General features: G+C 43.6%; 1 protein-coding gene across 3 annotated transcripts; it reads left to right on the plus strand.

The window, feature by feature from the left end:
• The first annotated feature begins 20353 nt into the window (after positions 1-20353).
• Positions 20354-216070, plus strand: CACNB2 (calcium voltage-gated channel auxiliary subunit beta 2). 3 transcript variants are annotated; one of them, XM_069959030.1, is made up of 14 exons: positions 20354-20663; positions 40810-40902; positions 151844-151963; positions 185932-186054; positions 186893-187029; positions 187788-187864; positions 190423-190556; positions 193328-193408; positions 193981-194039; positions 196496-196605; positions 201890-202041; positions 202635-202730; positions 207880-208065; positions 211149-216070. In XM_069959030.1, exons 1-14 carry the CDS (start codon positions 20583-20585, stop codon positions 211632-211634), a joined length of 1935 nt encoding a protein of 644 aa, XP_069815131.1. In that variant the 5' UTR covers positions 20354-20582; the 3' UTR covers positions 211635-216070. The 3 variants fall into 3 exon arrangements, with proteins under 3 accessions (XP_069815131.1, XP_069815132.1, XP_069815133.1); XM_069959031.1 differs by lacking the exon at positions 190423-190556 and adding an exon at positions 190703-190722; XM_069959032.1 differs by lacking the exons at positions 20354-20663; positions 40810-40902 and adding an exon at positions 127546-127714.
• The last annotated feature ends 3668 nt before the right edge of the window (positions 216071-219738 follow it).

Raw genomic sequence — 219738 nt, forward strand, 5'->3', positions numbered from 1 at the left:
CCTTTGTTCCCTGCTATCTACTGCTGACTAATCTCCCTCCTCCCCCTCCCCTCTCCATAGAACAGACAGGGCCCAACTGTATTGAAATGAACTTTGAGAACATCTTTCCCTGCCCAAGGATGAGGCCCCGGGCTGGAGTAGTGGGCGCCGGCGCCGCCCTGTCAGCGCTGCTCCGGGTTGCAGCGCTGACAACACCCATGCAGGGAGGGGGGGGGGGGGTGAAGTGAGCATTTAGGGCCACAGCACAATCATGTACAATAAATGAGCCCTTAGTAGAGGAAGGAAGGTGCTCCCAGCTGATCACCTGTCTTCCATCTCATCAGTTGGCAGGGTTAGAAGCGCTAACCCAACCCATTGAAGAGAGGGGACACGTGATCCCCAACACGGAGGGTGGGGGGCCAGGAGGAGGGAGGGTATCAAAAAGGACTCCGTTTTGATGATTTTATGCGTCCAGAGGGGGTGAGTGCAGCCAGAAAGCAGCAAAACAGAGCAAAAGCCATAATAAATTGATTTTAGAAAGATGGAAATCTATGGTGGGTTATTTAACAATGCAAAAATGATTTTGTGGGGAATGAAGGGTTGAGTGTATAAAAAAGCCACATGTTGGGCCTTGTTCCTTTGTCACAATGGTGAAGACATAGGAGCTATCTGAGGACATCAGAACTGCTATTATTAACAAACACAAAACTTCCAAATTGTACAAGGCCATCTCCAAAGACCTTGGTTATCCCAGTTATCCCGGTTTCAACAGTGTGCAATGTTATTATTTCTATTGTATACAAACATTATGTAACCATCCATAGTGCAGGGAGAGAAGCTGATCCCCTTTATGAGCTAATCCTTCCACCACCTAGTCTAGTGAGTTATTGGGTTTATCCACAACCAGACCATATCTACTAGCAATCAGGTAATTCCAAAGAGTTCATACTAGATACTTCTAGCATTTGTAGAACGGTCTAGCATATAGAGTCAGTCTTCCCTACTGTAACTATTATGCTCTACGAGCCTTGTAAGTTACTACAATTGTAATTATTAGAGCACTTTAGTTCTTCTCTCTCGGTCTTGTAAGTGTATTATTAGGAAATGACCCCCCCCATTCTGTTAGCGTTATGACCTCGTCCTCATCACATAAATATTAATAGAAAAGAAGGAGAGGTTGTTGAAGGTAAAAGTACACGAAGCTACAAAGTAACAATTATAATGTAATACCATTGTTTCTTCTGGTGTCACGGCTGAATATCATAGCTCCAGTCCTCCAGTCCCAGAACTATTTGTACCTGACAAAGAACCTGATATATTTAGTGATGCAGATGTAGTTTATGTCATAATTCTCACTTCTCAGCAAAGTAAGAGATTCTCGAGAGATTTTATAATAGTGTTACAAGATTTATAATAACTTGTGATAAAGGCTTTTATAGCTTTTATATGAGCACAATAGTATAAAATGTTGGGGTCTCCAAGGAGACCAAGCTTTACCGGGTTTCCTATATGCTAAGGGTCCTATTACACCAAGCGAGTATCGGCCGTTCCTGACCGATTACCCACCAGAATGGCCAATAACCATTTGCTGTAATAGGTCATATTAAAACATGCACAATGTCGGCTAATCTCTGTCTTTCAACATTTAATAAAAAAAGGATAACGACGGTCTGCTGCTAGTTGCTCCAAACAGGCAGCAGACCGCCGCTGTCTTCAATGGGCCACCCAAATCTAAGGATCGTCTGCAATTCACCATGCGGCCCCCCCTGAAGCAAGTGCGGACCTGACAACTCAGCGCTCACTTTCTCCTCAATATCGGGCTGTGTATTACGGGGATAAGTCTAAGTACACACAGTACATAGTTCATCCAATGACCGGAGATATGTGTACAAAGCCCATTCAGGGGTGCCGAGACCTGCATAGACAGTTGAATATCTGGGTCCAATAGGGGCAATTTGTGAAGGCCCCAGATATTTTGTTCATTTTAGTCTTGCATCCTATTATGTACGTTGATGGATACCTAAGGAAATGGGTGTACTACATCTAAAAAAATGACCTGCAGAACTAGAATGAAGGGGAACAATACGATGTTTATGTAACCTATCAGGTCCTAACCATATATTAAAGTCTTCACCAGAGCCGTCGCAAGGTGGGTTGGATTTGCTGCAGCATGGGACCCCCAGGTTGCTACTTCAGGCTTGGCTTGCTAGTGGTGGTGGGCAAGGTGTAGCTGGAGACACATAGGCAGGTAGGCTGGCAGGACCACAGCAGGACTCAGGGCTGGAATCAGGGCAGGAGGGCTGGGACCGCAAACTAAGCATTAGCATGCAGAGGCTCCAACCCGGGGGTTCAGGACTGGGGCAGGAATTTATAGGGAAGTGCTTTGTGCAATTAAAATTAATTAAGGGTGTACTGCCCCTTAAAAACCATGAGAGCCAGTGCCTGTGCACATGTGTGCCCTGAGATGCATGGGCTGGCCCGAACGAGCAGGAGTGGCGAGAGAGTATGGGACACTGTCTCAGCCATAACAGACAATGGGAGGCTACAATTAGGGGGCATTCACACATTACATGAAACACAGAAGCTACGAATGGGTAAACTGTTTAACGTAATTAATCACTGCCTGGGATCACGTATCAATATGATGCCGGGAGCGGGGAAAGTGTTTGAATCTTTGCGGCACTGTTATCCCTACATATTACAGTACTATTGCTGTTATTCTGGCCTCTGCAAGTTCACTGTGCAAAGATCTTAATCAATGCGCAGTTTGGAAGGTGGTCAAGTCTGCGTGTCTGAACACTGACTACACAGCAGAGAGATATACGGCCTTCTGACACATTGGTTGTCTCTTCCAGTACATATCATATCAGTGGAGGCATCATGCTGTAAATTTACATCGTTCCCCATGCCCCACAATCTTGTCCTTTGCCTTATATGACTTCCTATGCAGTAGGTTTATTACACAGTCGTAAATGCATTTGCGGTATGTATTTATAATAAGGACATAAATTCTGCTTTATTTCTTTTTCGGACTTTATTTTAAAAGCTCGGGGTTTATTTTTAACACATAACAGAGAGGGATGGACAGATAAATATTTGCTGGAGAGGACTTCAGGCCAACAAGACGACCCAAGATCAAAGAAGAACCATGTGCCTTTGCCAAGAAGACTACGGAGTCCTAGATACTAGCCGAGATATTAGATCTGATCCTATATTACTGCTCTTTTTGATGTCTAGCTATGGGGCACTAACTCACTGAACATTATTTTCTTCTGTAAAAGTGTGACACACTACCTTGCCTATAAAGATTTTTGACAGTCATTACCCAGCAACCACCACTTGGTCTTATTTTCATTGCCAAAGGTAGTCATACACCTTTCGATAACTGTTAGCCAAATGTTCATGTTTCTTCTATGAGAAGCATACGTCGTAGAAAGACTTTTATGACAGTGGCTTATCCCTCTCAAAACAAAAAGGTCAGGCAGCAAAAATTCCACCAATGCCCAATCATTCTTTCCTCCGTCAATATCTGTCATTGGAAAGTCGGGAGGTGGCCTTCGGCTGTCGTCAAACAGTTATCTCTTCTGTCCTCTACCAGAAAACAAGAAAATTCAGCACGGCCATGGGGAAGGGAGAAGCAAGCTGAAACTCAAACAGTGGAGGTCTCATCATCCAGACCCCACCAATCACTATGACATGTCAGATGTTTGGCCAGGTGATAGGTATACTGTGAATATAATTTGTAAAAAAACTCGGACATAGTGCCGTGTCAAAAAGTCTGATAAGAAGAGGTCCGGGCACTGAGATCACTAATAGAATAATCTCTCCGTTAGGTGCCGTGCTCAGTTATTCCTACTTAGTTCTTCTCCGCTTTCCTCAGAGAGCCTAGCTGACTTCTCTTTCTGCTCTCTGTGCACAAGACTGAGATAGTGGCTTAGATTTACAGAGTTGGCCTCGATCATGTGGCACCAAGCTGGGAGAGTTTTGATAAGGCAACTTATGTAGATGTATAGATGTATAGTTTTCCACTGAGACACAGGTGCATAATGGTTATCTTTTCCAGAGCTAACCCAATAGACTGATGGTCCTGTGCACTTCATCTGCAACGCAACATGGGTAGCTTACAATATATAGCCGTAAGCCTGCTCACACTACAGCAATACCCTATCAGCGTCACACTTCTGATGATCATGGGGGAGGAACAGCCAATACTGCCCCCTACTTTTCAGCATATTCTCCCCCACTCAGTGGTGACCTTTTCCTCTATTCTGCACAGGCTATTCAGTCCCATCACATTAACCAATATCCAGTCCAACACCTTCTAGCCCATGTTGTTCTCTGCTTTTCAGCCAAAAGAATGAGCTTGCTTTTTCATTTTTAGTTATGCCGACCTACAGCAGTAGGGTCCATCACTTTAAATAGGTTCCAATCTTACCATCTCTACCCACATATGTCCCATCCCATACAATCTTCTGGGCATTGCCAGGCTTCCCTTGGGTCTAGTTTTATCTCCAAGCCTAGTTATTACCTTGAAGAGTCTTATTTATTCATTGGGCTAATGCAACGTACCTCTGGGGCCACCACAGGGCACCATGAGTCCCTCTAGCCAACCTGAAAGAGAGAACAACCAATACCAATAAACTTTATCATGTTTCAGTCCATATGTGTCAATTTAGAGAAACATGTAGAGCATTTGGTATACTTCTTACTTGGTGTGTATATACAGTGGTACCTCGGTTCTAGAACTTAATTGGTTCCGGAAGGCAGTTTGAGAACCGAGCAGTTTGAGAACCGAGCAGTGTCTTCCCATATGAAATAATGTAAATGTGTTTAATTGGTCCAGCACCCACCAATAATTAGCTACAGTACCCATATGTTACATTAACACAACCCACCCATGGTACAACCCACCATCCACGCTCGCAAAAACGTTCAGATACCGAGGACTTCAAGACTGGGGGCCCGAAAAGTGTTTGAGAACCAAGTCAAGAGTTTTAAAACCAAAGCAAACTTTCCTTAAAAATACAGTTTGAGTTCCAAGCAGTTTGAGAACCGAGGTACCACTGCACAATGGGGGAGATTTATCAAACATGGTGTAAAGTGAAACTGGCTCAGTTGCCCCTAGCAACCAATCAGATTCCACCTTTCATTCCTCACAGACTCTTTGGAAAATGAAAGGTGGAATCTGATTGGTTTCTAGGGGCAACTGAGCCAGTTTCACTTTACACCATGTTTGATAAATCTCCCCCAATATTTAGGGGCTATAGCAGGTGCAGAGGAAGAAATCCCACCAGGACATGGAGTCCCCTCCGATACATAAGAGACCAGTATTAACAGTACATGGTTAGTATGGGGCCTTATTGGGGCTCAGAAGCTTCACTTTATGCCTCTGTCGATACACATGTCTATAACAGCCAGAAGTCAATTTCCTATATTTCCAAGACTTTATCCAATCTACTCAGCGGCCCCCGTATGTTTTTCTCTATCAGTGTAAGAACAGAAGGTTAGCTGAAGGTCAGGAGCTGAGCGGTATGAGCCACTTCACTTTGTCAGGAGGTAAACAATGGCTTCTTGACTTAAAAGGTATGGTCACAGAGCTGGGCAACCGCGGTGATGACAGACATGGGTGTCTGCAGCAATCGGAAGTGAGGCCTATCTGTTATCACATACTGTAGTGCTACTGCTATCTGTCCTCTGCTTACTGGTACATAGCATTCTCACTGCATGTGCGTCCTTCAACAGAAGGAAGCCACCTAAGGATGACATTAAAATAGAGATTAAAGGGATAGACCAGGAAATAAAAATTGCTTTTTTTTTATGGGTCGGCACGTGACCCATGGCTCTATTCATTGCTATGGAGCAGCGGAAAGAGCCGAGTACATCAATCTTATGGTGTACTTAGCTCTTCCTGTCACATGCTGACCCAGGGCTCTATTCATAGCAGAGCCAGCAGGGTCTGATACAGAGATTGCCGGGGGTTCAGACCCCCCCGTGATCTTGTGTCTTGATGAAAAGTTAATTTTTCTGGAATACCACACATCAGCACTAGTGATATGTAACTGTACTGAAACCAGGGTTTGAGCAGCCCTGCAGTTCCCTACACAGCAATTGGTGGCAGCAGAAGTACCATGTCAGCCCTTACTGCTGCACCTCATTGTTTTTTTTTTTTATTGCCATTTTCTTGAATAAAGTTATATTACAAAGGTAAATACTGCTATTAAAGGGGCACTTCAGGCAGAAGGCTTAGTTTTAATATTTGCCCAGGGATATTGTGTTTTAAAGTAATAAAGTGCACTTACCTCCCTGGCTCCAATTGCGCCACTGGCATCTTACCGATCTGTTGCACTGTTTGGCCACTTCTGGGTTCTGTGGTCGTGACACTGCAGACCCACCCAGCCAATCAGTGACTGAGACGGGAAACCGCCTGCAACACTGCAACACAAGGTCCCGGAAGCAGCCGAACAGTGAGACAGATCTGTAACATACTGCCTGCACTGTGGGGGCCAGGGAGGTAAGTGCACTTTATTATTTTCAAATGATATATTTCTAGGCATATATTAAAAAGGCTCCCACCTGAAATTCCCCTTTTAGGTAAGGTAAAAAAAATTGGTGGAGTACACCTTTAAAAGCAAATATTCCATAGCATTCCAAAAACTTGCACTTGCACAGTGTATCTCTGTTATTCTTGCGTGATGCTGGCCTTGCCGGGCACAGTCCCAGGAAACAAGTGCTATAGAGAAGCTGGCACAAAGTCCCGATAACAGATTTGTCACGCTGAGTCTGCCCGATGCAGTGGGCAGGTCAGGCGATTTTTCTCCCCCTCCCGTGATACAGACCTAATACACATTGTTCCTTAAAGGAAAAATAAGATTTGTATTGTGCAACAATGTTGTTGCTCCAATGTTTACATATTACATTTTTGTACTTGACTGAAGAGCCTTCAGCCACCAATTTACATGGCCAGCTATAAGCACAACTTTTAAGAGGTATTCCAAATGCGCTCCCCTTAAATATAAAAAAATAATAATATTAATAATAGTGTCTGTATTTTCTAAAATTAAAAAGAAAGCATACTCACTGCCCCTAGTCCCTCACCGTTTTGCTAGCCCACTATGGCTTCCTATCATCCCTGCAAGAAATTACTTCTCAACCAGTGAATGGCTGTTTCCATTATGAGGAAGCATCAAAGGAACCATTAAGTCAATGGGAGCAGTAAGAATGATATCTGTAGTGGATGGGAGCAGGCAGCCAGGGGCGGTCTTGGCATTTCTGGGGCCCCAAGCGACGTTATGTCTGGGGCCCCCCTCGACACGCGTTCCAAAACAATAGACCGCTGTGTGTTGCCCCAGTAGTATATACCCCTTATGCGCTACCGCCAGTAATATATACTCCTTGTATGCTGCCCCCAATAGTATATACCCCTTGTTTGCTTCCCCCAGTAGTATATAGACCCCTGTGTGTTCCCCCAGTTATATATAGACCACCTGTGTGCCTCACAAGTAGTATATAGACCCCCTGTATGTTCCCCCAGTACTATATAGACCCCCTGTGTGCCCCACCAGTAGTATATAGACCCCTGTGTGCTCCCCCAGTAGTATATAGCCCCCTGTGTGCTCCCCCAGTAGGATATAGACCTCCTGTGTGCTCTCCAAGTTGTATATAGACCCCATTCTTCTGCCCCAAGTAGTATACAGACCCCCTGTGTGCTGCCCCCAGTAGTATATAGACCCCTCTGTGAAGCCCCAGTAGTCTATAGCCCCCCCTGTGTGCTCCCCCTATTTATATAGACCCCCGATGTGCGCTCCTCCAGTTAAACAGACCCCTGTGTGCTCCCCCTCCCATATAGTATATAACACAATAAAACAAACACTTATACTCACCTGGGTCCGGGCGTCTCTTCTTCTCTTCACTCTTGTGGCCGCAGGAAGGGTTTTCCCTGCGATCACAAGAGGCCGCACTCCCCTTGTCCTGGCGCCAATGCTCCAGTGATGTCACTGGCACCACAAGGACAGAGCGGCCACTTGTGACCGCAGGTAAAACACTTCCTGCGGCCACAAGAGTGACTGACAGGAGGGGAGCCAATGTCTCCCGCCCTGTCAGTGCTGCTGCATGTAACGAGTGCTCATAGTTACAGTTCAGATGGCAGCAGCGAGCGGGGCAGCGGCCCTGTCCAGCGGTCTTGAGCACAAGAGCGGGGCGTGGGGGCCCCCCTGGATGTTGGGGGCCCCAAGCGATCGCTTGGGGTGCTTGGTGCCAAAGACCGCCACTGCAGGCAGCCTTATTCACCTTGAATTTTTTTCTGAAGATGGACTATCTCTTTAATCGTTGTTAAAGGACAACTCTGTTTTTTTTTCCTCAGCAAGTAAAACACATTACAGAGTTATATAACTTTTTAATATGTTTTAATAAGCCTTCTGTCCCCCTTCCATATGGCAGCCAAGTATTAAGTGTCAATGGCATCTCACAGAGGGAGGCTGGCCTAACTAGTTAGGCCAACCCACCTCTGCTACCTTGTCAGATGACTCACAGCTTGCTCAGCTCTGATTGGCTGAAAAAGTTATCAGTCATTTGATGCTCACAGCCGAAGATGCAGAAGAAAAGGAGAACAGACTGACCGGAGCTCCAGGAACTAAAGAACAACGTGAAATTCGAATGGACCCAGGAGTGAGGGTGAGTATAGAAACAATGGGACAGATATATCAAACTGTTGTTAAAGTAGAATTGTATTAGTTGCCCCTAGCAACCAATCAGATTCCACCTTTTATTTTCAAAAGGACCTGTGATGGATGAAAGGTGGAATCTGATTGGTTGCTAGGGGCAACTAATACAATTCTATTTTAAACCAGTTTGATAAATCTCCCCCATTGTTTTTTTTAATGGTGCCGGAGTTGTCCTTTAACATCACCAGACTCCACAAAAATCCTCTATAAAAGTACTGTCCAGCTTAAGAAAAACATGGCTGCTTCAAAGAACAGCACCACACGCATGTCCACTTTTTATGATTAGTATTGCACCACAACCCTGTTCACTTTCGGCAGATAAACTAAACCATACACAACTGTAAATAAGAGTAATAGTGGTAGTCTAAATAGAGTATAAAAACTGTGGGGTAAGATATTTTACAGAACTGTCTCTGAGCCTTCTCCATAGAGAACCTTTGCTTGTAACTCATAAGATTGGTAAGGAATGAAGGAAGATGGTTGATAACAGGAGAAAAAAGCATTTTGTCTGGTAAGATATATTATGTCTCCTATATTCTTTTCGCCTTTTAATCTATGTTTTTTTTTAAACGACATTGCTTACTTAAGTTTACGACAGGATTATGAGCCCGTATTGTGTTGCATGTTGTTGCACCTTAAGCCACACCCCGTTTGTTGAAAATATACCCCTTTTGCCAGACCCAACTTAAAAGTTTTCAAAAAGCTTTTAACTATTTTTAACTAAATGTGGGACAGATAATGTAAGAAAGAAATTGCTCCAGAATTGTGATTTATATTTGTCAAAACTTATTATCTGAACTTTGGAAATCTTGACATAAAAAAAGTTTTTAAAGCATCTTTTTGATTTATACTCTCTTACTTTTTCTAAAAAAAAAAAAAAGAAAAAGAAAAAGAAACTACATGAAGATGAAAGCAAATCACAAAAAAATCATAACAGTAATAAAAAAAAAATCATAACAAAAAATGAAAATAGTAAAAGTCCAGTGTAATCTCAGAGGGCTAATAAAATATTAATAGTTCACATGGCAATAGTTCAATTGTACCCAAGGGAAACTCATGCTAGGAAATTCTCAGAAGATCCATGTAATGATCATGGACAATAGCCGAAGATCCTTCAGGGTGAAAGGATCGACAGGTCACCGTGTAGTCTCTGGTTCCAAGTCGAATAATAATAAACTATAAAGAAATATATAGATTCTGGAAGGATTTATCATTTCCACACTCCGGAGGAAAAAAAAAAATTATATCAACTGGTGTCATAAAGTTTTACAGTTTTACAGTTAAAGTTTTATAAATAACTTTTATTTAAAAAAAATTTAAGGTCGTCCAGTACTTATCAGCTGCTGTATGCCCTGCAGGAAGTGGAGTATTCTTTCCAGTCTGACACAGAGCTCTCTGCTGCCCCTCTGTCCGTGTCAGGAACTGTCCAGAGCAGCAGCAAATCCCCATAGAAAACCTAAGAGAGAGAGAGAGAATATGTGGTTTGTACGTCACCTATCGAGCGAACTGGAGTCACAATAAAATTTAGCAAATTTTTTAAAAGTTCCACATTTATAAATCTTGTGTCTCATCCCTGTATTGATCAATCTGTAGAAGAGAATATAACAAGTTGGAAAACTTTTTGCCCAATCCCTCTCTCGTTTACCCGTCACGGCTGAATTTACCTTATCTCATTTCCTGAGGCTTTCCTCATTTACATTACAATAATTTACAGGCATTTTCATGTAGGAGGGAAGGAAGAAAATTGCCGCTTTGTTGGAAAGAGCTCAGTTTTGACAAGTAAACAATTTTGATAATCCCTTAATTATAGTCGTACAGGGAGATAACATGAAAGACAGACGTGGTGTACGGAATCTGCATCACAATAGCACCTACAATACAGGGGCTAATCTCTGCACATCCCACTAACAGCAAACAGCTACTGTATATTGCTCTACACCGAGCAGACATAAGTGGCTTATGACCTGCATTCCCATATGTATTATTGTAGGGACACTTATAGTGATGGGGAGCCTGACCTCCATACCACGTATCGGCCAGCAGCTCCTTTGTTTTGAATACAGCCACGGGTACGGCTTGTGAACCGTAGCTCTATTCATTGTCTACGGAGCCCTCCCCCCAGGGGCTGGCTGGCAAATTTAAGCCTGGGGGGCAAGCACACAGCACTGGCCCATGAGTAGCCGGTTAGCGGCCCATCCTTCCAGGACAACTCTGGCCTTTACCTACTATTACCCTTCCCAAATCAGTGTGGGGAAATTAGATGCCACAGAATTATAGTATTGGGGCTACCAGATACCAGAATTTTGCACGATACCAGAATTTTGAGTTCGATACCAATACCAACTTTTTTATTTCGATACTCAATACCATTTCGATACTTGATTCAATATAATGCTGTTTTCTGATTTCCATAACTTTTAAAATCTTTCAGCCGGTAGGGCTGTCTGAGAGTCTTTTTTTAGTGCGCAGTGATTTGCAGCTTTGATTGGTACCGTGTTTGCATATATGACTTTTTTGGTGCAAACACTGTATAATGTGCGAGATTGGGAAGGTAGTATGGCTGACACACAGTATAGTATGTTGGGGGTAGTAGTTGTATGGCTGACACACAGTATAGTATGTTGGGGATAATAGTTGTATGGCTGACTCACAGTATAGTAGGTTGGGGGTAGTAGTAGTATGGCAGATGCGCAGTATAGTAGGTTGGGGGTAGTAGTAGTATGGCAGATGCACAGTATAGTAGGTTGGGGGTAGTAGTAGTATGGGAGATGCACAGTATAGTAGATTGGGGGTAGTAGTATGGCAGATGCACAGTATAGTATGTTGGGGGTAGTAGTAGTATGGAAGATGCACAGTATAGTAGGTTGGGGGTAGTAGTAGTATGGCAGATGCACAGTATAGTATGTTGGGGGTAGTAGTAGTATGGCAGTTGCACAGTATAGTAGGTTGGGGGTAGTAGTAGTATGGCAGATGCACAGTATAGTAGGTTGGGGGTAGTAGTATGGCAAATGCACAGTATAGTATGATGGGGGTAGTAGTAGTATGGCAGATGCACAGTATAGTAGGTTGGGGGTAGTAGTAGTAAGGCAGATGCACAGTATAGTAGGTTGGGGGTAGTAGTAGTATGGCAGATGCACAGTATAGTACGTTGGGGGTAGTAGTATGGCAAATGCACAGTATAGTATGATGGGGGTAGTAGTAGTATGGCAGATGCACAGTATAGTAGGTTGGGGTAGTAGTATGGCTGACACATAAAACAAGTAAAGTATATTGGGGGTAGTAGTAGTATGGCTGACACATAACATTAGTATAGTATATTGGGGATAGTAGTTGTATGGTTGACACATAGCTATACAACTACTATCCCCAACATACTATACTAGTGCTGACCCAGCACTAGTATAGTACATTGGGGATAGTAATAGTTGTAGTGGAGCAGAACCCTCACCTCCTGCTCCATGCTGCCCGGTCCCGGCGTCACTCCTCCCTCCCTCCTCGTTGTGACTCCCAGCCCCCGCACACAGGCCGCAGCCTCCTCACTACGGGACAATCTCCAAAGCCATCGGCTGCGGCGTACGGAGCGGCTCGGATGCTGCTGACACAGCGGCATCTACACAGTTAAATAGCCGGTGTAACTGTGTAGATGCCGCTGTGAAGTGTCAGCACTCAGCAGCATCCGAGCTGCTCCGTACGCCGCAGCCGATGGCTTTGGAGATTGTCCCGTAGTGAGGAGGCTGCGGCCTGTGTGTGGGGGCTGGGAGTCACAACGGAGCACAGCCCAGTATAAATACCGCTCCATTAGGGACAGCGGCATGCCGTACCCGGACGACCCGCGCAGGTTGCAGACCAGGGGTCAGCCAGTGGGAAGTGTGGGGTCAACCCCCGGCCGTGACACATGTGCTGTGGCACGCTGGCTCACTGACCTGCTTGACCGGGCAGCATGGAGATAGAGCAGAAGTTGGTGAGCCGCGTGGGGGAGAGAGATGACACCGGGACCGGGCAGCATGGAGAAGGAGTATGGGAGCCGCGCGGGGGGTGGGGAGCACACAAAAAACACGGCCGGCGCTCAGATAGCCGCCGGCCGTGTTCTCTGCACTATACTCTATGTTAAGCTGCGCTATTGCACATCTTAACATAAAGTATCGATACCAGGAAATCCTGGTACCGAACCGTTTTCTTGCCCCAAATATCGATATTAGTATCGATATTTCGGTGCATCGTGCATCAATAATTGGGGCCAGTGCTCCCAGCCATGAACAGCCATTGTGATTGGCTGTGAAGACCAGCCCCAATACTCCAATCAAGACTTGTGAGTTCCACCGGGCACCTTCAACCCTGCATCAGAGGTATTCTGGGTCATGGAATCACACCAAGACGGCCACGGCTCACCTCCGGACGAGATGTCTCAAGCCCCGAGTACTTCTTTAAACTTAGAGCCCACTCACATGCTTTGTAGTATGTAATGAGAGCTGTCCCAAGATATATATCTATTGGATTAAAGGGAACCCAGCTCCAGCCAATCCCCACTCCATAGTGCCCCATATAGCTGCTAATCCCCCCCTCTATAGTGCCCCATATAGTAGCCAATCCCCACTCCATAGTGCCCCATATAGCTGCCAATCCCCCCTCTACAGTGCCCCATATAGATGCCAATTCCCTCCTCTACAATGCCCCATATAGATGCCAATTCCCCCCTCTACAGTGCCCCATATAGCTGCCAATCCCCCCTCTACAGTGCCCCATGTAGTAGCCAATTCCCTCCTCTACAGTGCCCCATATAGATGCCAATTCCCCCCTCTACAGTGCCCCATATAGTAGCCAATTCCCTCCTCCATAGTGCCCCATATAGTGGCCAATTCCCTGCTCTACAGTGCCCCATATAGTAGCCAATTCCCTCCTCTACAGTGCCCCATATAGTAGCCAATTCCCTCCTCTACAGTGCCCCATATAGTAGCCAATTCCCTCCTCTACAGTGCCCCATATAGATGCCAATTCCCCCCTCTACAGTGCCCCATATAGTAGCCAATTCCCTCCTCTACAGTGCCCCATATAGTAGCCAATTCCCTCCTCTACAGTGCCCCATATAGATGCCAATTCCCTCCTCTACAGTGCCCCATATAGATGCCAATTCCCCCCTCTACAGTGCCCCATATAGTAGCCAATTCCCTCCTCCATAGTGCCCCATATAGTAGCCAATTCTCTGCTCTACAGTGCCCCATATAGCAGCCAATTCCCTCCTCCATAGTGCCCCATATAGTAGCCAATTCCCTCCTCCATAGTGCCCCATATAGCTGCCAATCACTTCTCTATAGTGCCCCATATAGCTGCCAATCCCCCCTCTATAGTGTCCCATATAGCTGCCAATCCCCCCTCTATAGTGTCCCATATAGTAGCCAATTCCCCCCCCAATATAGCAGCCAATTCCCCCCCCAATATAGCAGCCAATTCCCCCCCAATACAGCAGCCAATTTCCCCCCACCCCCATATAGCAGCCAATTTCCCCCCACCCCCATATAGCAGCCAATTTCCCCCCACCCCCATATAGCAGCCAATTTCCCCCCACCCCCATATAGCAGCCAATTTCCCCCCACCCCCATATAGCAGCCAATTTCCCCCCACCCCCATATAGCAGCCAATTTCCCCCCACCCCCATATAGCAGCCAATTTCCCCCCACCCCCATATAGCAGCCAATTTCCCCCCACCCCCATATAGCAGCCAATTTCCCCCCACCCCCATATAGCAGCCAATTTCCCCCCACCCCCATATAGCAGCCAATTTCCCCCCACCCCCATATAGCAGCCAATTTCCCCCCACCCCCATATAGCAGCCAATTTCCCCCCACCCCCATATAGCAGCCAATTTCCCCCCACCCCCATATAGCAGCCAATTTCCCCCCACCCCCATATAGCAGCCAATTTCCCCCCACCCCCATATAGCAGCCAATTTCCCCCCACCCCCATATAGCAGCCAATTTCCCCCCACCCCCATATAGCAGCCAATTTCCCCCCACCCCCATATAGCAGCCAATTTCCCCCCACCCCCACATAGCAGCCAATTTCCCCCCACCCCCACATAGCAGCCAATTCCCCCCCCCCCCACCCCCACATAGCAGCCAATTCCCCCCCCCCCCCACCCCCACATAGCAGCCAATTCCCCCCCCCCCACCCCCACATAGCAGCCAATTCCCCCCCCCCACCCCCACATAGCAGCCAATTCCCCCCCCCCCACCCCCACATAGCAGCCAATTCCCCCCCCCCCCCCCACATAGCAGCCAATTCCCCCCCCCCCACCCCCACATAGCAGCCAATTCCCCCCCCCACCCCCACATAGCAGCCAATTCCCCCCCCCACCCCCACATAGCAGCCAATTCCCCCCCCCCACCCCCACATAGCAGCCAATTCCCCCCCCCCACCCCCACATAGCAGCCAATTCCCCCCACCCCACCCCCACATAGCAGCCAATTCCCCCCCCCACCCCCACATAGCAGCCAATTCCCCCCCCCCCCCACCCCCACATAGCAGCCAATTCCCCCCCACCCCCATATAGCAGCCAATTCCCCCCCACCCCCATATAGCAGCCAATTCCCCCCACCCCCACATAGCAGCCAAGTCCCCCCACTTGGCTCACCTGTCTCTGGCTCCTCTCCAGCGCGCCTTCTCCTCTCTCATCTTCCGGCGCAGGCATCAGGGTGCAGAGACGCTGCCTGTGTTGAGTGTCCCTGCAGATAGAGGCTGCAGGTCACATCCGGCGCAGGCAGCGTCTCTGTACCCTGATGCCTGCGCCGGAAGATGAGAGAGGAGCTGCTGGGGAGCGGGACAGGTGAGTTGCGGTCCTTCCCCTCCTAAGGATTAGATGTCAGTGCGGCGGCTGCGCTGCTAACCGGAAGCTGAGGGCCGTCGCCGGACTGAGGGAGTGGCCAAACACTCGGTCCGGCAGTGTCCCTTAACTTCCGGTTAGCAGCGCAGCCGCGGCGCTGCTAGTTAATCTAAGGCCGGTCTTTCCCAAGTATATTATAGGGCTGGCCCAGCCCTATAACGTTCTTGGGAAAGACCGGCCTGGGGGGCAAATGCCTCCTTGCCCCCTGGCCCAGCCCGCCCCTGCCTCCCCCCCCCCAGAAGTATTAAAACACATACGTACCTAATCCCTGTCGACCGCAGTCAGCGCCATCTTGTGTCAATGACATCTTCACAGCTGGCTCAGCTCCAATTGGCTGAGCGAGCTATCAGTCATCTGACATCCGAAGAAGAAGGAAGTGCGAAGAGATGAAGATGCCGGTGAGTGCTCCAGGGACCTGCGATCGTCAGGAGTCTCCCCCTGCCGGGTCAGCTGGTGCGGTGGTGTGGTAGCTTTGAGGTAGAGCTTTGCAGTAGAGATAGTAGAGCAGAGGGGTTGCCTGAGGGGCCTTGTCCAATGGAACAGTAGAGGTGTGTAGAAGAGAAATAGAGAATGCTCTTACGCATGAACTCTAATCTCCTTCTGCCCACTAGTTGCGGGCTACCCGTCCTAGGTGGGTAATACGAGCCCCAGACCTTGTTAACCCTTTTCGATCGTCTGGCACTGCGCAGTGGAATATGTAGGATTTCCGTACCTTTGTTCCACTGGGGTCAGTTCCTATGACTGCTGAGGTTACTGCCCTGTAGTGGCGCACTGCAGTTTCAGAGCAGCCTGTCTCAGCTGAAAGGCCGCTTAGCCAATCACTGGCAGCGGTGGTCCCAACCAGTGATTGGCTGAGTGGCCTTTCAGCTCAGACAGGCTGCTGTGAAGCTGCAGCTGCAGCACCGGGAAGCAAGAAGAGGACAGGAGAAGACAGGGAGTGTGGGCAGGTAATGTAATAACAGTTTAGCGCAAGGGCTGCATGGACATCGGTATTGATGTAATAGGCTCATTAAACGAGTGCTGATCTAGCAAATCGCCGATCATTTACATAATTAATTGGGCCATCATCGGCCCATCTAATAGTACCCTTAGTAAGGTGGAAAGGATTTGTGCCTCCACACAGACCTGTCTCTGATCAGGGGACCCCAGCAGTCTTTTATTTTCTTCCCGCCTAATAGGTGGGGCATAGGTGTTCTTAGTCGGAGAGCCCCTTTAACCTGAACCCAATTCTCAGTGGCTTTGTCTTTCTTTGGAGACTATGGACACACTCTTGAGGCATTGTACTGTGCTGGTATAGACCATTCATGGTCTGCTGGCTGAGCGCTGGATGTGCTGTTCGTTTGCTCAGTAATCCTATAGGACTTTGTAATTCATCTCATTTTCAGTACACAAGAAATAAATCCTATTACTAAAATTTAATTTAGAATACTTTTAATAAGATTAAAGATAAATACCATTCCGTGTTGCATGAAATCCTATAGCGTTCATTATAAAGAGCGCAGAAGGAAGACGGGAGACATCTGGTACAATAGTAATAGTGGGGACTGGATAGAACAGTAAAACTGGATTCATGTGGATGTATACAGTAAGTGATTTACATAGGACTTGGAAATTTATTCTCACTGGTATAATATATTCTAACATACAGTACACAGAAACAACCCCCCCCCTCCCAATACAGAAAGACATTAACATGCTGACACCTAGCCTCCTAGCCCTAAGGGCCTATCGGTGTGGGCAGATACAGAGTGTATATGGAGTATATAATAGGCTCAGCACTTCCAAAGGAAAATTGTTATACCAAGACTTTTGTGTAGCTTTAAGACATTAAACGTCACAAAGGTTTTACCAGATTGTATTTGCCCCCTTTCCTTTTATGCATACCCCAGAAGACAGCATGGGATGTATTAGAAGGCCAGATATTAAGAGCAAGTGAACGCCGACCTGTCGGGTCAGCGCTAGAGATGAGCGAATCTTTTGGACTTTTGGTCCGAAAGCAGTTAGCTCTATCGGCATGCCTGTGATCCTGGTCGCATATTCGCAGGATCGCAACTATGCGGCCGGGATCACAGGCACGATAGTAGAGCGCAGATGCTCATCACTAGTCAGCGCTCGCTTGCTCCTCATTTCCCGCTCGCTGTCTGTGGTATTACAGGCGCAGACAGCGAGCAAGGAGGAGCAGGGGGCCTTGGGAGTGGTAGCCCACAAAAGATAGCAGTGGTCTGCTGCTAACGATCCTATTGCACGAAGCAACGGCCAGCAGACCGCCGCTATCGTTATCGGGAAAATGGTTCATGCAGAAAGGCAATGATTAGTCAACATTGTGCATGTCGGCTGATCGTTGCCATTCTGGTTTTGGCTTATCTGCTTGAGAACAAAAGGGTCAGGGAGTAAAATTCTATCACGCCACAACCCTTATCTCCAGCTACATCATCTGTTGGTAAAGAGTCAGGAGGCCCCCATACACTTTGTACTGACAGCCAATGGGGAACCACTGGGTTTGGGGAACTGTATCATAAAATGTATGATCTCCTTAAAGGAAAAGTCCAGTGAAAATTTTTATTAAAGTATTGTATTGTCCCCAAAAGTTATACAAATTACCAATATACACTTATTATGGGAAATACTTATAAAGTGCTTTTTTCCCTGCACTTGCATCAAGGCTTCACTTCCTGGATAACATGGGGATATCACTTCCTGGATAACATGGTGATGTCACTTCCTGGATAACATGGTGATGTCACTTCCTGGATAAAATAGTGATGTCACGACCCGACTCCCAGAGCTGTGCGGGCAGTGGCTGCTGGAGAGGATGATGGCAGGGGGATGCTCAGTGTCCCTCCAGTGCCCTGTGTCCCTCCGTCTCCCTGCCATCATCCTCTCCAGCAGCCACAGCCCGCACAGCTCTGGGAGTCGGGTCGTGACATCACTATTTTATCCAGGAAGTGACATCACCATGTGATCCAGAAAGAGACATCCCCATTTTATCCAGGAAGTGACATCACCATGTTATCCAGGAAGTGACATCACCATGTTATCCAGGAAGTGACATCACCATGTTATCCAGGAAGTGAAGCCTTGATGCAGTAGTAAGTGCAGGGAAAAAAGCACTTCATAAGCATTTCCCGTAATAAGTGTATATTGGTGATTTGTATAACTTTTGGGGGGGGCAAAATGACCTAGTGGACCGCACAAATTATTATTTTTGCGTTTTCCTTTTTTCCTCCTCCCCTTCTAAGCGTTTTCAATCCACCCCTGGTTTAGGTTGCAAACTACTGAGCAAAAATACTGTGAGGGAACATAGCCTGAGGGTACGTTACACATAGTACACACTCCGGCAGGGATCGCTAGCAGCCACACAAAGAACTGACTTGTCACACAATGGAGAGTGTGGCCGCATCTTAATTCAATAGAAATGAAGTTTACTGCAGTAGCGGCCGGAATAAACTTCACTGACATGAGCCATTCTGTGACACGGCTGGGTCATAGAACGGCCGGTGTCTAACGTAGTGTGAACCCGACCTTAAGGTAGAAGCCTGAAGGTGGTCGTAAACATGGGCAGTGTAAGTACAGATCTCAGAAATGTCTGCACATCAGAAATAGGTTAAATTGCATCAGTTATAGTCGGGGGGAAAATATAATGATGTATTTAATAACACACGTGCAGAACTGGTTCCTAAATTTTACATCTGCTGTATATGTAGTGAGCTAGTGGTCCCCAACCTGTGGCGGCAGCAACCCTACAACTCCCAGCATTCCCTGACAGCTGAAGGGGATGCTGGGAGTTGTAGTGTTGCTACCGCCACAGGTTGGAGATGATCTGATCACTGTAATAAGCCTTAGGCCATGTTCAAACTGCGTATGAGACCGGCCGTTTCATGACCAGGCCGGTCTCAGAAAAAATAATTTCAGGCGGCACTGCAGTACCGGCCGGATGATCTTTAGTGCCGCAGAGTTCTGATGCGCGCCCATCCGGATCCGCTCCATAGTGTGCACTGACATAGTGTACACCAAATAGCGGCTGTAGGAAACTGACATGTCAGTTTTCTACGGCGACGCTAGGGATCCCTTCAGCCTGCAGCACTACGTAAGTTCCGTAGAAACCACAGCCGTTGTTTCCACAGAACTTACATAGTGTGAACATAGCCTTACGGTGCAGCCTCTTGACACATCTGACATCTCCCCCCCCCCCCCCCCCATACATCACTTCTGCAGAACTCCAAACACAGTAGATTCACAATTCTCAGTTTATTTAAGCCGCAACCCAAAAGTTGCAACATCCCACAGCATTCCTCCTCTTCTCCGCATGATTTCATCTCTGACCCCCCAGCACTTTAAACCCATCAATCTATGACTTCTTGTGTCTAATGTGAAAACCTCCTGCGTGTAATGACACCCTGATGGGTTTTGGCCTCCTCTGTGATAGATGGCTCCATGCAGTCATGGTCATTCTCATGAATAATGCTCCTCTTCTCCCTGATGAAGAGCAGTGGGTGCTGAAATCTCCTTTTATTACATTGTATTCTGCTTTCTATCAGTGCACATGCGTCATGGATACAATGTTGGAGAGTGGTGTGTGTGTGGGGGGGGGGGGGGGGGGTGCATGCAGGGCTGTAGGGAGAGTTTGGATGAAGACATGGGGGTTCTGCTGACACCCCACCTTAGTGCATGTCTCAGCTCAGTGCTGTGTGTAATGCTCAGGCAGGGTAACCCCTCCTCCTCCTCCTCCTCTATGTCTTCAGCCTGCCTGGGAGGTGGCTCAGCTGTGAGCTCCTCTAGCTACATACAAGTCACAGAGAGTGAAGTGGATCTGGAGAGGAAAGCAAGCAGCAGCCATCCTGGGACTGATCCTGCCACTACCATGCTACCATATCAGGCAATATAACAAGACCAGGCTGCTTGGATGTAGAAGAAGCTTCTGCTTAGTGCAGAATCCAATCTCTTATTATTTGTATTTTTCCTCTTTTTTTTGCTCTTTACTTTTTTCTTTCATAATCTTTTTTCCAATGGTCCAAAACAACATGTCCAAGACCCCCTCAGCCTCACAGGAGATCCACATGGATGTACTGGAGAATCCTACTATACAGGTAGAGATCATCTTTGTATAGTCATATGTTTAGTATATATATAGGATGCTATGCAGCATCCATCCATGTTTGCATTGTTTTACTGTATTCTATCATTGAGCTTATGCAGAACTACAACTCCCAGATGGGTCATCTGGGGACTTGTAGTCTTTCTGGAGTTGTTGCAAAGTTGCCTAAGTTTCCAATGGCGCAGGATGATGAGGGTGTTAGAGGAAGTTGGGACTTGTAGTACCACAACCACCTGTTGCTTCAGCTCAGTGTATAGAGAAGCTGTCACTGATGGTGTCAGGTCACATCCATGATATAAGAAAATCACAGTGTCCTCAGTGAATACATAGTGGATACCAGTGATTGTTCTAGAGGCATTTGTCATATATGGAGCTTTGGAGGAGACTGAAAACTCCAGGACCAGGTTTGTCTAAATATAGTTTCAGTCATGCAGGGAATTCATCCATTCTAGGTGTGAGATGACATGTGCCCATATAGCAGGAGACAGTATGGAACTCTGAGTGACAGTTTAAATCCAAGAGGTTATTGTTTAAAAACAAATAGTTAAATTTTTATTGTTATTGATTCTTATCAATCTTCATCAGTCCTGGCTGATCAGTTTATTATTCCATCTGTCATTATCTGTTGTTATTATTATTATTATTATTATTATTATTATTTACATTATCTATATTATTATTATTATTTACTATATTATTAGTAGTATTATTATTATGAAATTTTATGTCAGTCGTTCTATTTTTCAATCTCTTTACATCAGTTTCAAGCCACCTAAGACTATCCAGTCAGATCCTTTAATGATATAAGGCAGGTGTAGCTAAAGCTTTGGCTGTCCAGGCATGATGGGAGTTGTAGTTTTGCAGCAGCTGGAGAGACAAGGTTCCCTACCCCGGATATAAGGAGAATATAGGGAATGCATCTGCCACCTGTATATGTCTGGGAACACTTTTCCATTCTGCACAGCTTGCAAAAGCATCCAGTACACAGGAGCCCTGTCTGTCTGCTTGTCTGAGAGCTCTAAGGATCCATCACTTCTCTACAGCGCAGGGATATATTTGACCCAAGTAACTTATAGTATCAATAGAATAAGTCATAAATATCTGATCAGTTGGGCTTTGATCACTGGTGTTGCTCCTTGGGTGTCCTATTGATTATTGAGCGGATGCTTAGGCCACCGTGGATCTCATCAGTCAGATATTTTAGTAGTTTCTTATTGATATCCTGCGCATAAAGTGATAAGACTCCTTAAGGGTGCGTTCACACCTACAGGATCTGCAGCTGATTTTCTGCAGCAGATTTCAGTTAAATAACTGAACACAGCATCAAATCTGATGCTGTGTTCAGTTATTTAACTGAAATCTGCTGCAGAAAATCAGCTGCAGATCCTGTAGGTGTGAACGCACCATAAAGGGGTAAATTGGGTAAGAGTTAGCCTTTAAAATGTGGTCCTTGATGGTTTATCTCAGGTGCTGTGAGATGGTATAGAATAGATGATGTATGAAATACAGTCGTGCGCAGATCTTTTATTCATTTTTATTGTTTTTAGAATTTGTATTATTGTATTATTTATAATTGTATTATTATTATTATTATTATTATTATTATTAATTTTTATTTTATTTATCTTTTACTGTATTGGTGATATTGCTAATTTATAAATGTAAAAAAAAAGTACAGTCATGTGATGTATACAAAAATAAAACATGCTTCCATAAATTCAACCCATCTGAAGTGGAAGTGTTGGAACAGTATTAAAAAATAATCATTAAAATAAAAAAACAAGCATATAAAAATGTGAATAAAATCAATTAAAACCATTTTTTTCCGTGAAAAGTGTCTATTACCCCTTTTAAAGGGATTTTTTTCTGAAGCTGAGTTGCAGTAACACAATGCAAACCACTAGATAGTAAACAGAGCCTAGGATAGGCCTGAGTCATATTAGACCCAAAAAGAACATATGATCTGATTTGTGTTAGCTTTTTTGGTATTAGGCTAGGTCTACATGGCAAATCTCAATCACAAGACCAGGAGCCAACGCGCCAGTCACAGTCAATGACACTTCTGAAAATTGGCAAGTTATGAACTTGGCTATACTCAGAAGTCACATAGACAGTGACTGGAACAGTGCCGAAATGTGTGCTTAAAGGGGTATTCCAAGAAAATATCACTTGTCCCCTAGGAGCTAAGTAAGGGTCCATTTACACAGAAAGATTGTCTGACAGATTATCTTCCAAAGATTTGAAGCCAAAGCCAGAAACAGACTATAAACCGAGATCAGGTCATGAAGGAAAGCCTGAGATTTTTCCTCTTTTCAAACCCATTCCTGGCTTTGGCTTTAAATCTTTGGTAGATAATCTGTCAGATAATCTTTCTGTGTAAATGGACCCTAAGAGACTGCGGGGGGCATGACCTCCATACCCCCTGGCATTCTCCGTATCGGCCCACATCTCCTTTGTTTCGAATAGAGCCACGGGTAGGACATGTGACCCGCTCCATTCATTTTTGATGGAGTCGCTTGAGAGAGAGACGTCTTTCTGATGGCTCCATATGCATGAATAAAGCTATCTGTATTAAAAACAAAGGATATGGAGATGGCTGGGGGTATGGAGGTCCGACCCCCTGCAACCTCTTGCTTATCCCCTATCCTGTGGATAGGGAACAAGTTATTTTTTCTTGGAGTACTTCTTTAAGTATAGGGATCCCAAGCCTCCTGTTGGAATGGAGTGGTGGTCTTGCAGGCACATTTCCATTTCATTCATTGTATATGGGGCTGCTGGATACAGCTGAGCACTGTACTCAGGTATATAGACCCATGGACACTGGATAGTCTGACCAATGGGAGACCTAGTAAACAGGATTATACAGGGATAGTTATAGATGGCGGGACAATTCCTTTGTTTGTAAAATCCTTATTCTCTTACATTGTACAGTACGTGGATGCAGATTTTGCTGTATGAATCCAGTATTAGAGCTGTTACATTACATGACCCAGTTTGCACAGGACCACTGAGACTGAGACTCTCTAAGCGTACTGTACTATCATCACTATGTCTTAAGATCTTCTACTGTCCTTTCAGTTGAGTCTCCATCCCTGACAGGCAACTTCCTGCTATTAACCTGAAACTATTATACTGCCATTTTTGGGCTATGTTTACACTACGTAAAAGTACGGCCGTTGTTGCCATCGGCAACAACGGCCGTACTTTATGCAGTGTGGAACATTGCCTCTTGTTCTATGGGATCCCGGCCGGAGCGTACACACATCGTATACCCTCCGGACGGGATCCCGTGCAGCGCCACAAATAACTGAAATTTCAGTTGTCCGTTCACTTGCTTCATAGTGTGCAGGGGGAAGCTCTGATGCGGGCGTGCGCTGATGCGCCTGCATCAGAGCTCTGCGGCTGGAAAGATCACCGTCTGGGATAATCCGGGCAGAGACCGGCCGTTCCGTGACCCGGCCGGGTGACGGAACAGCCGGTCTAATACGTTGTGTGAACATGGCCTTAACCTGTAAAATACAGTGACCATTGGGAACTCACACAGAAAGGCAAATTTAAAATTATATATTCCCATACTAAAGCCCCTATTCCATGGCCTGACTTTGCGAAGCAAACGAGCGCTATCAGTGCTCATTTGCTCCTCATTCCCCGCTCACTGCCACCACTATTCCACGCAGCAGCAACGAGCTGGTGAGTCCGGGAAGGGGGCAAGGGGAGCTGCTTGGGTGATTGCTAGATCGTCCGGGCAGCCCATAGAGGATAGTGGGGGTCTGCTGCCCCTGCTCCTATTCCACGGAGCGACGGCAGCAGATCGCTGTTGTATGAGTCCTTTGTCTTTCAACATGTTTGAAAGACAAACGACGAAATGATCAGCCGACATGAACGATGTTGGCTGATCGTTGCCTTCTATTCCACGGGACAATTATCGTCCGTAACGGCCGATAATCGTTCCATGGAATAGGGCCTTAAGTTACACCTGGGAGTCGACGTATACCCACTAGTCAGGGATTAGATACCATCCCATTGTAATTCTCTGGAAAGTTATGGCAGTGCTCACTCCAACAGAGAAGTATTATAGGTCAAGTGACTGGCAGCAAATAGAAACAACTGCTGATAATATACCGCCATCCTGGTGACATTTCTGTGTATAGAGCGAGAACAATTAGAGAAAGAGAGAGAAAAGAGAGAGAGGGGGGAGAGAGAGAGAGAGAGAGAGAGGAGAGAGAGAGAAAGAGAGAGGGGAGAGAGAGAGAGAGAGAGAGGAGAGAGAGAGAGAGAGAGAGAGAGAGAAAGAGAGAGGGGGGAGAGAGAGAGAGAAAGAGAGAGAGGAGAGAGAGAGAGAGAGAGAGAGAGAGAAAGAGAGAGGGGGGAGAGAGAGAGAGGAGAGAGAGAAGAGAGAGAGAGAATACCTATACATAGGGAGAGCTGTGAATTGCTGCATTGTTGGGCCTCTCTATTGATGCGTGCACAGAACTTACACTATGTACTATGAGATTTCTTTTAAATTATTTGTCTTCACTGCCAGAACAAATTGAATTGTCGGCATGGCAACTATCACATGAGACGTTATCTGTAGGCTGCAGAACGGTTTAACTAAACATCATGTATGCTATAATGTACGGAGCGCAACCATATCCCAGGGTGAACCTGCCTGTGGGCTATCACATATATCTCTTATCTATCTATCTATCTATCTATCTATCTATCTATCTATCTATCTATCTATCTATCTATCTATCTATCTACCTATCTATCTATCTATCTACCTCCTATCTATCTCCTATCTATCTATCTCCTATCTATCTATCTCCTATCTCTCTATCTCCTATCTATCTATCTATCTATCTATCTATCTATCTATCTATCTACCTCCTATCTATCTCCTATCTATCTACCTCCTATCTATCTCCTATCTATCTATCTCCTATCTATCTATCTCCTATCTCTCTATCTCCTATCTATCTATCTATCTATCTATCTATCTATCTATCTATCTATCATCTATCTATCTATCTATCTATCTATCTATCTATCTATCTATCTATCTATCTTTCATGTATTTATATATCTATCTATCTTCCTGTCCTTTGCATTGATCTGTTGTGTCCATCTAATACACTTGTTGAGAAAAAAAGAAACATAAAGACGTTGTTGCTTGTATCAAATAAAACTATGTGTGTGATGTAATGATCTATGTGTGATGTAAGGATTATCCATGTGTGATGTAATGATCTATGTGTGATGTAAGGATTATCCATGTGTGATGTAATGATCTATGTGTGATGTAAGCATTATCCATGTGTGATGTAATGATCTATGTGTGATGTAAGGATTATCCATGTGTGATGTAATGATCTATGTGTGATGTAAGGATTATCCATGTGTGATGTAATGATCTATGTGTGATGTAAGCATTATCCATGTGTGATGTAATGATCTATGTGTGATGTAAGGATTATCCATGTGTGATTTAATGATCTATGTGTGATGTAAGGATTATCCATGTGTGATGTAATGATCTATGTGTGATGTAAGGATTATCCATGTGTGATGTAATGATCTATGTGTGATGTAAGGATTATCCATGTGTGATGTAATGATCTATGTGTGATGTAAGGATTATCCATCTGTGATGTAATGATCTATGTGTGATGTAAGGATTATCCATGTGTGATGTAATGATCTATGTGTGATGTAAGGATTATCCATGTGTGATGTAATGATCTATGTGTGATGTAAGGATGATCTATGTAAGTGATTAGAGCAATTTTAGAGCAACAGGAGAATTTTATTGGGGAAATTGTACAATGGAAAGGAAACCTCTAGCCCACATACAAGATAAGATACAGCTGGACATAAAGGATACAGGTTACATACGGCGTCTGCACCACATTTATCCACAGATGTTGCAGCTGATGCACATTTGTAGGTTACCATTAGAGATGAGCGAACTGGGTTCGGGTTCGAGTCGATCCGAACCCGAACTTTCGGCATTTGATTAGCGGTGGCTGCTGAACTTGGATAAAGCTCTAAGGTTGTCTGGAAAACATGGATACAGCCAATGACTATATCCATGATTTCCACATAGCCTTAGGGCTTTATCCAAGTTCAGCAGCCACCGCTAATCAAATGCCGAAAGTTCGGGTTCGGATCGACTCAAGCATGCTCCAGGTTCGCTCATCTCTAGTTTCCATGGTTGGTTGCAGGGAGTGCAGAGATAGATCTCTCTCATGGGGTCTTGTAGGTACCTGATGTCACAGCACAGAACAACAGTGATATAGTATACAGTATGATGCCATAGCACAGAATAGCAGTGATATACTATACACTATGATGCCACAGCACAGAACAGCAGTGATATACTATACAGTATGATGCCATAGCACAGAACAGCAGTGATACACTATACAGGATGATGCCATAGCACAGAACAGCAGTGATACACTATACAGTATGATGCCATAGCACAGAACAGCAGTGATATACTATACAGTATGATGCCATAGCACAGAAAAGCAGTGATATACTATACACTATGATGCCATAGCACAGAACAGCAGTAATATACTATACAGGATGATGCCGTAGCACAGAACAGCAGTGATATACTAGACAGGATGATGCCATAGCACAGAACAGCAGTGATATACTATACAGTATGTGACCATTGTGCTCAATTATATACTATATTCATGTTATTCTCAATATCGCACTTAAAAAAATAACTTTTACATTCTATATTGACTACATACAGTTCTAGCCAAAATGTCCAATAAGAGGACATAATCTAGGAAACAGATAGTCAAGTCTCTTTACAGGTTGTAGATTATAAGTGAACCCCCATCACTTATAATTCTCAGCATAGCAGCCACCATTGTTGCCTCTGTGCCCAAACCAATAAACCTAAACTATAACCATAGCTCACACCGCCGACGCACCTCACTGCGCAATGGGACACACAATGTCAGGTCGCTGACATTCAGGCACTCACTTTTGGACCTTTCTTATAGAAACCTATTAAATGGATGTCAAGTGTTTAGCAACAGGTTGTGAGCTACAAGTGTTAAGAGTCTGTGCAGTAACATTCTGTATTCTACATTCTGTATCCGCATCGTAGTCCAGTGTGTGGGCTTCCAGAGCGGTGTTAATGCTTTTCAAGGGGCCCAAAAATACATGACTGAACATGTTCCTGCTAATATTCATGAGATACATGTTCATCATTTTTTCATCTCCTGTAACGGCCACTGGAATTGTATGGCCTATGCCGTTCTATAGCGTATATACTTATTGTTTTAGGTAACTTGAGAGGAGATGCTGTTCTATGGGGAAGATTTATCAAACATGGTGAACAGTGAAACTGGCTCAGTTGCCCCTAGCAACCAATCAGATTCCACCTTTCATTTTCTAAAGAGTCTGTGAGGAATGAAAGGTGGAATCTGATTGGTTACTAGGGGCAACTGAGCCAGTTTCACTTTGCACCATGTTTGATAAATCTCCCCCTATATGTGTACATAAGAAGTGGCACATTATATAAACTTGGTGGAGCATAGTCTTTATGATGTCTCCTGTACACTACACACACAGAGAAGGGCATCACTCTCCCCTATATATCTAAGCAGCAGCAGCATGAAGGACATTGTAGAGCAGTGGGATGAGATCTAATCCTTACAATAAGCTATTGAGTAGTTTCTTTGCAGACTCTCTACATCTCTCTGTCTGACTCTGATTTCACCTTCACCCCTCCCTTCTCCATAGACTTGTATGGGTATTATGCAGAAAAAGATAGAGGAGTGCATAAAATAGTTAAAAATTCTCCAGAAACTTAAGGCCGTGTTGCATGGCACAATATTGTGGGGAAGAGAGCGTGACTTGTCAGGTTATCGCTCGCTTCCCCCTCGTTCCCCGCTCGCTGCCTGTGCTATAACACAAAGAGACAGAGAGCAGGGAGCAGTGGGAGGGGCACAGGGAGTAGTGGGAGGGGCACAGGGAGTAGTGGGAGGGGCGGCCCGGACAATGCTTAGATACATAGTTGCCATATGCCAATGAGAAGTAATACACCCTATAGCTATGTTCACACTACGTAAAACAACGGCCGTAGTCCTCGCCGCAAAACTACGGCCGTTGTTTTGAGGTTTATAAACTTGGCTGCAATATATACGAACTACGGTTGTACAATGCACACTACGTATCAGACAACGGACGTTGTTTAAACGCCCCATGAAAAATGAACATGTCAATTATTTCCGGCCGGTAATGCTCCAACAACGGCCGTGGATTTCAATGCGGTGGCGAATGTAAAACTTATATCTGCCAAATTAAACTTGATTTTAATGTAAAAAAATGTTCTGAGTGGTTTCTCTGGCTGGGCGCAGTATTTCAAGTAAATGACCTATGTCACCCCGCTTAGAAAGATGCTAGGAAGCTAATTTAAACAACAGCCGTAGTTTCACGACTAGCCCATATGCGCGTATTTCTCGTTTCAGGCGTACATGCGCAGTCGGGTAAAAACAACAGCCGTTAATTTACGCTGCGTGAACATAGCCTTTGGCACGAAGTATACAGCAGCATAAACACTCGCGGCTACCTACATATACTGGTATCTTTCCCCACATGGAAATATCATAATTATTGTATATTGGTGGTGGACATTCTACTTTGGGAGTGGATCTGTAAGAATGTAAGTGAGTGGCCAGATGTGCATTGGCGGATTATACTGCTGTGGTTTCTGTGATGCAAGTTCATATCTGCAAAAATAACTTTTGTGACTTTTTGACGTCTACGCTGGGAGGCAGATAGAGTGAGGAATGGGGGGGCATGGCCTCAGTGAGTGATGTGTTTATCACAATTTATACTTGCATGCAGGCATACATTGTTGATGACTTCTATGCCAGTTAAGAGCCGGCATAGATTTTACTGACGACACGTGACAGGATACCCCAGAAACGATGTGAGTCTACATCAATCCAGAAATCCCGTGCCCTAGTGGGGGATTCTTGAAGACCAATCTTGATAAATCTTCCTCTTACTCCACTGACAAATCAATACATTTTTACGCCTAAGTATTTTTCATCAAAGTCATGGGCAGTATGTAACTTGATCCCTCAGTAAGCTGAAATAGAAGAAAATTCAGCAAGGGGCAGGAGGGAAAGAGAAACAAGATTTAAAACAAAAAACATGATATTGTACAAAGTTTCTTTTATTGATGTGTGCTACTGATTTATGCCTGGCTTGTTGACCATTTAAAGGGGTTATCCAGTGTTTGAAAAACATGGCCACTTTCTTCCAGAGACAGCACAGCTCTTCCAGTTCAGGTGTGGTTTGCAGTTAACCTCTAATTATGTCAATGACACCCTGAAGTGCCCGGCTAGCGCACGCATCCCGGCCTCCTAGGGCACATGCGCTGGCTTTTACAGATTTAAATGAGAGGTCCAGCTAAAATTTTTATTAAGGTATTGTATTGCCCCCCAAAAGTTATACACATCACCAAATACACTTATTACAGGAAATGCTTATAAAGTGCTTTTTTTCCCTGCACTTACTACTGCATCAAGACTTCACTTCCTGGATAAAGTGGTGATGTCACTTCCTGGATAAAATGGTGATGTCACTTCCTGGATAACATGGTGATGTCACTTTCTGGATAACATGGTGATGTCACTTTCAGGATAACATAGTGATGTCGCTTCCTGGATAACATGGTGATGTCGCTTCCTGGATAACATGGTGATGTCGCTTCCTGGATAACATGGTGATGTCACTTCCTGGATAACATGGTGATGTCACTTCCTGGATAACATGGTGATGTCACTTCCTGGATAAAATGGTGATGTCACGACCCGACTCCCAGAGCTGTGCGGGCTGTGGCTGCTGGAGAGGATGATGGGAAGGGGGACACTGAGGGACACAGGGCACTGGAGGGACACTGAACATCCCTCTGCCATCATCCTCTCCAGCAGCCACAGCCCGCACAGCTCTGGGAGTCGGGTCGTGACATCACCATTTTATCCAGGAAGTGACATCACCATGTTATCCAGGAAGTGACATCACCATGTTATCCAGGAAGTGACATCACCATTTTATCCAGGAAGTAAAACCTTGATGCAGTAGTAAGTGCAGGGGAAAAAAAATTTATAAGCATTTCCCGTAATAAGTGTAATATTGGTAATATGTATAACTTTTGGGGGCCAAAACAATACTTTAATAAAAATTTTTGCTGGACTTCTCCTTTAATGGGGCAGATTTTAAAGAGGATGTACCATCCCCTCCCCTCTATGACACGGCTCCTTTAGAATCAATGGAGTCGCGTCATAAAGGGGAGGGAATTCCCTCCCACTGGGGGCGGGCCGGCCCCATGATCCATGGATAGAACGGCGCCATACACGGGAACCGGGCCGCGGGCGCCATTCGATCCATGGGTCAGAAGGGGCCCTTAATTGTTAAATTAGCACAATGCACTGCCCTATAATGTCCTGCCCTGACTTTCCCCGTTGGAGCCTCTACAAGCTACCATAGTGTGTGGTCCAAGCTGCCTGTGATTCCTACCTGTGGTTCCTTCCCATGATTCCTGCACATGGTTCCTTTCCGTTGTTCCTGCTACCTGTGGTTCCAGCCAGTGATTGCTGCCCTTGTTCAAGCCCTGATTCCTTCTGCCTTCCTGCCTACAAGCACCTCGCCTTCTGCTAGCAAGCCAAGCCAGGGGTAGCAAATCCAACCCACCTTGCAGCTGGCTCTGGTGATGACCCACGGCCCCTTAGACTCCCCTTCCTGGTACGGTTTACGCCATCCACTACTCTTGCCGTTACAGGCCATGTTTTTTTTTTTTTTAACGCTGGATAACCCCATTGATTTATAAAGGGGCATCTTAATGAGAATCCTCCTTTACCTATATGTTTGTTATCTACAGACACTTGTGTTTTCGGTATTTGATGACTCTTGTATGGCTTTCTTTACCCCATGGATGAGCAGATACTTTGGGCAATGTATCTAGAGGCTCCTTGGCATCAGATAATCCAGTATCCTGGCAGTGACTAGGTGCGTTCTGCCCTCAGCACTGGAGGGATCTGCAACGTCTATGGAGCTCCCTGCATAACAAGTGCACCAGTTGCCAAAGCAAACAAAGAATTTTTGAAGACAGAACTATTTCATGTTGTCTACATTTTCTACGATCCAGTAGCTGAAGCAGACCAAACTAGTTCACTGCAGCGTTTTTACAAATGGAGATTAATGGTGTGATAGAGAACATAAATATAAGTGAATGTATATGATGTGTCAGAGGCCGGGAGGATACCGCCATGTTTAATGCTGCACAGTGTGGTGTTATGTGTTATCTCCATAGCAACCTGCAAATCATATATGCCAGTTATCTAGCATACTTTAAAAGGGTTTTTCACATTTAAAGGGATTTTGTGGGTTTTAAGAACTTGCCCCGATGTTCAATAAAATAACAAAACCAATTGATATTGAACTGTACGATCCTGCAATGATCCCCTGTACAATTTCATTGACAAGCAGGCAAGTCATTGTAATCATTGACAAGCGGACAAGCAAGAACCCCAGCGGGTTTTACCCCATAGCTTTCTCAGAGGGCTTTCTATATAACTGGCTGGCACAAGATATTTACAGCCATTGAATAGCCTCAGTGGTCACCTGCTGTACTCCTGGCATCATGGCTTCCATCCATGAGTGGTGATGCCAGGAATACGTCACATGACCACTGAGAAAATAGGCTGCAAACCTTATGTGTCAAACACATGTTAAAGGGGTACTCCAGATAATAATAATAATAATAATAATAATAATAATAATAATAAATTATTATTATTATTATTATTATTTTAAAACCAGCTGGCATTAGATAGATATACAGATATACAGATCCTGCAGGAAGTGGTGATTCTTTCCAGTCTGACACAGTGCTCTCTGCTGCCACTGCTGTTCATGTCAGGAAGTGTCCAGAGCTGGAGAGGTTTCACATGGGGATTTGCTACTGCTCTGGACAGTTCCTGACATGGACAGAGGTGGCAGCAGAGAGCACTGTGTCAGACTGGAAAGAAAACACCACCACCTGTAGCACATACAGCAGCTGATAAGTACTTGAAAGCTTGAGATTGGTGTCAAGTAAGTTTTTATTTCTTCACCAACTTTAGACTGGGTTCACACAGCGTAAGACACCAGTCGTTCTTTGACCTGGCTGTGTCACAGAACGGGCAGTGTCAGTGAAGATTATCCCGGATGGTACTGATAAACTTCTTTTTTATTGAATTGGGATGCAGGTCCATCCGTGTACACCCGCATCCCAATTTACTATTGCATCACCATCATTCAATGAATAGCGGCCGCACAAAACTGACATGTCGGTTCTTACTGCGGCCACTAGGGATCCCGGCCGGAGCGTATACTATGGGGGAGATTTATCAAACATGGTGTAAAGTGAAACTGGCTGAGTTGCCCCTAGCAACCAATCAGATTCCACCTTTCATTCCTCACAGACTCTTTGGAAAATGAAAGGTGGAATCTGATTGGTTTCTAGGGGCAACTGAGCCAGTCTCACTTTACACCATGATTGATAAATCTTCCTGATAGTTTTTTCCTCAAGCCTGTAAAGGTGAGCTCTGCTCTTTAATGTTTCTTAAAGGGGTTATGAGGATTAGAAAACTGTAGCTGCTTTCCTCCAAGAACTGCACCACCCCTCAAACAGTACATTACTCCCTCTGTAGGAGTTGAACCCAAGCAATTAGCTGTCATCCATGGGGAACGTGGCGAAAATCTTTTTCTTTCAAATCAACTGGTGTCAGAAAGTTAAATAGATTTGTAAATTTCTTCTATTTAAAAATCTCAAGTATTTCCATACTTATCAGCTGCTGTATGTCCTGCAGGAAGTGGTGTTTTCTTTACCAGTCTGACACAGCGCTCTCTACTGCCACCTTTGTCCATGTCAGGAACCGTCCAGAACAGTAGGAAATCCCCATAGAAAACCTGTAACACTGGACAGTTCCTGTCTCAGACAGGGGTGGCAGCAGAGAGCACAGTATCAGACTGAAAAGTAATCAACACTTTCTACAGGGCATACAGCAGCTGATAAGTACTGTAAGACTTGATATTTTTAAATAGAAATAAATTACAAATCTATATAACTTTCTGAAACCCGTTGATTTGAAATAAAAAGATTTTCGCTGAACTTCCTCTTTAAGTGTTAAATATTCCTGCAGTGCCACCACGGATCAAAGTAGGTATAACACAGTCTCAGTTTACATAAATAGGTGGTCTTGTCCCTAATGAAGGACAAGACAGATCCCCCAGAGTGAGAGACACCCTTTACAACTTCTGAAGTGGGGATCCTTTCATATTAACCCAGAATGGGGTGTTTGATAATAGGTTTTCGAAAACAAAGAAACCCTTTGACTATTTTAGTGAGGCTTATACACACAGCATAGAAGGTAGCTGTAGATATATATATATATATATATATATATATATGTACACACCGCAGATCATAGATTATCCTTCACTATAGCAGCAATGCTATGGCATTTTTTAGAATATAGGTAATACCGCCATACTGTTCCCATCTGCACCAGGCCTCAGTTCTCAGCTTCCTGTTCCAGTACAATAGCATAAGTAATAATCTTTTTCCCCGTCTTATAATTTAACCTTTCATCGGCTTCATTAATCTGTTGGCCCATCTGTGAACTCTTTCATCCTGTTCCTTGGCACACATGGCATTGCCCACAAGGTCTCTGCACGCTCAAGGACGGTTACATTGTAGAAGGGGAGATGGGTATAAGTTCAGGGCTTGTATATTCTCTTCCTGCACATAGATGTACCCACTCTCCTTCCCCTTATATCAGTATCTCTGCACAATGTTTTATAGCTGTATATTATATGACATCCAGCTGGTGTCTGGATACAATGCAGATAGCGCTGCAGAACCTGCTACTATTCCTGTAAATAGTGGTGTCTGAATATAGAAACACCTGGCAGAAAATGAGCAGAATAAAGCAACTTTTTAAATATTTTTGCTAGCATACAGTACAGAAAAGTTCTGTTCCTTTAAAAAAACTTTTGACATATCTTAGAGCGCACAGAAAGTGGGGAGAGAAGTGCTTAGCCCTGCGCTTCTCTCCCTTCTCATTCTAGCAATCTGTTGGGACCTGAACTCAGACCTTGATCAAAACCTTTTTTTTTTTATAGGACATGTTTTCAAGTTTTTTCAGCTAGACTTTCAACTCTTTCAGTAGTAGAGGTAGCAGCAGGGAGGGAAGCAGGTTGCAGACCAGCTCAGATAGTAGATAGGGGGAGAGGAACTTAGAGAACAGCGGCTGGAGAGAGAGAGAGGGGAGCAGATACAAGTCAGTCTTCTGGGGAAAAGTAGAAGTAAGCAACTTTTTAAATGAAGTTATGAAAAATTTTTGTATTTTATTTTAATCATGCTATCTGACCTATAGAGAATGTAGAGAAGGTATCCACAGGACACATACATACCCAGGATACATACATACATGGGTCATGTGGATAGGAGACAAGTATGTTTTTATTGGAAAACCTCTTTAAGTCATTCTCAACAAATCAATGTGTTCACACAGTGGGTAACACCACAACATTTAGTTTGGATATATAATTTGTAATATATCTTATGAGAGAAAAATTCTCTTTTCATCACTGTTTGGTCCCTCCAACTTCAAAACTCATATACTCGTCTCACTAAAATGTTAGGTTTTATGCTGACCACAGATGTCTATGGAAAGGTGAAGAAAAGTGAGGAGATCTGCAGAGAGAGAGAGACACACACAGAGACTAGTAAATGAAATATCTCACCCAGTTGTGGTTCCTCAGCATACACTGCTCAGTGCTGCTCTATAGTGTCCTCCATGCTGCTGCTCCTTAGGTTGTACTGTAGAAACGTAAAGCTGCAGTATCTCCTCTTCTGGTGGAAACTTCCATATACAAGCTATATGTTGGCTAGAAATAGTGCTATTAGACTAGAACCTGTCTCCAGAATTTTTATATGACGCTGAATGCACCATCAGGTAAGTCTTTAAAATTGATTTTCTGGGCATGACTGGGCTGTGTATGTGAGAATAGCATTTGACCTGAAAATGTAGATTTATTTACTTTTTTGTTGGTTGTTGAATAAAAAAAAAATTATTTCACACATTTGGGGCTCTGTATCACTGAGAAATTGATCTGCATAAAAGAGCTTGAAACGTAGCCCGGTATAACCCCTTGTGTGGGCAGCAGCGGTAGCCATATTGGTTGTCATAGACACGATATCTCAATTGTCTGAATCTAATTTTAACTGAACAGAATAGAACACAGCTCAGTGATTTGCTGAGTATTGATTGTTTTAGGGGGAAATGCTTGTCGCTCTTCTGCCGCTTCTTAGGATGCTGTATTCTGTTTATATACAAGTTTCAGCCAATGGCATCGTTTCTGATAGATCAACGACAGACTAGATCAAACTTACCAAAATTTAATTTGGATTCGATTTATGAGAATGGCTGTCTGATTCAGACCACCCTAATAGGCTGATAGTAGTAGTATAGTATGGAGTATGCCCAGTAGCGGATTATAATAGGTGCCGTTTCGGGCGGTAGTCCGGGGCCCAGAGCTGTTGGGGGGCCCATGGCCACCCAAAAACATTTTTACTTTCAGTAGTGTATGGTCTCCTGGCTATAGTTCTGCCATGATTTACAAAAAAAATTGCTGCTTTTTACAGCAATTTTGCTAAAATCTGGAAACCATGACATTATTTATCCTGTACTATGCACACCACGCTAGTGTTGCCATAGTTACAGTGGGATGGGGGGGCCCAGACTTACTGAACAGCCCCGGGCCTATGGTAACGTTAATCTGCCCCTGAGTATGCATGTCTAGGGTAGTAGTAGTATTAGGGCCCTATTCCACCGGACGATTATCGTTCGCATAATCGTTAACGATTAACGATCTCAAACGACCGCTATTGCGAAAGACCTGAAAACGTTGACTCATTTCCATGGAACGATAATCGTTACTTATGATCATATTTGCAATCTTTTTTTCTTCGCTATTTCTTCGCTATTGCGTTCGTATCTACTGCAAACGACCGAACGACGTCTTATGCTACATTTACACGGAACGATAATTCGCCCGATCGTACGAATAACTATGTTGAAGTAACAATGTGTTTTTCATAACGATCAGCGTTTAGACGGTACGATATATTGTACACATAGGGTAAATCGGTGAACGACTGTTTACACGAAATGATCTGCGAATTTTTTGCTTACGATCAACAACGATTTGGGAACTTGTTGAATGATCAAAATGAACGATTTATCGCTAGTCGCTTGATCGTGTGCAGCAATTACACGTACGATTAGCGTTCAAACTCGATCGTTATCGTGCGAATTCGCACGATAATCTTCCGTGTAAATGCAGCATTATTCAATGCAAACAAAACGCGAACGTTTTGCGAACGAGCAACGATAAAAATAGGTTCAGGTCTTATAAAGCGATCAACGATTTCTCGTTCGGTCGTTAATCCTTAACTGCATTTCAACCGAACGATTATCGTTTAGATTCGAACGATTTAACGATAATCTGACCGATAATCGTCCGGTGGAATAGGGCCCTTAGTAGTAATAGTCGTAGTAGGATACACCATTATGGACAGGGCAGGAGATTTGCAGGCGTATAGGGGTAGTAGAAGCAGTAGTGGAAGTGGTAGTAGTAGAAGTAGAATATGATATGTGTAGAGAGGTAGTAGTAGAGGTGGTGGTGGTGGTGGTGGTGGTAGTAGTAGTAGTAGTAATAGTACAGTATGGGAACATGATGGACAAGGCAGGAGATGAACAGCTGTGTAGGGTAGTAGTAGTAGAGTTGTTGTTGGTGGTGGTGGTAGTAGTGGTAGTAGTAGTAGTAGTAGTAGTAGTAGTACACTATGGAATATGATGGAAAAGGCAAGAGATGTGCGGCTGGGTAGGGTAGTGGTAGTAGTAGTACAGTATGGAACATGATGGACAAGGGAGGAGATGTACAGCTGTGTGAGGTGGTAGTAGTAGTGGTAGTAGTAGTAGTAGAGGTGGTGGTGGTAGTAGTAATAGTAGTAGTAGTAGTAGTAATAGTAGTAGCAGTGGTAGTAGTAGTAGAAGAGGTGGTGCTGGTGGTGGTAGTATAACAGTATGGAATATGATAGACAAGACAGGAGATGTACAGCTGTGTGGGGTAGTAGAGTAGTAGTAGTAGTAGTAATAGTAGTAGTAGTATTAGTAGTAAGTAGTAGTAGTAGTAGTGGTGGTAGCAGTAGTATTATAGTATGGAACATGATGGATAAGGAAGGAGATGTGTGGCTGTATAGGGTTGTTGTAGTAGTAGTAGTAGTAGTAGTATTAGTGGTGTTAGTAGTAGTTGTAGCTGTAGTAGTATAGTATGGGACCTGATGGATAAGGCAGGAGATGTGCGACTGTGTAGGGGTACTAGTAGTAGTAGAGGTAGTGGTAGTAGAGTAGTAGTAGTAGTAGTAGTGGTGTTAGTAGTAGTTGTAGCAGTAGTAGTATAGTATGGGACATGATGGATAAGGCAGGAGATGTGCTGCTGTGTAGGGTACTAGTAGTAGTAGTAGTAGTAGTAGTAGTAGTAGTAGAGGTAGTAGTAGTAGTAGCAGTAGTAGTAGTAATAGTAGTAGTAGTAGTAGTAGTAGTAGCAGCAGTAGAGGTAGTGGTAGTAGAAGTAGTAGTAGAGTAGTAGTAGTAGTAGTTGCAGAAGTAGTATAGTATGGGACATGATAGATAAGGCAGGAGATGTGTGGCTGTGTAGGGTAGTAGTAATAGTAGTAGTAGTAGTAGTAGTAGTAGTTGCAGAAGTAGTATAGTATGGGACATGATGGATAAGGCAGGAGACGTGTGGCTGTGTAGGGCTAGTAGTAGTGATAACTATTTTGAGTCATCCAAGATTTTTCTAAAAATTTTTGGATTTGCCAAATTGCATGTTTTTTTTATTTGGAGCACGTTTAATTAGAGCCAGATCGTGTCATTTATATGAATTTTGCTCCTTTACGTGTTCATTAGAATTGCTACATTATACAGTATATAAACTTTAGAGTGTTCAAAGGATAAATTGTAATGTGCCATTAATATTCAGGAACTAGAAGACTGTATGTAAGATGTTGGTCCTACTACTACTACTAATAATAATAAGAAAAGGAAGATTCTGGTAAAATGTTTTAGAAAACAGAATAAGTGTTGCAGAAATAAATAATATAAAATTATGATAGTAAAAAAGACCAAGAATATGGACCAGAAAAACATCGGCCAATAACATATGGGTAGTGAACCTGTCCCCTTAGGACCCTCCGGCGAATTCCTCATGTCTGTATCATATATAATTACAGATGTTTTGCAATTATTTTAGTAATTGTCCAAAGTGATCAGTAATTATTAGAATCCTCTATGGAATGTTCATGAATAGGAAAATGATTGTAGCTGAAAGTTACAGTACAGACTGATCAGCCGCAGGGAGAGGATTGCCCATGTTTATTGTAGGTCACTCAAGTTCTTGTCACATCCCACCCTGGAATTGTGAGCGCTCGCTTATAATTACTGCAATCTCTTTACACACCTACCATGGTGTTTCCTCATGTAGCAGAGGGGCCTTTAGACCCCTAAGGCACTGGTGCCCAGTTTTGACTGCTGCTACTTTCCTCTATAGCTATGATGAAACATACATAATATAAGGTCCAACCTATGGGACTCCGCAAATTATGGTGGCTTTTTTCCCCCAGTTAACTGTGGTAACCAATCCTAAATGTGTGCGGTGACTGTGGGGCCAGTGGACAGCTGGAGGTTGTAGTGCTGGTGGTAACCAATTGCAGTGTCACAGTAGCGTAAGCAGTTATCTCTGTCCCTAGATTTAAAGGAGAAGTCCAGTAAAAAACTATTAAAGTATTGTATTGCCGCCCAAAAGTTATACAACTCACCAATATACACTTATTACGGGAAGTGCTTATAAAGTGCTTTTTTTTGCCTGCACTTATTACTGCATCAAGGCTTTACTTCCTGGATAACACGGTGATGTCACTTACTGGATCACATGGTAATGTCACTTCCTGGATAACATGGTGATGTCACTTCCTGGATAACATGGTGATGTCACTTCCTGGATAACATGGTGATGTCACGCCCCGACTCCCAGAGCATACCCCTGCAATCATCCCCTCCAGCAGCCATAGTCTGCACAGCTCTGGGAGTTGGGTCGTGTCATCACCATTTTTATCCAGGAAGTGACATCACCATGTTATCCAGGAAGTGACATCACCATGTTATCCAGGAAGTGACATCACCATGTTATCCAGGAAGTGACATCACCATGTTATCCAGGAAGTGAAGCCTTGATGCAGTAGTAAGTTCAGGGTAAAAAGCACTTCATAAGCATTTCCCGTGGATATTGGTGATTTGTATAACTTTTGGGGGGCAATACAAAACTTTAATAAAAAATTTCACCTGATTTCTCCTTTAACACACCCATAAGGGGTGGTACAGATGGTGGTAATAGTCTCTGTTCCCAGGACCACACCCTATGCTAACGAAACTTGAGCTGCAGTGTCTGCTATAGGATGCTACATGAAATAAAAGCTGCAATTCTCTAGACCTGGCCTGAGGCCCATGCAGGTCCCAGGACTGCAAAGAGGTACTTGTACACTTTCCCCCTCTATGCCTTAAAGGGTTGTCCAGGACTCTTCAGTAAACTTCTTTGGGTGTTGTATATACACTTTCATTATATATTTCTAGCGCCTGTGATTTCTTTACTTCCTGTGATGTCACGTTCAATATCTGTTTCCTGTTCCTTCCTCTGAATATGATGATAGGTGGAGTCATCAGGTGGGTGGGGTAGGTGTCCCTCTTATGGAAATTCCACATTGATTTTAACCCTGCCCCTGTAGGCGGAGCTAATATGGGAGCTCAGTAGCAAAAAGATCAGCATGACATGGAGCAGAGCAGGACTGATAGCTCCCTTGAGGGTGACACTTGTATTATCCAACGAGGTGGTTATCGGCCCCTGCTCTCCTTCACAGTGGAAAAATATGAAGTGGAAATTGTATGAAAAAGTATGTAAATGACTATATATATATTCCATAGAATTAACAACCTTTTGTGTTTTTGCAGAACTATGGAAAGGGGGCGAGGCGGAAAAATCGATTCAAAGGATCGGATGGGAGCACGTCTTCTGATACTACCTCAAACAGCTTTGTGCGGCAGGTACTAGGAGGGCTGATGCTTGGGGACGCTCTATGATTTCTTGTAGTTTGTGTGGGGAAAACAGCAACATATATGTTAAATTTCCTTGCAGCGCCACCATAGGAGAAATGAAGCATTACATAATCAGTGGGTTGTATTTGTAAGGGTTCTTTTACCCATACAGATAAATCGCTTTTTCTTTTACGCCATAAACGTTTACATGAGAAGATAAATCGCCACAAAAAGTGTATAACTGTAAATATGATGGTAATTGTGTTTGTATCTATATACTATGAACATGGCTGTTTACACTGAAAGACTTGAGAACGATTAACAGTGATTTTAAGGTCATCTCAGAAGATGCGATTGACAACATATGAACAAATGTTAGTTCGTTGTTTGATCGTTGCCGCGTTTACCCCCGAAGATTATTGCTTAAATTTAAAAGATTTAATGTTGTTGTTTTTTTTCACGAAAATCAGTCTATGTAAAAGACCCTTAATGCATAGGTTTGCTATGTCCTCTATCTATCTCCTATCTATCTATCTATCTATCTATCTATCTATCTATCTATCTACTGTATCTATCTCTTTTTCTTTCTATTTATCTATCTATCTTCTATCCATCTATCTTTCTATCTATCTATATATATTATATATGTATCTCCTATCTATCTTTATATATATATATATATATATACAGTATATATATATATATATATATATATTATCTATCATCTATCTATCTATCTATCTATCTATCTATCTATTATCTATCTCTATCTATCTATCTATCTATCTATCTATCTATCTATCTATATCTATATATTATATGTATATTATATGTATCTCCTATCTATCTTTATATATATATATATATATATATATTATCTATCATCTATCTATCTATCTATCTCCTATCTATCTATCTATCTATCTATCTATCTGTCTGTCTGTCTGTCTGTCTGTCTATCTTCTATCTATCTATCTATCTATCTATCTATCTATCTATCTATCCATCCATCTCCTATCTATCTATCTATCTATCTATCTATCTATCTATCTATCCATCTCCTATCTATCTATTAATCTATCTATCTATCTCTTATCTATCATCTATCTATCTATCTATCTATCTATCTATCTATCTATCTACCTACCCACCTACCTCTTTCTCTTTCTTTAGTTTCTAGTCTTTAGGATGTGTGGCCTGTCTATTACTATGATAGTACATGGAGAACGGATTCTGTGTTTCCCTTGCAGTCTGTCATAATGATACTAAATAGAGAACCGGGGAAACATCAGGCAGGAATTCTATTTTGGGACAATGTTATTTAATTCTTTTTTTCTCAATTAAAAATCCCTCTATTTCCCATGTACCCTGTGGTTATTGTGGGCCTGTAAAATAGCTCCAGGCAAGATTACAGCTGACGTAGATTGATAATCAGAGCGCTTCTTTTAGCTTTAAAAACAGCAAAAAATACTGGGATGTTATTAAATGTTCGTCTTCGGTCTGCAGTCTGTTAACTGGGGGAGATATAGTTTTGCATTAATAAAGCTTAATACAGCCTATTAAAGGGGTGTCCGATCATGTCATTTATTATATAGCCACTTGATATGTTGTAAATGACCTATAGATGCAGATCCACTACTGGGAGAGCTAAACTTCTCCTCTAACTTTTTATCCCATAATTTCGGCCATACCAGTCCAGACACCTGGCACCCCACCAATCATGAGCTATGCCATCAGTATATTTTGCCCAGAAAACTCCTTTAAATATCTTAAGTCTTTCAGTAGTTATCAGCTGCAGTATGCCCTGCAGGAAGTGGTGTATTCTTTCTAATCTGACACAGTGCTCTCTGCTGCCACCTCTGTCCATGTTAGGAACTTTCCAGAGCAGGAAAGGTTTGCTGTAGGGACACCAGGGTCGCCCTGCAGCCCTGACCTAAATGGGCAATCAGGAACAGAGGACAGACGGTCTCCTGTGCAGGACGCTAACAGACACTGCAATAACCGCCACGAGGAGAGAAAATCTAATGTCTTCAATTTCCTGAATTTTACTCCAAACAGGGAAGAGTCATGTTCAGTGCTGGCCGCATAACATCCCAGAGGTGGAACTTTACTGGCAATTACATCCCATTAACAATCCTGGATTCCATCTAATGGGCATCTGGCTGTGATGATAATAATTGCTTTGAGATTACAATGTGCCTAGGGAATCTCAAGTCTTCATTTTGCACTTTAAGTAGAGTAGTCAGTCTTTAAAAACATTAAAGAGTCTTGCAACTCAGAAGTGTCATAGTATGTAGTAACTGATAGACTTCTGATGATTGACTGTTTGGCAGTGGTAAATGGCTCCCACCACCTGGTACCAATTGTACACACTCCTGTTGTACAGTAATTGAAAAGGGGCATTGTCTTGTCCTGTCATAGGTCACACTACCGAGACGGGTCAGGTGTTGGCCAAGTGTATGGGTGTGGTTTCCCACCATGGGTGTTTCGTGTCTCTCCTTGGCACCTCTCAAAAGAGGCATGTATGTTTTTATGTACTGCACAACTGAAGTTAGGAATGGGTTACTGTTTTGTGTGTACCATGTGCTCTTGCTAACCTATGGGAGATGCTCTCTACTTCTGGCCTATCTCTTTCTTTCTTTCTTATGCACACACTCCTTTCCACCACTCACAGGGTAGGTTACTTAGCCCCTGTAGGAAGTGGGAGGAGGTGTAGTGTCAGTTCTTACCCAGATTCACGTGGGAGAAGGACATGCAGAGCAACCATCCCTGCTGTAGCCAAGCCAGGGCCTGGCTATACACTAGAGGCGGGTCCAGCACCCCCAGTGCACCTACATCCCTTTCCCTTGCTGACTTGCCTTCTTCAGAGGTCTAGTCATGTCATCGAAGGGAGGGAATATTGGTGTACTGTGGGCGTTGGGCCCGTCTGCAGTGCACTGAGCAGTACTATTTGTATATCGAGAAACCAGCACAGATGCAAAAAACAGGAGGCGGGTCTATGTCCAGATCATATAATTTTTGTTATGTGGCAATTCAGTTTGTCACTAATAATAATGAAAATTGACAAATATTGGGTCTGTATATACATGAAGCCTCAGTAATGTTAAAAGTGACGCAGTAGTAGTGATTACACAATGTTATTATGATACATCGGTGAGTAATGTTCTATTTACCGGAACATGAGGTTCTTGTTATTTGGGAAAACGTCTGATCCTCAGACCCCCCCTGTAGTCCTGATATGTTGTGGTTCAGGGGCTGCTCTGGTTCTTTTCCTCCTGTGTAAGGATAAAGACCATTCAAATTTTTAGCTAATAAGGATTTACCTGCCTAGCAACCACAGTTTTTACAGTGAAGTCATCCATAGCACACAGAGGTTCTTAGAATACCTCTAACATGAGGACAGAAAAGGAGTGAGGAGATTTGATAAACAAAGATCTTTTTAAAGAATCTTTAAAGATATATATATATATATATATATATATATATATATATATATATATATTTTATTATTATTATTATTATTATTATTATTATTATTTTTTTATTATTATTTTCTAATAACTGATTTGTTATGATGTAAGTTTTTGGACCATGGAAGCTAAAGTTGGACACCAGTGTTTAGATTGTTTCACTACTGGGGCACTAGATGTTAGCAAGACTAAGAGGCCATTCACACTACATACTGTCACATAATACCCTATGTGTCCTGTCAAATAGGTATGTTGACATATACCAAGGGTCCTTTTTAGACATGAGTGAGTACTAAAATGCTCGGGTGCTCGATACTCGAGACAAATATTTCCCAATGCTCGGGTGCTCGTTTCAAATACTGAACCCCATTGAAATTAATGGGAAACTCGAACATTTTTTCAGGGGACCAAAGCTCTGCACAGGGAAGGTTGCCTGAAAACCTGGAAACCCTTAGAAAATGATGGAAACAACATGGAAATAGACAGGAAACAGCAGGGGCAGCATGCATGGATGCCTCTGGGGGTGCACAGGACACAGCACAGTGAAGATAGGTATAGCTGAACTACAGATCCCAGCCAGCCAAGAAAATGTCCCACCACGGGTGTTGCTATTACACCTTTCGCAAAAGTCTGTACTCATATGTGTAAGTGGTAATGTAGCAGTACCAAAATGTTACCACTAGATGTCGTTATTGCAAGTATGTATGTCTAGATATTGCATGGCTGTAGAAGCTAAAGGGTTATTGTTTTTCTCATGTATCACATGGATCTGTACACCAATGAGAGTTCTTTCTTCTTTTCTCCTACCACCTTTCTCTTTACACCTTTCACACTCACTCCTTGCCCACTCACAGGACAGTTTACACATGCTGTAGGAAGGAAGTCACATGGGTAGAGGAAGTGTGGGGTCTTTCTACTGAGGATTCTGTAGAGGAAGGATGCAAGCTAGGACGCTCCCTACAGCAGTCAAGTTGGACCCTGGCTCCTGCCAGGTCCCCTAGTCAAGGGAGTTGTGGTCCAGACATTGAGCAGAGCACATGCACCTGCTAGACCTAGACACAGTTTTCCTCAAGCAACACTACTAAACACTATGCAGTGTTAAGTCGCGACTAGAGAGGACAAGTCAGGGATCATCTCAACCCATACCGAGAACCAGAAGGAACACAGTGCAGGACAGTATCCATAAAAATTGAAGGAACTGATCCGGATAGAGCACAGTTGCTAGAAGCCTAGGCACTCTATCTCGCAGCACGGGTAAATTAGGCGGAATTCCACAGCAGAACTTTCGGAGCGGAGAGTGGCAGCAGCGAAGGAGCGTGCACTCTCCCATAGACGGGCAATGACACACTGAGACAGTCGGGATTCCGCCTAATTTACTCAGTGTGAACATACCCATACAATGAATCGCACAGGCGTGATGCATGAACCATCGCTGTAATATTGGTGCAACCCATTACATTCATTGCTATCGGCCAAAGAGATGTGCAGCCGATAACAATAGGTTTTACCGCTGGACAAAAGATTAAATCAGCTGGCAAGCGGGCGTTTTCGGACTACTTTTATATGGGCCAGTTATTGGGCAAATGAGCATTTCTAGGAACTCTCTTTGCCTATAATATTAGGCCCATGTAAAAGGGCTTTAAGACCTGTTCCCTTTGGGTCCACTTTATAGGGATATTCAAATTTAAATTAACTTATCTTCAATCCACAGTGGTTGAACACTCCCCAAGCAATTTTCAGATGGCATCCCTCCTCACTTCCTCTCCATTGGGTCGTACACTGTACTCAGCTCTCTTCAGCAGCTGCATAGACAGTAAATGGAGCGGCGGTGCACATGCCAATCCCTCAACTCCTGTTATTGTTTGGCAAACCTGAAACTTGTGGCATTATGTGTCTGCAAATTTTTTTGACAGATTGGCAAATGGCCCGCAATATTAAGAATGATAGAGGTGATTTACCTTGCAGATAATCATATTGATCATTCCACATATATCATTCAGTAAACATTGGTTAACATATATTTTTCTTAGAACAATTCAAGACCAGACACACCCCAGTTAGCGCCCTATTACCCAGAATAAAATCTGCCAAATTGGGCCGATTCAGCAGATCAGTGTCGGACTGGCTCCCCAGAGGACCCCCCAGGGCCCCTAGCTTTAGAACCGGTACTAACACTGTCTGACATGTCGCTTCTCACAGGTTCTTTATTAGTGGGCCCCCAAGATGATTTCCTCTTGTGGGCCCAAGTAAGGCTGGGTTCACCCTGCGTTTTTGCAATCCGTTTTTTTTTAATCCGTTTTATGCATTTGTGTGCATCCATTTTGATCCATTTTTCCATTGACTTTCATTGTAAAAAAAATGGATCAAAACGGATCCGTTTTTTTTTTAAAGACACAAAAACGTAGCTGGCACCACTTTTGTGTTAAAAAAACTCGGATCCGTTTTGATCCAATTTTTTTTTACAATGGAAGTCAATGGAAAAACGGATCAAAATGGATGGACACAAATGCATCCTTTTTTTCATCCGTTTTTCATCCATTTTTTGCAAAAAACTGATTGCAAAAACGCAGTGTGAACCTAGCCTAACCCCAGTCCGATACTGCAGCAGATCATGGCTCAGTGTAATAAAGATATCATAAGTCGCTGACTGCGAATTGCTACGTGTAATAGTGATGTGTGGCCAACGGATGATGAATGTGTAAAGAAAATAATAACGTTCTTACATTACCTCTCCACACTTCTCAGTGTTCTCTTCGCTTCTCCATGCTCCCCGGAGCCGCCGGTGCAACTTCAGAGCCAGTCTCTGAAGTGATAGGCTGCTCAGACAATCACTGGCTGGGACGGGATCAGTGATTGGTTGATCAGCCTGTCACTCCAAAGACCAATGAAGAAGCTTAAGGTGCAGCTGCGGGGTGCATGGAGAAGCGAAGAGAACACCGGGGAGCATGGAGAGGTAATGTAGGAATTTTAATTTTACACTTGTAAAGCAAGGGCTGCATGGACATACAGTAGCCCTTACTGCACGATAATCGAGCAGTGTAATAGGCTCAGTAAACAAGTCCTATACGGCGCTCATTTACTATAAAGATCAGGCCGTCTAATACATCCCTTAGCCATTGCTACCGAAACATTCATCATTGCCAACTTATGTCTTTCACATGTGGCTCCATAAAATATTACGTGTATTGTAGACATTAGTCTTGTGGCTCCATGAAGCATATCCTGTATTTTTTATTTTGACTTTTTACATGTGGGTCTATGGCTCTTTGCCGGTATTAGGGTCCTATTACACTGAACGATAATCGGCCGAATCAGCCCTATCCGGCCGATTATTGCTCCGTGTTATAAACACAACAATCAGCCGATGATCATTGATATAGGTTTGGACCTATAATTGTCGGGCGTCGACCACGCATCGTAATAGCAATGCACGGCCGATACATTACCTATTCATGCTGCAGGGCTCCTCCTGCAGTCCGCTTCTTACCGGGTCCTGCGCACTGCAGCTTCAGAGTGGCCTGTCTGAGCTGACAGGCCGCTCAGCTAATCACTGGCCTGGACTGCCGCGGCCAGTAATTGGCTGAGCGGCCTGTCAGCTCAGACAGGCCACTCTGGAGCTGCAGCACGGGACCCGGTGAGAAGTGGACTGCAGAAGGAGCCCTGCAACATGGATAGGTAATGTATAGAGTTTAAGCAAGTGCTGCAAGGACATTGGTAAAGATGTCCATGCAGCCCTTGTTAAACGATTATCGGGCCGTGTAATAGACCCAGTAAAAGAACACCGATCTAGCAGATTGGCGCTCGTTTACAGTTATTATCAGGCCCCCATTGGCCCGTGTAATAAATAGGACCCTTATGCTAGGATCATAAAGACAGATTCTGTTCAGTATTGACCGATCCACGACACAATGGACACCAGTTGAGCATGACAGATCAAGCTGACTTTAATGGGGTCTATTAGGACTCCGGCTGGTGTCTGGATGTTAATTGGACATAAATTGTAATTCTCTGATGCAGATGTCAACTCAACCTTATGGAGCCATTGATATTGTAATAAAGATTTCTGTGAGAATCTGAGGAGCAGCTCAGAGTTACAAGGAGTTCCTCCATGGTGTACTCATGTTTTATAAATCACTGTCCACTACACGGCGAGTCTGAAGGTCTTCCTCTTCTGAGTCATCCTGTTCTTATCTGTTTCATGAAAGTATAGACTACAATAACAAACCATTAAAATGATAACTATCTTTATGGAGCGGTTCAGATATGTTCTACCTTGACAAGTTAAATGGACGTTCAATTATAGCAAAATCAAAGTGCGTAATATGTTCTAAGCAAAATGTTTCTGCCTTTTTAGGAGGACTGGAAAGCTCTTCCAGGTTATTGCGAAACTAGTTACAGACAGTGAGCAATGGTGGATGACTCGCCTGATAGTGTGATGTGACCTGTTTACATTGCGGAGTGTATTTCATCAGTGAAAAAAATATCATTATAAATATTGTGAAGTGCGTCCTTCTTAGCTGCTATTGTCTTATACTGATGCAATGCATCTACTGGTGTCAGCTGTCGCTGTAATGCTGTACAGATTGCTTTACAGCAGACTCCTCCTTATCATCAACAATGGTTTTCAATGGCTGTTATTTGATACTCAAAATAACAGTTGTTACTTTGACGTCCGTCATTGCATTAACGGCCATTGGTACATTATTTAAGATTAGGTTAAGCTTAGATAGGTCATCCAACTTCTCCTGGCAGCGGGAGTCAAAAGCCAAGTGTTTAGGTGGCAAGGAGGAAGGTATGTCTCCAACCTTCCTCCTCAGCTCCCTTCCTGCGTAGTTAGTAGTTGAATCCATGTGCCGAAGCACCGTTAGGAGCACTGCCCCGCCTCCATTACGGCGATAGGGGCGGGGCAGTGCCCCTAAAACTGCTCCAGGCTGTGAATTCAACTACTAACTGTACAGGAATGGCGCAGAGGAGGAAGGTTGGAGACATACCTCCTTTCTCGGCGCCCTGGGCGCATTAGGTGGCCATCACCAGGTTAGATTCCTCTAACCCGCTGATAGTTCCCCTTTAGGCCCTGCTTACTTCAATGTGCTGGCATAGAAAAGCAATAATGCTCAGTGGCGGCATCTTGTGGCCAAAAATAAATACAGCAGATCTGAAAAGAGTACGTGAAAAATACAGATGTAAAAGTGTCAGAGAGTACAGGAAACCTTTTAGACAATACCTTCCATGCCGACTGAAAGAAAATAAGATACGGTAGTGGCACATTGGTTCCGGGTCACTACACAGACATTCATGTTTCCTCTGGCAGTTACTTATCTTTCCTAGAACAATAGGGTTAAGTGATATAAATCCAACACCCCTGACTATTCTCAGGTGGGGAGATTTGGACAACTTTAAAGAGAATGTACCACCAGTTGCATTGCTTTGTGTTTTTTTTTACATTAGCAGACTGGCCTCGGTGCCGGACTAAACCCCTTCCCCCATTAATGTGGCTCCATTACAATCAATGAAGCCGCGTTACAGAGGGAAGGGGAGATTGTCACACTGGGACCAGTGCTTGGGAATAGACCGGCTCTATTAGCAAAATTGGCAATTATTTACAGAGCTTCATGATAGCTATATGGGAAGATGTCCAGGTGACTACCAATAATTTTAATGCCTGCACAAGAGTCATTCAGCAGACCATCAAGCAATTACTTGTCTCTTAGCTGATCACCAACCCTTTCCCATGAGAAGACATGTAGACCTTGGTTATCTATAATTTACCCCATAAGAAGGACCTTCGTAGCAAACAATCTCCAAACAACCTGATTGTCTTCCGACAGTTCTTTGGGGTCCATTATTATGTAAGTGCCAGGTGCTCACAAGGTCATTCTCTGGCACACTTGTCAGCAAAAAAACATCTAATAAAATAAGTTTATACTTATCTCTATAAAGAAAAGATAAAAATGTAAGTAAGGTGTCAAACATTTTTTTACATATCTAATGAAATGAGATTCTAGATAGAAAGATATAATTAGAGCTTCTGCACTTTTGAATATTAGTGATTCATTGAAGTCGTCAGGAATGTGCAGAACATAGGACATCATGTTCGCTGGCTGCTGTGTTACTATATAAATCCCACGCATCTATTATATCAAGACGATGTTTGGTTGACATTGACAGAGCCTAGAAGAAAGTAGGAGAGGGGCATTACAGGGTTCCCTTAATCTTTTTTTCGTAGAGTATCTCCAGACAAAACTTGGTGACACCTGAACTTCTTCAATGGTGAACATGACATTAGAGGTGCATGTAGGGTGCTGGATACTCTCAAGGGCATAATGGTTGTGGAGGCAGTGCATGTGATTGAGACAGGGCCGAGGGGGGGTGCATGGCCAAATAGCCAGAAGCAGAAACCCCCTTCGCAAATCATATTGGTACATCGCAGCATTGGTGACCAGTGCAACTCCATGCAAACAAGAACCTTGACTGTTCAGATGGGCTGTGACTATGTTTCCTTGCCACAAACATTTCCACAGAGGCGGGGCATTACACTGGTTTATTCATTCTTAAATACAATCATTTTTATTATATTTATGCAGTCTCTGAAGCCTGTGTATTGTCTTTTATGGAACACTATCCAGAGCATTTGCTTTTTGGGCACCATAATGGGAACCAAGTTTGCACACCACATCTCCCATGCAGTGAATGGTCAGCAGAGGGTTGGTGACAAATGAATCTGAGCATTTTATACGCCTTGGCTTTTGACAGTAGTGGCGCTTGCACTACTTTGATGGTGTAATACATGTAAGCTCTGTCTTGATGACAATGTTGATAGTTCTTACGCCAAATTCTCCTTCTTCTATGTGATCTAAATCAATCTGAGCATTTTATACACCTTGGCTTGTGACAGTAGTACCGCCTGTACTACTGTCATGGTGGTTGGTAAGGCTTCTATAACTTTTAATGCATGTAGGCCCTGCTTGTTCGAAGTCTCGATGGCAATGTTGATAGTTCTTGTTCCAAATTCTCTTTCGTCTATGTGATCTAAATCAATCTGAGCATTTTATACACCTTGGCTTGTGACAATAGTACCGCCTGTACTACTCTGATGGTGGTTGGTAAGGCTCCTATAACTTTTAATGCATGCAAGCCCTGCTTGTTCTAAGTCTCGATGGCAATGTTGATAGTTCTTGCGCCAAATTCTCTTTTGTCTATGTGATCTAAATCAATCTGAGCATTTTATATGCCTCGGCTTGTGATAGCAGTACCGCCTGTACTACCCTGATGATGCTTGGTAAGACTCCTTTAACTTGTAACACATGCAAGCCCTGTTCACTTTAAGTCTGCCTCAATGACAGTGTTGATAGTTCTCGCGCCAAATTCTCTTACGTCTCTATGTCCTTTTTGTTATGCTATTGAAGATAAATTTACCTCATTATGATCAGTCATCTGAATAGGAAAAAGCACTGTGCCACCTTGTTCACGAAGAGGTACCCATATGGCACAGTGGGCGTTTAAGTTCATCTCATATATATAGTAATAGCACTATGAGACTAGGCTGCACCCTACTCTTATTATTTATATGCATCCACATACCCAAATGCTTTCAGGCGATACAAAGAGGTAAGTGGGTCATGTGCCAGTGTAAATAACAAGAGACAGCTCACACTTAGCACAGAAGCCCAGCACTCTGGACAGAATTCCAGTGCCGGGAATACATGTTAATGTAAACACGTTAAAGCTTCATGCTGGAGCGGATGTGCTAACTGCTTGGAGACAGGTCAAGGCTCTAAGCAATTGTTTCTTTTCAGCTACAAAGTAAATGACATTGTATGAGACACCAATAAATGTTGGATGCTCAAAGCCGCGGCTCGGAGACCCACAAGTTTATTTAGAATCTAAATTGTTTACTTTGCGGTTGAATAGAATTCGAAAAAGCTGCAACCGCTAAATAAGAGATGCAAGCGGAAAGTTATTGTTACCCGTTTCGATCCAGACTCGATGGCTTCTTCGTACTTCCATTGAGAGAAGTGCAGAGTAATTGGGGGATCATTGAGTCTCGCGGAGAAAAAAAGCTGTCCTTGTATAAATATTATGCTGGTGGCTAAGCACAATTCAAATAAACCTTAAAATAACATATTGGAGCGCTGGCATAACAGAGGTTTGTTATAGAAACACTGAGATAGCGCTCAAGCAACCTCCTTCTGTCCATCTGTAGAAGTTTGGAGGGTATGCAAGGTTGTATACATTGTGGGGACTTAACCCCTTGGTTGTTTGGATATCACAGAATTGTCCAATATTATAGAAGAAAAAAAAAAAAAAAAAAAATATATATATATATATATATATTCTGCCCCATAACTAATGTACATTAGATATATAGTAGCGCCTTTAAAGGAGCACTCCAACTATTTATTTTTTTATTCATTATGCAGCTAGTTACTCAGTATATGTAATTCAGTGTTCCCTAATGAATTCCTGGAATTCTGTAATTTGGATCATGTGATCACATGGTGACCCTCTTGAAAATACATGTGTTTCTGTGCTCTCAATGGGGGTCACTATCTAAGCCAGCAAAACTCTGTATGATGATGATGCTGGATGGACTGTACCATACAATCTCTCCACAGGGGAGATAGAAAGTGACATCACAGTTACAGTTAGGGCCAGTTCACACTGAGCAAAATTGGCGGAATTCCATGGCGGAGCTCTCCGCCGAGGAATCCCTCCTGCCTCGGTTTCAAACAGTGTCTCTTTTGCTTCTGCCGTTCTTCACTAAAATAATTGACAGAGTGGAAGCGTGCAAGCCGATTTTGCTCAGTGTGAACTGGCCCCTACTCAGTTGTAATGGATTTATGACAGTTGAATCTTCTTAACAGTATACTTTTAGTTTCCTTGCTAATTTAGAGATGGAGATGAGGATTATTACACCGTCCTCTCAGCAGGCAGAGATGGTACTGGCTTTAGTTGCCCGTATGATGCTGTGATAATTCATCGTGTAATTTAAAGCAGCTTTAATGGCGAGAGGATGTACTTTCAATCTGAAAGTCAGAACGTGGCTTATCAGAGGTCACATGACCCAGATAGAGTTATGTATGGATGCAGCAGAGCTGGGAAGAAACAGATGACACAGCAGGAATAGTGTTGGTGAAAAAAAAAAACTGTGGCGCTGTTTTTTTTAAAATCTTGGATACCCCTTTGGAAGTGAGGGGGCATCACTGGTAGCAGTAGTTAATAATAAAGCTAATCTTGTAGTAGGATCATTTTACATGGAAGGGAAAGTGACTAGCTCTTCTTAGCTCTTCCAGAGTCAGCTCCAAGTTTTTGTGAGCCCTTGAGTGACAGAGTCTCAGCGGGCCCCTTTGTGGAGCAAATCATGTGGCGACAGTAAAACAGCAGGGCCATTTATAGATGGCCCCCTTTGTGTAGCCCCTTTATAGATAGTCCCCTTCTCTGTAGTCCCCCTTATAGATGGCCCCCTGTGTAGTCCCCCTTATGGATGGCCCCCTGTGTAGTCCCCCTTATAGATGGCACCCCTCTGTGTGGTGCCCCTTATAGATGGCACCCCTCTGTGTGGTGCCCCTTATAGATGGCACCCCTTTGTATTGTCCCCCTTATAGAAAGTCCCCTCTGTGTATTCCCCCTTATAGATGGCCTCTTCCTCTGTGTGGCGCTCCTTGTAGATGGCCTCCCTCTGTGTGGTGCTCCTTGTAGATGGCCTCTTCCTCTGTGTGGTGCTCCTTGTAGATGGCCTCCCTCTGTGTGGCGCTCCTTATAGCTGGCCCCCCTCTGTGTGGTGCTCCTTATAGATGGCCCCCCTTTGTGTGGTGCTCCTTATAGATGGCCCCCCTTTGTGTGGCGCTCTTTATAGCTGGCCCCCCTTTGTGTGGAGCTCCTTATAGATGGCCCCCCTCTGTGTGGTGCTCCTTATAGATGCCCCCCCCCTTTTTGTATTCCCCATTATAGATGGCCCCTTCCTCTGTGTGGTGCTCCTTGTAGATGGCCTCCCTCTGAGTGGTGCTCCTAATAGATGCCCCCCCCTCTGTGTGGCGCTCCTTATAGATGGCCCCCTTTTGTGTGGTGCTCCTTATAGATGGCCCCCTCTGTGTTGTTCCCCTTACAGCTGGCCCTCCTCTGTTTTGTCCCCTTTATGGATGGCCCCCATCTGTGTTGCCCCCTAACAGCTGGCCCTTCTCTGTTTTGTCCCCTTTATGGATGGCCCTTATGTGCAAACGATATTAAAAAAATAAACTAACCTTACAACTCTCTCCCCTGTTGCTCTTCTATTGAATGGTCTCCTCTCTTCCAACACAGGTGGCAAGTTTTAAGAGAGCTTGCCAGTCCTGGAAGTTCCAGACAGCTGTGCTCTACGTATGAGCTTACGGCCGGATTGTATACGGCGCCGTGTAAAATGAACAAGACCATTGTTTGAGGACGGAAATGTTGAAACTCACGGCCGTGGATTTCCATGCGGTCCCGTACGAAGTACTTATTTCAGCCAAATTGAACTTGATTTTTCGATCCAAAAGGTTCTGTGTGGTTTACGGGGCTGGGCGAAGATTTCCAAGTAAATGACCTGCCTCAGATCACTTCGAAACAAGCTAGGGAAGCATAACTCTACTACAGGCGTATGTTCGCGGTTCGTATGCATCCAGTCGCATGTCTACTTTTCCCACGCCCGTAGTTTCAGCCGCACATGTACGGCGGCGTATGAAATGCAGCCGGACTCATACGCAATGTGAACATAGCCTTAAGGTGTACCCACAACTGACTGGGAGAAATGTGTTCCGAATTCCCGGATGGCCCTGGATGGTGCCACATCCAGTCTGACAGATGATGAGTAAGCAGTGAAAATGGCCCTTGTGAGACAGTCTGCATATCTGACTCAGCATCGGTATATATGTATGTAACGTCCAATTCTTATTACATTGCTGAGCAAGTGGAACAATACATCGCTCTGCTCCAGCATTCCTTTCCTCTACAAAGTCATTGTTCGTTCTGAGACCTGCAAACAGATTGTTCAGGCGAAGTTTGCTCAGCTGCGATAAGCCGGACCCAGCGTGAATAAAAGGCTGTTAATCAGAATAAAAGCAATTATTTCCCGTTCATCGTGGAATGACTTCGTTCCTTCCTGTGATTTTCTCATTATTACCAGCCTGCCTTCATTAGGACACAGATTATAGAAAACCGCCGGGGAGATTTTGTTTTTCTCGTCTTCGTTCTTATGCCATTTAAGTACATGATGTAGCGAGCCCATCGCTCTTCCCAGAAGTTTGTCCTTATCTTATGGTGAAATGTTTCTTTTTTTATGTGACCCAGTGAAGTATGAATCGTGAAATATGGACGGGACCGCTTCAGAGTTTAAAGAGTACCTGTCACCAAAAAAAAAAAAAAAAAAAAAAACTGTGTCTATGAGACTGTCACGGCCGCGGCGGCTTCCCGCGTTCCGGGTTGCCGCCGCGACCGCCTCCTGTCCCGTGCAGCCGCCGGGGTCCTTGTGTAGGGACCCGGCGCTGCTGCTGCTTCGGCCCCTGGGGCGCCTCACCTCTCCTCCGTGCGGTCTGTGCCGGCCGGCGCGCGCGTCCCCGCCTCCTAGGGCGCGCGCGCGCCGGCTGTCTCAGATTTAAAGGGGCAGTGCGCTCCTAATTGGTTAGTGTCACCAATCACTCCCCTATAAATCCCAGCATGCCCTGTCCTTAGTGTTGGAGCCTCTACATGCTTCCCATAGCGTTTGGCCCAGCTCCCTGTTGTTCCTGTGTCCTGTCCGTTACCTGGTCCCAAGTCCCTGTTCCTGAGTCCTGTCCGTTACCCGGTCCCTAGTCCCTGTTCCTGGTTCCTGTTTCCCTGTCACTCCATCTGTTCCTGCGTTCAGCCTGTCACGTGCGCTCTCACCTGCAGACCATTGCCAGTGCCATCTCCTGCCTACTGCTCCTGCCACGCCTCGCCTGCCGACACCAGCAACCAAGCCAGGGGTAGCGACCTGGGGGTCGCCTGCCGCAGCAAGTCCATCCCGCCTTGCGGCGGGCTCTGGTGAAAACCAGCGGCCCCTTAGACTCCGCTCCCTGGTGAGGTTTGTGCCATCGCTGGTGCCGGTCCAGTGGATCCACTACTCCGGGCGTTACAGTAGGCTCCAACCATGGATCCCGGCGAGGTGCCAGATCTCCGTGACGTCGCCAGAGTGGTCGCGCAACAGGCTCAACAAATCCAGAAACAGTCACAGCAGATCCAGCAACTCACTGCCGCCTTACAGCAGCAGACTACTGCCCAGCGCACACCATCTCCTGACGCTGCTTCTTCACTCCGACTGGCCCTCCCAAGCAAGTACTCTGGGGACTCTAAGTTGTGCAGAGGATTCCTGACTCAGTGCACCATGCACATTGAACTTTTGAGTAGTCAGTTTTCCACCGAGCGCTCTAAAGTGGCTTTCATCATCAGCCTATTAGAAGGTAGAGCCCTGGCCTGGGCCACGCCACTGTGGGACCGTGATGATCCTGTTGCTGCCAATCTCCGGGCCTTCCTATTCGAGTTTCGCTCCGTCTTTGAGGAACCTGCCCGTGCTTCTTCAGCCGAGACTGCTCTCCTCAACCTCTCTCAAGGCAGCTCCTCTGTTGGTGACTACGCCATCCAGTTCCGCACCCTGGCAGCTGAATTGGACTGGAACGAGGCCGCCCTATTGGCCACCTTCAAGAAGGGCCTGTCTAGTCGAGTGAGAGACGTGCTCGCTGCCCGAGACCTGCCTACCTCCCTGAACGAACTCATTCTACTGGCCACCCGAGTTGATACTCGTTTTTCGGAGAGGGAGGAGGAGGTTCGGCATGAACATTTACTAACCCATTCCCGTCGCCATCCCCAGCTGGCGCCGGTTTTCCAGAATCCTGACCTTTCGATGTCCCAACCCTCTCCTGAGATTCCTATGCAGGTGGAACGGGCTCACCTGACGCCTGATGAAAGAATCCGGCGCCTGGAGCAGAATCTCTGTCTCTATTGCGGTGGTTCCGATCACTTCCGGCTGGGATGTCCCCTACGTCCCCAAACATCCGGAGGATGCTCGCACCTAGGTCCGGTGGGACAGGTGTCCCTAGGTGCGAATGCCACCATTCCAAGTCTGTCTATGCCAGTTTCCATCCGGACTCCCTCAGGACAAAATCATCAGACTACTGCCTTCCTCGATTCTGGCTCAGCAGGCAGTTTTATTGCGGCAACATTGGTCCAAAGATGGCGGCTACCAGTGACCCGACTAGCCAGGCCCCTGACTATCTCCTCGGTCACGGGCGAAATTCTTACCGACCGTGTGTACTACCAGACCGCATCTTTAGTCCTCCAGGTGGGTCCTTTACATCAAGAAGAGATATCCTTCTACGTCCTGCCCCATTCTTCCCCCGCGGTCCTCCTGGGACTCCCGTGGCTACAAGAACATGCCCCTCAGCTGGACTGGAGAACCGGGGAGATTCTCAGTTGGGGTCAGGACTGTTCCCACCAGTGTCTCAAGTCACCTCAGACCAAGTGTATTATGTCATTTCCTGTCCCGGCCAAGCCTCTATCCGGCCTACCGGCAGAAGACCAAGACTCGGCGGATGCCTTCTCTGACGAGGTGTACCCTCTCCCCGTACCCAAGACTAAGGTCGTGTCCTCTCACCACCGGAAGAACTTACAGAAGGTCCTCGTCCACAGACCCACAGTCCCTTGCCACGTTATACCGCCTGATCGCCTAGTACCAGTCGTCACCTCCACTCTTCAGAGAGTACCCCCCGGAAAGACTCATGTTCACCCTGCGCTTCGAAGAGGTATTTTGAAGTGGGGACATTCCTCGTTGGAGGCCGGGCACCCTGGAGTCCGTAAGACCGGCCAACGGATCTCTCGCCACTACTGGTGGTCCAGCCTATCCCAAGATGTCAAAGACTTTGTGGCTTCCTGTGCCATTTGCAGGCAAGAAAGAGGGGGAGGCCAAAGGGGGGGGGTACTGTCACGGCCGCGGCGGCTTCCCGCGTTCCGGGTTGCCGCCGCGACCGCCTCCTGTCCCGTGCAGCCGCCGGGGTCCTTGTGTAGGGACCCGGCGCTGCTGCTGCTTCGGCCCCTGGGGCGCCTCACCTCTCCTCCGTGCGGTCTGTGCCGGCCGGCGCGCGCGTCCCCGCCTCCTAGGGCGCGCGCGCGCCGGCTGTCTCAGATTTAAAGGGGCAGTGCGCTCCTAATTGGTTAGTGTCACCAATCACTCCCCTATAAATCCCAGCATGCCCTGTCCTTAGTGTTGGAGCCTCTACATGCTTCCCATAGCGTTTGGCCCAGCTCCCTGTTGTTCCTGTGTCCTGTCCGTTACCTGGTCCCAAGTCCCTGTTCCTGAGTCCTGTCCGTTACCCGGTCCCTAGTCCCTGTTCCTGGTTCCTGTTTCCCTGTCACTCCATCTGTTCCTGCGTTCAGCCTGTCACGTGCGCTCTCACCTGCAGACCATTGCCAGTGCCATCTCCTGCCTACTGCTCCTGCCACGCCTCGCCTGCCGACACCAGCAACCAAGCCAGGGGTAGCGACCTGGGGGTCGCCTGCCGCAGCAAGTCCATCCCGCCTTGCGGCGGGCTCTGGTGAAAACCAGCGGCCCCTTAGACTCCGCTCCCTGGTGAGGTTTGTGCCATCGCTGGTGCCGGTCCAGTGGATCCACTACTCCGGGCGTTACAGAGACCCATACACTTATATTATGAATCCGTACAGGTCACATGACACAGAGCCGGGAGAGAACACGCTAAGCATATGTATAAGCGGCAACTAAGTTAAGAGAGTCTCCTTCTCGCACAGATTCAGGACATTACACTTGTGTCCATTTTTTTTTAAGGCGAATCGGTAGCCATCCCCGACACCCCCCCCCCAAAAAAAAAAAAAAAAAAAAAAACCACCTGTACCAATGCATTGCTGTGGTGTTCATTCCATCTACAGTCCCATGGTCCAAATAGCTTTTGGTGCTGTCATTTTCAAAAAAACAATCTTTTAATCTGGAGGAATGGTGTCAATAAGGTGGTGCCTGGATCATCCATGCCCTAGGCCTGCGATGCCTCTTCTTGCTGCTCTAGGCCACAAAAAAACTAAAAGCAGATGTGCCTCCATACCTGTGTGCTGAGTTAGCACTGGCGTCACAACAACATACCACCTGATTGTGTCTCGTATGTCTATGACATATCAAAAAAATTTTGGATTCGTCTTATTTCAAGTATATGGTTGTTGAGAATTAGACAAACATGGCTGATTTCTTCCACAAACAGTGCCATACCCATCCATGGGTTGTGTTGGGTATTACAACTCAGCTGTATTGAAATGTATGAGTCAGAGGTGTAATACCAAACAGACACATGATTCTAATGACCAATTATTAGCACCTCTACAATTTCATAAAAAGTGCAGGTGACGTAGGAGATAGAGCAGTGGTGGTGGTGTGTGCGTTTGGGGGAGGGGGGGGGGGGGAACTGACCCGACCTACCTGGCTTCTATGAGGTACTACAGTGAGCCCAGGCTAGGATACAGTTACTCTTAGGCTATGTTCACACTACTTAAGTCTCCGGACGTAGCGCGTTCCATGAATAAGCGCCCGGAGATTTACGTAGTTTGCGTACAATAGAAAGTATACGATGTACGGCTGCACAGTTCACACTACGTACGAACTTACGCCCGGATCGTACGTGGCGCCGTAAAAAATTAACCAGACCATTGTTTGAGGACGAAAATGCCATCACTTACGCCCGTAGCGTAATATGCGGTCCCGTATGTAGTGGCGATTTCTTCATTTTTTCACTTTTCTTTGCCGATCCAAAAGGTTCTGTGTGGTGTCCGGGGCTAGGCGAAGATTTCCAAGTAAAAGACCGCTGTCAGATCGCTACGTAGGGCGCTCGGGAAGCGTAAGTAGACTACGGGCGTAAGTTTGCGGTCCGTAAGTAGCCGGCCGCAACTTGCGTAAATTCCCGGCCGGAGTTTAACACGTATATGTCCGGCCGTGAAAATATGCGGCCGGACATATACGTAGTGTGAACATAGCCTTTAAGTGGTTTGGCCCTTAAAGTGGTATGTCTACTTATGAAAAATGGCAATAGTTTTCCGAGATGGTTGAGAGCTTAAAAGTCGCCCATATTATATAATTTGTATACCTCCCATCCACATTAATACAAGTTGCACAAAAGCCGTAGTCCTGAATGCTACGATTTTTATCTAACTCAGAGTTATGTGATCAGCATATCTCCTGGTGTCACGCCATTTCTGCATCTCCCATTACTGTCAAGCAGGTTTACTCAAATTGGGTAGGACAGCTGTTTATGCCTCCAGATCATTACACCTAAACTCATCCAAAACTGCTGATTTCAACAATTGTCCAATTATCTAAAGGGTATCCTGACCTTTAGGGCCCTTTTACATGGAAAGATTATCTGACAGATTATCTGCCAAAGATTTGAAGCCAAAGCCAGGAGTGGACTATAAACAGAGATCAGGTAAAAAAGGAAAGCCTGAGATTTCTCCTCTTCAAATCCATTCCTGGTTTTGGCTTCAAATCTTTGGCAGATAATCTGTAAGATAATCTTTCCGTGTAAAAGGGCCCTTAGACAGATGGTGTTGGTGAAGAGAAGGTTCAGGCGTCTTGGATTTTCACTGCCCTATCCTTATTGTCCTTAGGGCCACAAGCCGGAACTGGAGCTGTCTGGCTGCAGCTTACACCTCACCCCCAAAGAGGACACATGAACATTGGGCCATGGCTACCATTTGGTCCAGCAGTAGACAATCCCATTGGGAGTTAAACTTTGGAGCCACTCACTTTGGTCTATTTTTTTAAAGTGTGGGTCTTGTAATGGATTCACAAATATTATTTGATAGTGTCCGTGTGCATTAGATATAAGTCTGCAAAACTAGACTCTACCCTTATAGCAGACATCAGTACAAAGAAAGATTGGGTATTGTTGGGTTTCCACCTGTTCCATTGTTTGCTTCCCATGATTCTGGTGTGTATTGCTCATACAGAACACAATTGGTGATAAGTGAAACTTCTCTGTAATAATGTGGTTAATGATATAAGTTATACCACCCGATCAGTGCTGACAGCTCCAAATAATCTAGGGACACGATCCATTGAATGGTGAGACCCAATGCCCAATTTATTCCTATATTTCCAGAATAAATCCAAGAGGAACATCACAACGTAAAGTTCTAAGAAAACTCGCTTCAGAATTGTTATTTCGTGGGAAAGTATTTTCTATAGAGAGGCATGTCAGGAGAGCTGACAGGTCCACTTTAAGAAGTCCCTAATGAATAGTAATAGAGAAATCTCTGTGGTGTGTTTGTAACTATTGTACATATTGCTCAGTATTCTAACTCTCCACAATCTATTTACAATGACTCTACTCTATATTCTTGATCATTAAATCTTGATCGTTATGTTCTTTTCCAGACAGGACAGCTAAACCAGCTCTATAATGCGGAGGCTTCAACAAGCAGCTTTCCATATCTCAGCTTCCTGGACACCAGTAAGGGATCTTTTACACGGGACGAGAAGTGTTGCTAGAAAAGCTCCTTCGACCCATGTAAAAGTATCAAGAATCAGCGGTGGAGCGGGAAAAGTGGAATTGCTATAAACCTAAAGGGGAGATTTATGAAACTGGTGTAAAGTAGAATTGTCTCAGTTGCCCCTAGCAACCAACCAGATTCCACCTTTCATTTTTCAAATAATGTGTGAGGAATGAAAGGTGGAATCTGATTGGTTGCTAGGGGCAACTGAGCCAGTTTCACTTTACACCATGTTTGACAAATCTCCCCCTAAGTGATTTAGTTGTAATTAGAACCTGAAGTGTAGCATGGGGGTCAGAGGTCTACATTCAATTCGACTAACACAATGCCTAGAGGATAGTCAGGGGTACCTAAACCCTACTGCTCCTTCCATTGTCTGCCAGGCTCGGCACACTGTCTTCGGGACTTTACCTGTAGGTCCTATTAGGACAGTTTTGGAGACAGTGGGCCGAGCCTGGCAGACAATGGAATAGCCAAAGTACACAATCTAGATTATACTAGGAGGCCTAATTTCCCAAGATATTTCACAGGCTTGTTGGGCATCCATTTCCACTTTATTTTTCTACTGACTTACCAAGACTAAGGGCCCTATTACACGAGACGATTATCATACGAAAAATCGTTAAATCGTTTGGATTTAAACGATAATCGTACCGTGTAATTGCAGGCAACGATCGAAAAATTGTTAGTCTGTCGTTGATCGTTGATTTAGATCTGAACCTAAAATTATCGTTAATCCTTTGCTGTAATTCCACATTCGTTCGCTTAAGTTCCGCATTTTTTCACTAATCGCTCAGTGTAATAGCACATTCTGCATGGTTTTGCTGGGATCAGAAGGAATAAACGATCATAGTATCGATCGTAATAAAGATCGTAGCAACGATCGTAACTAATGATTATCGTTCCGTGTAATATGGTGAACGATTTCAGGTAAACAATAAACAATCTCGTTTACGATCGTTTATCGCTAGTCGTTAATTGTTAAAAATTGCTCTGTGTAATAGTACCCTAAGGATTCCCTTTTCAGCTATCAAAAACTACAGCTATCATCAAGTGTGAGCACTTCACCTCTCGTCCCAACAGTTAACCCATATGGGGCTGACTTTATCCATTAGCCTCATCCGATTCCCATAGGTATCTGCTTACAGACTGATGATACACTCAGCCTACACTGCTCAGCGGCTGCTCATACATCACACTATATACAGTACGTCGCCCACTTCCTTAGCCAATTCTTTCCTAGATTGAAGATAGTAGAGGCAGATTTTCGTCATGAAATAGAGGGCCAGCTATTGTAAGGATCACTATAGACCCTCCTGTCTGCTCCACATGGGTCACCACCACCTCCAATTCGACCCCTTTACACACAGACCATCATTACTTCTAACATGTTTAGGCATTGCTAGGCGTCTTATCCCTCAGAAAGATGGCATGGTGCACCAACATCACCACACAACTCCCTCTGCCAGTTCTTATCCCCTTCAGGTCCTATGACATTACCTATCCCTATCTTTCCTGGTGGTCGGCAGAACCAGAGGCCATCATTCCTGTTTCCAACCTACATATACATGAAGGATTGAAGGAAAAGCACATAACAATATTGCCCAAAAAGTCTCATGTGCAAAAAGGCCATTTAAAGTGACAGACAACGACTTATAAAAAGGTCTTCAAGCAAGAATTGCCCATTCACCTTCCTTAGAAGAAGAGAACGACCCTCATTCCCCTTTCTTCTTCTTAGATCTTACATTTTATTATGATTATTTACTTACAATAGTTCAGCTCCTTTCCCATTTTTCCCACCCTCACATTTCCATTTAACCTTTGTAGACTTTGTCGTATGATTTTGTTTAACTGTATTTTTCCCGAGATCATAATTATTACCATTATTTTATTCTCCATTTCCGTGCGCTAGTCACTTGTTACCTTTCAGCTAGCATAGCATCATAACTGTGCCTGACAATACACTGCACTTTTTTTTCTTAGCTTTTATTGCTTAAAAGCACTTTTCTATAGATATGAAATTGGAGTTTTTGACAAGACGCCTCCACTAGACTAAATTATCAAGGCAAAGAAGTAATTCTAACGTGACTCGAGGGCTCATATAGCTGACAAGAGAATCGTACGCTGCATTTACACGAAGCGATAATTCACCCAATCGATCGTTTAACGATTTTGAAGCAACGATTTGGTTTTTATCACGATCAGCGTTTAGGAATATTCGTAAGAAATATCGATATTGCGATAGTTTTTAAGATTGCTTAAGCCCATCTTTTACATAGGGTGAATCTTTGAAAGACTGTTTACACGAAGCGATCTGCGAATTTTTAGCGAACGACGAATGACAGTTTGAGAACATGTTGAAAGATCAAAAAGAACGATTTTTTGCTCGTCGCTTGATCGTTTGCTGTGTTTACACGGAACGATTATCGCTCAAATGCGATCTTTATTGCGAAAATTTGAACGATAATCGTTCCGTGTAAACACAGCATAAGGATAGTCCATTACTAAGGTGGTGCAGCTGCTCATTCCTGATTTAGCCAGTCACATGACTAATGGGCACAACCGACCTTGTGATTGGCTTAAACTCAACTTGTTACTGTATTTAAAAAGTACCAGAGCCTTGCATGTTCTAACATGTTATAGTCAAAGTTTTTATTGTTTGGGGACAGGGTTGGTGTTGAACAGATCTGTCAAACTGGCTGTATCCATGTTTTGTAGGACACCTGAGGGTGGCCAGGGCGAGCGTCAGTACCAGGCTTACCTGGGCAAGTGCCGGGGCCCAGAGAGGGGCCCAGTGTTATAATGTTCAGCCCGCTCACTTAAGTGCAGGATGAGCAGGCCGAACATCAGAAGACACAGGAGACGGAGCAGGACCTGCACAGAGAGAGAAAAGGGTGAAGGACCTGATCACATGACCCGAAGGTCCCCAACTTTACAGTATGGATGTCAGTAACTCACCTGCCATGGTTCCAGCGGTGTCCTCCTCAGCTTCTGCTCGGGCGGACGGCGCTGGGACGCCGCGGCTCTGTGTCACTCCTTGCAGCCGCCCAGCCTGCAGCTGAATGGCATCTCACTCAGGCTGGGGGCAGATCGTTCTCTGCCACTCAGTCTGCAGTGTATCAGCCGAGTTGTATCTGGATTCAGGAGGCCGGACCAATAGTAGCTGGTCCGGGCTCCTGATCCAGTATAAAGTCTAGTTAGTTGCCAGCCCTCATTTCTGGCTATTAGTTCACACTAATCCCAGCTCTCCTTTTCCTTTTTCAGAGTTCCCTGTCTTAACCCTTCCTTTTGTTCTGCCCGTGTTCTGACCTCTTGCTTGACCTCTGACTATCCGCTCTCTTTCTGATTTTGTACCACGTTGTCCGTTTGGTTTTGACTTGGCTAGCTGACTATCCTCCATTGTGTTTTGTGAGTTCACTTACTCAGCGTAGGGACCGACGCAGGGACATTGGTTGGGGCAAGTTTCAGGGTTCACTGTCTTGTCCTTGTCTCCCTAGCCTGACAATGGAGAGCAGCCTGACAGAGAGGAAGAGGGAGAAGACTAAAGGCCCTATTCCACCAACAGATCTGACGACAGATTATCTGCCAAAGATTTGAAGCCAAACCCAGGAGTGGATTTAAAAAGAGGAGAAATCCAGTGTTTCCTTTATGACTTGTTATCTAATTATAGTCTGTTCCTGGGTTTGGCTTCAAATCTTTGGCAGATAATCTGTCGTCAGATCTGTTGGTGGAATAGGGCCTTAAGCTATAAATGCTGTGTGTCAGTGTCTGAGTGTGTCAGTCAGTCAGTGTCTGTGTCATTCATGTGTTTCTGTATGTTAATGGTGTCTCAAGTGATTGTGCATAGTGGATGGATGAGGGGCCCACTGAGGCTCCGAGGGCTTGCAGAAACTTGCCGCCGGCATCGACCTGGCGCAGCCGCAGAGAATCAAAGCCAAACATTTGGGTTTGGAGAACGTTGCCGAACCCAAACAGTTTGACAGATCTGTTCAATACTAGTTGGGGTCTTTAGACCCCAGATCGTTAGAACTAGCGGGGAGAAGCTAGAGTCACATTTTGATACCATCTCGATCACGTGGCACAGAATTGGGAGAGAACATACACACGTTTTTCTCTTGACTCGTTCTAGATATTAGTCGATCACTGAACTGATAACTACTGCCACATATTGCCGGGATGTACAGCTCCCAGAATGACGCCTCCTTCTGACATCACTTCCTGGTCTGCAGTTATTGGCTGACGTTGCGTTCCTCGACTTCCTACTGTGCTCGCCAATAATATTGAGAGCGCCACTGCTACCCTATAACAGAGCCAATCCCATTGTCCCCACTAGTGGACAACTTTGACCCCATAACAGTCACAGCCTACCACAGTCCACCCTCTTATATTAACTGCAAAAGGGGTCTTCCTATTTATGTTTGGAGAAGGCCCAGCCACTTGGGGACCCACCTATTATGAGAATGAAGAGGCCACAGCACTGATGCCCTAATAGGCAACAAGAGTGGACAACTCCTTTAAACTCTAGTTACTTGTCCTGTAACTTTTACCACCCAATCACAAATTTCCTTTCAGTTTGCCTATGAAATGAAAGTCATCATCTGACTGGGTAGTCCCAGGGTCCGGGTTGCACTCACGTCATTTATTGTACTTTTGGAGATCACTACATTGTGTATTTTTCCCTGTAACGGGATGTATTTAACTTGTAGGGAGAAATGTCATGGGTCAAGCAAGGTTTAACAGTGCGTTCTGGATTCCAGCTTTACACAGCCAAGTTCTCATGGGTATTATGTCAGCTGCTGAAATAACATTTCCGAGGTTTTTTACTGTTCTTTCTAAGGAGATTTACAGCAATGGTCTCAGAAACAGACACCTTATTGTCACATCTGCAGATTGTGTGTACTACGCGTATTATAGATTTATACAGTTTAGGTAAAGGGACCTTTATCATCTTCTTCACTGACGTTTTATGCACATTGTGGTTTTCAAGGATAAAGGTTTTATTTTCCTTCTTATAACCAACATATGTCGCAATACTATCAATAGATTTTACTAGCTCTGTTGGCTGGTGGAGTATAGACCGTTAAGGCCCTATTACACAAAGCAATTATCGGCTGTATTTGGCAGATTATCGGCCATTATCGGCCATGAGGACTTCATGTCAGCAGGCAGATAGAAAATAGGTTTGGGGAGGTGGATACAGATTTGCTTTAAAGGGATATTTCACTCAAACATAACTTTTGATATGTTTCTGCCCATGGTGAGACTAACAATACCAAAAATCTGTGTGTGAGCTGTTCTCTCTGTCTCTCCCTCCTCCTCCCTCCCTGATTGGCTTTATCTGCAACATTGTATCTTCTTTGTAGTTGCCAGGTGGCATAATCACAGGGAGTTCATTAGCAACCTGACCTCAGATTAACCCTCCCAACATTACAAATAAGCTACAATGTTGCAGATAAAGCCAGTCAGGGAACTGCTGACATCAGCCATCTCAGAAGAGAGGGGAGAGGAGGGGGGGACAGAGAGAAAGGCTCACACACAGATTTTTGTGTCTTCAGCAGATAGCAGCAGCTCAGAACTGGGGGAAGGAAACTGAATAGATAATAACAAGTATGGAATGAATTGTTAGTCTCACCATGGGCAGCAACATATGAAAAGTTATGTTTGAGTGGAATATCCCTTCAACTATGGACTCAGCAGGACTGCTAATTCAAATGGGAGGGGCTTTTCCAGATCGGACAAACTGAGCTCTGCTACATCTCTATGTAACTTTCCAGATTTTGTTTTTTTAACTTCAAGCCATTTGACCCACTTAGTTTCATGACTACTAAATAAACAATGAGATTCTTTGTGCTAATGCAGCGGGATATCACCGAATATAAAATGACGGAGTTGTAAATTAATCAAGCCAAATTTGCAATCTACCCCATTTAATATATATGCCATCTGCCTGCCGGTAAATTATTAATGTCGCTCTCTTAGAGAGTGTGATACCATTATCTGTGTGGACACAGACAGTGAGAACAAGATAAGAGAACTTGTCAAGTTCAGTGGAGATAAAAAACTTATTGTTGAATTATAGCTTAGTGCAAAAAGACAATGGGAAAGACAATGCCCTAAGGGATTCTACATGGGCGGACCCCATGCCTGCTACAGGCAACAATCTAGCTGAGTCTTTTACATGGCTCAGTGATTGTGTGACTAGGGCTGGGATTGTGCAGCCCTTAAAGGGGTTATCCAGCGCTACAAAAACATGGCCACTTTTCCCCCTCTCGTCTCCAGATTGGGTGGGGTTTGGAACTCAGTTCCATTGAAGCAAATAATTGCAAACCACACCTGAACTGAGACAAGAGAGGGGGAAAAGTGGTCATGTTTTTGTAGCACTGGATAACCCCTTTAACTATAGTGTCGCAACCTGGGGATGCTAGGTGTTGTTATGTAAGTTGAGTGTGGGCCCTATTCCACATGACAATTATCATTCGAAAAATCGTTAGATCATTCATAATTGAACGATAATCTTTTCGTGTAATAGCAGACAACGATTAAATGACCAACAAGAAATCGTTGGTCGCTGGATAGAGTTTGGACTTTATTACTTTACGGTAGTAGTAAACTGTTCTCCACCATAATAATTTTGCCTTCTGTTATGAATTGCATACAAAGTGAATGAATAGGACGGGCCATTTGTCTGAACATATTGCTCTCTACCGGGAAAGCAGCCACTGCCGGCTCAGGGAGAGGAAATATCTGCCTGGAATTGAACAGAATTGGAATAAGCTCTTGATTTTCAAGACCGACCAGATTGTCTTGTAGTTATTTGGGTATTCCAGAGAAATATTGTAATGCTTAAAACATAGGATGAGGGGATAAAAAACTGATTGGTGGGGGCAACACTGATTCCGAGAATGGGGACACCCCCAGCTCTACATTCATTTTCTATGAGGTCACCATACATTCTCGGAATAGTTATGTCCCCATTCTCAGCATCTGTGGGGGTCCCAGCAGTCAGGACCCCACTGATGAACTTGTTATCCCCCATCTTATAGATAGATGAACCAGAAAGCCCAGAAAAACACCTGTGTGACCTCACCCTTATGACGATCATCAACTCCAAGAGCTTCGAGCAAGTCGAGAAAATTAGGTTGGTGATTATCAGGAGGGTATCCTGCGCGAGGTCACACAGGTGTCTTTCTGCTCTTTCTGAGGAGCTGACAGTCATATTAAAGGGTTTATCCAGCGCTACAAAAACATGGCCACTTTATTCCAGAGACAACACCACTCTTCTCTCCAGTATGGGTGCAGGTTTTGCTGCTTTGTTCCATTGAAATGAATGGAACTTAATTGCAAACCACACCTGAACTGGAGACAAGAGCGGTGCTGTATCTGGAAGAAAGTGGCCATGTTTTTGTAGCGTTGGATAAATCCTTTAAGACATTGGTGAGTCCTCCTGACTAGGACCTGTTACCGGTCACATGCATATCACTTCAAGCCATCTGTAGCGTTGTGCCTGCATGGAAGCGCAACTCGACCAGTTTAGTGCATATTCAGATCTTGTCCATGTCCATTGGAGCCGTGTCAGAGAGGGGAGGGCAGAACGTCACACTGTGGGCTGACCCGCCTCCAGTGCTTCTGGCTGGACTGGGCTGCGGTTCAAAAAAAGGACCACGGCATCGGCATCCAAACACGCCGGCTCGGTCTATTGATGTTAAAATCTTAATCTGCCGGTACATTCACTTCAATGACATCGGAAAACCCCTTTAAAACAAACTTTTGACAGGTCATAGTTTGGATTAACAGAGGGGAGGGGTTTTGTCACCCTGGTCCAGTGCTTCAGGCCAGGCCGGTGACTAGGAATAGACCAGCGCCGTGTACAGGAATCGGGCTGCAGTTCAAAAAAAGGACCACGGTATCGGTATCCACACGTGTCGGCGCCGGTCTAATGATGTTAAAATCTTAAAAGGATGTACCTGATGATACATTCACTTCAATGACATCGGGAAACCCCTTTAAAACAAACTTTTGACAGGTCATAGTTTAGATTAATGGGGTCTGAGTGCTGAGACCCTCCACTAGTTAGTAAAACAAAGGGGCAGCAGCATAAGGCTTACCATTGTGCTCCTTTGTCTCTCAGAAAGCCGGGCATACTGACTAAGTGAAAGTTTAGAAGTTTAGGTAAACTTTAAAGGGCCACAATGTTCTCATAGATCCCTATAAAATAACCCTTTTCAGTGACCTGGTTATGGAGGGACTGTGGGTAAATGACTATGCTCAGTCCCATTGTGGTTGTATTACTGTTACATGTGGCAGGGGGTGAAGCTGACACTGTGCATAGCAATGAGGGTTTCACCTTATCACTCTGGGGTAGATCACTTACATTAGAATTCTATTCCACTACAAGGTGTTTATATAACCGCTCTCCACCGGGATAGACCGCACTACGTGTTACAGCCGGGGAGCTCAGGAATAGGACCATGACGCAGAAAGCAAAGGTAATTTTGTATATTCTATGTAATTATTAGAATATTTTGATATATGTTGTATTGTTATTGCCATAATAGTATATAAAGAAGCCAGGACCTTCTAGCCTGTGACCTTCCACACAAGCTCAGTGACTGTAATATTTTTTATTTTAGATAAAGGACATCTTTAAAGATTGAACGGGTATATTTAAGGAGATTTTCCCATCCAGATCCCTTTCAATATTTCATATACTGTGAGGAGAACACTCACGTAATATAGCACGTTAATAGAGCATTGACCTCACTTGACCCCTGAAGATGTCGCATTTTTCTAGGTGAAACATGTTAGAGGGGGAAATTTTAAAATACCATAGTGTTCAGTGTAGTTGTGGTTTTAACCCATTGGTGAATAGGAGGAAGGAATAATCAGCTATTAAAGGGGTACTCCATCGATTTTATTTTATTTTTTTCAAATTAACTGGTGTCAAATAGTCGTATAGATTTGAAATTTACTTCAATTTAAAAATCTCCAGTCATCAGACAGCACTGTGTCAGACTGGAGAGAATACACCCATTCCTGCATGACATACAGCAGCTCATAATTGCTGGAAGACTTGAGATTTTTAAATAGAAGTAAATTACAAATCTGTATACCTTTCTGGCACCAGTTGATTTGCAATATATATATATTTTGATGGAGTGCCCCTTTAATTGTACATGCTCCATTCACTTGGGTCATTTTTATGCCTCTCATTGATTTACATCAGTGTTTACACTTTTTTTAATTTTTTTTTTTTACACTGATTTAAAAATTCACATCATGAATAGTCAGGTCAACTAGTGATGTAGCAGGGAAAGCATCAAATTCGTGTAAATTTACGACACAATACAAAGCTTCAGGAAGATAACTTCCAGGAAGGGGTTAAACAAGCCTCTTGCCGCTGCTAGTAAAAATAGTTTATTATGATAATAAAGTTTTATCTCTGGGAGGAGAGGGCAGGGCCGTCTCTTCCTGTGATTCCTGCCGGCCGCTCTCCTCCTCCTTGGTGCTCTTAGTTTGGGTCTATACCCCCCCCCCCTGCCAGCCAAAGTCTGTGCTGGTTCGGAGCCAAACCAAATTAAATCCACAATTTTCAGTCTGTACCGTTAATCAATTTAAACAAATGCCATCCGGGAATTCCTCTTTTTTTTTTTTTCTTCGGACCACAGCGTTTCAGTGAGAAAATATCTTTTTTGGCAGAAACCCGCAGGGTCCCAATGAAGAAGAAGCCGTCATTAATTCTGCGTACTATAAGATATCTGTCATTGGGGAGTTTGGGGCCGATAGGTTGTGTCTGTTCGCTGCCTAGAGGAAGTGCAGGGTGATGTGTCCTTATGCCGACGATTTTATTGCATCCCCCGCTGCTTTATGATCCTGTTGTTGTGACATTTTGTATAATAAATATTATCTGTACCGTTTTGGTGTGAAAAGGGTTAAAGAGCTCACCCATAGGCTACCTAGTTAGCAAATATAAAATCTAGCACGTGTCATACACAGAGATGACTGCAGCTTGTAGTGAGTGTTATATTTCTCCCTTTGGACAGCTTACAGTGCTCAGTACTGCTCTTTAATGTCTTCCTTGCTGCTGCTTCTGAATGTAATATACAACACAGTGAATGTCGCCACTGTTTCTCCTTTCCTTTTTTCAGAGAGGGAAACAAAGATGGCTGCAGCTTGTAGTGAGTGTTATATCTCTCTTTTTGCTGGAGAGCTTACACTGCTCAGTACTGCTCTTTAACATCTTCCTTGCTGCTGCTGCTTCTCAGTGTAATATACATAATATGTAATGTCGCCGCTCTTTTTCCTTTCCTTGTTTCAGAGAGAGAAACAGAGATGGTCGCAGCTTGTAGTGAGTGTTATATCATTCTCTCCCTTCGCTGGACACACAGTTTACACTGCTCAGAACTGCTCTATAATGTCTTCCTTGCTGCTGCTTCTAGTTTGGTTTAGAGATATAAGAAAGCACTGTATGTGTATGGAATCTTAGAAGTTAACCTCCACCCACTAGCTTGGGGACGAATGAAGATTAGCGATGGAGCCAGCAGTATAGAAAAATGATCAGAGATAGAGCTACTCCCCACCTATACCCATTTGTGAGTGTATACTATTTTATAATTTTTTTTATTTTTTTTGCATGACCCAAAGGCACAGCTGTTCACAAAAAAACTGTATATGTCAAACTGCATTGAACACATTGAGATGAATGAACCCAGCAGTAGTAGAAGTCAGCATCCCATTCTCTTGCAAATGCATTGTGTTAAGTGTGAACACACCCATATCCTAGAACATTACCTGAAATCACAGGTACGCTTTAATTTAGTGATTAGGAAAAAAACGAACACTAAAATAAGTTTTGGTGCAGTGATGCCTATAGTGTGACTGTCATTTCAGGTGAATTTTTTTTTAATCCTGTCCACTTCACTTCTACTGCAAATGCTGTCAATGTTCTGAAATATCTACAGTAAATATGATACAGGTGTCCCTACCATAAGGGTGAGCCTTTACTTTAAGTATTCAGGATATATTAATTGATGCTGCCATCTAGTGGCACCATTATATATTACACAGATAGAAAAAAAATAATGTAGAAAGGTTTGTACAAATGAAAGTGGTACCTCGGTTTTCTCACGCTTCCAAGTTCAAACTATTCAGTATTTGGATGAAAATTTACATACGTTTGGAACTGCAGGTGCTGGTGTCTCAAGCTAGTAATGAGCAAAGTCGAATGAACGTTGCTGAAATAATCGTTCGTCAAGTTTGCTCATCCATAGTTTCAACCTATGCGGTTGAAACGTTTCGCATTTTCAGGTGCCGATTGTCTGCCCCTTCTTTCAATCTGGTGTCCTGACTCCTCCTGTCCCCCTCTAGTGTCTCCCCAACTGAAGTGTCATTTGGCTGGGTGTGGATTGTGGGTGAGTTTAGCACTGGTTAGGCCTAGTAACCAGGGGCGGATTAACTTTACCATAGGCCCGGGCTTTTGACCAAGCTTGGGCCTCCCACCTCACAGTAACTATGGCAGCACAAGATTTAGTCTTTTTCCTCCATAGTGCAGACTGTACAGGACCTGTGGTGACATCATATGTTAAGGTCCTTCAGTATGTTCTCTAACATTACTGAATTGTCTCCTGGCTGCAGTTTTGGCTTGATTATGCAAAATTGCTGTAAAAAAGCAGCGATTGTTTGCAAATCATGGCAGAAGTGTAGCCAGGAGACAATACACCACTGAAAGTAGAAGTCTGTTTGGGTGGCAATGGGCCCCCCAGGAGCTCAGGGCCCCGGACTACTGCCCAAAACGGACCTATTGTAATCCGCTACTGCTAATATCATATACTACAGAACAGTACTGTATAAGATTGCAGTCAGTGCACCATCTTTTACTGTGCAGTATTGTATTACAGTGATAATGCTGGGCACTCTGGGCAAAATGTATTTTTTAATACACAGAACCAGGCAGCAGGGAGACTGCTGCTGTACCGTGGTCCCTGCTGTCTCCACAGTCATTGACTACAGCAGGAGAGAGAGCAAGGAGGGCGGCTGGCGGGATGGACAGGTGCGGGGGGGCTAGTGGAGGACGGACGGCCAGAAGATGGACAAATGCGGGGGGGCTAGGGGAGGGCGGCCGCCGGGTTGGACAGGTGTGCGGGGTCCTTGGAGGGCTAGGGGAGCCGGTGCGGGATTGATGGGTGTTGGCGAGCCTCTTCCTGCCACCCGGTGAGTGCACAAGCTGCTATGGATAACTGCAACCCGTGCCGAAATTACAATGTAATTTCTCCATATACTGCGCCCCCTGCGGGACGCTTCATAGGAATTACACCCAGCCCTGCTCTGATTCCTGACGTCATGTTCTTTTTAAGAGAAATTGAAGTCTGCCAGATCTACCAAATTGAGGAAAATAGCAGTATATGTGCATTTCCCATAATAAGTGTATATTAGGAATTTGTCTAACTTTCCTTATGTAATAACATATTAAAAAATACTTTTGGCTGAACTTCTCCTTTAACTGTGGCCTAAGGAGGGGGAAATGGTGTGGGATATTGGGGAGTGAGGGGTGGAGTGGAATTGGAAGGTATGGAGCAGGTATTGGTTGGGGGCATGGTTGGGCACAGGGTGGAGTAGTAAAGGAGTTTGGCCTGGTATGGGGGCATGAGTATAAAGTGTAGTGTATTGGGGGTGTATTTCTGGTGATCAAGTGGGGAAATGACAACCCGCACCCAACTGCCCTGGTTGTCAGTTTTTGGGCCATTGTGAGATAGATAGTGCTATGGTTTTAGAGGGATCATGTGGATTTGATCTGGCTCTACGTACGATAAATATTGTTGCAGCAGCTGGTGGGGCATGGGGGTCCTTGGTAGAGGAAGTGGTAAAGGGAAAGAACCAATGGTAGGTTCTGGACTCCCGAGGTAATGCAGTCATTGGGTTGGCGGTCACAAAGGTATTCCTGTTTGGTTAGTGGAATATAACCCCATGGGGGTGGGGGTGGGGGTGGGTCGATTGAATAGTTGGGACAGAGGTGTTCATTAAGTTGCCTCTGATCCTGTGTGAACCGGATGGAGGTTAAACCTATGCCTATATGGTTATTAGTGAGTTACCATGTTATTTTTGGGGCTTCGAGGACCACCTCCGCAGGATGTTATTTATACAATTTACATCCACATGGTGTGTTGTCAATAATTGAAGGGTGAATATACTATACTATGTCCTATAAAGGCAATAATGGGGTACAGACTTCACATTGGCCTTTAGATGGTCGCACAACAAGAATACGTTTGCTCATTTATACGTTTGCTTTGTAGCCTGGTGTGAAGGTGGATTTGATCAGAAGTGGCTTCTTGTTATCACTGGCGACACATAATGTAGAAGCTGCCAGACTTCAAGAACAATGGGGAGATAAAGTGGCCATAGAGATAATGTAGTTATGTGTAAGAGCCGTATAACACGGCCCAATGTGTAATGTAACTGAGCCCAGATCTGCTAGATCAGCACTCTTTTACTTAGCCTATTACACGGCTAGATTATTGTGGAGCAAGGGCGGCGTCAGCATAGGGCCTACCGAGGCAAGTGCAGGGGCCCTAGCGCCTCCCAGCCTGCTTACTATAGTGCAGAGTGAGGGGCTGAATATTATAAGACAGAGAAACAGCAGGACCTGCCAGTATCCTGCAGAGAGAAAGGGATGAAGGACCTGATCACATTACCGGCAGGTCCTCAATACTACAGTGTGGAGATCAGCCTGGCAGAGAGGGAGAGGGAGAAGACAGAGCTGTAAGCGCTGTGTGTGTGTGTGTGTAATATGTGTGTGTGTGTGTGTGTGTGTGTGTGTGTGTGTGTGTGTAATATGTGTGTGTGTGTGTGTGTGTGTGTGTAATATATGTGTGTGTATGTGTCATTTAGTAATTTGTGTGTGTGTCAGTCATTAATGTGTGTGTCAGTCAGTTATGTATGTGTGTGTGTGTGTGTGTGTCAGTCAGTAACATGTGTATGTGTGTGTCAGTCAGGAATGTGTGTGTATCTGTGTGTTTGTGTATATTAGTGGTGTCTCAAGCACTTTTTCTCCTACAGACCACTAGAGCCCTCATTTTTTGCAACACCAAATGTATTTTGCAATAACAGAATTTTTTGCACAAAATATGCTGCAAAACATTAAAAAAAATTATTTGTGTGGTAAAATTGATTTAAAAATTGCCTTTTTTCATGTTATCTAGGTTTCTCAAGTCAGTACGATTACATAAATATGCAACTTATATAAGTTTTATTTTATTTGACGGCTTTTAAAAAATTAAAACCTTTTTAAAAAAAAAAAAATGTTCTTAAAATTGCTCTATGACCTTATAGCGGTTTTATCCTTTGGTCTATGGGGCTGTATGAGGTGTCATTTTTTGCGCCATGATCTGTACTTTCCATTGGTACCTTGGTTGTGTATATGTGACTTTTTGATCTTTTTTTATTACAATTTTTCTGGATTTGACGTGGCCAAAAATCAGCAATTTTGCTCTTTGGCATTTTTTTTTTTGCACTTATGCCATTTACTCTGCGAGATCAGGAATATAATAAGGAATTTAATAGTTCAGACCATTATGCACTCGGCGATACCAAATATGTTTATTTATTTTTATTTATAAAATGGGAAGAGGAGGGTTAATTAAACTTTTATTAGGGGAGGGGATTTTTTATTAATGAATTTTTTTTTTGTTACACTGTAACTAGAAGTCCCCCTGGGAAACATCTATTATAACTGCATTGATCTATCATTGAGATCTATGCAGTATTTATGTATACCCCCTGGGCCTGGGGTTGTTCATCAAAAAAAGATAATTCATTCATTTCAACTGGTGCCAGAAAGTGCCAGAGATTTGCTATTTACTTCTATTAAAAAAAAAAAAAAAAGTATGATCTTCCCTGACACCGGCCACACGGAGTCTCAGTTTCACGGCCTTAAAGGGGTTGTTCAATTAAAAAAAAAAAAAAAAATCAACTGGTGCCAGAAAGTGCCAGAGATTTGTAATTTACTGCTATTAAAAAATCCCAAGTCTTCCAGTATTTATCAGCTGCTGTATGTCCTGCAGGAAGTGGTGGAAACCTCTCCTGCTCATCAGACTGGAAAGAATACCACTTCCTGTAGGACATACAACAGCTGATAAATACTGGAAGACTTGGGATTTTTTAATAGAAGTAAATTACAAATCTATACACAACAGCTTCTCCAGAAAACTTACTTGAAAGTGGAGTTTTCTTTCCAGTCTGACACAGCGCTCTTTGCTACCACCTCTGTCCATGTCAGGAACTGTCCAGAGCAGGAGAGGTTTTCTATGGGGATTTATTACTGCTCTGGACAGTTCCTGACATGGACACAGGTGGCAGCATACAGCACTGTGTCAGATTGGAAAGAATAGTTTTTTTTATCCGCAGTACTCCTATACCCAGTTATAAAAACTGCAGAAAGGAGGGTACTTCTTTTATGGCATTGTATTGAGGGCGCTTGTATTATACTCCAGAGCTGAATTCACAATTATGCAGGCTTCTTAATAGAAATCTCCCACTGGCCTTAGCTGAATAAATGTGCAGACATAGTATTGTTTTGGTGATTTGTATTTTGGCATAGACACTGTACAGTAACCAGGTGCAACAAAAATTAAGTGCCCCTCCCGCATTATAGGTGTTTACCGATCTTTTAGGGGTGTGTCTGACAACAAACTTGTTGACTGATTCCAATGACAACCAGCAGAAAAAGCAATGCTACTTTGAGAGGAAGGGGGAGGATGTCTACGAGGGGACAGTGCTAAAGTAGATATATTTGTGCCCCAGGGGAAATGATGCTTGATGGGTGGGATGATACTGGGGTCGGGGCAAAAGACCAGTGGGAGAAAGAAAGGATAATGGTGGAAGGGGCTGTTACAACTGGGAGGACATGATACCAATAGTAGGGAGAAAAGGGTACTAGAAGGTGGAGGATACTATTAGGAGATTCTACTGGAGAGTTTGATACTTGAAGGGGGAGGTGGGGTTAGAATACTAGAAAACTGGATAGGGATGGGAGGATGTGATGAGGGATTACTCCTATGGTCAGTAGCCTCCGGATATTTAGAGTCACTTGGGCACTTATCACAGTAGCCTGGAGTGGTTGTTGACTCAGCCCGGACTGTTGGTACCGCCGCTCACAGAAAGGATAGCCCAAGTGTTCTGAGATGTGTAGGTGCAGGTGATTGAGGAGTAGACCAGAGTTCTGTGCATTTTGATAAAATTACAATACTTTACTGAATAAGTACACGTAATTTAACAGAGAATGTAATTTACAGAGAACCAGTTGAGGTAAACCAGTGCTTGTGGTAGTAGGTGCTTTGTAGTAGAAAGAGAGAGGAGAGAAGTTGCCAGAGGAGCCCTGCCCAATGTGGCAAATGCGCTCTGCCGGAACAGGTGAAGAAATAGAAGTGTCAGGTAGGGTACTGGAAAGACATGTGGACAAGTGCAGCCCTAGAACTCACACCCGCCCAGCTGGCCCTACCTACTTGCCTCAGACAGTACTAATATTACTGCGGACAACTGGTCGACAAAGCCTTACACTAAAATAAGTGTAACACAGAACAATATAAGACAAACAAACACAATAGAGAATGGTCAGAATATCAGGTCAGCAACACACGGGCAGCAAGGTACAAAATCAGAATCCAGGAAGCAAAGTCAGGGTACAAGATCCAAAAGGTCAGAATGACAACAGCAAACAAGTCAGGAGAAGCTAGTTCAAGGCACAAGGCTCTATCACAAGCGTGAGGGCAGGGGCTGGGTTTTATAGTGAACAGGAACCTAGGTGCTGACAGCTAACTGGCTAGGTGAGCTGTCAATCAGAACTCAGCAGAGACAATTAGTGAGTGAGGCACAGCAAAGAAAGTGCAGGGAGAACTACGAAAACATGGACCGAATCACTGAAGACATAAACAAAGAACATAATAAAACCAGGAACGGACTTAAGGTCAAAAGTGCAGCTGTCTGATCTTCACCGCAGAGGGTGGCACTGATGTCTTTTCAGACACGATCATTACAAGAAGAGATAAGAGAATATCGTATTTTCCGGCGTATAAGACGAATTTTTAACCCCGAAAAATCTTCTTAGATGTCGGGGGTCATCCTATACGGTGGGGGAGCTCTAAAATGGCCGCATCCCCACTTCGGGGATCCCCGGCGCAGTCAGTGTATATCACACTGCCTGCACTGGAAACAGGCCCCAGGTGAGTTAACTGTTTTTTTTATTTTTATTTAGCTGCAGTTAACCCCTGCCCGACCGAAACAGGGCTGCGGTCAGGCAGGGGTTAACATTTTCCGGCATATAAGGCAAACCCCTGACAATCTTCTTGAAAGTCAGGGGTTGTTTTATACACCCAGTCGCCTTATACGCCGTAAAATACAATACTTGTACTCACCAATGCCTATACTGGCTCTGAACTGCCTTATGCCCCCTAGTTGCGGAATACCAATCCTAAGTGGGTAATACGAGCCCCAGTCGTCGGTTATCTGGGTGTAGCAGACTCCTAAGGTTTCCCAGTCGTCCTGTGCTGTGCAGTAGGATATGTAGACCTTTTCACGGTAGCTTTGTCCTACTGGGGTCAGTTCCTCTTGCTTTAGGTAACTGCCCTGTATGTTTTAGAGAGGTTCCTGGCATGGACATGGGGATTCCTGTTTGGCTTCTCTCCTCTTTTTGTAGAGCATAGCACTGCATAGTTGTCTTAAGGAAAGTCTTAAGTTGCTGTGTTTGGTCCCTGTCAGGGGTCCTGGCTAAAGCCAGGCCCTGGCTTAACTTCTGCAAAGACTAGTTTGTTTTTGCTTCCTCCATAAAACACTAAAGCACTATTTTGCCCAGAGAACCTGCTAATATGCCCTAGAAGCTGCTTACCTTAGCAGCAGATTGCCGAACCCAACGTTTCCTTCCTCCCCCGCATTTCTGAATAATCCCCTAATTGCCCCTATTCAAATAAGGTACTTAGGAGCATTTGGGGCGTCTCCCCCTGCTCCGAGCACCACTGTGTGCCGCCCAGCCCGACCCCTAATGTGCGGCCCAGCCCGCCCACTTCACATTAGGGGTCGGGCTGGGCGGCACACAGTGGTGCTCAGAGCAGGGGTGAGACGCCTCAAATGGTCCTAAGCACCTTATTTGCATAGGGGCAATTAGGGGATTATTCAGAAATGCGGGAGAGGAGGGAAACGTTAGGATCGGCAATCTGCTGCTAAGGTAAGCAGCTTCTAGGGCATATTAGCGGGTTCTCTGGGCAGAAGCTGTTGACAGTGCCGCTTTAATGGGTTGTCATATATGACAGAGAAGCTTTGACTTACTTTTCAAGCACTCTGTATACTCTATGGAGGATGCAGACAGGCTTACATGTATACAGCTCTCTTTTAAATAGCAGCAGCTAAACCCACCCCCACTTCCTGTGTTCCACCCTGGTCTGTCTGTTACTAGGGACAAGCTGAGCCTAGCAACAGACACTGGACAGGAATAGGAACACAAGAAACTGCCGCTCAGAACTTTATGGGTGGTCAAAGATGAGAGAGAAGCATTGATCTATGGGGATTTGCTGCTGCTCTGGACAGTCCCTGACATGGATAGAGGTGGCAGCAGAGAGCACTGTGTCAGACTGGAAAGAATATACCACTTCCTGCAGGACATACAGCAGCTCATAAGTCCTGGAAGACTTGTCATTTTTAAATTGAAGTAAATTACAAATCCGTATAACTTTCTGACACCAGTTGATTTGAAAGAAGAAAAAAAAAAACTCTGAAGTTCCCCCTGTAAAAAACAGCTGCACCAATCAAACATGGTGTAAAGTGAAACTGGCTCAGTTGCCCCTAGCAACCAATCAGATTCCACCTTTCATTCCTCACAGACTCTTTGGAAAATGAAAGATGGAATCTGATTGGTTGCTAGGGGCAACTGAGCCAGTTTCACTTTATACCATGTTCGATAAATCTCCCCCCATGTTTGATAAATCTCCCCCAATAATCCATCCATTATATTCTGCCATCCTGCATACAATGCTTCTGCCTATGACACTTTATTCGCTAGAGGTCATGTACTGTACCCGCTTGTCTGCGTAGATGAACACATGTCTGCATTTCGGCCATGAGAGGGTTAATGCTGGCGCACAGTCGGAGAGCTGAGAAGGTATAGCTGAGCTCAGGCAGGCAATAAGGCCGCTGAGCAATGTGAGACACGTAGTGCAGGCAGCCGGTTTGGAGGGTGCTCCTCTAATCCAATGAATGCAGGAAGCACTAGGCTCTATGAGGCTGGGGAGAAATGGTCAGTGATTGGGCTATGGCTGTGTCCGGGGATGGGGGGGACAGGTTGTGTATGTTTGTGACTCTATAGATGCAGAATCCCATCCACAATGCTGATAATAAAGATGTGGAATAATGCATTGCAGTGTTAATGCTGCACAGTAACACCGCTACCCCAGCGCAGCAGCCATAAGGACACTATGCTCCCTGTAAACACGTCTGTGGCATCCCAGGATTCGCCCTATGTGGAGGACAGATTGGACCGTCTAGATTGCAGACTCTTGGCTTGATGATATATGGCTGAGTGGAGAGTTTGGGTGAAGCCGTGTGTCGGAGGAGTCATGGAGCCAGTCTCCGAGGGGAAGGTGATCCAGACGGTGACGGTCCAGTGCTGATGGCATCCCCCTGTCCTCCTCTTCATGCAGTGCTGTGGATTGGGACATCGCCGGAGAGTACAGGTTTCCTATGTAAGTCCCCATGCTTACCTATGGATTGCCATCCCAGAATCTTCCATTTCTCATCAATATCGGAGGCGATTGAGATGTCGGTGTCGAGTGAATTTAATGCGAATATTCTCTTTATAGGTATATAGATCTGTATATAGGGAGCTGTGTATAGATGCGACTACACATACCTGTGTATAATGCTTTATTGCTATGTATATTACTATAGGGGCACGGCCGGGACTTATGGGAACTTGGGTAACTGGTCATTTATCAGTTGTCAGTTATATGACATGAATATAAGTCACTGGATATCTATCTATCTATCTATCTCCTATCTATCTATCTATCTATCTATCTATCTATCTACCTATCTATCTATCTATCTATCTATCTATCTATCTCCTATCTATCTATCTATCTATCTATCTATCTCCTATCTATCTATCTATCTATCTATCTATCTCCTATCTATCTATCTATCTATCTATCTCCTATCTATCTATCTATCTATCTCCTATCTATCTATCTATCTATCTATCTATCTATCTATCTATCTCCTATCTATCTATCTTCTATCTATCTATCTATCTATCTATCTATCTATCTATCTTCTATCGATCGATCTCCTATCTATCTATCTATCTATCTATCTATCGATCGATCTCCTATCTATCTATCTATCTATCTATCTATCTATCTATCTATCTATCTCCTATCTATCTATCTATCTATCTATCTATCTATCTATCTATATCTATCTATCTATCTAATGCCTGTCTGTCTGTCTATCTATCTCCTATCTATCTATCTATCTATCTATCTATCTATCTCCTATCTATCTATCTATCTATCTATCTCCTATCTATCTATCTATCTATCTATCTATCTTCTATCGATCAATCTCCTATCTATCTATCTGTCTGTCTGTCTGCCTGTTTGTCTATCTATCTATCTATCTTCTATCGATCGATCTCCTATCTATCTATCTGTCTGTCTATCTATCTATCTATCTATCTATCTATCTATCTATCTATCTATCTATCTATCTCCTATCTATCTATCTCCTATCTATCTATCTGTCTGTCTATCTATCTATCTATCTATCTATCTCCTATCTATCTATCTATCTATCTATCTACCTATCTCCTATCTATCTATCTATCTATCTATCTGTCTGTCTGTCTGTCTGTCTGTCTGTCTGTCTGTCTATCTATCTATCTATCTATCTATCCATACAGCAGACACTGACACTTCTATATACACACCAGTATACAGCAGACACTGACACTTCTATATACAGTACACACCAGTATACAGCAGACACTGACACTTCTATATACACACCAGTATACAGCAGACACTGACACTTCTATATACAGTACACACCAGTATACAGCAGACACTGACACTTCTATATACACACCAGTATACAGCAGACACTGACACCCCTGTATACACACCAGTATACAGCAGACACTGACACTTCTATATACACACCAGTATACAGCAGACACTGACACCCCTGTATACACACCAGTATATAGCAGACACTGACACTTCCATATACACACACCAGTATACAGAAGACACTGACAGCCCAGTATACAGCAGAAACTGACACCACTGTATACACACCAGTATACAGCAGACACTGACACTTCTATATACACACCAGTATACAGCACACACTGACACTTCTATATACACACCAGTATACAGCAGATGCTGACACCTCTATATACACACCAGTATACAGCAGATAGTGACACCCCAGTACACACCAGTATACAGCAGACGCTGACACCTCTATATACACACCAGTATACAGCAGACACTGACACTTCTATATACACACCAGTATACAGCAGACACTGACACTTCTATATACACACCAGTATACAGCAGACGCTCACACCCTAGTACACACTAGTATACAGCAGACGCTGACACCTCTATATACACACTGGTATACAGCAGACGCTGACACCCCAGTACACACCAGTATACAGCAGACACTGACACCCCAGTACACACTAGTATACGGCAGACGCTGACACCTCTATATACACACCAGTATACAGCACACACTGACACTTCTATATACACACCAGTATACAGCAGACACTGACACTTCTATATACACACCGGTATACAGCAGACACTGACAGCCCTGTATACACACCAGTATACACCACATCCCGTTAGGCTGCATGCCATGTAACATCTCGGGGATCTCTGGAATTGTTATATCTCACTAACCTGTGGCCTTCATAGATTGAAACAAGACGGAAGGCATGTCAGGTTCTCATTACTGCAGACGCATCCTAGCTGGACGCTGCAGATGCTGATGTGTCATAGCAACAGCATTGTCACATCTCCATGATAGCGTCAGCCGTATGTGGCGGCAGTAATGATGTACACGCTCCACACTGACCCCCTGCACACGCTGTTTATATCTATAGGATAATGCCCCCATAGATTTGTATGAGAACCTGAACGAGTACCTGAACGAGTATAAGTGATTGATTGTGGATGTATACGACAATGTATTTGCAGCCGTAAGGACTACCATAAGCTTATTATAAAAGGTTTATGTGTACACAGGTCAGATTACATTGGGAGGTGTGGTGTAGTGTCCTGTGTGTGTATGAGACGTGAGATCATTGTATTATTGTCTTACCACAGAGTGGCCAGCAGGTGTCACCCTATAAGAGCTGTAAAACTGCAGATTGAGGAAGTAGAACGCTGCAGTACAGCTTCCCCTCCAAGGGGGTGAGGAGGGATGGCTGAGGCCTGCTTCACTATTTTGGTCAGTATTTTTAGCCAAAACCAAGAGTGGGTCCAAAATACGTTTAAAAAAAACTGCAAATCTTTCTATAATAGGAACCTCAATGGAACCTGTCAGGTTTCACCAACTGGCCCCGGGACCTGACAGTTCGGGACAACAGTGTTGGGTGTTCCACGATACCATAGGAATGCCATTCTTGTTACCTGTCAGGTCCAGGGAAACTTTGTGAGTCCACAAGGACCTGATCAATTCTCTTTAACCCCTTAAGGACACAGTGGATTTTAGCCTTAAAGGGGTTGATCACCAAAATATATTTTCTTTCAAATCAACTGGTGCCAGAGATTTGTAATTTACTTCTATTAAAAAAAAAAATCTCCAGTCTTCCACTACTTATCAGCTGCTGTGTGTCCTGCAGAAAGGGGTGTATTCTTTCCAGTTCAGAGAGCAGGAATGGTTTTCTATGGGGATTTGCTACTGCTCTGCACAGTTCCTGACATGGACAGAGGCGGCAGCAGAGAGCACTGTGTCAGACTGGAAAGAATACACCACTTCCTGCAGGACATACAGCAGCTCATAAGTACTGGAAGACTGGAGATTTTTTTTTTTTAATAGAAGTAAATTACAAATCTCAAGCACTTTCTGGCACCAGTTAATTTGAAAGAAAACAATTTTTGGTGAACTTTAAGGCCCATGCCAATTTCTCCTCCCCCTCTGAAAGCCATAATCGCCCACAATGGATATACAACCTGCACTATGAACAGGTGTCTTCCTGTGTTTGGGCTTTTTTTTTTTTTGAACAGAAGAAAGACCAAATATCGGCACAGAGGGAGCATGAATCAAAGTTTGGCTGTATGCAGGGCCGGCCTTTGGGGTGTGCGACCTGTGCAATTGCACAGGGCACATCACTCTTGGCAAACTATGGGGCGCTCTGGCAGACAGAGAGCTGCACATTAGACATATGAATGTATAAGCTAGATGTGCTGTGTGTCTGCCGGAGCGCCCGTCCATCTGGCCGCCTCCCCTTCTCCCATGCTGGTTGCTTTGGGGCGCTCCTGCAGACAGGCAGCACATCTAACTTAGAGATTCCTATGTCTAAGTTAGATGTGCAGCCAGTAGGGAGGTGATCCCGGGCCGACCGAGCTTACGGGGCCCGGCAAATTACTGTTCCGGGTATGTCCCGGGAGGCTCCATCCCCTATCGACAAGCCCCGCCCCCGGCGCCCACCGCAAGTTGGTCGCTGACTCTCTTTCTGCAGAGTGCACAGGGCCTTTATTATCCTGCTGACCGGCAGCAAGTAAGGGCAGTTGATACAGGAGGGAGTGGGCAGTCAGGAGAACATAGCAGCAGCCACATCCCTCTGTGTGCTGGGAGCAGTGGCGGATTAAATGTACCCTGGGCCCCGGGCTGTCCACCCAACCTGGGCCCCTAACCCGCCCCCCCCCCCCCCCATAAACATATTGCAGTTACATCCAGTGACTCACCAGGGGTGTCTTCTCCGATCAGAGTCTTGTACCTTTGCTTTTTCTCTCCATCCAGCCTGGGCCACCTTCAGCCCGGGCCACCTTGAAGTCTTCTCCTAGCTGTGCATCTTCTCTCCAGAATCTGCCAGACAAATATTTCAGGCTCCAACACATACAGTAGTTAGGTCCCTTGTACCCCTATATAGTAGTTACACCCCTCCGTACCCCTATCTGGTTACACCCCTCTGTGCAGCCATAGTTTTAAGGTGTCCCTGTAGTATATAGACCCTTGTGTGCTCCTCCAGTTATATACAGCCCTCCTGTGTGCTCCCTCATTAGTACATAGACCCCCCCCTTGTGTTCCCCCAGTAGTATATAGCCCCCCTGTGCGCTCTCCCCAGTAGTATATAGACCCCCCGTGTGCTAACCCAGTAGTATATAGCCCCATGTGTGCTATCCCCAGTAGTATATAGCCCCCCCGTGTGCTAACCCAGTAGTATATAGCCCCATGTGCGCTATCCCCAGTAGTATATAGCCCCTTGTGCGCTCCCCAGTAGTATATAGCCCCCCTGTGCGCTCCCCCAGAAGTATATAGCCCCCCTGTGTGCTCTCCCCAGTAGTATATAGCCCCCCTCTGCGCTCTCCCCAGTAGTATATAGCCCCCCTGTGCTCTCCCCAATAGAATATATCCCCCTGTGCTCTCCCCAATAGAATATAGCCCCCCTGTGCTCTCACCAATAGAATATAGCCCCCCTGTGCTCTCCCCAATAGTATATAGCCCCCCTGTGCTCTCTAATAGTATATAGCCCCCCTGTGCTCCTCCCAACAGTATATAGCCCCCCTGTGCTCTCCCCCAATAGTATATAGCCCCCCTGTGCTCTCCCCAATAGTATATAGCCCCCCTGTGCTCTCTAACAATAGTATTTAGCCCCCCTGTGCTCCCTCCAACAGTAAATGGCCCCCCTGTGCTCTCCCCCCAATAGTATATAGCCCCCTTGCTGTGCTCTTCCCCCAAAAGTATATAGCCCCCTTGCTGCGCCCTCTCCCCAATAGTATATAGCCCCCTTGCTGTGCTCCCCTCCCCGCATATAACATTAAAAAAAAACAATTATACTCACCTGGGTCCACGCGTTCCTCTTATCTTCCCTCTTGTGGCCGCACTGCGGCGGTCACAAGAGGCTGCACTCCCCTTACCCTCGCCCCGACGCTCCGGTGACGTCGGGCGCCAGAGGGAGAGTGCGGCCTCTTGTGACCGCATGAAGTGCGGCCACAAGATTGACTGACAGGGAGGGAGCCAATGGCGCTCTCTCTCTGTCAGTACCGCAGCTGCTGCTGAAGCGCAGCAGCGGGCAGGGGGCCTGAAGGGGATGCACACCACAGCAGGCGCAGCACATCACTCAGGGGCCCGCTGGGCCCCAAAAGTGATGTTCTGCCATGTAGCATCCTTCATACCAATAATGTGGGCGGCATGGGCCCCCCCAGAGCCTCGGGCCCCGGGCGGCCGCCCAAACCGCCCACATTATAATCCGCCACTGGCTGGGAGCAGGCTATTGATCAGCAGCAGCAGCCTGTATGTCTGTGTAATGGAGGTCACCCAGCTTTCCCAGCATCCTGTATGTCAGTATAATGGCAGTCACACAGCTTTCCTGGCATCTTGTAGTCAGTATAATGGAGTTCACCAAGCGTTCACAGCATCTTGTATAGTAGTCAGTATAATGAAGGTCACCAAGCGTTCCCAGCATCTTGTATAGTAGTCAGTATAGTGGAGGTCACCCAGCTTTCCCAGCATCTTGTATAGTAGTCAGTATACACGGTACACGGACGTGGAATGCCTGTAACGGACTCCCCCCCCCCCCCCGGCAGCATCTGACATTAGATGCTGAGAGCGGGGGAACTGTATGCATATGCACCGCGCTGTAATGAAGCAGCCGCGTGCCGCTGTAATTACAGCACTGCGCATATGAATACAGTTCCCCCGCTCCCAGCATTTAATTACAGCTGCCATAGCGAGCAGCAGTGAGTGTAAACAAAGCCTTATCGCCATATTACAGTAGTGAGGAAGGGATCAGTGAGGTGGGCCTGTGGTGCACCATCAGGTAGAACAAACGATTACAAGAGAAAGTCTGTCTGTCCGCTACAGCTAAAGGCCCTATTCCACGGAACGATTATCGTTCCTATTCGGCCGATATCGGCCGCTACGGACGATAATCGTCCCGTGGAATAGAGTGCAACGATCAGCCGACATCGTTCATGTCGGCTGATCGTTGCAGTCGCTTGTTTTTCAACATGTTGAAAAACAAGCTACTGATATAGCAGCGATCTGCTGCTGCTGCTCCGTTGATTAGGAGCGTCGGCAGCAGACGCTGCTATATCCTATGGGCTGCCTGGACGATCAGCGATCCCCCGGGCAGCCCCCCCGCAGCTCCCAGCCGCCCCCTCCCGCACTCACCCGCTCGCTGCAGCCGCGTTGAATAGCGGCGGCAGCGAGCGGGGAACGAGGAGCAAACGAGCGCTGAGAGTGCTCGTTTGCTCCTCCAAACGACCGGTGTAATAGGCCCATTAGAGTGCATCAGTGAGTGAGAATAGAGCCTTAGCATGCAGCAGTAAGTGTCAATAGAGCCTTATTCGTACAGCAGTAAGTGTGAACAGAGCCTTATTTGTACAGCAGTGAGTGTGAACAGAGCCATTAGCGTGCGGCAGTAAATGTGACCAGAGCCTTAGCGTGCAACAGTGAGTGTGAAGAGAGCCTTAGTGTGCAGCAATGAGCGTGATCAGAGCCTTAGCGTGCAGCAGTGAGTGTAAACAGAGGCATAGTGGGCAGCAGTGAATGTAAACAGAGCCTTAGATTGCATCATTAAGTGTGAACAGAGCCTTAGCGTGCAGCAGTGAACCTAAACAGAGCCTTAGAGTGCATCAGTCTGAACAGAGCCTTTGCATGCAGCAGTAAGCGTGAACAGAGCCTTATTCATGCAGAAGTGAGTGTGAACAGAGCCTTAGCGTGCAATAGTGAGCGTGAACATAGCCTTAGAGTGCAACAATGAGTGTGAACAGAGCCTTAACATGCAGCAGTGAGCGTGAACAGAGCCTTAGCGTGCAGTAGTAAACGTGAACAAAGCCTTATTCGTGCAGCATTGAGTTCTGGCGGATTCCATCGCTCATACCCACGGTGTGCATCTCCGCCGGCTCCAAAGACACCATTCTATGACTGGGCCGATTCCACTGTCCGCCGAAAAAATTGACATGTCAATTCTTTCAGCGGATGGTGGAATCTGCCCGTGCATGGAATGGTGTCTATGGCACGGGAAGATGCACGCCGCCGCGAGCAGGTACGAGTAATGGAATTCGCCGGAACTTATCCGTGCAGATTGCATAGTGTAAACCCACCCTTAGTGTGCAGCAATGAGCGTGAACAGAGCTTTAGCAGGCGACAGTGAGTGTAAACAGAGCCTTAGCATGCAGCAGTAAGTGTAAACAGAGCCTTAGCGTGCAGCAGTAAGTGTAAACAGAGCCTTAGCGTGCAGCAGTAAGTGTAAACAGAGCCTAAGCATGCAGCAGTGAGTGTGAACAGAGCCTTAGCGTGCAGCAGTGAGAGGAGGATGTGAGCGCTGAGCAGACGCTTCCTGCAGCCTAGAGCCCGCAGCTTAATACTCTCCTCACAGGACATGTGCCGTTCTCATCGTCGTCTTCTTTGAAGTTAATTGCAGGAAGAAATCTTTCACTTCCCTCATTAGTTTTACGTTCTGGACTAAATAATTATATTCAGGAATCACATGTGAATACAAGAAAACAAGGCGGCCATTTGTCCGGCACATGTGGCCTAAGGATACAGATTGGAGGAATCGATCTCTCTGTTCAGATATAGAATGAATCTACATAAAGGGGAGTAATTCTGTGAACGCATCACATGACATATACTGTGTAAATCCTCCCGCCATACTGTCTGCAGGCTTCACAGACAGAATCCCCCAGCATACCTTGCGAGCTAATGGCCAGAACTAAATGTGTGATATATAGTCAATCAATAACAATTAACCCCTTAAAGCGAATCTGTAGGCACCCTCCCCACCACCAAACCACTGGTACCGTTGTTTTGTCGCAGTTAACCTAGCAATTAATGTGACAATGAGGCGGGGCCTAGGTCATCCGTTCCCTAGCCCTGCAGCTCCTCTCTTCTTGCTGTTCGCCCTACCCGTCCCAAATCTGTCGGTTGTGGTGGGTTTTGAAGGACACACCCACGACACGCCCACTTGGCGGGTTTTTGGAAAAATTGTGTCGCACACCTTTAGTAAATATGTTAGAACACTAAACCGACAGGGAAAATGGACAAATGGTCATAAGATGGTTGTCTGGTCCTATCGTGTTTCCCCAAAAATAAGACATCCTCCTAAAATAAGACACCCCAACTAGCCTAAAGTAAGGCATGCCCCCGAAAATAAGGCGCCCCCACCCTAAACGAACCACCCCCGAAAGTAAGGCCACCCGCCTTCACCTGGGACTTACCTAATTCCCTTGTGGACCTTCACAGACGGTGCCGCAGGCATACTGGTACATGGCCCCCACGTCTTGCCGCACATCCAGACACATGCCGGAGGTCACCTGACGCACGTCCCGCCGCACGCTCCTGGTCCCCCTGCTGGACACAATGAGGACGTTGGTAAATATTCGGGGGGGGGGGGGGGGATTAAGAAATAAGACATAGGGGGAGATTTATCAAACTAATGTAAAGTTGAACTGGCTCAGTTGCCCCTAGCAACCAATCGGATTCCACTTTTCATCCCTCACAGACTTCACAAAATGAAAAGTGGAATCTGATTGGTTGCTAGGGGCAACAGAGCTAATTCTACTTTATACCATGTTTGATAAATCTACTTTATACCATGTTTGATAAATCTACTTTATACCATGTTTGATAAATCTCCCCCCTAGTGCCTCTTTGGAAGCAAAAATTAATAAAAGGCACTGTTTTATTTTCGGGGAAACACGGTATCAAACCCTGCAGGTTTATTCGACCCGTCTGATGTGTATGATCAGCTTTAGCGTCACATTCGGTTGAAAGGGGTGAAGCTGCACATAGGCGCATATGGCAATCTTACCTCTATGAGGCCTCACATTTTATATGGAGATATATCGTAATTTTTTATGCTGCATTCTGTAAAAATAACAGAAAAGTGATAATTGGCCGAATCGGGACGATTCGGCAGTTTATCGCTCCATGGAATAGGCCCCTTAGGTCAAAGGCCTGTGTAGTGTAATACATATATTAACGCTTCCTCCCCTATGTGTACACATTATGTGCTATAACATAAATGACAGCCAAGGATGGCGGGCGGCATCTCCAGCTGACGGGCCGGCTACAGCAGCTGTCCCAGATTAACTTTAGGACTCATCTAAGGTTCGGCTTTGAAGAAAATAATCCCTTTTACAGGGAAGTATGTGCACGTCTGCTCCCCAAGCCTATAGATTGTACTGACACATGTAGGGAGGCTTAGAAGTAATAATCGTATGTAACAAAACATATGAAGGTATGGGTGTGAATATATAAGGAGAGACCTGTCAGTCAAGCCTGTTGGGGCGGGAACAGCAGCAGAATTCGGCCTCCTTGACTGTATAACCAGTTCTGGTTAATCTTTAAAGAGGTACTCCGGTTAAAATGTTTTCTTTTAAATCACCTGGTTTCAGAAAGTTATATAGATTTGAAATGGTAATGAACTAAAAATTGTTAAATCCAGTAGTTATCATCTGCTGTATGTCCTGCAGGAAGTGGTGTATTCTTTCCAGTCTGACACAGTGCTCTCTGCTGCCACCTCTGTCCATGTCAGGAACTGTCCAGATCAGGAGAGGTTTTCTATGGGGATTTGCTACTGCTCTTATCATCTGCTGAATGCCCTGTAGGAAGTGGTGTATTCTTTCCAGTCTAACACAGCGCTCTCTGCTGCCACCCCTGTCCATGTCAGGAACTGTCCAGAGCAGTAGGAAAACCCCATATAAAACCTCTCCTGCTCTGGACAGTTCCTGACATGGACAGAGATGGCAGCAGAGAGCACTGTGTCAGACTGGAGAAAATACACCACTTCCTGTAGGACTTACAGCAGCTGATAAGTACTATTGTAAATGAAATAAGTATTATTTGATTTATATGTTTACATTTATATCTTTATTTATATTTGTTTATATTATATACCAATATATTTTATAATCATATATTTATTTTTTTTGTGCAATATTATTTCTTCTTCTTAATAATTTTTTTATTGATTTATTTTCCCTTTCGTTTTTTTTTTCATTTCTTTTATATTCGTCGTTGTAAACCAGTCTAATCGGCACAGGCCTCAGCGAGTGAGATGTATGATCCGATTTCAATCAACGCAGACTAATCACTTCTGATAGTTGCAAAATTTAGCCTGGATCCGCTGCGCTAATCTAGATTGGCAGCCAGCGCAGTAAAAGTAAAGGGTGGACGGAGAGAGGATAAACAGGCGCACTAGACAGATCAGTAATTCCAGCTTTCCCTTTATGCTGTGCTACAACTTGCTTTGTTTTTTTTTTTACCTATATACACTCAGCAGCCTCGCTCGCCGGTTGTCAGGTTACTGGAATCCCATTGTGGCGTTACATCACCAACAGGTGCTCGCTGAGGCTCCGATAGTGACATTCTGCAGGGGAGCCGGCCACCTGGTAATCTCTACCTGGTTGCATCTATTATTTATTTCACGCTGAACGACGTATTCTTCTTCCTCTTCTTCCTCTTTCCACTATATTTAGTCCTGGGGGGGGGGAGGTAGAGGAAAAAAAAAATGAGAAAACTCTCCATTGGAAAGCACAGATGCCTGTGGGATGATACTATCGCCATGCAACTTTCAAGGTCTTCTGAATGGTAGCAGCATCTAGTATTTATGTCTTAATTCTCTCGCATAAGCTTCAGCCTCAGAGCCTTTATTAAAGCTTTGGGAGTAATCAGCACGGCTGTTCCACAGCAGACGGACGGCTGCATTTCTCATATTAGACTTTTTTTATTTTTCTTCCTATTTTATATATATTTTTTGGTAATTTTTTTTTGTTTGTTAGCAAAATGAACATCTCAGGGGCCGAGTTTACGTGAACGGGGAAAAAAAAGAGGACATTTACTAAGACTGGAAGATCGAGAAGATCGATGGCTTTATTATATTTTTGTTGTTATTACCGTTTAATATGCCGGTATTGACGAGACGGGAAGAGTTTATATTTGTGGACTACAGAGGAATTTGGTCTTCCCATGCTGGTGGGGCTGTTAGTAATCTTTTTATCACTGCATGCTGCCATGCTAAAGGCTCCCAAGGGTAAAAATGTCTCCTGGGTGAGTAAAACTTATTATTTGTTTAAAAATAAATAAATATTTGAACTGTTTATATTGTTGTTGTTGTTATTATTATTATCGTTAGTTTAACTATAAATATTTACATTTTTGACAGTAATATTTATATTAGAAGAGAAGTAATAATGTGACTTTAACTTTATTATTTTTTTTATAATTGTAAAAAAAAAATCGTTCAATAACATTTGCAGGTTAGAGTCCCCCGCCAGCTACATACTGTGACTATAGGGTCAGTCTAAGCTTCTTGTTTAGGTCATTTTGCCTTTAGGTTTAATTCCAAGGTTCAGTTTCTTTACTGTAGCCCTGTGGTCGAATCATTATTCAATGTGTGGTTTAAAACCTCATCTATATTTAGAAAGCCTAAAGCTTAAAATCTCAACACTTAACCCAATTGCATTTCACCAAGCCACCCAGGTCAGTGATAGCCAGCAGAGAAAGGAGGGAGAGAGGAAGAGAGATGCTTCACATGGTCATATAATGTATATATCATCCTATCTATCTATCTATCTATCTATCTATCTATCTATCTATCTATCTATCTATCTATCTATCTATCTATCTTATCTATCTCACTCTCTCCTATCTATCTATCTATCTATCTATCTATCTATCTATCTATCTATCTATCTATCTATCTATCTCCTATCTATCTATCTATCTATCAAAACACAAATATCGCAGCACTCAGTGAAGATTCCTGGCCCGGTGCCGTAGCTCACACCCCGATCCACAGGTGTCTATATAAATATCCAAAAAATAACCGCAGCACACAGGACTTTGGTGAAAAAAATATATCTGTATTGGTGTTTATTCCATACAACACACACGGAGGAAAAAGCGACGTTTCGACGTCTCAATGACGTCTTTCTCAAGCCAGTGAATACATTTCCAAGAAAACATGTGATTTATATATCCTGTGCAAGGCAATTAGTGACGTGTTCATTCCACACACATGGTATTCAAATTAGCTAACGTGAATATGTAAAAAATAATAAGGGAACATCAAGTTCCGAGGTGACAAAGTGGATCTATCTTATATCAAAATTCATACTGATCATCCTGTCAGGACGCTACATCCCCGGTGGTATAATCTAAGATGGCCGTGCGTTCCACCTACGGCGTGCGGTTCAAGAACTCATTTCCTGGTTGATGCTGCTGATCACGTCATACGAGGGAATCACAACTGCTCCGATATGTTTTTTTCATGTTGTATATTTCTATATAATTTTGTTTATCAGTATGAATTTTGATATAAGATAGATCCACTTTGTCACCTCGGAACTTGATGTTCCCTTATTATTTTTTACATATTCACGTTAGCTAATTTGAATACCATGTGTGTGGAATGAACACGTCACTAATTGCCTTGCACAGGATATATAAATCACATGTTTTCTTGAAAATGTATTCACTGGCTTGAGAAAGACGTCATTGAGACGTCGAAACGTCGCTTTTTCCTCCGTGTGTGTTGTATGGAATAAACACCAATACAGATATATTTTTTTCACCAAAGTCCTGTGTGCTGCGGTTATTTTTTGGATATCTATCTATCTATCTATCTATCTCATATCTATCTCATATCTATCTATCTATCTATCTATCTATCTATCTATCTATCTATCTATCTATCTCATATCTATCTATCTATCTATCTATCTCATATCTATCTATCTATCTCCTATCTATCTCCCATCTATCTATCTATCTATCTATCTATCTATCTATCTATCTCCTATCTATCTATCTATCTATCTATCTATCTATCTATCTATCTATCTATCTAATATCTATCAGATTTATCAGATCTTTGAAGCCAAATCCAGGAACAGACTAAATACAGGGATCAGGTCATAAAGGAAAGACTGGGATCTATCCTCTTTTCAAATCCATTCCTGGCTTTGGCCTCCAAAATCTGTCAGATAAATCTCTCTGTGTAAATGCACCCTTAGGGGCCTATTCCACGGAGCGATAATCAGCCGAATCGGCCAGATTCGGCCGATTATCGCTCCGTGGAATATAGACAACGATCAGCCAATGATCGTATCATCGGCTGATCGTTTATTTAGGTTCAAACCTAAAATCATCGGGCACCGACTTTACATCGCTGTGTGGAATAGCGATGCGCGGCGGGCAAATGACGATTTCACAAACACGATACTTTACCTAAACATGTTGCAGGGCTTCTCCTGCGCTCCTTCCTCCTCCCGATCCTGCACGCAGCAGCAGCAGCTTCGGAGCGGCCTGTCTTAGCTGACAGACCGCTCAGCCAATCACTGGCCGAAGCTGCTGCTGTGCGCGACACCAGAAGGAAGAAGGAGCGCAGGAGAAGCCCTGCAACATGTTTAGGTAAGGTGTTTAAAACAAGGGCTGCAAGGACATAGGTAACGATGTCCCTGCAGCCCTCGCTAAACGATTATCGGGCCGTGTAATATGCCCAGAAAACGAAAATCTAGCAGATGCCACTTGTTTACATTATTGATCGGGCCCCCATCGACTTGTGGAATAGGACCCTTATAGAAGACCCAACAATGGTGTTATCATCCCTCAGCCATACATCCCCTATTACATGGAAAGATGTGGCGCCAACAAGAAATAATATTAGCGCCACAATATGACCCTCACAAGCGGGCCTTGGCTATAGGCCCTGGTCAGGCTTATGGGTACGGGCAGTTCCGTGTTCTGGACCAGGTCTATTAGCCACAGCACAGTAGGCACAATCTGAGACACCAGAGATAGTAATAAAACCTGGGGTTTATTTGTGTCACTATAAACATTGACCGGCCGCTTGTAAATTTTTATTGGGACACGAGTAAACGTTACGTTTTATTGCGGTCTCTAGTTCCTCAGATTTTGACTGCTTTGCATGACTGCGACCAAGTGGAGGCCGCGCCGTGATGAGCACCGAGGACTAAAGACTGAGCAAGAGATACGTATTCCTTTACTATTAGTCAGAAAGTGAGTTACTCCGACCCTACTGGGCTCCACAGGGCCACATGTTACGTTATCAACAGTGAGTCCACATTGCCAACATATTTCCCTGGTGAAATCATTGAATCACCAGGGGTCTTATCACAAGGGGTTGTGCACCTAGCAGTGACCATCACTTGCTGTTGTATAACCTATATCTCAATTGCTGTACGGGGCACTGAGGATGCATCCTTACTGCCGTTCCTGTCTAGCTAGTAGTTAGAACTTTATTGGGCGGTTTGGAGCCTTGGGGGTGTGGTTACCGCTTCCAGAGCACCGGTTCGCCCCCGGGTGGTTGCTCTCTCTCGTAATGAAAATGAACTGTAGCCCCGCCCCCAGTGCTCTAAACCACCCAATCATCATAAGGTTCTAACTAATAAACTGCTGGGGAACAGCACGAGGATGAAGATGAATAGACTTACCTTCACCTTTAGCGCCCCCTGCGCTATAGGGCCATATCAGCAGATTAGATTTGTCTGCACTGTGGTATTAGTCTACCGCTGCTGGAGAGGTATATATTGCTGCACTGTAGTATTTGTCTACCGCTGCTGGAGAAGTATATATTGCTGCACTGTAGTATTTGTCTACCGCTGCTGGAGAAGTATATATTGCTGCACTGTAGTATTTGTCTACTGCTGCTGTATAAGTATATATTGCTGCACTGTGCTATTGGTCTAACGCTGCTGGAGAGGTATATATTGCTGCACTATAGTATTTGTCTACTGCTGCTGGAGAAGAATATAATGCTGCACTGTGCTATTAGTCTAACGCTGCTGGAGAGGTATATATTTCTGCACTGTGGTATTAGTCTACTGCTGCTGGAGAATTATATATTGCTGCACTGTGCTATTGGTCTAAGTATATATTGGTGCACTGTAGTATAGGATTACCGCTGCTGGAGAGGTATATATTGCTGCACTGTAGTATAGGATTACAGCTGCTGGAGAGGTATATATTGCTGCACTGTAGTATTTGTCTACCACTGCTGAAGAAGTATATACTACTGCACTGTGCTATTAGTCTACCGCTGCTGGAGAGGTATATATTTCTGCATTGTAAAATAGGATTACAGCTGCCTGAGAGGTATATATTTCTGCACTTTACTATAGGATTACAGCTGCTGGAGAAGTATATATTGTTGCACTGTAGAATAGAATTACAGCTGGTGGAGAAGTATATATTGCTGCACTGTAGTATAGATTTATAGCTGCTGGGAGGTATATATTTCTGCACTGTAGAATAGGATTACAGCTGCTGGAGAGGTATACAGTATTTTGCTGCACTGTAATATAGGATTACAGCAGCTGGAGAAGTATATATTGCTGCACTGTAGTATAGGATTACAGCAGCTGGAAAGGTATATATTTCTGCACTGTAGCATTGGATTATAGCTGCTGGAGAGGTAAGTATTTCTGCACTCTGCACTGTAGTATAGGATTACAACTGCTGGATAGGTATGTATTGCTGCACTGTGGTATAGGATCACAGCTGCTGGATAGGTATGTATCAATTGGTGTCAGAAAGTTACACAGATGTGTAAGCTACTTCTATTTAAAAATCTCCAGTCTTCCAGTACTTATCAGCTGCTGTATGCCCTGCAGGAAATTGTGTTTTCTTTCCAGTCTGACACAGTGCTCTTTGCCGCCACCTCTATCCATGACAGGAACTGTCCAGTGCAATAGCAAATCTGCTACTATCTCCTCTGCTCTCCAGACTGGAAAGAATCCACCACTTCCTGCGGAACATACAGCAGTTGATAAGTACTGGAAGACTGGAGAATTTTTAATAGACGTAAATTACAAATCTCTGACACCAGTTGATTTGAAGTAAAAAAAAAAAAAATTTTTTGCTGGAGTACCCCTTTAAGAACGTACATTTACTGTGGGGATGGTCTTTTTTTACATTTCAGGCCAATTCCTTTAATAAACTGATACAATGTCCAATAATCACCTATGAACAGATAGTTTACCGTCCGCGGTCTAGTATAATCCTACGACACGGGATCGGGGTTATAATATTGAGGCCCGGACGTTTTGCCAATTTGATGAGTAGTTTTTTATGATAATCCTCGAAATTACAGGACGTGTAACAAACAACTGTAAAAAAAAAAAAATAATCAAATTTCCTGAAGAGCTGAGACGGTGGCCTTAGATGACGCCTGGCGGAGCCACCAGAGAGGCTTTAACTACGCGGGACTTACCGAATCAAAATATCATTAAAACTTGGAATTTCTCCCGAAAACCACTCGATAGAACATTACATTTTCACATCTAAATATTTAATTCTCAGCACTAGGTTAAAGGTTAAGATCCGACTACTGTGCAGATTGGAAATTGGAAATGCTGAGAGCTTATGATGACTGGAGTTGTCAACACCATCACAAAGGCATGGCGGAAATCTTTGCGATCCCCCAGGAAAGTAGAGACAACTGGTTATATATTATAGATTTAAAGGGGTACTCCAGCGAAAATCTTTTTCATTCTAATCAACTGGTTTCAGAAAGTTATGTAGATTTGTAATTTACTTCAATTTAAAAAAATCTCAAGTCTTCCCATACTTATCAGCTGCTGTATGTCCTGCAGGAAGTGGTGTATTCTTTCCAGTCTGACACAGTGCTCTCTGCTGCCACCTCTGTCCATGTCAGGAACTGTCCAGAGTAGTAGCAAATTCCCATAGAAAACCTCTACTGGTCTGGACAGTTCCTGACATGGACGGAGATGCGGTGGCAGCAGATGGCTAGTTGTAGTGTGACCCCGTTCACGTTGATTAGCTGCGTAGCTGCGATCGTGTAGCACGATTCACGAGTACATGACAACCTTTGACCACATGACCTGTTTTGCAGCCAATGTCGCCATGTACCCTTATACTAAATCATAAAAAAATAAATAAAATCGATATGTCACATGGACATATCAAAAAACTTTTGATTGATCAGGGGTCTTACTGATGAGATCCCCACCGATCAGGAGAATGACTTCTATAAAAAAAAAAAATATCAAAAATTTTCCAGTACTTAACAGCTGCTATATGTTGTGCAGGAAGTAATGTATTCTTTCCAGTCTGATACTAGCCCCATTGCTAGTATCTACATGAGATTAGTACATCTGCTATAGGAGTGGTGTCCAAGCGAATGTTGCAGAATTACAATTACCAGCATGCCGAGACATCTGGAGAACCAGAGGTTGGAAACAGCTGCCCTATAGCGGTCACTTAAGATTGGCTGTCCGGGCATGCTGAGAGTTGTAGTTTCACATAAGGATGGAGACCACTACTTTATAGGGGGTCTCTAGATGGTTGTCTGAGATCAGAGAAAAAGGTCTGCTCTACCAATAGCGCCACTCATATCTGTGGTTGGTGTGTGGTAATGCAGCGCATTAATGAAGGCGCATTTGCCCCCCGAAACACGTCATTGAGTTATACATTCAAATCTTCCTTTATAATATTGTCTGGACCATCTCCGAGGCAGCGCTTTTTGGCAATCATGTTTTTTTTTTTCCATTTAGGTAATAGTTTGGGGCCCTGTTATAGGTTTTGCACTGGGGCTTTAAAGGGGTACTCCAGCGGGGGGGAAAATACTTTTAAATCAACTGGTGTCAGAAAGTTGTATAGATTTGTAATATAATTCTATTAAAAAATCTCAAGTCTTCCAGTACTTATCAGCTGCTGGAGGTCCTGCAAGAAGTGGTGTATTCTTTCTAGTCTGACACAGTGCTCTTTGCTGCCACCTCTGTCCATGTCAGGAACTGTCCAGAGCAGGATAGGTTTTCTATTGCAATTTGTTCCTGCTCTTGACAGTTCCTGACAGGGACAGAGGTGGCAACAAAGAGCACTGTGTCAGACTGGAAAGAATACACCACTTCCTGCTGGACATACAGCAGCTGATAAGTACTGGAAGACTCGAGATTTTTTTAATAGAAGTAAATTACAAATCTCCGGCACTTTCTGGTACCAGTTAATTTAAAGTAATATTTTTTAAAAATCTATTTTGATGCGTTGTCCTTTTAATTTACCCCTTATACCCCATAATACACATATGATGCTATATGGAAGAGGCAAAACCTTCATGCATTGTTAGGAGAAAACAGGGGTACGGACTTGACCTATAAATCTCTAATGGACACCAGAGAGGAGATTTATTAAACATGGTGTAAAGTGAAACTGGCCCCTAGCAACCAATCAGATTCCACCTTTCATTCCTCACAGACTCTTTGAAAAATGAAAGGTGGAATCTGATTGGTTGCTAGGAACCAATTCTACTTTAAGGTGCTTTCACACCTACCAGATCCACAGCGGATCTCACTTCTTCGGATTCGCAGCAAGATCAGCTGCGTATCCAGTATCATTCACCCCTGTGATAGCACATACTCGCAACGGGATTGACATCCCGCTGTAAATATGCGCTTTAACCCCCCCTGCTGTCCGCAGCCCCGCCGCCACATCCCCCCATCCCTGGCCGCATCCTGCAGCCCGCCGCTGAGAGCATACAGTACCTGCTCGGCAGCGCAACTGCAGTGAGGCTGCCGCCTCCGGTCCCGCTCAGATCAGCTGAGCTGGACCGCAGCCGGGAGCCTCACTGCAGCTGCGCTGCCGAGCAGGTACTGTATGCTCTCGGCGGTGGGCTGCAGGATGCGGCCAGGGATGGGGGGATGCGGGCGGCGGCAGGCTGCTGGATGCTGCCGGGGATGGGGGGGTGCGGCCGGGGATGGGGGATGCGAGTATGTGCTATCATAGGGGTGAATGATACTGGATCCGCAGCTGATCTCGCTGTGAATCCGCAGAAGTGAGATCTCGCTGTGGATCCGGTAGGTGTGAAGGCTCCATGTTTGATAAATCTGTCCACCTAGTGTCAGTACTGAATAGGCCAAAGCTCCAGTACCTTATACTACGAGTACATTGAAGAGGTTGCTGCCCCTTTAGGCTATGTTCACACTGCGTATGAATCCGTCCGTAGATCGTACGCCGCCTTACATGTGCGGCTGAAACTACGGGCGTGGGAAAAATAGACATGCGGCCGGATGCGTACGAACCGCGAACATACGCCCGCAGTACAGTTATGCTTCCCTAGCTTGATTCGAAGCGATCTCAGGCAGGTCATTTACTTGGAAATCCTCGCCCAGCCCAATAAACCACACAGAACCTTTTGGATCGAAAAATCAAGTTCAATTTGGCTGAAATAAGTCCTTCGTACGGGACCGCATGGAAATCCACGGCCGTGAGTTGGAACATTTCCGTCCTCAAACAATGGTCTTGTTCATTTTTCACGGCGCCGTATACGATCCGGCCGTAAGCTCATACGTTGTGTGCACTGTGTGGGCGTATATCGTATACTTTCAAGCGAACGCATCAACCTCAAAACTACGTGCGTATATTCGCGGTTCGCACTAAGGCCGGATTCATACGCAGTGTGAACATAGTCCCAGACTGCTAGGGAGTCAGGTCCATCCAGGCCGGATGACCTCCTTATTGGTGGTGTATGGATGAGGCTGGCAGTGGTACAGCAGTTGCGGGGGTGGGGGGAGAGGTCATATGACAAGGTATTACTTCTCTGTCACTAACGCATCTCCATCCATTATATCCAGGCTTTCGCTTCCCCGCTCGCGGCTGGGCACAATATCAGCCATCTGCTTACGGTGGAAGCAGCCGGTGTAACCTAATCTGCTCTCTTGGTGTTATTTACAAAAAAAAAAAAAAGACAAAAAAAAAAAGTGTTTAGTAAAGCGATCCGCGGAAATTCCGGATGTTTATTTCTCTTTTAGTTAATTGCTGATCACTTGGTTAGATTGTGGCGGGTATCATTACACCCCGGTGAGTGCACACGGACGCTTCGTCTTTTTTTTGTGTGTGTGTTTTTTTTTTTACTGTCTATGCGTTTGTGGTTATACAGTTACTGTTGCCCGGCAACGGACGTCGGCTGTGTGTGTGTACGTTATAAAGCCTCGAGAATAGGCAAACAAAAGCCATTGATATTTTACATCAAGGTCAGTGTCGATTTCAGGTTACCACTACGAAATATTGCTTCTAAGCAGATTAGCAGCTGGGAAAAACATGGCCGATTCATGACCCTCCTATGTGATGGGTATAGAAACAACAGCTGGATACATGAGCACCGCTGTGTGTGTGTGAGTATATATATATATATATATATATATATATATATATATATATATATATACTGAATAGAATATTTGAAGTTTTAGTAATGCAAAATATATATTACAGGTTAATGGGTAACTCCAGCAAAGAAAAATTTTCTTTCAAATCAACGGGTGTCATGAAGTTATATAGATTTGTAATTTATTTTTATTTAAAAATCTCAAGTCTTCCAGTACTTATCAGCTGCTGTATGTCCTGCAGAAAGGGGTGTTTTGTTTACAGTCTGACACAGTGCTCTCTGCTGCCACCTCTGTCCATGTCAGGAACTGTCCAGAGCAGGAGCAAATCCCCATAGAAAACCTCTCCTGCTCTGCACAGTTCCTGACATGGACAGACGTGGCACACCACCACTTCCTGCGGGACATACAGCAGCTGATAAGTATGGGCGGACTTGAGATTTTTAAATAGAACTTACTTACAAATCTATATAACTTTCTGAAACCAGTTGATTTGAAAGAAAAAGATTTTCGCCAGAGTACCCCTTTAAGGCTATGTTTCCACTACGTACTGATAAGCTTATCAGTACACAGTGAGAACATAGCCTAATGGTGTAGCAGAGCTAAGTTTGATGGTAAAAGGGTGACTTTTTTTCTCAAATCAATTGGTGTCAGAAAGTTATATAGATTTATAATTTACTTCTATTTAGAAATCTCTAATCTTCCAGTGCTTATCAGCTGCTGTATGTCCTGCAGGAAGTGGGGTATACTTTCCAGTCTGACACAGTGCTCTCTGCTGCCACCTCTGTCCATATCAGGAACTGTCCAGAGCAGCAGAAGTTTTCTATGAGAGTTTGCAACTGCTCTGGACAATTCCTGACATGGACAGAGGTGGCAGCAGAGAGAACAATGTGTCAGACTGGAAAGAATACACCACTTCCTGCAGGACATACAGAAGCTGATAAGTAAAGTAAATTAAAAATCTATGCAACTTTCTTACACCAGTTGATTTGAAAGAAAACAATTTTCACCGGAGTACCCCTTTTTAAAAAATTTTTACATAATACATCAGTTAAGACCTAGTTTTCTTAATAGGACAGTCCCCTTAACTTGACAAATCATGGATCTAAAATCACTTGTGTTCAAGATTTTCCCACCAATTTTTTTTTTATAACTTTTTTTTCGTTTTTTTTAAGTGCTTAGTTGCCCTCGTAGCTCCTATTCTTCCATCACTATAAGTTATCGGGCTGATTGGAAACCATTTTCAATTTTCTGCTCCGGGTCCGGCCATAAGGTTTCCTCTGGTACTCTCAGCAGAACCTATCTGGTGTCCCACGCAGGTTGTACTCGCTAATAGATTTCATTTCTCTAATACTTGTCATATAAATGGATAGGAAAGTGCAAAAAGACATTAGGATATGAAGATGCAGTGTGGGGAATGTGTCCGAGAAGAGATTGATGTCTTTGTCTTTTTCCATTTCGCCTCCTGCCCGCTCTCATCATTTCAGACATAAATGACCTTGCAGTTGCATAAGAGAAATACAAAGCATTAATGATTTCTGACGGTGTTTATGGCTGATTTCACTGAAGGGCTGTCAGAATGTATGCGGGAGACGCCGCTCCGAAATACCAACTAGATCCATCCCCACCGACAGCCGGAATTCCACCATAGTATTAGTTTTCTATACATTGAAATATTATGTTGAATTTTAGATACTTTGTAGAAACTTAATTGATAACTTTTTTGCCCATAAGCTACAATCTGACCAGGGTCAGGGGGGCGGGCTTACTGTATGATATGTGTAAACAGGAGCGTAGCTAGGATTCACGGGGCCCCATAGCAAAAAACTGTAAGCGCCCCCTCTGCGCAAATAGGCTCTGTGATGTGGCTAAAAAATAGAATCTCTTATGGCCAGAGGAAGAATCTACAAGATTGACTGACAGAGCAGAGAACCAATGGCTGTTTGGGTGACTTACACACTGCAGTACATAAGGGGTTAAGCAGAAGGACACAGGACTGCTCTTACCATATCCCCCCGGGCCCCCCTGCTGCACCGGCTCCATAGCAGCTGCCTACCCTGCCTCTATGGTAGCTACGCTCCTGTGTGTAAGGCTGGGTTCACGCTGCGTTGTTGCAGTCCGTTTTTGCAAAAAAAAACACGGATGAAAAAACTGATGTATATGTGTGCATCCTTGTTGATCCGTTTTTCAATGGACTTCCATTATTTAAAAAAAAAATGGATCAAAACGCATCTGTTTTTTTTTTTAGCGTACACAAAAACGCAGCTGATCATATTTCTGTGTACGCGGAAAAAAAAGAATGCGTTTTGATTTTTTTAAATCAAATGCATCTGTTGTTTGCATAAAACGGATGGAAAAAAAAAAACGCACTGCAAAGGTGCAGTGTGAACCCACCCTAACCACCTGTGCAGCTGAATAAGGAGAAGATAGGGTTCACTCACATCCAAAAAGCTGCTTAGGGCTTTGTTCACACAATGTATGAGACCGGCCGTTCTGTGACCCGGCCGGGTCACGGAATGGTCAGTCTCTGAAAAGATCAAGATGATCAGATGATCTTTAGGGCCAAAGATCAAAAAGATTGGATGATCTTTAGGGCCGCAGAGTTCTGATGCGTGCGCGCCCGCATCAGAACTCCCCACAGCACACTATGGAGCGACACACGATGTGTGCTCTGACAGGGTTTTCTGCGGCCACTATTCAATGAATAGTGGCCACAGAAAACTGACATGTCAGTTGTTTGCGGCGCCGCTAGGAATCCTGGCCGGATCGTATACCATGTGTATACGCTTCGGCCTGGGATTCCATAGGCGGCAACGGCACGTATATTTTCGCGTTAATCACGGCCGTTGTATACGAAAATATACGTTGTGTGAACATAGCCTAAGGTGTATTCCACTGAAAGATAACTTTTGATATGTTGAGTATTCTTACCTTTTTGCACTCCCCCATTGTTCTCGTATGGCATCTTCGGGTCACGGTCGAGGCGATCCATCCCACTTCTAAGACGGACTCATCTGGGCAGTGACAGCACCCTTAGTCAATCACTGGCCATGATGCTGTCCCCCTTAGATGAGTCCATCTTGGAAGGGGAGGTGGGATTGAATAAACCGGGGCCCGAAGATGATGTAGGAGAACACTGGGGGAGTCCAAAAAACGCCACCCCTGTCTTCAGGTTGTTTCTAGTATTGCACTTCACCTTCATTCACTGCACAACCCACAGCCAAACTGAGGACAAGAACAGCGCAGTTTCTGGAAGGAAGCGGTCATGTTTTCCAGAGATCCCCACAGATAACCTTTCCTGCTCTGGACAGTTCCTGTCATGGACAGAGGTGGCAGCAAAGAGTGCTGCTATGTCAGACTGGAAAGAATATAGTGGATGCCATTAGATGGTCGTAACCAAGCATAACTGGTTATTAAAAAAAAGACCACTCGACTTTTTTGGGCCATTTGATGGCTGTTTTTTGGCTTGCCGTTATTTCAAAACAATGGCCATTACTCCACAAATAACATCCATTATCTGGATGTAAAATGATGGCCGTCCAAAAAAAGCCCGCCAAAAAAAAAAAAATTGTGTGGTCTTGGCCTTATGGTGGATTAGTAAAGGAAAGGAAGAGTAAAAGTTGTGCAACTCATTTTTTTTTTTTTTTTTTTTACACAGGGTGGATGTGATTTTTACAACTCCGCTACTACTGTAATAGGCCATGTTCACACATTGTATGTTGGTCAGTATTTTGGTCAGTCTTTGTAGAGTGGAACTAACATAGAAAAATTATAGTGGAAAGATTTGCCCAATTTGACTATGGCTGGGTTCACACTGCGTTTTTGCAATGAGTTTTTTTTTTATCTGTTTTATGCAAAAAACTAATACATTTGTGTCCCTCCATTTTGATTCGTTTTTTCATTGACTTTCATTCTAAAAAAACGTATCAAAACACACACTTTTTTTTAGCGTACACAAAAATGTTCTCGACCACGTTTTGGTGTACGCTAAAAAAAAAAGGATGCGTTTTGATCCCTTTTTTTTATAACTGAAGTGAATGGAAAAACGGATGAAAATGGATGTACACTAATGCATCTGGGGTTTTTTTTTATTCGTTTTTCATCTCTCTTCTGCATAAAATGTATGGAGAAAAAAAAGCAGATTACAAAAACGCAGTACAGTATTTCCGTCAGTCTTTTTTTCAACCAAAACCAGAAGTGGGATGAAAGAACAGAAACATAGGGGAAGTTTTATCAAACATGGTGTAAAGTGAGACTGGCTCAGTTGCCCATAGCAACCAATCAGATTCCACCTTTCATTTTCCAAAGAGTCTGTGATGAATGAAAGGTGGAATCTGATTGGTTGCTAGGGGCGACTGAGCCAGTTTCACTTTACACCATGTTTGATAAATCTCCCCCATAGTATTTCCATCAGTCTTTTAGTCTGTATTTTTTTAAAACAAAAAACAGGAGTGGAATTGACAGGGGCAAAATTCTAATGGAAAGATGTGCACTGTGGGGGAGATTTATCAAACATGGTGTAAAGTGAATCTGGCTCAGTTGCCCCTAGCAACCAATCAGATTCCACCTTTCATTCCTCACAGACTCTTTGAAAAATAAAAGGTGGAATCTGATTGGTTGCTAGGGGCAACTGAGCCAGTTTCACTTTATACCATGTTTAATAAATCTCCCCCTGTGTGTGAACATAGCTATATACTACAAATCTGCAGTGTATCAGCCCTGACGGTGGGAATATATGGCTGCCACCGCGTTCCCTGCCGCTAATCCATTGGAAAGTAGGTTATCTTGATAGCACAGGTTCTTTAGCATCAGAGCGAACACAAACAAACCCGTTCAGCTCTGCTACATCTGTCTGCTGTAGGAACGTAATAGTTCACATAGCTCCGATAAAACCGAGTCCTCTTTTCGGGCTGAGATTCCCAGTCTCTGGAGTCTGGCGACTGGGGACAAGGAACTAGCAGCTGTTTTTCAATATTAAGATGGAATGGTATTTGTGTCCCTTGTTAAATCCATGATTGACGTAATCTGCCTAAATCTCCTTACAACAAAACAATCATTTTGAAGCATAGAGAGCGGCAGCCAGGAATCCTCACAGCGGAATGGTAATGCCCTGCACCATTAGACTGGGGACCACTCATTCTATGGGATTTAAAATGATATAATGCACCGACCAGCCAAAACATTAATACCACAGAGGTAACATGAGCGACCGCGTCTGGTGACATTGGCGCCTGTGGTATATCGGGAAGCAAGTGAACTGTCAGTGTGTGTTGGACGCAGTAAAATAGTCCTCTATGCAGAATCCACTTTTTTTTGGTTCCGTAACGTGTAAACTATGATGTGTTGCCATTTTATACACTGGGATAGGGTTTATATGTTGATATTTTTTTTCCTCATCGGAACGTACCCTCAGCAAGGGCCAAATTGTGATGGCTAGATGATAGGGTCAGAGCATCTCTTGTGGTATATAATGTTTAAAGGGGTGCTCCATGCTGCCATCTCTGTCCATGTCAGGAACTGTCCAGAGCAGTAGCAAATCCCCATAGAAAACCTTTCCTGGACAGTTCCTGACATGAACAGAGGTAGCAGCGGAGAACACTGTGTCAGACTGGAGAGAATACACCACTTTCTGAAGAACACACAGCAGCTGATAAGTATGGGAAGACTTGATATTTTTAATAGAAGTAATTTACAGATTTGTATAACTTTCTGACACAAGTTTATTTGAAAACATTCTTTCTTCTCTCGAGAACCCCTTTAATTCCTACCAAAATTGTCCAATAGGGACTACCGGTGACCAGGGTCATGCTCTTTCATGTGCATAAGGAACATTCTGGTCCCATAGAAGAGATACTGTACAACAGACAAGTCCAATCTATGGAAGTTATACCTCAACTTACAGGATCTGCTGCTAACATCTTGGTACTAGATACCATAGGATGACAGTAGAGGTCTTAAAGTTGTTCTCCAAGCAAAATTTATTAATCAAGATAAGTATTGTATATACAATATTAGGTAGTTGGAGTTCTGACACCCGACGTCCCCCAACAAGCAGCTGTTTCTTGGGAAAGAGAGCAGGAAGCAGACAGCGCCATTCATAGTGTAGTGGCCAAGTTGGGTTTCTGCAATGAAATGACAGTTAAGCTGCAGTAACATAGAACGGCCACTGCACTATGTACAGAGCTGTTTGCTTCCTGTTCTGGAGCAGCTATGTATATAGATATATGATATGTCTATACCTTATAAGATATCATTAGTTACATGCTGCGTTTAAGGGATTCTCCAGTGAAATAAGGTTCCCCCCCCCCCCCCAAATCCTTAAGCCTTCCAGTACTTATCAGCTGCTGCATGGAAGTGGTGTATTCTTTCCAGTCTGACACAGTGCTCTCTGCTGCCACCTCTGTCCATGTCAGGAACTGTCCAGAGCAGGAGAGGTTTTCTGTAGGGATTTGCTACTGCTCTGGACAGTTCCTGACATGGACAGAGGTGGCAGCAGAGAGCACTGTGTCAGACTGGAAAAAATACACCACTTCCTGCAGGACATACAGCAGCTGATAAGTACTGGAAGACTTGAGATGTTTAAATAGAAGTAATTTACTTATCTGTACTTACTTTCTGACACAATTTATTTTCAACGTAGTTCCCCTTTAGGACTATGTTCACACGCCGGAAGAGACCGGCCGTTCCGTGACCCGGCCGTGTCACGTAACGGCCGGTCTCTGCAAAGATCATCCCCGCCGGTACTTAAGTGCCGGCCGGATGATCTTTCCGGCCGCATCAGAACACGCATCAGCGCGTGCCCACATCAGAACTCCCCTTAGGACGCAATGACGCAAGCGGCCAGAGCCGCTCGCTTCATTGTGTGAACTGACAGGGTTTCCTACGGCCGCAATTCCCTGAATTTTGGCCGCAGAGGACTGACATGTCATGGGATCCCGTCCGGAGCGTATTCGATGTGTATACGCTCCGGCCGTGATCCCATAGAAGGAGAGGCAGTGTTCCACAACGTACAAAGTACGGCCATCGGCAACAATGGCCGTACTTTTGTGTAGTGTGAACACAGCCTTAGAGTGCACTAAACATACATGTCCATCTATTCCCTCTGTCTCTCCTATACCATAAGGGACACTGGTCCGCCCCTCTCTCCAAACTGTATATTTTAGTCTATGTTAGCAATGTGTAACCCGGTCCCATGTGTCTGTCTGGTAAGTTACGCATAGATTTACCCTGTGAGATACAGAAAACCCGCGGCTCTACGGTCACACAATGACGTTTATTTACAGACTCCGCTCCTTGAGAAACTTTCTCTCGGACTCGGTTGGCGTAATAGTGGCGGATTGACTTGGGTTCTAAGATTATTAGTGCACATTCCAGAGCGGCGAGCCGGGAGCGCTGCCAGCATTCCAGCCTGTACGCCGCTCACAACATTACATTATACCTTGCTCTTGTATAATATATGAGTCATTAGGTTTCTTTCTCTTCCACTGACAGAAAATTGAGTACAGAACATTCTTAGCATTCAGATTCCGACCTTGCGTTCTGGATCTCGGTCTTCGACCCTCGGTAATTGGAAGAGGTCAGATGGCGGCACACTAAATAAAAGGGCAGCTCCTATTTCATAACATAAACTATTATATTGTTATTACACTACACAAGACTCTCTGACATAAGCAGCAGTGGAGTAGCTTCTTAGGGCGATTTTTAACGACTAACGAGATTGTTTATCGTTAACCTACAATCGCTCACCATATTACACAGAACGATAGTCGTTAGTTATAATCGTTTAGGGTCCTATTACAAGGGCCGACTAATGGTGCGTTTACACGGAAAGATTATTATTCGAATTTTCGCGATAACGGTCGAATTCGAGCGATAATCGGCTCGTGTAAACACAGGGAACGATCGTGCGACGAGCGAGAAATCGTTCAATTTGATCTTTCAACATGTTCTCAAATCGTCGTTGGTCATTCGCAAAAAATTCGCAGATCGCTTCGTGTAAACAGTCTTTCACCGATTCACCCTGTGTGTGAGATGGGCTTAAGCGATCTTAAAAACGATCGCAATAACGATTTTTCTTATTTTTTCTTATTTTTTTTTAAGCGCTGATCGCTATATAAACCAAATCGTCACTTCAAAATCGTTAAATGATCGATTGGGCGAATTATTGCTCCGTGTAAATGGACCATAGGGTCTAATCATTTTAGTAAACAAGCGCTGATCTGCTTGATCGGCGATCGTTTACTGGATCTATTAGACGACCCGATAAGGGCTGTAAGAACTTTATGGACAACGTTAGTGATGTCCATGCAGCCCTTGTCTAAATACCTGACACCTTACCCCCCTACCGCTCCCAGTCTTCAATCCTGTGCTGTGCAGCTTCCTGGTCCCGGCGGCTGCAGCGTCTGAGCGACCTGTCAGCTGACAGGCCGCTCATCCAATTACAGGACGATAGATTGGCTGAGCAGCCTATGAGCTAACGCTGCAGCTGCCGGGACCGGGAAGCTGTGGAGAACAGGAGGGTGTAAGGTGTCAGGTGTTTGGGCAATCATCAGCCATCACCCGCCCATCACTTTTACAGGTAGCGACGCGCGGTCGGCACCTACCGATTTTAGGTCCAAACCTCAACCAACGATCAGCCGTTGATCGTTGTCATCGGCCGATCGCTGTCTCCATTACACAGAACAATAATCGTCCGAATCAGCCCGATTCGGACGATTATCGCTCCGTGTTATAGGGCCCTTAAATCCTTGTTAAACGTTGGTTAATCGTTCGCTGTAATTCCACATCCGTTTACTAACTGTTCAGTGTAATACCACACCGTTCCTCTGTTACACTGACAGGCTTGGTTCACACACAGTATTTTTGCTCAGTATTTTGGTCTTCATATTGCAACCAAAACCAGGAGTAGATTGAAAACACAGAAAGGCTCTGTCCACACACTGTTCAAATTTGGTGGATGGCCTTCATTTTTTGACAAATAATGGCCGTTATTTCAAAACAACAGCCGTCAAAGTTATTTGACTACCTTTCTATCGTCTTTCATGTGTTTTGTCTGCTGTGTTTTCTACATTACCTCACTTCCTGTCTAGTGTACACCCTGTAACGTACTTTACTTCCTGTTCCTGTTGTACACTCTGGTTCACAGTTCAGCCAATTCTATTTCCCTCCCACTATGTGGGATGGCCCTGAGTCAAGAAAGTGTAGTGAATGGGAGATAGAACTGGCTAAATTCCTAGCTAGAGTGTACAGCAGGAACAGGAAGTTAGTTACAGGATGTACCCTAGACAGAAAGTGGGGCAAGTAAAATATTGGAAGTATTAAAGTATTGGAAGAAAAGGGAAAGTTTGAAAGATCACATAAAATACCCTTATTTACCTATTTACCATTTATTAGTCAGTTACATGATCGGGAAACCCCTTTAAAGGAAACCTGTCACCCCCCCCCCCCCCCCCGTGCCAGGGTGACAGGCTCCCGACCCCCCGTTACAGCCCCCTATACTCACCTGATCCCGCCGGGTCCGCTTCCTGATCAGCTCGGGTCACGGAGATTAGAGCGCCCGAAGCCCGTCGCGTGCGCTCACAGGAGAGTCCGACGCTCATAGAGAATGAATGGGGAGTCCGATGCTCATAGAGAATGAATGGGGAGTCCGATGCTCCGTCCTTCTCTATGGGCATCGGACTGTCCTGTGAGCGTGCGGGCTTCGGGCGCTCATATCTCCGTGACCCGACCTGATCAGGAAGCGGGACCCGGCGGGATGAGGTGAGTATAGGGAACTGTAACGGGGGGTCGGGAGCCTGTCACCCCGACACGGGGGGGGTGACAGGTCCTCTTTAAGGTACGTTCACACTTACCGGATCTGCAGCTGATTTTTAAATAACTGAGCACAGCATCAAATCTGCACCATCAAATCTGCTGCGGATCTGCTGCAAATCTGCTGCGGATCCTGTAGGTGTAGGGTGCGTTCACACGTACAGGATCTGCAGCAGAGTTGCAGCAGATTTGATGGCGCAGATTTGAAGTTGCAGATTCAATGCAAAGTAACTCTGGGCCAGCAAATCTGCTGCGGATCTGATGCAGATCCTGTACGTGTGAACGCACTCTTAAAAGAACACTTAAAGAGGATTGTCAGAGGGATTTTGCTGAGGGATTCTGTTTGGTTTTGCAACTTATATTCCTTGTAGCGTATGCTGCAAATGAAACATTTATCAGAAGCAAGGGTCTGCAGTTTTTCCAAATACAGCACTACTCCCCCTATAGGCTGTGTCTGATATTGCAGCTTATCCTAATTGTATAAAACGCTCCCTTTAACCTAGACAAGGCCCGGAAACTGCTGCATCCTGAGGCAATGCTTTTCTCTTTATAGTCATAGAGCTCTGATAACCGATGCCGTCCGTATAATTTCTTAGATCAAGTGTATTGTATGTTAAACATTCTGCTGTTTGTATAAGAGTTATTTGGTAGATCTTTATATGGGAACAGCAGGTATTAATGTGCCTGCTCTCAGATCAGAAATATCTTATTAAAGGGGTTATCCAGCGAAAATCTTTTTCTTTCAAATCAACTGGTGTCAGAAAGTTATATAGATTTGTGATTTACTTTTATTAAGAAAATCTCAAGTCTTCCCATACTTATCAGCTGCTGTATGTCCTGTAGGAAATGTTGTTTTATTTTCAGTCTGAAACACTGCTCTCTGCTGACATTTCTGGCTTAGGGCGGGTTCACACTACGTAATTTTCGCGGACAATTGGAAGAGGATCGGCGGAGCCTCTCACCCGTGAGTGGTCCGGCCGTGGCTTGTATTCCTGCATAGTAAAGACATTGCGATTTAATCATTTTGCACTCTGTGCTATACGCACTATGTGAATGGCAGCTTGTCATCTCATTATCGGTACCTTTACTTACCACGCTGTTGAACGATCTTAGTTCTCTGCTGGCATCTTTCTCTCCATGAACCCGATTGTAATGACTCACTCATTTACTCGTATATCTGTTTAAATTCAAGTGATTTCTCTTACTGTATATATTTTTTGTTTTGTATATTAAGTAGTGTATTTCACTCTGTCACTAATGCACTCACCTGGACCCTGCTAATTTACCACTATGGACCTATTGGCCCCTTACTTTGATTGACAGATTTCTGCACCTATCACATTTGTTATTGCAAGGTTGTGTGCCTATTTAAACCTGCTATTGAGTTCACTTATTTGCACTTGAAAATGGCGGACACCCCGCCGAAACGTCGTGCTTTGCTGTGCTGCATATTTTGAATGTTCTGAGGTTTGAACAATAAATTAATTCAGTTTTTCACGGGATTGGTGTGCCGCTGATCATCATTATTTTATGGACTGAAGTTCGTGGTCGGAACCATATCAGCTGGCACCCACTGCGGTGTGACTTGGAGTGCCACTCGTTTCTACCAAATTTATCTATCTATCTATCTATCTATCTATCTATCTAATCCAAAGAAAAGCAGTGGCACTCCAGGTAGTGAAAAAACATGGAAAATTTGAGCTTGAGAAAAGACCACTGCTGTGGTCAGAAACGTCGCTGTGTTCATTTTTGGGATGTGAATAAATTTTCCACGTTTTTTTACTACTGGAGTGCCACTGCTTTTCTTTGGATTATATAACTGCCTGAAGGCTCCCTGGCACGCAGGTTGGCACCCACATCTTTCTTGATCTTCTTGAGTGCCGTGGATTTTTGTTTTATCTATCTATCTATCTATCTATCTATCTATCTATCTATCTATCTATCTATCTATCTATCTCCGATCTATCTATCTATCTATCTATGTATCTATCTATCTATCTATCTATCTATCTATCTATCTATCTATCTATCTATCATCTATCTCCTATCTATCTATCTATCTATCATCTATCTATCATCTATCTATCTATCTATCTATCTATCTATCTATCTATCTATCTATCTATCTATCTATCTCCTATATATCTATCTATCTATCTCCTATCTATCCATCCATTTATCTTTTATCTATCTCTTTATGACATACTTCAAAGCTTATAACCTGAATACCAGGTGGCAACTATTTTGAATCACTGATCTTATGCAGTGTCCCAGTACCGGTTTCCCAGCTACTAGAGCAGTTGTAGTGTGGCTCAGGAATCTCTCTAAATGTCTATGTCTTTATCTGGGTATGGTCTGACATGTTTTGTCTTTTGCACTTCCATTTCTGCATACGCTAAGGTATTAAAGGGAGACCCATTAGTGGCCCCTCTTGTCAATCATCCTCACACTGTCAGGCATAGAGCTGTGGCTAGACATGGACAGCTCTCCACCCAGATGACTAGTTGCTGCCCCTCTCCCAGCCTCGCACGGTTGATTGGAGCTACTTGTTCAAAAAAGGGGTCCGTGGAGACTCGTTTGCGAGTCTCAAAACATGGGAATAGCCAGATCTGCCTCCAGGGAAGGAAACCAGTTGCCAAGGGGGGCCTCACCCTGATGCGTAGCCCATTAAGTCCAACTCAGTTGCGAGTATTGGAACATAAATAGAAAAACACCAGGGTGGCCCCTTTTCCGTCAAAGTCTAACTCTGTTGTGAGAATTGTGACATGACAAGGGTTTACCAAAGCCAGGCATCCATCCACAAACAGCTGTTTCAGGGTATTTGCCCCTCGTTAGTGTGGAGCAAGATTCTGGCTAATGGGGACAATAAAAAATAGACCAACAAAACACAGCAATCACTGAGCTCAGGGAGATCGATAAAAAAAACCTAATGAAGTGCTCACTCAAGGATCTTTTTTGATACATTATACCCAATAAATGTAAATATGCAAAAAAGGGGTCCGTGGAGCCTCAGTTGTGAGTCTCAAAACACGAGAATAGCCAGATGTCCCTCCAGGGAAGGAAAACCTGTTGCCAAGGGGAGCCTACCAGTCGGGAGATCACCAAACCACCCTAATACGTAGCCCCTATTTTTCTTTGCCCTGTTAGCCAGAATCATGCTCTACACTGATGAGGGGCAAATACTCCGAAACAGCTGTCTGTGGATGGATGCATGCCTTGGAAAACCCTTGACATATTGCAATACTCCAACAGAATTAGACTTTGACACAAAAGGGGCCACCCTGGTATTTCCCGATTTATGTTCCAATACTCACAACCGAGTGGGACTTAAGGGGCTGTGTAACAGTGTCATTTGGTGATTTCCCCACTGGGAGGCACTCCTTGGCAACAAGTTTCCTTCCCTGGAGGGATATCTGGCTATTCCCATGTTTTGAGACTCGCAACCAAGGCTCCACAGACCCCTTTTTTGAACAAGTAGTTTGAAACGGGCGTGGGAGGCCGGGAGAGGGGCAGCAACTAGTCATCTGGGCGGGGAGCCGGCCATGACTAGTCATCTGACTATTCTGGCATCTGGCAACTGAGGCTCCACAGACCCTTTTTTACATATATAAATTTATAGGGGGCAATGTATCAACGGAAACTCTAGAGTGAGCACTTCATTGGATTTTTTTCACTGGTCTCCCTGAGCTCAGTGATTGCTGTGTTTTGTTGGAACTACTTGTTCTCGGATGTAAAGCTACCGCCACAGATGTAGCCTCGGGGAGCTGCTCCGTAGATCTATACTGTATAGCTGGAAATCATATCAGCACAATCATACTGATTGGTTCACTTTTTATGATGTGCAAGGGCTACACTTTGCTCTTTACTGCCACCACTGGTGATCTCTATTTGTACAGGATACATGGAATATTGGTCACATAACCTTTAATCAAACAGCTTCTACTAGAAGAGGATTCTAAGGAAGGAGTCTTCCACGATCAACCCCTATCCCTGGGTTAGAACCAATCACTGCCCCCTTGCTCCCAGAGGGCAGGAACCATCCGAAACCAGTGAGTTTGTCCCTGGTCAAAGAACTGTGAACATAGTTATTTCTGGCTAGACCAGGGAAGGAGTAGAGAGGGGGGGATTTATCAAACATGGTGTAAAGTGAAACTGTCTTAGTTGCCCCTAGCAACCAATCAGATTCCACTTTTCATTCCTCACAGACTCTTTAGAATATGAAAGGTGGAATCTGATTGGTTGCTAGGGGCAACTGAGCCAGTTTCACTTTACACCATGTTTAGTCTGGCTTGCAAGGCCCAGAGAGAAGATCAGTCAGATGTAGGTCAGATCATGGTCAGATCTAGGTAAGATCACTATCATATTATCAAAATGACGCAAACAGCTCTGCTACATGTCTGTATATGTGATTGTATTCTTGTAATGCATTTACTGTATTTTAGCCCACTCATTGTTGGAAATAACAAGGCTTTTTAGACTTCGCAAAGTTTCTTCTTGTCCCTGGCACAACGTTGTTTACCAGATGCTATTTTGTTCAGAATGTCTGCGATATTATCGGTTTTCATTCTGAAAATTGAGTATTAGTGGAAAGTAGAACGATCTGCTTCAGACTTCTGTACTCTTAAGTTCTCGCATCGCAGTCGCCACATGAGGCCGAACCCCCCACCCCTATGCAGTCACCTATAGCCGTGCAGTATTGCAAGGATTGATCAAGAACAAGGGGTGGCCACATGGGGGCATAGTTTCAGCTGCATGTGGTAACCCCAGTGGGAAAATGCAGCCTTAGGGCCTTATGTTGGCTTGATGTTCGATTTAAACAGGCACTAATCACATGGATCGACGCTCAGTGATAGGGGAACTGAAGTGAGTTTTTTTTTTTCTTTCAAATCAACTGATACCAGAAAGCTTTATAGATTTGTAATGTACTTCTATTTAAAAATCTCCAGGCTTCCAGTAGTTATCAGCTGCTGTATGTCCTACAGGAAGTAGTGTATTCTTTCCAGTTTGTCACAATGCTCTCTGCTGCCACCTCTGTCCATGTCAGGAACTGTCCAGAGCAGGAGCAAATCCTCATAGAAAACCTCTCCTGCTTTGGTCAGTTCCTGTTATGGACAGAGGTGGCAGCAGAGAACACTGTGTCAGTACTTACAGCAGTTGATAAGTACTGGAATGACTAGGTTTTTAAATAGAAGTAAATTACAATTTTATCTAACTTTCTGACACTTTTCCCCTTTGTATATTTTATCAAAGGAGCATTGCCTAAAATTTCTGTACTGCTCGTACGTCTTACATAGAATAAGATTCCAGGCAGACGGTTCAAATGTTATCTCACAGAGCTCAACAGGATGCATATGAGCATCTTTAATTCTAGGTACCTCCTAAGGCTATGTTCGCACTGAGTATTTTGGGGTTCAAAAACACACTTGTTTTTCAAGCAAAATGAGACTTTTTTATTCATTGACATAATTTGCATTTTACTGCTCTTTTTTTTATTTTGTTTTACATATTGTTTTTTTGTTTTTTTTCCCAAAAACATATTTTTAACATATTTAAGGTTTTATGGGTGTTTTATACAAATTGAGTATTTGCTTTCAATTTACCAGCATTTCCATGCAAAAAAAGCAGCTCCAAGAACAGAGAAAAAGCCATATTATGTCCAAAATAAAGACGTGTTCACACTAAGGGCCTCATTTCATGGAGTGATAATCGGCCAAATTGGGCTGATTTGTCCGATTATCGCTTCATGTAATAGAAACGACGATCAGCAGATGGAACGATCATCAACTGATCGTTGGTTTAGGCTTGCACCTAAAATCGTCGGGCCCTTACCACACATCGCTACATGTTATAGAGATATGCAGCCGATGGCTGAGGATTGCCCAAAACACCTGATTCCTTACCTCTCAGCGCTCCAGGTCCTGGTGCTCCGCAGCTTCCCAGGTCCCGGTGGCTGCAACCTCTAAGCGACCTGTCAGTTGACAGGCCGCTCAGATGCTGCATCCGATGGCACCAGGAAGCTGCGGAGCACAGGAGACCAGTAGTGGGGAGAGGTAAGGTATCAGGTGTTTGGCAAGGGCTGCATGGACATTGCTAACGATGTCCATGTAGCCCTTACTGCCCGATTATCCAGTAAATGAGCTAGATCTGCTAGATCGGCACTTGTTTACTAAAATGATCGGCCCGTGTTATACGACCCTAAGTAGTTGAGGCAGTTGTTTTACAAAAAAAAAAAAAAGAAAAATCAGCCTTAATTTTCAATCCTGTTTTTTTGTTTTGTTTTGTTTTTTTTTACACATTTACACATTTATTTACAGGAGCATTTTTTTAAACATTTTTATACGTAGAAAAGCATGGAAAACACACAAAACAACATTGACCTTTTTTTTGGGGGGGGGGGGGGCAGAACTGTTCAGTTATTCTTACAGCTGCTAACCGCTGTAAAATTAAACAACATACGAACTGTCGAGCATTTTCCCAAATTTAAAATTTTTCAAATGAAAATACATGCAAAAATATTTTTTACGCCTTAAAATACACTGGTTAGCCATGTAAGCCGTAGCCATGTCCTGTGTCAATATAAAACAGAAATACTGCTGTTATGTAGTTGGTTGACCCCATAACACGCTAGGGAATTTAGATATGGCAGCCAATGGAGAGGGACTTGACCCCTAATTGTTTAAACTGTAGAGGGCGCTGCACCCTGCACTCACCAGCCAGTTAGAGGTAGTTGAGGAAACACAATGCCACGCCACCCACTTACCAGTATAGTGGAGAGCGGCTCCTGCTACACTCACAGTCAGCGCCCACATTAAAGTGCTGTACAGAATCTATATAAAACCAGCCAGTACAATGACCGTATGGATACAGGGCGGCCAACTGTTTTGTTTGCACATATCAGGACTATAAGGGTCCAGGACTCCCTTTGAACAAGGTCATTGTCCTAGGACAGTGCATTAAAGGGGTACTCCAGCCAAAAAAATTAAATCAACTGGTGTTGCAGATTTGTTTTTTACATCTCAAGTCCTTTGGTACTTATCAGCTGCTGTTTGTTCTGCAGGAAGTGGTGTATTCTTTCCAGTCTGACACAGTGCTCTCTGCTGCCACCTCTGTCCATGTCAAGAACTGTCCAGAGCAGTAGCAAATCCGCATAGAACACCTCTGCTGAGCTGGACAGTTCCTGACATGAACAGAGGTGGCAGCAGAGCGCACTGTGCCCGACAGGAGGTGCTAGGAGGCAGTAGGCTTACGATTACACATTCATGCGCAGTCCTAGAGGTTGAACACAGAATATAGCATGAAATAGGAATGTGCACAATGTCCCCGTCTGTCTCCTGTGGATTATAGCTTGCACTATAGAAGGGTTCTGCACAGTTAGGAATGATTTCCTCCGGCATGGAGAGTGTCTGCGAGGGATTATATACAGGTTATAATATAGCCAGCGATGGAGACTAGAGGCTGAAAGACTTTATTTAGAAATGCTAGAGATGGCTTCTGCTTTATCTCCTGCTTTTACAAACCAGTTCTGCACTATGTGGAGGGGTAGGGGGAATGCCTGGGCCCCAGTTCCAAATCCTTCAAGGCTTAAAGGGAATGTATCATCAAAATGTTCTTTTACTGATAAGAGTCATATACTAAAATTGTTATTTTATTATAATCTATTTCTATTTTCTGATTGTAATTTTTTTTGTTTCATGTTTTATACATTGTTATGGGTGCTGCCATCTTACAGTATGTGTAGGGGAACTGTGTTTGCAGTATGTATAGGGACACTGTTGGCGGTATATGTAGGAGAACTGTGTTGGTGGTGTATGGAGGGGCACTTTGTTGGCGGTATATGTAGGGGCACTGTGTTGGTGGTGTATGGAGGGGCACTTTGTTGGCGGTATATGTAGGGGCACTGTGTTGGCTGTATATGTAGGGGCACTGTGTTGGCAGTATGTGTAGGGGCACTGTGTTGGCGGTATATGTAGGGGCACTGTGTTGGCGGTATATGTAGGGGCACTGTGTTGGCGGTATATGTAGGGGCACTGTGTTGGCTGTATATGTAGGGGCACTGTGTTGGCGGTATATGTAGGGGCACTGTGTTGGTGGTATATGGCACTGTGTTGGCAGTATATGTGGGGGCACTGTGTTGGCGGTATATGTAGGGGCACTGTGTTGGCAGTATGTATAGGGGCACTGTGTTGGCAGTATGTATAGGGGCACTGTGTTGGTGGTATATGGCACTGTGTTGGCAGTATATGTAGGGGCACTGTGTTAGCAGTATATGTAGGAGCACTGTGTTGGCAGTATATGTAGGGGCACTGTGTTGGCAGTATATGTAGGGGCACTGTGTTGGCAGTATATGTAGGAGCACTGTGTTAGCAGTATATGTAGGGGCACTGTGTTAGCAGTATATGTAGGAGCACTGTGTTGGCAGTATATGTAGGAGCACTGTGTTGGCAGTATGTGTAGGGGCACTGTGTTGGCAGTATATGTAGGAGCACTGTGTTGGCAGTATATGTAGGGGCACTGTGTTGGCAGTATATGTAGGGGCACTATGTTGGCAGTATATGTAGGAGCACTGTGTTGGCAGTATGTGTAGGGGCACTGTGTTAGCAGTATATGTAGGAGCACTGTGTTGGCAGTATATGTAGGGGCACTGTGTTGGCAGTATATGTAGGAGCACTGTGTTGGCAGTATATGTAGGAGCACTGTGTTGGCGGTATATGTAGGGGCACTGTGTTGGTGGTGTATGGAGGGGCACTTTGTTGGCAGTATGTGTAGGGGCACTGTGTTGGCGGTATATGTAGGGGCACTGTGTTGGCGGTATATGTAGGGGCATCGTCTTGGCTGTATATGTAGGAGCACTGTGTTGGCAGTATATGTAGGAGCACTGTGTTGGCAGTATATGTAGGAGCACTGTGTTGGTGGTGTATGGAGGGGCACTTTGTTGGCAGTATGTGTAGGGGCACTGTGTTGGCGGTATATGTAGGGGCACTGTGTTGGCGGTATATGTAGGGGCACTGTGTTGGCGGTATATGTAGGGGCACTGTGTTGGCTGTATATGTAGGGGCACTGTGTTGGCGGTATATGTAGGGGCACTGTGTTGGTGGTATATGTAGGAGCACTGTGTTGGCAGTATATGTAGGAGCACTGTGTTGGCAGTATATGTTGGGGCACTGTGTTGGCAGTATATGTAGGAGCACGGTGTTAGCAGTATATGTAGGGGCACTGTGTTAGCAGTATATGTAGGAGCACTGTGTTGGCAGTATATGTAGGAGCACTGTGTTGGCAGTATGTGTAGGGGCACTGTGTTAGCAGTACATGTAGGAGCACTGTGTTAGCAGTATATGTAGGAGTACTGTGTTGGCAGTATATGTAGGTGCACTGTGTTGGCAGTATATGTAGGGGCACTGTGTTGGCAGTATATGTAGGAGCACTGTGTTGGCAGTATGTGTAGGGGCACTGTGTTAGCAGTATATGTAGGAGCACTGTGTTGGCAGTATATGTTGGGGCACTGTGTTGGCAGTATATGTAGGAGCACTGTGTTGGCAGTATATGTAGGGGCACTGTGTTGGCTGTATATGTAGGAGCACTGTGTTGGCAGTATATGTAGGAGCACTGTGTTGGCAGTATATGTAGGAGCACTGTGTTGGCAGTATATGTAGGAGCACTGTGTTGGCAGTATATGTAGGAGCACTGTGTTGGCAGTATATGTAGGGGCTTCTTCCTGCCTCACCAGCTTCGATTCATAGCTCCTTCCTAGTTTAAGTACAACATGACATCTGTAAGGCGGCACAGGCTGATGTATAGAGTTCCCCTTCAAGATAGCAGTCAGCTCAATGAAAGGGGAGAAGTTGCTGCCAGACACCTCTGATGGTGACTTATCCCCCTCAAAACAAAAGGACTGGGCAGTGAAAATTGAATATATCAGATGCATTTCTCCCTGACATCTGCTATTGGGAGCTAGTCTAAAGTCATTGGGGGAGATTTATGAAAGGGTGTAAATATACACCTTTTGTAAACTGCGCACTGCAACAAATCACAGCTCCTCTTATATTTTACCAGAGCTGAAAGCTGAGCTGTGATTGGCTGCTGTAGGCAGTTTACACCAGGTGTATATTTACACCCTTTCATAAATCTCCCCCATTGGGTTTGTCCAACATTCATCTAAGGCTATGTTCACACAACGTAAGTTGTGCTGCCTTCTGAGAGAATCCCGGCCAGAATGTATACACCTACTGTAGCATACACTCCAGCCGGGATATCTCGCGGTGCCGTAGAAAACTGACATGTCAGTTTTCTGCGACCACTATTCGTTGAATAGTGGCCACAGAAAACCGTGTCAGTGCACACTGTGGAGTGAGCGGTTCCGGCCGCTCCCTCCATAGTGTGCTGTGGGGGAGTTTTGATGCGGGCGCGCACGGATGCGCTCACATCAGAACTCTGCAGCCCTTAAGATCATCCGGCCGGTACTGCAGTACCGGCTGGGATGATCTTTTTAGAGAGTGGCCGTTTCGTGACCCGGCCGGGTCACGGAACGTCCGGTCTCTTACTAAGTCTGCACATAGCCTAATGGTGTATGACCATCTTACTAAATCTATGTTCACGCTACGTCAAAAATAGAGAAAAGGCGGACGAATTTGATATTTAAAATTACGTCCGTTAACTGTCTGCAATGGCAATGCATTGAACACAATGGAAAGACGGACATCTAATGCACACAATGTATTGAATAACGGATGTTTTTACTGCGGACGCCAAATAATGAAATGATTGCTTTTTTCGGACATCTTTTGCAAACAGCGGACGTTTTTTATTAGTTGTTCACACACAGTTTTTCTTTTGTCACCATTCTGTCTCCGTTTTTACTATTAAATTCAATGGACTTTTCAATTAAGCCGCATCCAAAGGCCAATTAGTAACCAAACTAGAATAATGTGCCAACAGCTGGGAAGGCTGGGCAGCTAAATGACGTTCGTTATTTTAGACTCAAAATAACGGACGTAATTTTTAACGGAGCTCAAAAGACGTTGTGTGAACATAGCCAAAGGGGGGACATCATCTATAATACAGAAGATACACTGTAGGGAACCTCCAGTCAGAAGAGAAGTACACGGATTATATATGGGCCCTATTCCACGGGACGATTATCGTTCGCATAATCGTTAACGATAAACTATCCAACCTGAAAGACCTGAAATCGTTCACCCATTTACATGGAACGATAATCGTTACTTATGATCGTTCTTGCGGTCGTCTTGTCGCTATTGCGTTCGTCACTACTGCGAACGACCGAACAACATCTTATTCAATGCGAACGATTTGCGAACGAGCAACGATAAAAATAGGTCCAGCTCTTATTAAACGATCAACGATTTATCGTTCGGTCGTTGATCGTTAACTGCTATTCAACCGAACGATTATTGTTTAGATTCGAATGATTTAACGATAATCGTCCCGTGGAATAGGGCTCTATTAGTCTGGGATACTGTACATATAAGACCCATTTAGCAGTAGATAAAACTTAGCTTGGACACAGTAAGATCTCTAAACACGGAGTTTCCCTTTAATTCTTCAAAGCAAAAGAGGTAATTGAATAACCATAAGCTACTTATCCTGTTTTAGAGTAATTAAGTTTCTGTAGCCAAAGGCAAGGACAGGAGGATGGAGCATTAAAAGTCAAAGGTCAGAACATTAACAGCTTCAGGGATATAGTAAGAGGGAGATCAGCATAAGACACAGTCACGTACAAGATGGAAGTCTAGAGTTCTTTTCCCTCTTTTTGGTTCCTCTTCATGTCTACAACATTTCCAATGCTGGGTCAGCATGAGCTGTCTGTATACGTTATATAGGTGTCAGGCAAACCCACCTCTGTCCATGTCAGGAACTGTCCAGGTTTTCTATGAGGATTTGCTCCTGCTCTGGACAGTTCCTGACATGGACAGAGGTGGCAGCAGATAGCACTGTGTCAGACTGGAAAGAATACGCCACTTCATGCAGGACATACAGCAGCTGATTAGTACTGGAAGACTTGAGATTTTTAAATAGAAGTCATTTACAAATCTGTATAACTTTCTGACACCAGTCTCCATTTTCCTCCAGAGTATCCCTTTAAGTGAATGTTTTTTGCGCAGTCAATTTAAGATGATTCTGCTTATTTTTGACAGGATCGGACAAATAATCTGATATATATGTTGGCAGCAGGAGAGTCATTGATGTTGATCCTTTACTGCAGGGGTAGGGAACCTTGACTCTCCAGTTGTTGCAAAACTACAACTCCTATCATGCATGGTCAGCCAAAGCTAAAGCTACAAAACTACAACTCCCATCATGCCTGGACAGCCAAAGCTAAAGCTACAAAACTACAACTCCCATCATGCCTGGACAGCCAAAGCTAAAGCTACAAAACTACAACTCCCATCATGCCTGGACAGCCAAAGCTAAAGCTTTGGCTGTCCAGGCATGATGGGAGTTGTAGTTTTACAACAGCTGGAGGGCCAAGGTTCCCTACCCCTGCTTTATTATGTCTGGCAGCCGCCTATCACCTTTCCTCTATTATAATAAACAAGTAGACTTGGCTGGTCAGAGTATGTGTAGGCTTATGGGGGAGGTTGGGAGCACACGGCCGCCATAAGACGCAGAGACTTAATCCTTACATTAAAACCTCTTACAGCTTCTGAGCCGACACAGAATTCCACACATTGCCGACACGCCGCTTACTGATGTGGGCTTCCCTTCATTTCTGGAAGCTGTAAAATACTGCACCTTGTCTACATAATAAAAATGACAGGATACAACCGTGACACGCTGTGGGTTAGTCTTAAAATGCTGACCATTTACGATGGGAGAGAAGAGATTGTGCAATATTAGCTCTAATAGTATAGTAGAACAAAAAGTTCAGTAATGTTCACTAAAGAGTTCAGCTGTGAAGCACAAAAGGGTCCATCTACACAGAAAGATTATCTGCCAAAGATTTGAAGCCAAAGCCAGGAATGGATTTGAAAAGAGGAAAAATCTCAGGCTTTCCTTTATAACCTGATCTCTGTTTATAGTCTGTTTCTGGCTTTGGCTTCAAATCTTTGGCAGATAATCTGTCAGATAATCTTTCTGTGTAAATGGACCCATAGAAACCCCTGTTGAATATTAGGGTTATGACCACATGGGAAAATATAGAATTGTCCCATTAACTTCCCCCTTAGGCCCGGTTTACACACAGTATGACAGCGGCCATCCTGTGACCCGGCCGTGTCACAGAACGGCCGCTGTCTGTGAAGTTCATCCCGGCCGGTACTGCAGGTATTGGCCGATCGTATTGAAGTCTATGGAAACCAGGCGGGAGTGTATACACTCCCGGTTATGGTTAATTGGAATGCGGGCATACTCGAATGCACCCGCATTCTACATTAAAAGAAGTGAAGTTCATCCTTCAGAACTACACTGACAGCGGCTGTTCATTCACATCCGTGTCACAGAACGGCCACTGTCTTACTAAATGTGAACCCGGCCTAAGATAGGATTCACAATAGTTAAGGTACTGTATATACCAGGGGTAGAGGATCTTGTCTCTCCAGCTGTTGCAAAACTACAACTCCCATCATGCCTGGACAACCAAAGCTAAAGCTTTGGCTGTCCAGGCATGATGGGAGTTGTAGTTTTGCAACAGCTGGAGGGCCAAGGTTCCCTACCCCTGGTATATACTGTGTGATATAATATTGACAGTATAAAGCCAAGTTATTTGTATTGTTGTTCTGCAGTGATCAGAGGAGAGTGACTGAGTGTGTGTGTCCTCCAGCCCTCAGGTGAGCAGGGGGACATGCATGTTGTTGTACAGTTTGAACACTAGGTGGCATCATACTATGTAAGCAAATACCAGAACTCACTGGATTGCAGTGTATCAGCATGTAAACATTGCTTGTTTTAATGAATCATGCAATGATGATGGTTTTTAATATTGGGATAACCCTTTTTAAAGGGGGTTTTCCCATCACAAATAACATAGTTATACTTGTAGGACTCATCAAGTTAATTATTTTTACACATACAGTCATTTAGCAAACTTGCCTCAGTCTCCTGACACCTTGCTTTTTGCCTCCCACGTCTTTACTGTTTTTACCTGCACGGCAGTCCCGGACTCTACATTTCTTGCTGTGCTGCCCCATTCTTGCCCTGCAGCAGGTGGTGTATTCTTTAGGCTATGTTCACACAACGTCTAAAAAAGGAAAAAAGCGTCCGTTTTATGTGGTTAAAAAGACGTCCGTTATTGCATCATTTTAATTGGCTTGACTAAAATGCATTGAAGCCTATGGAATAATGGACGTCTTATTCACACATTGTATTGAATGACGGACGTTTTTTGAGGCGGACGCATTCAATACGATGTGTGAAAAAGACGTCCGTTATTCCACAGGCTTCAATACAGTTTAGTAAAGCCAATTAAAATGATGCAATAACGGACGTCTTTTTAACCACAAAAAGCAGCGGATATTTTTTTCCCTTTTTTGGACATTGTGTGAACATAGCCTTAGTCTGACGCAGTGCTCTCTGTTGCCACTTCTGTCCCTGTCAAGAACTGTCCAGAGCAGGAGAGGTTTTCTATGGGGATTTTCTCCTGCTCTGGACAGTTCCTGTATCGGACAGAGGTGGCAGCAGAGAGCACTGTGTCAGACTGAAAAGAATACACCACTTCCTGCAGGACATATAGCAGCTGATAAGTCCTGGAAGACTGTAGATTTTTAAATAGATGTAAATTACTCTATAATTTAAAATCTCTATAACTTTCTAAATTCAGCTGATCTGAAAGGGGGAAGAAAAAAAAACATTTTGCAGGAGTTTCCTTTAAGGCCCTAAGGACAAGGGGGATAATGTCAAGACAAGTGTGAATCCCAGAGGTGTAAATCTTATTGGATTGATAGAGAATATATAGTTCCAGCACTCAACCACCTGTAGCAGTTAGCGAGAGTTGTAAGGGTTCTCAGAAGGTGCATCTATAAAACAGTGGGATATGGGGTCATGTATGATTTGGGATGGGATTACAATATAGGTAGGAATACTTGCCTGTATAGCAGTAGCACTTTATTTATCATATGTAGTTCTTTTATTTACAAATATAAATGTTACAATAATAACAAACAATAACATTAATTATCCTAATAAAACACATCACATATACAGTAAATAATCCAGAGAGTCCCTGGCTCCTTCCCCTATCGTCCTCAGTGGTTGTTGCTGGAGTCTATCATCACTCTCAGGAGAGAAAAAAAAAGGGGGAAGACTTCGAAGTAGTCTGTGAAAGTTCCAGCAGTCCCAGAGCAGCCAATGAGCTGTGTCCCCTGGCCCATGTGACCACCTTCATTTACCAGAACCCTGCATTATTTTCCTAAGTAATCCTCCCATCCCTCAGTAACGGATATATACTTCCCAGGCAATGCAGCTCGGAGCCCACCGCAGCCTGACTGCAGCCTGACATATAGGGATAGATAGATATATATATATATACTCAGTATTTATTTGGGGAGAGGTCCGAGCGTGGGAAAGGGACATCTCAGTATTCCAGCTGTACAACAACAAAAACTCTTTGTCTCTCGCCTGATGGAAGTGCTGGCTTCATAGTTTATTTGCGTAGGGGGGACTACAGCAATGTACCTCTATGGCAGCGAGGATTCGGACGAGGTAAGAGCAAAGCAACTTCTTTTACGAATCCGATGTCACGAGCAAATACTTTTATTATATATATATATATATATATATATATATATATATATATATATATCATTGTGCTTACAAAGAATTATTCATGAATAGAATTCCAGAGCTGCAGTTAAGACTGACACTTATGCATCAGATATATAGGAGTCAGGGGGGAGGGGCAAAATATACATTTGCATCATAGTGGTAGATGATTATATTATTCAAGGTCTGGGTGACTACTACTCCAGTCGTCAATCTTATCCTAATTTTAACTTTAAGGATTATATGTTGCATATATGTTCCACTTAAAGTGACATATCATTGCATAACTGGTAATTGTGTATTATAGATTTATAACTGGAAGTTCCCAATACGTAGTGCCGCCAAGCTGTGGTGACCGCAGGTGGTTTTGCAGTAGATACAAAGTACTGTGGCTCGGCAGTGTTGTGTATAGGGACCCTAAAATGAATGACCTGGGTTGCATTATATGTGGAGAATTACTATCCATGCAGTTATCTAATACATTCCTTAAAGGGGTTGTCCAGTGAAAATCTTTTTCTTTCAAATCAACTGATTTCAGAACATTATATAGATTAGTAATTTTATTCTATTTAAATTCTCAAGTCTTCCCATCCTTATCAGCTGCTGTATGTCATGCGGGAAATGTTGTTTTCTTTTCAGTCTGACACAGTGCTTTCTGCTGCCCCCTCTGTCCGAGTCAGGAACTGTCCAGAGCAGGTGAGGTTTTCTATCGGAAATTTTCTCCTGCTCTGGACAGGTCCTGACATGGACAGAGGTGGCAGCAGAGAGCACTGTGTCAGACTGGAAAAAATACACCACTTCCCGCAGGACATACAGATGCTGATAAGTACGGGAAGACTTGAGATTTTTAAATAGAAGTAAATTACAAATCTATATAACTTTCTGAAACCAGTTGATTTGAAAGAAAAAGATTTTCGCTGGACAACCCCTTTAAAGCTGTTCTACAAGCACATGGACAGAGGTTGTCTCCTGAATAGTGATAATGGCGGTAACATCACGTGTTGTGCTCCATTTTGCCATTTTCCTGTAGAGGAGGAAGGATAGAATGGCCTAGAAGGAGTACATTCAATGGGGGAGATTTATCAAACATGGTGTAAAGTGAAACTGGCTCAGTTGCCCCTAGCAACCAATCAGATTCCACCTTTCATTTTCCAAAGAGTCTGTGAGGAATGAAAGGTGGAATCTGATTGGTTGCTAGGGGCGACTGAGACAGTTTCACTTTACACCATGTTTGATAAATCTTTATATAAGGTCATAAACCAATGTTATACAGTGTGGTGATGTTATCGATCTCAGCTGGATGCTTCTATACAGTATACTGAAGCTGTCAGGTTTCTGTACAGCCAGATGACTAAAGTATCTAGGTGGAAGCTGAGTATATGTGTGAACCTACCCTAATATCCTAATGCATGAGTGGTTATGTCCTAGAGATCTCATGTGTTGGATTAAAGGGGAACTCCAGTAAAAAAAAAATTAACATATCAACTGGTGTAAGAAAGTTATATAGATTTGTAATTTACTTCTATTTAAAAATCTTACGTCTTCCAGTATTTCTTAGCTGCTGTATGCACTGCAGGAAGTGGTGTATTCTTTCTAGTCTGACAAACTGCTCTCTGCTGCCAGCTTTGTCCAGAGCAGAAGCAAATCCCTATAGAAAACCTTTCCTGTTTTGGACAGTTTCTGTGAAGTTTCCAGTTAGTCTAGGACTATATGGCGCCATTGACTGTACGACATATATTGAGGCCAAAGATTGCAGTAAGGCATTGCAGCTAAAATAAAAATAGGGTTGCATTGTGAAATGCAAGTGGTTGCGACCATAAGCCCAGAGCCTGTAGATTTGTAGAGACTAGTTGCGGTTGCAGCAACTTGCATGTTGCAGTGCAGTGTCGGACTGGCCCACTAGAGGACAGGAGAAACCTCCGGTGGGCCCCCAGCTTTAGAACCTGCACTAACACTGACTGACATGTTGTTTCTCATTGGTTGTTCATTGGTGGGCCCCCAGGATAATTTCCTCTTTGGGGCCCCAGATACTCTAGTCCGACACTGTTGCAATGCAGTCACATTCGTTTGCAGAAAGCATAGATGCATAGCACTGCAAAGTAACCTGGTTACCCATTGTACAATCTATAGCCCTACAGTCCAATGATCATTCAGTAGGAAGAAATATTGCTTTCAAGTCCTAAGCATTTTAGGCAATGCCAAAGCGATCCCTGGCAATACTATCATTGGTGACCAGGATGCACACCATCAGTGTTGGACTGGGGTATCTGCGCCCCACCTGGAAAAAATGATCCTTGGGGCCCACCAATGAAGAACCTATGAAAATAGACATGTCAATCAGTGTTATTTCAAGTTCTAAAGCTTGGGGCCCACCGGAGCACTGTCCAATGGTCTGGTGGGCCAGTCCAGCACTGGATACCATGCTCTTGTGGACAGGACAGCGATTCCCTTCCATGTTACTGAATCTGAATTGGATCATTTGTTCTAGAATATTGGATAAGTCATGATAATATTTGCAAGTTTACTACAGTTCATCTGGCTGCAGCCCCTACCAACATGTTTCTGATGTTCCCTGCTTCTTCTTCTTCTTCTTGGGGATGACCCTACTGATTTGCATTTCTGGGTTCCTACCAGGCCCCTGATCACTTTCTATTCTTCCTATCTTTAGTGAATGGACAGAAATTTCTAGATAAACAGAATGTATAGCTGATAATAACATAGACAATCACAGATCTATCGAGGGGACAGAAGTAAACATGGATTTGAGCTTTGCATTGTTTCCCCTGAGATAAGTGGTGTGATATTGTCCGGCAGCTGCTGCTCTCCAGCTCTCCATCTATAGAAATTATATATTTGTTCAGCTGAGCCGAGCTATGCTAATGGAGAAGTTGGCCGAATGACAGCCATTCTATGTTTAAGGTCCGCCTAGGGCTTTGTGCACATGGTCCTATTATGACTCTGTGCAACCTGTAATAAAGATATACAATGAGACCCATAGATGTATATAGTGCCCTGCTGTACCTATTAAAGGTATACAGAGTCTATTGGAGGAATACAGAACCATTTTTTTCTGTTTTCCTGTACAATTGTTACCTTACTTAAACCTACTTAGTTGTTAAGTGGGTCATCTTGTTGCAACCTAGAATCTGCCATTTACAATACTGGTGTCTGCTGACAGACTGTAATACTAATGTCTGCTGACAAACTGTAATAATGATGTCTACGAACAAACTGCAATATTGGTGTCTTCTGACAGACTGCCCTACTGGTGTCTTCTGACAGACTATGTTCACACTACGTAACAGTACGGCCGTTGTTGCCATCGGCAACAATGGCCATACTTTATGCAGTGTGGAACATGCAGTGTGAAACCTGCATTTCTATGGGATCACGGCCGGAGCATATACACATGTCAGCTTTCTGCGGCCGCAATTCAATGAATTGCGGCTGTAGGAAACCCTATCGGTTCACACAATGAAGCAAGCGGCTCCGGACGCTTGCTTCACTGTGTGCTGTGGGAGGTTCTGATGCGGGCGCACACTGATGTGCACGCATCAGAACACTATCGCCAGAAAGATCATCCGGGCGGGACTTAAGTACCTGCTGGGATGATCCGGGCAGAGACCGGCCGGGTCACGGAACGTCCGGTCTCATAAGATGTGTGAACATGGCCTAATACTGATGTCTGCTGATGAATTGTATTACTATTGTCTTCTGACAGACTGTAATACTGGTGTCTGCTGACAGACTGTAATACTAATGTCTGCTGACAAACCACTATTAGTGTCTGTTGACAGACTGCACTACTGGTGTCTGACAGGCTGTAATAATGTCTGCTGATGTCTTCTGTCATACTGATGTCTGCTGATGAACTGTACTACTGGTGTTTGCTGACAGGCTGTAATAATGTCTGCTGACAGACTGCAGTATTGGGGTCTTCTGACTGACTGCAATACTGATGTCCCCTGACTGAATGTCATACCAACGTCTGCTGACAAATTGAATTACTGATGTATGTAGATAGGATCGAGGAGCAAGCGAACGCTGACCTAACAGTGTAATAGGGGCTTAATACTGATGCCTTCTGACAGACTGTAATAATGGTGTCTGCAGTGCTCATCTTCTGACAGACTGTAATACTGATGTCTGCTGACAGACTGTATTGCTGGTCTTCTGACAGACTGTAAAACTACTGTCTGCTGACAGACTTTAATATTGGCCTTCTGACAGACTGTAATGCTTATGTCTGCTGGAAGACTGTAATACTGGCCTTCTGACAGACTGTAATACTGATGTCTGCTGACAGACTGTAATAGTGATGTTTGCTGACAGACTGTAATGCTGGTCTTCTGACAGACTGTAATACTACTGTCTGCTGACAGACTTTAATACTGGCCTTCTGACAGACTGTAATACTGATGTCTGCTGACAGACTGTTTTGCTGTTCTTCTGACAGACTGTAATACTGATGTCTGCTGACAGACTAATACTAATGTCTTCTAACAGAATGTAATACTGGTGTCTGCTGACAGACTGTAATACTAATCTTCTGACAGACTGTAATACTAATATCTGCTGAAGAATTATATTACTGATGTCTGCAGATAGACTGTAATACTGGTGTCTGCTGACAGACTGCATTGTGGGCCTAATTCTCTCCAGTGTAGAGATGTTGTATAAAGCTGTGAGGCCTGCGCTGGGTGACAACTCTTGTGTGGTATCGGTAATAGCGGCCGAGCACCCTGGAGCACATCTAACACATGGCTGAATAGAACTGTTAACAGCATGACAGAAGAGGACAACACCAGGAAGTATGGGCTGGAGACATCAGGAGACCCTCCTCTTGTTCAGGATACTTAAGGAGAGTGCTGATGTAGACCCGTATATTGTCAGCCCGATAGTGATTGCCGCTCTGATAACCTTTGTTACCAGGGAGGAAGGAGATCAATAAGGTTTGTTTTCCTGTAAGCGATCTTAGCACAGTCCCTGTTTAACCAGACGTACATTAGCCCCCAACGCCATATCCTGCCCGGCAGCCTTTAACTAGTTCAATAAAACCTAAGACATTCAGTGTTGGCAACGAAAAAAAATCCCCAGCTATGGACAAAAATCTGAAAAGTTAGGGCCCTATTCCACGGAGCTCGGACGATTATCGCTCCGTGGAATAGAGACAACGATCAGCTGATGATCGTGTCATCGGCTGATCGTTTATTTAGGTTCAAACCTAAAATCATCTGGCACCGATGCTTTTGAAATCGTCGATCGCCCGCCACGCATCGCTATTGCACGCAGCACGCGACCGACGATTTCAAAAGCACCGTGCTTTACCTAAACACGTCTTCTCCTGCGTTCCTTCTTCCTCCAGTCCCGCTCGCAGCAGCAGCGTCTGAGCAGCCTGTCTTAGCTGACAGGACGCTCAGCCAATCACTGGCCGTGGCCGTCCTGGCCAGTGATTGGCTGAGCAGTCCGTCAGCTCAGACAGGCTGCACCGAAGTTGCTGCTGTGCGCGGGATCAGGAGGAAGAAGGAGCACAGGAGAAGAACTGCAACATGTGTAGGTAATATATGGTGATTAAACAAGGACTGCAAGGACATCGGTAACGATGTCCATGCAGCCCTTGTTAAACGATTATCAAGCCATGTAATAGGCCCAGTAAACGAGCGCCTATCTATCAGATCGGTGCTCGTTTACATTATTGATCGGGCCCCCATTGGCCCGTAGGGTACTATTGCACAGAGCGATTTTTAACGACTAACGATAAACGATTGCAAACTAAATTGTTTATTGTTAACCTGAAATCGTTCACCATATTACACAGAACGATAGTCGTTAGTTACAATTAGAGATGAGCGAACCTGGAGCATGCTTGAGTCAATCCGAACCCGAACGTTCGGTATTTGATTAGCGGTGGCTGCTGAAGTTGGATAAAGCCCTAAGGCTATGTGGAAAACATGGATATAGTCATTGGCTGTATCCATGTTTTCCAGACAACCTTAGAGCTTTATCCAAGTTCTGCAGCCCCAGCTAATCAAATACCGAACGTTCGGGTTCGGATCGACTTGAACCTGAACCCAGTTTGCTCATCTCTAGTTACAATCGTTACTACAATTGTTATTGCGATCGTTACTGTGATCCTTTTTGCGATCGTTACTATGATCGTTTATTCCTTCTGATTCCAGGAAAACAATGAACAATGAGCAATTACACTGAACGATTAGTGAACAAATGCGGAACTTGAGCGAACGAATGAGGAATTACAGCGAACGATTAACGATAATTTTAGGTTTTCATTTAAATTACTGATCAATGACATACGAACGATTTTTCGATCGTTGCCTGCAATTCCACAAAACGATTATCGTTTAAATTCGAAAGATATAACGACTTTTCGCATGATAATCGTCCCGTGTAATAGGGCCCTAACTCTGGATCAGCTGGGGTATTCAGTAACATTAAGGTGGAAAGCAGAATTTGTTCCAAGGTGATGGGAGGTTTAGCTTGGGTATGTATGGCTATGTTCCCACTACGGTAACGTCCCGTCATTTAGCAAAGGAAAGGCGGCCGTCTATTGATAATGACGGCCACAAACGATGATCATGATCATTTCCCCGTAAATTACGGCACATTCTCCTAGTGGGAACATAGCCTACGTAAGAATGCCATTAAGCGTCACTGAAATCTTTTAGACTTGAGCTACATTGTGTATATAGAATAATGTAAACTCATGTTATAAATGCCTCCGCACATAGAGAGTCTCAGCTGTACTGTATACACTGCTCTGGCAGGAGGTCACATACTTTATAAAGCTGGGAGATCAATGTGTGTATTAAAGGGGTTATCCAGCAAAAAATCTTTTTTTTTATGTCAGATCAACTGGTTTCTGAAAGTTATAAAGATTTGTAATTTACGTCTATAAAAAAAAAAAAAAAAAAGTCTTCCAGTACTTATCAGCTGCTTTATGTCCTGCAGGAAGTGGTGTATTCTTTTCAGTCTGACACAGTGCTCTCTGCTGCCACCTCTGTATATATCAGGAACTGTCCAGAGCAGTAGCAAATCCTCATAGAAAACCTCACCTGCTCTGGACATGTCCTGACATGGACAGAAGTGGCAGCAGAGAGCACTGTGTCAGACTAAAAAGAAAACATTTCCTGCAGAACATACAGCAGCTGATAAGGATGGGAAGACTTGAGATTTTTAAATAGAATTAAAGTACAAATCTATATAGCTTTCTGAAATTTCTGAAGTTCTAGAGTATCCCTTTAAGGACTTATTCACACTTTCTCTAAATGTATCCATAATTGCGGATTTCTATTGGTCTATTCACACTGTCCAAAGTTTTACAGACCTGCAATCTTAATTCACACATAAAAGTCTATGGGAGCGTCCGTAAAAATTACCTTAATTTAAAGAAGCAGTTTACAAAAAAAATATTATTGGTCCCACCCTCTAGGTGCTGGCATGTATACTCCTAGCAGGTGACCGCGGCTTTGTTCTGGTCCCGTTGTTCTGGTGCCGTTGAAATCCAGTGTGCACTCACGTCATTCTCTGCTGTGACTCCTCTTCTGTGTCCTGTGATTGAACGACGGACGTCACGCGCTTCCATTGTAAAGCGTGACTTTCGGCGTACAATCACAGGAGACAGAAGCACACAGGTCACAGCAGAGGCTGACGTGAGTGCGCGCTGGATTTGAACGGCACCATGGCAAAACAGTGCCACCCCTGTCCTCAGGTTGTGTGTGGTATTACAATTCAGCTCCTTTCACTTCAGTACAACTAAACTGCACAATTGTACCAAAACTGAGGACAGGAGTGGCGCTGTTTCTGAAAGAAAACAACCATGTTTTTCTAAGCCTGGATAACCCCATTAACACTTGAATGCCCCCTGCAGCCCCGATCATTTACACATGAATACCCGATGCTAGTATTTATATGCTTTACTTTTTTTTAAATATGTGTTGAGAAGCTGAGCTGCAGGGTATATAACTGAACACGAGTCATAATTATATATAATAATACAGGCGTATACAAATAAACATAAATAGGAATGGGAAAAGTTGTAATTACATCAGTCAGCGGCAGCTTGTTAATGGTTTCCAGGCAACTACAGTAATGTTCTTATATAAGGACTTAAAAACCTAAGAAAGTTCCATGGCATAGATCAATGTCCTTCAGCCAGTGGTTCTCTACTATGCCCATCTTTATTGATGAACAACTTTGCCGAAAGTTTGGGTTCGGTAAAGTTTATCTGAACATGAATGTTCTAAGAGAAACAGATCGCTGATCTCAGGGAGACCAGCCAAACAATAACACTGCTGGCTGCTACTGAAAGCGCTCAATGCAGTGAAATCCTAGGTGCATTGCCCCCTGGGAAACATGAATATGCAAAAGAAGAGCCTGTGGAGCCTCATTAAAAAGTCTCGAAACACAGGACTAGCCAGATATCCCTCCGGGAAGGACCCAACCTAGGGGTGGCTTCTGTAAGGAAACCACCATATTAAGTGGCCCTATAAGTCAATGTAATGACAAGGGGAAAACCAAGGCCAGGTATCCATTCACAGACAGCTGTTTCGGGATGTTGCCCCTCATCAATGTGGAGCAGCATTCTGGCTAGGTGGGAGCAATGCCTAGTAGAGCCATAAGAGAAACAGATCACTGATCTCGGGATTTGACTCCCAGCAGCTGGAGAAGTTGGATGCCGCCTTGGGGAATCCTGGAAAACATGCAGAATCCAAACTTTTGCCAAGTTTATTCATCACTACCCATCATGTCCTTTACAGTCTTTGCCACAGCCGGAGAGCCACAGGTTGGGAAAAACCACCATAGATGTTAGAGCAGTGGTATTGGTGATATGGGGGGGTCTCTCAATGACCACCCTACACAGGAAAGACAAGAATTCTTGCAGCCGGCACAGAGACTTAGGGCCCTATTACACGGAAGGATAATCGTCCGAATCGGCCCTATCCGGCCGATTATCGTTCCTTGTAATAAACACAACGGTCAGCCGATGACAACGATGATCGGCTGATTGTTGATATAGGTTTGGACCTATAATTGTTGAGCACCGACCGCGCATTGTCACAAGTAATTGTCACAATTTGCTTAAACTGCATACATTACCTATCCATGGTCCCGGGCTCCTCCTGAGCTATGCTTCTCCCTGGGTCCCTTGCGCTGCAGCTTCAGAGCGGCCTGTCTGAGCTGACAGGCCGCTCAGCCAATCACAGGCCGGGACCGCCGCAGCCAGTGATTGGATGAGCGAGCTGTCAACTAAGACAGGCCGCTCTGAAGCTGCAGCTCGCGGGACCCGGGGAGAAGTGGACCGCAAGAGGAGCCCTGGACCATGGATAGGTAATGTATACAGTTTAAGCAAGGGCTGCAAGGACATCGGTAACAATGTCCATGCAGCCCTTGTTATAAATGATTATCGGGCCGTGTAATAGGCCCAGTAAACAAGCGCTCGTTTACAGTTATTAGGACCCTTAGGGTACTATTACACCAAGCAATTTTCCGACGACTAACGATTAACGATAAACGATCTTAAACGACCGCTAAGGCAAACGACCCGAAATCGTTCGCCCAAGTACACAAAACGATGATCGTTATTTAAGATCGTTCTTGCGGTCGTTTAGTCGTCGCTATTGCGTACGTTTCAGCTGTGAATTCTTATTCCACCGAACGATGTGCGAACGATGAGCGACCGATCAAACGATAAAAATAGGTCCGGATCCTATTAAACGATCAACGATTTCTTGTTGGTCGTTTAATCGTTGCCTGCTATTACACGAAATGATTATCGTTCAAATCCGAACGATTTAACGATTTTTCGAACGATAATCGTGCCGTGTAATACCAGCCTTATTCTCACTTGGAGGCTCAGGTCTTGGTTACGACTAGAGATTAGATCAAGTCCGATCAAGTCACTTGTTCTGCACTTGTTTTAATCCTCTCTGCCTTCCATGCTTGGAGTGAGTCCATGACATTTGAGTATTTACAGGCCAGGGTGAAAGGAATTCAAGCTGAAGTCCTAATAACGTACTGGGATTCTATATGTTGACATCCGAGTAGAAGGCGATGGACGTAAAAAGTCAATGTACATTAAACAAGAGGCGAGCCGCTCTCTGGTGTCGTCAGGCCGCGTTTCATTAGCTGATTGTTTCTGAGAATATTCTGCCGGGTAGCCATATGTTTCCAATTGAAGCCTAGGACTCGTGCTAGCAGTCCACATAAACAATTATGTATGATTCATGACTTGGGAAGCTACCAGAAATCCTCCAAGGGGGCAGGAGGGAGACTTGTTTGTAGTTTATCTGAAGAGAGAAAAAAAAAGTTCCCAAAGTACACAAAATTGTATTTCAAGAGTTCAAGAGTTAAAATTGATTTATGCAGAACTCTTGTAAATTGTCTATTTAAAAATCTCAAGTCATCCATTACTTATCAGCTGCTGTATGTCCCGCAGAAAGTGGTGTATTCTTTCCAGTCTGACACAGTGCTCTCTGCTGCCACCTCTGTTCATGTCAGGAAGAAATCCCCATAGAAAACCTCTCCTGCTCTGGACAGTACCTGACATGGACAGAGGTGGCAGCAGAGAGCACTGTGTCAGACTGGGAAGAATACACCACTTCCTGCAGGACATACAGCAGCTGATAAGTACTGGACGACTTGTGATTTTTTTTTTAATAGAAGTAAATTACAAATCTATATAACTGTCTGACACCAGTTGATTTGAAAGAAAAAAAAAACATTAAATATTTTTCCTATATAAACCTGAGTGCATCTTATAGTACATAAATCTGATATAGATATATATATATATATATATATATATATATGACTTGTATCATCCTCCTCCTTTCCTTTATTCTCTGGGTTGGTTAGCTGCCTATTGTATGATTTTAATATAGCAGATGTATACAGGGGACTTCAGCCAATGAAATGGTTATATTTCCATCCAATTACGCGTGGCGTCTAGAATTTATGAATGAGTGTGTGCGGCGTGGGGATTGATTTCTCAGCAGCCCTGGTAATAATTAAGCCTGAGGTTGCTGTGACAGTCAAGGAGGCGATTCTGATACAACTCCATTATACTTCACAGCAGCGCACTTGGCTCTGGAGATGATGTAAATCTGACTCTAGTACACTTGGTGGCTGTGTATTTTATATGCAGTATTTCTTTCATTTATTCACTATATTGCATATATAATGGGGGAGATTTATCAAACATGGTGTAAAATTAAACTGGCCCAGTTGCCCCTAGCAACCAATCAGATTCCACCTTTCATTTTCCAAAGAGTCTCTCAGAAATGAAAGGTGGAATCTGATTGGTTGCTAGGGGCAACTCAGCCAGTTTCACTTTACACCATGTTTGATAAATTTCCCCCAGTATTTCTAAGCCACCTATCCCAAACCTGTGCCACTACAACTCCCAGCATGCCCTGATAGCGGAAGCCTAGGTGGCACCATTTATCGCCACTCATTCAATCTTTTGGTGATATCTGGTGTAGTAAATGGCAAATAATGTATATTGTATCTGCATCTAACCCAGGAATATCTCCAGCTGTTGCAAAACTACAATTCTCCTCATGCCGCAATAGTCAAAGCTGTTTTGGATATAGAAAGTACATTTCTCACGCCACTTTTTGGAGGTATCTTTCCCTTCAAGTCAGTGTGGCCCCATTAAGAAGCCTTACCCTAAGGGCAGTATTACACGGATCAATAATCTGCAGAATCGACCCGATTAAGAGGATTATCACTGAGAGTTAGGGCCCTATTCCACCGGACGATTATCGTTAGCATAACTGTTAACGATTAACGATCTCAAACGACCGCTATTGCGAAAGACCTGAAAACGTTCACTCATTTCCATGGAACGATAATCGTTACTTATGATCGTAATTGCGATCGTTTCTTCTTCCGTATTTATTCGCTATTGCGTTCGTATCTATTGCGAACGACCGAACGATGTCTTATTCAATGCGAACGATTTGCGAACGAGCAACGATAAAAATAGGTCCAGGTCTTATAAAGCGATCAACGATTTCTCGTTCGGTCGTTAATCGTTAACTGCATTTCAACCGAACGATTATCGTTTAGATTCGAACGATTTAACGATAATCTGAACGATAATCGTCCGGTGGAATAGGGCCCTAAGGCTATATTCAGACCTGGCCAGGTCACGGAACAGCCGGTGTCTGAAAATATCATCCCGGCCAGTACGGCAGTGACCTTTAGTGCCGCAGAGTTCTGATGTGGGCGCGGATGGGTAAAGCGTGGATGGGTAGTGTATGCTGTTTGGGCAAGGGCTGCAAGGACATCGGTAACAATGTCCATGCAGCCCTTGTTAAACAATTATCAGACCGTTTAATAGGTCTAGTAAACGAGTGCCGATCTAGAATATCACTGATCAAGCCAGACAGTTCTCCAGAAGAAGATATTAGCCATCTGTTTCTCGGTTGCTGCTCTTGGTCAGAATAGAAGAGTAGAAGAAGGCAATGCACAATTTGCAGAGTACCTTCTACACAGTATCTTTGAGTGCTATCGCCATTATATTGTGGCTATAACAATTTGGATCCATGACACGGGTCAGAATAGAACAGGGTGCTGGCTGCAAAAGACCATCAATGTGGGACCAAAGGGGTAACGTGTCTCCCTGAGGCGAGTGTCATAAATATGTGTAGAGACTTGCAGCCTTCTGTGATCTGCTGGGAATTATGGGAGGGAAATCAACTCTCTAATAACTGTTAAGTCTACTAGATTTCTATAGGGATAAAGAAAATATAAAAATGTAAAAATAAAAAAAAGTTATACTCAGCTACCCTGAGCCCACATAGCTGGCACTTCCAGTCATTGTTCACCGTTGCTACTTACTGGTGATGCATTGGCCCACTCAGCCAATCAGTGACTGAGACAGAACTGCTGCTGCCAATGACTGACTGAGTGGGCAGTGGCTGGGGGGACAATACATCACCAGGGACTGAAAGTGTCGGCACAGCAGGTGGCTTAGTGGAGGTGAGTATGACTTCTTTTAACTTCTTTTTTTTTTTTTTTTTTTTTTTTCAAACCACCCCCAGCCATATATATATATAGATTTATAAGGGGGAGACTTATCAAACATTGTGTAAAGGGAAACTGGCTCAGTTGCCCCTAGCAACCAATCAGATTCCACCTTTCATTCCTCACAGACTCTTTGGAAAATGAAAGGTGAAATCTTATTGGTTGCTAGGGGCAACTGGGCCTGTTTCACTTTACACCATTTTTGATAAGTCTCCCCCATAGAGATAGAAAGATAGATGGAGAATTATTTTTATCTTTTCTCATAACATCCTATGTAGCAACCATTGTCAGGGAGCTGCTGCCAAGGCGGATTAGGTCATGGGGGGCATCAAAAGGGCCATAGATCTATCATTGTAGTAATTCTGTATACACGTGGAATATTGTGTACAGCTTTTGTCACCAATGTACAAGAAAAATATAAAAGACATCCAAAAGGGCATCCAAAGTAATAAATTGAATGGGTGGGGGGGGACTAAAGGACCCCAAAAGATTATTACTATTGGCATTATTTACCTTGGGAAAAAAAAAAGATGGCTGAGGGACTCTGTATAATATATCAGCGGGCAGTACAGAGATCTCTGCCATGATCACCCAGGAGTATAACTAGGTGGTGTCCTCTATATCTACAATAAAGAAGATCTCAATAGCAGTATTATTGAGGATTCTTTACTGTAAGAGCAGTGACACTATGGAAACTCCCTAGAATAAAAATATACAGTAAAATACATTTTTCAAGTATAATAATATTACAGGTTATGGTTGCAAGATTAATGGTGGATGATCCAGAGATTTATTCTGACAGTCAGAAGTGAATTCAGGACGGAATGTTTTCCTAAGATGAGGAAAATTGTCTTTTTTTTTTTTCCGGATCAATACAGCAGGACATTATGCTGAAATAGATGGACGTGTGTCTTTTTTTAGCCTTAGTAAATTTCTCCACGATCCCTCAGCATGGTTGTAAAATACCAGAGGGAAATCGATGCCACAATCAATCCAGTTGCCATCAATCTTGGCATATGGCGTATCAGTTGAGATGTTGGGTGGGTCTAGAAGCCGGATAGGGAAACATGTCCTGTAGTGTTATCCAGCTGTTTTCATTAACAGCCGATGCATTTTTATATCCATTGCTTCATCGGTAAAGGTACAAAAATGAATCCTCTTGGAATAGATATGTGAACTGAGACTTCCAAATGATATTAGATTGTTTTATATTATTATTATTATTATTATAGAGTTATTATTATACTTAAAGGGTGCTCCAGGCTAAGGTCATTTTTATTGTATGGCCGGGGAGGGGGTGGATATAGAAGTTCCAGCGCCGGGTCCCGGATCACGCCGCCCCATTCTCCCGTCCCGCTGCCTGGTCTGAGCTGCGGCTTGAAACGTGACGTCTCAAGGCACCTCAGCCATTTTAGCGGTCGTAGCGGGGTCCTGCCTCAGCCGCTGAATGGCTGAGCTGCCTTGAGATGTCACGTCTCAAGCCGCGGCTCAGACCAGGAAACGGCAGCCGGATGGGAGAACAGGGCGGTGCGATCCGGGACCTGGCGCTGGAACTGGGGAGGTAAGTGATTACCTAGGCTGTATCCCTGTTTTCCAGGCGGTACTCGGGCTGTCTCCGCCTTCCCCATGAAACGGGAAGGCAGCGGGAGTCAAATGCCGATGGTTCGAGTTCATACGAACATGAACATCAGCGCTGTTTGATCATCTCTAGCAGTGAGTGACATCATTATTCTGGTGACATCATTGTTTCCAGTGTATTCCTACTTAATATCTAGAACTTAGGGCCCTATTACACGGGGAAAAAATCGCTATATCATTGATCGGATCTTTTGTGCTGACCATAAAATCATTGTTACTGGTTCGCTAATTGTTTGCAAATCTTTTGATGCATTGTTGATTATTAATTGTTCGTATAGTAAAGTATAAGAACGATCATAATTACCAACTGTGGTTCCATGTATTATGGTGAATGATTTCAGGTCGCTCTTTTGCAATCATTTATTGTTAATCAGTGGAAACTAAAAAGTCGCTTTGTGTAATAGGATCCTTAGACTAAAGCCACCCATATACTATTGGCTAAATAGTCATTTTGACAGCCTCCAGACTCCCCAGTACACAGGGACAACTTGGCCACTTTCATTAGGGAGAAGAGGAGTGGCTATGTTGAAATATGACTGTCCAATTTTTCTTCTATCAGGGGAGAGTCTGGTGGCCCCCATAAATATTGGTTGGCTAGCCAATCCTGCTGAAAATGGAGACATTGGCCAACATTTACTTAAAGTGTCAAAAAGAGATCATTGGACCAACCATCAAAAATCTTCTTTGAATAGAGACCATTGGACCGACCATCGAAAGTCTACTCGAGTAGAGACCAATGGACCCAACTTCGAAAGTCTACTAGAATAGAGACCATTGGACTGACCATCGAAAAGGCGACTCAAACTGAGACCATTTGGCCAACCATCAAAAGTCTACTTGAATAGAGACCATTGGATCAACCATCGAAAGTTTATTCGAATAGAGACCATTCGACCACCCATTGAAAGTCTACTCGATTAGAGACCAATGGAACGCCCATTAAAAGTCTACTCGAATAGAGACCATTAGAACAACCATCGAAAGTCTACTCGAATAGAGACTATTGGACCGCCCATCAAAAGTCTACTCGAATAGAGACCATTGGACTGACCATTGAAAGTCTATTCAATTAGAGACCATTAGACCACCCATTGAAAGTCTAATCGAATAGAGACCATTGGAAAGCCCATCGACAGTCTACTCGAATAGAGACCATTGGAACGCCCATTGACAGTCTACTCGAATAGAGATCATTGGACCAACCATCGAAAGTCTACTCAAATGGAGACCAATAGACCGACCACTGAAAATCTACCCAAATAGAGACTATTGGACCGACAGTAAAAATGTACACGAATAGAGACCATTGGACCGACCATCGAAAGTCTACTAGAATAGAGACCATTGCATTACAATAACAACCCATGTGATGATGACTTTTGTTTACTTTATGAAGTTCCAAGTTTTCTTCACTTCCAAAAATGAGAGAAAAGTGACATTTCTGCCGCCAAGTTAATAAATATGTCTCCAGTCCTGTCTTCATCACAGACACTAAAGGGTTTTAAGGAAATTAAAATCATGTCCTGAATAATGAAAATATTACACAAATTAAACTATTGTGCATTTAGGAGACCAGATCTGTCAACAAAGGACGGGAAAAATGCTGCACGGCCGAGGGAATAAAAGGGGGAAAAAAAGATATTTGGCAGAAGTAATGTCGGATGATGCCAAGAGTTATATTTAATCTACATTTTGGTACAGCTGGAGACGACAGCGAGCAGAAATTGTGATCTGATTCTGGAAGTATTATTTAAGATTGATAACATTAGGGCTCATTAAACCTTAAAGGGGCACTCCAGAATTAGAACATTGTTTTTACATAAAAATATCATCCTAAGATATATAACTTACTAATATAGTGTTATCAATGGTAGTACTGGCTTCAATGTGTTAGGAACTTCCATAGGAAGTTGTGTATTCTTTAATTTTCAGTGTGGTGTTTTCTCAGCAGCTCCCTGTCTCCCTTTCCATTTTACTATCAATAATATAACTTAAAGGGGTTATTCAGCGAAAATCTTTTCTTTCAACTGGTTTCAGAAAGTTGTATAGATTTGTAAATTTGTAAATAATTTGTAAGTCTTCCCATACTTATCAGCTGCTCTATGTCCTGCTGGAAATGTTTTCTTTTCAGTCTGACACAGTGCTCTCTGCAGTGCTCTCTGCAGGAACTGTCCAGAGCAGGACAGGTTTTCTACAGGGATTTGCTACTGCTCTGGACAGTTCCTGACATGGACAGAGGTGGCAGCAGCTGGAAAGAATACACCACTTCCTGCAGGACATACAGCAGCTGAGGAGTATGGGAAGACTTAAGATTTTTAAATAGAAGTATATTACAAATCTATATAACGTTCTGAGACCAGTTCATTTGAAAGAAAAAGATTTTTCGCTGCAGTACCCCTATAATTCTGAAATCTTGCCGTTTTCACACCGGCCACTAGGGCCAATATTAAAGGAATACTCCAGATTTAAAAAAAAAAAATCAGCTGGTGTCAGAAAGTTATACAGATTTGTAATTTACTTTTATAAAAAAAAAGAAAAAAAGTCTTCCAGTACTTATCAGCTGCTGTAGGTCCTGCAGGAAGTGGTGTATTATTTCCAGTCTGACACAGTGCTCTCTGCTGCCACCTCTGTCCGTGTCAGGAAGTGTCCAGAGCATCAGCAGATCCCCATAGAAAACCTCTCCTGCTCTGGACAATTGCTGACATGGCAGAAGAAAACACCATGTAAAAATGGAAAGACTTGTTTTTTTTCCCTAATAATTTACAAATTTTCCCCATTTACAACTTTTTCCCCCTCTGGAGTCACCATTTAAGCTGAGACTTCCTGTTGTTTAGGGATCACTTTCCAGCAGTCTCCTCCTTATCATCATAGTAGTGCAGCAAGGCGTGACACCAGTGTAGAGATAATACAGGATCTTGACAATACTTGGTGCTTAGAGCTCAAGTTTCATATAAAAGCTGGGGTATAGCAACAAATGATTTGTAGATATAGTGGATTATCAGATGCCAGATTATCGGACTGTCAGTATATTTGTATATGTTCTGTGTAAATGAACTCAGGAGGAGATGTCACTATATCATATATTTGTTACACATATATGGTGGTGTAATGTATATGCCATTGATGCCTTACCATAGTGTATAGTGACCCCTTAGCATGTGATGCCTTGCACTGAGCTCTTCTCTCCATCCCCATTGTTAGGCCGCACAGCAGAGCCCAGTGAGTGCCCTGCCTGTAATGTCATGGGAGGTCACCGGGTTTTTAGAGGTCATGTGATTGATTTCACAGCTATGGCCGTATTCCAGGATGAGGTGGTTGGGGATGAAGTTTAAGGATAATAGGGCCCGTGTCTGTCTGGAGACATTACTGACGGATGTGCGGAGGGAGAAGTGATGCTGAAGGATGGAGGAGGAGAGCTCTGGGATACATTGGGAGGAGGCTCCCTCCAGCTGAGGTGTTCTACAGGCTTATGTGGCTATATAACTGCAGATACAGGGGGAGGGGTTATATAGTTTATGTCAGAGGTGACGGTCTATCTATCTATCTATCTATCTATCTATCTATCTATCTATCTATCCCCTATCTATCTATTATCTATCTATCTCCTATCTATCTATTATCTATCTATCTATCTCCTATCTATCATCTATCTATCTATCTATCTATCTATTTATCTATCTATCTACTATCTATCTATCTATTGTCTATCTATCTATTATCTATCTATCTATCTATCTATCTATCTATCTATTGTCTATCTATCTATTATCTATCTATCTATCTATCTCCTATCTATCAATCATCTATCTATCTATCTATCTATCTATCTATCTATCTATCTATCTCCTATCTATCTATCTTCTATCTATCTATCTATCTATCTATCTATCTATCTATCTATCTCCTATCTATCAATCATCTATCTAACTATCTATCTATCTATCTATCTATCTATCTATCTATCTATTATCTATCTATATTATCTATCTATCTATTATCTATCTATATTATCTATCTATCTATCTATCTATCTATCTATCTATCTATCTATCATTCTACCTACGATAGATGGATAGATAGATAGATAGATAGATAGATAGATATTCAAAGTAGATTCAATGGCACTCCAAGATAAATTGCAAAAACTCAGTGTTTTATTCCAGTGTCCAAAAGTAGTAACAGCACAGCAAAAGGCAACGTTTCTGTGGCCTCACGCCACCATTTGAAAATGGTGGCGTGAGGCCACAGAAACGTTGCCTTTTGCTGTGCTGTTACTACTTTTGGACACTGGAATAAAACACTGAGTTTTTGCAATTTATCTTGGAGTGCCATTGAATCTACTTTGAATATATAAGGAAGTCCGTGGTTAAGACTACAACAGGCACCCGTGCACACCATCGCTAGTGCTGCTGAATTACTTATGTGTAGATAGATAGATAGATAGATAGATAGATTCTCGTATTGTTCATGTCTCCTTGGTGTTACATAATAATAATAATAATAATAATAATAATACCATCCAATATTTGGTAGACCTCCTGTCTATTATCTTTCTATTAATCCTTTTCTCCATACACACCACATATCTCCTGATTCCAGGAATATATACATATATGTGTTACTAGATTACAGCAGCAGTATATATATATATATCTCTGTAAGCTGTGTTGGTGTGCGGTGCTCCGGGAGGACAGGTCTGTGACATGTGATGCGGATGGTCGGCCGCCCCGTCCTGCCAGCTTCTTGCTATTTTCATGTTGTGTACCCTTGAGATGCAGAATAGCAATCTGACAAAGACTAGCAGCCCTGTGTGATGTGAGCAAGTGCGTAAGGAGAGGAGACGGAGCATGCTCAGTGAGGCCAGGCTCGTCCCCCAACCAGATCCCTAAAGAGATTGATTGAACTTTGCACTTGCAAATGTCACTGAATCCATTTGGCTCCTGATTCTCCTTCCATAAGGCATCGGGAAGCCATGTAGCCTCCATCTCTGTGCTCGGCAGCAGCATCCACCTGGCACAGGGATGCCTGGTGCTCAGCATCTCCTCATTCATGATGACAAGGAGACATGTCTGCTACTTCTTCTTCTTCTTCTCTTAAATGACCTCTGTCTTTCCCAATGATCAGACACTTGGGATTGGAATGAGACAGAGACCCGGCCTCTCTCCCTTTTACTTCTTGTCCAAGTTGCCATGCGAGCTGCTCGGTCCTGGAGAAAAGATGGATAGGGAAGGCGATGCGGTTCTTCAGGATAATCCGTGCACTTGTTTGGGAAGGATGTGCAGCACAGGGGGCCACCGCCGGGCACAATAACTAACCCGTCTGGCTAATGAAGGCCTCCTGGATCAGACTCTTAAAGAGAACCAAAGGAGGACGACTGAAGACTTCTGATGTCTGTGTAAGCCGCGTCCGTCTATTTACCTGGAGAGGTGGCGGGGATGGGGCTGCTGTATATAGCTGGGTACTATATTAGACAACAATATCTGGAGGGGCTAGGGGGGCTGCTGTATATAGCTGGGTACTGTATTAGACAACAATATCTGTGTGGGGGGGTGGTAAATATCTATAGGACGGTGATTTATGGCGATTTGATGGCTGTCACCGGTTGTGACGTACTATGGGATTGTAATGAAATAGTTAATGATCTATAGGAAGAGGTGTGACCTCAGATGTCGGCGGCGGCGGAGGCTCTTATAGGGAATGTCTATGTCGTGTGTAAACTCCGTCCTATGGTTCTTATAGGTGTCAAATGAGCATAGATTGTAAGCTCTTGTGTCCAGGATGTGTCTATGGACGGCTACACCTGTGTATTTATAACTGTGTATATAGACGGCTACACCTGTATATATAACTGTGTATATAGATGGCTACACCTGTATATATAACTGTGTATATAGACGGCTACACCTGTATATATAACTGTGTATATAGATGGCTACACCTGTATATATAACTGTGTATATAGATGGCTACACCTGTATATATAACTGTGTATATAGACGGCTACACCTGTATATACTCTCACCCTACTGTGTATATAGATGGCTACACCTGTATATATTACCCTCACCCTACTGTGTATATAGATGGCTACACCTGTATATGTTACTCTCACCCTACTGTGTATATAGACGGCTACACCTGTATATATGATTCTCACCCTACTGTGTATATAGACAGCTACACCTGTATATATGATTCTCACCCTACTGTGTATATAGACGGCTACACCTGTGTATATGACTGTCATCCTACTGTATGTATAGACGGCTACACCTGTATATACTCTCACCCTACTGTGAATATAGACAGCTACACCTGTATATACTCTCACCCTACTGTGTATATAGACAGCTACACCTGTATATATTGCTCTCACCCTACTGTGTATATAGACAGCTATACCTGTATATATTACTCTCACCCTACTGTGTATATAGATGGGTACACCTGTATATACTATCACCTTGCTGTGTATATAGACGGCTATACCTGTATATATTACCCTCACCCTACTGCGTATATAAACGGCTATACCTGTATATATTGCTCTCATCCTACTGTGTATATAGACAGCTACACCTGTATATATTACCCTCACCCTACTGTGTATATAGATGGCTACACCGGTATATATTACTCTCACCCTACTGTGTATATAGATGGCTACAACGGTATATATTACTCTCACCCTACTGTGTATATAGATGGCTACACCGGTATATATTACTCTCACCCTGCTGTGTATATAGACGTCTACACTTGTATATAGTACTCTCACCCTACTGTGTATCTAGATGGCTACTCCTGTATATACTCTCACCCTACTGTATATAGATCACTACACCTGCATATACTCTCACCCTACTGTATATAGATGGCTACATCTGTATAAACTCTCTCCCTACTGTATATAGATGGCTACACCTGTATATACTCTCACCCTACTGTATATAGATGGCTACACCTGTATATACTCTCACCCTACTGTATATATAGACAGCTACACCAATCATATTATAGCAATGAGAAATCTATCTATTACACCCTTATTTTTAATTCAATTTTGGATGGTCATCTCACTGGAGTTTCTCTGTATATTATACTTAAAGGGGCTGTCTACTATAGACCATGGCTTTTTTTAAGATAGAAAGAGATTTTTATCCCTCTAAACCTTTGTTAGCTGTAACCCATAGCCATGCCAACTCTGCAGCGATAGAAGTCAATGGGTGATCACTGATGCCAATGAGCACCCAATGATACTGAGATCACCTGTTTTATTTGCTTTAAATACAAAGAGATTAGCACCACCTTGCAACTTTGTTAGCTTAATAACCCGTAACCATGCCAGCTCAGGAGCACAAAGAAACTTATAGAAGCCGGTAGGTGATCAGTGATGCCAGTGAACACCCAGTTATACTCAGACCACCCTGTTTGATTTGCTTTACAGATATGCCAGTGATTTTCAACCAGTGTGCTGTGGCACACTAGTGTGCCGCAACACATGGTCGGGTGTGCCGCGGGGAAAGTTCCCCAAACTATGGTGCCCCTGTGAAACAGGAGAAAACAATGGGGGAGAGAAACATGGGGATGGGGGATAGAAACAGCGGAGAGAAGCAGGGGGGAGAGAAGTTTGGTGGAGAGAAGCAGGGTGAGAGAGAAGTATGGTGGAGAGAAGCACAGGAGAGAAGCAGGGGGGAGAAGTATGGTGGAGAGAAGCAGGGGGGAGAGAAGTTTGGTGGAGAGAAGCAGGGTGGGAGAGAAGTATGGTGGAGATAAGCACAGGAGAGAAGTATGGTGGAGATAAGCACAGGAGAGAAGTATGGTGGAGAGAAGCACAGGAGAGAAGCAGGGGGGAGAAGTATGGTGGAGAGAAGCACAGGAGAGAAGTAGGGGGAGAAGTATGGTGGAGAGAAGCACAGGAGAGAAGCACAGGGGGGAGAAGAAAACAGGCCCAGGTTTCACACTGAGTGAGTATAAATACATTTAGAATCTATATTATTAACTATATGTATAATATGTACTGTTTTAGTGTCATTTTGTGCCATTTTGGTTGGTGTGCCCCGGGATTTTTTAAGTATAAAAAGTGTGCCGCGGCTCAAAAAAGGTTGAAAATCACTGAGATATGCAAGCCTATGCAACTTTAACCATAACAATGCCAGCTCTAGAGCACATAAGAACGCATAGAAGCCAGTAGGTAATCGGTAATGCCAGTGAGCACCCTCATGCAACTTTAACCACAACAATGCCAGCTCTAGAGCACATAGAAACTTATAAAAAACAGTAGGTGATCAATGGTGCCAGTGAGCACCCAGTGATACTTACACCACCCTGTTTTCTTTGCTTTAGCTAGAAAGAGATTTGCAGCCTCATGCAACTTTAACCATGACAATACCAGCTCTAGAGTATTTGGAAACTTACATAAACCAGTAGGTGATCGTTAATGTAAGTCAGCAAGTAATTTTTCAATACAAAAAGATTGGCATCCTCATGCAACTTTAACCTATGAACCATAACCTATACCAGCTCTGTAGAAAGCTATAAAAGTCAGAGGTTTTCCTACCACCAGTTCTACAATGAAATCAACTGGTGTCAGAAAGTTATATAGATTTGTAATTTACTTCTATTAAAAAATCTCAAGTCTTCCAGTATTTATCAGCTGCTGTATGTCCTGCAGGAAATGTTTTATTTGCAGTCTGACACAGCGCTCTCTGCTGACATGTCTGGCCGAGACAGGAACTGTCCAGAGCAGGAGAGGTTTTCTATGGGGATTCATAAAAAACCAAGACACGGTTCCTGTCTCGGCCAGAGATGTCAGCAGAGAGCACTGTGTCAGACTGAAAATAAAACAACATTTCCTGCAGGACATACAGCAGCTGATAAGTACAAGAAGACTTGAGATTTTTTTTAATAGAAGTAAATTACAAATCTATATAACTTTATGATATCAGTTGATTTGAAAGAAAAAAAAGGTTTTCACTGGACAACCCCTTTAAATAGAAAGTCCCTTTAAGAATAGTGATTATTCCTAATAAAGAGTGAGGGGCTCTGACGGCGACTAGTGATTGGCACAGCAGAGCCGCTCAGCCAACACGGCACATTTGTTGTACGTTTGCCTCTTTAACTGTTTGTTTAATAGCATGTGTTCTGTAGTCTGTTTTGATCTGGAATCAGATCGGAGATGAACAAATGAGCAGGGAGACAGGGGGGAATAGAGATCTCTCCTCAGCGAGATTACACGCCTGGTGATTAATAGTCAAAACAGCTCGAATAATGAGAGGAGCCAAGCAGCCGCTGCAGACAGCCTTTATTCCGTATTATTCCATTCAGCATGGCGGTTCCTATCATCATCCATTATAACCTCCTTCTCTTTCTGCACCCCAGGGTTCGGCGGACTCCTATACCAGCCGTCCATCTGATTCTGATGTCTCTTTGGAAGAAGACAGGGAGGCCGTGCGGAGAGAAGCGGAGCGGCAGGCCCAGGCACAGCTGGAGAAAGCCAAGGTACAGCGTCTGACATATTGTTATCAGCATGTCTGCCGGTGCATTACAGAACTGGCACTGAACATAATAGCCGGCTTACGTGATGCCAGACCATCGCCCGGCGAGAGTTTTTTTACTGGTTTGAAAGCAATGATGGGGCATTCAGATGAGACGCTAGGTGACTTTGAATGAGGAAATTTTACATTTGAGAAAGCAGAATCAAATAAATAAAATTCTCTTAAGAAGTATGGCCGCCTTAAAGGGTTTCCTTAAAGGGGTTATCCAGGATTAAAAATGCATAGCCACTTTCTTTCAAAAAGAGCCCACACCTGTCCTCAGTTTGCGTGTGTGGTAATAATACTTGAGCTGCAATACCACTAACAAACTGAGGACGAGAGTGGCGCTGTTTCTGCTATGTTTTTCGTTCTAATCATACATTACTATATCACTGTGGCCCCCTGTGAGTATGGCTGCAAGGTTTGATTAGGGTTAGTTTATAAAGGCGTCGTCCTATAGCAGAAATTGATGGCATATGAGTATAATGGTTATGTTCAGTATTCAGACTATTAGAACTTTTAGGGGAAGATTTATCAAACTGGTGTAAAATAGAATTGTCTTAGTTGCCCCTAACAACCAGTTTACACAAGTTTGATAAATCTCCCCCTAAGTGTCCAAGTTCACATGGGTGAAACACTCACTTCCCTAGGGGAGCTTAGTTCATGTGCATTGTTGTTGAGGAATGGAAGGAGAAGACACTTGGCAAAGAATAACTTTGAGCCTTTATTATTGTTTTATTTCTGAAGTTTATATCTAACTCTGGACCTTAAAGGGAACCAGTCAAGAGTTTAATGCTGCCTGACCTATCAGAGTGGCTCATGTTGTTATCACTTTAAGGCTGTGTTCACACTACGTAAGTTTCATATTGATCATTATTATTAATATGAATCATTATTCATATTAATCATTATTTTTGCGTGGCCGCTAGCGTTCCCAACCGGAATGTATACTATGTGTATACACTGCCGTGATACCATAGACGGCAACACAATGTAAGTTTCATATTAATCACGGCCGTTGTTGCAAATCCGCAACAACGTCCGTGATTAATATGAAACTTACACACATAGTATACATTCCGGTCGGGATCGCTAGCGGCCACACAAAAAACTGACATGTCAGTCTTCTGCAGCCGCTATTCATTGAATAGCGGCTGCGGAGAACCTGTCAGTTCACATATTAGAGCATTCGGCTCCGGCCGCACGCACCATTGTGTGCAGTGGTGAATTTGGATGCGCTTGCATCTGAATTTAGCAGAAATGAAGATCATCCAGAAGGTACTGCAGTACCGGCCAGGATGATCTTCAGTAACTACAGCAGTTCTATGATCAGGCCGGGTCACAGAACAACCGGTGTTATGCTAAATGTAAACATGGCCTAAGGGTGGTTCCCAGCTTCTTCTCCCTACCAGTCTTGATTGATAGATCTGTCCTTGTTTGAGTATAGGGAGAGATCTTTTAATCAAAACTGGTGAGGCAGGGAGAAACCACTGGGATAGATGGTTTGGAGAGACTGTGTCTCCTTGCTGATTGTTTCATTGCTTTGCACAGTCCCTTTTTAGTAGAAGGGCCCTATAAAAAATAGGCTGTTCCATGGTATTCCAGCACTTTGATGCTCAGGGATATTGTGTAATCCAAAGAACATGGCGAAATGTTTTCAGTTTCCCTATAGCACCTCCACAGGTGAAATTAAGTATTGCAGTTGAATTAATGATATAGTCCTCCAAAGAGAAAATCACTTTGTAAGACGTTTAAGGTTGTGGGTTAAACTGAGAAACTGAAATCTGAATTTCTGGTGGAATCTTATAGTAACAGTTGTGATAGAGGAGTAGGGAGCATTTTGTTGGAATGAGATTTTTTTCCCCATAATTTATTTACAAAAAAATTCTTAATTGCTATGATTTAGTAAAAAAATTACCATTATTTTAAGTTTGAATTAATGGGATTTTCGCTCTGATTAGACTTGCAGTTAGGCCGAGACATTTCGCTGATATACAGGCACCGAATTGTGGCCCTAGAGGCGTTGCTTGAAGTCGATTGACCCCCAGTGCAAAGGGCCTTCAATGCTTCATGTAAAATCCTGGTCTCCTCATATGGGGTAGGGAGACTTTATGGACCCCTTCAGGCTCCTAGGCCCAGATGCACCTGCACCCTCTATAGCAGGGATAGGGAACCTTGTCTCGCCAGCTATTGCAAAACTACAACTCCCATCATGGCTGGAAGCCAAAGCTAAAGCTTTGGCTGTCCAGGCATGATGGGAGTTGTAGTTTTGCAGCAGCTGGAGAGCCGAGGTTTCCTATCCCTGCTCTCTAGCTACGACCCTGTGCCTCTATTATGCTTATGTGAAAATAGAGGCTTCCATTGGAGGTGTACATATGGTATGTTTCCTAACCTATACCTCCAAGGAAGGGCCCAACATATGCCAATGTATAAGAATACAGGGGGGCATGTGCCCCATTGTGCCCTATTGACAAAAAAAAAACATATACAGCTCCGAATATTTTTAATAAACGCCTCTATAGAGAACAGTGTGGTCGACTATACTATTCCATACAGTAAAAAAGTTATACTAAAACATAGGTACGCTTGTAGCATCCATAGGGTCATTGGGACACATGGACCCTGAAATTTCCGGGGACATACATCTATTGGGCACTACACGAAGGTGGAGATTTATTAAACATGGTGTAAAGTGAAACTGGCTCAGTTGCCCCTAGCAACCAATCAGATTCCACCTTTCATTTTCCAAAGAGTCTGTGAGGAATGAAAGGTGGAATCTGATTGGTTGCTAGGGGAAACTGAGCCAATCAGATTCCACCTTTCATTCCTCACAGACTCTTTGGAAAATGAAAGGTGGAATCTGATTGGTTGCTAGGGGCAACTGAGCCAGTCTCGCTTTACACCATGTTTGATAAATCTCCCCCTATATAGTGTGGACATAGAATAACATATATTATTACACACTGGTATGGATGTTCACATCGGCCCAATGACACTTTGAGGTCTACTACTCCTTTTGGCGGGCCGTTCTTGCTGACAGTCGTTTCTACCATTGGGCCCCAAGGAATCTATCAGAAATGTCAGGGACAATCTGTGTAGGATACGGCCTAGAGCGGCTGTCACGGTATTTCTAGGTATCGGCTAGTAGAAGACGGCCCGATGGGTGGTATCTGGAGGTATAAGGCAAACAGAGCGGATCTGAAGACATTGCACTAGTATATTTATTCCTATACAAGTAAATCTAGCACAGTGTTGCTATGGGAATGGAGCCGAGAGATGCCGGCTGCGGTACACGGACACACTTTATACAATATTTATTACCTCTGGCATGGCTGTCAGAGAAGAAGCTGAAGAAATCACATCAAAGCCAAAGACTTTTTTTTATTTATTTTTTTATTTCTCGCGTCGGCGTCTGAAATGTTTTCACTTTAGGTGGCAGAGCCACTCTGTAAAACTAACACAGACGCTGACTGGGAGACAACTGGTGCACAGCGGGCGCAGGGCCTACAGTCAGGAGGTGGCCTCCGTCGCCTTCTATATGCTTTATATTAGAAGGATGGGTCAGGTTAAAGAGATGTGTGCAAATGCATAATTAAAAGGTTAATCCAGGTTGAGCAAATTAATGGTATTCTTTGTATAATAAAGAGACAGACAGATAGATAGGAGATAGATAGATAGATAGATAGATAGATAGATAGATAGATAGATAGATAGATAGATAGATAGATAATAGATAGATAGGAGATAGATAGATAGATAGATAATAGATAGATAGGAGATAGATAGATAGATAGATAGATAGATAGATAGATAGATAGATAGGAGATAGATAGATAGATAGATAGATAGATAGATAGATAGATAGGAGATAGAAAGATAGATAGATAGATAGATAGATAGATAGGAGATAGATAGATAGATAGATAGATAGATAGATAGATAGGAGATAGATAGATAGATAGATAGATAGATAGATAGGAGATAGATAGATAGATAGATAGATAGATAGATAGATAGATAGATAGACTGTTCCTCTGTAAATCATTGTGTCCATAGTAATGTCATATTACATGGCCAATTTGTACAGCGATGTTACCTAAGCTTCCAGTATGACCTCATGATTAAACAGCAGTGCCATTCAGGATGCCAGGAAAGCTGGGTAACAAGTCTTTGTTTTAGGACAAAGTGTTCTTTTAAGACAATAAAATCCAGGATTCGGTTCTACCCATTGGATGTGTGACACGTCTAAGTCTGTATATGTCGCCGGCTTATATAAACCCCGCCATGACACAGCCCTACGTTGTTAAGATTTGTTTCATTCTGTTTAACACTGGAACGCTCCTTGTTGCTATGGAAATTTGGCTCAGCGTTTGTGTTTTAGTTGCACGGATACATGGCGAGCCCCCCCACCCCACCCCCTGATCCGCCAATAGTGGTTTGTTCTATTTGGGGAAGCAATATGACAATTTCTCGAGAGCCGTCCTGTAATTACCGGGCAATTTCACACCAAGGTGGTGATTGTCGCAGAACGCTTCCTGTCTCCGTCGGGCAGCTGCGAGAGCTTGGCACGGAGATGGCTCGTCCCGTCTATGTGAATGGCAGCGTATGGAGAGGGTAGACGCTATCTGCGGCGCTGTTCGTGGCCCGCAGATGTATTACGCTCCATGTTATTTTTACAAACCGGCTATTTCTATCAGGATTACTGTATTTTACTGTCAGATGGGAGAGGAGGGTAATTTCTCAGACATTGGACTATTAATATCCCCAGAGACTTAATAGAAATCAGACTGTATGGGTGTATGGAAAATTTGTAGGAGATGTTCTTCTTCGGCATACGATTCGGGGGTAAATACGAGATTTATAATGGGGTGATACTCACCTGCCACAGTCCCCTGCCGTAGGTGCCTGCTACCCATGGCATCATGATGACTTCTTGATACAAGTCAATCATCGTCAATGGCATTTACGTGTCTTAAAGTGTACCTGTCGTTATAACTTTCAAAATCTAAATCAACACTAGATGTGATATAAAGCAAATTTGCAATTTACACTCATTATTTTTTTTTTTACTTATCATGGAGAACACGGCACTTCCTGTTTTTCTGACTTTTTTTTTTTTTTTTTACCAAGAAACAGGAAACAGTCAGAAAACAGGAAGTCCAGTTTATTCCAGGCCATCTGTGCGCTCACAGAGAGAAGGCAGTCATGTGATTGATGGACACATTGAGCCGTGACTCTCTGTACTGGCCGGAATTTCTGTGTTTAGTCTGTTTTTTTTTTTTTCAACCAGCACAAGTCAGAAAATCTGCCCTCAGGAGGTTGAACCTGGATTTCTGGTAAGTTCAGCTTTGTTTTACAGCATGATAACAACAACAAAAAAATAATCACTGTATATTGCAAACTTGCTTTATATCACATCTACTGTTGATTAAGATTTTGAAAGTTATAACGACAGGGACATTCTAACCAGTGATAGGCAAAGAGGGCAACTCCTCGAGACCAGGAAGGAGTAAGCAGCAGGGGCCACGCATCAGAGGAGCAGCAGCAGCAGTAGGGATAACAGGGAAGGTGAGTATGGATTTTTAAATAAATGTCTACTAAACCCTTTAAAAAATGGCCTCCTCTACTCAATATACTGACTAGAATGGAGAACAGGGCTCTCATATCCCTCTATTGAATATGACAGAAGTCAGATATGCTCCTCCATTCAGGCTATGGAACTGCCAGAGGTGACTGAGCATGCATGCTTTACCGACACTCGATTCGAACCAAGGACACAGGACTAGTGGTTGGTGCTGATCTCAGTGGTCAGACCCCCACCAATCTATATCCAGGGGATAGGTTGAACTTGCCGAAATTCGGGTTTCGCCAATGTTCGTCCGAACCTGAATTAGACTCCAGGCGTCTAGAGAAGTTAGATGATACATTGGTGATACTTGGTGAAATATGGCCGATAATACAGATTTTTAGGTTTGTAAAGAAGATCAATGGACGGGCAAACGTTTTTTTTCATTAATCTGCTGATTATTGTCCCTTTTACATCGGCTGAATATTGGAAATAATGAGCAGGCCATATAAAGGAGCCTTTTAAGGGGTGCTTATCAGCTGCCGTATGTCCTGCAGGAAGTGGAGTATTCTTTCCAGTCTGACACAGTGCTCTCTGCTGCCACCTCTGTCCATGTCAGAAACTGTCCAGAGCAGGACAGGTTTTCTATGAGGATTCGCTATTGTTCTGGACAATTCCTGACATGGACAGAGGTGGCAGCAGAGAGCACTGTGTCAGACTAGAAATAATACACTACTTCCTGCAGGACATACAGCATCTGATAAGTACTGGAACACTTGAGATTTATAAATAGCAGCAATTTGCAAATCTATATAACTTTCTGACATCACTTAACCTGATTTTTTTTCTCTCTCCGGAGTACCCCTTTAAGGCCTCTACATTGTGTATATGCATAGTTACAGTATGAATGCTTTCACGACTTACGTTTTGCTTACCTCATTTTGGGGTCTTCCTTTGGGTGTAGACGTCAGTAGAATTTCCAAACATACCTCAGATATGAGGTACTCATCTATGATACTTTATAGTTACCACGCTGTATAGATGTTTTTAACATAGTAACATAGTAAACAAGGTTGAAAGAAGACAAGAGTCCATCAGGTTCAACCTAGGGAAATTCTACTGTGTTGATCCAGGGAAGGCAAAACCCCCCATGAGGCAGACGACAATCGTCCCACCACAGGGAGAAAACTCCCCCCCGACTGCAATGGCAACCAGAACAATCCCCGGACCAACGTATCACCGGAAATCAAATGCCCATAACTTGTAATATTATATTGTTCAAGAAAAGCATCCAGGCCTCCCTTGAACTTATTTAATGAATCGGCCATGACAACATCATGTGGCAGAGAGTTCCACAGTCTTACCGCTCGTACAGTAAAGAACCCACGTCTGTGCTGATGGTGAAATCTTCTTTCCTCTAGACGTAGAGGGTGCCCCCTTGTCGTGGTTACAGACCAAAGGGAAGGGAAGGGAAGGGAAGCTGCATTAAAATGCATTAAAATGTTTAGTCATCTATGCTTTTCTATACAGTTAAAAAAAAAAAAAAAAAAAGGAATGCAGACGTATTCCAGTCCCATGGAGGACACCAGGAACGATTCTACTGTATTGTTACCCCTGGAGTGGACGATAATCACTCAGATACCGAAATGTGTTTCTAGTCTGTGTCCATTTTTTGATTGTAACCCCCATTTTTTTCTTTTTAATCCTTAAAGTTCCTAAAGTTAAGATCCCTCCTCCTGGGCACTTGCCAGAGCAGCAGCCTGTATCATCACACTCCTCTCCCAGACCTCTGTATAGAACTTTCAGTTCTTTTGGGCTCCCAGAACTGCTGACAGATTTGCTTTACAGGGAGCCTTTGCTGTCTGAACCATAGACAGCATCAATTCCTGACAGACTCTCTAAATTATACTCCATAGTATAAAACCAAGCCATGGCATCAGGGAAGTGTCCTGGAGGCGGTCTATCCAGCTTTCCCCACCTAGGCAGGCTTGATTGACAGGTCTGTGCGTACAGGTAGTAATCTGTCAATTAAACTGAGCTGATTAGGAAAAAGCTGAGAAGACCGCCTCCCAGACACTTCCTTTAGGTTTCATCTTGGTTTTAAAGGGGAACTCTGGCGAACATTTTCTTTCAACTTGTGTTAGAAAGTTATATAGACCTGATTTATTTTTATTTAAAAAATCTCAAGTCTTCCAGTACTTATCAGCTGCTGTATGTCCTACAGGATGTGGTGTATTCTTTCCAGTCTGACAGTTGGAACTGTCCAGAGCAGGAGTTTTCTATGGGGATTTATTACTGCTTTGGACAGTTCCCGACATGGACAGAGGTGGCAGCAGAGATCTCTCTGTCAGACTAGAAAGAATTCACCACTTCCTACAGGACACACAGCAGCTAAGTACTGGTAAACTTCAGATTTTTAAATAGAAGTAATTTACAAATCTGTTAATTTAAAAAAAAATAAAAAATCTCGAAAATGTTGTAGTCCTTCAGAGTAAAACCTAATAAGAGATCCTCTTAGGATCTCATGCCGCCCGGGGAATCCCTTATTGCAGTCTATGCAGTTCCCTATTACACAAATGCATGTTCTCCCAAAGGATACTTTTAATTATAAAAAAAAATGTAATTGCAGATTTTTTTCTTTCTGCTGTCATCACCAATGTTTCTAATCCAGAGGTGGAAGTGATAACCAAGGGTAAAATGGTGGTCTATGACGGGAGAGGTGGATGACACTCTGAGATGAATGGTGTCCTCACAGCAGCATGTGACAGGGGGGCCGTGCAGCCTCCCGCTGTTGTCATGCAGTGTGGGGAAGGGGAGCGTGGACGCACATACTGGGGGGGAGTGGTCTCTGCGCTCTTCTCATATGTGTGCAAGATGATTCTCCTTCTGTTCCCATTCATTTCCATAGTGAGTGTTATGCTGTGATATATTATCCGTCCTGACGTTGTAGACGTTACATCTGCTCGGCATGATTGTCTGCAGATGATACACATCTAGTCAGTGCAGAATCTGCACCTTCTAGCTGCCATTTAGAATAGTAGCCAGATTGCCATGGCTACATCTACCCCCCCCCCCCCCATATAGCAATGCCCCCGGCTCAGGTAATCTGTACCCTGAACCGTTCAATCATGTTTTTAAACTAGATACAGGGATATGCAACTCAGGCCCTCCAGCTGTTGCAAAACTACAATTCCCATCGTGCCTGGACAGCAAAAGCTTTAGCTTTGGCTGTCCAGGCAAGATGGGAATTGTAGTTTTGCAACAGCTGGAGGGCCTGAGTTTTACACCTGTGAACTAGAAGCCTTTAAAGGGTTCCTTTGGTGCCAGGTAGGCACAGATGTGTCGTCATCCTATCAGGGGCATTAGCATGAACTTAGGGGGGCAGATGTGGGGTAAGTGCCCATGTGCTGTTTGCTAGAAAGTAGGGGGCACCAACAAGTGAAGGAAACCCTAACTATCACTATATATGATTATCTGACTTTCTGGATATGCAGATATAATAAAATCCCGCCATATAGATAGTTGTCATGCTGCACTCTTTGGCCATGTTCACATCTTTGTTGTAGATTCCATTGCTCTGCTTAACCATAGGAGTAAAGGTATGTTCACACTACGGAATCCCGACTGAACACCCGTTGCAGATTCCGCAGCTCGCAACCACTCGCAGACTCTGGTGGCATCTCCGCTGCTCCCAAATTTTGCTGTCTGTCCAAAGAATGAACCCGCTTATTCTCCGGGCAGATGGCAGAATCTGCGAGTGGGTGCAAGCTGCGGAATCTGCAATGGGGGTTCCGTCGGGATTCCGTAGTGGGCACATACACTAAGTCAATGCTGTTAGTGGTGGGTCTGGCTCCATTACATGAGACCCTTAGGATAGGTTATTGATTAGAACCCCTGCTGATCATACTGTACTATTAGGCTGTGTTCATACTACGTATAAACAACGGGCGTTGTTTGCCATGTCAAACAACGGCCACTGTTTGACATGTTCCTCCGGCCGATATTACTATATCGGCAAAAGGAACATCATTTTATTTTGTTTGTAATCCAATTAATCATTGAAGTCCATACAATGTATGGCCGTCGGAACGGCCAGACATTTTGTGGTCAGAGCGGAAATAATGACCGTTGTTCCTGCATTATAATTGCCATGTCAACTATTTGTGCGTCCATAAGGGAACAACGGCTCTTGTTCAATAGAGTGTGTGAACAATGGCTTTTGTTCCCCATAGAGTTCCATGCAGTGCATTATTTTAAGGCAAGAACGGACGTTGTTTTAATCGACAACAACGACCATTCTTGTCTTTAAAAAATACATAGCCTTATAAGGTATTGCAGTGTTGTCCCCTTTACTTGAATGGGACTGTGTTGGGTTACTTTTCATCACTGCTACAACATGTATGTAGCTTGCAATAACGAACTTGGTTGTAGCTGATATAAACTTTGAAGAGGCTGCAGCACCTACACAAGTGTTATACAGCAGAACGACAGGGGTGCAGGGAGGCCAACCCCCACCAATCTATTAATTATTTATGGCCTGTAACCCCTTTAGAGTTTAGCATTTCTTTTGTTAGCAGCCGCCACTAGGGGGAGCTTTAGTGCTCACTGCATACTGTTCTGTTATTGAGTTCAGTGTATAAATAGCAAACCCTGCAGTCAGTAAACGTTGAAGGTTTATATCAGGAAATGTTTTAGCAGAAAAATGGTGTTTATATAAATTTGGACTATTACGCTACGTTCCTAAAGGGACAAATTCTCTGTGAATAAGGAAAAATGGCTCTCAGAGCCTTTCCTATGCAAACTGCACTAAGTTGTCTAGTGTGAATTTCATTGAATAACCCTACTTTTTAAAGGGTTACTCTGGTGAAAATAATTATCTAAATTAAATATATTTGTTATTTACTTCTATTTAAAAATCTCATGTTTTCCAGTATTTATCAGCTGCTGCATGTCCTGCAGGAATCGGTGTATTCTTTCCAGTCTGACGCAGTGCTCTCCGCTGCCACCTCTGTCCATGTCAGGAACTGTCCAGTGCAGTAGCAAATCCCCATAGAAAATCTCTCCTGCTCTGGACAGTTCCTGTCATGGACTGAGGTGGCAGCGGAGAGCACTGCGTCAGACTGGAAAGAATACACCACTTCCTACAGGACATACAGTTGCTGATAAGTACTGGAAGGATTGAAATTTTTAAATAGAACTCATATGTAACTTTCTGACAACAGTTGATTTGAAAGAAAAGAGTACCCCTTTAGGATTACCTAGATTTTCTCATTTAAGAATGGAATATAATGGACTTCCAGTCAAACTATGCAAAACAGCTCTCTGGTGCCACCTTTGGAGGTCGCTTTCCTTTCAAGTCAAAGTTTGACTATAAGTGGGACCAAATGGGTGATGCGTCTTCTTCAGGAGAGCACCATAAAGACGTGGAGATTTATGGGCCGTTCATGCTTTTAGGTCGTTGCATTTAGGGCGTTCTTCCCAGAATTCCCAATGGAGCCTGAATGGCCTTTAACTCTTCACATGTCTTTATGGTGTTCTCCTCAAGATTATCCCTTAAGGGACCACTAAATCTAGAAATAAATAATAAAAGTAGACCTGCAATACATTTGCCCTCAATGTCAGTCTGCAGGACTTTCGGAATGTGGTCGAAACAGTATTTAAGAAACCCTACAGAGAACTGTTCAGTTTTTGCCTGGGGAATTGCTGAAGGGGTGGAGCTTATTTAAGGAGGTGGAGCTTAACAATGTTTGGTTCCCACAGCAGAGAGGGTAGAGGGGGGAGGTTCATGCTGTTGAATTCGCTTGCTGACTGTCCAATGTGTATGGAGGCCTCACAACTAGTGTTGAGCAAAGAGGCCGAACTGTTACCACCAAAGCTGTTCCCCTGTCTCCAGTAGTGACTTAACACTGCATAGTGTGGAATACGGTTACTTGAAGAGAAACTGTGCCTAGATACATGTGCTCGGCTCTACGTCTAGCCTGCACACTGAACTGGGGACCTAGCAGGAGCCAGGGCCCAACTTGACTGCTGTAGGGAGCGTCCTGTCTTGCGTCCTTTCACTACAGAATCTCTGGCAAGACCTCACACTTCCTCTACCCATGTGACTTCCTTCCTACAGCATTTGTAAACTGTGCTGTGAGTGGGTGAGGAGTGTGTGTAAAGAAGTAAAGAGTGAGAGGATAGGTTAAGAGAAGAAAGAACTCTCACTGGTGTACAGATCCATGTGACACATAAACAAAACAATAACCCTTTATATTCCTTCAGCTGTGCAATATCTAGATATACATACTTACAACAACGACATCTAGTGGTAAAACTCTGGTACTGCTACATTACCACTTACACTAATAAGTACTGGATTTTGTGAAGGGTGTAACCAATAGCCTCACCCGTGGTGGGACACCACACCTGCATTGTTTTTATAACCTGTTGCCCTTAGTAATGACCTGCTAAGGCAGGTCAGGCATGCTCAGTTGAAATGCAGTCTCTAGGATGTAATGGCCACTGAGCCTGTAAGCAACAGCCTGCATAGCAACAGCAGAGTCATGTTTCAGAAAGTAAACAGAAAGTGATTAGATCCATGGGATAAGATGGACTATCCCTTTAAGGATATGCACCTACTTAAAGTAACCCTTTCTGTATCTTTCTGTGGCTGGTTCCCTGGTGCAGTGTTACGTCATGTAATGTGCATATTATGCATTATTCGTTTGGAATCTGATATATAGGTAATGGGAAAAGAACACGATGGTAGCAATGTACTGGCATAATGTGGACTTAGTCGACAAGGAACAGTAGCTTCTGATCTACACTAACAGGGTCATAAAATATACTGAAGTACTGCCAAGCTGTTCACCTCATGCCTGACCTCTTAGACCCTGAACTTATGAGCTTTATGAGGACATTACTTCTTAAAAGACTCTATTGTAAATGTATATTGCTATAAAACTGGAGAGTCTCCAAGGATATAACTATAGGGGGTGCACTCCTTCCTGAGGGGCACAAATAGCGCTTCTGCCAGACAGCTGGACTGTTAATGGGATTTTATATTTGGGGTTTTCCTGGAATAGAATATTCCACTGATGTGGATATTTTTCAGTCAGGGCAGGAGTACTGCTTTTCCACCCACAAGTAATATTATATGAGGCAGGACTCTAAAGCTTTCTCTATGAGTGGTGGGGGAAGCAGGACTCTCAGGCTTTCTCTATGGGTCATGGGGGAAGCCGGACTCTCAGGCTTTCTTTATGGGTGGTGGGGGAATACTTCACTGATGTGGATATGTTTCAGCGAGGGAAGGAGTCCTGTTTTTCCACCCACAAGTGATATTATATGAGGCAGGATTCTCAGGCTTTCTCTATGAGTGGTGGGGGAAGCCGGACTCTCAGGCTTTCTTTATGAGTGTAATAAACACAACGATCAGCCAATGATAACGATCATTGGCTGATTGTTGATATATGTTTGAACCTATAATTGTCGGGCGCCGATCGCGCATCGCTATTTGTAATAGCGGTGCGCGGTCAGCGACCGGCGATTTACATTACCTATCCAGACTGCAGGGCTCTACTTGCGGTCTTCTTCTCCACGGTTCCCGAGCGCTCCAGCTTCAGAGTGGCCTGTCCCGGCCAGTGATTGACTGAGCGGCCTGTCAGCTGAGACAGGCCTCTCTAAAGCTGGAGCGTGTGGACCCGGGAGAAGCACAGAACAAGAGGAGTCCTGCAACCTGGACAGGTAATATATAAAGTTTAAACAAGAGCTGCAAGGACATCGGTAACGATGTCCCTGCAGCCCTTGTTAAACGATTATCGGGCCGTGTAATAGGCCCAGTAAACGACCGCCGATCTAGCAGATGGGCACTCGTTTACAGTTATTATCAGCCCCCATCGGCCTGTCTAATAGTACCCTAAGGCTTTCTTTATGAGTGGTGGGGGAAGCAGGACTCAGGCTTTGTCAATAGAGTAGGTAGTAAAGGACTCATAAACTCTCTCTATGAGTGACTGGGTAAGAAATCACTGGATGGGGAAGCAGGACTCACAGGCTTTTTTTGAGTCAATGTGGTAGCAGGACTCACAGGCTTTTCCTATGAGTGGAGGGGGGAGCAGGACTCAGAGGCTTTCTCTATATGTTGTGAGAGAAGAACACACAGACTTTGTCTAAGAGTGGGTAGGCAAGAACTCATAGGCTTTCTTTATTAGTGGCTAGGGGAAGCAGGACTCTCAGGCGTTCTCTATGAGTGGACGGGGAAGCAGGACTCACAGGCTTTTGTTTTCAAAATGCTTCCGGCTATTGTGACACACTGTTGCAGGCCCCCTCACTCATTCAGCGGCAGAGCTGGGTCACCGCTATAGCTGCTGCATGGCAGAAACATCATGTCTCAATACTGGGAGTGGCTGCACACCGGGGACCAGAGCGGTAGAATGCGGCAGTAGTGCGGGAGCAAGAGTGGTAAGTGGATGTAATTTGTCTTTTCACCCACCCCTTCCCTGGGCATTCTGAAAAAAAACTTCCTGAACGGACAGCCCCTTTAAGTAGAGCACATATGTTTAAGAAATAAAAAACAAAAAAGTTGCCATGAGGCTTCCTATACACCTGGCAGAGCCCTGTGCAGGCGGTTGTACAACCAGATGGTGCATGTAGGAAACAATCCTTCCATAACATGGCATGCCTCCATATAACATCACATAGAAAATTACAGGAACTACAGTTTTATGTGAGCGATGTGCCTGTTCACAGAAACGAATGTACCTTATTAATCTTTCATTGGTCCAGTGAGGTGCAGTGTTACTTATGGAGAAGTGAAGCACTCAGGCTGGGGAAATAGACAACATGATTAATTAAAGGGATTATACATGAAGTGATAAAATACCATTCTGACGTACATGAGGCTTTTACTAACCCAACTATGGGGTCTTCACACAAAACCTATTTATTATGACCTTCTGCTAGAAGAACAAGACCGGGCATGGGAAACTATTGCTAATTCTTGCAAACATGGGGTCCTTGGATCAGATACAATGGAATCCAGTCCAAAGGTCCTACGCTTACCAAAGCATACAGAAAGCTTATTATTATTTGCTTAAAGGGGTATTTGTTAGGTTATGTGATTGAAGGGGATCCCACTGCAGATACCTACATTGATCATAAGAGCAGGATACCCTGTTTACTTATATGGAGTGGTGGTCTATTTAGTCTTTTTGGGGTTGATGGTCATAGCTGAGTACAGTTCCTGGATACCTTCAGTCCCATGTTGAGTAAATAGAGTGACAATGAGCATGCCCACAAAGGACCCTGTTCTTGGGATCAGGATATCAGTCTTAGAGGGTGCTTAGGGTGTTATTCCACGGGCCGATGGGAACCCGATAATGACTGTAAACGAGCACCGATCTGCTAGATCGGCGCTCGTTTACTGGGCCTATTACACAGCCCGATAATTGTTTAACAAGGGCTGCATGGACATCGATACCAATGTCCTTGCAGCCCTTGCTTTAACTATATACATTACCTATCCATGCTGCAGGGCTCCTCTTGCGCTCCTTTTTCCAAACCCACACGCTGAAGCTTTATAGCGGCCTGTCTCAGCTGACAGGCCGCTCAGCCAATCACTGGCCACAGCGGTCTGGCCTGTGATTGGCTGAGCGGCCTGTCAGCTCAGACAGGCCGCTCTGAAGCTGGAGCAAGTGGGACCCGGGGAGAAGAGGAGCCCTGCAGCATGGATAGGTAATGTATTCTGCTATTACACGTAGCGGTGCGCAGGCTGTGTCCGACAATTATAGGTCCAAACCCATATCAACGATCAGCCGATGACAACAACCGATTCAGACGATTATCGTTCCATGTAGTAGCACCCTTACAGGTGAGGCCCCACTGATCAGAAACCTTTCATCTATCCTGCAGATAGGAAATAAGCCATAGTCTTGGACTAACCTCCGTGGGATCGATGCACATAGCTTTAACAGTCCCATAGCAAGTCGATGAAGCGGCAGCATGCTGATTTATTTGCATGTGGCGGATCCCCATTCTCATGATCATTGGGGGTCCCAGAGATCAACCCACCACCAATCAGATTTTGCCGACCAGATGATCCTGTGAGTAGATGAGAAGTCACAATCTTGGAATAACCCCTGTAAAGGGGTGCTCCCTCATTTTTTTTTATCTTTCAAATCAACTGTTGTCAGAAAACGGCAGAGATTTGTCATTTAAAATATCTCCAGTCTTCCAGTACTTATCAGCTGCTGTATGTCCTGCAGAAAGTGTTGTATTATTTCCAGTCTGACACAGTGCTCTCTGCTGCCACCTCTGTCCATGTCAGGAACTGTCAAGAGCAGCAGCAAATCCCCATAGAAAACCTCTCCTTTTCTTCAGACTGAAAAGAAGACACCGCTTCCTGCAGGACATGCAGCAGATGACAATTACTGGAAGACTAGAGATTTTTTTAATGGAAGTTTTTTGATTTTTTTTTTTTTTGCATGTGTGCTCTTTGGCATCTATAGTTTTCTATACTTTTTTCCAGTACTCTTCTATAAAGAGAACTGGAAAAAAAAATTGAACACGGTGTCAAGTAGGAGAAAAACATGTGGCGACATAAAGTGAGCGGCTGTAAAACCACTTTCTGGTCAGTGACCGTTTCCATCTGTTCCCTTGGCTCGGTGGAGACACGGATAAGGAATATTCGGGATGTTACTGCAGGGCAGCTCCTCAAGTTCACAGCATAACCGTCTATTTTTAACGTAACACCTTTTATTCTCCACCGTTGCTTTCAAGTAAAAAAAGAAGCTGATGAATATTAGCGTATAATAGCAGAAGCCGGATAAAAGGAAAGGCCTGTTTGTAAGTGAACGTTGCTTGTGCGTCACCAGGGCTATTTCTGGCTCTGCCGTCTACTGTCTCTTGATCTGAATCTAGACTGACATTGGCAGCTTAGCGTCGGGATGCTTCTATGAATAAGTAAATGTACACTTGTGATTGGTGCAATTCCCAGACCGGTCGTGTCGAGATGTTGTTTCATAGGCGGCCGCACTTCTAGAATATTCAGTGACACAACGAGGCAACTGCGAATTCAGGTTCATCTACCATGTTGGGCCGAAAACTATATTAGATGACCAAAATGACCATGCTAAGTTCTCTGTAGAGTCCGGGCCTCGCAGCTCTATAGGGAGGCCATAGACTATAGAGGGACTAAAAATAAATCTTTGCAGGGCAATGTGGTAGTTTTAGGATAGGGGTAGGGGGAGTCTTTTATATAGATGATGAGTTGTGGTTGCAAATCAGGGCCGGCTCCAGGTTTTTGCAGGCCATCGGGCAGGGGCGTTTGAGGGGCCTTCCTTCCCTACACACAACACAAAGCACTGTGTATGTGTATATATATATATATATATATATATATATATATATATATATATATATATATATATATATACTTTACTGCTGGTGCACTGATAATCCCTGAGCTCTGCACATTTTCCTTTCCTACTTGATTGCAGCAGCTGGAGAACAGAAGTCAGAGGTTATCAGTGCAGTGAAGCAGAGATCTCTGTCTTCTGCTTGTTAACCCTTTTTCGTGTTGCAGCATGTAAGTAAACATTGGGTCACTTACACACTGCAGTACATAAGGGGGTAAGCAAAAGCACACACACTCTTACCTACTCCCCCGAGCCCCCCTCCTGCATGGGCCCCATAGCAACTGACTACCCTGTATCTATGGTAGCTACGCCTCTGACATCGCGCCTCAGTGGGCACCTCATCCACTATGCACCCATCATCCACACACTGTGCACAATCACTTGAGACACCACTAACATACACAAACACACATTACTGACACAGACACTGACTGACTGACACTGACACACTCAGCATTTCAGGTCATGTGATCAGGTTCTTCAACCTTTTCTGTCTCTGTGTAGGTTCTGTTCCGTCTTCTGTGAGCATGCCGAACATTAGAACACTGGGCCCCTCTCCCTCTCTGGGCCACTAGAGGCACTGTGGGCACCGGCACTTGCCGGGGTAAGCCCTGTGCTGATGCCGGCCCTATCACAAATGGTCCCTAGAACCTGACTTCCATTTTAGGCCTGGCTAGAAATTAACAAAACGCACTTTGTTAAGAAACCGACTTTTGAATCCCGTTGTCTGCCCGCTCCATGAAGAAGGGGAATACATCTCAAGGACCACCTTGAAAACATGGATTCAGCCATACACTGATGTATGACGTCTCCACCTTCTCCACAGAGCGGACAGACAGCAGGATTTAAAAATTGATGGCTCGGCCTTGTACAAAACTTTGCTCATCTCTAATCCTGGCCAAATGGGGGTGGCAACATATACCAGGGCAAAGTTCAGTGGGCACCATACACTTCATCGCTCCTCTTCCCACTGCAGCAAACCACACTACCGATTCCTGCTAAGTAAGAAAATACTTGCGGGAAGTGGCTCAAACATTGTCACTGGCTGACTGTATTTGGCCCAATAAAGTGAATGGGACCTGCTGCAGTAGGTCACAGTACAGGCTGGCACCAGCATAGGCTAATGTATAGCTAGAATGTATCTAGCCTTGAATACATACTGTATGGCTCCATTGGTCTACTAAGTGTGAAACCCTCTCCAGCCGTACAGAACATGTGTATGTATAGTGATCTTTGCTGTTATTGTACACCAGGACATATCTTCTATAAGTCTAATAGATTACTCGGGTCTCAACAAATAAGAATTACACCCTATTTCCAAGTGACTGATGTGGGGTCAGACATGGAGAAGACGGAAGGGAACCAGAAAGACAGGGGACGGCTTTAGTTGACTATGTTCGGGCCATGAAACTCATGTATAGAGTTGGTGAACAACATAATCAACCCCAAAAGGATATCCGGAGCGATTCTCCGGCTGAACTGGGAACCCATAAACTAAATAAAAGGAGAGTAATGAATAGTTGAGTATATTATTTACGTATTTTGTAAAGCTAGGAGGGCTGGAGTGTCTCACAGGATTTTTGTATCATATAACATAGCATATATGACAAGGTTGCAGACTGTGTTCTATACAGTGACGTCAGTCCGTAGTCCTATAGCTGTCAGGCTTTACATTACTAAACCGCTTCTGATGTCATCTACACGTGGACGTCTGTGAAGGATCATTCATCTAGTGTTGGGTTCAGATACATAGAGAACATCTGTTCCTTGGTTTAACAATAAATACAGATCATGGTGACTATACATATAATCACATTGACGTGGAGCACATATATGTCTAGACTATGTATACCGATATAAATCCAAAAACACTGTACGTAAACTGATCTGTCTGAATTTTTTTTCAAGTGTTTTTATTCTGTGGATTTTACTATGTGACCTAAAAAGAACCGGGTCTTCTCTGAAATGAGTCAGCGGACCACTGTGCTATGAAATGAGTCAGCGTTCAGCCTGAATAAAGATTCTAGAAAACTAGATTTATTAGTTGCAGGTATTTCTACATAGACGTATGCAAGGGATAAACCTAACTCTTTTATAATTGTAGATTCCATACCACAAAATCCAAGGACATTGTTGGACAGTCCTATGAAAAACAGCTGTTTTTTGGGTCACTGAAGCAGAGAATCCATCTCTGAACACCAGAGTACAATGTACGATGGGGATACATCATATACCTGTTTTGCACTGATCTGGATTTACTTCCCTTAGTTCTCTGTCCAATCCCAGCACAGTGTAAACTTCTCTCTGCTATACCATCAGGTAATGCTGGTGAAAGTGTACAGAATGGCCTACTTTTGTGCTGGCAGATGATATACAAAGTACGCTACTATAGGTGGCGGAGGAAGAAAGGGTTATTCTAAGCACTGAACTGCTGCTTTTGATGATATTATTAAGCCAAAGAGAGGGGGAGAGATGAGATTACACTGCAGCACTGTGGAAATATAGCAATAGGTACAGTGATATTTACATAAGGAAAAGCTGCCATGAGCTTTATGGGTGGTGACATATGAGAGGGAAGCCTTAAAGGGGTACTCCAGCGGGGGTGAATTTTTTTCCTGGGACCGGGGAGGAGGTGGCTGAGGGAAACGACGTCCACTCACCTCCCCAGTTCCAGCGGCAGGTCCTGCATCGCGGTGCTCTGGTCCCCGATTCCCGGACGCTTCCTGGTGTCTGACGCGGGCCCGAGACGTGACGTCTCAGCTCCGCTCAGCCAGTCAGTGACGGAGGTGGGATCCGTTTCAAGTCCCGCCTCAGATCCCGCCTCTGTCACTGACTGGCTGAGCGGACCTGAGACGTATCGTCTCGTGCCCGCGTCAGACACCAGGAAGCGGCCGGGAAATGGGGACCGGAGCGCCGCGATGCGGGACCCACCGCCGGAACCGGGGAGGTTAGTGGACGTCGTTTCCCTCAGCCACCTCCTCCCCGGTCCCAGGAAAAAAATGCCCCCCACCAGAGGACCCCTTTAATTTACCTGTAGCATGGATCATCTTGAGCAGGGCGAAAGGCTTAGGTGCACAGCCCAAGCTTTCTGAGGCTCTCGCTGCACATAGCACATGTCAAGCCCCTCCCACTTTCTGTGTTCTGTCCTGCTCTAGCAGTTACTAGAGACATGTTTCCTCTAACAACAGACAGTAAACGGTAGATTGCAGACTTGAGTCGTTTTTTTTGGTAAACTAAGTGATTTACAGATATATAAGGAGTTGTTTGACAGGACAGTGACCGTTTACCCATCTGTAGGTCAGTTAAAATTTAAGTAAACATGCTGACAAACAAGCAGTGTTGGACTATAACTTGACTGTAATCTTAAAGGGGTACTTCAGTGAAAATGGTGTCAGATTTGTTAATTACTTCTGTTTAAAAAATCTCAAGTCTTCCAGTACTTATCAGCTACTGTATGCCGTGCAGGAAGTGGTCTGACACAGTGCTGTCTGCTGCCACCTCTGTCCATTTCAGGAACTGTCCAAAGCAGAAGAGGTTTTGTATGGGGCTTTGCAACTGCTCTGGACAGTTCCTGACATAGACAGAGGTACAGCAGGTCTGTATAACTTTCTGACACCAGTTGATTTAAAATTTCGCTGGAGTACCCCTTGAAAGCTTTTCTCATTCATATCCAGCTTCTTTACCCAACAGCGTAAAATCACAGGCACATAATATACATATACAGCCTATTGGCTCTGTCTATGTCCATATTTAGGTCTGTGTTATGTGTTGTGTCCCTTTTGATTTTTACCATCTGTTTTTGTGTTGTTTTTTTTTTAATCTGTGGTTTTATCGTGACTTTCTCCTATACTGCAGAAACAAATACAAATCAAATACAGCTGTAAATATGGATGTAAAGTATGAAGGACACGCACGTTGTTTCAGACTCTATGTTGAGTATTCATTACTATAGCAATAGTCAAACATTGGTACCCTCTTCGAGACCTTCGCGACCTCACATATGGAAGTAATGAAGTCATGAGAATGAGATGGTAGAGAAGTGTTCCCCGACCTGTGGCTCTCCCAGCATGGTAGGAGTTGTAGTCTTGCAACAGCTGAAGGACCTGAAGCTGTGCATAGTACATTCATAAAGATAGTGTTTGCACTTGCCTCAGACCTTGAAGCACTTTTGGCCCCGGCTACGAATCATTGATCCCACAGTTCTTTTATGGTCCTAAGCACCCAATGGCCAGGGGCTAAATTTCTTTCCAAGCTTATAGAGGCTCCTAAAGGTGTGCTGCCTTTACCTTTCTGCCAAATGCAGAGATCAGTGAACGGCTTAGGTGGTTTATAGGGATTAAACATGGGAACATCTGCAGTTAATACGGTACCTTCAGTATATCAGTCACTGAGTGATAATGGAATTATAGACCTCATGAAGAATGTCCCTAGTGTGGGGGATGGAGACGGTATTGTCTATTGGAAGAAGGCAACAGTAAAATAATACAAAGACCACAAACACAAAACAATAGCACTCGTCTTGTCTTGGAAGAGTAACCTGAAGATCCCAAAACAAAATTACCAATATGGTGTCCAACTATCATGATGAGATTTAGAGCTCTTTATCTTTTGGACTTCTTAACCTTCAGTGTCCAGATGCAACTATAGCAGCTTCTATAGGTTGTAGGTTGCTGTGTTGTGTTGTTAGATATTTAGCTGGTCACGTAAACTTGACAAGCTCTTGTTTATATTCTGGATGGACTGTGTGGAAGCGGCAATACTGAAAGAACACAGAGTGGAAAGCTTCTTCTTGGTCTGGGAAAGTTTCATTGTGACGTTGTCCAACAGAATCCAAGAACAAATAAGACGAACCTTCAGTCAGACGACCTGGTGCCTCAACCATAAACTCGCTGGTGACCCCTCCTTGTAACTGAAGATGATCGAACAGGGCCGAGGTTCAGGTTCGTACGAACCCGAACCATTGGCATTTGACTCCCGATGCCTTCCCGTTCCGTGGGAAGATGGAGACAGCCCGAATCCCGCCTGGAAAACAGGAATACAACCTATTACCTATGCTGTATGCCTGTTTTCCAGGCGGTATTTGGACTGTCTCTACCTTCCCCCACGGAACGGGAAGGCAGCGGGAGTCAAATGCCGATGGTTCGGGTTCGTACAAACCTGAACCTCGGCCCTGTTCGATCATCTCTAGTTGTAACTTACTATCGGAAGAGCAGTTTCTCAGAGCACTGAAGACCCACGGGCACCCCTCCCCCCTCCTTCTCCTACCCCCTTTCCTTTGGTTATACCCAAGATTTGGTTCCATCAGACTCAGATCACAGAACCCAATATGGAAACTGTCATCTACGCAGGTTATTTCAGTTTGTCTGGTTATTTTCCCAAACCTTTCATGAAAGTATTTTGCGTTGATTTTCTCATTCTACTGCTCTTTTTCTCACCCTCTCCCTAATGTTTGCTCACTGCGACTCCTTACTCTCCTACGTGGAAATGTTTTTGATGGTTTTTATGAAAAAATCAATAAAAACTATTTTAAAAAATATTTAGCTAGAAATTCTACATTTAGAAATGGCAAGGATTTCGAACTACTCTAAGAAATTTGTATGAAATTTACATGGCCTGACACTCTCTGTATACGAGCACCAGACGTGTAGATTGGCACTCATTTACTGAGGCTATTACATGGCTCAATACTCTATAAGTGACCACCAACCTTGTAGATCAGCACTCATTTACTGAGCCTAATACATGGCTCAACACTGTTAGTGACCACCAATCTTGTAGGTCGTCACTCGTTTATTGAGCCTGTTAGATGACCCGATACTCTCTGTAAACGAGCACCAGTCTTGTAGGTCGGCACTTGTATATTGAGCCTATTACGTGGTCCGATACTCTCTATCAATGAGCACCAGTCTTGTAGGTCGGCACTTGTATAATGAGCCTACGTGTTCCAATACTCTCTGTAAACGAACAGCAGTCTTGTAGGTTGGTACTCATTTACTGAGCCTAAGGGTACTATTACACCAACAGATCTGACGAAAGATTATCTGCCAAAGATTTGAAGCCAAACCCAGGAACGGACTATAAACAGAGAACAGGTCATAAAGGAAAGACTGGATTTCTCCTCTTTTCAAATCCACTCCTGGGTTTGGCTTCAAATCTTTGGCAGATAATCTGTCGTCAGATCTGTTGGTGTAATAGTACCCTAATACATGGCCCAGCACTCTCTGTAAATGATAACCAGTCTTGTAGGTCAGCACTCGTTTACTGAGCCCATCACATGACCCAACACTTTCTGTAAATGAGCAAAAGTTTTGTCGATCAGCAGTTGTTCGGCACCCATTTAGTGACCCTATTACACAACGGACACTCTCTGTTAATGAGCTCCAGTCTTGTACATTGGTACACGTTTATTGAGCCCATTACACAACGGACATTCTCTGTGAATAAGTACCAGTCTGGTAGGTAGACACTCATTTTCTAAGCCTATTATGCAGCTCAACACTCACTGTAAACTCGCACCAATCTTGTAGATTGGCACTTGTTTATTGAACCCATCACACAAACCAACACTCTCTGTAAATGAGCACCAATCTTGTAGGTTGACTCTCGTTTACTGAACCTATTACACAATCTACACTCTCTGTAAATGAGTACCGGTCTTGTAGATAGCCACTCATTTACTGAGCCTGTTATCTGACCCGACACTCTCCGTAAACGAGTGCCAATCTTGCAGAATGGCAATCGTTTACTGAGCCCACGGCCCAGCACTCTCTGTAAACAAGCACCAGTCTTGTAGATCAGCACTCATTTACTGAGCCTATGACAAGGCACGACCATTTTGTTGGACGTGCCACATGAGCGATTGCTGGATTGTTCATGTGGCCCTTTGCTGCCACTTGTAGATTCTGTTTTTGTTGAACCTCCACCAAACAAACAAAGGGTCCTGAAAAATTCCCAGAAACCCCCCTTAAGGGAGTTTGTTTTGAGTTTTATTTTTTCTTTTAATGGCTAAGAACACTGTAAGATGGTCTCCCGCTGCTCCCAACCTGGAATGTCCTGCAGATTAATCTATATAATATATATATATAATATATAATCCTATATTTATAACCCATTTTGCGGTTTGGAGGGGGTCCCAGCAATTGGACCCCTACCGGTCTTCAATTAAAATCTCTTTAATTGATTGTCGGGTCATTGTTGATGGATGGGAATTGGACTCTCTTTGCAGTGAAATGAATTTAAATTAGAATTTAAATAGTGTTATATGTAATGCGTGTATGTAATTTATTTATTTATTTTTTTTTTTACATCTTTGGGGTATACTGTACCCCAAATCAGTATCACAGCACACAAAACTGCATCCCACCAATATCATACTGATTAACTATCCTGAAGATAGGATATCAATAAATTTTGCACGAAAAAAAAAAAAAGCCTAGCCTAGTAGAACGTAGCTGCTTTCTTCCAGAAACATCTCCACCCCTATTCTAAGGTTGGGTACAGTATTACAACTTGGCTCCATTCACTTCAATGCAACTGAGATGCAATACCACATACAAACAAGAGTGGCTCTGTTTTTGAAAGAGAGCAGACATGTTTTTTCAGTCCTAGAAAACCCCTTTAATAAATTCTTCTCTTTCAATGGTCTCCTAAGCAAGAATCCGCCTTCAGCTGTCAGGGCATGGTGGGAGTTGTAGTTTTGCAACAGCTGGAGGCCCACAGGCTTGTAAACAGTTTCACTGAAACTTGTCAGAGAAACAGCGCCACTAATGGCCAAGTTTGGAACGGCAGTTAAGCATTTCTAGTGAATGGAGTTAAACTGCAATACCAGCTTCATCCTAAGGACAAGAGTGGAGTTGTTTGTTAAAAAAAAATAGATAATTTTTTAAATATTTTTTTCCTTAATGCAATCTTTTAGGCAATTCATTTTAGGTAACATATCCTTATGGTAAGAGTTTTGTGAGTGCTTTCTCTCGGGGCACTCTCAATGTCGTATTACCTGGCGACTTACTTTTATGGATGGAGGCAGTAAAAGACGATCTTACATTATGAGCTGCCTGGAAACAATTTCTTTATGTGTCAGTTTAGCAGAACAGAAATAATAACCTGTTTTTTTTTTTGTTTTTTTTTTTTATACCCGGGCAATGCATCATCAATGCCCCAGAGAAATATTTCTAGGTCTATTTTTGCTTTGGTGAGTTTTTTTTTTTTTTTTTTAAGACTATTGTATTATGGAGAAGTTTTTGAACTGTTGGTTTAATAAGAGCTCAAAAAAGGAAAAAAAAAAATTAGCACGCTGTGCGCTCTCACAAGTCGGAGTCCAAAGGTTTCATCCTTTGAAATATGTCAGATGAATAATCTTTCCACGGCCGGTGACGTAGATGCTATTTCCAGAGCTGGAGCTTACTATATACCTGGAAAACAAGGGATCGCAGACTCAATAAAGAGAGCAATCATGCCAAACTTTATGAGGTTCTGTTACCGATGCTCAGGTCTTACTTTTTGTCGTTTTTAGGTTTTATTTCAATTTACCATTCTGTGAAGTCTCAAAGAAGTACTCCAGAGAATTTTTTTTTTAAATCAACTATTATATATTATATAGACTATATAGATTCTATTTAAAAATCTCCAGTCTTCCAGTAATTATCAGCTGCTGTATGTCCCGCAGGAAGTGCTGTAATCTTTCCAGTCTGACATGGTGCTCTCTGCTGCCACCTCTGACCGTGACAGAAACTGTCTAGAGCAGTATCAAATCCCAGTAGAAAACATCTTCTGAATTTAACAGTTCCTGACATGGACAGAGGTGGCACCAGAGAGCACTGTGTCAGACTGGAAAGAATACACCACTTCCTGCAGGACACACAGCAGCTGATAAGTACTCGAAGACTTGAGATTTTTTAACAGAAATTTACAAATCTATTTAACTTGCTGATACTAGATCATTTGAAGAAGGAGTTCCTCTTTAATTTGTGTATGTGAATTCTGACATGGACTCCATGTCAAAATAGACGTGTAATCCGCAACCTGTTGACTTAATGTGGAAATCCACAACCTATGTTTTTTTTTTTACACAACTTTCTTACCATTAAAGGGGAACTCCAGGTAGAGGTAAAAAAATAAACCTGCTGCAGAAGCAAATAGCACTACTTACCTGTGTAACCCAGTTTTGAAACTACCAAAAATCCATTTGTTTTGAGGTTTTTTTGTTCTGTATCGTGTGGTTGTACTTCCTGGTTGAGCAGTTGTACACAGAACTACAGGTTCCAGAATGCATTGCTTTTCCTCAGCTATTCATTACAGTCCTCCACCCTGCCCATTCCCTGTTCATTCCCTGTTACTTGCTATAATGCCGATATTGGAATAAAGTAAAGAATTTTTGGAATTTAATTTAAGAAAACATTTCTTTTCATCTCGACGCACAAATTATGATCAAGCATCTTTTGTCTTTGACCTTGATCCCCACAATAAGGACTTTATCTGATATTATCTTACATGGGAGGTTATACCTCGTTTTTTCTCCAGGCGGGATTGGCAGTGCTGGCTCTGATCCTCTCTGCCGTTTACCATTGTTTAATTGTGTTACTGCATCATTTTTGTGAAGACGCTGCAGGACTGCAATGACTCTCCAACATGTGTGAACACAGCCCTAATTTCACTTCAGACTTTGGCACAATCAGTGAAGTTGCAGCAGCTGCTTCTGGCCGGTCAGAGATGGTGAATCACTCAGGGGATTGGGGGATCCAGCCCTGCCTCCTGTGACATCACACCCTGCCCCCTCTCTGCATCATCAGTCTGTGCTCAGCAAACACACACAATGTGAGACAGAGGCATGGAATCTTTGTCCCCTAAGGGGGTATAGCAGAAGGAGCAGGAGACAATGTGAATTGGCACAGAGGTCATTTTTCTTCACTTCCTGGATTTCTATCAGCTACCAGTGTGGCAGAACCGTACAGATACGGTAATACATTATATAGACACATCTATATAACTTTTAATGTACTTTTAAAATAACTTTTAAAACAAGTTTTCCTTATCCGGAGTTCCCCTTTAATGGCCAAATCATTGGCATATTTAAAATTTATAACCACGACTATGGGTCAAAATCCCACCCCCCTAAAAATTATTGATTTTGCCATTGGCTTATTCCTTTCTATAGTGGCCACTACTGGAAACATGTAGTATTACAGCTATTTAAATGAATGTATGGCCGAGTTATTGCGAAGTTTATGGCTATGACATATTGTTGGAAAAGACTTCAGAAGAGAAGGGTAGTGATTTCTGACAGATTTAAAGGGAATGTAACATCAGGCCCCAGCTGAAGCACTGGAAGCGGGCCGACCCACCCCTAGTGGGAGGAAACCCCCGCCCCACTATGACACGTCTCTATTAAAATCAAGGGAGCCATATCATAGAGGGGCGGGGGGTTCCTCCCACTGGGGGTGGGTCGGCCCGCCTCCAGTGCTTCAGCTGGGGCCTGATGGTACATTCCCTTTAAAATGAGTCACCAGTGCAACTAGGCGGTAGGGAAAGCAAATTGTATGCTGGGCTGTATATGTAATGGTATGCTGGGCTGTATATATATATATATATATATATATATATATATATATATATATAATGGTATGCTGGGCTGTATATATAATGGTATGCTGGGCTGTATATATAATGGTATGCTGGGCTGTATATATATATATATATATATATATATATATAACAGATTGTAGCGGCACTCCGATGTCTTTAGTGAATACAAAAAGTGATTTATTCCATGAATCAAAAACAACAGCAGCGACGTTTCAGTCCTATCAGTAAGGACTTTTTTCAAGCTCTATATATATTATATATATATATATATATATATAATGGTATGCTGGGCTGTATATATAATAGTACGCTGGGCTGTATATATATATATAATGGTTTGCTGGGCTGTATATATAATCATATGCTGGGCTGTATGTATATATATATATATATATATATATATAATGGTTTGCTGGGCTGTATTGCTAGAGGTATAACCAGTAGGAAGAGGGAGATTGTGATCTTGCTGTATAGAGCTCTAGTGAGACCACATCTGGAATACTGTGTCCAGTTCTGGAGAGACCTGTATGGATAGGGTCTTTATTATGTTCTCCTCACCCCCTGCCCATTCTGATTATTCTTTATTTGCTCTGACTTCTCCTTTAAGGACTTAAATCTGTATAGTCTGGAGGACAGAAGAGAAAGGGGGTCAAGATCGCAAAGCTTTAAGTATGTAAAAAGACTAAACAAGGTTTAAGAGGAAGAAGTTGGTTGTAGCCCTAGGGTTGCCAGAAAAACATGGATATAGCTTATGGCCTGTGGCCGTATCCGTGTTTTTCAGGACTCCCTAGGGCTACATCCAATAATTCCAGCCACTGGTGGTCGAATGCCGAAAGATCAGGTTCAACTGCGAATCCAATTGTTCGACAAGTCTGCTTGTGTTGAGTATCAGCGCTACGCTTGATTTATATTCCTTAGAGTGGTCTTATATGAAAACATTGTCAGGAATGTAGGAATCTATGTCCTTGTATTACGAGTCTTGTCCTGGAGTCATAATGAGCAGCAAAATAAGGAATAGTCTGTCTTGTTAGGAACACGGTGAATCAATGACTATTACATTTGCTGAGTGTATTAGGAGACTATTGTCTTCATATGCGCTTCTTCAGTTTCAGTTTTTTTTTTATTATTTATTATTATTATGATTATTATTATTATTATTCTAAACCAAAAGACCTGACTTACTATTAGATTATGTTAAAGCGATTCTTTACTCACAATCTGACCCCCCCAAACCGCTTGTACCTTCAGATAGCTGCTTTTAATCTGTGATCTGTCCTGGGGTCCGTTCGGCAGGTGATGCAGTTATTATCCTAAAAAACAACTTTTAAACTTGCAGCCCCGTGTCCTACGGGCGTGGCCTAGATTGTGTATGCCTTAGGCTGGCACACCATCTCTGTCCCTCCTCCCCACCCTCCTCATCATTAGGAATGCTCCAGGCAGATTGTCTCCTATTCCCCACCTGTGGCAGCCCGGCATATGGGCTGGATCGTTAAGCACCTGTGCAAATGTTCAGCATGGAGAAAATGTTCCAGTGGCATTCCTAATGATGAAGACGGTGGGGAGGAGGGACGGAGGGGTGGTGCAAAGTTTGGGCACAGATACTCCCGTTTGGCATGGGGCTGCAAGTTTAAAAGTTGTTTTTTGGACAATAACTGCATCACCTGCCGAACAGACCCCAGGACAGATCTTGGATTAAAAGCAGCTATCCAAAGGTACAAGTGGTTTGTCAACGAAAATCCCCCAAAAACATAGTTTGTATTGGTTGGGGTCTCACTGCTGGGGCCCCCACTAATGAGAATGGGGTAAAGCATTTCACTTTTCAGATTGCAGTGATCTCCATCTGGTTAGCTCCATTAGAAGTCTATGAGGCTTTCCACACAGATATAATTGACAGCAGGAAAGTGCCGCTTGTTCACCTGATTGGGGGGTCTCTACTAATCAAAACTTCTGACATGTCCTGCTGATATCCCCCTTAGTGGTCATACCATTGCATATGCCCCCTTATGGTTAAAGGGGTATTCCAGGGTGGTTACAAGGGGTTAAAGGGGTATTCCACTGTGGTTAAAATGGTTAAAGGGGAATTCCAGTGAGGTTACAAGGGGTTAAAGGAATTAAAAGATTCTGGTGTGGTTACAAAATTAATGTATTGCTGGGAATGTACAGAAAAGAAAAAATCTATAGTCACCTAAGCCAGGTTCCCTGCAGCTTTTGGTGTAACACATTAAATTCCTCCAAAACTTGTCTCTACTTCTAACCTCAGAGACAAGAGCTTGGACTAGGATCTGCCCCCTCAGCCAATCACTGGGTAAAATAGGGCACCGCAGTGGTCAATGAGAGGGCAAGTCTTGTTTCAACCTTTTGTCACTGACGCAAGAAGAACAGAAGAACAATGGAGAACCAGAAAAAAACAAACAAGACCTACAGGGAACTGGGAGTAGGTGAGTAAAACTTTTTCTTCAATATAATACTACTTTAAAATAGATTATTTTGAGAAAAAGTGGTAGACAGAAGGGGGGGGGGATATAAAGTCTGGCCCCACCCCCTTTTCCACGTCCAAATTCACTAAGAGGTGCAGGTGTAGATTTGTATCATGAGCAGTAGTAAATCAAGGTAAATGAGATGTGGAAGGAGGCAACGCCTCTTCTTCGCCTTGCCGCACCCTCCGAGCCCCCCCTGCCCGCCCATCGGGCGAGCGGGGGATACGGCAGGCGCACACCAGGGAAAAGGGGCAATGCTGCGCCTTCTCCCTGGCTTACGCCTCGGGCGGGACTTTCATAAATGTCCCCCATAGAGTATGACTAGAGGATCTGACTACTCAGTGTTTGTAGTCTGTAACCATGGAGATACTTAGGTCTGCATAGGAGTTGTATACACATAGCGGAAGGAAATATTTTCAAAAGCATCATGTACCATTTTAAGAAAATACCTGTATTTATGTGGCTTCTGAACATGGCCGAGTGGTTTCCACAGGGTTCCTGGGTTCAGGTCCCGCCAAGGACAACATCTGCAAGGAGTCTGTATGTTCTCCTCGTTTCCGTGCGTGCTCCAGCCACATTCCAAAAACTGTGAGCCCTAATGGAGACAGGGACTGATATGAGTGATGACACGTACTATACTATGGAATAAGTTGGTGCTATATAAATAAAGGAGTTATTATAAACCATGCACATACTTCTATAGGACGGACGTAGTTATGAAAAATATATTTTTTTCTCATTTTCCATGTAGCATTAGAATTAGTTAGGTGGCTGTTCTATACATGTTTATACGATGTTACATGCTATCCCTCTGCTATTCTCATGTCATGGACGTTCTATAGCAGATTCCTCTCATCTCACTACTAGCCGAGAGTTCAGCATTTCCTAATTTGGTAGGACTGATTGTGTGTTTAATCCACATGGTCTCCGAATCAGATGGGTCTTGTCTGTGCTTCTGTGCTGTGACTTATCTAAAAGAACCCTAAATCCTAATAGACCCGTTTTATTATACGATATCTTATCAGAAAAAACACCCCCCACCTTCTTAGATGTTATTTTCTATTATGCAAATCTTCCTGTTCTGTACTCTCTCAGGAATCTCCCATCTAAATATAGAAGGTTTTTTTTTTTTTTCTGTGTTTGACATTTGTTGCCAGAAAGTTTTACGAAAATTTAGAAAGAGTCGACTTTCGCAAAGGCTGAAGAGTTATGTCTTTTTGGAAAAGTGTTTATTGAAAAAACCTTGCGGGATACTTAAAATAAAGTCAAAGGAAATAAATTAGGAGGTTATCTTATGAATCTACCGTGACATGTCATGGACTGTTACTGGATGTTAAGGAACAGTGTGGATTATTTAGGATCTGACTGTAAGAATTTCACCCTCATCTCATCCATTTTTTTTTTTTGTATATTTGGAGAACATCCATCGGTTTGTATGTAGTTATAATCTAAATAGCAAGCTGAGTCACTTGGAACTATGTTACGTGACTTACCTTGTACTGATCCTGAGTTGCAATCTGCATTATACTCCAGAGCTGTGTTCATAATTCTGCAGATTGCTAACAATTAAAGTGTCACTGTCATTTTTTTTTTTTTTTTTTGCAGAAATCAATAGTACAGGCGATTTTAGGAAACTTTGTGATTGGGTTTATTAGGCAAATATGCCATTATCTGCAAGCAAAAAGACTTTCCCCAGGCCCCCCCCCTCCTCCTCTCTCTCCTTCACTGCTCATTACCAGGAAATCTTGACTCTTTTACATCAGTCGAGCCCTGTGTAATCTATGGAGAGGGGAGGGGGGAGGAGGGAGATTAGTCGCCAGCAGGGAGCAAAGAACAAAGGATTACACAGCCGGACCTGTGTGAAAGCCAGTATTCAGAGGTCAGAGAGGTCAGTGCTGACTTCAGAGGATATAGCCCGGTGATGTAGCTGTAAATTAACTCTTTGTTGTCCAGTTTTGGTGCCTTATCTCCCTCCACCCCTCTCCTCTCCATAAGAGAACCACGAAGACAGGGGGGAGAGCTTCAAACTGCTTTTTCATGATAAAAAATTCATTTTTCAGCTAATAAACTCAATTACAAAGTTTCTTAAAATCGCCTCTACTATTGATTTCTTAAAAAAAATTAAACGACAGTGGCACTTTAAGGCGGGTATTCCGCTCAAACATAACTTTGATATATTGCTGCCCATGGAGATTAAATAACTAGCAGTGTTTTCTTACCTTTCTGCGCTCCGCCAGTGTTTTACAAAAATAAGCATTCCTGTCTCCACTTCCAAGATGGACTCGTCTGGTGGTGACAACCCGCTCGGCCAATCACTGGCCGATAAGGGACAGCATTGCGGCCAGTCATTGGCTGAGCGGGCTGTCACCCAGAGACGAGTCGATCTCAGAAGGCGGGATGGCTCAACAGGGACTCCGAGGATGATGTAGGAGGACACCAGGGGAGCACGGAGAGCTAAGAATACTGTTTGTTCTGTTATCCCTATGGGCAGCAACATGTCAAAAGTTATTTTTTGAGCAGAATACCCCTTTAAAGTCTACCTGTAACTTTAAAAAAACATCATTGAGATGTGATAAAAGTTTTGATTTGTTGGGTTCTGAGTGTTGTGACCTTGACTGATCACCTCGACAAGCAGAAAGATGCTCAGGGCTGAGTACTTCTATCTTCTGTGTTAACCAAGATGGTGTCATAGAGTAAGGGGGCATGGAGAGGTGATGTATAACAGTTTAGGGCAAGGGCTGCACGGACATTGCTAATGATGTCCCTGCAGCCCCTTTTAAACGATAATCAAGCTGTGTTATCGGCCCAGACAACAAGCGCCGATCTTGCAGATCGGCACTTGAAGAATATTTAATTAATTAAAGGGAATCTGTCAGCAGTTCTGAGCCATAAAAGTGCTAACAGCTGTATAAAGGTCGGAAGTAACATGTCAAAAGAATCGGTAGTGTAATAATACAACTTGTATGACTAAAAAAAAAAATCATTGCTTAACCTCCTCTTGCCGCTGGGCAGCAAATTAACATTGCTGCAGCCTATGCCTGATGCTGCAGCGACGTTAATTTACGGCGCAGGATGACACAGGCGCAGGAGCTGCGTCTGTGTCATCCGTGGCGGGTCCCAACTATGTGCTACGGTGCTGAGAGTTAACCCTATAGATACTGCGGTCAGCACGACCACAGCATTCTCTGTCCGCTATCCATCGAGGCTCTGCGAAGTGAGCCCTGATGGTATCCATGGAAACCGGAAGCCTCCTGGCTATGGAAGCCGGCAGGGTGAGGGAGGGAAGGCAGGGCGTGCGCTCTGCCCCCTCCCCTCTCTCCCCTGCCGCTGTCACAAGATAGTAACAGCGGCAGGGCACAGAGGAGAGGGGGCAGACATAGGGACATCAGCGTATGGGATCACTATGGTCCCATAAGCTGATGTCCTAAAAGGACCTGGGCATTGATGCATCAATGACCAATGGTCGTGAAGGGGTTAAAGAGCTTTTCCTGGTTCAGAATCATCAATACAGATTAGTGGGATCCTCGCACCCCATGGCATCAGTATACATAGTGAAAAAGAGCAGGAAGCAGACAGCTCCATACATTGTGTAGTGGTCATGCAGGGTTACTGCAGCTCAGCTCTCCTTCACTGTACTACACAATGTATGGAGCTGTCTGCTTCCTGCTCTGTTTCACCATGGCAAATAACAGCTTGGTGTCTGCATCCCCACTGATATATTCATCACCTATTTGGAGAATAAATTTTGCTTAGAACTCCTTCAATCATCCTGCAGCCTCCATGGAAAGTGTTGGTTAGGTGCCCTGAGTGTGGGGTTTCCTAGCCCCTCCTCTCAGCCATGATTGACAACTCTAATTTCTAGGTCATAGCTTCATTTGTTGCATTAAATATCTCTGTATCTACTTATCTTTTCCAGACCAAACCAGTTGCATTTGCCGTTCGGACGAATGTTGGCTACAGCGCGGCTCATGATGACGAGGTTCCAGTTCCAGGAATGGCTGTTTCATTTGAGGCTAAAGATTTTTTGCACGTCAAAGAGGTGAGACCCTCAAAGAATACTAATATCTGCTGATGTCTGGATCCATGGAAGATTCCCTATACTTAGCTTTTATTCAGTAGATTAATGTTTGCCAGGATCTTGCTTGTAGTTTTTTAGGTTACTTTATTATTATTATTATTATTATTATTATTATTATTATTATTATTATTATTATTATTATTATTGTGGTTGTTGTTGTTATTATCATTATTATTATATACAGGATAGATAGATAGATAGATAGATAGATAGATAGATAGATAGATAGATAGAAGATAGATAATAGATAGATAGATAGAGACATAGATAGATAGATAGATAGATAGATAGATAGATAGATAGATAGGAGATAGATAGATAGATAGATAGATAGATAGATAGATAGATAGATAATAGATAGATAGGAGATAGATAGATAGATAGATAATAGATAGATAGATAGAGAGATAGAGAGATAGATAGATAGATAGATAGATAGATAGATAGATAGATAGATAGATAGATAGGAGATAGATAGATAATAGATAGATAGATAGATAGGAGATAGATAGATAGATAGATAGATAGATAGATGATAGATAGATAATAGATAGATAGATAGATAGATAGATAGATAGATAGATAGATAGATAGATTGCACTATATCCGGAGTGCCGTTAGATTTACTATAATATGATAGATAGATAGGAGATAGATGTAGATAGATAGATAGATAGATAGATAGATATACTACTTCTGCACCTCCTATTATTACAACTCTACAGCTCTATCTGCACTGTGACTGCAGCTTAAACAGATTTTTGCCTATAATATATCTTATATTTTTTATATTTTTCAGAAATTTAACAATGACTGGTGGATAGGTCGCCTGGTGAAGGAAGGCTGTGAAATAGGATTTATCCCTAGTCCAGTGAAGCTCGAGAATATGAGACTTCAGCATGAACAAAAGGCAAAACAGGGAAAATTCTATACAAGGTAAGTGTATGGATTCTGCTGGGTGGCTTACTCACTTCCTGGAGAGGACTTCCTGGCAAAAATTAAGGTGGTCTTCTCACTTATTGATATCCTAGATAGTTAGTCTGCCTAGATATAGATAGATAGATAGATAGATAGATAGATAGATAGATAGGAGATAGATAGATAGATAGATAGATAGATAGATAGATAGATAGATAGATAGGAGATAGATAGATAGATAGATAGATAGATAGATAGATAGATAGATAAATAGACCGTGTATGACATTTATTATATTTGCTTTTCTCGGCTCGGTGTATATTTTCCTTCTTTCTTGGCGTCGCTGACGTTTCTTACTCTTACAGGCAACATCTACGTTCCGGTTCACAAAATAAATAATATTTCCAGAGTCATCTTGTTTCCCAGAAATAAATGTTGCGGCGTTGTAGGGAAGTTCAGAGACCCCTGATGGGGTCAGATTATTTTTGGCTGCTTTGATTTCTGCGCTTTGGCAGGGGTTTAAAGTGGCAGACAGCTCCTTATGTTTCATTCACATATCAAGAGGCGGTCTCGCATTGAGCGGTCTCGCAGAAAGTCATCTCCGCTATGTGGAGTCACAGTATTACAACTGGAAGAGTGTGGGGCACTTCATGTCTTATGGAGGCGGAGGAGGATGACAGATATTTCATGAAGCCTTTTATTAGTTTGGGGAAGATGTGTTTGCATGTAATTGATGGTTACAGGAAGTGACATCACTGTATCTGTCTCTGTCATAGTAAAACCGGGGCAAACTCCTCTTCCAGTTTGGGCGATGTGGTACCTAGCTCTAGAAGATCAACTCCGCCATCATCTGGTAAGTTATAGCTTCATCAACAATGACCGACTCGCCTGACCCTAAATCTGGACCTTTAGCTTTTCCTGATGTTTACTACTCCAATTCGCATTTTTTCAGGATAAAAAAACATGGCTGCTTTCTTTCAGAAACAGCGCCACTCTTGTCCTCAGTTTTTGTGTAGTATTATAGCTCAGTTCCATATATGTGAATGGAACCGAGTTGTAATACCACATACAACCTGAACACAGGGATGGTGCTGTTTTGGGGATGAAAAAAATCTGGGGGGATAACCCCTTTAAAACAGGCAAAAATGATGAAAGTAGTTTGCATCTTTAACAGCATGCATGCATTGGATAAAAAGACTATATTGTGCACCATATGGCAGATGTATTTAGATTTTTGGCCTCACAGTGATTACTTGCGGCCTTGTTGTGTCCTTATACCAGCCATGACTGATCTGATACAATTACTATACTACTATTCGCATATTACTATAATACACTCACTGTACTACAATAGGTCATTGACAGCCCATGGCTATAGTCATGCATCCATGGATATGGAATTTCTCCATACTGCTCCATTCAAGACTTTGGATGAGCATAGATGAGATACAATAGACTGATAGTGAGTATAGGGTGGTATAAAGCTGACAAATTGATAGATACCATCCATGACATTTAGTGTTATCATGTGTCTCCTGGGCATCGCTGAGATGGCCAGGCATGTGCTCTGGATCTGTAATGCTCCCAGCCATCAAACTCTCACATATTAAACATTTATGGTAAATCCTTTTAGTAGTTCATAAAAGTGTAAAAATTTCAAAGTCTAGGACCCTAGGGGGTGTGAAGATGAGATATTTTATCATAGCTCCATGCACACACTTTCCTGCCCTGTTTCCCCATTGCCTGCTCTGCCGCCCTGTATACATATATACACACTGCTTGGTGCTGACAGGTTCTTAAACTAATATAGAAATTAGGGTATAAATATTTCAGACAGAGTTGTCCTTTCCCTACAAGGTAAAAGCTGGGTGGCAGACCACACCCCCGCGGAACACAACTTCTCATCCTTTATCTGTAATACTCCCAGGGCAGAGCTGAAAATTATATCTAATAAAGTGGTTCTGTGCTTTAGATAGTCCCTAGAAAGCTGCCATGACAATAAGCTTATTAAAACTTAATAAGCTTAAAGGGGTTGTCCAGCGAAAATCTTTTTCTTTCAAATCAACTGATATCAGAAAGTTATATAAATTTGTAATTTACTTCTATTAAAAATCTCCAGTCTTCCCAAACTTATTAGCTACTAAATGAGCTGCAGGAAATGTTTTATTTTCAGTCTGACACAGTGCTCTCTGCTGACATCTCTGGCCGAGACAGGAACTTTGTCTCGGTTTTATATGAATCCCCAAAGAAAACCTCTCCTGCTCTGGACAGTTCCTGTCTCGGCCAGAGGTGGCAGCAGAGAGCACTGTGTCTGACTGAAAATATAACAACATTTCCTGCATCATTTTAGTAGCTAATAAGTACTGGAAGACTTGAGATTTTTTAGTAGAAGTAAATTACAAATCTATATAACTTTCTGACACCAGTTGATTTGAAAGAAAAAGATTTTTGCTGGACAACCCCTTTAACAAATTACCCCCAGCGATCAGTTGTAATCTGTAAGTGTTCAATCCCCCTGCAGCAACACCACAGGCGACATAAGGTATTACACAGTGTCAATTCACATTAATATCTGTTATACATTAAAGGACAGGTCCTCTAGATGGAGAGACGCTCTTTGTGACTACTTTTCACTCATGATCAGAACTTACCAATAGGGTACATGAAAATGGGTTTTCTAAACTGGACACTCCCTTTAAGAAGTAGCAGAAAATGTTTGTTTGTTTTTTAATCTGGAAAATGTACATTAAATAGAAAGCAATTTAACATGATAGATTAATGTGTTATTATTTTGATGAACTTATTTAAAGGGGTATTCCACTTTGATAATGTTAGATGTTTTTCAACTGCGTAATGTAATGTAAATTTTGGTTTCAGTAGACAATTTTAGAAAGTAGGCCTGCGGGTGGTGCTGTTTTCACATCTGTAGCTATATAATAGTGTTCTGTTATAAGTCATATATGATTCATGACTAATAAGAATACAGATACCCCTTTAAATAGGTTTTCCAGAAGACAAAAATTGGTGGCCAATTCTCAGGATAGCATCTGACGACCGGGACCCATCCAATCAGCAGAACATCTTTTCCGTCTTTAAACAGATGTAGCGCCATACATATGTATGTGGCTATTCCCGGTACTGCAGCTCAGTCCTGTTCCTGTTATCAGGCCCAGCCACTTGTTTGTGCTTGTTCTAGAGTGCCAATGGTCCTGCTGATCAATGATGGTCCTGAGGTCTGCATCACCACCGATCAAACACCAAAGACCTATCCCAAGAAGCGGCCATCAAATCCTTTAGTAACTTCTGTTCTTGTACTCTTTGAATTGACCTTTCCTTTCCAGACGATATGATGTGTTATGATGTTCTTCTTCTCATCCATCTGATAACTGTACGCAATTTGTCTGTATATAGCCATAGACTTAGACGCCACTGGCTTAGAGGCAGAAGAGATTGAAATTCCAGCCAATCATCGCTCCCCTAAACCCAGTGTAAACAGTTTAACGTCACCCCACATGAGAGAGAAACGAATGCCTTTTTTTAAGAAGGTAACCGCCAGCTCCGGCCTGGACGCACACCATCTGTACAGCTGCTATGCGCCACGTTTCCAGTCCTGTTTGACGTCTTTGTCTCTCTAAATGTCAATAACGTGCATGCTTTGTTGTTCTCTGTTTCCTTTTCATGCTGCTTGTAGCTAAACAGAAGCAAAAATCGGTAAGTCCATCGTGACATAGAGCTTATTAAGGCAGCGGGCATCATGAGGATCAGGGAACACCTGGTACCTATACCCTACGGAGGATGCTATATAATATATAAAGAGTCAGTGACATCACCAGGATATGGTACAGTGGTCAACAGTGATATCAATTGGCCTTGTTGACTGTACAAACTTTATCCTGGTCTGCAATGTCACTGGGGTCTTCAGTGATATCATCTCTACCCCACAACATAGCCTAGAGCATAGGAAAATCTGTTAAAATGTTAAGTTTTTAATTTTTGGTGGTGAAGGGGTTAATCACAATATCTGTTGTGGTTTGGGGTGGTTATGGGTTTACATAAAATAATCCTAGGTCATTTAGGGTGGCCATGGCATAAAGGGGTATTCCACTCAAACATAACTTTTGATATGTTCTTCCCCTAGTTCTGAGCTTCTGCTTTCTTTTGAAAACACAAAAATCTGTGTGTGAGCTTTTCTCTCTGTCTCCCCCTCCTCCCCCTCCCTTCTGAGACGGCGGATGTAAACACGTCCCTGTCAGGCTGTATCTGCAACATTGTAGCTTCTTTGTAATTCGGGGAGGATTAATCACAGTGAGTTCAATAGCAGCTTGACCTCAGAATAACTCTCTCAGCGTTACATAGAAGCTACAATGTTGCAAATAAAACCAGTCACTTGTTTACATCAGCTGTCTCAGAAGGGAGGGGGGGGGGGAGGAGGGGGAGACGGAGAGAGAAGCTCACACACAGATTTTTGTGTCTTCAGCAGCTGAGAATTTTATTGAAACAAACCAGATCCAGACTTCTTAACAGAAGCTTTTAGATGCAGAGCTCCAAGTCTTGCCCTTCCCTATATACAGACAACTATTAGTGTGATAAACTTTCCACCACCTTCAAACCGATATCACAGCATAGGGATTTATACCAAAAATGTATAATTAGTATACAGTATACAGTGCCCCTTCTCTCCCCTCCCGGTCCATAAGGTAAGAAACAAGTATATCAATAGAAGCACAGGGTCCCTATTCTAGATATATAAATACCAATGACTAGAAATGGCTTTTGTTGCTTTATGTGCTTTATATACATTTCCTGCTAGTGTTCTCTGTTTGTCTGTCTTTCTGTCTTTGTTTTATAATCTAACATGGTACTAAAGTCTAAAACATTTCAGTGTTAATGTGAAAGGTGATCTGAATGATTCTCACATTATACTTACCTTGGGGGTTAAGTTATCTGTTGTGGATACATTAATGACATATAAGATTTGCAGTATATTGTTACACATAGGGGGGGGGCGATTTATCAAGACCGGCATAAATTAGGCCCTGCCCCCAATTGCCCTGCTGGATTCACTAAGACACACGCACGCCTGAGCAGGTGTAGATTTCCACCATGATTTACGCCGTAAATTATGATAAATGAGGCACGGGAGGAGGCCGCCTTGCCGCTCCCCCTTTCTCCCCCATCAGGTGAGCAGGACATATGGCAGGCGTACACCAGGGAGAACGAGCGAGTCTGCGCCTTCTCCCTGGCATTCACCCAGCCACAACAATGATAAATCTCCCCCTACATGTCCACCTTTGGGAATGTTCACAGATATTAGGGAGTTTCGTATAATGTAGTCTGCTGCTTAAAGTGGTATTCTTGTAATATCATTTTATTAAAGGGAAGATGAATCTAACCTGCTGATATGTCCCTATTGCACCAGGGCGCTGAGGATGAAGGTACATTTCTTAATTTTATCCTTGGCACTGGTTTCGTGCAGTTTGTAGTTTAATCCTGAGACTAGTATGGCAGTTTGGTGCACTGGAGGGCAAACTACCGCCCCCAGTGCACCAATCTGGCCCACCCCCTGCCGGCTGATATGCATTAAAAGGGGCAGACTGTCTGGGAGTAGATCGGTGCACTGGCGGTGGTAGTCCCATTCCAGTGCACCAAGCCACCTTACTAGCCTCATAATTAAACTACAAACTGTATGGAAATGGCACTGAGGATGAAGGTAAGAAACTTACCCTCATCCTCAGCACCCTGTGCGCAATAGGGACATATCGGTATATGAGAATTGACTAACTTACTAATAAGAAAACATATGTTGTTGTTTTTTTTGTTTTTTTACATTAAATGGCAGCAATGGCTCTACTCTGCTGCCACCAATGGCTGTGTCAGGAACTGCAGGGCTATTCAAGCTCTGGTGCAGCACAGTTACATGTTGCCAGCACTGCTACATGCAGATACTGACTCTCCATATTAGCATTAGAATGGACATTACACCTTGAAGTTTCCAATACAGTCATTGGTGGCAGCAGAGCATCCGTATTGTCCCTTACTGCTACCACTCAATGTAAAAAGAAAAATAAATACACACATAACCCCTTTGCTGCCACCAATGGATGTGACGGGAACCGCAGGGCTTCAAAAGCCCTATTCCCTGGTTAGCAATATCTAATGGGACCAGGGCTTCTGAAACCTGCCTGTTCGTGTTTCTTACCTTTTTGGACAATTAGAATTTTTTTCTTTAATTTATCATATGCCAGATTAATGGACTGAACAGTCTCTACACACTTTCATCTTGTGTTTCTGTTGCCCATGTTTCCTCCTTGTACAGACAGAGCACATCCCTCCTTACGATGTAGTGCCTTCTATGAGACCCGTAGTCCTAGTGGGGCCTTCTTTAAAAGGATATGAGGTAAGACACAAAGAATGGATGACAGAGTACAGAATTAGTAAAACAGTAAAAATAAAGCGGCACTCACCACCATATACGTGAAAACATCAGTGCTTGTTTATTTTCTCCGTCCATGTCAACATACGAAATTCAGCAGGTAAGACGCAGACAACTCATGATGGTAACCTGTTACCATCATGAGTTGTCTGCGTCTTACCTGCTGAATTTTGAATGTTGACATGGACAGATGAAATAAACAAGCACTGATGTTTTCACATATATGGTGGTGAGTGCCGCTTTATTTCTACAATTTTACTGAACTTTCATTGTACTGAATCTATCAGAGCTGAGCATCCCACACTGAAACCATTTTATTTGCCTACACTACTAAGTCCAGCAATCCCGGAATGATACGGAAATTTACTTCCCCGTCATATAACAAAGCATGCTGTGCCGGTCTATAGCTGATACTTTGTTTTATAGAGTACAGAATTACATGAGGTGACCCGATTTTGCTTAGTGTCATGGCTGCCAGGAGGAATGGTATAACTATGCCAGGAATAGTAATATTTATTATTTTTTTAACCCCTTAGGTGACGGATATGATGCAGAAAGCATTATTTGACTTTTTAAAACACAGATTTGAAGGGCGGTAAGTAATAGGTTATTTAAAGTGGAAAAAAATACACTGAACTTATGCCACATAGCCTCAGTATGGGTCTATGTTCTGTATGTTGGACAGATACACAGCAGTCTATGGATGTCCATTGTAAGGTCTGTATTGGGATGATCACAGTCGCTGTCATAGTCAGATTTTTTCCACTGGTTAGTTAGCATTCTGTTAGGATTTGGAATAGCGGTCATGCTTTCAGCCTGCGCTGTGCGGACCTGGATAACATCAAGTAGAGAATACTTGCTGGGCTGCCAGGAAGGGAAACCTTGTTCCTTAAAGTGTACGTTCACCCTGAACTATCTTCTGGCGTGTCAGTGAGATGGGAGAAGACAGGCGGCCAGATTTACTAAAACTGTCTACTTCTTACACAGTGTAAACTTAGACTGGACAGTCTGAGAATTTGCCAAATTTATCAAAGTCCAATACATCTGGTGCATCTGTGTACTGGGTAGCTTATGTTTCATCAAACTATTTTACAGACCCCACAATCCATATAAGCTAAACCACCCTACTCGATATGGAAATGGCATGGTTGTGCTGCTGTATACTTCAGCATAGCTTTATAACAATATCCCAAGGTATACGTCATAATGGAGGATGATGAACAAGATGTCAATTGGGCCTTACATTGCTCAGTACTGTTCTATAATGTCCTCTGTGCTGCTTCTTCTGAGGGTGTTCTATACAGACGTAGGGAAGCAGGATTGTCCTTTTTGTGTGTGCAGTGTATAAGAGTATACTCTACCTCAGCCTTTAGGATGGAAAACAAGATATGAATGGGAATTTGCAATGCTCAGTACTGCTCTATACTGCCATCCATGCTGCTGCTTGTGACAATGTTATAAAGACATAGGGGAAGAAGATGTTCTTTTATGTGTATGCAGTGTATGAGTGACATAAACCTCAGACATGATGTTGAAAAACAAGTTGAGATTGGGGCCTTATACTATTCAGCACTATTTCATAATGTCCTACATGCTGCTTTAGCTTTTGATGGTGTGTTATGGAGACATAAAGGAGTAGGATTGTTTTTCCTATGTTAGCAGTGTATGGGAGTAGTGTATCTAAAACAAGGATAAAAAAACAAAATGTAAATACAAACTTACGCTGCTTAGTACTGCTTTATAATGTCCTTTGTGCTGCTACTTGTGTGGATGTGTTACAGAGAAATAGGGGAGCAGGATCTTCTTTACTGAGTGTGTTATGTATGGGAGAAGTATACCTCAGAATTCAGGCTGAAAAACAAGATGTGAATGGGAACTTACACTGTCCAGTACTGCTTTACAATGTCAGCCATGCTGCTGCTTTATGGTGTTATAGAGACATAGCTGCTAGCATACATCCACTAGCTCAAGTAGAACTGAACATTAAAGATGAATCTTAGAGAGGGAGAAAACATTTAGAAAATGATATATACAAGTTATATAATGACCAGAAATAGTGCGCACACTACTGCTTATCCTTAAAGGGTAAGAGGTTAAAGGGTTTGTTCAGTATTAAACATGGGTGCCGATGCATTGTTAGTATGCACTGTAAATATTTTATCTGAACCCAATTCACTTCTATGGAAATGTGCTGCCATACTTGCCCTTACCAATAGGCACTGTTTATGGAAAATAGCAGCCATGTTTTTTTTTTTTTATACTGGGCAATCCCTTTAAATTTAGATTTAAGTTTATGTTATAATTTTATTATCATTTAGATCATTGCATAAACATGGATATAGTTATTAGCGGTCACAGAATGACTATAGATCAGGTAATGTAAAAGAGAGCAGGCCCAAAAAGCTTGGGTGACTGTGTGACTACATGACACCTCCATAGTTGCCAACATGGCGGCTGCAGCTTAGCTCCTTCTTAGACCCAGCTACAATCGGTAGACAAAGGAAGAAATAAGCAGAGCAGATCCCGGCACAGCTTTGGTTTTTGATGACTGCAGATGTGCTTTAATAAAACGTTATTATCGGAATGGCTTCCACTATCAGCGGGATCCATCTGAAAATAGAACACGGCGAGCATGTATTTCACATTTGGCAGCCATCTCCAGGCTGTTTACGACCATCTCTAGCCCGCGCCTTATTCGATAAGGATAACCATGGGGAAAATTAAAGTACCCTGCTCTATTTTCGGTTGGTTCCTGCTGATAATAGGAACGGGTCGGCTAATAACAATATATCAAGGTTCCCTAAAGCTTTCTGTAAAGCAGCTCCAAAAATAGGGTATCATTTCAGATCCGGGTGACATATTGAAGCTTTTGTAATGAAAAACTACAACCCCCATCATGGCCTGTCAGGGCATGATGGGAGTTGTAGTTTTGCAACAGCTGGAGACCCACAGAAATGAAATGGGCATCACTACAGTAAGTCATTGCCTTTTTTCTATTTTTTTCTTCTGATATGTCTAATTTTTATAAAAATTTTATATATTTTTCTCCAGAATATCCATCACTCGGGTCACCGCTGACATCTCGCTTGCCAAACGTTCAGTATTAAATAATCCAAGCAAACATGCAATTATAGAGAGATCCAATACACGATCAAGTTTAGGTAAGTTCATACCTGCCTTCTTATTATGGATTTATTATAGTAATATGTTTGACAAGACCATCTACTTGTTTTCTATAGACTTTGGGAATATAGTCCGGTGGCTGCTTGAAAACTCCAATAATTTTGTAATATGCAAAGAAGAGTCCGTGGAGCCTTATTTAAAGAGTCACTGTCGTTAAATTTTTTTGTGCAGAAATCAATAGTCCAGGCGCTTTTAAGAAACTTTGTAATTGGGTTTATTAGGCAAATATGCCATTATCTGCATTCAAAAAGACTTTTCCCAGGTCCCCCCCCCCCCCCCTCTCCTTTCTGTCATTCACTGCTCAGAATCAGGAAATCTCGACTGTCGGATCCTGTCTGAGCTATGGAGAGAGGAGGGGAGGAGGAAGAAGCGAGATTAGTCGGCAGCAGAGAGCAGAGAACAAAGCATTACTCTGCGGGGGAGCTATTTAGAGTGCTACTCAGAGGTCAGTGGTGACTGTCAGAGGAGAGAGCCATGATGTTGCTGTAAATTAACTCTTTGTTCTCCTGTTTTGGTGCCTCCTTTCCCTCTCTCCATAGGAAAACCATGAAGACAGGGGGGAGAGCTTCAAACTGCTTTTTCATGATAAAAATTCATTTTTTGGCTAATAAACCCAATTACAAAGTTTCTTAAAATCGCCTGTACTATTGATTTGTGCAATACAAAATTTTAACGACAGGACAGTAGTATTGGAGTAAGACGGCACTCTGTAGGGTGGAGGTGCTCGTGGTAGAAATGGATCCCAGTCGTATCCCGGCACTCACCAAATTCTTAAATGCTTGTTTATTAAGTGTCACATCAAGCAGGTACAGATGGAAGATGCATTTAGGCCTACGACCTTCATCTCTCCTGATAAAGGCCATAGGCCGAAATGCGTCCTCTTTCTGTACCTGCTTGATGTGACACTTAATAAACAAGCATTTAAGAATTTGGTGAGTGCCAGGATACTCCATTACAGTCAAAACACAGGACTAGCCAGATATTCCTTTGGGAAGGACCCAACCACCAAAACCACCAAGTGGCCCTAAAAGTCAATGTAATGACAAGGGAAAAACCAAGGCCAGGTATCCATCTACAGACAGCTGTTTCAGGGTGTTGCTCCAATAATTTTGTAATAGTGTGTGGCACAATGACTTCAAGTAGGTTCTCAAGAATAGACATTATCTATTCATAGTATATGGCGTGTGCGAGTATGGTAAATTATAGGGTTAGGGCAAGATTATCAGCTATCCACAGGAGTAGAGATAAGTAGAGATGAGTGTGACCTGAGCATGCTTGAGTCGGATTGCTTAGCATTTCATTACTGGTGGCTGACGGAGTTGGATGGAGCCCTACATGTCGAGCAATCCGACCCATGCATGCTCTCTAGCGACAAGTATGCAGGGCTCCGACCACTGATCATAACAACAAGTGAATGGAGTAGCATTGTGCAAGCTCAGCTGCCATTCCATTCACTATATATGGAACAGTCAAATATACTCAAGTCTAGGGCTCACCTGTCTCTGGAAGGGGTTATCCAACAAAGTAAGCTCCCATCCACAGGATAACTGGTTGATTAGTAAGGATCTAAACACTGGGACCCCCACCGATCACAAGAAAAGAGGTCAATTGTTTCCTAAGTAAAGTATTAGAACTTACAAATTTTGCCGTGTTCTGTGCTCAACTATGTTTAGAAGCCCCATGGAGATTAAATGGAGTAGTGGTTGAGCATGTCCACTGCCACTGTATTCACTTGGGGTTGTAATTACTGAGGGTCCCAGCAATCAGATCCCTCACTAAGCAGATACTCTCCTGTGATCATTATAAGTCTATGATCACTATAAGTTTATGAACAGTATAAGTCTATGGAGTGAGTGTGCAACATCAGGGAGAAACAGTGTGGAGCTTCAACCTGCTGGTTCTCAGCACCCTGCCTGACCCCACTGATGAAAACTTTTTAGATGTCAAAAGTTTTCTCTAATGACAGTTACACTTTAAATGATAGAATACTGACTACACATGCATTTAAATTTAAAGGGGTTCTTTAGAATAGTAAGAAATTCCCTGCCACTCCAGTGGTCCAGTTTCAGGATCTCTCTGCTACCATAGCAGTGACATGGTCTAATGTGGGCATTGTGGGACCCTGTGTGAAGCGCCCTATCCAAAAACCCTGTATAGTAGTGCCCCTCCCGGGGACGTTTCAGCATGACTTCTAGGCAGAGCCATTGATTCATTTAGTCTTGTAAAGTCATACTCTTTGTATGTGTTCCAATTAACCCGGAAAAATAGGAAATTAGTCACACCAGACGCCTCCTTGAAATGGGAACATTTGGAAAGCAGAACTTCTTTTACTTAAAGAGGCTGTCCAGGCTTAGACAAACATGGATGCTTTCTTTCAGAAACAGCCCCACTTCTGTCACCAGGTTGGGTGTGGTATTGCAGCTTCCATTGAAGTGAATGGAGAGGAATTGTAATACCACATACAACCTGAGGACAGGGGTGGCACTGTTTTTTGCAAGAAAGTACCTGTGCTTTTTCTAACCTGGATAACCCCTTTAATGAACTGACGGCCTGTATATTATATATGTAGATTCAGCTCGGCTCCTAACAGTGACTATAGAAATATAATTTATATTCTGTTTGGTTGCCATATTTTCCCCATGTCCCCCATGTCATACATGCACCTGTCATCTCCCCCCTCAATATACATGTGTTCCTCTCAATGGCCTTGGTTTATATCATTATTCTCTCCATTAATGCCCTCCCACCCATCTCAGATGGTTTTGGTATGTACTGGATACACTGTATTGTGCTTGGATTGTTTTCTGTGTGTGAAGTGATTCATAGACACGTTGTGAACCCTCTGAACACTGTGGGGATGCGTATAACATCGAGCATTAGGCAGTCATTCTCGTGAAATTTCCTTGCCTCATTTTCCCCATTTATGTACTTGGCTTCCCCAGAATTCTGCTGGTTGCCCTTGGAATCAGACAGCATCTCCAGTTGTGTCATGGCCGCTGCCGCAATGCCCAGGGAACCAGCAGAATTCAGTATTAAAAATTAATGGAAAAGAAGACTTCAAGTACTCATGGATCCACGTAGTCATGCAAATTACGAACACAAGTCCCAGCCAATTTTTGTTCAAAGGGGTTAACCTATTGATGGCCTGTTCCACTGATGGGGAATTTTCAGCCCTCCAGCTCTTGGTAAACTACAATTCCCTTAATACCTAGGCAGCCAAAGTGGTATCTTTGGCCGTCCAGGCATGATGGGTAATGTAGTGTTGCAACAGCTGAAGGGCCACAGGTTCTCCATTATATATGATATATGGCCCTGTCCTATACTTGTGTTCTGTTTGTTGCCCATAGCAACCAATAACAGCTCAGCTTTCGTTTTACCTGAACAGAAATGAAAGTTAAACTGTGATTGGTTGCTATGGGCAACAAAGAGAATCTTTGATTCTGATGCTGTGTGGGGGTCCCGGGTGTCAGCGCCCCACAGATCAGCTATTGATTATCAATGAATTTTCTCTAGACAACCCCTTAAAGTGTTAATATATTGGGGGAGATTTATCAAACATGGTGTAAAGTGAAACTGGCTCAGTCGCCCCTAGCAACCAATCAGATTCCACCTTTCATTTTCCAAAGAGTCTGTGAGGAATGAAAGGTGGAATCTGATTGGTTACTAGGGGCAACTAAGCCAGCTCTACTTTAGACCAGTTTGATAAATCTCCCCCATTGTGTCTGTGTGTGTGTGTTATGTGTTTAATATGACTCCTAAAACCTTCAGACCCATTGACTTCAAACTCCCATTGAATCAGGAACTACATCTCCCACCATGCTCTGAAATATCTGTTTGGTACCAATAAGTAAAAAAAAAACAAACAGTAAAAACATGACAGAGAAATACGTTGTGTCTAGCGCCATCTATTGTTAGTTACTGTAACATGCAGTTCACCGTCCTGTTCTGGGATTGATTATTCAGGTCTGTTGTTGTAGCTCTATTTTGGCAATATATTCGCCTACAAGTTTTAGTGCTACATGTGATAGTGATGTCCCATAGACTTACATGGGGAGGTTGTTTTATTTTGGCTCATTCTAACAATCAGTCAGGGTCTAAACACTTAGCCCTGGACTTAGATGACACGTCAGAAGTTTAGGGGGCATCATGGACTATGTCTACCAACATCATAGAGCTGGGATGGGGAACCTTCGGCCCTCCAGCTGTTGCAAAACTACAATTTCCATCATGCCTGGACAGCCGAAGCTTCGGCTGTCCATGCATGATGGGAATTGTAGTTTTGCAACAGCTGGAGGGCCAAAGGTTCCCCATCCCTGTCATAGAGAAAAAGTGAAAAGAATCACTCTCTGAGAGCAATCCTGCTCTGGTGGGCTTCGGCCATCCATATATTATAGACAAAGCTTCCCCTACAGCACCTTCCTCCTTCAACAGCACCACCCCTATCTCCAGGTTGTGTGTGGTATTACAACTTTGTTCCATTCACTTTAGTGAGCTGCAATATCAGACACAACCCAAGGACAAGAGTGGCGCTGTTTCTGGAAGAAAGTAGCCTTTTGAAATCATGAATAGCTCCATTAAGGCAGTCAGTACTAAAATTTGTTACAAATATATATTCAGCGCTTTTCAGGTTAATTTTGCATGTGTTTTCAGGGCTTCCCCTTCTTGTGACTGTTGATGTGTTATATGGTTGGCTTTATTTTATACAAGAACAAATATTGGTTGGTTGGTACATATATCTGCTGCCATTATGGTAAAGGCCTGAATTGCACAAGTCACCTATGTACTATGTTATTCTGCTAAGTCATCTATCCAGCCATGTCCTTATTTCCGGGCTCATTGTGGCTGCTACAAAACTACCGGGTACATTGCTGTTCTCTTATAACATAACGCCTGTTCTTAAGGGTCGCAAAGTGACTTCTACAACCTGATAAGTACTATTTCCCAAAATGCACTGCAAACAGTGCATCTATGGGCTATCCTTAAGGTTCTTGGTAGGAGGGGGATGCAGCTTCTCTCTCTTGTTTTAGGGCCATGCTGCGAGAGGGGAAAGGTGCACCAAGGATGTGTGTGCGTATTTTTATAACACTCTGGCACCCTCATCTGGTTGTGTGCAGCATGTCATGGAGATAAGAGAGTGGTCAGCCGTAAAAGAGTATAAAAACCTAAGTGGATAAATCCCCCTGTTATTTCCTGTACTCAGAAGTAATAGGATTTATTATTGGTTATGCACAAGTAACTTTTTTTTCCTTTTTTAATTGGCAGCGGAAGTTCAGAGTGAAATTGAGCGGATCTTTGAATTAGCGAGGACGCTGCAGCTCGTAGTTCTAGATGCCGACACCATAAACCATCCAACGCAGCTTAGCAAAACTTCCCTAGCCCCCATAATAGTCTATGTGAAGATTTCTTCCCCAAAGGTAAGTGTATGGACACGACTCCATTGTAAAAAAAAATTCAAACCCCCTGACTGTATAATCCCTGATTGTATAAACAACTGATAACCACTCCCATTATTAAAATTAGGTTCACACCCATCTGACTATTAACACAATTGTCAGACAAATTGTAGCTCCACGTATCTCAGGAGCGGGAGGGAATACTGAGAAACTGTAAAAAGCTATTGGTGGGACAATAAGTTATGAAAAGTGACTCTGTCAGTAGGTTTATGCTGTCCAGTGACAGAGAAGCTGAACAGAATGATGTATCACTAATATTATTCTGTGCAGCTGATCCAGAGATCTCCTCCTGAATAACATGGACAATAAGTAGTCCTCTCCATAATGTGCATGAGCCCAGTAGTCCTGGATATTCATGAGAAGCAGAATACTCCGCCCACCAGCTGTTGATTGGCAGTTATCTATCCATGCTGTGTATAGGCAGACACCTGTCAATCAGTAGCTGGAGGGCGGGGCAAGGGATGTGGCAAAAATCCTATTCTCCTGCATATTAGGAGAACGGCTGAAGGTTTTTTCTTAAAATAATATTTTCATCTTTTAATGTACTTTTTCAGGTTTTACAGAGGTTGATAAAATCAAGAGGAAAATCTCAGGCAAAACATCTAAATGTCCAAATGGTGGCAGCTGACAAACTAGCACAGTGCCCTCCGGTGAGTCTTCTATTCTGTTGTCTTCCCCTCCTCCACTCTTTTGTCTTTAAAAAATGTGAGAAATATGTTTAAAAAATAATGGTGTGCAGGTGGCATCAACTGTGAGGAGGACACTTACTGTACCTGCATTGCCCTGTGTATAACAGGCTGAATAAGCCACTCTGTAGCCAAGCTCCACCATCCATGCTTATATATAATAGCGAAGAACCCAAGTCCAGGGACTAGATTATCACCTAGACAGATTGTTTCAGGAGCTTGAATACAATAATGGAAAAGAAGAGATACATGTTTTCTGTGTTTTTGTTACTTTGTATACTTTAGTGTTACTTTAAAGGGGGTACTCTGGCGAATATCGTTTTCTTTTAAAGAAAGAGAATAGGAAGTGTCCAAAGTAGTAGCAAATGCCCATAGGAAACCTCTCCTACTCTGGACAGTTCCTGTCTCAGACAGAATTGGCAGCAGAGAGCACCGTGCCAGACTGGAAAGAATACACCATAGGGAGTCCTGGAAAACATGGATACAACCATAGGCCATAGGCTATATCTATGCTTCCAGCCTCCCTAGGGCTGCATCCAACTTCTTCAGTCATCGGTATTCAAATGCTGAACGAACGGACTTAAGCATGCTGGAGTTGCGCTCATCATCAGAGTATCTAGTAGACCTCTTTAAACATATAACCTTCACCAATAAGAAGCATATTAGTACTCTATGTACAGTTAATAAACCATTGCTGGATGATTTTATGGTGCTTAGTAACCTCTATAAGGGGGATAACCTCTGCAATGTTTAGGAGATGGATGGGTCTTCCCTGAATCTTTGTGCTACATCCCTATGCATGTGGCTGGGTACTGCAGACCATCCTTACTCACTTACATGAGTTGAGCTTTAACCAGATAACTTGTTCTGCTCTGACATTGATGTACAGTCTTAATTTAAAGTGTCACTGTCGTTTAATTTATTTTTTATTTTTTGCAGAAATCAATGGTAGAGGCGATTATAAGAAACTTTGTAATTGGGTTTATTAGCTGAAAAAGGCATTTTTATCATGAAAAAGCAGTTTGAAGCTCTCCCCCCTGTCTTCATTGGTCTCTATGGAAAGGGGAGGGGTGGAGGACGATGAGGCACCAAAACAGGACAACAAAGAGTTAATTTACAGCTACATCACCGGGCTTTCTCCTCTGAAGTCAGCACTGACCTTTCTGACCTCTGAATACCGGCTTTCACACAGGTCCCGCTGTGTAATCCTTTGTTCTCTGCTGACGACTAATCTCCCTCCTCCCCCCTCCCCTCTCCTTAGGTTACACAGGGCCCAACTGATGTTAAAGGTACAAACCCACTTGCCGGATCTGCAGCGAGTCTCCTTGCTGCGTTTTTGCAGCGAGACTCGCTGCAGATCCCAGCCCTATACTTTCATTAGCAGAGAAACTCGCAGCAGGGATGTACATCCCTGCAGCGATTTTGTCTGCAGCCCTCCCCATTAACCACCTAGCCACCGGACATTATACATTACCGGGTCCCCGTTCCTGCTTGCTTCGGGGCTCCCGGTGTCTTCACGGCCCGCCCGGCCAATCAGTGCGCTGCGGCGGGGCAGCGCACTGATTGGCCGGGCAGAACGTGCCGGGAGCCGCCGAAGCAAGCAGCAACGGGGACCTGGTAATGTATATCCTGCCCGCCCCCCCCCCCCCCGCAGCCCCGATCGCCCCCCGCACCCCCCGGCCGTACGATAGCCCCCCGCAGCCCCGATCGCCCCCAGCCCCCCGGCCGCACGATCACCCCCCGCAGCCCGTGCGGCCGGGGGCTGCGGGGGGCGATCGTGCGGCCGGGGGCTGCGGGGGGCGATTGTGCGGCCAGGGGGTGCGGGGGTCTATCATGCGGCCGGGGGCTGGGGGCGATCGGGGCTGCGGGGGGCTATCGTACGGCCGGGGGGGGGGGTGCGGGGGGCGATCATGCGGCCGGGGGGTGCGGGGGGCGATCATGCAGCCCTCCCCATCAACCCCCTAGCCGCCGGACATTATACATTACCAGGTCCCCGCTCCTGCTTGCTTCGGCTCCCGGCACGTTCCGCCCGGCCAATCAGTGAGCTGCCCCGCCGCAGCGCACTGATTGGCCGGGCGGGCCGTGAAGACACCGGGAGCCCCGAAGCAAGCAGGAACGGGGACCCGGTAATGTATAATGTCCGGCGGCTAGGGGGTTGATGGGGAGGGCTGCAGACAAAATCGCAGCAGGGAATCGCAATCCGGCAAGTGGGTTTGTACCCTAGAGAGTCGAGATTTCCTGATAATGAGCAGTGGATGAGAGAGAAGAGGGGGGGGGGGGGCTGGGGAAAGTCTTTTTGAATCCAGATAATGGAATATTTGCCTAATAAACCCAATTACAAAGTTTCTTAAAATCGCCTGGACTATTGATTTCTGCAAACAAAAAATAAAATATGACAGTGACACTTTAAGGTTAGGTAGTTAAGATCCAAGAATACTCCTTTTCGAGCTGACCACCTTTCGTATCCACCACCATTGGACAGCAGGGGTTCGGGAGGCCACCTACAGTCAATGTTGGTGAGACGTCAGTCCATGTATGAATAGCTTTAATACAGTGTAAATTTTCTTTCTCCATCACACAAAAGCAATCAACATCTGAAATCAATGGTACAATGGGCTTAGCAGGCCACATGTATCCCACCATGCAAAATGAGGTCTCCAGGTTCTGCCGAGTTCCCTGCTCGGAGATCCATCTTTGAAAAAAGCAATTTAGAAAGCAGATTCATTTAGCAATGGGGCTCCTACTTGTAATTGTCCTTATGTCTCAGTCTCGTCTTCGTCCCCTGTGAATTGATAGGGTACAGTCTCATGAATTTTTCATCACATAACAGGCTGGCTCTGCGGCGGGCAGGTGGCAGGTTCTCATGTAGCGGTATAGCCGGCCAATATGATGTAAGACTATACAAAACTAAGTGAGCGCAGCAAATCAATATGAATACAAAGGCCGATGAGTAGACTATTTAATTTAAAATTTTCCCTTTTTTTTTTACATTTCCTATATACTTATGTATGATGAATCACTACTAGAGATGAGTCCGATCATTCGACATTTGAATACTGGTGGCTGAAGAAGTTGGATGAAGCCCTAGGTAGTCCTGGAAAACATGGAGACAGCCATAGGCCATAGTTTGTATCCATATTTTCCCGGGCTCCCTAGGGCTGCATCCAACTTCTTCAGCCCCCGGTAATCAAATGTCGAATGATCGGGCTCGAGCGTACTGGAGTTGCGCTTATCTCTACTCAATTCTTCCTGAGACAACACGACCCTTGTCTCCTGTTCTGGTGTGGTTTGCAATTATGCTCAATTCACTTCAATGGAACTGAGTTTCAAAACCTGCACCCAAACTGGAGATGAGTGGTGCTGTCTCTGGATGAAAGTAGCCATGTTTTTCCTGGATAACAACTTTAAAGGGGTTATCCAAGATTCAAATAAAACACACCTACTTTCTTGCAAGGACAGTACCACCCGTGTCCTCAGCTTCTGTGTGTGTGTTACAATTTGACTTAATTTACTCTGATAGAACTGAGCTGCAAGCTGCAAACCCACCTCCAACATGAAGAGTCCTCTTTAAGGGTCCTCTTTAAGGGTCCCCTTTAAGGCTATGTTCACACTATGTAAAACTACGGCCGTAGTTTTCAGGGGTGGAACATAGTCTTATTTCCCGGCCAGAGCGTACACACATCGTATGCGCTCTGGCCGGGATCCCATGCGGCGCCTGAAAAAACTGACAGGTCAGTTTTCTGCGGCCGCAGAAAGACCTGTCAGTTCACACAGTGAAGCGAGCGGCTACGGCCGCTTGCTTCACTGTGGGCTATGGGAAGCTCTGATGCGCCCCCATCAGAGCTCCGCGGCCGGAAAGATCACCCGGACGGTACTTAAGTACCGGCCGGGATGATCCGGGCAGAGACCCGCCGTTCCGTGACCCAGCCGGGGTCACGGAACGCCAGGGTGTTCACGTAATGTGAACATAGCCTAAGGATGAATAGCACAGTTTTGAGGACAGTGTCGAGGATGTAGTTATGGGTCACATTTTCTGGGAGAATCACACAGCTCAATTTTCTATCAAAAATTCTCCACCCCATCTAGTAAACTTTGTAGCAATTCTGTCTATCAAAGAAAACTAATTATCCAGTAGACTGACCCAGTAGAGTACAGAGGCTCCTCCAATGGGTGCAAGCGTTTGAACATAAGACAACCCCATTTGATGGCTTCTCAATAAAGAGGTTATCAAGAGCTACAAAAACATGGCCACTTTCTTCCAGAGACAGCACCACTCTTTAGTTCAGGTGTGGTTTGCAGTTAAAGTGACGCTGTCCCCCCCTTTTTGCATTCTGACTTCTTTGCACAGGTGTAAAAGATAAATTTAGCGGTTTTCTTACCTTATTTTATATTGTACGTCATGGTGCTTAAGTAAAAAGTGATCTTTTATCAACTACAGATTGTGCTAAGTGGGCGCCTCTCCATGACATCATACGCACATAGGCCCTGCCCCCTGCTGACCATTGGAACAGGCTGGCCTAAAGGTCTAGGCCCCACCCCCTCTAGGTCAGCCCATACCAATGGGTGTCGAGGGGACGGGGCCTATGTGCCGATCACATCATGAAGGGGCAGGGCCAATGGTGGTGCTGTGGGCGGGGCTAAGTGGCGCTGTTCCAGTTAAGCCCCGCACACTTATCACAATCTGCAGTTGATAAAGATCACTTTTTACTTGAACAAGCACCATGACGTATGATATAACATAAGGTATGAAAACTGCTAAATTTACCCATTACACCTGTGTAGAGACGTCATAATGCAAAAAGGGGGTGACAGTGTCACTTTAAGCTCCATTCAATGGAACTGAGTTACAAAACCAGCACCCAAACTGGAGTCTCTGAAAGAAAGTGGCCATGTTTTTGTAGCGTTGGAAAACCCTTTTAATTCACTCACAATATTTATTATAGGAGACAATATAGGTTGAAATTAAAAGTGAAGATGCACACGTCCTTTAGAGACTGACCACGGTAATTCCCTTTTGCCAATCCACCATTATGTGCTGTGAATGACAAAAACTGCCGGGTATCACTGTGATCATGTGATTTCCTTACTAACCCTCTATAACAATGTTTTCTAGGAAATGTTTGATGTTATATTAGATGAAAACCAACTTGAAGACGCGTGTGAACATCTAGCGGACTATCTAGAAGCCTACTGGAAGGCGACCCATCTACCCAGCAGCAACCCACCAAATGCGCTCTTATCCCGGACATTAACTACAGCAACGCTTCCCGCAACCCCCTCCTCAGCCTTGAATGCACAGGTAATATGACTGATTGTGAATGTATGTTGTGTGCATGGCTCCATCTAGGGCATACAATGTTGTTGTTTTAGTGCAGTGCAGGCGCCAGATACAAGGTAGGGCATACAGTGTTGTTGTTTTAGTGCAGTGAAGGCACCAGAAACAAGGTAGGGCATACAGTGTTGTTGTTTTAGTGCAGTGCAGGCGCCATATACAAGGTTGGCATTTTGCCTTCAGCAATTCTCTAGCAAATCCACAATGCTCAGGTAAAGACAATATGTCAGACTAAACATGACTTCCAGCTTTTTCATTTACAGTGACGACTTAAAGGGAACGTGTCGCCAGAAAATGATTGTTTAATAATTGTTGGTGATGTTTTTTCTAATTTACCATTTTACTATCTATATTATAAAATAATCCTGAAATCTTGCAGTTTTTTATTCTCATCACTGAGGCTAAAAATAAGCTGATACTTCCTGTTCTGTATGTGATGATAAGGAGGAGGCTGCTGTAAAGTGATCTGTATAACATTACAATGAAAGATGACACCATTAGATAAAGAAGACAATATATGATGCCCACAGCTCAGCCTTCCCCTCCCTGTGGAGAATAAGTACAGTTTTCTATTCATGTTGATGGGGCAGCTCCTGTCTGTTGTTGACTGTTGTTGTCTATGTCATGTCTCTAAATGCTGTTTAAACAGCTCAGGCAATATGGTTCAGTTTCAAGCTCTAATCAATAAAAAAAAAAAAAAAAAAAAAAAATCTTGTACAGATTTAGAAAACATGGCTGCACCACACCTGTGCGATATTGCAGCCCAGCCCCACTAAGCGTCTCAGTTGTAACATTGTACCTCACCTGTGGTATAACTTTATAACTTTTTTCTGGGCTAAAACCAGTTGATGGCCTATCCACAGAATAGAGATCAGTAGCTGACCAGCGTGGTAACAATACCTAGCTTCCCTGCCAACACCCTTTACATTGTGCAGTCCTAGGGTACTATTACACAAAGCGATTTTTCAACACTTAATGATCTCAAACAACTGCTATTGCGAACGACCTAAAATCGTTCGCCCAATTACACGGAACGATGATCGTTACTTATGATGGTTCTTGCAGTCGTCTTGTCATCGCTATTGCGTTTGTCGCTACTGCGAACGACCGAACGACGTCTTATTCCATGCGAACGATTTACGATAAAAATAGGTCCAAACTCTATCAAACGACTAACGATTTCTCGTTGGTCGTTTAATTGTTGTCTGCCATTACACTAAACGATTATCATTCAAATCCAAACGATCTAACGATTTTTTTGAACGATAATCGTCCCGTGTAAGAAACCATGGCTCTGCTGAACAGCTGATAGGGTGCCGGTTGTTGGTACCCTACTAACTGCTCATTCTGTGGATAGGCCATCAGTAGAATGAGGGCGGGGGTGGTCATGTAGCTGTCCCCTCCATTGCTTACATTGGCTCGCTATCTCTTTTAGATGAGCTATTGCGTTTGGCCCAGTCCCAATGGGGCTATAAGAGTCATTATCTACATTTTCCCGCTGCCTAAACACTCCCCTAGTAACACTGTTAGCTCTAACAATTCCATTTGGGTTATTTTTCATCTTTATTACCTTTAGTGCTGCCATAATGGAGTCTGGTGGAGCTATAAAAGAGTTATTGTTTTTAATCAAGAAAGAAATGGAATATGTACGTTTGTTAATATGACCGAAGAATCATGACCCAGTTCTTTCTGTAATGATGTGTGACTAATCTCAGCCTGACGCATTTGATGTGTCATCCAACCCTGCTGATTTAATAGGAATCAGCTGATCATCCAGTGTATAGGGTGGTAGCTATGTGTTTCCATATGTATATCAGGGGTGTATATCAGGGGGCCCAGTGGCCCACTCCTGCAATACACTGAGCCCATTGAGTCGTCATCATTTGCAGCACCTCCTGGATGCTGCAAATGTCCCTTTAACTTCAAGCATTCCTGACGAGCACTTGCAGTTGAATGTTAAACATTATGACTACACTTGACAGGTTTGTGGTCAGTTGGGAGGGGGCCCAATTAAAAGTTTGCTATGGGACCCAGCCATTTCTAGTTACGCCCCTGTATGGAGGTAAAGGAAGAAAGAAGTCAGCTGACAGCTTTCTACTCTGTATGGCCTGTTTAAAGCTGGAAATACACAATAGATATCCCCCCCGTAGGTATTATACATATAGCATAGTAGAATGGGTTCTAAATATGAAGTGGGAAGTATGGAAGCAGCTTATATGTCTCTTGAACAAAAGTGTATGAAGTTCTGGAATTTAATTGCCCAATCCTTGATCTCTTCCATTGGGGGAAAGTTGGACGACCTCCATACACATTAAAGACCTGGATAGTCCCAACAAAATCGGTAGTTTGGCTGACATTAATATTATATATAGGACCATCTTAAAGGGGTATTCCCATCTGGGCTTGTTATGTCCTATTCATAGATGATGGCTGGGAGTCCGACCACCCAGACTCCACTGGTCACGAGGACGGAGATGATATACAATAAATCAAGCACTCAGCATACCTGCATGACCGCCATGCCTGGTGCTCCAGCAACAGTATAAAAATAGAACTGGATTGGGAGTGGTAGTTTACGGGAAGTCAGCTGACTTAGGAGGGACCATTTCCTGAGACACATACAAACTTTCTGGTGGCCTGAGTGCTGGTCACATGACTCAGCTACAGTAATGAAACAAATGGATGTAGCAGAGCTTGAGTGAAACAGAAGGCACTGAAGGAATAGTGGTGTTGAATGTTTATTATATGAGCAAAGGAGAGTCCCCTTTTTTCTGTACTGAGTGGTATTCTTCACTAGAAGCAATGCTTGGAGGGGAGAAAACCCCTTTATTATGGCATACAATTAAAAATAAATTAGGAGTCACAAGAAGTTAGAGCATGGTCCCATAAAATTGTATACGTACCATATCACAAAACCTGTACAATGTGGATCCATAATATGATGATGATTAATAGATCTATACCCAAAATATTATGGTTAGGGTTGGAAAAAGCTTCAATGTTCAAGATAATTTTGTCTAACCTATGTTGTATTGGTAATGTATCCTCAGGGCTCCCAAGTAGAACAGAAAAATGACCCTCCGGCACCAGAAAGGACCGGGTCGGTAGAAGAGGACGCACCTTCTGAGGAGAAAGTGACAAGAAAGTCTCAGCACCGATCTTCCGCGCAGCACCACAATCATCGAAGTGGAGTAAGCCGAGGCCTCTCCAGGCAGGAAACATTTGACAACGAAACACAAGACAACAGAGACTCCGTTTACTTAGAGCCAAAGGACGATTACTCTTCCGAGCATGCTGATCCTCAGGAATCCCACCGGGATCACAACCATAGAGACGAATCCCACGGAGGTAGTGAACATAGACACAAAGAGTCTCGACATCGGACACACGAACAAGACAGGGAGCAGGACCACAACGAATGCAACAAACCCCGCAGTCGTCACAAATCAAGAGAACGACATAGCGAAAGGGACGGAGAGGTTTCCAGGAAACGCAACGATAATGAGTGGAACCGGGATGTTTACATCCGTCAGTAACTTTCGACACCTTTCTATGTGTTGACTTTTTTTTTTCCGATCTTGTACAAGAACCCTTACAAAATTGTTTGAACCTATGCTGTAAAACATCTAGCGTCCCCTTCTGTATTTTCTATGTTTTTCTCCTTTTTTTTTTTCTCCTTTTTTCTTTTTGGCTATTGCCGATACGGCACCAACATAGGATCTTCTTTTTACTCTTTTCACTTTGAATTGCCATGGTTCCTCTACAGATCTGTTACCAAACCATGTGTTTAGCCGTTTTCTGTGACAACCACTTGAATGCTGTATGTTGCCATCAAGATATTGTTGCTGTTCTAAAGCAAGTGATGATGTTTTGTAACCTCCTATTTTTAGAAGAAACCTATTTTGGGCATAAAAATGGTGATTTCACCTTTTTTTTTTCCTTCCATATGTGTTCCACTTTTGCACTGTTAGATCTCTATATTAATAATATGTCGTGGCTGCAAAAGTGATATCAGACTTGTGAAGAGACTACTAAAACATTGCATTTATTTTTGTATTTTTGGAATGCACCCACCTACTTTGAATGTTGATTTCAAAGCCACTATTTATTTTATTTTTTATGTTTTTTTTTTTGTTAGTTTTATTTTTCCGGCCTCCCGTCGTCTACGTTTGAGAGCAGAGTTAAATATTGCCTTATACTCACAATGTTTCAGATGAATTTTCTATGTAACGTTTCTCTATGTTGGTTATGTTTTTGTTGTTTTCTTAGCCCTGCATGGTTAATCGTTTGACTGTACAGCGTTGTACGTTTTTACATCATGCTTTAATAGTCAGTGACTGGAATTAGCATGGAGACATAATGGTAGGACTCTTTTAATTTTTTTTCCGATAGAATATATATATATATATATATATATATATATATATATATATATATATGAATCGGCTACTTTACTGGGGTTCAACGAAAACAGAAAAGTGGTTGATTTGTTGATAGTTAGGTCATCCTTTTACTATTATCTGTATGTAATTTATTTTATTGCAGAACCACTGTTATAAGGGGTATTTCCAAAGATTAAAGGGGCTTTCTAGGAAAAATACATAAAAAAAAAAAAAGATACTCACCTCCCCCAGTTGCCCTGTTGTTGCTCCTGTCTAGTCTAATGGCACCCACTGCAGTCTTCTCCTTTGGATGATATTTTGTGCCTACATAGCTAACCACTCTTGATAAGGCACTTTTCTACCATCAATAAGAAGCAGGGACTGAAGACTTGACAGCAGCAACAGCAGAGGAGTCAGTGTAGGTGAGTATGCAGACTTTTATTGTGGGCTATGTTCACACAACTTCTAAATGATGGCGTTTTTTAAAGATGGCTGTCATTTTGACGTTATGTAGACAGAGATTTATAGTGCACACTAAGGGATATAACAAAAATATACATTTTTATTCAGAAACCCCCTTTAATGCGGGCAACAAATGAATTGATACCTTAGAAAATTTTCATGTGATTAAAATAAGAAACTTAAACTAGATTTTGAAGATATTACACACCTTTGATTAAGTTTTTTAATGCAGTTTTAGAAGTAGATTTAAAAAAACGACAGAGGTAGAATCTACTAGAGTCTACTTTGGCTTTAATAACAGCATTAAAAAGCTGCATCAAAATGGCAGGTGTGAACGCACCCTATAGTGGTTATTCAGAATTATGGGGAAAATTCTTTGAGAAACAGCGCCGCCCTTGTCCTTGGACTGTGGTATTGCAGCTTAGCCTTATTGCTTGAATGGGGATGAGCTGCAGTAGCAGACACAACCCATAAACAAAGACTGGAGCTGTTTCTGGACAAGAAGCAAACTCAGACAAGAGTTATGTTAAAAAGCACTTGTTAAAAATGTTGACGTAAGTTTTCATTGATGAGACACCCACTGATCACTGAAGGGGCAAAAATGATCAGCTGAAGGCTGTGCTCCTTTGTCTATGGGTGGTGCTATACAAATAGGAGTCTATGATTCTGCACATAGCTACCCCCTCCAAGCAGAGCCAATCACAACCCAAGGGGCAAGTGTTAGCATTAGCACCTGGACCCCTCCCAGCAAAACCACTGACAAGTCCCTGCTTTATAAGATAGGACGAAGGGGGCATTCAGATGTGCACGGTCCATATACTTGAACGATGTGCTGCGGAACAGAATGCGGCGCTCCTGGCATCATGATTATGATGCCGGGAGCTCCGAATCAGTTTAACTCTTCGTGCTACTGTACTGACACAGCCCTGCGGCGATATCAGTACTGTAGTGCAAAGATCTTAATTGATTCTGTGATTCCAGTTCATAGCACTGTGTCCATATATAGGGAACGTGTAAATGCCCCCTTGCTTTTTGACATTTTTCAGGAGTACTTGTCTGCATTTGCCAATGGGGATGTTTACATCCGGGAAGGAATGGATTTACTGGCAGCAAAATCTTATCTTTATTTTCAATTATTGGGCATAAACGTGAGATCCCACTGGAGGGTCCTCACCATTATAGGAGGTGGGAAATATAAAAAAATATATAGTGCATGGGTAAATTTGGTGGAAGCAAAGTGGTTTGGGAGGACTATTGGTTGCCCTAATCATACAAACAGTAGCTCCTGGCATACAGTGGAGGCAGCCAATATGTAGACAGACCTAATAGTCTTTAACAGAGTATAACTATAGGGGGTGCAGAGGATGCATCCACACCCGGGCCCTGGGGCCTAACAGCAATGCTTCCACATGTAATGCTTCATTTCCCCTGTGGTGGTGCTGTAGGGAAACTGAACACTTGCTGCTAGGTTTCCCCACAGATTGTAGCCGATCACTGGATGCCGCAACAGCAGGAAACCTTCTGATCACCTAATTTTTTTTACTCTTCTTGAAAAAAAAAAAAGATGTTCCAAACCATCTAAATTTTTCGGTGTAATGTCATCAGATCCTAACAGGTTTTGTGTGATCATGACTCTATTTTAAATGATCTATTTAATCGAGGGAGGGTGTCGAACAGTAGGGAAATTGAACTCATGCTGTCAGGTGCTGAGTGGCACCACCCTGATGACTGGTTCGGGCAGCATAAAACCTGAATAATCAGTATTTAATTACTGGTGGCTGAAGAAGTTGTATGCAGCCCTAAGGCTGCCTGGAAAACATGGATATAGCCTTAGCCTCAGGGCTGCATCCAACTTTTTCGGGGTTCGCTCATCTCTATTGGGGATATCAGCACTGAGACCCCGAACAATTAAGACTTTAGACATGTCAAAAGTTTTTATAAATAACCGAAACATTTGAATGAATCCGCCAAATCTAACAGCAGTGAAATCTTACTTTACTTTCTGTCCACATAATGAACAGTAACCACCACTATTCCCGAAGTGTCATCTGTTTCATCTAAGCTCTACTGCAACCATAGACTTCATTACAGTATGTGGGTCATGTGACTCTGTTTTGGGGCAGATGATATGTGGAGGAGGGGGTGTGAGTGAGATGTGCCCTAAATGCAACAACAGATCACAGTGACCTAAAGCAGTCAGATACAGGGCAAACAAAATATACTTACCGCCGGTAATGTAAAGCCTAGCAAGGGGGTCACAATGCAATTTTCCTACCATATTAGTCAAAGAATCCACAAATTATATCAACATGACCTTTTTTTTCCTGATTTGGCACTTAAGGGTCCATTTACATAGAAAGATTATCTGCCAAAGATTTGAAGCCAAAGCCAGGAATGGATATGAAAAAAATGTGACCTGATCTCTGTTTATAGTCTGTTTCTGGCTTTGGCTTCAAATCTTTGCCAGATAATCTGTGTAAACGGACCCTAACATAAGTTTTCCCCTCTCAATACTACAACATGGCTTCCTCCATTGTGTGTCGGCACTACGATGCTTTATGGTTCCCTGTAAAAACCCTGAATATTTAATAACCATAGCTGTAAATATATACAGAAATATCTATATTTATATCTGTGATATTTAAGAAAAAAAATATATATATATATTAGACATATACACTTGCACCGGTGAGTATTATCATTGCCAAGCAGCATTTTCATCGACACCACTCATTATGAAGTCCTGAAATTCCAGTTTTTGGGTTGATGATAACACTTTGGTAAAATTATATTTTTTATTTTATTTTATTTATTTTTTTCAATGAAAAAAAAAAAAGATTTCAATCTAAGCTTTGTTGAATACTGTATATGCATATTTGTGGAAAGTATGTTTATTTTCGAGAACCCGATTTGTAAGCATTTGTATATACTTCAAAACGGCCTTTGTAGATATTGGACTGTAGGTTTCTGTAGACATGTCGGACTGTTAAATGGATTTATTTATTTATTATGCTATATTACAAAACGGTGGCTGTGAAAAAAACAAAACAAAAAAAAAAACAACAACAACATGTTATTCTTAACATGTAGACATCTACAACAAACAAGAGAATGATGTTCCAATAAATCGAGCAAGTTTTTTTTTTCTTCCTATTTTTCAAATCAAACGCGAATAATATTTGAAGTCAAATTTCTTTAATCTGGCAGCGAAAGAAAATCTGCAAATATAAACGTGAACTCGCAGAACTAGAAGGATTGTGAGAAAGGAGAACCAATTCTTAGCCGATATATATATATATATATATATATACAGTGGTGCCTTGGATTACGAGCATAATTCGTTCCTGGACCGTGCTTGTAATCCAAATCCACTCTTAAACCAAAGCAAATTTTCCCATAAGAAATCACTGATATGCAGAAAATATGTTCCACACCCCAAAAATAATGATTTATTATTCTGAATAACATGTAAAACAGATGAAACAAACATTCAGAAACAGCAGAATATGTGATATTATAAGTTACTGTACAGTAATGGAGAGGATGGGAAACACAAGGGCTGAGAGAGACTGCAGGAAGGAATGAGCAGGACATATGTGGTCACAGTATAGCAGCACTCTTTGTGGGGAGAAAAGGGTTACAGCTACCTCCACGGTCCTGTCCCCTGATGCAAGCCCCAGCCTGAAGTGGATCTGCTATGATTTGGAAGGTGAAGGAGACTTCCTGGGTCAGAGTACAGTGCTGTAGACCCCGCTATGCAGACCATGCCATTCCTCCACTCGCGCTCCCACCCAGTACAGGAAACTCTTAAACCAAAGCAATGCTCTTAAACCAAGTCACAATTTTGAAAAACTGTGAGCTCTTAAACCAAAACGCTCTTAAACCAAGTTACTCTTAAACCAAGGTACCACTGTATATGACACTGTGCTAGTGAAATTTAAAATCATACCCTAGTGAATGCAAGTTCTGTTTTTTTTTTCCCCTGAATCATCTGGTTTCAGAAAGTTATACAGATTTGGAAATTACTTCTACAAAAAAAAAAACTTGCAGTATTTATCAGCTGCTGTATGTCCTGCATGAAATGTTTTTTCCCAGTCTGATGCCACCTCTGGCCGTGATAGGAACTGTCATTAATAAATCCCTTTAGAAAACTTCTGCTCTGGACAGTTCCTGACATGGACAGAGGTGGCAGCAAAGAGCAATGTGTCAGACTGGAAAGAATATACCACTTCCTGCAGGACATACAGCAGCTGATAAGTACTGGAAGATTCAAGATTTTTAAATAGCCCCTTTAACTGTGTTAAGACTAGGGCTCGAGCAACTGTTCTCAACATAGCGATTGGTGGCCGTGTCAACAAAATTTAAAAAAATCAGCAAAAAAAAAAAAATAATTTCATATATATATATATATATATATATATTGTAGGGATCTTCCCGGGGGATGGTGTGTTTGGACACAGTTCAGGCAGCAAACTTGGGCTCATAAAACAGCTTTGGGTGTTTATTTGTAGCATAAACAGTCCAGTAACATAAATACAGCAACACTGTGCAGTGAGAATAAACAAAACAAAAAGTCCTGCCCGTCTGGGCGCTTACTAATACAGCAGGTTACCTCTCTGGCACTTCAGTGATCAGTATTGCGGGGTGTGAACAGGCCCCAGCAGCGGCTGTCTTCCCAGCTCTCACCAAACAGCATGCAGGCTGTTCACTCCTGGCTGAGAGAGAGACCTGTACACTGAGCACAGCTTTTGCCTTCTCAGGCTGATTGGGATCAGAGCTCACCTGATCCCAAAACCCACACTGGATCGAGGGGGAGGGAATGGCAAGTCCCACTACCAAAACCTACCTGCCATTCCATGTAAGTCCAGGCCCGGCAATAATAAATAATAGCTCAGCAGCATAACACTGCTGAGCACAGATGCCTCCTGGACTCACCATCTCACACTGTGTATCAACCTGGGTGAGATGTACATCCCCTCGAGCACTTTACCAGTGACATGTCCACATATCCCCCCCCTCTTCTTCAGACCGGAGGGCTGAGCGTATTGTCCCCACAGGCAGTGTACCCTTGATAGGGCGTCAGCATTTGCCTGTAATTTCCCTGGCCTGTGTTCCACAGTGAAATTAAAGTTTTGTAGGGACAGAAACCACCTAGTCACCCTTGCATTCTTCTCCTTGTTTATTTTCATCCATGTTAGGGGGGCATGGTCTGTCACTAACTTAAATCTCCTGCCTAGTAAGTAATACCTCAGGGATTCTAGGGCCCACTTCACTGCCAGACATTCTCGCTCAACTATGGCATAGTTTTTCTCGGCCGGGGATAGCTTCCTACTCAAGTACATCACCGGGTGCTCCTCGCCATTCACAACCTGTGAGAGGACGGCACCTAACCCTGTGTTAGAGGCATCTGTCTGTACTAGAAACTCTCGCCTAAAGTCAGGGGTAACTAGCACAGGGTGTTGGCACAAGGCAGACTTAAGGCTTTGAAAAGCCTTCTCGGCCTCTGGAGTCCATGTCACCATTGCGGACTTTGCACCCTTTGTCAGGTCAGTTAGTGGGGCTGCAACTGAAGCAAAATTTGGCACAAACCTTCGGTAATAGCCCGTAATACCCAGGAAAGCTCTGACCTGTTTCTTTGTGAGGGGTTGAGGCCAATTCTGTATTGCCTCGATTTTATTTAGTTGTGGTTTCACTAACCCCCTTCCAATAATGTAGCCCAAGTATTTGGCCTCCTCTAAGGCTAGTGCACACTTCTCTGCATTGATGGTTAACCCCGCATCACTTATGGCATCTAACACCGCCTGGACCTTACAGAGGTGACTTTCCCAATCCGTGCTAAAAATGACCACATCATCGAGGTAGGCAGCAGAGTAACCACGATGTGGTCGCAGAATCAAGTCCATCAACCTCTGAAAAGTGGCAGGGGCTCCATGTAACCCGAATGGCATCACTACATATTGGAAGAGCCCATCAGGGGTGGAGAATGCAGTCTTCTCTCTAGCCTTAGGAGTGAGTGGGATCTGCCAGTAGCCCTTAGTGAGATCGAGGGTAGTTATGTACCTGGCATTACCCATCCTTCCTATCAACTCATCTACCCTGGGCATGGGGTAGGCATCGAACTTGGAGATCTCATTTAACTTTCTAAAATCATTACAGAACCTCCAAGTTCCATTGGGCTTTGGGATTAACACAATCGGGCTGGACCACTCGCTCTGGGACACCTCAATGACTCCTAGGTCAAGCATACGTTTTACCTCGGATGATACCGCCTCCCTCCGGGCTTCTGGTATCCTATAGGGCTTAAGGTTTACTCTGCTTCTAGGCTCAGTTTCAATATGATGACTAATGAGATGCGTACGCCCTGGAAGGTCAGAAAACTTGTTTTTATTTTTCTGCAGGAACTCCTTAGCTTCCTGCTTCTGGGATACTGATAGGGTGTCACCAATCCTGACCGGAGGGATTGGTGGTGACAGATGACCAACAGGCTTTGTCGCCACCAAGGATTCCCTGTCTTTCCAGGGCTTGATCAAGTTTATGTGATAAACTTGGAAAGGCTTCCTTCTACCTGGTTGGTGTACCTTGTAGTTGACCTCACTGATCTTCTCTACAATTTCATAGGGACCCTGCCACTTTGCTAAGAATTTGCTTTCTACTGTGGGAACAAGTATGAGGACCCGGTCACCTGGGCTAAATGTCCTGATTCTTGCAGAACGATTGTAAATTCTGCTTTGGCCCTCTTGCGCCCTCTGGAGGTGTTCCCTTACTAGGGGCATTACAGTGGCTATACGGTCCTGCA

The sequence above is a fragment of the Dendropsophus ebraccatus genome, chromosome 2 (assembly GCF_027789765.1).
Source record: "Dendropsophus ebraccatus isolate aDenEbr1 chromosome 2, aDenEbr1.pat, whole genome shotgun sequence".
Taxonomy (NCBI): Eukaryota; Metazoa; Chordata; class Amphibia; order Anura; family Hylidae; genus Dendropsophus; species Dendropsophus ebraccatus.

Excerpts from the sequence above, each read along its gene's own strand:
- CACNB2 (XM_069959030.1), top strand. The coding sequence starts at position 20,583 with ATGGTCCAAAACAACATGTCCAAGACCCCCTCAGCCTCACAGGAGATC. Across the intron at positions 187,030-187,787 it reads CAGGGAAAATTCTATACAAG|TAAAACCGGGGCAAACTCCT; the intron begins GTAAGTGTATGG and ends TCTCTGTCATAG. Across the intron at positions 196,606-201,889 it reads CAATACACGATCAAGTTTAG|CGGAAGTTCAGAGTGAAATT; the intron begins GTAAGTTCATAC and ends TTTAATTGGCAG.